Raw genomic sequence first — 288,358 nt, forward strand, 5'->3', positions numbered from 1 at the left:
AGGTGATCTCCGCATCTTACTCTTCCGCCATCTTCTCGCCTCTCTCTCTGCTATCTTTTGGAAGAGTTTGAGAAGGATAGGTGTTAGCTCTTCTCTAAATGTTTGATAGAATTCGCCTGTGAAGCCATCTGGTCCTGGGCTTTTGTTTGTTGGAAGATTTTTCATCACAGTTTCAACTTCAGTGCTTGTGATTGGTCTGTTCATATTTTCTATTTCTTCCTGGTTCAGTCTCGGCAGGTTGTGCATTTCTAAGAATTTGTCCATTTCTTCCAGGTTGTCCATTTTATTGGCATAGAGTTGCTTGTAGTTCTCTCTCATGATCCTTTGTATTTCTGCAGAGTCAGTTGTTACGTCTCCTTTTTCATTTCTAATTCTGTTGATTTGAGTCTTCTCCTTTTTTTTCTTGATGAGTGTGGCTAGAGGTTTATCAATTTTATTTATCTTCTCAAAGAACCAGCTTTTACTTTTATTGATCTTTGCTATTGTTTCCTTCATTTCTTTTTCATTTATTTCTGATCTCATCTTTATGATTTCTTTCCTTCTGCTAAATTTGGTTTTGTTTTGTTCTTCTTTTTCTAATTGCTTTAGGTGCAAGGTTAGGTTGTTTATTCAAGATGTATCCTGTTTCTTAAGGTAGGATTGCATTGCTATAAACTTCCCTCTTAGAACTACTTTTGCTGCATCCCATAGGTTTTGGGTCGTCGTGTGTCCAGTGTCATTTGTTTCTAGGTATTTTTTGATTTCCTCTTTGATTTCTTCAGTGATCACTTCGTTATTAAGTAGTGTATTGTTTAGCCTCCATGTGTTTGTATTTTTTACAGATCTTTTCCTATAATTGATATCTAGTCTCATAGCATTGTGGTCAGAAAAGATACTTGATACAATTTCAGTTTTCTTAAATTTACCAAGGCTAGATTTGTGACCCAAGATATGTTCTATCCTGGAGAATGTTCCATGAGCACTTGAGAAAAATGTGTATTCTGTTGTTTTTGGATGGAATGTCCTATAAATATAAATTAAGTCCATCTTGTTTAATGTATCACTTAAAACTTGTGTTTCCTTACTTGTTTTCATTTTGGATGATCTGTCCATTGGTGAAAGTGGGTGTTAAAGTCCCCTACTATGATTGTGTTACTGTCGATTTCCCCTTTTATGGCTGTTAGTATTTGCCTTATGTATTGTGGTGTTCCTATGTTGGGTACATAAATATTTACAATTGTTATATCTTCTTCATGGATCGATCCCTTGATCATTATGTAGTGTCCTTCTTTGTCTCTTGTAATAGTCTTTATTTTAAAGTCTGTTTTGTCTGATATGAGAATTGCTATGCCAGCTTTCTTCTGATTTCCATTTGTATGGAATATCTTTTTCCATCCCCTCACTTTCAGTGTGTATGTGTCCCTAGGCCTGAAGTGGGTCTCTTGTAGACAGCATATATATGGGTCTTGTTTTTGTATCCATTCAGCCAGTCTGTGTCTTTTGGTGGGAGCATTTAATTCATTTACATTTAAGGCAATTATCAATATGTATGTTCCTATTACCATTTACTTAGTTGTTTCGGGTTTGTTCTTGTAGGTCTTTTCCTTCTTTTGTGTTTCGTGCCTAGAGAAGTTCCTTTAGCATTTGTTATAGAGCTGGTTTGGTGGTACTGAACCCTCTCAGCTTTTGCTTGTCTGTAAAGGTTTTAATTTGTCTATCAAATCTGAATGAGATCCTTGCTGGGTAGAGTAATCGTGGTTGTAGGTTTTTCTCCTTCATCACTTTAAGTATGTCCTTACACTCCTTTCTGGCTTGCAGAGTTTCTGCTGAAAGATCAGCTGTTAACCTTATGGGGATTCCCTTGTGTATTATTTGTTGTTTTTCCCTTGCTGCTTTTAATATGCTTTCTTTGTATTTAATTTTTGATAGTTTGATTAATATGTGTCTTGGCATGTTTCTCCTTGGATTTATCCTGTATGGGACTCTCTGTGCTTCCTGGGCTTGATTAACTATTTCCTTTCCCATATTAGGGAAGTATTCAACTATAATCTCTTCAAATATTTTCTCAGTCCCTTTCTTTTTCTCTTCTTCTTCTGCGACCCCTATAATTCGAATGTTGGTGCGTTTTATGTTGTCCCAGAGGTCTCTGAGACTGTCCTCAGTTCTTTTCATTCTTTTTTCTTTATTCTGCTCTGCAGTAGTTATTTCCACTATTATATCTTCCAGGTCACTTATCCGTTCTCCTCCCTCAGTTTTTCTGCTATTCATCCCATCTAGAGTATTTTAAATTTCATTTATTGTGTTGTTCAACGTTGCTTGTTTCCTCTTTAGTTCTTCTAGGTCGTCGTTAAATGTTTCTTGCATTTTCTCTATTCTATTTCCAAGATTTTGAATCATCTTTACTATCATTATTCTGAATTCTTTTTCAGGTAGACTGCCTATTACCTCTTCATTTGTTAGGTCTGGTGTGTTTTTATCTTGATCCTTCATCTGCTGTGTGTTTTTCTGTCTTCTCATTTTGCTTATCTTACTGTATTTGGGGTCTCCTTTTTGCAGGCTGCAGGTTCGTAGTTCCCATTGTTTTTGGTGGCTGTCCCCAGTGGCTAAGGTTGGTTCAGTGGGTTGAGTAGGTTTCCTGGTTGGGGGGACTAGTGCCTCTGTTCTGGTGGATGAGGCTGGATCTTGTCTTTCTGGTGGGCAGGTCCACGTCTGTTGGTGTGTTTTGGGGTGTCTGTAGCCTTATTATGATTTTAGGTAACCTCTCTGCTAATGGATGGGGCTGTGTTCCTGTCTTGCTAGTTGTTGGGCATAGGGTGTCCAACACTATTCATTGCTGGTTGTTGAGTAAGCTGGGTCTTGGTGTTGAGATGGAGGTCTCTGGGAGATTTTTGCCATTTGATAATACATGGAGCTGGGAGGTCTCTTGTGGACCAGTGTCCTGAAGTTGGTTTTCTCACCTCAGAGGCACAGCCCTGATGCCTGGCTGGGGCACCAAGAGCCTTTAATCCACACGGCTCAAAATAAAAGGGTGAAAAAATAGAAAGAAAGAAAGAAGGAAGGAAGGCCAGAAGGACAGAGAAAGAAAAAGAGAGAAATAAAGAAAGGAAAGAAAGCAAGAAAAGAAAGGGAAAGAAAGAAAAGTAAGGCAAAGAAAGAAAGAGAAAGAAAATAAAGTAGGATAAAATAAAATAAAGTTATTAAAATAAAAGATAATTATTAAGAAGAAAAATTTTTTAGTAAAAAAACAAAACAAAACAGGATGGTCAGAACCCTAGGACAAATGGTGAATGCAAAGCTATACAGACAAAATCTCACACAGATGTATACACATACACACTCACACACAAAAAAGGGAAAATAAATAATATATCTTGCTCCCAAAGTCCACCTCCTCAATTTGGGATGATTCGTTTTCTATTCAGGTGTTCCACAGATGCAGGGTACATCAAGTTGACTGTGCAGCTTTAATCCGCTGCTTCTGAGGCTGCTGGGAGAGATTTCCCTTTGTCTTCTTTGTTTGCATAGCTCCCGGGATTCAGCTTTGGATTTGGCCCCGCCTCTGCGTATAGGTCGCCGGAGGGCGTCTGTTCTTCGCTCAGGCAGGATGGGGTTAAAGGAGCAGCTGATTCGGGGACCCTGGCTAACTCAGGCCAGGGGGAGGGAGGGGTATGGATGTGGGGCGAGCCTGCAGCGGCAGAGGCCAGCATGATGTTGCAACAGCCTGAGGCGCGCCGTGCGTTCTCCCGGGGAAGTTGTCCCTGGATCCCGGGACCCTGGCAGTGGCGGGGTGCACAGGCTTCCGGGAGGGGAGGTGTGGAGAGTGACCTGTGCTCGCACACAGGCTTCTTGGTGGCGGCGGCAGCAGCAGCCTTAGCGTCCCAGGCCCGTCTCTGGTGTCCACGCTGATAGCCACAGCTTGCGCCGTTTTTTGGAGCTGCTTTACAAGGTGCGCTTAATCCCGTCTCCTCTTGCACCAGCAAACAAAGAGGCAAGAAAAAGTCTGTGTCTTCGGTAACTCCGCACCCGTCTCTGGACCTCCTTTAAGCAGTGTGCTTAATCCCCTCTCCTCGCGCACTAGGAAACAAAGAGGCAAGAAAAAGTCTCTTGCCTCTTCGGCGGCTCCAGACTCTTTACCGGACTCCCTCCTGGCTAGCCGTGGCACACTAGCCCCCTTCAGGCTGTGTTCATGCAGCCAACCCCAGTCCTCTCCCTGCAATCCGACCGAAGCCCAAGCCTCAGTTCCCAGCTCTCGCCCGTTCCAGCGGGTGAACAGACGAGCCTCTCGGGCTGGTGAGTGCAGGTCGGCACCGATCTTCTGTGCAGGAATCTCTCCGCTTTGCCCTCCACACCCCTGTTGCTGCGCTCTCCTCTGTGGCTCTGAAGCTTCCCCCTCCACCACCTGCAGTCTCTGCCCGCGAAGGGGCTTCTACTGTGTGGAAACCTTTCCTCCTTCACAGCTCCCTCCCATTGGTGCAGGTCCCATCCCTATTCTTTTGTCTCTGTTTATTCTTTTTTCTTTTGCCCTACCCAGGTATGTGGGGAGTTTCTTGCCTTTTGGGAGGTCTGAGGTCTTTTGCCAGGGTTCAGTGGGTGTTCTATAGGAGCAGTTCCATGTGTAGATGCATTTCTGATGTATCTGTGGGGAGGAAGGTGATCTCCGCGTCTTACTCTTCTGCCATCTTCTCTCCTCTCACAGCATCTAGTATGTATCTTTTAAAAATTAGTTTTGACATATAATTCACATACCATAAAATTCACCCCTTCAAAGTATAAAACTCAGTTGCTTTCAGCACATTCAGAGTTGTGCAACCATTACTACTGTTACTGCAGGTTCGTGTGCCTGATGCACAGTGAGCCCAAACAAACTGAAGCATTGGAGTTTTGAGCAGAGAAAGGTTTATTGCAGGGCCAAGCAAGGAGAACAGTGGCTCATGCTCAGAAAAACCTGAATTCCCTGATGGTTTTCAGGGACATGTTTTTATAGGCAAAATTTGGGCTGCAGGGTGTGTGACTTTCTTCTGATTGGTTGGTGGTGAGGTAACAGAGTGGTGCTCCAGGAACCTTGTGCTCAGCCTGAAGTTACCATCCCCCATCTGGCTGGGGCCTTAGTTCCTGCAGAACTCAAAGATTATATTGTTATTTATATTCCTTGACGAGGAACCAGGATCCTGCCCTGTTGCTACACTTTTGTTATTTGACTGCTTCTCCTTTGTTTCTGCATTCTCTCCCTTTCCTGATTTGCAGCTATTTGAATCTGCCCTTTGGAACTCAGGGCAGGCTGAATGAAGCCTATTTCCTACAAACTAGAAGCTCAGTTTCACAATCCTCTTTGGTATATAGCTGGGAGTGAAAATGCTGGCTCATGTGGTAACTGTGTATTTTACATTTTGAGAAGTTGTAAACTGTTACTCCAAAGTGGTTGCACCATTTTACAATTCTACCAAAAGTGTATGAGGTTCCCAATTTTTCAACACATTCTCAACACTTGTAACTGTCTTTTTGATTTTAGCTATCACATTGGGTATAAGGTATTTTGTGGTTTTTAACTTGCATTTCTCTGATGCCTAATGATGTTGGGAATATTTATGTGCTTATTAGTCATTTGTGTATCTTCTTTGGAAAAGTATTCAAATCTTTTGACCATTTTTTAACTGGGTTATCTGTCCTTTTCTTGATGAGTTATGAGTTCTCCATGTATTCTGGATACAATTGCCTTATTAGTTATATGATCTCCAAATATATTCTCCCATTGTATGGGTTGTCTTTTTTTTTTCTTTTTACTTTTGAGAGTGTCTTTTGATGCACAAAATATTTTAATTTTGAAGTCCAGTTTATCTTCTTTCTTATGTTTGTGTTTTTTTGGTGTTTAAGAAGTCATTGACTAATCCAAGGTCACAAAGGTTTACTCTGTTCTATAGTTTTTGCTCTCCGTCCATTTTGAGTTAATTTTTGTATATTGTGTCAAGTAGGGGTCTAACTTCATTCTTTTGCATGTGGATATCTAGTTATCCCAGCTCCATGTGTTAAATACTCTTCTTTCCCCATTGAATAGTTAGGGCACCCTTGTAAAACAGAACGCATCCCACAATAGTAACTGGCTATGTTTTTCTGTAATAACGCGTCTTACAAATAATGGCATTTTAGATTTGTTAAAGTGTTAGAATACTTAATACTGAAACAAAAGCCTATATAAATGTATATTTTGGGGGGAGGGATGAAAAATCTATTTCCCTCAATACTAAGACTCCTTAAATATCAATGTGATGAGAAAAAAACTGTCAAATACCTTTTCTTGTGAAAGACATACTAGTTTAAGGCTTGGAGGCTTACACATAATGCTTTGTTGTTAAAAGTTAATGAAGATTGTCACAAAGGTAGCAATATGACTATAATGGCCATGCAGAAAATCCATTAATTCTACAAGCCAGGTTAAATTCTAGAAGTGAGATTTATTTGACAGTGATATAATGTCACAAATATAAACACCAATGGAATTTTTCCAGATAAAAAAATTGAGATTTTTCAGAATCTAGGTTTAAATAGGTATTGTGCAGAATATAAAACAATGATCAGCTCAACTGTCTGTGATCAAATTATAAGTTTGAAAAATGCAAAAGTCAAGTCTACTTTTATATCCATTTCCTATCTAATGTCCTGATGAAGACAACGACTCACAAACATACTGAGATCCGTTTAATAGTTTCTGAAGATTTTTCCTGTAAAATGGCTTGTATTTCCACAGATATAACAGTGAAGAAATAAACTTTTCAATTTGACATGAAATATAAAAGAACAGTTTTACAAATATATCCATAAAATTTAACTGCTCATAACACTATACATGGTAAATATGACCAACTTCTTAGCTTCTAGACTATTTAAAACGGAGAAACAGTATGTCATCTCAGCTAAAAAGAAACAACTTCCCTTTCATCGAGTTTATTTTTGTTTAGAAACAGTTAAGTAGAACTGGAAAAATACTTGCTTTTCCCTATCTTCCTCTAGGGATTCTGCATGAGGGTGAAAACTTGAGAGGATATTAGTTTTACTAAGAAGAAATACTGAACCTTCTTCTGTTTTACTGATTTAGTAATGCTTACATTCTTTTAAAAAGATCCTGGAGTTGTCTCATTGGTCTTTGACTGGGTCATAAAGAAATGATAACAGAGCTGTGCTCTCCTTCTAGCATTAAAGGAGGAACTTCACACCCTCAGCCTATGAAGGTTAAACTCTGGGGATGTAAGAGCTACAGCCAAAAGAACAGCACTAGATCTGGCTTAAAATCAAGGTTCTGTGGTTTGTCTATTAGAAATTCCACTGTTACAAGGCAGGATTGCATGAAGATGAGTTTTTTAGCCAGAATTGACAATGTTGTGATCATATATCCTTTCATGCAAATCCAAAGAACAGAATGGCTTTAAAAAGAAAAGTTGATCAAAATCATAGAACTGCAGGTAACAATTCTATAATCTATGTGATGCTTAAATTAAGAAAGAGAAAACATGCTCCTTTTTAAACTCTCAAAAAGTGCCCAAATAACAATACTGAGCTCCCAAATGACAGGGGTTTGAATTTTTTTTTTTTTAATGTAAGCAAAAATAAAGCATTGAAACTTTATGAAGAAAAGAGTTCTCCTCAACTTTGCTAATATAGTAGATGTAATAACTTTAAATAATTTCACTACTGCTACTGGAAATAAATTCTACTACAATCATGTGTATGCCAGTTCCTGGCATATTTCTGCATCCAGATTCATTTGTCTCCTTAAAGGAGCCCATCATTTTTCCAATGGCTTTCTCCTTTCTTTAAACCCTAACCCTGAAATTCTGTAACCAGTTATGTCACGTGGCTTCCCTGAGGCACAAAGGTACCAAACTCTATATTTAACTATCGAGGAATGATAAATATGCTCTCTATTTATATTAAAAGATTTTAATTATTTTGGGCTACAGTTAGGGGAAAAAAACCCAGAAAGCTTAATACTTACTCTGCAGTGTGAACTGTAGCCCTTCTTGAAAAAAGCAAAACCAAATAAGGGAAATGTTGAGTTGCAGCATGCATGACCTGGCAGCACCGATTAGTAATAATAAAAAAAAATTCCAGACTAGAAAAATATTCAGAGTTGTATCCCATTCACTCTATTTTTTTTTTTTTTTTTTTTTTTTTTTGTAATAAACTGGCGTAAACAACTGGAAAAAAAAACCTATGGGAATACATCATTGGAGCTCTTCTGGAAACCTAGTCACAAAAGGCATTTCGGTCAGGCTGAGATCAGGATAACTGGTCTGCAATTTCCTATGTGTACACCTGGAGAGTGGAATTTGCCCTTGAATGTGATGTCAAGCAAGACATAAAAACAGACATAACCTCTGAGAAGTTACCTTTTCTGAACTGTATTACTGTACTCTGAGCTAGAGTTCTTTATACTCACTTTATTTTTTCCAGAGAAAAAAAGTCTCATTAACCAAAGTTAGCAGATCTTACTAGCAGTGGCCAAGATGAGCCCGGCTTCCTTCTGCAAACAGGCCATCTCTCTGTGGTTCTCTAGGCAGGGGAGAGGGGACCTCACTTGGAAGTCAAAGGAAAAGTTGTGGTGTTAACAGAGGTGCAGGGGTCACTGTTGCCCCTTCCAAGAGCTTGGAATTTCTACCCAAATTTACTAAAAAGTCAAACTTCTCAGGTTGGAAGATAACTATTTTGGGGTATATGTTGCATGTGGAACTACCAGACCTTGAACTACTATAGTTCTTGAAATAGTTATATCAGATGGTAACTTTCTGGAAAAAAAAAAGTTTCTGATAGGTAAAATCCAGCCTTTCTAAATGCAAGAGTATTTATTTACCTTACAAGATAGTTTTTAGGGTGGTCAAGACTCCTCAAACCACTTTCAAACCACATCGCAAGAAAAGGGACCGTGTGCTTCCTGTATCATTTTGTGGAGCCTAAAGCAGCACAGACTGAAAAGACATAGTCGATCTGTAAAAGCTAATCATGGGAGACTCTGGCTACATCAAAAGGCATTGGATATATTCTGGGCAATTTCATTGTTTTCTTTCATTCTCTGTCTGCAGGTCAAGCAAGCTATACAGAATTGAGTAAGCTATCAATGAGAGCACTGTGGTTGGATTTTCACAGCACTTAAAAATCACCAAAACAAAATATCTCAAACAATAATCTCCACTGAAAAGTAAAGCTATTTGAAAACTGAGAGAATGACATTTTTATATATTAAGTCAACTTAAGCAGCAGCAATCAAGACTAATAGATCTTATCACGTTAAGGAAAAGGGCTTTCAAAATGGGTTAGGACAATTGAAAATAGGCAAAATATTTGCTAGTAGGCAAACCATGGAAAAACCAATTCAAATAGGAATGCAGTAGATTAGAATCGTATAAATCATATATCTTTACCAAGGTTAAAAAAATGCAGCATGAATCTGCAATGGTCAATTTAAGAGGATGTTAATTTATACATACTTGCTCCATGTGGCAGGAATCTATTTCATCCCAGACAGCTCTGGTAGTCGCATGTCCTAAAGGATCTTTACATCACGGGAACACTGATACACTGGTACTGAGCACAGAGAATGAACATCCAAGAATTATTATTCAAAATGAAATGAAACTAACAGAGAGGGCTGGTGGAGCTCATATGAAATTCTGATTTAATTATTCCTCAGTAAACACTCATTTGCTCTCTTGAAATCAGTAATTTCAAATGCTCTCTGCAGATGTACCACTTGGCGTTGTGTATATCTAATGATCACATTTAAATTTAGTTTGATTTGCAAACATTTTCAAAACTTATAGGGCTCTATAAGCTGCAAGGGAAGGTGACAGGTGGCAGAAACAGGGTGAACAAAACTGACTGTATTGTTGTAATATGTTGCCTTTCAAGTTCAAGGAATTTTGTCTTTCTTAAGAAAAACTTAGGAAATTCCAACGAGTAGTTTTAAAAAGTAAAATCTTATTTTTAATCACTCTTAAATTATTCAGTAAGCAAGTAAACTTGATATTATATTACCTGGGCCATGTTTTCTGCTGCAATAATCACTCTCAGTTAATGAATTTTTAAGAGCAGCTACATTTTAATCAACCAAACAGTTCTGGCCATGCAAGATGAGAATCAGGGATAGACCATCTCCGACCAAAAATAACAAAAGGCAGACTAAAAAGTTAAGGGAAACTCTTTGTTTGAAATGCCAAGGTATTTGATGAATGTGTGTATAAAGTAATTAAATTCCACCGAAGGTTTTTTTAAAAAAACAAAACATGACAACATATGAATATTCCCTCCCCTCAAAAGAAAAGTCAGAGAAAAGCCCCAGATTTCAAAACAATCACCTGTGCCTAAGGTCTCCTGTCCCCCAACATCATCTTATAGAGCTGCCCCTTTGGTATCTGGTCAGATTCTAACCTGTATCAAGTATTTCCAGATACGGCATGTCTAACACCTATACCACACAGCACCGAAGTTTGCAGTTAAGAGCCAACAACTTCTGAGTAAATTTCTTCTACAGTTTTAAAATGGAATTTAAAGTCCTGTCCAAATTTAACAAAGAAAACTTGTTTTAAAAACCCCAAGGTTTTTAAAAGCATGGCATTTAAAATCCAATTGTTACAAAGATATTATGGTTTAATTAAGCAGACTTCAATGAGGAGGCTGCTATTTTGAGCATGCAACACACCACTGTTATCATCAATGCCTGGCATGTTTCATCACCACGCCCTTCTTTTTTCCCAGCCTCAGGACACGCCTCCCCTTAATGAACGGTATTATAAAAAGGTAAAATCTAGAGTTAGTGGCAAAATCTTCACAGTAACTTGTTAATAAAGTCGTCATCGATGGCTGTAAAGGGCATCAGTCAACTGGACCTTGGAAAATCAATTTGATGCAGTTCTGTTCCCCAAGCAGCTGCGTGGCACAGAAAGGGCAGGCGGCATGAAATGCGTGAGTCCCGTGAGGCAGCGGGATCTGAGACCAATATTTCGCAGACTTCTCTGAGCACACATGTCCACAAGGGGTGAAAGCATGGGTGGGCGGTCCCGCGTCTACATAAAAGCCCGCCTCGCAACCGAGCCAGAGCGGCACGTAGGGACCCACAGTCCTGCACATGGGACACTCCCTCTCATTGGCCTCCGTGTCGCTCCGATGGCCCCAGTTGTGGTAGCCGTGCACGTGCCCACAGCTGAGGTATGCCCAGGGCTGCTTCTCCTCCACCACCTCTTTCCTGTTGATGCTGGGGAAGGCCAAGGTGTTGAGCCCCACGGGACACTGTGGCCGGGCAGCGTTGATCTCCTGCCGCAGGGCTTCAATGTGCTTCTGGGTTGGGGTGTGAAAGAGGCCATCTGCTGTCCTCCAGAGCAGGGTGGCCCCGCACAGGTCGATGAGGGAGCCGTCCTGCAGGACGTTGGTCTCGCTTTCCACCTACAAGTTTGACAGACATGCCTTTTAAAAGCAAAATTTGACAAACCACACTAACGTTTTTGTCCTCTTAAAGATCATCTCCGTAGTCAACACAGGGGGGCAGTTTATCCCATAGCCTCCCTGCAAAACAGGACTGGGGGGGTAACTCACCCTCCCTGAGCTTCCCTTTCCTCATCTGAACACTGGATGTAAATCATGTATGTGAAACACACAAAGCCCTAAGCGCGGATACATTTACTTTATATGTTCAATTAATGTAGTGGTTATTTTAACAAACATCACAAATCTCCTTAGATTTTTACTTTTCCTCCTCAAGTCAACAACACAACTCCTCCGTGGTCTCGTAAGGGACAGGAGATGTCCAGCCAGTCCATCTGGTGAAGACGCATGCTCATTTTGACCAGAAGACCCCTGGCGGGGGGGGGCTGCAGTAAATACTACAGTGGTGCCAATGACTCCTGGTGACTTTCAGCTTCACACAATCTGTCATCTATCCTGCATTCCTAAGGTCTGGAGCAGAAGAGCTCACTGTGAGCTTTGGAACATCATTTAATCCCAGCTTACCCTTCCCCCTCCCCATGTCCTCAAGTCTATTCTCTACATCTGCGTCTTTATTTCTGTCCTGCCCCTAGAGACTGGCTGTGCTATGTACCAAGTGCTCACAAGACTGATTAACAGCTGACAAGCAGCACAGTTAGACGTGATCCGCAGGAGCCTGACCCCTGTCTCCGTGGGCCACCTGTGCTCTATGGATGCACTCAGGCGCACTGCCCTCTGGCATGTGCTATGAGTCACCTCTGCCTAGAATTCTCCATCCTGGCTCATCCAACCCCTAGTCTACCCCTAGTCCTGGCAAAGTCCCACTCATCACTCAGGGCTCACTTGGATGGCACTTTGCCTGGAAGTTGTCCTTTAATGACAACAGCGGTCCTTCCCCAAAAAAGTATCCAATACTGGTAGTTAGAAAAAGCTAAAATCCCAACAAAATGATAAATCTCAATACTTTACAGGAAAAACACGGTGACGGCTTTTTGAATAGCCTTTAAGTCACTGAAGCGCTCTCCTCGCCCCATTCCCACCCTGAACACCTCCTAGTCTCCTCCCTTCTCTTCCTGACCACAGGTAATTCTCAGGGGAGGTCTCATCTCTGCATAAACTTTGTAAGAAAAAAAACACTGTTGTGGTAGTAAGCTGGAGTTTAGGCTACGTTTTTCTTTGTTTTCCTTATGATTATTTTTATTCATTGCTTTTTCTTTATAAATATATTTTATTAAAATATACACATGCTCTTTTTATCTTATTCATGATTTCTAGATTGATTATATCATGGTCTGAGAATATAGTTCATATGATTTCAATCTTCTGAAATTTATTTTTGAATTTTTATTTTCTATTGGAGTATAGTTGATTAACAGTGTTGTGTTAGTTTCAGGTGTATGGCAGAGTGATTCAGTTATACATATATATGTATATATTCTTTTTCACATTCTTTTCCCATTTAGGTTATTACAGAATATTGAGCAGAGTTCCCTATGCTATACAGTAGGTCCATGTTGGTTACCTATTTTAAATATAATAGTGTGTATATGTCAATCCCAAACTCCCAATTTTTCCCTCTCTCTCACCTTTCCCCTTTGGTAACCATAAGTTTGTTTTCTAAGTCTGTGAGTCTGTTTCTGTTTTGGAAATATGCTCATTTTTATTATTATTTTTTAGATTCTTCACATAAGCGATACCATATGATATTTGTCTTTCTCTGTCTGACTTACTTCACTCAGTGTGATAATCTCCAGGTCCATCCATGTTGCTGAATATGGTATTATTTCATTCTTTTTAATGGCTGAGTACTATTCCATTGTATATATGTACCACATCTTTATCCATTCATCTATCGAAGGACATGAGCTGTTTGTAACTTTCAGAGATTAATCCCTTGTGGGTCGCATTGTTTGCAAATATTTTTTTCCCATTCTGTGGGTTGTCTTTTCATTTTGTTTATGGTTTCCTTTGCTGTGCAAAAGCTTTTGAGTTTAATTAGGTCCTGTTTGTTTATTTTTGTTTTTATTTTCATTACTCTAGGAGATGGGTCAAAAAAGATATTGCTGAGATTTATGTCAAAGATTGTTCTACCTATGTTTTCCTCTAAGAGTTTTATACTATCAGGTCTTACATTTAGGTCTTTAATCCATTTTGAGTTTATTTTTGTGTATGGTGTTAAAGAATGTTCTAATTTCATTATTTTACATGCAGCTCTCCAGTTTTCCCAACACCTCCATTGTATAGTTTTGTCTTCTTTGTCATAGATTGACCATAGGTGCGTGGGATTATTTCTGGGCTTTCTATCCTCTTCTATTGATCTATATTTGTTTTTGTGCCAGTACCACACAGTTTTGAGGACTGTAGCTTTGTAGTATAGTCTGAAGTCAGGGAGCCTGAATCCTTGAGCTCCGTTTTTCTTTCTCAAGATTGCTTTGGTTTTCGGAGTCTTTTGTGTCTCCTCCATACAATTAAAAATGTTTTGTTCTAGTTCTGTGAAAAATGCCATGGGTAATTTGCTAGGGATTGCACTGAATCTGTAGATTGCCTTGGGTAGTATAGTCATTTTCACAATATTGATTCTTCCAATCCAAGAATATGGTATGTTTTTCCATCTGTTTGGGTCATCTTTGTTTTCTTTCATCAGAGTCTTACAGTTTTCTGAGTAAAGGTCTTTTGCTTCCTAGGTAAGTTTATTCCTAGGTATTTTATTTTTTGTTGTGATGGTACATGGGATTGTTTCTGTAATTTCTCTTTCTGATCTTTCATCGGTAGTGTATAGAAATGCAACAGATTTCTGTGTTCTAATTTTGTATCCAGCTACTTTACCAAATTCATTGATGACTTCTAGTAGTTTTCTGGTAGCATCTTTAGGATTTTCCATGTACAGCATCATGTCACTTGCAAACGGTGACAGTTTTACCTCTTCTTTTCCAATTTGGATTCCTTCTATTTTTTTTTCTTCTCTGATTGCCATGGCTATGAGTGCCAAAACTATGTTGAATAAAAGTGGCAAGAGTGGACATTGTGGACATCCCTGTCTTGTTCATGATCTTAGAGGAAATGCTTTCAGCTTTCACCATTGTTAGCTGTAGGTTTGTCACATATCACCTTTATTTTGTTGAGGTATATTCCTTCTGTGCCCACTCTCTAAAGAGTTTTTATCTGAAATGGATGTTGAATTTTGTAAAAAGTTTTTTCCACATATATTGATATCATCATGTGGTTTTTATTCTCCAATTTGTTGATGTGGTGTACCACACTGATTGATTTGCAGATATTGAAAAATCCTTGCACCCCTGGGATAAATCCCACTTGATCATTGTTGTATGATCCTTTTAATATATCGTTGGAGTGGGTCTGCTAGTATTTTGTTGAGGATTTTTGCATCTAAGTTGATCAGTGATATTGGTCTGTAATTTTCTTTCTTTGTGTGGGATATCTTTGTCTGGTTCTGTATCAGGGTGATGGTGGCCTCAGAGAATGACTTTGGGAGTGTTCCTTCCTCTGCAATTTTTTGGAATAGTTTCAGAAGGATAGGTGTTAACTCTTCCCTAAATTGTTTGGTAGAATTCACCTGTGAAGCCATCTGGTCCTGGAATTTTGCTTGTTGTAAGTTTCTAAATGACTGATTCAATTTCAGCACTGGTAATTTTTGTGTTCATATTTTCTATTTCTTCCTGGTTCAGTCTTGGGAGAGTATACCTTTCTAAGAATTTGTCCATTTCTTCTAGGTTGTCCATTTGGTTGGTGTATAGCTGCTTGTAGTAGTCTCTTATGATCCTTGTGTTTCTGTGGTGTTGGCTGTAACTTCTCCATTTTCATTTCTAATTTTATTGATTTGGGCCCTCTCCCTCTTTTTCTTGAAGAGTTTGGCTAAAAAAGTTTATCAGTTTTGTTTATCTTCTCCAAGAACCAGCTTTTAGTTTCATTGCTCTTTTCTATTGTTTACATCATCTCTATTTCATTTATTTCTGCTCTGATCTTTCTTTCATTCTACTAACTTTGGGTTTTGTTTGTTTTTCTTTCTCTACTTGCTTTAGGTGTGAGGTTTGGTTATTTGAGACTTTTCTTGTTTCCTGAGGCAAGAGTGTATTGCTATAGACTTCCCTCTTAGAACTACTTTTGCTGCATCCCATAGGTGTTGGATCATCGTGTTTTCGTTGTCATTTGTCTCCAGGTATTTTTTTTTTTAAACATCTTTATTGGAGTATAATTGCTTTACAATGGTGTGTTAGTTTCTGCTTTATAACAAAGTGAATCAGTTAAACATATACATATGTTCCCATATCTCTTCCCTCTTGTGTCTCCCTCCTTCCCACCCTCCCTATCCCACCCCTCTAGGTGGTCACACACCACCTAGCTAATCTCCCTGTGCCATGTGGCTGCTTCCCACTAGCTATCCACCCTATGTTTGGTAGTGTATATATGTCCATGCCACTCTCTCACTTTGTCACAGCTTACCCTTCCCCCTCCCCATATCCTCAAGTCCATGCTCAAGTAGGTCTGTGTTTTATTCCCATCCTACCCCTAGTCTCTTCATGACATTTTTTTCCTTAGATTCCATATATATGTGTTAGCATACGGTATTTGTTGTTCTCCTTCTGACTTACTTTACTCTGTATGACAGACTCCAGGTCCATCCACCTCACTACAAATAACTCGGTTTCATTTCTTTTTATGGCTGAGTAATATTCCATTGTATATATGTGCCACATCTTCTTTACCCATTCATCTGTTGATGACACTTAGGTTGCTTCCATGTCCTGGCTATTGTAAATAGAGCTGCAATGAACATTTTGGTACATGACTCTTTTTGAATTATGGTTTTCTCAGGGTATGGGCATATGCCCAGTAGTGGGATTGCTGGGTCATATGGTAGTTCTAATTGTAGTTGTTTAAGGAAACTCCATACTGTTCTCCATAGCGGCTGTATCAATTTACATTCCCACTAGCAGTGCAAGAGTGTTCCCTTTTCTCCACACCCTCTCCAGCATTTATTGTTTCTAGAGTTTTTGATGATGGCCATTCTGACCGGTGTGAGATGATATTTCTTTGTAGTTTTGATTTGCATTTCTCTAATGATTAATGATGCTGAGCATTCTTTCATGTGTTTGTTGGCAATCTGTATATCTTTGGAGAAATGTCTATTTAGGTCTTCTCCCCACTTTTGGATTGGGTTGTTTGTTTTTTTGTTATTGAGCTGCATGAGTTGCTTATAAATTTTGGATATTCATCCTTTGTCAGTTGCTTCATTTGCAATTATTTTCTCCCATTCTGAGCGTTGTCTTTTGGTCTTGTTTATGGTAGCCTTTGCTGTGCAAAAGCTTTTGAGTTTCATTAGGTCCCATTTGTTCATTTTTGTTTTTATTTCCATTTCTCTAGGAGGTGGGTCAAAAAGGATCTTGCTGTGATTTATGTCATAGAATGTTCTGCCTATGTTTTCCTCTAAGAGTTTGATAGTGTCTGGCCTTATATTTAGGTCTTTAACCCATTTTGAGTTTATTTTTGTGTGTGGTGTTAGGGAGTGTTCTAATTTCATACTTTTACATGTACCTGTCCAGTGTTCCCAGCACCACTTATTGAAGAGGCTGTCTTTTCTCCACTGTATATTCTTGACACCTTTATCAAAGATAAGGTGACCATATGTGTTTGGGTTTATCTCTGGGCTTTCTATCCTGTTCCATTGAGCTACATTTCTGTTTTTGTGCCAGTACCATACTCTCTTGACTACTGTAGCTTTGTAGTATAGTCTGAAGTCAGGGAGCCTGATTCCACCAGCTCCATTTTTCATTCTCAAGGTTGCTTTGGCTATTCGGGGTCTTTTGTGTTTCCATACAAATTGTGAAATGTTTTGTTCTAGTTCTGTAAAAAATGCCAGTGGTAATTTGATAGGGATTGCATTGAATCTGTAGATTGCTTTGGGTACTAGAGTCATTTTCACAATGTTGATTCTTCCAATCCAAGAACATGGTATATCCCTCCATCTATTTGTATCATCTTTAATTTCTTTCATCAGTGTCTTATAATTTTCTGCATACAGGTCTTTTGTCTCCTTAGGTAGGTTTATTCCTAGATATTTTATTCTTTTTGTTGCATTGGTAAATGGGAGTGTTTTCCTAACCTCTCTCATATTTTTCATCATTAGTGTATAAGAATGCCAGAGATTTTTGTGCATTAATTTTGTATCCTGCTACTTTACCAAATTCATTGATTAGATCTAGTAGTTTTCCAGTGGCATCTTTAGGATTCTCTATGTATAGTATCATGTCCTCAGCAAACAGTCACAGCTTTACTTCTTTTCCTATTTGGATTCCTTTTATTTCTTTTTCCTCTCTGATTGCTGTGGCTAGAAATGCCAAAACTATGTTGAATAAGAGAGGTAAGAATGAGCATCCTTGTCTTGTTCCTGATCTTAGTGGAAATGGTTTCATTGAGAACGATGTTGGCTGTGGGTTTGTCATATATTGCCTTTATTATATTGAGGAAAGTTCCCTCTATGCCTACTTTCTACAGGGTTTTTATCATAAATGGGTGTTGAATTTTGTCAAAAGCTTTCTCTGCATCTATTGAGATGATCATGTGGTTTTTCTCCTTCAGTTTGTTGATATGGTGTATCATGTTGATTGATTTGCATATATTGAAGAATCCTTGCATTCCTGGAATAAACCTCACTCCTCACTTGATCATGGTGTATGATCCTTTTAATGTGCTGTTGGATTCTGTTTGCTAGTATTTTGTTGAGGATTTTTGCATCTATGTTCATCAGTGATATTGGCCTGTAGTTTTCTTTCTTTGTGACATCTTTGTCTGGTTTTGGTGTCACGGTGATGGTAGCCTCATAGAATGAGTTTGGGAGTGTTCCTCCCTCTGCTATCTTTTGGAAGAGCTTGAGAAGGATAGGTGTTAGCTCTTCTGTAAATGTTTGATAGAATTCGCCTGTGAAGCCATCTGGTCCTGGGCTTTTGTTTGTTGGAAGATTTTTAATCAGTTTCAACTTCAGTGCTTGTGATTGGTGTGTTCATATTTTCTATTTCTTCCTGGTTCAGTTTCGGCAGGTTGTGCATTTCTACGAATTTGTCCATTTCTTCCAGGTTGTCCATTTTATTGGCATAGAGTTGCTTGTAGTTCTCTCTCATGATCCTTTGTATTTCTGCAGTGTCAGTTGTTACTTCTCCTTTATCATTTCTAATTCTATTGAGTCTTCTCCCTATTTTTCTTGATGAGTCTGGATAATGGTTTATCAATTTTTTTTATCTTCTCAAAGAACCAGATTTTAGTTTTACTGATCTTTGCTATTGTTTCCTTCATTTCTTTTTCATTTATTTCTGATCTGATCTTTATGATTTCTTTCCTTCTGCTAAATTTCGTGTTTTTCTGTTCTTCTTTTTCTAATTGCTTTAGGTGCAAAGTTAGGTTGTTTATTCGAGATGTTTCCTGATTCTTAAGGTATGATTGTATTGCTATAAACTTCCCTCTTAGAACTGCTTTTGCTGCATCCCATAGGTTTTGGGTTGTCATGTCTCCACTGTCATTTGTTTCTAGGTATTTTTTGATTTCCTCTTTCATTTCTTCAATGATCACTTCATTATTAAGTAGTGTATTGTTTAGCCTCCATGTGTTTGTATTTTTTACAGATCTTTTCCTGTAATTGATATCTAGTCTCATAGTGTTGTGGTCGGAAAAGATACTTGATACAGTTTCAATTTTCTTAAATTTACCAAGGCTAGATTTGTGACCCAAGATATGATCTATCCTGGAGAATGTTCCATGAGCACTTGAGAAAAATGTGTATTCTGTTGTTTTTGGATGGAATGTCCTATAAATATAAATTAAGTCCATCTTGTTTAATGTATCATTTAAAACTTCTGTTTCCTTAGTTATTTCCATTTTGGATGATCTGTCCATTGGTGAAAGTGGGGTGTTAAAGTCCCCTACTATGATTGTGTTACTGTTGATTTCCCCTTTTATGGCTGTTAGTATTTGCCTTATGTATTGACGTGCTCCTACGTTGGGTGCATAAATATTTTCAATTGTTATATCTTCTTCATGGATCATTCCCTTGATCATTATGTAGTGTCTTTCTTTGTCTCTTATAATAGTCTTTATAAAGTCTATTTTGTCTGATATGAGAATTGCTACTCCAGCTTTCTTCTGATTTCCATTTGCATGGAATATCTTTTTCCATCCCCTCACTTTCAGTGTGTATGTGTCCCTAAGCCTGAAGTGGGTCTCTTGTAGACAGCATATATATGGGTCTTGTTTTTGTATCCATTCAGCCAGTCTGTGTCTTTTGGTGGGAGCATTTAATCCATTTACATTTAAGGTAATTATCGATATGTATGTTCCTATTACCATTTACTTAGTTGTTTCGAGTTTGTTCTTGTAGGTCTTTTCCTTCTCTTGTGTTTCTTGCCTAGAGAAGTTCCTTTTGGTTGAAGTGTCTTTTGGTTGAAGCAGTTAATCTGTTTATGTTTAAGGTAATTATTGATATGTATATTCCTACTACCATTTTTTTAGTTGCTTTCGATTTGTTTTTGTAGGTTTTTTTTCTCCTCTTCCTCTTTTGTACGCTTCTCTTGTGATTTGATGACTAACTTTAATGCTCTGTTTGGATCTCTTTTTCTTTTTTGTGTATCTACTGTAGATTTACCATGATGGCAGTCTATAAACAAGAGTGTTTTTAATTTCAAATACAGCTTATATATAAACAAGATTCTTTTAATTTCAAATGCATTTCCAGTGTCCTGCATTTGTACACTCCTCATGATTGCTGGTTTTGATATCATATTTGTGTGCGGATGATTTCCTACCTTTACCAGTGAGCTTTTCCATTCATAATTTTCTTTTTTCTAGTTGTGGCCTTTTATTTTTTTCTGCCTAGAGAAGTTCCTTTAGCATTTGTTGCAAAGCTGGTCTGGTGATGCTGAATTCTTTTAGCTTCTGCTTGTCTGTAAATCTTCTGATTTCTCCATTTAATCTTAATGAGAGCTTTGCTGGGTAGAGTATTCTTGGTTGTAGGTTCTTCCCTTTCATCAGTTTAAATATATCATTGTACTCCCTTCTGGCCTGTAGAGTTTCTGCTGAAAAACCAGATGATAACCTTACGGCATATCCCTTGTATGTTATTTGTTGCTTTTCCCTTGTTGCTTTCAGTATTTTTTCTTTGTCTTTAACTTTTGTCAGTTTGATTACTATGTGTCTTGGCATGTTCCTCCTTGGCTTTATCCTGCCTGGGACTCTCTGCACTTCCTGGACTTGGGTGTTTGATTCCTTTCCCATGTTAGGGAAGTTTTCAGCTATTATCTCTTCAAATATTTTCTCAGGTCCTTTCTCTCTCTTCTCCATCTGGAACCCTTATAATGTGAATGTTGCTGTGTTTAATTTCATCCCAGAGGCCTCTTAGACTGTCCTCATTTCTTTTCATTTTATTCCATGGCAGTGATTTCCATCATGCTGTCTTCCAGTTCACTTATCTCTTCTTATGCCTCATTTATTCTGCTATTGATTCCGTCTAGTATATTTTTCAGTTCTGTTATCGTATTGCTCACCTCCTTCTGTTTGTTCTTTAGTTTGTCTAGGTCTTTGTTGAACATTTCTTGTATCTTCTTGGTGTGTGACTCCATTCTTTTTCTAAGATCTTGGATCATCTTTACTATCATTACTCTGAATTATATTTGGGGTAGATTGCCTATCTCCACTTCATTTAGTTATTCTTCTTGGGTTTCTTCTTGTTCCTTTTTCTGGGACATATTCCTCTGGCATCTCATTCTGTGTAATGTTTTTGTGATTGCAGTTTCCATCCTGCAGGGTGCAGGGTTGTAAGTTTTCTTCTGCTGTCTGCCTCCTGGTAGATGAGGCTGGCCTAAGAGGCTTGTGCAGGCTTCCTGGTGGTAGGGACTGGTTCCTGCCCACTGATGGATGGAGCTGGGTTTTGTACGTGTGGTGGGCAGGGCTGTGTCAGGGGGTGTGTTTAGCATGCAGCTGTGTGCTCAGGAAGACTTTCAGCAGCCTGTTTGCTGATGGCTGGGGCTGTGTTCCTGCTCTATTGGTTGTTTGGCCTGAATCCCAGCACTGGAGCTTACAAGGCTATTGGGTGGGGCTAGGACTTGGTGAGGAAATGGTGGCCTCCAGGAGGGCTCACGCTAATGAGTACTCCTCAGAACTACCACTGCCAGTGTCTGTCACTGCAGTGAGCGACAGCCACCCCTGCCTACACAGGAAATCCCCCAATACCAGCAGGTAGGTCTGGTCAGGCTCTTATGAAGTCACTCCTTTTTCCCCTGACTCCTGGTGTGCATGAGACCTTGTGTGTGCCCTCCAAGAGTGAAGTTTCTGTTTCCCCCATTCCTTTGGAATTCCTGAAATCAAACCCCTTCAAAACCAGATGCTCTGGGGTCTCCTCCTCCCATTTCCTGACCCCCAGGCTGGCGCTCAGAACTTTCACTCCCATGGGAGAACCTCTGCAATGTAATTATTTTCTAGTTTGTGGGTCATCCATATGGTGGGTATGGGATTTGATTTTCTCATTATTGCTCCCCTCCTACCATCCCATTGTGGCTTCTTCTTTGTCTTTGGAGGTAGGATATCTTTTTTGGTAGGTTCCAGTGTTTTTTTTGTTGATGGTTGTTCAACAGTTAGTTAGTTGTGATTTTTATGTTTTCATAAGAAGAGGTGAGCTCACATTCTTCTACTCTGCCATCTTATCTCTGCTCCCTGGGCCATGTTGTTAAACTACCTTCCTTTTCCTTCCTGTAGGGCAGTTCTTGGTAAACAACATCTTATAAATTTTGAGTCTATGGTCTTCTATATACTCTTGACTCCCATGTCTAGGATAGGTGTCCCTCTGAGGGACTCCAGTGCCTTTCAGTACTTTCTCTATGACTGTGCTTATCACACAATATCCTAATGATTTGAGGTCTTGCCTGTAACCTTTTCCAGACTCTACAATTTGAGGGCAGAGCCCTGGACATTCTGGTCACTGCCAGATTTCCAGTTCCTAGCTCCTGCTTAATCATGGCAACCAATTATGGACTGTTCCTGGGTACAGCACTGCTCCAATCTTACTCATTCTCACAGTAATCCTAAAGGATATATACTAGCATTATTCTGGTTACCTGGATGTGAGGCCAGGTACAGAGAGGTCACGTCACTGACTCAAGACTGCAGATCTACTAAGTGGTAGACCAGGACTTGGACCTATGGCCTGATCTCAGAACCACTAATACACAGTGGCTGCTCAAACAGTAGCCTGTTTTCCTTCTTAGCTGTTATTTTTATGTGCTCTTTCTATCTGTGAACAAAATACATGAACCAGAGTTGATAAGAAACTCATCCTGTGATGTGCTGTCCTGGACCGAGTGTATGCTTTCTACCTGCCCAGGGAGGCAATGCTCTGGTGATGGTGAGAGCCAGGTGTGACTCCCCATATGATGGTACCGAGTAGAAGCCAGGAGTTCAGGCTTTAAAGCAGGAGGACCTGTGTTTCAATCCCATCTGCTGCTACCTTCTAACTCTGTGACTGGGCATTATTTAACCTCTCTATGCTACGCCTTCCTCATCCATAAGATGGGGATAATTCCACTTCTCTGACAAGGCTGATGTGCAGATTAAATGAGCTAATGTCTCTGAAATGTTAATGCAGTGTCTGTGCTCAGCAAAATACACCGACTTCTTACTATTGCTGTTATAATGATGCCCTACTTAGGGCAACCTAGCCCAGTTTTGTATAAAATTATCCTATGATCAGAAACACAAAGTTATTTGGAAAAACAGCCTTCACATTCTCTTCCCTATTTACAATCTCTTGGAAAGTGTTTAAACAAAGTTTATTGAATTTGTTTGGCTTTCTTAGAAAATGCTTTTCATATTTACTCAGCCATGATGCTCAAGATTGGGCCTTATCATAAAAGGCAGAAGCTATACCTGCAGCTGAATAATGGCATAAACTAGGAATAAAAATAACAATTCCCGAAAAACAAACATCCAGTAGAGAATAGCAAACCAGGTTAGTAAAATAGTCCCCCACCTTCTTTTTCCATCTTAGGAATATTCGGTTATCATCCTGCTCTCTGAAAAAATGCTAGATCACATCTTCTACTCCCTATATTTTTTATCTGGTGGTTTGGAAGAAAATATTTGTTCTCTCTTGTTCTAGCTTCTACTTAACAATTAATAAAATTTCCACTCCAGTACTTTCAATTAAGAACCTTTTAGTGCTGTGCCCCATGCCTATGGCAAGATCAGAAACCCAAAGCCTCCTATTTTTCTTTTTAAAAAATCTTTATTGGAGTGTAATTGCTTTACAATGTTGTGTTAGTTTCTGCTGTATAACAAAGTGAATCAGCTACACCTACACTTATATCCCCATATCTCCTCCCTCTTGCGTTTCCCTCCCACCCTCCCTATCCCACCCCTCTGGTGGTCACAAAGCACTGAGCTGATCTCCCTGTTCAACGCACCTACTTCCCACTAGCTGTTTTACATTTGGTAGTGTATATATGTCAATGCTACTCTCTCACTTCATCCCAGCTTACCCCTTTCCCCTCCCCATGCCCTCAAGTCCATTCTCTCCTTCTGTGTCTTTATTCCTGTCCTGTTCCTAGGTTCATCAGAACCATTTTTTAAGATTCCATATATCTGTGTTAGCATACAGTATTTATTTTTCTCTTTCTGACTTACTTCACTCTGTGTGACAGACTCTACGTCCATCCACCTCACTACAAATAACTCAATTTCGTTTCTTTTTATGGCTGAGTAATATTCCATTGTATATATGTGCCACATCTTCTTTATCCATTCATCTGTCGATGGACACTTAGGTTGCAAAGCCTCTTATTTAAGTTATTAAAATTATTCTCCGTTGAAGAAAGGGTTAAAAACCCAATAGCTTTAGGGCATTTGGGATAAGTAGTAATATTTATAGAAAAAATATAAACATGCCAAGTCAATGTACTATACAAACTATTTCAAGTAAAAAACTGTAACTATGACTTTGGTGAATCATATAGGGAATTATATATTAATTTCTTACTATTAACCCCAGAAAAAAATAAAAGCTAACTTAATTATCTTTTAGTCCCAGAAAGTCTAGTAAATAATTCTGTAATTCACAATTTTTACTAATTAGTCTTAGACTTCTCAGTAGTTTTCCAAATTAGTAAAGTTTTACACTAAAAATAAGTTTATTCTTAAAGTGAATTTAAGCAGAAACCTGTGGTGAAGTATATTAATAAGATTATGCTCTTAAGATAGTTAGGAGCAAAAGATAATTTTCTTCCACTATTGGAAAAGCTTAATCATGAAAGGGAAGAAGGCTATTTCCCTCTTACTTTTGGAGGTGCAGAAAATTCTTGTTCTCCTGGGTCAATGGTACGCAGCTCTAAGACCTGTACAAAGATTTTGAATTTCAGGGGAGGAAAATGATAGCTTTCGAGTTAGGTGTAGTTTGTAGTTGAGTTAGTTTGTAGTTTCACGCATCATTTGCATGAAGTCCACTCACCAGCTTTCCCCTTTGCTGCGCAGACCTGGTCTCTCGCAAGGTGTACACGTCTCCACAGACGGAGATCTCGCGCCAGACCCCAGGCTGGGACTCCTCAGTGAAGCCCCCTCTCGGATGCATCACCAGGACACCATTGGTCGTGAGCCCATCCATGTGGCCATCGGGGTTTTTCCACTTTGCCGCCTTTTCCTGGAGAGCATACCACAGAAAAGATTATGTTCAACACAAAAAGATTCTAGAATCTCTTTAAAATATTGGGTAAGGGCAGAGGGGAGGAAAGTGAGGAATTTTCATTTTCTACTTAAAGCTAATAATCAGAAGGATAAAAAATGCAGTTAGTCTGACAAAATGAAAGAAGTGCAAAAATAGATGAATGATTCATCGTTGGAGACATATTTACCTTGGGCACTTAAAACCTGATGCCTGGACCTCTCCCTCACAGATTCTTGTTCAAACCACCCCCCGCCCCCAGGTGATTCCAGGAATCCAGTATGTATTCTTCAATTCTGTTTGTGCAGTGCTTTCATCCTGTTATCTAAAAATGCTTTGTATGAACTCATTATCAGGGAAGTACTAGAAGGAAGAGAAAAAAATTTTTATGAAACAAAATTTCAAAATACATTAAGCCAACAAGTTGTGGCCACTACGTTCTGTTTTCATACGAATCAGTGTTGTATCATCAAGGGTGGAATGCACAAGCGGCTGGATGTAACGGCAGGACAGATGCTCTTAGATGCCTGGCCAGTGATTTCTTTTTCTTCCCTGGGGACAGAGCCAGATATTGCCCACATGACTTGGGTAAATCTGATTAGGATAAGCCAGTTATGACTGGTTTAGGGGTGGGCCTGTGACTGAGTTCTGGCCAGTGAGGCCTCAGTGAGTCCTTCTGGGAAGCTTCCTGGAAAGGTTTCTTGGCTCTTTAAAAGAGACGAGGAAGAAACCGTGCCTTTGCTGCCCTTCTTCAGCGGGAAGCTGTCATGCTGCGGGGGGGCTGGTGGAAGTGCAGGAGCCATCCCACGCCGCCAGGACCTCGCCTGAGGGAGCTGATGTGCCCAGAGGCAGAGGGCAAGACGGAGTGAACCTGGCTCCCCAGATGTCACAGAACACTGCATCAACCAAGCCTGAAGCTGGCCTTCCTGGGCGCTTCTTGCAACATGATACATTTTTATTACCATTTTAGGCCATTTTAAAGTGAGGTGTTTTTTTTCCCCCTGCAAAAATATCCTGATTCAAAAAGGGGACTATATTAAAACTGGATATTCACTAAAACTGTGGGGTTTTATTTACATGGACATTCTATGAAGGGAGATAGTTTTAGTCTGTTTTGTTCTTTGTGATATCACATCTATAACACCCAATATGGAACAAAACAATACATAACAATTTTTTGAATGAATAAAGGAATAACATTTTCTTTTGCACCCCAGTTATCTAGATCTGACCGTTTTCCTTCTGAAATAAATACATTATGTATGTTAATATACATGCTTTTATAAAGTAATTACTGTACATATTATAGTTAATATAGCAAATATAACAAATAACAAGTAATGACAATTATTTTCAGATTTTTAATAATAGCTTTTCAAACTGGCTACATGAAAACTAAAATCTCACCAGAAGCACTGTGCAAGGCAAATTTTTTGGCCACAATTAAATGTTATATATGATAATAATGGGTGTTTTTCTAGAAACAATGTACTGATTAGTAGTACTTACGCCAAGAAATATGTTTTTGGAAGAGTCGAATCCGGCTGCGAATATTCGTGCTGTGTAAGGTTCATTCCTGTCACAGACTATCCTGCAGGCAAACCTGGATATGGTGCTTTGTGTAATTTGCGCTTCATCATTGTTCTGACTGCCAGAAATTGTGTCTGTAACGACGAAGTCAATAGGGCTTTCTGTTGATCTGCCCACCTAAATAAATCAAATTATACTCATGATCTACTTGAAAAATATGATGTCACCATTTTCATCACATGAAATGAGTGTTCAGGATCCTTTAACATTCATTATCGCTACAATGAAGGTCAGAATTTAATGAAAAAATCTTTAGTCTGCTCCTTTTCTTGTTTAAGGGAGATGTTATGGTAACCAACCATAAGACGTTAAATGTTAAGAAAAACTCAATTTTCTATTCTAGAGGAAAATAGATCTCACTCCAAACAGGTTTCTGATCAGGTAGAAACATTACTTACTACTTTCATAGAAAATCATTCTTTTTTTTTCTCTTGTATTTCCAGGTGGGAAAAAAACCCAAGATTTTAAAGGAAGCCAGCAAACAAAAGCTCTATTTCTCCCACTCTTGCCCAGCTCCAGGGACTGGTTTTCCACAGTAAGTGAATCCACCAATGACTCATGGCACAGAGGGAGAACAAGCCCTACCTCAGACATGAGACCCAATGCCTATTTCTGTCACTCAGCATAAATGAGAGTGATGTAAAGGGCTATACCGGTCAGCTCAAAGTTTGAGATGCAGTCATATGAAAGATTTAAAAAGCTGATCCTAACATTTCAATTTTGGAGTTTTAAAAAACTCCTGGGAAAGTCTAAAAAGTGGCCAATAATATTTTATTGGCTTACTTTCCTTGGTAAGTTTAAATGCTGCCAGAAAGGATATATTTCATTAGCATGATCTTAGAGTTCTAACAAAGCTTTTCATATTCACTAAATCCAAATAAGACAGGTACTGCTGTGTCCTGTGAACTGGGAAGTATTTGTTTACAGGTAAGGAAATCCTGACGACAAAACATTAAACCTTCTATGTAATGATGTTCTATAAATCTCTAACTAGGGAAACTGATAAATGTTATATATGCCAAAGATATATCTTAAACTAAAATAATTTATATGTAAACAAATCATTTCTTGTTAAATATGATATTAATGTTCTCTCCTAACAACAGTGACTTTGATTCTGAATTGTCAATGGAAGGAACACACAGAAAGAACCCCCAGTGTGTATGCATAAGGCCTCCAAAGTCAATTTCCCAGGTATCTTTATCCTGATCTCAAAATTCTGTCTAAAACATAAGCACCGTAATACTCTTTTTGTCCAAATGAATAAAGGTGAAATAAATATAACAAAATGTATATATCTTGCATTATTTAGGTCTGCTTGCTTTGGAACAATATTAAATTTCTTTTGTAAATCTCACATATACATTTTCATGCATAGACTATCTCTGTTAAACCAACAGACAACAGACATCTATTTCTCTTGTTTTTTACAACCCTTAATTTCTTGTCCTAATGAAATGTGCCTGGAATAAACTAAACCACTGGGTTCACTGAAACTTATCACCTTGAATAGATGCGTATTTCCTGAACATACAGGTTTAGAAAACATGTAACTTGTTTAAAAAATGCAACATAAAACCTGAATTAGAGAGATTATAAAATCATATCACACGATTCATCTTTCTAAAGTTGCAGAATCTTCCCTCATTTAAAAGCTGGATGTGTAACAGAAGCTCTACTGATTCAGACTGCTGAATGTTTTTAAGCCTTTTTTTAAAGCTACTCTCTTTTTCAAGTATATAATACAGTATTATTAACTACAATCACCATGCTGTATATTAAATCCCAGAACTTACTCATTTTACAGCCAGAAGTTTGTACTGTTCGATCAATATCTCCCCAATTCCATGCGCCCCCCTACCCTCTCCAGCCCCTGGTAACTACCATTTTACTCTGTTTTTATGATTTTGATTTTTTTTTTTAGAATCTACATGTGAGTGATATTACACATCTCTCTTTTTCTGTTTGATTTATTTCACTTTAGACTTTTTTTTTAATTAGAAAAGTAAGATACTCTGCAAAATATTTCACAAGTATAGGAAAGTATATAGTAGACTACTCCAAACTCAGGAACAAATCTGTCCTGAACCTCTAACCCAATGAAGCTTAGGAGTAAAATGTGAGAAGTTCTAAAATAGCCTGGTCACCACACAAAACCCAGAGCTCTCACAAAGACACAGGCTATGATCTAATTTCTGTCACCTCCGTGGAAGAGGGCAAAGACTTTTCAAACTCTGCTAAAAGCTTAAAGCTAAAACCATGCTCCAGCAGAATGTCACACAACCACTCCTTGTCAATAGAGATTATTCTCTTCAAGAAAGGCCATTCTGATTTCATCCCAATGTATTAAATTAATGTCTTGATGAATCAACTGAAATTGCCTGTAAAACATGACATTTTATTCCAACTGGAACATACTGCTAAGATCAATTATTTCAAGACATGATACTTACCTGACTGGTCATTTAATATTTGTTTATCAATTCACTTCCACTTAAATCTAACCTGTAGAGTGTTAGCATATTTCTATACTTTAGGACACAAACCTCATGTTGCTTTTGCCAGGAAAAAAAAAAAAAAAAATCGAAGCCACTTTCCTAATGAAAACTCACCCAATGTGGAAGACTTGGAGCCTGTCCTTTCTTTTGACTATTGGATCAACTCTATGTTATTTTAAGGGTAGCCATGTGGACCAGCCATGATGTATCTGAATTTCATCTGATATTCACATAGTAGCCACGGGGAGAATTCTACTCCCTGCTGCTGACTGATATGCACATACACAGCATCATTTGGCACTTTCAGTTGAGTATATATATGAGAAAAGTTTGGGTTTACCTGGTTGTCAGTCAAAGTCAGCACAGGTAAAATGGTGTGAAAGCACCCAAAAGGTCCTCCTTCACCTTTCTTAGACCAATCCTACCCTCGTCCTTGCATCTGTAACCTTATTTTCTCACTTCCCTCCTATGACAAGGATGAGTTATTGCTGCTCCTGTCCATGACCAATCTCTCCACGGGTGCTTGGCATCCCACTCTTCTCCCCTTTCCAAGGATTTTACTCCTGAAATTGGCCCCTCTCTCTCTCCTGAATGATCAATTTCTCTCTATTACTGGATCACACTGTCAGCTATCAAACATTTTTTTGTTAGTTTTTAAAATTTCAACTTGTCACTTAATAGCTTTAAAAAATATAACAAAAATGAGTATTAGGAAAATGATCATCTGAGTGGATGTTTCAGGAACACCAAACTGCTATTACAAGTTTCCAAACGCATTCCTTCTCGATTTCCTTACCTGTCTCATCCTACACTGTTAACAGACATTTCACTGCTTGGCTGAGCAGTTTGAATAGCACCGTTCTAGACTCGTCTCTCATCTTTGAAAATGTTTTCCTTTGCTTGAGAGCACCTCTCGAACTATAGCCCCATTTCTCTGATTCATTTAATGGCAATACTTCTGGAAAAACCTGCCACCAGTTACTACTCTCTGTTTCCTTACTCATCCCCGTGACCCATTCCAAAGCCACTCCAACTCTCAGCACGGCTCTACTGAAACCCCGCTTGCTGAGGTTTCCAGGGCTTACATGTCCTGGTATATCCGTACCTGGTATTATGTTAATGAAACCCTTCCAGGCTAGTTGGCCAACAGCCCCTTTTCCCTTCTCCTTCTGTTCTCTCCCACAGGTGACCTCACCAAATCCCATTTTAGCCCCAAAGCCCCGATCTCTCCCTCAGCTTCAGACTAGCACACCCAATCTCCACGTGGATGTCTAATAAGCATCTCACATGTAACATGTTTCAAATGTTACATTGGATCCTCTTCAACCCCTAGGTTCCCTATGTCGTGACTGCCATCTAATTTGCTCAAGCTAAAAAATCAATACCCAAGAATCACCCTGGATTTTTTCTCCACACCCACATTTAACCTCGTGTAAATTCTATCAACTCGCCCTCCAAAATGCCTCTTCAGTCCTTGCGCGTTTCCCCACCTTAGTTCTAGCTGCCCTCAGCTCTTACTTGGATTGCACTGCCTTAGACTCCAAACTGGTCTCCCTGTTTTCACACTTGCCTCCTACATTTTTCTCTAGACAGTAGTTGGAGATATCGTAACAAAATATAAATTGGATTTTCTCTCTCCCTTGCTTAAATTCCTCCAACAAACTCCTAGAATAAAACCCAAAGTCTTTACTTGGCCTAAAGGCCCCTTACCGTCCCGGCCTCTGCCTACCTCTCCGAGTTCATCTCATGTCACTTCCCTCTTCCTTCACTCTACTCCCGCCTTGGGGCCTTGGCATTGCTGCAGTGCTGGCTTATCTGTGGTCTCTTTGCCTCCTCTAGAATATATGCTCCATGAGAGGGGAGCTGTCTACCTCCAGTGACTAGATGAGCATCTGACACAGTAGGTGCTCAAGAAATGAAACTGATGAATGGAGGATTATGACAGTGAGCTTGAACCCCGTGAGCCTGTGAGACACACAAACACACACAAGTACAATGTTTTAGGAAATAATTATTTAAATATTCTTTAACATTTTTCTCAACTAAATAGATGCTAATGAAAAGTTACCATCTACAACTACTATAAACTAACTAAAAACAAAAAAACAAAAAAAAATCCCAAGCCAAAAAAACCCAAACGTAAGGCGTTGCAGCACTTAGGTCTGAAGTACATGAAACTGAGAAACCAGAGGGGGAAATGACCACTAACTCCGGTTTCAGGACCTGGTCAGTTTCCTTAACCCCCCAAGATCAGAATCGTCTTTGCCTTTGATTCCTTTTCTAAACTATATTCTTCTTTATATTTTACTTTCTCAACACCTATGCTCTTTTCTCTTTCCTTTATTTACCCCTATTCTAGAAAATAATTACTAAGATCTTATTCTGGCTATATTAACTCAGATTTTGTTAGTCTTAACCCATCTCCTCAATTTAGATCTAGGTTTGACTTTCTCAGGCAATAGTACTTCCGAGTTCTGAGCCTATTATCTGATTCCACTGTGGGAAATGCAGCACAAGGCCCTTTTTTGGGGGTTCATTCTGATGTTCTGCTTTTAAATGCTCAATTAACCTACAAATCGTTTTAATGGGTAATGGCTAAAATGAACAGCCCTCAACACCAAGGTCCATACTTGAGAAATATGAATGCTGCAGTGCTTTTGCTCAGTGATTTTTGTCAGTGGTAGGTTTTAGACATGTAAACTTGTTAAAAGGAGGAAAAAGTTAAAACAAGCTTGATTTTTCAGGGCCTTCTAAGAGTTGCTTAATTCTGCTCTGCTTAGAGTGATCTGACATTAATCCTCCAATATGTCCAGGTAGTCTGCAAAAGGAATCAGATTATTTTAGTAAAAGTAACAAATGGGTTATGTTTTCTTCATATGTCTATAAATTCCTATTGAATTATCGTGCCTTATTTAAAGAGACTGAGTAGGTACTATGTAGAGAATGGAGAACTCAGGAGACCTAAACCTTTAGTTCTGCCACTAATGCCATCTTTGCCCTTAGGTTAAGTTACCTTTTCTTTCAAAGACACAGATTTCTCAGTTGTAAAATTAAGAGGTTAGTATAGTAAAAACTGGTATTTCTCAGTGTGGTCCATGAACCTCTGAGGGCCCTTGAGGCCTTTTTAAGGGGCCAGGACCATGAAGCCAAGGTTTCATAATATGAACCATAATATTATGGTTTCATAATAAATATGAAGATGCTGACATTTGCTCTGATGATGATAAAACAATGATGTGCTTTAGTGGGAATCAAAGCAGTAGCACCAAACTATACTGATGTGTCACCGTGTTCCTCACTGCCATGAATTTGCAGTAAAAAAAAAAATGCTGATTTCATAGGGGGTAAGGGTGGGGGAGGGATATGCATGCTTTGATGAAGCAGTAAAAAATTATTAATTTTATTAAATCTTGAGTCTTTTAATATTCTGTGTGATGAAATGGGAGGTATGCATAAAGCATTTAGAAGTTCAAATCAGTATGGAGGTTCCTCAAAAAAAAAAAAAAAAAAAAATTAAAAATAAAACTACCATGTGACCCAGCAAACCTACTTCAGGGTATTTATCCAAAAGAACTGAAATCAAGATCTTGAAGCAGTATCTGCTGCCCATGTTCATTGCAGCATTATTCACAATAGCCAAGATTTGGAAGCAACCGAGCTGTCTATTAACGGGTGAGTGGAGAAAGAGAAAGAGGCATATACATACAATGGAATACTATTCAGCCTTAAAAAGAAGGAAATCCTGTCACATGCGATAATATGGATGAATTTAGGACATTATGCTAGGTGAAATAAGCCAGTCACAGAAAGACAAATCCAACTACATCAGGTGTCTAAAATAGTCACAGAAATAGAGTGTAGAATGGTGGTTGCCAGGGGCTGCGGGGAGAGGGAAATGGGAGATGTTGTTCAATAGGTATAAAGTTTCAGTTACACAAGATGTTCGAGTAAGTTCTAGAGGTATGTTGTACAACAGTTAAAATAGTTAAATACTGTATCATGCACTTAAAAATTTGTCCAGAGGGTAGATCTCATGTTAAGTGTTCTTACCACAATAAGTGGAAAAAAAAAACAAAAAGAACTAACAGGAAGCTGAAAAAAATCCAGCTAAATCTTTAATTCATTCTGCATTAGGTGAGAAGGAAGAGAGTGAACAATTTGAGTAGAATGTGACTGTACAATAGTGAAGAACACACCATTTCTGTCACAACATGTCACTGAAGAATAGGAATGAAACAAACATGTGCAACCACAGTAACTTGTTGATTTTAACTGGTAAAAAAATGTCCTGCCAACAACTGTAAAATTTTCTGGATTTATGTTTTTAGTACTGAGAATCTTCTACCTATGTAACACATTAATAAAAAATCTTATATATTCAAGATGTATAACTTTGGAAAGTATTAAAGAAAGAAATTATTACAGAGTTCCATAAAAATATCAATAAGGAAGCATATGCAGATGTTTATTTAGGGAGAGCTTTCTCTTTGGGAGAATGAGAAGGAAAAAACATTTAGAATATTATAAAATGGAATGGCATGAAGAGTAAAACCACTGTTAATAATGTGTCTAAATACCATATATGTTACTTTTGATGTACTGGCACTTAAGTAACTATGCCTGTATCTCTGACTGTGACTCACCTTACCCATCTGTGTATTCATCTATGTATCTATATAGGATTGTTCAGGTTTTTAAAATAGCTAACACATTTACAAGGTTCAAAGATAAAAAAGCATGGAATACCTCCCTGGATACCACCCTACCCAGTTCTCTTCCCCACAAAAACCACTGCTCTATTAGTAATGTCTTATTTATCCTTTTGGAGACTTTTCAAGCATATAAGCATATTTAAATCATTTAACTGTACTAATGTGCTATCTAATAATTAATACGCTATTGAATATGTTTAATAACATTAATTTATTAACATTAAGTAACCTTAATTGAATATAATACTATCAAAACCTCAGTATATTTAATTATATTAATTTTAATTCATTAAATACGTTTGGAGCTCTTTTTGTGACTGTATGAGGCTGTATGAGCTTTTCCTAGTTCTGCTGTACAGTCTTGGAGGCCTCCACTGCATGGCTGTACCTGAGTTTACTTAACTGGTCTTCTACTAAAGGACATTTAGGTTGTCTGCAATCTTATACTATTAAACCATGCTGCAAGCAATAAGTTGGTAAAAATATCATTTTGGATGTATGCAGGGGTATCTCTGGGGTAAATCTCTAGAAAGAAAAGCTGAGTCAGAGTGCAAGCACTGTGTATTTTTCCTAGGTATTTCCAAGTCATTGCCCCATAGAGGTCAGACTAATTTATAGGATGTAGGAGAGCATCTGCTTCCCACACCTCTGACAAAACCTTTTGGATTTCTGCCAATCTGGTAAGTGAAAAATGGTACCTCTGTGTGACCTGAATTCACATTTCTGTTTTTATAAGCGATGCTGAGCAGGTTTTCTTATTTTTCAGAACGATTTATCCCCACCCCCCTTTTTCTGCCCCCACCACATGGCTGGCGGGATCTTATTTCCCTGACCAGGGAGTGAACCTGGGCCCCAGCAGTGAAAGCGCCAAGTCCTAACCACTGGATCGCCAGGGAGTTCCCTATTTCCCCTTTTTGATGTATCTACGATACTTTTTTGACATTTGTTTCAACATCATTTATTTAATAATTTAACTCTCCATATAGAAATGCAAAGCCTCCTGGTTGAATCTATGTTTGCTTTTTCCCTTTATTAGCCTTAATTTTAATCTCCTGTTTTAAAGTACCAAATCTTGAACAGACTCACAGACATAGAAAACAAACTTGTGGTTACCAAAGGGGAAAGCAGGGGGAGCGATAAAATAGGAGTTTGGGATTAACATATACATGCTACTATATATAAAACAGATAACCAACAAAGACCTACTGTATAGCACAGGGAACTATACTCAATACCTTGTAATAACTTATAATGGAAAAGAATCTGAAAAAAGAATATATTTCTGTGTGTATATACATGTATAACTGAATCACTCTGCTGTATACCTGAACCTAACACAACATTGTAAATCAACTATACTTCAATTTTTAAAAAAGTACCTAATCTTGGATATATTATTAATTGCCTTCTTTAAAAATCAACTGATAATTTTTTCCTTTATTATTTCCTTCCTTCTGCTTTCTTTTGATGTGTTTCTGGACTTTCAATTATATACCACTAAAACTATTCTTGAGCCTGTCCTTTCTTTTTTTAAAATTTTTATTGGAGTATAGTTTATTTCTATAGGACATTCCATCCGAAAGCAGCATAATACACTTTCTTCTCAAGTGCACACAGACATTCTCCAGGATAGATCACATCTTGGGTTACAAATCAAGCCTCAGTAAATTTAAGAAAATTGAAATCATATCAGGCATCTTTTCTAATCACAACACTGTGAGATTAGAAATCAATTACAGGAAAAAACTGTAAAAAACACTAACACATGGAGGCTAAACAACATGTTACTAAACAGCCAATGGATAAATGAAGAAATCAAAGAGGAAATCAAAAACATACCTAAAGACAAATGACAACAAAAACACAGCAATCTAAAACCTATGGGATGCAGCAAAAGCAGTTCTAAGAGGGAAGTTTACAGCAATACTATCTTACCTCAGGAAACAAGAAAAATCTCAAATAAACAACCTGACCTTACACCTAAAGCAACTAGAGAAAGAAGAACATCTTCCTTATCCATTTATCTGTTGATGGACACTTAGGTTGCTTCCATGTCCTGGCTATCGTAAATAGAGCTGCAATAAACATTTTGGAAGATGTGGCACATATATACAATGGAATATTACTCAGCCATAAAAAGAAATGAAACTGAGTTATTTGTAATGAGGTGGATAGACCTGGAATCTGTCATACAGAGTGAAGTAAGTCAGAAGGATAAAAACAAATACCGTATGCTAACACATATATATGGAATCTAAAAAAAAAAAAAATGTCATGAAGAGATTAGTGGTAGGATGGGAATAAAACACAGACCTACTAGAGCATGGACTTAAGGATATGGGGAGGGGGAAGGGTAAGCTGTGACGATGTGAGAGAGTGGCAGGGACATATACACACTACCAAATGTAAATTAGATAGCTAGTGGGAAGCTGCAGCATAGCACAGGGAGTTCACCTCTGTGCTTTGTGACCACCTAGAGGGGTGGGATAGGGAGGGTGGGAGGGAGGGTGACACAAGAGGGAAGAGTTATGGGAACATATGTATATGTATAACTGATTCACTTTGTTGTAAAGGAGAAACTAACACACTATTGTAAAACAGTTATACTCAAATAAAGATGTTAAAATATTCAAAAAAAAAAAAAAAAGAAGAACAAACAAAACCAAAAGTTGGTAGAAGGAAAGAAATCATAAAGATTAGAGCAGAAATAAATGAAATAGAAACAAAGAAAACAATAGCAAAGATCAATGAAACTAAAAGGTGGTTCTTTGAGAAGATAAATAAAATTGATAAGCCTTCATCCAGATTCATCAAGAAAAAAAGGGAGAGGGCTCAAATCAGTAAAATTAGAAATGAAAAAGAAGAAGTTAAAACGGACACCACAGAAACACAGAGGATCGTAAAAGACTACTACAAGCAACTCTATGCCAATAAAATGGACAACCTGGAAGAAATGGAAACATTCTTAGAAAGGTACAACCTTCCAAGACTGACCCAGGAAGAAACAGAAAATATGAATAGACTAATCACAAGTACTGAAATTGAAACTGATTAAAAAACTCCCAACAAACAAAAGTCCAGAACCAGATGGCTTCACAGGGGAAATCTATCAAACGTTTAGAGAAGAGTTAACACCTATCCTTCTCAAACTGTCCTCTACTTTCTTACTGTCATTTTTTTTTTTTTTTTTTTTTTTTTTTTTTTTTTTTTTTGCGGTATGCGGGCCTCTCACTGTTGTGGCCTCTCCCGTTGCGGAGCACAGGCTCCGGACACGCAGGCCTAGCGGCCATGGCTCACGGGCTTAGTTGCTCCGCGGCATGTGGGATCTTCCCGGACCAGGGCACGAACCCGTGTCTCCTGCATCGGCAGGCGGATTCTCAACCACTGCGCCACCAGGGAAGCCCTTACTGTCATTTTTTAAAAGGAACTTTTTCTGATCAATGTTAGTTCCTTGAGTTTCTTTCTTCCTTCCAAATAATAAAAGCACTTAAAAGTTTTTACATTTTCTTCCGAGTACAACATCAGTCACATCTCATGAGTTATGCTATTAAATGTTTCCACGGTTATTTTTTAAAAGGCCTATAATTGTAGTTTTGATGTCCTCTTTGGTTCAAGTGTTATTTAGGAAGTATTTTGAACATGTTAACTTTTAAAAGTAGCTGGCTCTAAAAATGTTTGTTCTTGTTTTTAGAGTCTCTTTTTTATTGCACTGAGATCTGAGAATGTAGTCTTTATAATTTCTTTCTGCATTTTTAGAATTAAGTGTTTTTTTAGTCTTTTGAAAACCAAATAGGAACAATTTAAATATTATCCTCACCTTTTTCCCCTTGGACATCACCAAACACTACTGTGCTAGAAGTTCTGACTACATATCAAAATAGAGAATCGAAGGAAAACTGTGCTAAAAATTTCCATGGAAAAAAGAAAGATGTTACCTGAAACATGTCCGTATCTTTATCATGTGTGTACTCGACCACCACAGTCTGATTCCTTGACAGAGTGTACGATATGCTGTGTTGACCTTTGCAGCTGATAGCCTAATAATGAAATAAAAAATATAAAAATTTGTTAGAATTTCATTTCAACAACTTACCACAATTCTGTTTGTAGTTAAGAGACATCACTCTACCAGCAAAACCCCAACACAAGCCAGCATTTTTCTAATGGTCAGAGCCTGTCCCTGCTGTGCCCTGAATTACAGAGGAGCCAGCAGTCATAATACTGGGTTTACCAAATATTCATCCGTAATATGAACAATATTTTACTTAAGCCAAATCAAAGTTAATTCACTAGTTTCCAAGACCTGACTTAATCATAGTCCTAGAAAAACATATACTTTCTCCATGTTACCTTAACTCAGTGACAGAATTTTCAGACTAATATGATTCAAAATTTCTTAATTTATTTCACACTGAAACAGATAAGTCAGGAACATTTTGTAATAGTATTTTTCCTACATGATGGAGATTATGAGAGTAAAAGAATCATTGAAAAAAAGTAAAATTCTATAAAAACTTCCATATAATAATGTACTATTTTAGCCAATGATAATCATACTTATACTCTGTTCTACATCTCATTTAAAACTTGTATAAGCACTTGCTTAACCCAGATATTTATTGAGTTAATAAATAAGGTAGCTAAGTAAGTTTTATTGCCTCTATTTTTAGACTAGACTAAAGCTAATAGTCTTTTTCAAAGAATCCAGAAACCAATAATATGATGATGTTCTTATTTCCTCCATAATGATATATTTCAACCCATTTTACGTTGTGGTCACATACTTTAAAGTTTCCAAATTAAAAAAGAAGTTTATTTTAAATTATATTCCAAATTATTTCAATTACCCTGTCCATTCAACTTTAACCTATCTTCATTTCCATTCTTTTACATTTCCACATCTTTTACATTTTACATTATTTAATAAATAAAACTTTAATAAGACTATCTATTAAACATTTATTGAACGATCACACTGTATGAAGACCAAGAAAGACTAAGACAGCATTTGGAAGTAGCTGGACATACATATAGCACCTAAATGAAAATGTATTCTGAACTAATATAATTGCTTAGAGTAATAAATAGTACAACATTCCAAATCAACTTTGAAGTTAGCCTGGTTAATCTCATGGTTCTTCAATCATCTGCCCTCAGGAACTTCACAGTTGAAATGATGTTTTATTGTACATGCTTCATTAAGATAATGCAAGTATTAGAAATAATAATTATTTATATATTTAATATGATTAGGAAGCTAAAAAAAATACTTCTTAGACTACTCAACTCCAGTAACAAATATAATCTTAAATTTTCACTGGTCTGAGTCACATAAATTCAATGGTACTGATATAAGTGACATTTTTTGAAAGTCAAATTAATAAAGAATTATTTCCAGTTTAAGGTAAGTGGATGCTTGTTTATCTTTATAGTTAAGTGAAAAAACCCACTTAAAAATAATTTTATTAAACTCAAACTTACAAAACTGATAACCAGAGGGGTGGTTATTTGTACAATAACTTATTTTACAGTTCCTTAAAAAGTATCTGTTGCACTTAAGAGTTTTCCATTTACAAGTGCACCAACTCAAACACAACTTTCTTGGCACACACACTACACAAAATAAGAATGTCTGTAGTTTGCCAATTATCTGCAAAAGAAGGAGTTAACAAGTGTCAGAACAGAACACCTTTAAAAATGTTAGACATCTTTGTATGATGGTACCCTCTTAAGTACAGTGTTTCTCAAACTTCCACCAAGGTTGCCTTAAATGGAAGAGAGTTATGTGAGCCCCTGGAGATGTCTGGGAGAGCAATCTAGAAGTGAAGCTTCTCACGCTTGAAACATCTTACCTTGAAATTAGTCTAAATTTTGTATTTTACTCCTTAACATGCCTTTAGTTTTAACATTTAAACATTTTAAATATTTAAACAAGTTTGCTGGGAAATCAACACCCCAGGAAGACCTGCTGTGCTCACCCCACGACCTAGTACAGCTTCCATGCCACTCTAGGAAGCCCCGGAAATATGCATTTTTACAGGTCCTAAGTTGCCCAATTCTTCTAGAGTGTTTTATTCTAAAACTACTCTTGTGGCCCAGACTATCATAAGCATGAATAAGACTATTTATAGGGAGAGCGAGCCCAGTGCCATACCGGGGAACCGCCCAGAGCCAAGGGAGCACAAAGATCTTGGCCAGCCCCTGCCCGGCCACCCTCAACAGGGAAGAAAGCATGGGGACCCGGAGGCCTTGAACGCCGGATCCAGGTGACCTTGTATGTTGAGCCCATTTAAAGACAAATTACAATTTCAAACTTCCGCCAGTTTTTGAAACGTGGTTTAAACGTGGATCAGCAGAGTTAGGAAAGGTGAACACTTTGAAGGATAAGAAAACACATTTTCTGAGACTTTTTGAATAGGAACATCTTAACTGTGCACTACATTTTAGAAACCTCTGGATTTGGGGAAGATGGAGAAGTGAGAGCAGAGATCCTACAGAGAGAAACAAGTCCCAGAAGGTGGAGGGGGCTCTGAGCAGCAGGTGATGAACTCTCCTGTGGCAGGACGGCTGAGGAAGTTCAGAATCAGTGTGACCCACCTAAGTCACTTCCAGTCTGGCGGTGGTCTCCCTCTGTGAGTGCTAAGCTGAGAGGGGAGGCCCTCCTGCAAAGAAGCCAACAGTCTGCACCCACAGTGGGGAGAAGCATGGAGATGAGCTGGCCCCAGAAGACTGGGATTTAAGCCAGGACTGGGGTTTGGAGCAAAAGGGGGTAGTCGAAATCCAGGCCACCTCCGGGCTCCTCAAAAGTAAATGGAGAGGCGCCCACTTCCCTTTGATGCCATGAATTAGGGCTCACATGATCTTGTTTGTGCATTAAAGTCTACAGTGGGGCCAGATTTGGGGAATTTGGAGGAAGGTAAGAGGAGAGTTTAAGCTTGACCTCAATGTTTGCTTTCCATCTGGCAAGTATATGAGGCATTAAGCTTCTTTTGGGTTAGAAGTATCAATTTTTCAGCAATAATATTTAAAATATGGCTCCTGGAAATACAGCTTCTAGTAAATTACAGATTCACTGACTTGAGTCGATCATTTCAGTTTATTTTGGAAATAAACATCTCCCCAAGGCACCAAGTTGCTTTGAAATCTATTTCTGAAATATCAGAAAGGAGAGTAGGTAAGGCCTTCTCTTGGCACTCACTAGAGTTCAGTACCAACACAACTACTGCAACACAGTGTGATTTCACTAAACTAGTTCAAATATGGGGACCGAGCGCTTAAAAATGGTAAGGAGAGCTAGCCCAACCAACCTGCCTAGCAGATAATACTGATTGGCCATATTTGCTTTCCTACTGTGATGAGAAGCCAGGGTTGCTGACTCCCTCTTATGTCACTACCAGTGCTCAAAGGCAGGTCTGGTCTTCGGTGGTCTCCAGCCCCAGCAGTGAGGGCGTGGCAGGCATTCAAGGAAAGTCAGATGAGTGAATGGACTGCGACGGATTCAAGATGAGACTTGGAGCTTCTTTCCTCGGGTCTTCTCAACCTCTCTCTTAACTTTCACCAGCAACGGTACCAACACTGACACCCTCAGCTCAAAGTTATTACGTGTGAATTTTATGGAGCTAAAAATATCACGATTGTACAATTACAAATTAGACACAATTACAGATCCAGAGAAGGAAAGATTCCAACTTTATCCGGTTTAGGAAGTTCAGCACTGCCCCACCCAGGTGCCCAAACCAAGGCCCTTTCTGAGCCAGGACACTTTCTTCCCCGTTGAAGATGCTTTCTTAGGGTTACTCTACTTGTGCCACAGGTGTGGCTCAGCTGAGCCATTCTCTGTCATTCCGGGGAACAGCTAGAACTGGTTGTCCTTGTTCAAGTTCAACTAACTGACAGAGTCCTCCAAGCCTCCAGACTTTAAAACAAACATGGTTCACAAGGTCTACAGAATTTTCTTCCTCTTATAAATCCCTATGTACATACATAAGGCACTTAAAAAGATATATAATATGTAATGATACCAGAAAGGCAATCCTGCAAGATGCATAATGAGACAGGTACATGTATTCATGGAAGTCAAAGAGCTTTCAATCAATTTTTAAAAGTATAAGTAAAATACTCTAATCTTTTATTAAGAAGCTGTGGGGTTAGTGTTCAATCACAAAGTAAAAAAGGAAGAAAGCCCGATGAGAAACTAACTGGCTTCTAAAAAAGACTAACTTATTACAGTTATGAGTTAGCTCATTTAATTCAAGCTCCATAAGGCTGCTAAGTGAGCCTTTATCAACTGTGTAGGGAGAGAAAATGGAATTCATCACCAAGGCAGACATCGTTGGTTGCCTACCTAATGCCCTTCACCTTGCTTGCTAGCTAAGCTGGCTGCACATGACAAAGCCTGCAAATGAAAAGAGCAGCTCTCCCAGCCTCCTCTGAAGCGAGCATGTGGAAAGGTGACCCAACCCTCACCGGCGGGACTTAGGAGAAATCTGGTGTGGAGCTCCTGGAATGGGAGACATCAAGAAAGATCCTGTCCTTTCTCTGTTAATAGAAGAAATGAATGATGATTAAGGGATATCTGGAGCTGAGGTGGCCATCCGGCAACAGGAAAGGAAGGTCAAAAGACTCTCAGAGAAGCAAACTGGGCCCCAACATCTTTGAGTTGAACCAAATCGGAAACTATCTGCCCCTGACTACTTCTGTGAGAAAAATGAGGGGTTTTAGAGCGCTTTTGGTTGAGTATTTTGCTACTTGCAGTGTAAAACATCATTACATTGTTCAGTCCAAACCTTTTCTCCTCCTGGGTTTCCTATTTTAGTCAATAGTGTAACCGTATTCCAATCACTCATACTTAAAACCTCCGTGTCATCTCTCAGCCCTCTCTTGCCACTGTTGTCCACATACAGTTAATTATTACTGTCATACTTAAAATTTAACCGTGAGTCAAAGCCAAGCTCACTGATTTTACTGCATTGAGGCACAAATCAAATACAAAGTAGAATAAACAATGTGCAACATTTCACTTTTTCTCCTCAAATACAAAGTAGTTGCTGGGCAACCAGTAATTACAAAACTGATTTATTCCCCAAAGGAGTTTTACAACCAGCTCCTTTATAGCCCATAACCTTCTACTTTGGAGATGATTAGGTGTAATCTAATTCATCTTCCCTTGACCCTGGGCTGCCCTTAGTAACTTGCTTGACCAACAGAATGCAGCAGAAGTGACAGACGGGACTTGGAGGCTTGCAGCTTCCCCTTGCTGTCCTCAAACACTTGCTCTTGGAGTTCTGAGCCATCATATGACACCTAACTACTTGCAGGCCACCACACTACAAGAAGCCCAAGCTACGAGGAGGGCCTTGGAGACTGAAATGCCATGTGGGGAGAGGGAGGCCACGGAGAAGCAAGACCCAGACACGTGAGTGAAGGAGCCACCTTGGAAATGGACCCTCCAGTGCCAGTTGCCCCAGCATTTGCCACATGGATCAGAGACACTGCCGTGGGAGCTCTTCCCAAATTCCTGACCCACAAAATTATCAACAAAATCAAATGGTTTTTGCTAAGCCACTAAGTGTTGCAGTAGTTAGCTACACAACTAAAGACAACTGGACCAATCAGTTTTCAAGGCCTATTGGTGCCAGAGCATCTTTTCTGTCTTATGTGACTTATCACGTAAGTCATCATAGTGATTTGTGTGTTCACCTTACCTATGCCCCAGGGCATGGCACAGGTATAGGTAGCATGGTGCCTTTACAGAGAGCAGGGGTTGTGTTTCTGATGGCACTTTCATGAGGTCCTGAATACATATTAAGAGGCTGTCTGTGGTTAGAACAAATATATATTTTTACTATGATAATCTTCAGTTGTCGGATGACTAAGAAGAAAATTTTGTACTAGTATTTAAAATTAACATTTATAGATCAACAATATAAAAGCCATCTGTAAAGCATTCAAAGCCTTTCAGAGAAGACAAAGCATGTCACATGGACAATTTTTAGTCCTTACGCATTTGGAGCAGGAATAGAAGAGATACTAAGAAGACAGGAGAAGAAAACAACCAGATGTGTTGGAAGCTATGATGTAAAACTTTGACAAACCACACACAGCATGTACATTAATGGGGCATGCCTTACTAAATGAGAGCCAGCCTCATTTAAGGGGATGTAATATGTGTGTGTGTGTGAATCTGAGTTTCCAATGAAATGAAATTCCTTTTCTCCAAATCCACACCATATTTTCTATTACTATATCTTAGAACCAAATTACGCAAGAGTTTGACAATCGCCCTTGTCTAGATGTCCAGGATGCTGTTACAGAACCACAGTTACTGTTCCTGTGCCACACAGCATTGGACTAAATCTAATGAATGTGTTTTTGAAAACAGCAGCACCCTCTGTAGTTTCTCTCCTTGGGAGTAGATGGAATTAATGTTCTTTTTGCCTCTCAAAAGAGAGTGCCAGACACCTGGTGTGGCTTACATGTTCAAGGAAACTTTTCCAGATAAATCTCAAGTTTTCACAGAGCTGCTCTGAAGAGTTTTGCATCATGTGTCTGAATATGGTGGCATTCTCTGATGCTGCCCACCGCACCCCATCTTTCAGTTTCCAAGGAAACATCTCAGGAAGAAGTCAGAGATGCTCTAACAGCCCATCAGATAGCGACAGTCCCAGGAAAAGTCCTGTACACTCTACTCATGGAGCCAGAGACCACTTTGTCTTTTGGGTTCCACCAAGAAACATAATATGAGCTTGTGTTCTCAATAGCCTTCTAAACGATGTCCATAACTCAGCACTCTTTAATAAGGCACAGTAGATTAAGTACAGGCTCCCCAGCCAATTATTCTGCATGTTTTAGGCAAGTTTATTTTCAGCCACTTTAACTGTTAATTCTAATTTGTAAGTTAATATTTCAGCCCATCGTACAACTTAAATAAATAACTATGCAAAACTATTACCACAGAAAGGACCTGATAAAATGGAAAACGACTACATTGATCTCTGGCAGCCATTTCTGGTTATAAATACAAGCCTTCTATGACAGGGTGGATTGCTATACGGACAACACTGCTAATTAGTATGGAAAAACTTAATAACGGAATCTGTTTTGGGATAGGACTGAAAAGGGCCAAGGAACGGAACCTTCTTCGTTCAAAAACATCTTCTGGTATTTATGTTCAGAGCAGAAATGTGCGCACTTATGAGCAGATAAACGGGTTTGCTGTGAATTCTGTAGCATATCGGAAATACCTGATGAATAATTTTACTACCCAGAGCCCCGTGTCCACTGTGATGCTGGGGCAGTGTGGGTGGGGCTGGGAACTAGAGGGTATCAGCACATACGGGCACTTGGCAGCTGCCCTGTGAGGTCTCTGGCGTTGCTTCGCCTTGCTGCAATATCCACGGACGATCCAGCCCATGTCTGGACAGGGGACAAAGGGGAATATTCACGACAGATGGTTTATCAATACGACTACCCAGTTTATCCTGCTGAGCTTCAAGTTTACAGGTACTTTAGCAAAGGAGAATAAGACCATGTGTGGACATCGCAGAGATCAATGGCCAGTGGATTCTGATGTTGAGAAAAACCACACACTGGACCCCGGGTTTGGATCCTAGTTCAGTCACTCACCCACTGTAACCATTTCACCGGCGTCTTTGGTTATCACCTTTATAATTTATCAACAGAAGGACTCAATGTCAGTAGCACTGATTTCACTGTATGCAAAGCAGAGGGAACAATGTATAACACAGCATTGTCCCTCCTCAAATATAAACCTGCACTTAAAGCACTGCTCCCTGACCCAAGGGCTTACCATTACTTCCTGTGGTCTGTAACACAGGCTTTAGAGATTACTATTCTGTTTGGCTTTAAATATATGTTAGATATTGAGTGTATTAATTAAAGATAATCCTGGTATGAAAAACATGTTTTTCCAGAACTAATGACTTTTATGTCAGGCTGACAAGTATAATTAGGCAATAAATCCTCAACCAGTCTGGTTCAAATTGCTACAAGGAAGATGAGATCTCTGCCATCCTTGTCAATTTATGTATAAAATACATATGAGTGCTATTTCTAAAGAGAGGAGGTGGCTAAAGGAATTCATTAATTTATTTTGCATAAACCTACTCTTTAAAATACTCTCTCTTTTCAAGGAGCCATATTTCAAATGGGTGCCTGAACCATTAGAAAAATGGTTAGAAAAATGCTAACTTGGATTCCATCAAAATTAACGGTGTTTTGTACAATAAATAAATAAAAGTGGGGGCTTCCCTGGTGGCGCAGTGGTTGAGAGTCCGCCTGCTGATGCAGGGGACACGGGTTCGTGCCCCGGTCCGGGAAGATCCCGCATGCCGCGGAGCAACTAAGCCCGTGATCCATGGCCACTGAGCCTGCACGTCTGGAGCCTGTGCTCCGCAACGGGAGAGGCCGCAACAGTGAGAGGCCCGCGTATCACACACACACACACACACACACACACAAAAAGTGATAAGCCTATTTGTTAGAAGCAATGGCTTTGAACTTAGCAGTGGGCCACTCCCATGCCCGTCTGGGATGGGCTCACTGAGCTATTCGACAAACGTTGGCAGAGAACCTAGTGCATGCGTAGCGCTGGGGCAGCCGCGGTCAATCAATCCAGCAAACACAGATGCTAGAGAGGGTGAGAATGTTTGAGGAGAACGTGTGCCTAACTAACGTGGAGTCACTCCTAATTACACTGAAGCTGGATTTGGTCGGTGGTACCAGTCACAAGAGATGACCTATATAGTTCGGAGAATAAGACACACTGAAGGCTTGTGGCTGGAGAGTTGGGCAGGAACACGTCCATGGGCCTTGCAGAGATCTGTCCCCCAGGAATTCTTACCACTTTACACTGATGGAATGAAAAGCTCCTTGAGGGCAGGAACTCCTGTCTTTTTAAACCTGCCTTCGATTCAGGCAGTATATTGCATGGCTAACAGTACAGATCAGGCTGGATTCTCACTCCACTGATGACTCCCCAGCTGGGGACTCTGGGCAAGTTACTTCAATGCTCTGTGCCTCAGTTTTGTCACCTTACAAGTGCTGGTCCTGGGTCCAGGAAGGTCAGTGCTGTCTGAGGACAAAGATGCTTTAGCTACTTCTATATCCACCGAGTTTATCACAAAGTCCCGAACAAGTGACAGGTTCAGATCCAAGTCTGTATAGATTATGTCACTGTACTTTTTAAACCTATTAAGCTAACCTAATGTGCAATCTCCTTTTTCCATGATTTTGTCTCCTGTCTTTTGTAAAACAGGGATGATGTGCAGTTTTCCCACAGAGCAGTGCTGTGACTAGGACACACGTTTAGACACACAAACAGGTTACGTCACCAATCACACGTGTGCACTGGTCACTATCAATGACGGTCTATTTCAAATGGTGACTCTGAAAGTCCGCCCTTTTCAAAGACATCTCCCCACAGTGACTGCATGGCAGCTCCCCCAAAGCAGGAGAGGACGAGGAAGGGGTACAGCCCTGTTAGTGTAAGGTAGCGCTCTGGCACTCCATCCATCTCAGTGCCCACACAGATGTCCAATGTCCGAAGTGCCGACCACCTTGGGGTCTAACCCTGTGGCAAGGACCACCGTGGTCACCTGGGGAAGGGTGCAGGGTCACACTCGTCTGGTAGGAGATAAAGAAACTGACCTCCAACAAATTCATTCATCAGAACAGCAATGCATTTGCCTCGGAACATTTTATGGTTCTAGATGTGAGCAAGAAGGGGCATAGGAAGAAAGGAAGATGCAATGTATTTGTGAAATGCTAAGTATTTCAGTGAAAATTAAAACAATGATGAGATTACCTCTTTGTTGTACAAACAAGACTAGGGAAAACAGAGAGACAGAAACCTAACCGTGGTGTCCTGTAACAGGAGCTGGTAAACTTTAAGAGGAGATATTTAGTCAGTCAATGGACAACGCTTTAAGGGATGGGTGTGAATCTGTCTGCTGCAACATCAAACATTTACTTATCTGAATATTGAAGTATCTGCATACATATGATCTACTTGTCACAAGAGACAAAGCCAACTGAAAGAATGAACCCTAATAAATATGAATTATAAATGAAAATGAAGTACCTTACAAAATGACTAAGTTGAAAAAGTAAAATCAGTTCAGTTATTCCATTTATATACTTTTATAAATAATCTACTTTATATAAATCATGCATTTACTGGGTAAAAAAAAGTATATTTTGTTTCTAAAGAGCACTGGAGAGAAAATACATAGGTATCTACCATAAACTATGTGTTACAGTGAGCCAACAGTAAATGCAAGCCTTAATTTGTTGCCATGAGCAGGCAAACTTCCAGATACTATAAACTGAATATGACATAAATCGATTTTATACCAAGATATCCAAAGACCCGCCATATAATTATTTTAATATGTGGGCCAGTTTATCAGCTGTCAAAACGATCCCTTGAGTACTGAAGAATAAAAAGACTAAAATTTACCCTGGTTCAAAATAAAACGAAATACAAAACCCTATTGATTACCTATAGCGAAAAAAGCAAAAGCTCTCATTTAAAAGACGTTAAAAAGAAAAATAAAACAGGAAGGGGGGAGGCTCAATTTTTCCCCTCATTTTACTTGGATTTTTATTTTTAAGTCTTGGCCTTGATTTAAAATTTGCCCCTCTGCTGCAGGATCTCATTTTCGTTATGGAGTAAAACCAGTCGGATAAGCCCACGTCGTAGTTATGCAGAGACATGGAGATATTTACTCTCAAAAGACAACATTTATCTTGGCAGCTGGCATTTTCAAGATGTTAGGCCGGCTAGAATCATGCAGGTTCCAATCCTAATATACAAAACTTTGAGTAAGACAATGGCTGAAGTACAAGGAAACATATATGTACCTAACATGTATGCCTGCCCCTGCTCCCCCAAGCATTCATACACGCTTCTGGAAGAAGTTTGGATATACATTTGAATGTTCCTCCTCAAGCCTCATTCAACTGAACTTCTTAAAAGGGCCCTTGTTATCTGTGTCCTTGGGTCGTATTCTGAAACTGTTTCTTAACCTGTAAAGTAAAACACTTGCCTTGAAGAGCTGTTGAAAAAACTCAGATGATGTTTGTAAAGAACCCAGAGTCCAGTGCTCAACACATAATAATTACTATTACAGCCAGCTATTTATGACTAAAAACATTGATAATCTCTATCAGATAATTTAATACTTAATTTTACAGAGGCCTCCAGATTCTTGATTGATTTGGAAGGCAGAGAATATTGTTAATTGGGTAATATGTGCACAGAGTACCAAACGTTACCAATGAATAGTATGATCCTTCCAATGCAGCCCTCGGTCACAGAGAGCGCCTCTAGTACTAGTTCCATGTATATCTTTTCAGGGAATATTGGTGTCTGTGCTAACATAGCACAGGTTGCAGAAATGAGAGCACACTGTCCACAGAGTTCTGTCCCCTGCTTCTCTCACTTAACAATACAACTTGTACAATGGTCTGCATCACCTGGCTATTTGTGCCTCCTCATTCTTTTTGATGTGTAGATATAGCCAGATTTTTCAATCTTTTAAACTTATTCAACAAAAAAATTAAGAAATAAATTTTCTATTTTACAAGCAATGTTGCAATGAATAGTCATGTATTCAATTTGCATACAGGGGAATATATCTATAGGATAAATTCCTAGAGATACAACTGCTGGATCAAATGATATGTGCACTTTTAATATTGATAGTTATTGTCGAACTACTTTTCGTAGAAGTGATACCAATTTAGATTCTCACCAGATGTATATGAGAGGGTGTTTCCCCTACCGTCACCAACATAGAGAGTTATTAAGTGTTATGGTCTGTATTGTATGATATGTGAAAATGATATCATGGTGCTTTAAGCATTTCTATTATCATTACTGAAGCTGAATGTGTTTTAAAATGCTTAAAAGTCATTTCTTGGGCTTCCCTGGTGGCGCAGTGGTTGAGAGTCCGCCTGCCGATGCAGGGGACACGGGTTCGTGCCCCGGTCCGGGAGGATCCCACATGCCACGGAGCGGCTGGGCCCGTGAGCCATGGCCGCTGAGCCTGTGCTCTGCAACGGGAGAGGCCACAACAGTGAGAGGGCCGCGTACCACAAAAAAAAAAAAAAAAAGTCATCCCTTTTCTTTACTGTGGACTGTTTATATCTTTGTCCATTACTCTTTTGGTCTTTTTCATACTGATTTGTAGGTACTCTTTATATATTACCCCCATTGTCTGTGATATGAGTTGCAAATTCCCACCACTCATTTGGCTTTTGACTTTATTTAATGTGTTTTTGCCATACAGATTATTTTTAGAAGTTTATATAGTGAAACATCAGTATTTTTTTCTCATTTCCAGATTTTACCTCATAATTAGAAAGGCTTTCCTCAATCCCAAATAAAGTGAACAATTTTCCATTCTTTAATACATTTATGATTTTACTTTTTATGTTTAAAAATATTACTTGCACACTTATCTGAACAGTCGTGAGTGCGTATAAAGATAAGTTTCTATTTTCAGCATATAAAAGTCATATCACAAGCATACAATGCAAGACTTCTCTTTCTCCTTATATTTCCTATACATTTTGCTTAGAGAAAGTGATGCTGTTATTTGATACATAATGATCACAACTCTTAGGTCTTCATTGGGTGTATCTCTTTTCATTATAAAGAAACTTTCTTTGACTTAATACCTTTGTTTAACCATGAATTCAATCTTCCTTAATGTTAAGACTGTAACTTTGACTCTCTTTGTTTGTTTGCATTTCTTTGGTATGCTCCATAATTTTACCCCCAATCTAGATCATTTTGTTTTAGATGTGTTTTATATACAGCCTACAATTGTATTTTCTACATGATCCAATTCTTTTAATATGTCAGTTTAGAACAGTCACATTTATTGATAGGTACAAGATATATCTATACTCTGCCTGTATTGCTATTATTGCCTTTTATTATAGAAACAACTTTACTAAGGTCTGAGACACAATAAACTGCATCTATTTAAAATGTACAATTTGTTAAGTTTCAACATGTTTATGTACCTATAAAACCATCATCATAATAAAATTATGCACATATCTATAACCCACAGAAGTTTCCTCACCATGCCCCTTTGTAATTCATACTTCCCTTCCAGCTGCTTCTTCATGTCCAGGCAGCCAATGATTTGTTTTCTATCACTATAGATATTAGATTGCACTTTCTGTCATTTTATAGGAATGAAATCTTACACTATGTACTATTTTATAATTCTGGCTTCTTTTATTTAGCATCATTATTTTTAGATTGATCCATTTAGTTGCACATATCAATACTTCATTACTTTTATGCTGGGCAGTATTCCCTTGTAGGAATAAACTAAAATTTGTTTATCAATTCATCTGTTGATGGATATCAGGTTACTCGTTTTTAGCTACTGAAAATAAAGCTGTTATGAACATTTATGTCCAAGTGTTCATATAAACATATGCTTTCATTTCTCTTGATCAAATACCTAGAAGTGGAATAGCTGGACATATGGTAGTTGTATGTTAAACTTTTTAAGAATCTGCCAGATTGTTTTCCAAATTGGTTGTACCATTTGGTATTCCCATCAGCAATGAACATGAGTTCCAATTGCTCCATAGCCTGCCAACCCTTGGTACTGTCATCTTTTCATTTCAGCCATCCTTATGAGTATGTAGTGGTATCTCATTGTGGTTTTAATTTGTATTTCTCTAATGAGTAATGACATTGAGAATCCCTTCATGTGCTAATTTCCCATCTATATATCTTCTTTGGTGAAATGTCTGTTCAAATCTTTGCCTATTAAAAAAAATTAGGTTATTATTATTGAGTTCTGAGAACTCTTTATATATTCTGAATACAAATCCTTTATTATATATATGACTTGCAAATTTTTCTCACAGTCTGGCATAGCTTTTCATTCTCTGAACAATTTCTTTCAAAAAGCAGAAGTTCTTATTTTTTATGTTTGTCAATTTGTTCTTTTACAAATCAAGTTTGCTTTTGTATCTAAGAAATCTTTGTCTAATCCAAAAATCACAAAGATTTTTTTCCCCATGTTTCCTTTTAGAAGTTTTATATTTAGGTCTATGATCCATCCAAAGCTAATTTTTGTACACAGTAAAAGGAATGGATCAAAGTTCATATTTCTGCATATGGATACCCAAATGGTCCAGCACCACCGGTTTAAAAGGCTAAACTTTTCAACTAAGTTGCCTTTGCACCTTTGTTGAAAATCAGTTGTCCATGTACGTGCAGGCCTATTTTTGGACCCTATTCTATTGATCTATTTATGTATCTTTACATCAGTACCACACTGTCATAATTATTATAGCTTAAAAAAAGCCTTGAAGTCAGTTAGTGTGAGTATTCCAATTCTGTTCTTCTTTTTCAAAACTGTTTTGGCTTTTTTAGGTTTTTGCATTTTCAAGTAAACATTAATTTCTTTTTTCAAAAGCCTGCTGGAATTTTGATAGGGAGTGTGTTGAACTTACAAATCAGTTTGGGAAGAATTGACACCAATACTGAGTTTCCTGATCTGTGAACATGGACTATCTCTTCATATATTTGGAGATGTGGTAAAACTCTCAGCAATGTTTTGTAGTGTTTAGCCTGCAAGTCTTGCACATCTTTTGTTAGCTTCATCCTTAAGTATAATTAATTCTTGTTCTTCACCATAGTTATGTTCTATAAAGTTGCTGCAAACAGTGAATTCATGAATACCTCAGAGAAATACAGGGTAAGCTTCCTGTGAGTTGTGGGTCACAACATTTTTGTCAGCTGATCAATACATAACCTTGTTTTATATGTGTTTCTGTTTAAAGGCATCTTGTTTAATACACACTTCTTACAAATAATTGTCAAACAGGCAGAGTGTCATTTTGTTCAACCTCAGGTGGCAACTCAAATTTCTCACCATATGCTGCTCATCCCCACAAATGGCTGTGAATGTGCCATAGTATTGGTTTTGGGGATACCAATAAATTTTAGTGAGTAGGTGAATATGCAAATATGGCATCTGAAAATAATGAAGATCGTATTTCACATTTTTGATGCTACTGTAAGTGGTAGTTTTTAAAAATTAATTTCTGAGCTTCTGTAGTATCCTTTTAAAAAGTCTTTCACATTATGGTCTGCCCTTTCTTTGCCTTATGTTCTGTATTTTATATGATTACTTAGAAGGCTTATATTTCTATTTTTGTGGTTATTTTTATGTATACAACTATATAAATATGGTTACACTCATTAACTCTCTAATAAGGGCAATGATAAACGAGAATATTTTCATTTCCTCTCTACCATCCTCCTACACACACTTTTAATTGATTTTACAATGTTTACTGCTGTTTGCTTTTAAAAAAAAACATTAAAGATACTTATATCTTTCTGTTTTAAATGATAGTTTTAATCTCCCAGCTATAAAATCTGAGGATATTAGCATGCATACAGCACTTTTCACCTTTTCTCCTCTTCCTCTCTGACCTTTTATTTCATTATTTGTTATTTCTACATTGCAGAATTTAAAACATTTATATTCTATTTTGCAACAATCACTTTTACTTTGATATTAGTCCTACAGAGTGTGCTTAATTCAACATCTAGATGCCAGTCTCTTTGCCAACAATTCTCCATTCACCTCCTATTTGGCTGAAATTTGTCTTCTGGTAATTTCTTCAGTAAAGGATCATAAAAATTCTACATCCTGAGTGCTTGCATGTTTATCAATATTTGTCTGTTAGCTGTATGTGTAAAAGAAATTTGGAGTAAGTAAAGAAATCTTGGGTCACTAGATTATGAAGTCCTTGGGTAAAAAAATCTAAGCATCTAGCATAGTGCAATAATCTTTTGAACAAACCCCAGATGAAAGGAGTCACTAACAAAAATGGATGAAAGGTCTTGCACACAAAAATGTTTTCCTCTGTGCATATTCTATCTTAAGACTTTTACAATCTGGCTATATTTGGTGAGAATATCATCCAAAGAAATCAGGGATATTATATAACACAAGAATCAAGTGGGAATAATGACAGCACTGGGACATAATGTGACAATGGAAAGAATGTCAGGTCAGGAGCAAGACACTTATTAGCTTGAGGCTCAGCCCCAAGACCAAGTAACCACGTCCTTCTGTGTGTTACTAAAACCTTACAAATCTGGTAGAAGAGGAAAGCAGTGGCACAGATTTCAAATGCCACTTTTCACTGTAAGAATACATTCTACATAGGGAGAAGAATTATCATTATCACCCCCTACCCAACCTCAGCTATTATTAAAATTGTTTACATTCCTTGAGAAATTCAGGGCTGAAGGACAAGAATAGGGGGTAAGGGATATCTCAGAAAAAAGTCTGACATGAAAAATCTGTAGATAATTCATTTACACATAATCAAAAAATCAATGAGAGAGTAGAATGGCTTGATACTGAGTGCACTGGGAATTCAGATGACTTGGTTATTAAGTCGATAAGATTATTACTATTGATGAAAAGATCTATCCATGAAGTAGATAACACAATGTGTAATCCTTAGGTGATGCTGAGGAACAAAACTCTGAGAACTGCAGCTAAAAATGACCAGGGTCAATGCTCTGTTATTATACTTGCTGTCTAGCTAAAGGAAGACAAATGAAAGGACAGATCTGCCTTAGGACTCTGCCTGAAGACTGCTGCTTAAAATAAACCAGCCCTGCCTCTAATGGTTTTGGGGAAGAGACAATATAAATACATTCAACAAACAAATGTGTTGATATCTAGTGGATGAAGCCTATGCTGAATGGGAAACCCTATAGATGCCACCTATCAAAGCAACTTTTCAAGAATAAACCTGTGTGACCAGAGGAAGTGCGTCTCATTTATGGTACTAGGAAAGTCAGCACCCTTCAGCCATATATTTATATATTAAGTTTAATTAGGTTAGCAATCTAAATGCATAAAATTCTCTGCTTGGATACCACTCTAAAAATAAGAAACTCAAAACAGGTTTATAAAATAAGATAAACATGTGCACCTTAATAACCAAATTAGTAATGATTTTGGCATGTATAGTGCTTTTTCAAGGTAGAGCATTCTCATGTATATTATTTTACTTGATCGTCTGGCACACACAACCACTACAATGTGGATATAATTATCCCCGTTTTGTAAAATAAGGAAACTGACTTGGAGAGGGTAAGTCATTTCCTTAGTGAATGGGTAAGTCTACACTGTGCTGAAAACTCTCTTCATTATACTTCATTGCTTTTTTACAAAACAATTTCCAACTCCGGGAGAGGGCATTTATACAAACTTTTATAATCATATATAATTTTTTCTACAAAGAAAAAGCAATCTGGGATTTTGATTGAAACTGCTGAATCTATAGATCAATTTTTGGGAAAACTGACATCTCAATAATATCACACCTTCCAATCCATAGATATGGCAGGAGACATGGAGAAATATATCAACCAATTTTTGAATAATGAACCAACCCGAAATTCCTGGGATAAACAATGCAAAAATCTTACAATTCCTCTCTCCTGCCCTTGATGTTACTGTCATATATTTGACTTCTATATATATTATAAACCCTGTAATTATTATTAATTTTGCTTTAACCAGTTAATTATCTTTTAAAGAGATTTTTAAAATGTCTTTTATATTTACCCTTATTCTTACCATGTCCAGAGTACTCTGTGTAAATCCAAATTTCCCTCTGGTATCTTTTTTCTTCTGACAAAAAAATGAACATTTCTTGTTGTGCCGTTTGCCATTGATAACTATTTTCAGTTTTGTTTGTTTGAAATAGGTCTTTCCTTTCATTTCTGAAAGATATTTTTGCTAGATATAGAATTCTAGATTGAGAGTCTCCCTTTTTTTTTTCTCCTTCTTCCTCCCTTCCAGTACTTTAAAGATGTCAATCCATTGTCTTTCGGTTTTGCAGCATCAATGGTAAGTTGTTTTTGGTTTGTTTTTTCATTCTTATTTTTGTTCAGGGGAACTGCCTCTTCTTTCTCTGGGTGCCTTCAAGGTTTTATTAACAGTTTTCAGCAATTTGATTGTGATAGGTCTTACCTGTAGTATTCCTTATGTTTCTTCTCTTTGGGATTCATTGAGCATTTTAGATCTTGGATTTATCATTTTCATCAAATTTGGAAAAAATCTGGCTTAAAAATTTTTTTTTGTTGTTGGCGTATAGTTGATTTACAATGTTGTGTTAGTTTCAGGTGTACAGCAAAGTGAATCAGTTATACATATACATATATCCACTCTATTTTAGATTCTTTTCCCATATAGGCCATTACAGAGTATTGAGTAGAGTTCCCTGTGCTATACAGTAGGTCCTTATTAGTTATCTTTTATAGAGAGTAGTGTGTATGGCCATTCTTTTCTTTCTTTTCCTACTCCCATTTTTCTAAAACACCAATTATACATGTTTGAGTCCACTTGATATTTTTCTACATTTTATTGTGGCTCTCTTCACCGTTTTTTCAGCCATTTTCCTCTCTCTGCCTTATACTGAATACTTTATATTGCTATGTTTTCCAGTACACTGATCTTTTCTTCTTCAGTTTCTAAAATGCTGTTACCTCAACCAGTGTGTTTTTCACTTTAGACACTTCATTTTTCACTTTGGATGTTTCAGTTGGGTCCTTCTTTTACTTCCATTCCTCTCCTCAACATGTTCATGTTTTCCTCTACACTCTTGATCACAGGGAATATAACTACTGCAGTTGTTTTACCCTTCTGGTCTATTAATTCCATCTGTAATTTCTGGGTTTGTTTCTACTGGTTGATTCTCACCACCCTTGCCTCAGTATAGGTCATAACTTTACTGTTTTTCTGCCTTTTTGGTAATTTTGGATTGGATGCTGGACACTGTGAGTTTCATATTTTGGGGTGCTGGATTTTGTTAAAGGTGTTGAACTTGTTTTGGCAAGCAGTTATGTTACTTTGGATCAGTTTTCTCTCTCAAGGCTTGCTTGTAAGCTTTGTTAGGGCAAGTCCAGGGCAGAATTTGACCTAGGGATAATTTAGTCTTGCTATCTACTTCTCTTCTATAGAATCTATCCTATTTCCCTTGTATTAGGAAGTCTTTCTACTCTGCAAGTGGGAACATGGACTAAGCCCCAGCCCTTTGTGAGCTGCAGAAATGGTTCAACCCACTGCTTTCCAGTGGTTCTTTGCCCACAATGTGGAGTTTTACCCCACACATGAGCAAAGCAGTGCTTACCCAAGGTCTCAGGGGCAGTGTCCTCTGCAGCTATCAGGAGCTCTTTCTCCCTGTGAAGCTCCCACCTCTGCTACTGTCCTTCACAAATTCTAGCTGCCTTAACTGTAATCTCTGGCCCTTCAACACAGGGCTGTGTTGTTCCCCATCTGCTTGGGCCTGGAAACTGCCTTCAGGCCATTTAGGATGGGGGTGGGGTTGCCTCATTCATTTCCCTTCTCTTAGGGAATCACAGCTCTGAGCTGCCTATGGTCCAATGACTGCAAACAGTTATTTAATATATTTTGTCCAGTGTTTCACTGTGTACAGCAAGGGGAGAGAGAAAGTTTCTGTAGGAAATAATTCTTGATGGGTAGGCAGAGAACTCTGTTTTGAATACATTCAGAAAATCTAGGGGGTGGGGGTAGAGTCTAGTACACTTGAAGTGATGACAATTTTAAACTTAATTCAACTTCTTGAATTATAACACTCCTAGTAACATTAAATATTAGTAGTATTCCAATCCACTTCTTGTTAATCTTATTTTTTTTCCTGAACACTTAATAGCTGATATTTGTTTATTTTATTTGTATACTGCCTTCTTCCTAGCTCACATTACAAAGTAATTTCTAAAAGAGTAAGAAATTTTTCTATGCTGTTCATGGATTTATCTCTAGTACCTAGAGTACACAAATACTTTATAAGTACACATTGTCTTATAAAATAGTTGTGTATTGTGTGTATTCTTGGCACACACAGTACACAACTACTTTACAAGACAATGTGTGCATCTATTCTTTAACTTGGTAGGTATCTCTGTTATAGAAGAAAACACATATTTGTTATAAAGCTAATTTTGGTTAAATCACATCCTATTTGCCCTTGATGTTCACCATATATTATTAAAATAGGGCTTTATGTATATCCAGGCAAATATTTAAAAAGAAATACTCAAATTCATATTTTGAAAGGAAAAGCAACCCTATATACCTTAATATTTGTCAAAGTAAACAATACGTAAGAATGCAGAGCATCCTATGGAAATATTCAAGCATCTGGCACCTTCTAGCAGCATACACTAGTATGAATCTGAAGATGAAGATTACATATACTCAAAACGTGCACTTTAAAAGGTATGATCTAGATTAATTGGAGCATATGAGATGAAGGAGGGGAGACCTATCTGAAATCTGCCTGAGATAAAATCTTTTGTTATTTAAGAACTTATAGGCTAGGTTAACTAGTGATTTCATTTATTCTATATATTAGTTACTTCACAAGAAGTTCTGAAGTGTTGTGCTTTCTAACTACAATTTGTGTTAAACAAACAAAAAAAGGAGTCAGCCTCAACATAAAATCTTTGCTTAAAAGATACAGGGACAAATTGAAGTTTACCAATTTTTTCATTCACATCTCAGTAAATGTTTTGTGGATACCCGCTTTCTCCAGAATCACACCTGGCTTCTGACATTTCTGATTAATTTTCATTCTGTAGTGAATGATGTTTTTTGTCTTGCCTAACCCAAACTGACTCCCATACACATAGCATGTGACATGTTAGATGTGTTTTCACAGGAATAATGTTACCATTATGTTTTCTAAGACTTCTTTCAAAGCTTGTTGACTTGGCAAGTGATGGGACCGGGTTACAGTACTTTAGGTCCAATAGATGTTCCAATAAAGACTTGGTCATGTTAATGAACACAGTGTAGGAACATACTCCCTTTGGGAAATCTTACTTTAAGACAGGGCTATGTGACTATTAACTGTTAAACTAATTCTAAAGGCCTAAACATCATTTTTTTCAAGTGTGGCTACTTGACTTCGCCTGTGCTATGGTGACGAGTTACTTGTCTATAAATTGTCAGTTCCTTACTGTCTAGCTGCATGATGCCTGGCACAGAGAGTACTCAGTGTTTGCCAAATGAGTAAATTCTTGAGCCAGAGTACCCCATCCTCTCGAGCATTCTAGATGCTTGAGACATTATTACCCTGTGTTAGTCTCAAATTAAGTTAATGACAGTTTCTGAAAGTTCTACCTCATCATCCATTTATGCCTCACTACGAACAAAACCAAGAGAATTACAGTATACAATGCGTGGAGCCTCAGGCATCGTGTCAATCTAGACAGTAACACAAGATGAATATAAACCGAACAGCTGATATATCAACGTACGTGGCTACTCTTTTTTTTTTTTTTTTTTTTTTTTTGCTGTATGCGGGCCTCTCACTGCTGTGGCCTCTCCCGTTGCGGAGCACAGGCTCCGGACGCGCAGGCCCAGCGGCCATGGCTCACGGGCTTAGTTGCTCCGCGGCAGGTGGGATCTTCCCGGACCAGGGCACGAACCCGTGACCCCTGCATCGGCAGGCGGATTCTCAACCACTGCGCCACCAGGGAAGCCCACGTGGCTACTCTTGATGTGCCAACCCCAGAGCTCTGACAGCTCGTCCTGATACTCTACGTTAGCTTTAAACAACTAACATTTAAAATTTCACATCTAATAGTCCCCATCATTTACACTTAGAGGCCTCTTTCCAAGAACTGTAGGTGTCAAAAACTTGAGTCTTGGACTTGGTTTTGCCTAAATTGCAGAGGCTGCAGGGTATGGTGGGACTGAAGTGGGGCGTGAAGTCCAACAGGTGGTTTAAATACGAGAGTCCACTGCACACCAGCTCTGAGAACACACGCATGTCACACAATCTCCCTGCCTGGAAACTGGCGGGGGGGCAACGATAGGCACCTCAGAGAACTGCTGCAAGGGTGAAACAGAGTGCCCTGAGGAAACACTGCTACTTGCCCTTAAGTTACTAACAGATTACAGGACTCTCAACTGTAAAGCATCAATAACTACCCTACTTACCTTACAGGGATAAAGCGAAGCAAGAAAATAAACTTGATTTTTTTAAGTTTAAAGCTCTACACAAATGTTATGCCACTATCTTCCTGGGGGTAGGGGTAATTCCATGTGTGACGGAAAGAGGTACACTAAGGTTAAGAAGTATAAATGTTAACCTCTGTTTATGAAGAGGGCTTGTTGGTGACTTCACAGGGCCTGTGTGCCTACCTCCCCCTCCCCCCACCGTGGGGACTGAGGGCAGCTGAGCGTGGGTCACTAATGGTTCATGACTGAACCCTTTTCTGGGGAAGGTCCTTTGACTACCCAGTTCAGAAATGCCTGGGAGAGGATCCTCTTCCCCCAAGCGCAAAAAAATGTGGGATCTAGAGATTGTCATACTGAGTAAGTCAGACAGAGAAAGACAAATATCATATGATATTGCTTATATGTGGAATCTTAAAAAAGGGTACAAGTGAACTTATCTACAAAACAGAAATAGAGTTACAGATGTATAAAATAAACTTACTGTTACCGGGTGTAAGGGGGTGGTGGAGGGATAAATTGGAAGATATTGGGACTGACATAGACACACTGCTCTATATAAAATAGATGACCAATAAGGACCTGCTGCATAGCACAGGGAACTCTCCGCAATACTCTGTAATGACCTATATGGGAAAAGAATCTAAAATAGAGCGGATATATGTATATGTATAACTGATTCACTTTGCTGTACACCCGAAACTAACATGACATTGTAAATCAACTATACCCCGATAAAAATTAAAAAAATAAAATAAAATAAATAAAAAGAAAAAACAGTGAGGCAACTACGTGGTCCCACGCTTCAGTGCTCCCCGTGGGACCAACCTGAGGCTAGACTTCGGCTAACATTTTCTCAGCTTCTTCTCTGGCTCTCTCCTGCTCCCCTCAATTCCTTACTGTTTTCTTCTGACAGCAGTTCCTCAATAAACCACTTACCCAGGCTTTGCATTTAAAGAACCAAATCTGAGAAACCACTAATATCTTCCAGTATTGAGTTGCCTGGCAGTGTTTCAGCAGAGTTTCCAGCAAGGCCCAGGCTTTCCTTAGGGCCTTACAGCACATCAGGACAGCACTCCCCAAGCCCAGCCAAAGCTGGTGGCTACTGGAAACAAGCCAGAAGCCAAAGTCTGGGCAGAGCACGTGGTATTACAGCTGGGATGGGATACACCCCTGCTTAGAGCATCCTCAGAAAGGAAGACAGGATGTTCCAAAACCTACAGGTGAAGGGGACTTCTGTCTCTTGGAGAGTATGAGAGAGACCCACCCCAGCCCCTGTGTGAGACATCCCTCTAATCCAGACTGTTCGCAGAAGTCAAATAAATCTCCCAGAAATGCTTCCCCCACCTCAGAAGCATCTGAATGATATCAAGGTTCGCATATCCACAGGGCCCAGAACAGCTGTTGAACACAGAGGGCAAGAGTGCCCGAAGGAGTCACTGCACACACTCTAATGGGTAGAGCAGTGGAGACACGCTCTCTGCCGCTGTTTCCAGCCTCCACCCTCTGAATCCCCACAGAACCGAGGCCGCAGGCCATGTGTGCTGCCCCAAGTGCTGCTGTGTGTTTTTGGTGTGTGTCTACGTATTGCCTCCTCAAGGGAATGTGAGTCCCTTACTTCCTTGTGAGACATCCCTGGAGCCCCGGCTATGTGTCTAGCACCCTGCTCAGTACTGAGGTTTTAAAGACTGAGTTAGGCGCAGTTCTTGTCCCCAAGTTAATCACACCAGACCTTGCGCATGATAGATTGCTCCAGAAGGACTTGTTGAATTAAACTGACCGGCTGGGAAGAGCTGGATAAGGATTCTAGGAGGAAGTGGTCCCTGACGGGATGCTGAGGTAGCAGGATTTAGGTAGAACGAGGGAAAAGGTATGCTGGAGAGAGGATGGCATGCACAGTGATTGAGACAAGACTTGAAAATAAGAAAAACCAACCACTGCGACAGACAAATGTATAATATCCCAAGTAAATGACACCAAACAAATGGGAACAATTAACTGCCCAGGGGTCTTGGCCTTACTTCTCTTTCTTCCCACACCCCTTGGGTGCCTGGAACCGAGTAAAGCTCAATATTGCTTGAATTTTACTAGATGTTAATGCCTTAAGCTTAGAACTCTCTATGTGAATTTTTGGGAAGTAAGATACCCACATCAATCTTTAGAAACTAATAAACACTTTTGAGCACCAAATAATCCATCTCTCATGGCCAAGTCACAGAAGTACCATGAACGGATGAGAAAGTACTCAAACCTCCCTGGGAATGGTCCAATAAAGCATAACACCGAAGTCAAGGCAACAACTGGGAGAGAAAACTGAGCATTTCATTTTTGAATTGGCAATTAGCCACGTTTAGGAGGTATTCGCTCAGAGGAAAACCCTCTTACAAAGTGGTTTGGTGAACACAGACAACCAGCAGTGACTGGCCCTCCTGCGGGCACCTAACGAACAGTTGTGCGTTTCAAACAACTAAGCCTCGGAACAGTAGGCAGCAGCAACAGCCTTCTCAGGCCTCTACTCTGTCTCCGGCCTCTCCTCCTTTCAGTCAGCTTCCCACTGTGAGGGATGCACTTCTAAATTCCTGAGCCTGGCATTCAGGACTGTCTAGGATTTGACCTCACATCACCCTTTCGGGCCAACCTCCCGGTAGGTGCCAGCCACCTGCCTTCCCTCTACCTTCCAGACCCTCCTGCCTCTTCCATGCCTCCCTGCCTTGGCCCGCTGCTCAGCCTGGACACCCCTTTTCACAATCACTCCTGAATAAAGTGTTAAGCCCTGGTTAAAGGCCATCTCTTGTGTGAAGGCTTCCATGTCTCTCCTGATGATCAGAATGAACCGCTCCTTCTCCAAGGCAGTGATTTTATTTCTTTGTGCTTCAGTTCCTTCCACTAAAAAATAGGAATAATGATCTGTATTGTCACTTCAGAGTCTTTGAAAGATTCAAATGAGGTGCTGTGTGTGGTTCTAATCTCTAAAATCTTAAAGAGCTGAAGAATGAATAAAAAATGTGCACAGAACTTCATGTTTTCACTGTTTACTATGTTCAGTGCAGCTTCATTTTTAGTTGGCTTGTATGACGTTTGTTGCATACTAATAGTTAGCATAGAAGAGACTGAAAGTTATTTTTGTATTCTATTTCACATTCATGCAACCAATTTTAATGGTCTAAATCAATCCAATATTCTGAAAATACATCTTAACTGATTATATTAAATTTGATCTTGCTCAAAGATTTCCAAATGGAGCATCAACACTGATGTCAGTTACGTGGCAGCTAGCCTAACTGAATCAAAACAGCATTCATACTTTCTGTGTGTGTGCAATAAAACTGTGGGCATTTTTAGACATTTTTCAGACATTTCCCAAACTACAGACATCTGTTGTTTATATTTCAAGTTTCCCCAAATAGACAGTAAAGTATCATCCTTCCAGACTGGGTAGCAAAGACTACTCCCTAAACGACTACTTTCTTAACAAGACTCCATAAAGGCATCTGACAAGGTCTGTAATGACATTTTTGTACATACAATGAAGAAATAAGTTAGAAAATATACCTGGGTGAATGATTAGACCTAAAAGATCAGTTTCAACCGAACAGGAGACTTCTGGTGGCAACTACAGAATTCTGCCCTAAACTCTGCTGAATTCAATCTTTTTTAATCCAAGATTTTCAAGATGTCAAGGAGAGGCACTTGATCGCAATTAACAGAAATGAAATAAAACCAGTCAGTGAATCCTGAAGACAGGATCAAAATCTATCCAATGACAAGACATTATAAAGACAGGCCAAATCTAACAATATAAAATATTCTGAAAGAGACAAATGTAAATTTTGTATGTGTAGGTTAAGACAATCAAATCTCATGAATAAGGATATGTGTACCAACTGCTCCCAACACCATTATTTGTAATAACAAGAAGACAAAATAAATATCCATCAACGAGGGAATAGCTAAATATATTAACTGAATGTAGGCTACTTTGCAGCTATAAAAAGAAAAAAAATACTACAGGAGGCTGAAATATAATGATATGGAAGAATGTCTGATAAATTTAGGGTGATAAAAGCAGATTGAGATTATTATACACAGACTCTCCCCATTCTTGTTTTGTTTTCAAAGAATTCCACATGTTTTTTCTTTTTTTAATTTGGAACATCTAGACCATAGCATTTAATTCATTATAGTTACTTATATATAGCTGTGTTTTATTTATCTTCTTACTCCTTGCTTTCCATTTGCCCTAACCTGTGGTGTATTCCTGTTTTAAGTAGTTTTTGAAGCTTTATTTTGGATTAAGCAGTTTTAAAAATTATCCTATGATTTCCTTTTATTCTGGATATTTTATTTTGTCTATTTTTCATCATACTGATTCTCTCTCACCTGTCTCTAAACTATTGTTAAGCTCATACATTGATTTTTGGGGGCCTTTAAAAAAAAAAAAAGGAAAAATTTTATTAGTCTAATGTGGGGAAGACCTTTCTCTTTCCCCTCAGTTTAACTGAGATATAATTGACATATAACATTGTGTGAGTTTACGGTATACAATGTGTTGATCTGATACACGTATACAATATATTGTGAAATGCTTACCACAATAAGGTTAGTTAACATATCCATCACCTAACTACTATTTTTTTTTTTTTTTAGCAAGATCTACTCTCTTAAGCAACTTTCAAGTATAATACAGTATTTTTAACTACAGTCACATGCTCTATATTAGATCCTTGGAACTGATTCATCTTATAGCTGGAAATTTGTACCCTTTGACCAACAACTTCTGATTTCCCCCACCTCCAAGAAACCACCATTGTACTGCTTCTATGAGTTTGACTTTTTTTTTTTTGCTGCACCACTCGGCTTGCGGGATCTTAGTTCCCCAACCACCTGACCAGGGACTGAATCTGGCCCCAGCAGTGAAAGCACTGAGTCCTAACCTCTGGACCACCAGGAAATTCCCAGCGGTTTTTTTTTTTTTTTTTTTTTTTTTAAGATTGCATACATAAGTGGTATCATGTAGCATTTGTCTTTCTCTGATTTATTTCACTGCATAACACCCTCAAGATCCATCCGTGTTGTTTCATACTTCTTTTTTATGGCTGAATAAATATTCCCTTGCATATATATACCATATTTTCTTTACCCATTCTTCCATCGATGGACACCTAGGCTGTTTCCATGTCTTAGTTATTGTAAACTATGCTGCAGTGAACATGGGGGTACAGATTTCTCTTCAGGAAAGTGATTTCATTACCTTTGGATAAATACCCAGAAGCTGGGGTTGCTAAGTCATATGGTAGCTCTATTTTTATTTTTTTGAGGATCTTCCATACTGTTCTCCATAGTGGCTGTATCAATTTACATTCCCACCAACAGTACACAAGGGTTCTTTTCTCCACATCCTCACCCACACTTGTTATCTCTTGTCTTCTTGATGACAGCCATTTAAACAGGTTTGAGGTGATATCTCTTTGTGGTTTTGACCTGCTGATGATTAGTGATGTTGAGCATCTTTTCATGTACTTGTTAGCCATTTGTATGTCTTCTTTGGAAAAATGTCTATTCAGGTTCTCTGCCCATTTTTAAATTGGATTATTAGTCTTTTTGCTTTTGGGTTGTATGAATTCCTTATATATTTTGGAGATTAACCCCTTCTCTGATGTATGGTTGGCAAATATTCCCCTCCCTCCATCCTGTAGATTGCCTCTTCATTCTGCTGATTGTTTCTCTTGCTGTGCACAAGCTTTTTAGTTTGATGTAGTCCCACCTGTTAGCTCTTGTTGCTTGTGCTTTTGGTGTCATATTAAAAAAATTGTTGCCACGACAATGTTAACCAGCTTTTCCCTTATGTTTTCTTCTAGGAGTTTAATGGTTTCAGGTCTTATATTTAAGTCTTTAATCCATTTTGAGTTAATTTTTGTGAGTGGTTATGATCGAGTCCAGTTTCTTTTCCTTTTTTTTTTTTTGGCATATGGCCATCCAGTTTTCCCAACACCTTTTATTTAAAAAACTATCTTTTTCCCATTAAGTATTCTTGGCTCCCCTGTCAGACATTAGTTGACTGTATATATGTTTATTTTCATATACAAGAGTTTGCATGAGTTTGTGTCTTTGTATATTTAAGATCAACTAATACTTGAGCTCTAACTATGCTCCAGACACTATTCTATATGTCCTTTACATATATATTCTGTTGTTCAGTCCTTATAATGAAACAAGTACATAGTCATATCTCTGTTTTATTTAGGTACAGAAGTTAAGAGGTGGAGCAAGAATGTAAAAAGGCAATCACATTTCACACTACCGGCAGAATTCTTGGGGTGGGAAAAGATTTTCTTCATACATTTGTGTATAGTTTAAAGGTTTTCAGAAAGCATGTAATACTTCTTTAATTTTAAAAAAAGTCATGTGACTGAGGCACTAAGTATGAGAAAGGTTGTGTAATATGAGTCAATGGTGCAATGAAATAATAAAAGGGAATAGGAGACACAGCTCTGCTACTTCCTGGGTAAGTTACCTTGAGCAATTTACTTAACAGCTGAGTCTTAAGTTTCTTATCAGTGTACTGTTGATAATCAAGCCTACTTGCAAAGTTACATGGGTTAAATAACACAGGACCATGCCAAGCCCACACTTCCGGCACACAGTTGGCCTGCCTCAGTAAACACTGCATAACACAGAAACCATTCTAACCAATGCAGCTAGACCACAATTGTCCTAAAGAGCACTCAAATGCAAAGACACAGAAGGGCTAAAGCAGAGAACAAAATGGAAAACGGACAGCAAGAAGGGTTCAAAGAACTGGAGCAACTTGCCCTAGAAGTGATGTCTTAGTGGAGGAGTAATAGCTGACTTTAAATAATTAATGGGCTATACATTTAAAAGAAAAATTTGACTTTTTCTGTTTGGCTCTGATGGACAGAACCAAAACCAATATATAAAGTTATAGGAGAGAGGAATCAGATTCAGGTACAAAAAGATAAACCTTGCAAGAGTTACAGCTATTGAAAATGGAACGCAGTTGTATAGCACTGGGCCTGCCACCCTTCCCAGGTCATAACAAGCTTTACGTCCTCTGCTTGTCCCACAGGGGAAAGTTCAGGTGTGCCGCAAAGGAGATTTGTACCTATTGAGGAAGGATGGACTAGATACAGTCTTAAAATCTGTTACTTTAAGATTGATAGGATCTATGACATTCAAAGGAGCTATTCAGTTAAAAACGTTCAGTAAGTACTAATATAACAAGCAAAATTGTCTGGCTATTCTCATTTTTATAGATGAAGAAATAGTTCCCAAAGAAAGAAAATTTACCTGTACAGGTCAACTAATACACATTGAACACCAGACCAGAATAATAACTCTCCAGCCTCCAAGGCAATACATTTCAAATTTTGCCAACTATGAGTTCACTCAGCTGGGCATATGGTACACATGCAGATGATGAATTATAATCAAAAAATTTTATTTGTTCATTATAACTTTTGATTATCAGTAAAGCATAATATTTTAAAATTAATAATAAGTATTCCATATAAGCACATTCTTATATCTGGGTTGAATGATGTATTTAGCTTGAGAAAGAGTCTGGATTCTATTCTAAGCTGATTAATATATTTTTGTTTAAATAAATTAGAAAAGTCATAACTCGTGCTACATGGACAGCTGGGAATGGCTGCAATGTCTTGTTCTAACAGGCAGGACAGACATTTGCATTAAGGATGAACTCGGGTATTATGGAGAAACTTCTCATTCAAAGTTCCTCTCGGCATCTGCTAGAACCTAAGTCATCCTTAAAAGCTGGAAGATGGAATGTTTCAACCTGGGAGAAGTGGCGACTGGATTCTTCACTCATTTTTTGAGTGCACTTGCCACAGATTTTTACATATGCCCAAGATTTCCTTGCATTTTTGATGAAAATCAACATATGCTAGCAAAGAGTCAAATTCCTAGCGATCAAGTTGTCAGCACCATAATCCACATTTTAAAAATTTCAGTATCTTACTTCTGTTATTGATCAGGAAAAGACAGATTAAATTAGAAAAGAAAACCTACTTATATGATATGCCACCTCATCCAAATAACATTATAAAAATGGTTTTTACTCACAAGACGATCATGAACAAATACTTTATTTCATATCTTATCGCATAACAGATCTCCTCGACAGCTAGCAAAATTCAACATAGAAAAGCTGAGATATTGCTGAATATTTCTTCATAGAGCTCAGTGGGGAATATACATTCAATGAAAGAGCTTTCTTTACCCCTTGGTGGAAAAGTGGAGTGAGGACAAGCATCAAAAGAGTGACATTTTCCCGGCTGCTTACTCAGTTTGTGCTCTGCCATTAGGAATGTCAGGGAACCTTCTGACTGACATCAGAGCTCACAAAATAAGCATCTAAAAAATGGACGTGAGGACACAGGGAGGGGGAAGGGTAAGCTGGGGTGAAGTGAGAAAGTGGCATGGACATATATACACTACCAAATGTAAAACAGATACTAGTGGGAAGCAGCTGCATAGCACAGGGAGATCAGCTCGGTGCTTTGTGACCACCTAGAGGGGTGGGAGGGAGATGCAAGAGGGAGGGGATATGGGGATATATGTATATGTATAGCTGATTCACTTTGTTATACAGCAGAAACTAACACACCATTGTAAAGCAATTATACGCCAATAAACATGTTAAAAATAAATAAATAAATAAAATGCAAAAAAAAAAATCTCTCCGTCTGAAGCAAAGGTTTTCAATGAAAAGTCATTGGACCCTTCTCCCTGATACGTGTTTTCAGACGTGTTATTATGACTCATACCCTGCACATTAGTGATTCCAACAAACTATAAAGTAAAATATTCATTCCCACACATGTGACTGCTCTCCCACACCGCATACCACTGATATTATGTGACAGGCAACAGCAGCATTTGATAAAGGGATTTCACCAAAAGCTTGTTCCTCTTTCCCTTTGAGTATGTTTGCCATCAGCTTTGAGGCTGATGTTACAAACTTCTCAGCAAATCTGCCTTTGCTATGATGGATGGAATTCTGAACCATGCCTCTGAGGTTCTGTTCTATTCTGGGCCCTCAGCAACAACATTCATCAATTTCCCCTGGAAAACACTATTCTGTACTTGATCTGGGAAGACACAACTGGTTCACTAGAAAGGCCACTTGTACTTTGCCTGAAAATGACTCAGAAGTGTTGAGGGTTTCATGTCACTCATGACAAAGTTTCATAACAGAGAAAGCATGGGAGACTCGGGACAAATAAATCACCTGCCAAGGAAAATCCAATTCTCAGACAGTCATGATGGTACTTTCTGTTTACAATTTTTCTTTTTCTGTCACTTGAGTGAAACTATCAACCAGGCAGGTTCTCTGGTTTCTGGACATCAAGATTCACATTCTAGAGGCGCAGTCAAGATGGCGGACTAGGAGGACACAGAATTCGCATCTCCTCACAACTAGGGCACCTACCAGGCACTGCTGGAGGACCATGGACACTGAAGGGGACAGGAAGAACCCCCAGCAACTGGGTATGACGTGGGGAGGAATGAGGGGGGAGGAGAAGTGGAGGCGGTGGTGGACTGGTGCCCCTGAGGGGCGGCTAGGGGAGGGGAAGGGATCCCCTGCCCAAAGGGGGAAACTGTGGGACCATCGGGAGGGCAGAGGATCAAAAGGGAGCGTGGCCAGGTTTCCCCTGCCCACTTGGGCCCCTGGGAGCCTGCTGAGATCCTGGGCCTGATCCTCTGCCCACTGAGGACCCTTCCAGCCCCGCGGGTCCTGAGGGAGTGGGAGGGAGGGAAGGGGAGCAAAAGTAAAGGCCAGACCAACGGGACCAGCACCCCCTGAGGGGCTGCTGGGGGAGGGGAGGAGTTCCTACACCCAGTGGGACCCACCCACGGTTAGAGGTCCAGCAGGATGGGGGAGGCTCTGGGGGAGATGGTGAGGGAGGGGCATGGAGGAACTCAAGGGAACGGGGCCAGTGCTATCCCTGTCCCCTTAAGCATCCGGGAGGCTGTTGCGCTCCGCTCCCAGGCCTAATCCTCTGCCCTGGGAGCCTCCCTCCTGCCGTGCAGAGATGAAGCCCCGCCCCTCCTCCCCCACCCAGGGCCCCACCTCTACACTTGGAGACCCCCTCAGAGACCCCTTCCAACGAGCAAGGCCTAAACCCCACCCACACACCCTCACTCAGGGCCCTACCTCCAAACTCCAGAACTCCACGCACCAGAGGCCCTCCTTTCCACGTGCTGCCTCTCCCTTTCCCCTCAGGTCCCAAGCACAGGCCACAGCCCCATGCCTGAATGTCGCCCCCAACCCAGGTAGGTCCCGCCCCACCCTAAACCCCACCCCTGCCGAAGTTCCACCCCTGCCTAAACTCCGCCCCCATAGCCAAGGCTTTTTTTCTTTCCCCTTTTAGATTGGGGTTCTGTTTTACCTTGTTGATTCATTGTTGTTGATTCTTTTATATTTTTATTTTTCCTAATAAATCATCTATTTTTCTAATTTTATTTTATTCTTTATACTTTGTTATTGTTCTCTCCTTTTGGTTTGTTCCCTACTGCCTTTTTTTTTCTTTCTTTTTTTCTGTTGTGGTTTTATTTTACCTTGTCGCAGTGGTTTCAATTATAGTTTTATTTTTCCTAATCTATTTTTTATCTTTCTCATTTTATTTTGTTTTTTATTCTTTGATATTTTACTGCTCTTTTATTCTTTTTTTTTTTTTTTTTTTTTTTTTAACCACATCACCAAGCTTGTGGGATTGTGGTTCCCAGGCCAGAGGTCAGGCCCGAGTTCCTGTGGTGGGAGCTCTGAGTCCAAACTGCTGGACTAACAGAGAACCTCAGACCCCAGGGAATATTAATTGGAGTGAGGCCTCCCAGAGGTCCTCATCTCAGCACCAAGACCCACCTCTATCCAACTGCCTGCAAACTCCAGAGATGGACGTCTGAGGCCAAACAACCAGTAAGACAGGAATACAGCACCACCCATCAAAAAAAAAAAAAAAAAAAGGTGAAACAACAAAAAAATATGTTACAGACAAAGGAGCAAGGTAAAAACCTACAAGACCAAATAAATGAAGAAGAAACAGGTGACCTACCTGAAAAGCATTCAGACTAATCATAGTAAAGATGATCCAAAATCTTAGGAAACGGAAAGGACAAAATACAAGAAACATTTAACAAGGATCTAGAAGAACTAAAGAGCAAACAGTGATGAACAACAAAATTACTGAAATTAAAAATACTCTAGAAGGAATCAATAGCAGAATAACTGAGGCAGAAGAACAGATAAATGAGCTGGAAGATAAAATGTTGGAAATAACTACTGCAGAGCAGAATGAAGAAAAAAGAATGAAAAGAATTGAGGACAGCCTCAGAGACCTCTGGGACAACATTAAATGCACCAACATTCGAATTATAGGGGTCCGAGAAGAAGAGAAAAAGAAAGTGTCTGAGAAAATATTTGAAGAGATTATAGTTGAAAACTTCCCTAACACGGGAAAGGAAATAGTTAATCAAGTCCAGGAAGCACAGAGAGTACCATACAGGATAAACCCAAAGAGAAACACGCTGAGACAGATAGTAATAAAATTAACAAAAATTAAATACAAAGAAAACTTATTAAAAGCAGCAAGGGAAAAACAACAAATAACATACAAGGGAATCCCCATAAGGTTAAGAGCTGATCTTTTAGCAGAAACTCTGCAAGCCAGAAGGGAGTGGCAGGACATATTTAAAGTGATGAAAGGGAAAAACCTACAACCAAGATTACTCTAATCAGCAAGGATTTCATTCAGGCTCAATGGAGAAATTAAATGCTTTACAGACAAGCAAAACTTAAGAGAATTCAGCACCACCAAACCAGCTTTACAACAAACGCTAAAGAAACTTCTCTAGGCAGGAAACACGAGAGAAGGAAAAGACCTACAATAACAAACCCAAAACAATTAAGAAAATGATAATAGGAACATACATATTGATAATTACCTTAAATGTAAATGGAGTAAATGCTCCAACCAAAAGACACAGACTGGCTGAATGGATACAAAAGCAGTATCCACACTGTAGACAGTATATATGCTGTCTACAAGAGACCCACCTCAGACCTAAGGACACATACAGACTGAAAGTGAGGGGATGGAAAAAGGTATTCCATGCAAATGGAAATCAAAAGAAAGCCGGAGTAGCAATACTCATATCAGATGAAAGAGACTTTAAAATAAAAACTATTACAAGAGACAAAGAAGGACACTATATAATGATCAAGAAAACAATCCAAGAAGAAGATATAACAATTGTAAATATGTATGCACCCAACGTAGAAGTACCTCAATACATAAAGCAAATGTTAACAGCCAAAAAAACAGAAATTAACAGTAACACAATAATAGTAGGGGACTTTAACACCCCACTTTCACCAATGGACAGATCATCCAAAAGGAAAATAAATAAGGAAACACAAGCTTTAAATGACACATGAAACAAGAGACTTAATTGATATTTACAGGACAGTCTATCCAAAAACAACAGAATACACTTTCTTCTCAAGTGCTCATGGAACATTCTCCAGGACAGACCATAAATTGGGCCACAGATCAAGCCTTGTTAAATTTAAGAAAACTGAAACTATATCAAGTATCTTTTCTGACCACAATGCTATGAGAGAAGATATCCATTACAGGAAAAAAAAACTGTAAAAAATACAAACACATGGAGGCTAAACAATACACTATTAAATAACCAAGAGATCACTGAAGAAATCAAAGAGGAAATCAAAAAATACCTAGAAACAAATGACAATGAAAACATGATGACCCAAAACCTATGGGATGCAGCAAAAGCAGTTCTAAGAGGGAAGTTTATAGCAATGCAATCCTGCCTCAAGAAACAAGAAAAATTGCAAACAAACAACCTAACCGTACACCTAAAGCAATTAGAGAAAGAACAGAAAAACCCCAAAGCTAGCAGAAGGAAAGAAATCATAAAGATCAGATCAGAAATAAATGAAAAAGAAATGAAGAAAACAAGAGCAAAGATCAATAAAACTAAAAGCTGCTTCTTTGAGAAGATAAACAAAATTGATAAACCATTAGCTAGACCCATCAAGTAAAAAAGGGAGAAGACTCAAATCAATAGAATTAGAAATGAAAAAGGAGATGTAACAACTGACACTGCAGAAATACAAAACATTATGAGAGAGAACTACAAGCAACTCTATGCCAATAAAATGGACAACCTGGAAGAAATGCACAAATTCTTAGAAATGCACAAGATGCCGAGACTGAACCAGGAAGAAATAGGAAGTATAAACATAGCAATCACAAGCACTGAAATTGAAACTGTGATTAAAAATCTTCCAACAAACAAAAGCCCAGGACCAGATGGCCTCACAGGCGAATTCTATCAAACATTTAGAGAAGAGCTAACATCTATCCTTCTCAAACTCTTCCAAAATATAGCAAAGGGAGGAAGACTCCCAAACTCATTCTACAAGGCCACTGTCACCCTGATACCAAAACCAGACAAAGATGTCACAAAAAAAGAAAACTACAGGCCAATATCGCTGATGAACATAGATGCAAAAATCCTCAACAAAATACTAGCAAACAGAATCCAACAGCACATTAAAAGGATCATACACCATGATCAAGTGGGGTTTATCCCAGGAACGCAAGGATTCTTCAATATACATAAATCAATCAATGTGATATACCATATTAACAAACTGAAGGATAAAACCATATGATAATCTCAATAGATGCAGAGAAAGCTTTTGACAAAATTCAACACCCATTTATGATCAAAACTCTTCAGAAAGTAGGCATAGAGGGAACCCACCTCAACATAATAAAGGCCATATATGACAAATCCACAGCCAACATCGTTCTCAATGGTGAAAAACTGAAACCATTTCCTCTAAGATCAGGAACAAGACAAGGTTGTCCACTCTCACTAATATTATTCAACATATTTTTGGAAGTTTTAGCCACAGCAATCAGAGAAGAAAAAGAAATAAAAGGAATACAAAGTGGAAAAGAAAAAGTAAAGTTGTCACTGTTTGCAGATGACATGATACTATACATAGAGAATCCTAAAGATGATACCAGAAAACTACTTGAGCTAATCAATGAATCTGGTAGAGTAGCTGGATACAAAATTAATGTACAGAAATCTCTTGCATTCCTATACACTAATGATGAAAAATCTGAAAGAGAAATTAAGGAAACACTCCCATTTACCACTACAACAAAAAGAATAAAATACCTAGGAATAAACCTACCTAAGGAGACAAAAGACCTGTATGCAGAAAACTGTAAGACGCTGATGAAGGAAATTAAAGATGATACAAACAGATGGAGAGATATACCATGTTCTTGGATTGGAAGGATCAACATTGTGAAAAGGACTATACTGCCCAAAGCAGTCTACAGATTCAATGCAATCCCTATCAAACCACCTAGGACATTTTTCACAGAACTAGAACAAAAAATTTCACAATTTACGGAAACACAAAAGACCCTGAATAGCCAAAGCAATCTTGAGAAAGAAAAATGGAGCTGGAGGAATCAGGCTTCCGGACTTCAGACTATACTAAAAAGTAATCAAGACAGTATGGTATTGGCACAAAAACAGAAATGTAGCTCAATGGAACAGGATAGAAAGCCCAGAGATAAACCCACACACATATGGTCACCTTATCTTTGATAAAGGCATCAAGAATATACAGTGGAGAAAAAGACAGCCTCTTCAATAAGTGGTGCTGGGAAAACTGGACAGCTACATGTGAAAGTATGAAATTAGAACACTCCCTAACACCATACACAAAAATAAACTCAAAATGGATTAAAGACCTAAATGTAAGCCCAGACATATAAAACTCTTAGAGGAAAACATAGGCAGAACACTCTATGACATAAATCACAGCAAGATCCTTTTTGACCCACCTCCTATGGAAATGGAAATAAAAACAAACAAATGGGACCTAATGAAACTTAAAAGCTTTTGCACAGCAAAGGAAACTACAAACAAGACGAAAAGACAACCCTCAGAATGGGAGAAAATATTTGCAAACGAAGCAACTGACAAAGGAGTAAACTCCAAAATATACAAGCAGCTCATGCAGCTCAATATCAAAAAAAGAAACAACTCAATCCCAAAATGGGCAGAAGACCTAAATAGAAATTTCTCCAAAGAAGATATACAGATTGCCAACAAACACATGAAAGAATGCTCAGCATCACTAATCATTAGAGAAATACAAATCAAAACTACAATGAGGTATCACCTCACACCAGTCAGAATGGCCATCATCAAAAAATGTACAAATAATAAACGCTGGAGAGGGTGTGGAGAAAGGGAACCCTCTTACACTGTTGGTGGGAATGTAAATTGATACAGCCACTATGGAGAACAGTATGGAGGTTCCTTAAAAAACTACAAATAGAACTACCATATGACCCAGCAATCCCACTAATGGGCATATACCCTGAGAAAACCATAATTCAAAAAGAGTCATGTACCACAATGTTCACTGCAGCACTATTTACAATAGACAGGACACGGACACAACTTAAGTGTTCATCGACAGATGAATGGATAAAGAAGATGTGGCACATATGTACAATGGAATATTACTCAGCCATAAAAAGAAATGAAATTGAGTTATTTGTAGTGAGGTGGATTGACCCAGAGTCTGTCATACAGAGTGAAGTAAGTCAGAAAGAGAAAAACAAATACCGTATGCTAACACATATATATGGACTCTAAAAAAAAAAAAAAAGAAAAGGTTCTGACGAACCTAGGGACAGGACAGGAATAAAGACGCAGAAGTAGAGAATGCACCTGAGGGCATGGGGCGGGGGGAAGGGTAAGCTGGCACGAAGTGAGAGAATAGCATTGACATATGTATACTACCAAAGGTAAAACAGATAGCTAGTGGGAAGCAGCTGCATAGCACAGGGAGATCAGCTTGGTGCTTTGTTACCAGCTAGAGAGGTGGGATAGGGAGGGTGGGAGGAAGATGCAAGAGGGAGGGGGATATGGGCATATACGTATACGTATAGCCGATTCACTTTGTTATACAGCAGAAACTAACACAATATTGTAAAGCAATCATACTCCAATAAAGATGTTTAAAAAAAAATTCACATTCTATAATTACTCTGGGTTTATGTTCGCTATTGATGTTTACACTGTTATTCTGAACTGTGGTATTAAATTCCTATTTTGGTCAGTCCTTTTACATATCAGTGAACCACTTCTGAATTACTGATCCATTTTTGTGAACTGAATAAAGAAACCAACACAAGTGTAATAGCAAAAAAATGAAAAAGTTAACGAAATAAAAAATTATAATGTATAACTGTATGCTATGTGCCATGCACTAGTTGAAAGATTTTACATATATTAACTGATTTACTCTTTACAACCACCTTAGGAAGGAGGTAGTATTATTATCCGTATTTTACAGGCTGGGAAACAGAGGTGTGACTTCACTTGCCCAAGGTCACGAAGAACCAGGATTTGGGACCAGGCAGTCTGGCTCGAGAGCCTGTATTCTTCCCATACTATGTTCCTTCTCAAATAGGAGAAAAACATACTAGGAGAAATCAGGGCTTATTAGGTAAAATAAATGCACTGATGCAGTCCTTGTAACCCAACGGTATTCCTTAGAAAGGGTATGTTAAACAAGCTTGCCCCAAGAAGCCTGCATAGCTCCTTCAGGAACCTCACTGTGATAAAGCCATCCACCTCCCTCAGAGATGGACTCTGTTTATAGGAGTCATCAGCCAAAGGGTTGAAAGATCGCTTTCCATCCTGTCTTAAGTCACAGCAGGCTGGAAGTTACACAGACTTCCTTGGCAAGTTCGTTTAGTGTGACATGACCTACCTACCACGTTACTCTCTCTTGGTTTTCAGTTACAAGTTAGTGTTGACTTCCTATTTTGCAAGGTGAGCCTTTAACTTTCTCAGGCAGACTCCCCTCCCTCATCTTGCTAACCTAATTTTTTATTAAATAGATATTCACTGCTGTCATGGTTATGACTATCTACCTAATGTTCACAGCTGAGTGTATAGCATGCCATGAGTATCTTTCTTTTCTTAATAACTTTGTCTCTCCTGGAATTAATTACTTTGTTTATGTTCGCTTCGTTTTCTATTTTCCCATCACTAACTTGTCCCCAAACCTTCTGACATGACTATTAAACTCCTCCCTACAGAATCCCATCAGGGAATCTCTCAGCCGTTCCTCCTGACCCCACTGCCCTCACACAGGGTGGCGGGGGGGTTCCTTCCAGAGGCCTCCATGCATCAGGGTTGGTTGACCTGGAGGACACAGCTGTGTTCCCTTCTCACCATCCTGCTAATTTCCTTACCTTTCTTCTTGTGTTGGAGCTCTTGTTTCCTGGATCACGTGTCTTCCTCTTCATTTTCCTTCCTCATTTCTGTGGAGTACGTCCCACGCAGGTCAATTTTTTAGTCCTCGCATATCTAAAAATGTCTTGGCTCTGCTCTCCCACTGGATGGTTTGGCTGGGTGCAGAACCACAGGCTGGAACTCATTTCCCCTCTTAAGTAGCACGTTGCTTTGTTGTTGAGAGGTTCACTGCTACTTGAGTCCTGATCTTTTCAATATAAACTGGTTTCCTCCTCTCTGGAAATGTTTACCATCTTCCCTTTATCCCCGGTGTTCTGAAATTTCATAAGGAAGTGCCTTGGTGTGAATAATTTTTTAATGTTTAGTGTAATTCCAACAGAAGGTAAACTCTACGATGGCACAGGTTTTTGTTTGCCTCTCCCACACTCCTGTACCTCCAGTGCATTTAACAGTGCCCGTCATAGAGCAGGTGCTCAATAAATCTAGCTAGAATGAAAGAACAAGGCTTGTCTGTACTTGCTGGGCCCGTTTAATCTGGAGGCACATGCATTTTCCTGAACTACTGCTTATAATTTTTCTCCCCACTACTTTTTCTGGAACTCACATTAGTTAGGGGTTAGACTCATGAGTTGATCGATTCCCAAATATTCTTTTCCCCTGCTCATTGTTCTTCCTTCTGGGAGATTTCTTTCACCTTTATCTTCCTATCACTGAAAGCTGCTTTAACCTCTGGTTACCAAATGTTTAGTTTTTAGTTCTTCTTTCTTGCATGCCTAGCTCTGAGTAGTCAAGAGTCCCACCTGTTTCACTGAAGGGGACAGAATTCCAAAACTTGGCACCTGTAAGGTTTTCTTCTCTAGGGCTGGTTGGTTACCTCAGAGAAGAATCCTTAGATCTCCTGGCTGATGTTATTGGTCTCACTTCCAGTGTTTCAGGGGAACAAGAGAAGGAAGATAGTGAAAGAGCTCACTATTCAGCACGTGGGCGTTCACTTGATCCCCGATTTTCAATAAGGTACCATTTTTCTGTCTCAGCAAACACTCCTGAAGGAGAACATGGGCCTGCCCTTGAGCCAGATTTACTCCTCCCCATAATGACTAGGGGCCTTGGTCACTACCCAAGCGTACCCTGACAATGAACGGGCCGTGGTCACTATCACATCCTGACATACTTCCGTGACTTTGAGTGTCAGGGGGCAAGGGATGGACTTAGTCCCTCCTTTCCCAAGAGGCCTCTGGACTCTCTACAAGCAACCCTTCTCCAGCAACCTTTCAACTCCAAATAATCAGTATTTCCTCCCACTCAGCCTCACCTGACACTCTGAGGCACCTGGATGTACACATACCCTAGCCCAAATCGCATGCCTGGAAATGGCTCACTCTGCCATGGGATGGAAGATTTCTTGCCTCCCCACTCTGTCCTGCTATAGAGATTTTTCCTCCTGGTACAGAACATGCATATGTTCTGCATTACTTTAAAAATTTTTGAAAAGTATAAATATATGGCTTTAAGAAAGAGAACTACAGGGAATTCCCTGGTTGTCCAGTGGTTAGGACTCCACGCTTCCACAGCAAGGGTCCCAGTTTTGATTCCTGGTCGGGGAACTAAGATCCCACAAGCCATGAAGCCATGTAGCATGGCCAAAAAATAAATAAAGAGGACTTACGAAAAAAAAAAAAAAGAACTACAAAGCCATCTAATAAGTAGAATATGTTACAATCTTGAGGAGTATTTCATAGGGCAGCTGCACAGTACAAATGATGCTACTATACATGTTGAGACAGATCATCCATAGGAAGCCCTAAGAAGGCACAGTTCCCAACCACAAAGGTCAATAATGAAAATGTGCATGGCACGCCACAATACAGATTAGTTATTTGAAAAATATTTATTTAAATTAGTAGTGGCTTTGAAAAAATCCTCACTGGTTTCTGCTTTCTTGCTATTTTTAAGAAATACGTATTGAGTTAAAGATAGTTATAGGTCAATGGAACAGGATAGAAAGCCCACAGATAAACCCATGTACCTATGGTCAACTAATCTATGACAAAGGAGGCAAGGATATACAATGGAGAAAAGACAGGCTCTTCAACAAGTGGTGCTGGGAAAACTGGACAGCTACATGTAAAAGAATGAAATTAGAACACTCCCTAACACGATACACAAAAATAAACTCAAAATGGATTCGAGACCTAAATGTAAGACAGGACACTACAAAACTCTTAGAGGAAAACATAGGAAGAACACTCTTTGACATAAATCACAGCAAGATCTTTTTTGATCCACCTCCTAGAGTAATGGAAATAAAACCAAAAATAAACAAATGGGACCTAATGAAACTTAAAAGTTTTTGCACAGCAAAGGAAACTACAGACAAGATGAAAAGACAACCCTCAGAATGGGAGAAAATATTTGCAAGTGAATCGACGGACAAAGGATTAATCTTCAAAATATATAAATAGCTCATGCAGCTCAATATTAAAAACACAAACAACCCAATCCAAAAATGGGCAGAAGACCTAAATAGACATTTCTCCAAAGAAGACATACAGATGGCCAAGAAGCACATGAAAAGCACTGCTCAACATCACTAATTATTAGAGAAATGCAAATCAAAACTCCAATGAGGTATCACCTCACACCAGTTAGAATGGGCATCATCAGAAAATCTACAAACAACAAATGCTGGAGAGGGTGTGGAGAAAAGGGAACCCGCTTGCACTGTTGGTAGGAATGTAAATTGATACAGGCACATGGAGAAAAGTATGGAGGTTCCTTAAAAAACTAAAAATAGAATTACTATATGACCCAGCAATCACACTACTGGACATATACCCAGGGAAAACCGTAATTAAAAAAGACACATGCACCCCATTGTTCATTGCAGCACTATTTACAATAGCCAGGACATGGAAACAACCTAAATGCCCACTGATATATGAATGCAAAAAGATGTGGTACATATATACAATGGAATATTACTCAGCCATAAAAAGGAATGAAATTGGGTCATTTGTAGAGACGTGGATGGATCTAGAGACTCTCATACAGAGTGAAGTTAGAAAGAGAAAAACAAGTATCGTATATTAATGCATATATGTGGGACCTAGAAAAACGGTACAGATGAACAGGTTTGCAGGGCAGAAACAGTGACACAGATGCAGAGAACAAACGTATGGACAACAAGGGGGGAAAGTGGTGGGTGGTGGCGGTGGTGGTGATGGGATGAATTGGGAGATTGGAATTGACATGTATACACTAATACGTATAAAATGTATAACTAATAAGAACCTGCTGTATATTAAAAAAAACTGTGGGTAACAACCGAATACAGAGAAGAATAAGAAATAATCATTATTATTAATAACAGTAATAATAATAAGTGTCTTACTGTTGCCAGACTTTAGAACTTGGCATCTACCCATAAGTACACTGCCTCAGAGATGCAAGTCCATCTAAGGCCAGCCATTCCACTTGAGCTTTGGACCCTTCCTTTCCTGAGTATCACAATCTCTTTACCTACTAATTCCCTCTTCCATAGCTTTTCCCTTTTTCCTTTACTGCCTTCTTAGGTTGGCATTCAAACACGCTTAGGACTTGCCTCTCTTAAACACTTCCTCTTGACTCTCATCTCCCTCCACCTGTCACTCTACACTGTCTAACATCTTGAAAGCCAACCATAAAAACTAGTCTTCGTGCACTCTCTCCACTTCATTAACCCCTCGCTCATCAGTTCTCTAAAATGTGGCACCCACTCCCATAGTTCCAATGAAACCGTTCTTGCCAACATCACTAACAAGCTTGTCCACACTTTCAGCATCATCCTTGTCTCTAACCTCTCCCCTACCCCCCACATCCGGTCATTTACTGAGCTGGTCAATTTCCCCTCCTTCACACCTCTGGAATCTATCCACTTTTCTCCATCATTTCACTGCTGGGTTACTCGAACAGATCTCCCAAACTCAAGTCTTGCCCTCCGCATGGTACCCAGAATGATGTTCCTAAAACACAAATCTGATCATGTCACATCCATGCTTAAACTACTTCTGTGGCATCTCACTGCCCTCGAAATTACTTTCCAAATCCTGAATAAAACTTATAAGGCCTTCACAATCTGGCCCAAAGTTCTTACAGAATAATAAACTGGTCATTCAGAGGCTCAGGAGACTTGCTGCTATTGCCGATTGACCAGCCCTGGGAGCACAGTCTGAATCCAGGTCCTCATCTCTAAACCCCACCTCTTTCTACTACTGGTGGATTATTTCTTTTATTGTCTATTCTACATGATCCATCCTCCTTGTCATTTCTATTAAGAAATGGGACCAAGAGTTGATGATAGATGGAGGTGGGGAACTTGCTGAAGGTCACATCCAGTTGCTCAGGGGCCCAGCATGACTCACCGTGAGCTCTGTGCTTCAACTGCTTTTCTAGAGGGCTTCCCAAATCACAGGTGCTGAGCAGGGTAGTTTCTCTCCACAGGTACACCGAGTTGGGCGGATGGTGGTATCTACAGAGCACTGAACTCAGAATTAGATGACCTGGGCTCTAGTCTACTAACTGTGTAGAATTATTCAAGTCTTTCACTTGGCTGAGTCTTGGTGTCTTCATTTGTTAAATGGAGCTGCAATACTGCTGCGTGCGCGTGTGTTGTGTGTGTGTACATACATACACAGGATAAACATAATGCTTATTCTGCCTCTCAGAGCTCTTGTGGAAATCAAGTGAGAAGAGAAACAGGAAAGGACTCTACAAATATGTTATTAGTACTGACAAAGGAAGGTTTAAAAGTAAAAGTCTAGAGCACGTTTAACCAAAGAGGGCATTACAGCATGCCCATTTACTCTTTATGAAGTCAGTTCTTATCTGTCACGTAAGACTACCAAACTCAAAGGGGTTAGAGGTTAAGTCAGGCTTCCTCCTGTAAAGTCAATCAAGAAATCTAAAAAAGCAGATATTCTAAGATATTCTCTTCTTGAAGATTATTTCCCTATTCTCAATTCCAAGGAAAGAACACATAAATATTCTTTATTTTTCTAGATTATCTAAAACTGATTAAGGCAATTGTTTTGCAACTTTGAACCCATATAGACCAAGGTGAGCCATAACTATCATTTGTGGTTTAATAACTGATGTTTCCATTATTTTAGCCCTATTATTAAGATGAATTATACTTTAAGATAATATCTTCAGTTGACTAACAAATATTAGCATAAAAAGTCCCCTTGAAAAAATAGGTGATAAGATTTACAGTTAATTCATGCTTCCAATCAAAAATCAATGAAAAAACATTTTCCACCATTAACAATAAATCTTTCTTAGTTTACTGCTTGAGTTGCTTTAATCACCTCAAGGAAGTTTTCAGCTACCTTCCTAACTAGTTACTTTTCTACTCTCATCTCTAGGCAAGAATATTTTCTTCCTAGTTCACTTAGCAAATCCTTTCCTGTGAACCTTAAAATAACTTTAACCCACAAATCCTCCTGGTTAACATCTTTGTCAAACATATTCACAGGCACTGAAACTGCCACTCACTGGTTTTTAGACACATGCTTTATGTCCCTGTACAATTAGTTTCATGAATCATCTTAATAATTGATTAATTAGACACCAAATTCATTGTCTGAAATTTAGGATATATCTTTTTTTTTTGCGGTATGCGGGCCTCTCACTGTTGTGGCCTCTCCCGTTGCGGAGCACAGGCTACGGACGCGCAGGCTCAGCGGCCATGGCTCACGGGCCCAGCAGCTCTGCGGCATGTGGGATCTTCCTGGACCAGGGCACGAACCCGTGACCCCTGCATCGGCAGGCAGGCTCTCAACCACTGCACCACCAGGGAAGCCCCTAGGATATATCTTGTCAGAAATTTAACCACAGTAAATCTACCCAAAACTGGTAAGCCCTGTAGTCAGAAGTTGAGAAATCACAACAGGAAAAAGAGGGACCAAGGTTTTGTTTTGAGAAGAGCGAAATAATTGTGGAGATGGATTAAGAACATTAGAATACCTTTAATGGCTACTACCACTGCTGGAACAGCCTTCTAAAGATATTTATGACAAGAATCTAAATTATAACTAATAGATTTTTTGGATATATTATGTACTAGAAGACTGAAATCAGCGGGAAATCTAATTAATGCAGTCACTATAAAACCGCAATTGACATCAAAATGTTGGATAAGATGAAATTTTAAGAACTTTAATCTCTTCCCTTAAATTAAAGATAGTGAATGAAACACCTCTGTAAAATATCTTTTAAGAGTCACTATAATGGCAAGAGGCATATTATTAATTCAACAGATTTAGCTATTAATTATAAATGAATAACTTCTGCAGACAGAATTGACTGGCAACATATCAAGTCAAAGTGCTAGGTTTTTAAACCAACAATTGAGGAGTTTTTGAGATCCTAGATTATTTTACATTCAAGGAAATTACTCTTAAGATAAATAAAACCATATCAGGGTTTAATGTGCCCATTCCAAAAGGAATCAGACATGAGGCCATCATTTACCTTTAAAAATGTGTATTATTCATAATTTCAGGATGAGTAAGATCTGGTTTACAACAGTTTACATGAAAAAGGTCAGTGTGGGTGGGGTAGGAGGAGCAGAGAGTGGGGAGAGAAGAACTGATTATTAGCTCAGTGAATTGGAATGAACCTGGTGACAGAGCTACTATAGAAAGCCAGAGAGCACTGACAGAAGTGTCTAGGGAGTCCACACACTATGATATGGTCGGGCCATACTGGGAATATTTGATGCAGTTCTGAATGTGCAATGCCTGGGGGGCTGACAAACTAGATTCCAAGTAGAGGGGAATCATCTATAATCCTGATGTTTGGGGATGGATATCTCAAATCATGCCACGTGGAAAAGGGAGATTTACCTTGTGCTGCTTCAAGGAGCAGAATATTAAACAACGGGAGAAATTAAAGAGAGCTAGAATTTAGTTCCACGGAAGAAAAAAGAATCTAAAAACCAGAGTTGTCTGAATGGAATGGGATTCTGAACAAGTAGTGAGCATTGAATATTATAGTGGGGTCTGGATGCCTGTCTAACGTGAATTCTATAAAATAGATGCCAGGTCCTGCAGTGGCAGGTGCACAGGCAAAATCGAGAAAGGTTCAAAGCAGTATTAAGAATTAACTGAGGACTTCTATCAGTTTCTGGAGTTTTGTCCAAGTTGGTACTCTGACTGATCCTCACCCTGAAACCTAAAAATGTTGGGTAAAGCATTAAAAATAGATAGTTGGATATGACCTGGCTGGTTAGTAAGGAATATTAGAAGCCAAAGATTAACTGAAAGCAGGAAATTGAAAGAGGTAAGCAACAGACTAAAAGTGGTTTCAGTCTTGGGGGCATTTGCTGCTCTGGGTGGACTTAACTGTTGTTTTCACAGCCTCATAGTGGTGCTATAGGCAGGAAAAAAAAGAAAAAAAACTCCCGAAGAGGAGCATCTCTTAGGACATACCAGGGAACCACACCCTCAGTGTTTGGGAGACTGACACTTCAGGACTACAAAGACAATTGCCTGCCTCAAATCTTGGTGCTAAGTGAAAGGGGGAGATTCCTGAATCTCCAAGAATTCAGAACCACAAGCCAGGCCTTATACAAGTTTGTGGCCAGAAATAACTTGAGATCCAAAAAAAATCTCAAGTTGAGAGCTGAGTTTCCAGTGGTTCTGGGGGTTGGGAGTGACTCCATTCATCTGAGAGAAACAAAGGCAATTTCTCTCTAGGGAAACCCACCCTCAATTCTGGTGGCAGAAAATTCCCACAGATAAAATCTAAGAAATATGAACTCATGGTAAAAACTAAAAACAAAACAAAACAAACAAACAACCTCTCTACACACACAAAAGCAAGGCACTATGAGTAAGAGCCAGCAAAAACAACACAGTGAGAATCAGAATTATAAAAGCTTTAGTTACTGCATTTATCAAAAAACAGAATTGAGACAGAAAATATGTATAAGCATGCATCACACACAGGATACTCAAAGCTGGCTAGGATTCTGCATATGCTGAAATCTCATTCATTCTTCAAAAGCATCGTACTATCAGAGTTGCTGTACAAGTTAATACATAAAGCATAATTAAAACCTGAGATAAAAGTCTCTTCCTGGTATTCATTAGACTACAGCTTATTTCTGTACAAAGAGCTATAGCCAGAACAAGGCTATGTAAATTCTTATCTATACGTGCCTACGTACATGTGTTTTAAATCAACACCAAGTATGCTTATTTTGAAACATACTAGCATAGGTAAAAATGGTCATATTTATAAACTCTAAAAATTTAATTCTATCAAACTCACTAAAGAGTTGACTAAAAAAAAAAAATTACAACAAACACAGGTATCACAGGTATCACTTGTTAGAGTGATGCCTGAATTCCACAGCAGATATTGCCACTTGGAAACCGTAATCCTCACTCTAAACCCACTTGCCACTTTCATTGCTAAAAGCAATCGAGGAAGAAGTGGGAAATGGTCCTACTGGTACGGGTTCCAAGTCAGAGCCTTCAGCTAACGGAATGTGGGACCGAAACAAAATTAAACATTGGGAAATTTCACTATAAAATGGAGAGGCTAACCAAAGTTTAGAGTGGACTGTACATCATCCAATGCTGTTTCCTGAGCTCCACACTTTAGCGCTAATGTGCATTTACATAACACATGTCAGGCAAACTCATCCAAGGACAGCAGCATTCTCATTCCACTGGTTTCAATGACCTCAAAAAATATACCTGATGCTGCTAGAAGTTCAGGACCCTGGGGTTGCCTCATATGTTTCCTTCTCTGGAAAGGTTTGCCATGGTCCAAACAATACTAACCCTCAAAAGCTGATGGTGATAAATCAGAGAGATGAATAGAAGTAGGTTTATTACACTGTTTGATGCAGTACACCTGAGAAAAAATGTTAAACTAGGGCTTTAAATCTGTCAAAATGTTCAATCGAGTTTAGAAGAAGGTTATGCAGCTACAGCTCCTAATGCAACCTCTTACAATATCCCACCAAATATCTAGATAAATGCAGAAAAAGAGGTGTGAGAGGGTGGAATCTCACTAGCACCAAAACAGAAGCAAAAGCAAATTCCAAGGATTCCTGTAATCATAAAGCTAATGCAACTGAATTGAAACCACCTCCACCCCCCAACACACACACACACACACACACACACACACACACACACACACACACACACACACACACACACACACACACGAGACCTAAGCCAGCATCCAGAAACAGGATATGCTTTTGCACCTAAGTATGCAGAAATGCCTCTCCCTTCAGTGTCTCCTGCTTGGTTTAAAAGCAGGCATGGGATGAGCCAACAAAAAAACTGGGCAGACAGCTCTCGTCCACAGGGGAGATGCTCATGCATTAGAAATGCCGTAACACAATGAAAACATTCATCTTCCACCCTTTCGTAAAATTGCAAGATTTAGATCTTCCATGAATAGGATGCTCCACGAACAGGTCCTGCTGCCTGCTCCCCAGGCAGTGAGGCTCAGGCTGCACGACTCTGGCAGGGCCAGGTCCTGCGCACGGGTGACCACGGCAGGGCTGGCAGTCAGAGTCTAGGGCATTAAGTCCACAGGCTAGCCAGTGGCTCTAGGCCTGGGTCTAAAAAGGCACCTAAGTGACACACAGACATACCACCCCTCAACATAGAGAGAAGATGAAAGCTGGCAAGGTGAACCAGGGTTTCAGAAGATTAGATGGGCCACCCCTAGGCCAAAGGCACAAGAGTGGAGAACCTACAAAGCAGAGAGACAGAGGGAGAAATGAGACCACAGCAGATTCACAAAGACAATCAGCAAGAACGAGAGAGAGGCCCAACTGCCCCTGAACTCTCCCCAGAACTCTCAGTGGTGACTTTACAGCTCCTTTTTCCCGTAAACCCCACCTGACCTAGCTCTAGGGCATTCCTTCTGGCATCAAAAGAATCCCAACCACAACACAGCAACTATCACTGGAATCTTGACCTGTCACGTTGGCCATCACAAAGGCCAAGATCATCAACTGATATACTACTGCTGTATAGAGGATTCTGTTCAGGGAAGGAGAGAGAAGGGTCAGAATCAACACTTGCAAGAACCCTCTAATATTTCATTCAGGGAACACAGGAAATGATCAACTGCTGGGGAACAAAAGCAAATATTCGTGTTATCTTTCAGCTAAGACAGGATGGTTTATTTTGGGAAAAGGCCCCTTAGAACACAGGAGACGATTGTGTAACAAATCCTAAAGCAGTAAAGCCTTGTCAAAGTTACCACAGCACCACTGAGGAGAGCTGACCATGTACACTGATAGATCACAATAAGGTTTCTCTCTCCCTCTAAGAATAATATGCGTTTTTAAGGACTTCTGTGAAAGTACCCAAATATTTGAGAGATATATTCTGATACTATATTTATCATATTAGTATTTTTTCTTAAGGTCTTGGTCTTACTAACTGCTTCTGGAGCAGGTAACAACTCATTCACTACAACATCAGCTTTCTGTCAAGAGGTGATATGAAAGGAATATTAACTACCCAGCTTTGAGGTAGAGCCGACCCCTTTTTCCTGCTGTACTTTTCTAACCCTTGCCTAACTTTCTTAGATGGGAAACAAACAAGTCACCCTCAGGAAAGGAAGTAAAGTGATGGGAAGGAAAATACATACATTCTAACCTCTGTTGGGAAAATCACCCTTCCTAGTCCCTGCTGTCCAATCCAGGCAATGAAAGACCCCCGCAAACACTCCACAACCAGGCCCCCAGATAGACCCCCGCTCAGTTCACACGCTCTGCACACCCCAAAGCAACCCCACTGCCCCATGCCTTCCTCACTGCCCCTTCCAGCTTCCCTGGTGGAGGAGAGCACACTCCCAGGCCTGACCAGGTTTTACTTTCTAAATCTAAACTCAACGTACACTTAGCAAACTAATTTTTTTAATCGAGTTCTTCAAAATTTAAGTTTCTAATTCTGCTTTTTCCTACATTTTATAAAGTTATTGAGTGTTTCAGTTAATTTAAAAAGCGGGATTAACTGTGAACAAAATAAAAATGAGTAAAGGGATATTATAGTTAGGCAGGCTTGGAAAAAAACGTGGATTTTTCTTTTTAGACATACAGAATAGAAGTCTACCTTTTCAGTTTCTTTAAATTAGTCTTTCCCCTTCCCACGTTTGTGACTCTCCTCATCAATTCCGAGAGTGGCATTAAGAAGTGGCTACGTGACGCGAAGCAGGGAGAGCACGGACCACGGTGAGATCAGTCACTGTGACTGACAAGCATAAAACAATGTCCTCGTCACAAACTGGTAATATTCAGATACCAATTTCAAATAAAAGTGTATTTTACACACAACTATTGTTTTCTCTATCATTTCTTGAAGTGAAACAGTTTTACAGGATGAGGGAGTGCTTCAAATTCAGGCCAAATTATTAAAACGCTGCACTATAGCTATCAGGAGTGATCAATTATTTTGGACCCCTAGAAGCAGTGTGAGGTAACACCCCAGTTTTTAGTTACATTCGTAGCCATGGCACAGATTCACTTCACAGTCTGGACCTGCAGTTCTTTGGGGGAACTTATTTAATTTGATGCTCATACTGTCCAGATTTGCCTGCCGACCTGGCTTCTGAGTTCCTCTGACATGTCTTCATCATTTTTGAGCACTTCCTTATTTTTTCACACAACACAATGTTCAGGCTTGTACCTCCCCTCCCCCGGCCCCGGACTTGGATTATTTCTCCAAAGGGCCCTGGCTCCTTTCAGAGAAGAATGGTATTTAGCAACTAAGATCTGCATCCTAGGCGTGCTCACTGCCATTGGAGTGTTGCTGCCCTCAGGCTGCCAGTGAACATAGCAGGGGACCACACCTAAGTAGAGAGATCTAGCCATATGTGTTTCTGTATGTCTAAGTTTATAGAAATCCATGAATTCATGCTGATATCTCCAATTTCAACCTGACGCCACAGCATTCATCCTAGTTTTCTCCCTTTGCATAACTGTAATTCTCTTCTTGGAAGTGAGAAATCTGGTTCCCATTTTCCTTGATATACTCATGTATTTGGTCAATCTCCTTACATGTATGTAACCTCTCACCGCTGACGCTGATCCCAGTGGAGTACCCTCCGCATTCTACTCGGGCTTGAATACTGTGAGTCGGGCTAATACTGCCACACCCCACACGGCCCAGGTCCCACCTCACCCCTCAGGATCTGACACCCAACACCAGGCTTCCCTCCTCATCCTAAACTAGGCCACAGCCGTGCTCCCCCTCCGCCCACATGGCTGCCCTCCTTAGGTTCTGACAGCTGTGCAGGGCTCTCCTCCTAAGATGACACCCTCCTCACCCCAGGTGGACCACCATGGTCCATGCCCACCTCATCCCCGCACGGACAGCTACCTTGTCTGGTCCCACCTAGTGGCTTCCGAGCTGAACTGCTGCGGAAGTGGAAGAGGAATAACTTGGTAATAATCTGAACATAAAAGGTGAATGGTATACGAAAAATGCCACATTGGTACATCTCTGAAATCTCTGCAGGTAAAATTAACAGATAAAATACAGCCAATGACAGGTGGTACGCTTTCATTTTATATAATAGTCCTGAAACTTCCACAGACATTTAAGGTTTTATACAGGGAACACATTTTAGAGCCCTGGGGGCCTTCTACTTAACAATGTGCTGCATTATTTCACAACAACTAATAGCAAAAAGTCATTTTGTAGTGTGATTATTCACTAAATACTAGCCAATGTACCCTAGAATTTCACAACTTATGCCTAAGCAAGCAAAGCAGAACACCATTCCACTGTAACACAGAAGCCCCAGAGCCATAATTTTTTTCCCCAGTAAAATGAATTAAAGGGCCCATTCAGGAAGTTTTTAATAGCTCACAAATAGCTGTCATCTTAACCCGGGTGTCAATGCATCTAAGTCTGGAAGGGGGAAATTAAACTAGGAATTCAAGTAACTTTGGTGCAAGCATATGCAATCAATGGAATTGTAGGGATATTTAATTACCTGTCTACTTATTTAGAAATTTAGTCTGAAAGCCATCCAAGTGGGTTAGAAAAAAGGCACAATCAGGAAAGAACGGAGCACCTCTTTGCCCCTGACGATCAAGGAATCTGGGAGGCTGGTGGATGGCAGGGACCCATCACGCAGGTGGAGGGCAGCAATCCTGGGCTGCAGGCCAGGCTGGCACGCAGTGAGTGAGCGAAGATGGGAAGGAAAGACGGAGCGGAAAACGAGCCGTCAGTCCTCGTGGGGCAGGAAGGTGCCGGGAGAGAGGCAGGGGAAGAAGAGACAGACGATCAAATCGACACCAGGCCAGCAGAGGAGCTGCGGGCGACTGGAGTACCTTAGGAGTTAGCTCTGATCCCCTGACCTTACGTTTTCAGCAGAGGCAGCTTTTTTAACCTGGGTGCTGACTGCTCCTGCAGCCCTGACTGGGGCAGTCGGCTCCTACACTGGCAAAGAGAGTGAAGGTTAGCGTGAAGAGCACAGACCCCGAAGCCAGACTGAGTTCAAATCCAGGCTGCACGCCAAATGAGCTGAATGACCTTGGGCAAGGTTCATCACCTCCACATGACACATGGATGCTAAACACCGGAATGGGGTTGGGGGGCGGGCGGGGGGGAGGGTCCGGCAGAGCACAGAGTCCCCGCCTCACCCTGGGGAAGTGGGGGACCACGGAAGGGCAGCTGTGGCCGTGGTTTTGGGGGCTGCCTCAAGTCGGAAGGCTTCTCTAGCCGGGTTTCCCCAGTGCCCCTCCTTGCTAGCTTCTGCGGCTCTAGGACAGGACAGATAGAATGGAGAAGCCCCAAAGCAGCCTGCGAAGGGAACACCGCTGGCCGGGCCCACGGCCCCGCCCCTCCTCCCTCACCTCAGCTCCCCTGAGCATTAGCAGGGGCACAGCCCAGGCCTCCACGCGCAGGCGCGCGGCACACACCAGCACAGGCCTCCACCGGAAAGCACGCCCAGTTCGGGCCAATGATGGGTCCTTCCCTCACCACTCAGGGAGTTTCAGGAAGGGCTCAGCACATGCAGGCCTACGGCAGGGGCTCCTTCTCATCTCCAGCTGCTCCTCTAGCCCTTGGAGCCTTGGGGTCACTGTCACTTCTGGTCGTTTTACCTCCTTCCACACTGTGCTTAGTTTGAAGCTCTCAGACACCCGGATTTCTGGAGAAGCCAGCCCCTCTGCCTTGCTTCAAAACTGTTCTCCTAACAGCGGCCCGATGCCCAACTCAGCCTGGATCTCCAGAACCCAAGTTCATCCAGCTGCTTGGAATCCTTGGACAGGCTTTATCCTTCCCCTGTTTCCCAGGGTCAGGCTCTGTTCTCTTGGTCATCTTTACCAAACACTGATACATGTATTTATTCACTTGCTGTATACTAAGCATCCTGCATTATGGTAGGCTCTGGGGGCACATATACCAAAAACACACAGATATCTGCACTTCCCGAGACCTCCAAATTAGGCAGAGCACCAAGGGAGAAACCAACTGGCAGATCAGCAGGGCGGCTGCTGCTGGGACAGGATTGTGTACAGAGCGCGAGGGCACCCAGAGAAGGCAGCGGAGGCAGACAGTGGAGTGGATGTGGGACCAGATCTTTACATTTTGATTCAACTATACCTTCTTTACATACTGACATTTTCATGAGTCTCCCAAGTCCAATGAAGGAAAGATTACCTTCTTAAAATACAATACAACAAGCCCTGCACAAATGTAGCAAAACCTCTATTACACATAAAAAATATTACGGAAATTGTGAGTTGCCTTTGAGGGTTAATAATGAAAACAAAATTCTGACAAACGAGAGTGGGTGGAACTTGTCTGTGAGCTCAGTTTCTAAGAGGAAAGACACAAAACACATTATATTCTGCTGTAGGAATTGTATTCTTACTGAACTTTGAAGAGATGACCCTTTTCTCAAGAGCATCAATTTTACCAGCTAAGTTTCAGAGTGAACTATTAAGGAGGTTTTAAAAAGCCACTAGAGGGCAAGATAGCAGTGGACTTTTCCAAGTTATGAAATCCCAACTTAACAAATACTGCAGAGCACACCAAGCCATAGCTACCCCTTGGTGGGATATGAGATTTGGGACAGATTAAGTAAATGGATGCCAGAGCAGACAATATGCTTTTCCCTGAGTCTAAATCACAAGTCTCCACATTAGAGAGCGATATTAAATCACTTACTTTACCAAAGCGAGTAGTATTCCTACGACTGAACATGGACATGGAGCCCTGTGCTTGAAACCAGTCCATTCAAATGAATACCTAAACCATCCAGGTATTATTCTGGATACTTCTGAACCTCTCATGAGTTCTAAACCAGAACTTTTTTTTTTTTTTTTTTTTTTTTTTTTTTTTTTGTGGTACGCGGGCCTCTCACTGTTGTGGCCTCTCCCATTGCGGAGCAAAGGCTCCGGACGCACGGGCTCAGTGGCCATGGCTCACGGGCCCAGCCGCTCCACGGCATGTGGGATCTTCCCAGACCAGGGCACGAACCCGTGTCCCCTGCATTGGCAGACGGATTCTCAACCACTGCACCACCAGGGAAGCCCTAAACCAGAACTTTTAAAGTGCAGACACACATTCCTCAGTCCTCTTTCTTTTCTCCTTTTTAAAAGCCATGTTCATCCATATTCCCACATAAAACCAATTTATATTGCCCCATTATTTTGCAGACTATGAAGTCATTTATTTTCTCAGAAATACACCGTAAAGTACATTGATCTCACCCTCCTCATTCATTTCCATTTTCCAAAATGGGGGATGGGAGGAGGAAAACAGGTATTACATGATACAAACACAAATTAATCTTCTAGAATTGTAGCAAACAGCATTAATTCTGTGAAATTCGAGTGAACAGATTTTGAACATGAAAAAAGAATAAAAACCTTACTGTGATTCCTTGCACCCTCCTGCAACTTTAGAAAGTTACTACATGTGGTACTGAAATCTGCATCTGGCCCTCAGTGAAGCTGATAAAGAGTGATCAAATATTTTCTAGTATGAAAAGAAATCATCAAGATGTGTATCCTCTTATAAAAAGGCTCTTTTACCACGAGATTTTCCCTTCTCCACATCCAATCCATATCTGCTTCCATATTTTGCTTTCCTACTATCAGCACAGCATGCAACCCACAATTTTGGCCTTTCTCTGAACATCTGTAATCCACAGGGGAACAGAATAATATGGGGGGAGAGACCAGGCTGTTCTTCAAAGACCAAGAGCCAGCTCTCACTACCTCTGGGCTGAGGAAAACTCAGTAGCAGGGAATCAGTTGGTTCTAGAGAACCCCACCTACGACCAAGGGGGAGAATGTCAAAGGGCCACATTTCATACCACCCCTCCAGTGTCTCTAATTCCGTGCCGCCCCAAAAGCCTTGGGAGCCTAGGAATAGGTCCCACCCCTTAAGCATAAGCCCCTCCCCTTAAGAATAAGCTCAGCTCCCTAAGACTATGCTCTGTGTTTAAGCTCTGCAGTTAGAGAAATTAAGACCAGGGAAGGAAGTTAAGACTACAGAAAGAAAAATTGTCCTGGTGGCAGAGGTTGGTAAGAGTGGCCTGACTTGGGACTTGCAGAGCCCTCCTGTGGGTTTTGGCCATAGGCTCCAGGGACGAATGAGGCCACAGCATCAAGGGTCACTTCAAGGACCAAACTGCCTCACATGCCTTGAGCAGAGGTGGGCTCAGCCATTCTTCCCTGCCCCTATTCTGAAATAAGTCCTCTGACTGTGAACCAGTAAACAATGTATCATTTTGCCCTGTACCTGTTCTCTTCTCTTACATTCACTCTCTGCCCTTTTCTCCGTCAACATCTTTGCTGCCTCCCCACCTGCCCTGTAGAGTTAGGCCAAGCTGTATAACACACAAGGGGCCGAAAACTAGCCTGCAATCGGTTCCCCGCCCGCACACCCTGGTGATGGACTGTGTCCACCAGAGAAAGGGAGGCCTTTTTCTATTTTGCGCAGAAGCACCATCCATTCACCAAGCCTTGTGGCCCAGGGGCCGTATCTGCCCAGAGACGACATCATTTTCTCCTTTGTAGGGCTAAGGCTAGCTCCGTTCCCTGCCCCTTTATGTCAGCATTATGAACTAAAAAGACCATTCTTCCCTCAAAACAAATTCTTTTCGAATTCTCTTTGATAAAAGTATTTTTCAGTTTAAGGCATAATATTACGTTAGTGTATCTTTTCCCGTGGACAGTTCCTCTTTAAGTCAAAGAGAACTGTTTTAATGGGAATAAATGAATAAATAAAGGGTTTTGAACAATGCTTGGCACATGGTAAGCTTCAACTAAATAGATGAGATGCTGTTACTCTTACCTTTTAAATTGCCATTCAATGCTGGCTTTACCTATCATTTCCAATACTTTTAATAGTGATGTGAGAGAGGTCTACCTTAGATGAATTGAGAGAACGAAGTCTTTGCTGCCTCCGAGCCATATCAGGCAAAATGTCTGCTGGAATTGGAAAAATGTATCACAGCTGCAAAATGTATTTAATTTTAAGCCACACATAGGAAAACCGATGAAAAGGACATCTTGATGTGAAAATTAAATGAGGTGATATAGATAAAAGCTCCTAGCATAATACAGCAGGAGCTCAGTCAACCATTTTACAAAGTTAAGGAAAGGAGGCAGAAAAATTCAAAAGCAGTGCACACCTAAAACAGGATAGCAGCGGAGGGCCATTATGCCTAGAGGGAATATACCCTAACACAAATAATTGTTACCGCAGTCAATGACTTCTCCACCCGTGTTCTGTTTGTGGGAGGGATGGGGCAGGGAGCTAAACCTCTCGGAGGTGGCAGCCACGCACTATCAGGATGTGTACGCTGAGCTCGTCCCAGTTCCACTTGCTGAGCACTGGGACCCTTCTTTCACAAAAAGGGAAATAAGAACCACGTCTTGAGGGAGAACATACCCCCCCAAAAGAAGATTAAAATAAAATGCGAACGCTTACACCACCAACTGCTTATAAAACTAATCTATACAGAATCACTCATCACTGATGTTTCAATAACCGAAGGTGTCCTTGAGGAACATTTTCCTTTGCTCATCTACACAAAAGAAAAAGGAGGGAGAACTCTCAATGCCAGTTATCTCTGGCACCCCCGGATTTGTATTTCAGTGTCACCAAAGGCTGTAAGAACTTGCTATCCTGGCAGCAAGAGACGTTTTCGAGAAGGCACCAATCCCAGTGTAGGATCTGGCAAACAGGAGGTTTCTGCAGTTTGTTTTATAAAATGAAATGATTCTTCCTGAGCACTGTGGGTAGGGGAGACTGGGATATTGAAGAGAAGTGTGCGTGTTCTGATGTTTGCTCATCTCAACCTGCTCTGGCACTCCTTAACCTGGTCACCTGAGCTGCTCCTTTCAGAATCTCAGGGGCTGAGCAATGCTTCCCGGGCCCAGATTCCTCTTGGGGAGGCTTTCTTCTCCTCCTCAGCTGCCTAAATGAAGTCTCCCCTCATGGTGTGTGTTCACTTTAGGGGTGGAGATTACCATTCTCAGGTGTAGTCTACGAAACACTGCTCAGCTCCCAGAAAGCACAGCCAGCGGTGAGCGTGGTCTCTGTCTGGGTCTGCTCTGTTGTCCATGTCACAGAACCGCAGGGGCCTGACTGTCCGTCTGTCTCATCAACTAGGTGACGTGTGCCTCATTGCCTTCACAGCACTCTTATAGGGGCAGGAGCGTGTGTTTCTAAAACGTGTGAATAAGTGTAATATCTGCATAAGTTCAACGATGCAGTTGTATTTTCCAGAAATCCTTAGAGGATTCTGGAGGTTGTCACCGAGGCTGGCACTATTTGGGGATGTTTCCACCCTCCTATTCCCCATTTCACGCCCCCCCCCCCATTAGCTCCTCCTCACCTTGGAGGTGGCTCTCTACCAACTATTCATGCAGAGAGCTGGATTTTCAAGTTAACACCCTCACCAAGCTATGACTGTCCCCTTCAATCACAGGGCAGGTTTCGCCCTCCCTCCCTACTTTACACTGAGATACTCTTAAAGTTTTCAAACCAAAAGAGCAAACACGCCAATTGTTTCATCTCATGGTTTTGGCACAATTAACGAGCCATACTGGAATCACTTTATACGGTATTGTCCTTCGATACAAACTATTACAAATGCCAAAACACAGGGAGGGCACTGCTTGGTTTCTGGGTGTTTCTTCCATGGTGAAAATTTTGACTTTTTTTCAGAAGAAAACTATAGATACATGCTGTGTCTTATAACTACGTTGCTTCAAAACTATCATTTTGTTTTCAGCTGTTTTTCCCCCAATTGCTAGCTTCCAGCCAGACTGTCATCTGTGTGTCAAACAGTAAAGCACTCCCCTGCCCGTGTGCTGGTGCACAAACGCAATTAATCTGATTTTCAAGCTGCAGAGAGTGAAACCATCATTGCCGTGATGCAGCCTAGTGCCGTCGCCCTGGTGATGGTGACTGTGCTCCGAGATAGGGAGCCAGCATCGGTGACACGTCTGTGGGGCGCCCCTTGTCCTGTGCCTTAAGAAGAGAGCGGATACAAGGAACACACGAGCACTGAATGTCTGCAGGCTGCAGACAAGAAACATGTTTGGGGAAATAGGAAAGTTCTCAGTGTCTGTGTTGGCTCACTATTTACCTGGACTGCTTGCGATAGGATTCCCACAGCAGGCATTAATGGAGCAATAGAAAGTGTCAGCAGAACCCCAATGTTCATTGCAGCACTATTTACAATAGCCAGGTCATGGAAGCAACCTAAAAGCCCATGGACATATGAATGGATAAAGAAGATGTGGTACATATATACAGTGGAATATTACTCAGCCATAGAAAGGCACGAAATTGGGTCATTTGTTGAGATGTGGATGGAGCTAGAGACTGTCATACAGAGTGAAGTAAGTCAGAAAGAGAAAAACAAATATCGTATATTAACGCATGTATGTGGAACCTAGAAAAATGGTACAGATGAACCGGTTTTCAGGGCGGAAATAGAGACACAGATGCAGAGAACAAACATATGGACACCAAGGAGGGAAAGTGGCGGAGGGGGTGGGTAGTGGTGGGATGAACTGGGCGATTGGGATTGACATGTAAACACCAATGTGTATAAAATGGATGACTAATAAGAACCTGCTGTATAAAAATAAAATAAAATTCAAAAATTCAAAAAAAAAAAAAAGAAAGAAAGTGTTAGCAGAACACTTAAGTCACCTGCTGTGTGGCAGGAGTATTTTCAACCTGAGCTTCTTTAAGGAGCCTGTATCCCTTAAAGACACAGCAAGGGATACTTTCTGTAAGAACATCAGCAGCCTCCCATTTGTTTTGGAAGGGGGCAGGGTACCAGCACATAGAAATAAACAAATGAATCTAGCTGAATAAAATGAAGGTATATGGTGTCACTTTTTGGTTTACCAACCGAAGTATAATTTTCCCCATCTAACTTTCTGCTTCTAAACTGGCAACAGAAATGGAAACGGAATAATCAGTCAGTTAAGAATAATCTAGAAACAACAAATGAGCCCTGGGCGTAGGGCTAAGGAGCCCCTTGTGAGCATCTGGCAGCTCAGGGACCCCTGAGTGACTTCCTTGCTGATCCTGACTGTTCCAACCTGCTGCAGATTGATGAAGAAAGAGGTGGCTGCAGAAGGTGAGAGACGGCTGTAAGAGCTGAGCGCTAAGGGGCAAAACAGATCACCTTGTAGTTACTGGGAGAGGAAAAGAATGGTAAAAGCGTAGGGGCCCGAACATTAAAAACAGCTAGAATGTTGAACTGGAGTTGGAAACAGTTTTTAACTTTAGGCAAAGTCAACATTAATGAAAAAAGTCTATGAAGAAATAAGAGACAAGGATACCCCAAATGGCTCGTGTCTAAAGAGACCTTCACTTCTTAGGAATCTGCTTACCGTTAGTAAAGAAGGTAATGGGAAGGAAGGAGTAATCCACCTGGCCATGCCCAAGAAAGCGTAAGGACCAGGCATCTTATAAGGTCCAGGCAAAAGCAGCACAAGAATGTTGCCCACTGCTCTAATATGCACACAGCATCACGGGACCACCCTCTTCACATTTATCATCTTTGAGAACTAAACTCTCTTCACATTTAATTTTTTCCCCCATAACAACAACTTTATTTATTATTTTTTCTTCGTGTGAATCATACTGCACACTACAGACACGGCTTCAGACCAACAGCTTTTTGTAGCTTAGTCTGTAATCTTGGCAAATCAAGTCCTCTCTGTCTCCCTCTCTCCCTGCTCTCCCATCCTCTTCTTCTTCTTCCTCCCCTTCTTCCTCCCTTCCCCCTCTCCTTCTTCTTTTCTCTTCCTGCCCCCTCCTCTCTCTCTTTCTCCACCCACCTCCCAACACACGCACAGTCGTGGCTCTGATTTTTTAAACGTATTACCCACAAAGACAAAGTAGAATAACATTTCCATCTCTGGGGAAAAATAAAGGAAAACTTCTGGGAGGTACAAGAGTAGGCAGCAATAAATTAGCCTTAAACTTTGGCACAAAACATTAACTTCTATACAACAAAAGGTTTCTACCTAGTCCTCAAGTATGTCCAAATGTGCAACAATTAAAGAAGTAGCAATGTGGGTTTCAATACCAATCGGTTTTGTTATCACAAGATCCACCTGGAAAACTTCTCTGCTCTACAACCGTAAAGGTATAAATAAGAAGAAAATGAAATTCTTGGCTTATATTTTAAACACTAGGCTAATTTTGCAGTGATTGACCATCAGAATAGAGAAAAAAAATCAGTGCAAAATCAGCTGGCTATTAAAACAGCAACAAAAAAACCCAAGTGCAAAATCAGCTAGCTATTAAAACAAACAAACAAACACCCCAGATTATATTCTGTGAAAGGAGATGTCCCAGAAAATAATGAGAGCGCACAGCTGCTGAACAGGCAGGGACAGTGCCAGGCTGTTCATGTATCAGACCACTGGCTATGGCAGCAGACAAAACAGGCGGATCCCACCTTTGTCACTTATCAGCAGCTGCGTGATGCTGAGCAGGTGTCTTCACGACACTCACTTTTTTCAGCTACAAAATGGGGATGGGCTATTTTTTTTTTTTTTTTTTTTTTTTTTTGGCGATACGCGGGCCTCTCACTGTTGTGGCCTCTCCCGTTGCGGAGCACAGGCTCCGGATGTGCAGGTTCAGCGCCATAGCTCACGGGCCCAGCCGCTCCACGGCATGTGGGATCTTCCTGGACCGGGGCACGAACCCTTGTCCCCTGCATCCGCAGGCGGACTCTCAACCACTGTGCCACCAGGGAAGCCCGGATGGGCTATTTTGAACACCAAGAACACCAAGTGATGGGGTGGCTGGCAGGAATGATGTGAGATGCTGTGTGAGACCTGCTCAGCAAAGTGCTTGCCGGAAAAATGACCCTTAATAAGCAGGAACTCTTTATTAGCTGGCTGAGCAGGGGCTTGAGAAGACAACACTGTTTCCTGAAAGACCTGCAAGACGGGGATGTAAAAGGGCACGCCGAAGGGAGAGAGGCAAGCCTACCAAGGAGAAATGCCACCACATCGGACCAAACCAGCGACAACAGAAGAGAACAGAGAGGCGGCTGACAGAATGTTCAAATCTCGAAGGTTAGGCGATGATAAAATACATAAATTGCCTTTTTCCTATTACATGCCTTTTGTTTTGTTTTGTTTTTCCTGTAACGAAATATATGTCTAGCTTTCAGTGTGGAGCTTAATAAAAGGGTATCAAGTGTTTTCTTTAACACAAGCATCAAAAATAGCACGTGTGAAAGTCTTCCCGAGGCAGTGGGGGTGGGAGAGGCGGGGAAAGAACGATCTGGGCCTCGGCTGTCGCTCAAGAAGTGGCAGCAGCCAGTGGAGCCCTGGCCAGGCTGGACGCCCTCCCTCCAAAGCCAGGAGTCCTCCCCCTCCCATGACAACACAGCCCTCGTCTTATCTGATCAGTTCACTGGTGCAAAAAGACTAGCTGGGTTGCAGGCCGATCTGCAACACTTACAAGCTGTGTGGATCTAGGCAAACCCATTACCTTCTCCAGACCTCAGTTTCCTCATCTGTGAAAAGGGGAGATATGCCTGCTGATATTTCTGCCTCACAGACTGTTGTTACCATCAAGTAAGGTGTGTGTGAACCTATAAAACAGCAAAAGCATGGAAGGAATTCTATTATTAGAAACAACCACCTATTTGGAAACAATGTATCAACACGCTATTACGGCCTACAGCAGATGCTTAAAAAATAAACTTCTAGAACCGAAATGAAACGCTGACAAAGGACTGAATAACTTAGGACATATTTGGAAATGATTAAAACTTCAATTATTATATAGGTGAGCAAAATGATTCTTCGGGACAGTGTAACACTGCATGCTAATCAACCTGAGGAGAAGCAAAAACTGCCAGCAGCTCATGGCAAAGAGCCAACTGTCTGCTGGGTAAGTCGATGCCTAAAGAAACTGAATTAGCTTTTCAGAGGAGCCAGAAAACTGAGCCCTGATGTCCTGAATCCCGATAGCAGTGGAGCTCTGAATATGGCCCCTCCCTGTAGAGTTCTGTTCCTTTCTTCCCTCTGAATTAGATGAAAATGAATGCAGTTACAACTGGTTTACAACTGCCTAACAGTACTTGTTGAAAAACTATCATCAAATGTATGAAAACTCAGACACTGCAACTAAGACAGAGAATTATACGTTTGACAAAAATGATACAAATTATGTGAAATATCTGCATTTGGGAGGTACTATGTTTTTGTGGCATGAAACAGCCTATATGGCTTGTTGGTATTTTACAAAATAACAGTCCTGCCTGAATATCCAACTATGCTAGCTCATCCTCTGCTGAACAAATAGTTTAATATACTGTTATAATAAACTTGGGGGGCTTCCCTGGTGGTGCAGTGGTTAAGAATCCACCTGCCAATGCGGGGGACACGGGTTTGAGCCCTGGTCCGGGAAGATCCCACATGCTATGGAGCATCTAAGCCCGTGCGCCACAACTACTGAGCCTGCGCTCTAGAGCCTGCAAGCCACAACTACTGAGCCTGAGCTCTAGAGCCCACGAGCCACAACTACTGAAGCCCGCATGCCTAGAGCCCATGTGCCACAGCTACTGAAGCCCATGCACCTTGAGGTCATGCTCCACAGCAAGAGAAGCCACCAGTGAGAAGCCTGCGCGCCGCAACGAAGAGCAGCCCCCACTCGCCGCAACTAGAAAGCCCGTGCGCAGCAACGAAGACTCAACGCAGCCAAAAATAAATTAATTAAAAAATAAAATAAAATTAAAAAATAAACTTGGAAACGAATGGCGAGAAAATTGAGCACAGGATAACTCCACAACTGGCTTAGAAAGCAGAAAACAAAGCAGAACAGAAAAGAACCTTAACAAATAACACCACAACCAAACAAAAGCAGTTCAGTGACTCCAAAACCTTCAACAGCCCCCAGCCACTGCACCACACCCGCACACGTAATCCAAACCAAATAAAAGATCAATTATTTCACGGGGACATAAAACACAAATGCATCAGCAGCTGTATCCAAGGTTTTTGCTTGTTTGCTTGGTTTTAATTTTTCTATAATGCCATTGAACAGCAAAGCAAAACTGAATGCTACCTTGGAAGCTTAGAGGTAACATCTTTGCAAAACATAAGCCAGATTAAGCAAGTTCCTGAGTAGTGTTGACATGTATTTCCCATACAAAAATAAAATTATAACATTAGGACAAATGTGACATATACTCCACGGCATCAGAACAACATGAAATGTGAGTACAAAATAAAACTGCATGATTTCTATAAACCACTGCAGTGCTCTTACTTTGCGGTCACACTATGCATGCTTTAAGCTAGTGACTGAAGCTCAGTAACGTCGGGTACCTAAATTCCACACTGGTGACAGTGACCAGACCTGACGGGTGTAATTAAACAAGTGTGAATTCAACTAGAAATTGTATTTGCAAAACTGGGCTACATTTTAAGACTGATTATTAAGACCCAATTAATTTAGAAAATAAAGCACTCCTTAACTCCTGTGTTCTGCTACCAAAACGTAGACTTCATTTCAAATAGTAGTATAGGTTAACGCCTAACGTGAACTTTCAACCACTGATTTATTTTCTTTCTGATCAAATCATTTAGTCTTGGTTCATGAGCTAATAATGCTTTTAAAAAGCTCTAAATAAGTCTTAAATCTAGAAAACAAGTATTGTTTCCTTCTGCCTGCCTATTTGAGGAAACCCAAAATTGTGTGAAAACAGCACCAAAGTAAACTCACTCACAGTGCAATCAGCAACATCTCCCTTCAGCTGGTTTTTCTGTGTGACGCTTTGCTTCCGCAACAGTATGGAAGGGTATCTATCCCCAAATGCCCCCTCCCGAAACCCTTGGTGCTCCATGAAAAGGGTTTAGCCTGCAAGCCACGTTAAAGTCTATCACTACAAATACACTTCTGAGGATGAGAAAGAGAACAATTTCAATTGCAGAGTCTTAAAATAAATCAGACTGATAAAGATCTATCTTGACCTCATCTGTATTACCAAGTGAGACAGTTCCATAGATGGTCACAAGCATGAGATTCATGAATGAGGTGTGCCAGCAGCTTAAAGTTAAGCAAAAGGCAGATATTAATTACTGATAGATCCTCTTTTCAGGTTACTGATCAACTGTGTGTGTAACAATTACTCCAAAATTTTCAAAATACTGCTTTAAGTAAAACAAGTTAATAAGACCCCAAGCATCTCTTAATTTTAAAAAAATCAGAAAAAAGAAGATGTTCAGGCAAACTACCAGCCCCATGCAGTCAACTCCATCCATGAGCTCCTCTATCAAAGCGGGGAGAGAACACAGCACTGCACTGTTTATCTCCTCAGCCATTTCTCCCCAGGCTATGAAATCCTGAGGGTAAGACCTGTCTTAGCCTATCCATCCCCAGCATTGGGCCCAGCGCCCTGATACTCCACACATGGGAGCAGATATCTGAAAGGACACCCTCTGTGTGGCATTCAACACATTCTCAATGTCTCCCCTGATAGTCTACCCTTCCAATCAACCTCCTCTCCTGCTAATCAAGCACAGTACTTCAAATGTTCCACTTAAAAACAAAAACAAAAACGGTGAATATCCATCTCCTAAATTCCAGAGGTTGCCATGCCCACCAGCTCCCTCCAAGGCTACCCTTGATACAGCTGACTCCAAGTTCAGTTCCCTCTAGGACATGTGGGTCTGAATCCTCTTCCTACCAAGAGAACCAAGAAGAAATGGTATGACAAAATTCATCTCACTGGACACACTTAGGAGGAAGACTGGGAAGAGGAAGAGAGACTAAAAATGAGGATATTCTACAAAAGCAATGACCACAGGCATGTTATCATCTGTGGAGATTCCAGGGCTTCCCTGGTGGCGCAGTGGTTGCGAGTCCGCCTGCCGATGCGGGGGACACGGGTTCGTGCCCCGGTCCGGGAAGATCCCACATGCCGAGGAGCGGCTGGGCCCGTGAGCCATGGCCGCTGAGCCTGTGCGTCCGGATCCTGTGCTCCGCAACGGGAGAGGCCACAACAGTGAGAGGCCCGCATACCGGAAAAAAAAAAAAAAGATTCCAAATACTCCTCAAACCCAATCAGTCTAAGCGGTAAGTGCCATTAACATCCAAAAATGAATTCAGGGGGAAACAAGCACCATCTTCAAACACCAACTCACCCTGGCACCTGGCAAAGTCACAGGATTCAGCTCACTGTCTCCTGGCCCCTCTCACCCCATGCCCCCGACCCCCAAGTTCCATGCCTCACAGTGGCAGACTCCCATCTCTGCTGGCCTCCCTGGCCCCAGAGCCCTGGTCAGAGAGCAAGACAAGACTTTCTGGCTCTGCATCCCAATTAATTTAAGACTATATACATCCCTGTGGATCCCAATTTGGGATCTACAAGTTTTACTCATGGTGACGTTAGGACAAGCCTTGTACATGAATCCTTAAAAACTACCACTGCACAGGGCCCCTATTTGCTGTTCAGAAAATTGATATTTTCCTCAGGAGAAAACCATCAAAATAAATAAAGCTAAGCTTTTGGCTGGCATCTTCCTACCCGTTATCAATAATGCTCACCCCGAGCCCCACTCTTGCTACGCGGACCCTGTCCCCGCCAACGCTACTGGCTTATTAACCTCACCCACAAACTCATTTATTGCCCCCTCCATCCTAAAACCACCACCAGCATCACCAGCATTCTTCCCTTCATCATCAAACCACCAAACTCTCAGCGATGACAGTTTACCCACTGCTTCAATCCCGGCTCTTTTTAAACTTATTCTCTGCAATCTGGCCTTTGCCTCTCGCGCTCTAGGAACTGCGCTAAACTGCTTGGTGGGCCTGCCTCTGCCTTCCCCTGCTGAGCCTGACCTTGCCTTCTATGCCCTTGAAGTATGCGGCTCCCTGGACTTCCAACGGGCTAATTCCTTTCCAGATCTCCTTCTGCCTCTACAGTATAAAACTTTGGCCTGGGCCCAACAGGTGGGATGCAAAGCAGATACAAAATGAACTCATAGTGATACAAACTGTAACTTCATCCCCACATGTTGGAGGGGAAAAGATATCATTATCCAGGCGGGTTCTCTACTTCCCGAGGAAGTGATAAGGATGTCTCCCAAGGCCGAAGTTCACGTTCTTTATCATTTGATACTCCAAGTGTCTGCCTGGACAGTCACTTTCTAGTTTTAGAGTCCAAAAGATTTGTGAAGGGCTGCAGGTCTAGGGAGAGGCCCTCGCCATTCCCTTCCAAGCCGGGGCTCCCAAAGGGGCACACGCAGCATGTGCAGACAAGACCCTGACCCCTGTCTTCTACCATCAGCACCTCTGGTGCCTCTGGCCACCAGCTTCAGCTTGATTTCTGAGCCATGGCTCATGCCTCCCCTCTTCTGAATGGTATATGCCCACACTGACCACTGGAATGTGTGTGTCCCCGTCCTGTTCCAGCCTCCACGACACTTGCAAGAAAAGACGTGCTGATGGAAGACAGAGTGATGGTGAGACTTAGTGTTTTCCATAACAGCCTCAGACATTTACTGCACGAGCCTGGCCGTGGAGCTCCCACCGGCGTTGACTGTGACAGAACCCCTCCAAGTCAGAATCCTCTTCCTCCAAAAGCAGATCCATAAGGCAGCAGGGAGGAGCTTCAGATGTCCTCAGAAAGCGCGTCATCTCTACCCCCGCTTCCTCACCTCATATACCGTGTCTTCCAACTCCCCTGCAGGAGAGCTCAGCTAAACCCACGTGGGTCAGGGTCTCAGGACAGAGCCTCACCCGGGGAGCCGGGGCCGGTCTGCCAGGGGCAAGCAGTGTCCCGGGGCAGGGTTTCTTAAGGAGCAGAGACTCAGTGTCTGTGACCTACTGAAAGTCGGTCCTGGCAAGAGTTCAGGGGGAAATAGTGAGAATTTTTTCAGTGAAAAAATAAAGTACAGCACAGTAATACCTATGAAAGGCAAAGCAATGTTGAATTTGAAAAATCCGTTCTGCTCAGGACCTGCTGAGATGTGAGAGAATGGATTTTTTCGTGGACTTCAGAGACGGGCCCCCTGTTTGTTTTGGACACATACTTAATGTTCAAAAAAACTGTCTGTCCTCCAGCTGATTTTACTGCCCTGCTCTTTACTGGTGACATCTACAGCTGGTTCTCTGTTAGGTTTTTTTGTTTCTGTTCTTTTTGTGCCCTGAACAGTGACCACCAGAGCTGTTCCTAGCACATAACAGGCTCTTCTGAATATATTGCTGCTGACTAAATTAAGGTGTTAGTCAGCTATTTGACTTTGGGTTTTTGATTTCAATGCTCCACAGAATTACACTAGGTCTCCCACGGGAAAGCCAACATGTATGCATTTGCATGGATTCTGAGTTTTGAAAACATGGATTTTTTTTTTTTTTCCTCTTAAAAAAAGGAAAAGAAGCAACTTAGCTCCAACTTGGAATTCTTGGAATCTGGCAACCTTACCAGCTGGAAATAACAAATACAAAAATAACACATTTAATACTTTAATGAAATTTCTCTAAAACTTTGATATACGTCAAATACCTACCTTATTTATATTCACCCATCCATCCACCCAAAAATGTGTATTTTTCATGAGATGCTGAAGACTATAGTTAGAGCAGATGATATAGAAATCAATAAAATGCGTTCTCTACCCTCACAAGGCTGAAAAACAATACAAAACTTGAGCTGCTATATAAGACGTGCACATGAAGTACTATTCCAGCATTTAACCCTGTGGATTTCAGGGGAGGAGAGGTGGCAACTTGAGGACAGGCTTCACAGGAGATGACAGGCCACAACAATGATGTGACATCTGAACTCAGGCCCACCTACCAACCAAAAAAACTCAATCACCTTATGACTCTGTGCTGACCTTCCCGGTGACCAGAGCCAGCCGGCCAGCCAGCCAGCCAGCAACTAGAGACTTGGGGGCACTTACAGTGACCAGTGGGATTTCCTTCAGGGCTGCAAGCTGCCTTCTCCATCAACGGGAAGGAGAAGAGAACTCAGCAGAGATGATGGAGCAAATGCCCGAAGACCTGAGATTTTTATCCTCCCTTATGGTGGCTTCTCGGTTGGTTGTGTCGCAGGCTAAAGAATCATAGACAGGCTTAAACAGCATCTTTCTAAACAGCTTAGAAATCTTGCACACACAATATGCTCAGAAAGCGTGAGCTGCACCAAACACTCTTGGTAGTTACTTAAGACCAAGGCAATGAGCAATACGTACCACCAAAAGCAACAACAGTTTATTCAAATTATTTTTAATTATTTAGAAATAAACATTCATTTTTCATTCATGTAAAGGGAAAACCCTGAACATGTCTAGCCATAGGTCAGACAGAAATAGCTGAGTCCTCCCACCTCTACCTACTGGCCATGGGGCTCCAGACTGAAGACTTTGACCCCAGGTGCTGTCTGCCTGGCACCCCAAATCTTGTCATTATTGTGGGCAACTTCAACACACCTGGCAGCCAGATGGAACCTTAGCCTTTCAATTCTCTGACCTCATTAATTGTAAAGATTTTTTCACTCCATTCACCACTCCCAAGGCCGTTCTCTAGGTCTCATCACTTCTTTATGCCTGGAAATCTTAAATTTGAACTAATCTTATCACAAACTCCTGTTTTGTTTAAGCAACACACATATATAGTCTAAAACACACAAAATCAAGTCATTCTGCATGGCTTAAAATGAAACACAGAAACCTCAGCTCTGTCACCTCTTCAACAGTAACTTCCCATCCCAGTGAAAACTACTGTCAACTGTTGTGAATTTCACAATGATATGCCTTGATGTGGCTCTTTTCTTCCATCTCTGTGTTGGGCACTTAGTATGCATTTTCAATCTGGAGATTCATTTAATCAGTTCTGGGATATTTAAATCCCATTTTATTCCATTATTCCTTGGATAACTCCTTTCCTTCCAGTTTGCTTTCTAAGATTCAGGCTTATTCAATGTTAGACTTCCTAGACTGAACCTTTTTTTTCCCTCCTTAGTTTCCATCACTTTTATTTTTCTGTTTTACATTCTAGGAGATATTTTTATTTTCCAAACCTTTGATAGATTTATTTTTGTCCTGGCTGTTGTATTTTTCCTCAACATTTTATTTTTGAAAAAACTTCAAAACTACATAAGAAGTTTTAAAAATTGTACCATGTTTAAAACAGGTTTTAAAAAATAGTACAACGAATATCTCTCTGTATACCCCTTACCTAAATTTACCAATGATTAACATTATACCACATGTGCCCTCTCATTTTATGTATACTTTTCTTCTTTTGCTAAACCATTTGAAATGTGACATTTCACCCCCATCTACTTTAGAATGCTTTTATATACAAACAGGGACATTCATCCTACATAACCACAATACTATTATCACACTCTTGTGATACAGCACCAAAACTGGACAACTGGTCACTTTTTAAAGATTTGTTGCAATGTGGCATCTGAAATCACATCAATGAGCCTTTCTTACTGTGTTACATTAAAATCCATTGGTCTATTCAATGCGGAAAATATAGTCTTTTCAACCAATGGTATTGGGACAACTGGCTATCTACCTAAAAAGAATGAAGTTGGACCCTTACATTACACCATATACAAAAATTAGACCAAAATGCATTAAGGACCTAAATATAAGAGTAAAAACTACAAAATCCTTAGAAGAAAACATAGGGGAAAAGCTTCATGACACTGGATTTGGCAGTAATTTTTTGGACATGACACCAAAAGCACAGGAAAGAAAAGTGAAAATAGATAAATTGGATTATATCAAAAATTAAAACTTCTGTGCATCAAAGGACATAATCAACAGAGTGAAAAGGTAACCTATGTAATGGGAGAAAATATCAGCAAATCATATATCTGATAAAGGGTTAAAATCCAGAATATGCTAAAAACTCCTATAACTCAACAACAAAAACCAAACAACCTGATGAAAAAATGGGCAAAAGACTTGAATAGACATTTCTCCAAAGAAGACATACAAATGGCCAATAAACACATGAAAAGATGCCCAACATCATTAATCATTAGGGAAATGTGAGCCCAAACGACAATGAGCTACCACCTCACGCCCATTAGGATTTTTATTTTCAAAAAAACAGAAAATATGTTTTGACAAGGATGTAAGAAACTGGCACCTTTGTGCACTGTTGGCGGGAATGTAAAATGGTGCAGCCATTATGGTTGGCAGTATGTATGTATATATATTGAGTCTTCAAAAAATTAAAAATAGAATTATGTGAAAAAAAATCCACTGATCTAAATAATACTTTGAATAAATCTTTTAGCTACGTATATACATATACATATATACAATATATATAACATGAGTTCTGTATGTAACATCATGCTTTGGTCATTTGGGAAATAATAGTTCACTGAGTTATGTAGCTCTTCCAAATGTTGACACATTTCATTACATATATCAAAATTCACATTTATTAATATCATCCCTAAGCATCAGAAAAGTCTTAAGTATTAGGAACTTTCAAGACTTGGTAGCAGACACAAGTTTTCTCAAATCCTAATTTTTGCTTGGAACCTTGAATTTTAACATAGGCAACAAAAGCTCTCCACGGCTTTCCTTTAGAATATAGGTGCCAAATACCCAAATCTGAACAACCATGTATATATATGTCATTCTTTTAAGTGAAAGTGCCGTTCCCTTAGACTGGCTAGGCCAGCATGCAAATCCACACTGAGCCAGTGCTTTTCCTAGAGACGACAATCATCCTTCAGTAAGTGGCAGAAGTTCTTTATCTGTACTTCCCATTTCCTCATGCATAATATGAAGACGATACCTGTGCGTAATATGTGTATAGTCATTATTTTAATAAAAATAATGTTCACTGCTTCAACAAGGGAAATTGCATTTTTAAAAAAATGTAGGTGCTTTGTGGCCATGAATAAGATGACTCGTTTGGAGCCAGTGCCTTAATTCATGCTAAGGTGCCAGCAGTTCTACCCACCACTCTTCTGCCCTGTAAGTGCAAATGTCAACATGGAGACAAAAGCAAATGCAACAGTTTGCTAACCATCTCCTCTCTCTCTCCCCCTTCCAGTCAAATGGAAATACTTCTGATTCTTCGAGCAGGTTTTGCTGTGCTTACCTCAACTGTCATTTCCCCATCTCCCCCCAGTTTATTTTTCAGGTCTGGAGCCGTGTCCTCTAGAACAGGTCAGGCTGCCCTGCTCGGCACTCCCACAGTGCCTGTCCGCTATGGTCAGGGAGTTTAGGAAGGAGCTGCTGAGAACCCCCTCCCCACTGGTGCCTGCCTCCATCCTGGCAGACACTCAACAGTGATTCTTCCTTTGCTCATCAGACTGACTCTTTCTTTAAATCAATTAATTAATTAATTTATTTATTCTTTTTTTTTTTTTTTTTTTTTGTCTGTGTTGGGTCTTCGCTGCTGCGCGGGGGCTTTCTCTCTAGTTGAAGTGAGCGGGGGCTACTCTTCGTTGCGGTGTGCGGGCTTCTCATTGCAGTGGCTTCTCTTTGTTGTGGAGCACAGGATCTAGGCGTGCGGGCTTCAGTCGTTGCAGCTCACGGGCTCTAGAGCGCAGGCTCAGTAGCTGTGGCGCACGGGCTTAGTTGCTCCGCGGCATTTGGGATCTTCCCAGACCAGGCCTGGAACCCGTGTCCCCTGCATTGGCAGGCGGATTCTTAACCACTGCGCCACCAGGGAAGTCCCCAGACTGACACTTAAACCTAAATTAAAGCTCTCTCTATAAAGCTGGCTGATACAACATGATAACACAGAGAGCACTCTGAATGCAGGCACTAAGGCCAGGCTTGACATGAGAGAGGAGTCTGGCTTTATCGCCTCTAAGTCTGAAAAAGATGAGAGTTTTAGGTCTGCTGTGTGAGTCCCAGTCCTGTACTCCTGACAACTCCAATGTGCCTGTCATCTAGATAAGGGTCCAGACTCCTTCCAGAGAGAAAGCATGACGGCCTTCTCCCCAGGACAGCAACGGCAACAGGGTCCACTCCTGGGTGGGCCACTGCCCTGTACCAGCAGACCCTGCCAACGTAGGCAGCCTCCACTCTGGCCAGACAAGAAAGGCCTCAGCTCTCCTGACAGCTGCCCCCCTTTCAGCCATCAGCTGGTGCTGAGGGCCCACGGGAGCGATGCCATGCTAGCCCTTACCAACCCTGTTTTGCTACCAGTCCTCCCCCATCCCTTTCCTCCCACTGGGTCTAGGTGACAATAAAGCTTCTTCGTGCTTTATCCACACTGTGTGAGACTATGTTTCTACGGAAAAACAGTCTGGTGAAGGAAAATGAACCTGCTAGAAAATCAGTCCCTGTTCCTAATGCAACTCAGCCATACCATGTTTTAGTGGGACTTCTGATTTTCTCGCAAGGACCTCCTACTAAACTATAAATTCCTGGAGGTTATCAAGCCTAATATCCCCAGTGCTTACCTGGAATATAGCAGATGCTCAAAAAATATCTGCGGAGGCAATTTCATGAGATAGTGTGTGTAAAGTTCTTAGCACCGTGACTGTGACACAGTCAGGAGCCAACCTTGGATGCTGTTCTGATTGTGATATGGTGACAATGACAATATTAGGGTTTACACATATTATTAATTTTTTGCTCTACTGGCCTCACTGGCGATGTGCAAAGAATATTATTTAGTAGGACCTTGTCATCTTAGCACGTGTCTAAGTGCCATGAGGAACGAGGCACTTCTGGAATCTTAAAACCCCATGCTCCCCCTGCTCTTGGGTGGTAATTCTCATTATTAATTTCCGCCGTCTTCCCAGGACTTCACTGCAGACTCGCAATCCAACAGCCATGTAATCACTGAAAACAAAGGGCCCTTATGTGATAACTGGTCGAGCACATCTTGATTAGGCACAGGCAGTCTGCTTTTGGGCATGGCCCGCCCTTCTCACAGAGCACGCAGCAAACACCTCTGAGGATAGCTCCGACAACTTCAATAAAAGGAGCAGCAGTGATCTTGGAATTTCAGAAAACACTTGACAGAGTGTTCCACATCAAAGGTTAACAGCCAGTCTCTGAGAGCCATACGAGAGTCTGTTTTGGAAATAAGTTCATTTGCATCTTTTTTTAAAAAGATTCCACATATAAGCGATATCATATGATATCTGTCTTTGTCTGACTTACTTCACTTAGTATGATAATCTCTAGGTCCATCCATGTTGCTGCAAATGGCATTATTTCATTCTTTTTTATGGGTGAGTAATATTCCACTGTATGTATATACCACATCGCCTTTATTCATTCCTAAATGATGGACATTTAGGTTACTTCCTAATGTCCAACACTGCTAATTACGAGAGAAATGCAAATCAAAACCACAATGAGGTATCACCTCACTCCAGTCAGAACGGCCATCATCAGAAAGTCTACAAACAACAAATGCTGGAGAGGGTGTGGAGAAAAAGGAACCCTCCTGCACTGTTGGTGGGAATGTAAATTGGTGCAGCCACTATGGAGAACAGTAGGGAGGTTCCTTAAAAACGAAAAATAGAGCTACCATATGATCCAGCTATCCCAGTCCTGGGCATATATCCGGAGAAAACTGTACTTGAAAAGATACATGCACTGCAATGTCCATAGCAGCACTATTTACAATAGCCAAGACATGGAAGCAACCTGGAATAGCCTTGTATTTCAACTGCATTTAATTAACTGCTCCCTTTCCTCTCCCAACTCCTTCCTAACCCTGAGATTCAGCACCAGGGGTTTCCCGGGGCACCAATGTCCCCCAACAGCCATCAGACGTCCCTGCTGTACTCAACAGCGGCATCTGCCTTATCTTTGACTCTGCATGAACAGTATTTGAAGGTACAAAATTTTATTTACTTTCCAAACCACTGAATGGCTTTACTTTTTAAATATTCATTTTACACTTCCACTGAGTCATTACCTTTATCTCTGCTTCCAAGCTTTCGTCCTTCCTCCTGCTTTAATGGACGAGGATGTTATGCTTGCTCAGGCCCCTCCTGCCTCCTCTAGGAGCTTGTCCAATCAATTACCCACCTTTCCGGGGCTTCCCTGGTGGTGCAGTGGTTAGGAATCCACCTGCCAATGCAGGAGAGACAGGTTCCAGCCCTGGTCCAGGAAGCCTTCCCCACAGACTCATGACTCTTAGCATTTAAGCATGTTCAAGACTCTTCCATATTAAAAAATATGAATAAACCCTTCCTTGACTCCATTCCCCCACCAATATCACACTCTTGTCTCCTGTTCAGTCAAATTGCATGAGTCTGCTAGGCTTGCTCCTCACCACCTGAGGGTCCGTTTGATCTAATCTACACCACACTGCCCCCAGCTCTCCAACATCCGTCAGGTCCCCAGTGACCCTCACACACGTACACCTCGTGGGGTTTTTCAGTCCACTCTCCTTGACCTCTTCGCAGCCTCAGAGCCTGCTGCCCACTCCCTCCCTGGTCTTGGAGCCCCTCCAAGTTCTCTTCCCACCCTCTGGATCCTTCTTGATAGGCTCCTCCCTTTCCAATTGGCCCTCTGGATACAACCAGTCTTGTTATCAGTCTAAAAGTTCTCCCCAGGGGCATGTGTTCTCTCTAAAACCATCTTTCTGTCAACTCCCTCATCATGCCCAACCTCACTTCTGAGCCCCAGACCCATTCATTTTAGAGCTTTCGGAAGACCAGCACTTGTCAGCCTCACAAACGCCTCAAATTTAGCATATCCAAAACAGAAATCATCTCTTCCTACCCTCCTGGCCCTTCTCCAGGATTCGCACCACCCCTCCGTGTCCGCAAGTCTTCTGCTCAGAAGTCATCTCCAGCCTTTTTGCTCTGTCTTCACCTGCCACATCCAACCACTCGAAGGGTTGATTAATCTACTACATGCATATCACTCTCATCTGTCCACTTCTCTCTATTCCCATTGTCACTGACTCAGCCTAAAACATCACATCCTCTTACCTGGGCTGCTACAACAGCTCCCAAGTGACCTCCAGGTATTCACCAACCCTCAAAATCTTCGATCATTTCTGCAATGTCAACAAGATCACTAGTGTGACTGTTCTAAAATGGGACTTTGATCCCACTGGTTCCCTTTTGAAAGCCCTCTAATGCCTGCCCGATACTGGGGTTGACAGGTCCTTTGGGGAGCTTGGCTTTGCTTATAGCTCAGGTCTCCGTACCCATCCCCTCCCAAAGGCAGGAAGCCCTATCATCCTCTCCAGCCACAAGGCCTTTGCGCTGGCTTTTTCTTCTTCAGTCTACACTTTCTCTCCATCCTTCTATCCAGCTCTCCATTTAACATAGTTAACTCCTCCTCTTTCTTCAGAAGACTCAGCTGAAAAGTCACTTTCTGTAGAAGCTGATTCTCTCTACCTTTCAGGGTAGGGTGGGAGCTCCTGTTGTGTATATATATGAGATGGGGGTTAAAGGGGGCATGATCCCTTTCAGAAACAACACCCATAATTACTCATAGGATCTTGCACCAGGCTGCAAGTTCAACGAGGATGAGGACTAGACCTTTCACAAGCAGCTGGCACAGTAGAGGCTCCCTTAACATGTGCCCAATAAGTTTTTGTTTAATAAATTATAAAGAAAGTGTCCTCATAAAACATCATGTTTTAACTGGTTTCACTGAATTCTGAATCATTTCTTTGTCCTTCATTGTCCAACTCTGACAAATAAACATTAGTGTTTTACAACAAATCAAATAATTCCCAGAAGTTTACAGATATGGATGATATTGACATATATACATCGCACACACACACTATACATCAAATATACATACATATATCATATAAGTATATAGATATGTATTATACATACACACATCAAAACATTAAAGATCAGCTATCTGAAACCCTCTCAGCATGCCCATTTTCCCTCAATTAGAAGAAAAAAAAAAAGCTCTCATCATTCCCTTGATCCTCAGCCTAATGCCAGCCCCCATCTCATTATCCAGAAAAATCAGATTATCTAGTCACTGGAATGACCCACAACTCAAAAGGAAGCCAAATCAGAACTACTGAAATGCACATCAAAAATTGATACCAAAGGTTTCAATTTAACGACAGGACTCCCTCAGTTACAAATTGATGTACGAAATGAAGTTCAATCAACAATTTTAGCTTAATGATAATTTTCACAACAAAAATTGGACTAAGTCTGATAATCATCAAGTCATCGTTAATCAACAAATGTCACTCATTATTTTACAGTTAAAAGTTGCAAAAATCTGAAATCAGCACACGTCATTCATATACTCCTTCATCAGCATTCTGCTGAGCGTCTTCTGTGCACCAGGCCCTGCTATCAGGATTCCTTCTGCATTATAGGAGGAGCAAAACACACACCACTCCCATCTTCAGGTTCTGTTATGGCCAGAAATCAGGTCTTCCACTAAATACTATATTCCAGATCTAAGAACACTGTTTACTGAAAGGTATATCACAATTCAATGTGCCACTAAGATACAAATTTTCAAAATGCTGCTACAACACAATACTAAGATGTGAAGTTTTGTAAAATCATATTCTAATTTCAGTTACTATAATGTGAAAAATATTTTAGAGTCAATAAAATCTCATCTTCTAATCTCAAACTCAAACTCTTCTACATTTTAAACGGCAAGTTGTGTTTTGACCTCCTTTGTAAATGTGTTTTGCCACAAAGTTAGAGAAAGTTTTCATCTCAGAATTGTCCTTGAGGGGAAGAGCCATATAACTCAACATAACAAATATGCTAGGCTGATTCTCCACCCCAACTTCATTCTTACATAGTCTAACCTACAGAAGATATTCTTCATTTGTATTCAAAATTGCTAACATTTTTGCTACATTTGCTCATGTGCACCCATTCTCTCGATAGATAGATAGTGTAGTATCTATATATATAGACAGAGAGCTATAGATATAGTGTGTATGTTTTGAATGGAGAGAAAAAGAGGTACATATACACAGTTATACTTTTTCTTTGGCTGAACTACTTCAGAGTAAGTTGCAGACATTATGATACTTCACTCCTAGATATTTTAGCAGTTTCCCACATATTCATCATAGCATTACCACATCCAAGCAATTAACCTTCTTACAGTGATTATCTACTCCATCCCATATTCAGACTTCCCCAAGTATTTAAAAACTGCACTTTAATAGCATTTTTTTAAACAAATCCAGGATCTACGGAATGATCACACACTGCATTAGGTTTCCTGCCTCTCTAATCTCCTTTAATAAAGAACCACTCCCCTGCTATTCATTTTTAAAAAGTTTTTGGTCCTCCACAATAGACATTTTTGAAGAGTCCAAGTATTTTGTAAAATGCCCCAATCTGGACTTTGTCTGGCTGTGTCTCAATGGTCAGAATCAGGTTAAAGATGTTGTCAAGAGCACATCCCAGATGGTATGTTGTGTATTCCTCATTGCGTCACATCTGGAGACACATCCCCCAGAAGACAGGGCCCTGTCCTGACTCCATCGACTGCAGTGCAGCTCCAAACCACAGGAGTCCTCGCCCTCCCCATACCCAGATCCCAGCCTCACGTGAGAACAGACAGTCAGGTACCATCAGACATTTAGGGAAGCCTCCAGAGACACCAAGCAGGCTGCTGGCAGGGAGTGAGCAGACCTGGAGAGTAACAAATTCTGAATGAAGTGAATGAGTGGAGGTTCCAGGAGGCCTGTCCCCACTAAGAAAAACAGAGCTGACAGGTAACTGATGAGTCAGACGATCTAGGAGATTTACACTTCTACAGGAGAGAGGCCGTAGGAAGCCATTCTAGAAAAACCAAAAACTAAGCAAAAAAAAAAAAGTAATTATTAACTACAGGGTTATTTTTATATTTCAGGCAAACTTTCCTAAAATAATTTTTTTGCTAAAGGGATGACCTTCTATTTACTTTTCTCTCTCATTTTGACAATCATCCTCCTTGTTATTCGGTGATAATAAAAGAGTATTTCTTTATGAAAATACCTCACATGGTCCCAGCTGGGTAATTTTAAGATGGTTAAGAGTGTGGGTTTGGAGACCTGGCACTGTTACCTACCAGCTGTGTGACCCTGGCAAGCTACCCCGTGTGTGTCTCTGTACCTCAGTTTCTTCATCTATGAAACAGGGGTAACAGAACATACCTCACTGGATTGTGAGAATGAGATGAGTTAACACATCAAATGCGTAGAACAATACCTAGTACATAATGAACGTTCAATGTTTTTGCAGTCATAGTGAATATTATTCATATTGTAAGGCTAAGAAGCCTTTTTGAACTTTAAAACGACTCAGCAGTAAAAATTCAGCTTTTATAGGAAAAGAATATGTACTGACTGACCGTGGGTTCATGAGATTATTGTCAGTAATTAGCTAGCCGAATTCTTGGCAAACATTCCTAACTGCATCTTAGTAAACCACAGTGCAACTGAGCCATCCACTGAAAGAGCAGAGACGTTCAGCAGCTCAAAAGCATCACTTCACTTCACAGTACTCTGCAATTTACATGGATGAGAACCTATGAGAACGGAATGGTTTCAGGTCGAGTCTGACAATACAATTCAACCAAATTATACAGGGAGAAGTATATTTTTCTTAAAAAAAATAACATCTATACGGTAGGCCCTTAGTAATTGTTGGTTAAATGCATGTAAAATTTACTGTACACAGTGGCCCTGTTATAATTTTTAAAATCTCTAACCCATTCCTGGATAACTGTCACCACTGGATACATTTTTGTCCAAAACCCCAGGATGAAAGGCTATCTTACATTAAGTAGAAGGCACCTTGCAAACCTACTTAAAGAGAAATGAAAAAAATCTGTCATGGGTTCCAGCTTATCTTTCTCTGTATTTTCTACATTTCTCCTAAGTAACATCTTCATGAAAAAACAGCCAGCAAATCCAGGATCATCCTTTGATGGAATAATGAAATGTGAGGAACTGCAGGAAACAGGACTTATTTACAGTTTCACTTTACAGCTTCCTCACTGAGGCTCAGAGAGTGAATCACTTATTTGGAGTCCCAAGCGGGGAGCAAGTTCCACAGCTCTAAATTCACAGGCCAGTGCTCTGCCTTGGGTGTACATTTAAAGACTGAAGCTTAATGTGCTTTTATTTGGTGTTTAGGCCTGGATTAGATGTACTTTAATACTAAAGATGACCACTTTTTGATGTAAAAAAAGAAGTCCTGTGAAATCCAAACATACTTGTGCGATCCTTTGACAACTTCATTTACTAACAATCACTAATGGCCTCTAGACCAGGCAATATCTGTGAGCCAAAGGATCAGAATGTTTGAAATGCAAATGCAAGAGAATTCATAAAAATGCCAATAGTTCTTCTGCTAAATCCTGCTTTGATATTAAAAACTAGTCTAACAGGAACTTTAATACGGAAACCTGAGTCAGGAACTCAGTTATTCTTTTTCTTTTTAAGAAACATCTTTGCTTGGACTGGAGGCTGCTCACTTACAATCATCAACATTCCAAAAATCTAATATCCAAGATTTTAACACACAGGCTTGTATTTCTAGTTGAATGGTAGCTATATTGATTATTTCACCATCTTTTAATAAGATTTCTTTCCTTCTTAGGCATCACTTCCAGTTCTGGATTGTACCCCAATACAGAAACAACACAGAGTATGGTCATTATGAAAGCAGGCTTGGGCATCAGACAGACCAGGTGTGAGTCTGCACCCCACTTCTCACCAACTGTGTGGTTGTGGGGAGGTTATTTAATCACTCTGTGCCTCAGATTCCTCATCCTAAAAATGGAGATGATCAAGTCCCACCTCATAAGACCATTGAGAGGGAAAATAAGGAAATATATGAAAAGCCCTCAGCACCATATCTGTCAGACAGTAAGCAGCCTACACTTGAGCTCTCACTATGATTATGGCAGTGTGGTATGGGAAAAGCAAAGCTAAGTAGCTAGAAGTACATTCTGTTTTCCTCAAGTAACAACAACAATAACAACAACAAACATTTGGAAAATGAATTACAAACTAGATTGCAAAGCGTATAAACATTTATTTTAAGGCCTTGAATTCTGGCTTTAAATCATTGTTCCCTGTTTTGTACAAATTCTTCAATTAATCACTTAAACTGCTGACTGCCAAGACACCTAGACTTGATACAGACCTGCTGTCTACAAGGTGAATACACCAAGTGTTGCCACATGTGTAGGGTGGATTCTACAGGGAAGGCAAACTGCAGGTACACTCTATCAAATCAGGTCAGGCAAGATGTATGAAGCACCACCTGTGTACATCGCATGACCATACACAGAACCTGCAGTGGAGCAGAATGCAATCCTGGATCCCAGGAAACTGAGTGCAAATTATACATCAATACAGTTCAAAGAAATAGCTGAGAGACTGGTTTATCATGTATGTTCACATACTTTAGTTTACCAAAACAACTTTTTTCTGTCTATGTAGCCAGTAGGGTTTGGGGTTAATCAGAATAAATATGTGAAAAATGTTGTAAACCATTAAATCTAATTGTTTATAACAGGGTTTTCACTCAAACCTGCAAGTTATAAACCTTGGTTCATTGTTAACCAAACCCTGAGAAATCAACAGGAAGAACCATTGGATAGATTTAATTAGAGTATTATTTTAAATATAATCTTCCATTTTTTAATTGAATTTTATTTATTTTTTTATACAGCAGGTTCTTATTAGTCATCCATTTTATACATATTGGTGTATATATGTCAATCCCAATCTCCCAATTCATCACATCACCACCACCATCCCTGCCACTTTCCCTCCTTGGTGTCCATACATTTGTTCTCTGTATCTGTGTCACTATTTCTGCCCTGCAAACCGGTTCATCTGTACCATTTTTCTAGGTTCCACATATATGTGTTAATATACAATATTTGTTTTTCTCTTTCTGACTTACTTCACTCTGTATGACAGTCTCTAGATCCATCCACGTCTCTACAAATGACCCACTTTCATTCCTTTTTATGGCCGAGTAATACTCCATTGTATATATATATATCACATCTTCTTTATCCATTCGTCTGTCAATGGGCATTTCAGTTGCTTCCATGACCTGGCTATTGTAAATAGTGCTGCAATGAACATTGGGGTGCATGTGTCTTTTTGAATTATGGTTTTCCCTGGGTATATGTCCAGTAGTGCGATTGCTGGGTCATATGGTAATTCTATTTTTAGTTTTTTAAGGAACCTCCATACTGTTCTCCATAGTAGCTGTATCAATTTACATTCCCACCAACAGTGTAAGAGGGTTCCCTTTTCTCCACACTCTCTCCAGCATTTGTTGTTTGTAGATTTTCTGATGATGCCCATTCTAACTGGTGCGAGGTGATACCTCATTGTAGTTTTGATTTGCATTTCTCTAATAATTAGTGATGTTGAGCAGCTTTTCATGTGCTTCTTGGCCGTCTGTATGTCTTCTTTGGAGAAATGTCTATTTAGGTCTTCTGCCCATTTTTGGACTGGGTTTTTTTTTTAATATTGAGCTGCTTGAGCTGTTTATATAATATCGCCGATAATAAAGAGTGGTTTTAAATTAAGTTTGGGAATCTGCCATCTTGGATGATCAGTTGGACACTGTCATTCTCCAAGTTCTGAGTTCTTTAACTGGATTCCACCTCAGCAGCCACATGAGAAGAAATGACCCAGACTAAACACAGTATAAACACACAAATGGAACAGAATCAAATGGCTTCTATTAGAGCCCATGCAGGACTGAGACATTCAGTTTCCAAACATGAATATGTGTGGACATTTAGGACAGTCACTAAAGATGATTCAGAAACATCATGTGATCATTCCCACATGACAGGCCTTGAGCAGCAAGATAGAAACTTCTGGCTCACACACGACAGTAATAAAATTGTTTTTGTTTACAGAATTACTCTGTAAGAAAAGATATGAGCTAAAACTAAATAAATTTAAGAAAATAAGAGTAGAAAATATAAGTGAAGTAAGAATCTGACTAAAAATATGAGTAAAAGATACTTAAGCAAAAAAAAAAGAGGAAAAAAGAAACAAAAATATATGACATTAGGAATAGAAAATGATATAATTACAGATATGAATGATTAAAAGAAATATAAGTGTATATTATGGATAACTTTGTCAATAATTCCAGAGCAAAGTGATGATATTCAAAAGAAAATATAAAATTGTTAAAATTAATCAAAGAATAAGTAGAAAACAGGAGCCAAAAACTATATGCATGGATATATAAAAATCAATAGCACTCCATTTTTCAAACAAACACAATTTTAAAAATAGATATATTTATGATAGCAATTACAACCAAAAGTTACATAGGACCAAATTTTTAAAAAGAGAAAACCTCTATGGAAATAAACTTTATTGAAAATCATAGAAAGTAACCTAAATAAAGAGAAATCATGTTAATGGACAGGAATATTCAATATTGTACAACTTTTATCCCAAATTGATCTATAAATTACATGCAATTCCCATTAAACTCTAACATGCCTTTTGACAGGACCTGGCAATTTGATCCTAGAATTCATTTGGAAGAGAAAAAAGCCAAGAACAGTCGAGGCACTCCTGAAGAACAAGGTGGGTGGGGCTTATCTTACCAAACATTAAGATTTATCATAAGGTCCAGTAATTAAAATAGTGTGGTGTTAGTACATACCTTGTTTATTTCGCTTTGCAGATACTGCATTGTTTTAAAAAAACTGAAAGTTTGTGGCAGCCCTGCATTGAGCAAGTCAACTGGTGCCATTTTTCCAACAGCGTTTGCTCACTTTGTGTCTCTGTGTTAGATTTTGATAATTCCTGCAATATTTCAAACTTTTTCAAATTATTATATCTGTTATGGTGATCTATGATCAGTGATCTTTGATGTTACTATTGCGAAGACTATAACTCGATAAAGGCTTAGAAATGGTTAGCATTTCTTTTTAGCAATAAAGCATTTTTAAATTAAGGTTTTTATTTTAGACATAATGCTACTGCATGCTTAACAGACTACAGGATAATGTAAGCATAAATTTTACATGCAGTAGGAAACCAATACATTTGTATGACTTTATTTCGATACTCGCTTTATTGTGGAGGTCTGGAACCGAATCCATAATATCTCCGAGGTATGCTAGTACAGGGATAAACATACCAATGGAAGAGAATAGAGAGCTATATACGTGGGTCCACATGTTTATGTAGGAATTTAGTATACGACTGAGAAAGTTAATGGGGGAAAGGGCAAAGAAAATTGGTTGTCGACATGGAAAAACAAAATTGGAACTTTACTTAGCTTAGAATTTACATAAAATCAATTCCAGATGGTTTAAAGTCCTAATTATAAAAAGCAAAACTTTAAAACATATTAAAAGACAGTATCAGAAACAATGTCTATGGCATCAGCACAGGGAAAGATTTATTTAAATAAGAGACATCAAAGTCACAAAAAGTGGGGGGAGGAGAAACAGATTTATCTGACTACATTAAAACCTAAAGGCTTATGACTTCCGACTTCCAGCACGATGGAGTGAGACGGTCAACAAAATCCCCTCCACAAAATGCAAGTCTGATAACATCAAGTATTTGTAAGTATGTGGAGAAATAGAAACTTGTATCTTGCTGGTAGGAGTGTAAAACAGCTACAAACATCTTGCAGACAATTTAGCAATAGCTAATGGCAGAGGATGAACTTACCTCTTACCAAGAAACTCCATTCCAGGTGGTGGGTCTGAATAAATACTACACAAGGGCCTGAAGGAAGCTACTCTGCCCCACAGTAAAGGAGTGTGTGCCCACAGAGCAAGAGGCAGAGAGATCCAGGGAACAGAATAGAGAGGCAAAGAGGGCTCCAGTATTACATGGAAAGTTCATATATGGCAATAGTGGCAAGTAAAGTCAGTGAAAAAAGGATGGACTGTTCAGTAAAGGATTGGGACACAACTGCTTCGCTTGAAAATAATGCAGTTATTATTATTTACCTCACACCATACATATAAAACTTCTCATCAAGTCCCTTCACCACAGTTCTTACATGTCTCTAATTATCCACTTAGTGCCCTTTTCATCAAACTGAAATTCCATTCATCACTTTAATCTCTCCTGTAAAAACCTCTCTCTCTGTCCTGCTTGTCGGACTCTAACCCAATTTTCTTCATTTTCCATAGCCACAGCCCAGCAGCAAAATATTTACACTGGAAAAACACAGATAGTGTCACTTTAAATCAGTCTCAACTCTCAAGCGGGCTCTCAACGCTACCCGGCAATTCTGTTTATTGAATTAACTTTCTTCCCACTCTACCTTACCTCTTTCTTCAAGCTTCCTTCCTACTACCCCATTCCCTTTTATAAGGGAAAACAGATCACAAGGAGCTCCTTTATCCTCACCCCCATCCCCCTTACCCCCCACCCCGCCACGTATGCACACCTGCCTGCACCTGGTCCCTTTCCTTCCCCCACTTCCTATCTCATGACTCCTATCCATATGTGCTCAGAGATGCATCTTTCCTTTTCCCAGGGACCTGTTCCTTCAGTTACACACCCTCTCTCTCCTCCTCATCAATCTTCCACTTTACTGAATCAACTCCATCAGCATATGAACATGCCCTCCTATCATCCATCAATAAAAAGGAAAAAAGAAATACCTCTCTTGACCCCCTGAACCCTCAATGACTGGTCTCTTGGTATGGCTGTTCCCCGTCACCGCACATCTTCGCCAAAGAGCGGCCACAGGTATGCTCTTCACACCACAACTCCCGTTCACTCCACAGGCCACTGCTTCCTCCACTTTGCCCTCACTGCTCCCTCCACTGTGCTTTAGCCCGTGTAACCAATGATCTGCAAGTTGTCGAATCTAACAGTTGCCCCTCCTTGATCTTCATTTTGTCCCACTCAGCAGCATCTGACGTTGTCAGAGCCTCCCCTTTGCTCCAGAGACACTCCTCTCTTGTCTTCCAGGATGCCAAGCTCTCTTCGTTCTCCTCCTAGTTTTCTGGTCACTCCTTGTCAGTCTTTCCCTAAAGGCTGGGTTCTCCAGTGCTCAGTCCTAAATCTTCTGCCCCTCTCTACACTGCTGAGTTCCAGAATCACATGTCAAATTTGTACCCTCAACCCTTCCACTCATACCTCATTGGCACCTCAAACTAAACAGGTCCCAAACCAAACTCTTGAATTTCTTCCTGCACTGGCTTCTCTCTACTGCCTTCACTTCAGTGAATGGCATTGCCACCTGTTCAATTACTATTTATTCTTCTTAGTGAGTCCTATTGTTTCTTCCTCAAAAATATGTTCACTTCTCTGTATTTCCACTGCTACTACCTCTGTTGTGTTAGTCAGAATTATCCAGATAAACAGAACCAATGTGTGTGTGTGTATACAGAGGGTTTTTGTTTGTCTGTTTGTTTAAAGGAACTGGCTAATGTGATTACACAGGCTGCCAAGTCCAAAATCTGTGGGGTGGGCTGATGCTACAGTTCAAGTCTGAAGGCTGTCTGCTGCAGAATTTCTTCTTGCTTGGGGGAGGTCAGTCTTTTGCTCTGTTAAGGCCTTCAATCTATTTAGATGAGGCCCACCAGCATTATAAAGGGCAATCTGTTCTTCAGAGTCCACTGATTAAATTTTAATCTCATCCAAAAACACCCTCAAAGAAACATCCAGAATAATGTTTCACCATATATCTGGGCCCCGCAGCCAAGTTAACATGTAAAATCAACCACCACTCTAGTCTAAGCCACCTCATCTCTGGTTTAACCTATTATAGTAGCCTCATAACTTCTCTGCTTCCATCCTTACCCTCCATACCAAAGCCAAAAACCTCCTTCGTAGATCTCTCCCTAAACCCCTGAACAGCTTCCTACTGCACCTAGATTAACACCAAGGCCCCTTACCAAGACCTGAAGGGTCCATTACTTCTGAACCTTCCTCTCATCCCCATCTCCAACTCTCTGCTAACCAACCCTCAACTCTGCCTCAGGATCTTGGAATCGGCTGCCGATCACACTTTTCCCCCCTCTCTTTGCAAAGCTAACGTCCATGTATTCCTCCATAACATACATAACTTAAGGGTTGTGCCCCTGGACTGCACAGTATTCTCTATCATGGTTTCCTTGACGGCACTGAGCAGGATGAAAGTTGCATATTTATTTGTTTGGTTACTTATTTACTGCCTGCCTCTGCCGTTCTAACCTCCACGAGTGCAGGGACCATGTTTGTTTAACTCATCACTGCAGAGCCCAGGGCCTGGCACAGAGGAGAAGCTCAATCAATATTAATTTTAAAATAGCAAAAAATTCAAACAGAAGAAATATTAAAAAATATAAATATAAAAAACGGTATTTGGGAAAAAAGAAGATATGTAAACCTTGAGACAGAGAACTTCTTAAACAAAACAGGAAACTTATAAATCGTAACTGGAAAAAAAAAATCCACTTATGATTACGCTAAGGTTAAAACCTCAAATATGTGATAGATGCCATGAACAAAGTTAAAAGACAAATAAAATATATGCAATGTATATAACAAAGAGGTCTTATAAATTTTTAAAAAGTCAAAAACAATTCAAAAATAGACAAGGAATTTAAACATTAGATACTTAATAAACACCAGGAAATTAGCAGAAAATCCAATCTTAACCCATCAGATTGGCAAAAATTAACTGACATTGAACAAATAAAAATACAAAATACTTTTTCAAAATTTAAGATAATGATTTAAAACTGGTTCTCTTGGCCACTTTTCAAGTGGGCAGTTGTGTACAATCTCAATGTTGTGGGCTAGACAGCTTCGGCAAGACAAAGGAATGTGGGAAAGCAGGAGGCTGAAGATCGTTTCCTTACAGCCACATCTGCAATGAATCCACAGAGTTTGTTTGAAGTAGGGGATTACACATTTCCCAAAGCAAAGATCACCAACCCAGAGACAGTGACATAATTACAGTCTCATCACCAGATAGCAAAAATTCAAGGACTAAAATTTTTCTGTGGCTTGAATTCCTCAGTAAACACACTCAGAAGGACCTTCTTCAGAAATGAATGCCAAGCACAGTAGTTTCAGAATTCACAATGTGCATCCCCCTGTTCCCCAAAAAATGCTTTCAAAGGAAACAGATAGTTATTTTAATGAGGCAAATTACTCCTAAGGAATCTCTTGCTCTGCTCTAGCTTTTAGATTCACTTGGTATCAATTCTGTTCATATAATACAACCTCCAACAATCTTGGAAATTATGTTTAAAAATCACAGCTACTATTTTAAGCATTTCTGTATTCTATTTTACACATCTCTTAGGATGAGTAAATTCCCAATTCTATCAGAATCTCCCCATACCCCCACCCTCGTATTCATAAATTAACATTTTGGAATCGAATGAAAAATACATCCTGCCAACTGGGAATACCCTCTCAGAAATGGTGCTCCGCTGTGAAAGCACCATTCACATTCTGCCCGACAACTACACGTGCAAACTGCAGCTTGCGTTGGTCCTCAGCCTCTAAGAATGGTGTCCAAAACTGCCAGCTGGACAGATTAAACTTTCTGACAACTGATTCACATTTTTCCCCAGCTTTATTGAGATATAACTGACATATGACATTGTGTAAGTTTAAGGTGTGCAACCTGCTGATTTGATACACATATATTACAAAATGATAATGATGACAGCTATAGCTAACACCTCCATCATGTCAAATCATTATCATTTCTTGTTTGTGGTGGGAATATTTAAGATTTACTCTCTTAGTAAAACTTTCAAGTATATAATACAGGATTATTTCCTATAATCACCATGGTGTACACTAGATCCCCAGAGCTTAAAACTGAAAATGTGTACCTTTGGCCAACATATCCCCATTTCCTCCACGTTCCAGCCCTTGAGGACCACCATTCTATCTTGGACATACCTCAGAGATATTGCAGGTTCAGATCCAGATCTCTTCAATAAAGCAAGTTTCACAACAGAGTCACACAAAATTTTTGGCTTCCTAGTACATATAAAAGTTATGCTTACATTATACTGTAGTCTATTCAGTGTGTAATAGCATTGTAGTAAAAAAAAAAAACCATACATTCCTTAGTTAAAAAATACTTTATTGGGCTACCCTGGTGGCACAGTGGTTGAGAGTCCGCCTGCCGATGCAGGGCACACGGGTTCGTGCCCCGGTCCGGGAAGATCCCACATGCCGCGGAGCGGCTGGGCCCGTGAGCCATAGCCGCTGAGCCTGCACGTCCGGAGCCTGTGCTCCGCAACGGGAGAGGCCACAGCGGTGAGAGGCCCGCATACCACACACAAAAAAAAAAAAGTAAAAAAAATACTTTATTGCTAAAAAATGCTAACCATCATCTGAGTCTTCAAGGCATCACGGTAGTAACATCAAAGAACACTGATCACAAATCACCATAACAAATATAATAATAACAAAAATTTTTAAAATGTTCCAAGAATTATGGAAATGTGATACAGAGACATGAAGTGAGCAAGTGCTGTTGGGATAATGATGCCAATAGACTTGCTGGATGCTAGGCTGCCACAAACTTCCAATTTGTAAAAAAAAATAAAACACAGAATCTGCAAAGCACAATTTAAAAAAAGCTATAGGTATGCCTATATCTTTTTCTATGAGTTCAGCTTTTTTAGATTCCACATATAAGTGATATACATTATTTGTCTCTCTGTATGACTTATTTCAATTAGTATAATGCCCTCAAGGTCCATCCATGTTGATGCCAATGGCAGAGCCTTCTTCTTCATAGCTGAATACTATTCATACACACACACACACACACACACACACACACACACACACACACCCATCTTCTCTATTGACTCATCCACTGACAAACACTTTCGTTGTTTCCACATCTTGGCTATTGTGAATAATGCAATAGCAACGAATATGAGAGTGCAGATATCTCTGGAGATCCTGTTTTCATTTCCTTTGGATGTATACCCAGAAATGGGATTGCTGGGTCATGTGGTAGTTATAGTTTTAGTTTTCTGAGAAACCTCTATACTATTTTCTATAGTGGTTGTAGCAGTTTACATTTCCACCAACAGTGCATAAGAATTCCCTTTTCTCCACACCCTTGCCAACACTGATCTCTTGTGTTTTTGATGGTACCCATTCTAACAGGTATGAGGTACAACCTTACGTGGTTTTGATTTGCATTTCCCAAATGATTAGTGATGCTGAGCATTTTTCCATGTACCTGTTGGCCATCTGGATGTCTTCTTTGGAAAAATGTCCATGCAGTTCTTCTGCCCATTTTTAAATCAAATTGTTTTTTGTTATTGAGTTGTATTCATTATACATTCTGGATATTAATCCCCTAGAATATATATGATTTGTAAATATTTTATCCCATTCCATAGGTTGCCTCTTCATTTTGTTGGCTGTGCAGAAGCTTTTTAGTTTGATATAGTCCCACTTGCTTCTGCTTTTGTTGCCTTTGTTTTTGGTGTCAAATCCAAGAAATCATCAAGACCGATGTCAAGAAGCTCAACCCCTATGTATTCTTGGGGGTTGTATGGAGTTGTATACAAACCATACATAGGAGTTGTATGGTTTCTGGTCTTACATTAAAATCTTTAATCCACTTTGAGTTGATTTTTGTTATGGTGTAAGATAGGGGACCAGTTTCATTCTTTTGCATGTAGCTGTTCAGTTTTCCTAATATCATTTACTGAAGAGACTATCCTTTCCCCATTGTATATTTTTGGCTCCTTTGTTGTAAAGTAACCACATATATGTGGGTTTATTTCTGGGCTCTCTAGTCTGTTCTATCAGTCTATGTGTCTGTTTTTATGCCAATACTATACTGTTTTAATTATTATAGCTTTGTAATATAGTTTGGAATCAGGAAACATGGTACCTCCAGCTTTTTCTTTTTCAAGACTGCCTTGTTTATTGGGATCTCTACCATTCCATACAAATTTTAGGATTTTTTTTCCATTTGTGAAAAATGCCATTGGAATTTTGATAGGGATTATACTGAATCTGCAGTTTGCTTTGGGCCTGATTCACATTTAAACAACCAAAAGATTTCTGTGGTACCACTCACTCCAAAACCTAAGAAATGGTTTAATAATAAAAACTAAAACAGCAAAGGAGGGGAAGTTTCTTCCGCTGGGTGGTCTGCAGAATTTTAATACAGAGTGTGGTGGCATTTAGAGGAAAGGTATCCCCACATGTTTCATTAGTGTCAATTTTCTTAAGTGAAAATATCTTCACTGCCTCTAAAGCCTTTAGCTAAATTGCTGAAAGGTCTTTCACAGAGTAATTCTGTTTTATGGCCATTAAAATGCCCAACAGCTTCAGACTGCCTTAGTGAACAGATGCTGTTGAAAACGGCTTCAGCCTCAAACCAGCTGCAAGGTGAGAATGGATGATGCCACGAGAGCACCACCTATAAAAGAGCAAGGGCGCCTCAGGAGGGGGCTGCGTGTGGGAGGGTGAAGCACAGCTCTGTCCTGGGATGGGCAGTGTTTGTCTCTCCACATCCTACTAGAAAACCAGGTGATGGTCAAATGGTAAGAAGCGAACATAAAGACACAACATTACAAGTAAACAGTGTGAATGTTGAGCCACAATAGATTTTTAGAAATATGGAGCTTTTTACTGGGGGCGGGGTGGGGCTTTTACAGGGCTGGTTACAGGGAATACCAAACAGGAATTACGTTCATTTCTAGACTATTTACCTCTGGCTTGCATTTATTCTTCTGTGTGCATAAAAAAGGGCTGAGAATGCTTTTATGGAAAGCTGTAGAAACATGTATCAAGGAAAAACGATAAATTAATGAGCACCCAGTTTACAGCTTCAGATTTAATTCTCATCAGCGGGACATGAATGCTCCTTCACTCATTAAAGTCATCACCATACACAGTGGGGGTGGGGACATCTGAGTTTTACACGGCTGGCCCTTGAACTCTAATAAACAGGACCAACACTCGGTTCTTATTTTTACATACGTAAAGGACAAGATCTTAAACGTAATGACCCCTTACGACTCCCCACTGACTGAATTATGAAAGAGAGAAAAGGAGGTCGGATAGGTATAGCAGGGGCCATTCTGTGAAAGACTTTCCATGCCATTCTCTGGACGTGGGGCCTTATCTTGTGTGTGACGGAGAAGGATTCATGGTTTCAACTGGGCGAAGTGACGTCACTGAGCAGACCCAGAGGTATGAAGGAGAGAGAGCTTCACGTGACCTTAAAAGCATTTTAGCACCTCAGTGGCGCCTAATAAGAATGAAGGGACTATGGTCTGGGGAGAAGGGAAAACTATTAGGGCTTCATCCATCCGTCCATTCAAAAACCACTGCAAATGTCAACTCCAGGGATCAGCAATGGAGATGGGGAGGAGGGGAGCTCGGGGTCGGTGCAGACATCGGTTCTGCAGGATCTAGGGGCTCACTGGTGGGGGGTGCCAGGGTTATTAGGGGAAAGAAAAGGTTAAGCACAATACCAAGGTTCTCACTTAGACTATGAGGTAGGTGGTGATGGGACTATACCCAAAGACAGGAAGTTCCGAAGAGTCGGAGGGAGAGAAGCATGTTTAGGAGCAGATGCTAGGACAGGAACAGAGGGATAGCGATAGGAAGGGAGGCAGAGACACACTGGGAGCTCATGGTCTGTGCTCCACATCGTGCAATAAGGAACAGCTTACACTCAGCTGTGTTTTCCGAAGTGCTTTTTACCACGTAAGAGTCCACAGAGTTCAGAAACAATGATTACTTTAATAAAAAAGAACAAAATGGTAAAAGACTTTTATCAACTTCTCAAAAACCCAATTAAGAATGTAACAACAAAACACCTAATAGGATTAAGAGCCTTAGGCTCAAGCTAGTCAAGAAATCCCAGAAAGGTCCTGTAACTCCAGGCCTCAGTTTTCATGCTGGGAAAAGTGACCAGAAGGAACCAAAATCTTCCAAAAGTAATACTACAGCAAAATGGTATCATAACCAGGGACAAATTATACACTCCTTTATTCAGACAAAAAAGGAAGCTGACTTACCTTTTAAAATCTCATATTTACTTAAAATATTTTTGGAAACTGAAAATTCCTATTCTTCATCAAAAGTGTGTTTTAAGAGTCAGAAACCCAATAAAATGTTAAAAGAATACCTGTCATGAACGTACGTGGGGTTAACTCATATGGATCTTTTTTAACCTATAAAGTGCGTGCAATTCAATTGCATGAATCATCAGGGGAGGCACTGCTGATTTCAAAGATTTCAAGGCTCTTTTGGTATGTATGACTATGTATTTGTCTCCAACTCCTCCTCCTCCTCTTCCTTTTCCATTCTCAGATTTTAGAGACTTGTTTTCCCTTCAGAAAAATCTCTGCTGCTCCGTCTCCATCTCCCCCCAATCCAAGCTCCTGCCTCACCGCACAACATCCCCAATGCTGCTTATTTTATTCTATGAAATTAACAACCACAGCCGTAATCAAGGCTCTGGCAAAATGAATCTGTCCTTGTCAGATTAGATAACGCATGAAATTCAAGAAAGAGGGGGCTTCAACTGACTGGGGTAACAAAGAAAACAGTGTTCCTTCCACCCCATACTCCCATCTGGAATCCCTTCTTAATCCAGGCCAGAGACAGATTACCCTCATATTGAAAGTCAACTTGTAAAGCATCCCCCTCTGTCTCCACAAAGCCTAATTTCGAGCAAGGGTTTCTGCCCAGGGGCCCACAGTCACTGAAGAAGAATCTGATTTCAGTTCACTGTGCCACACTGCCTGCCGGAGCACACGGCAACGCAGCTTTTAAAAATGAAGACTAATTTGCTAAAAAACTTTCTCGATTACGATTTCTCCTTAGGTCTCCATTCTGTGACATGGTGAAAATAAGCAGCAGTGGAAGGAAGGAAAGAGGTGATAATGATACCCAATATTCTTATAAGCAGGAATAATAATCATGGCTAACATTTATCGAGCATTTAAAATGTGCCAGATGCCACTCTAAAAGCTAAGAAATTTACATGTATTGGCTCACTTATTCCAACCTATGAGCTGAGTAATATTAGTATTTTCTGTCACTTGAGAGATGAGTAAACTGAGGTTCAGAGTGGTTATCACTTGGCCAAAGAAGAGCTGGGGTTTCAACCTAGGGAATGTGACCCCAGAGCGTACACTCTGAACTAAATTCCATATTGACCAGAGTCTAGTCAATGGTCCTCAAATACGGTCATTCTGCACCCACAGGGGACATTCAGCGATGTCTGGAGATAGTTTGGGTCGTCACAACTGGGGGCGACTAGTGGCATCGAGTAGCGAGCGGCCAGGGATGCTGCTAAACATCCTACAACGTACAGCACTGCCTCAAACTGATCCAGCCAGACTGTCAACAGTGCCGAGGCTGAGAAACCCTGATCTAAATACTCCCAGACTTCTTAATAATCTTTCCCTCCTTTACCGCTGTTCCATATGACTCAGTGTAGGGAATAATGAAGAACGAGAAACATACACTAGAAATACTGCATCAGTGTACGAAAAGACTAAGTGGAAGAAAGGTCAGTAAATTGGCGCTAAAAGCATTATTCAATTAAAACCAAAACAGGGCTTCCCTGGTGGCGCAGTGGTTGAGAGTCGCCTGCTGATGCAGGGGACGCGGGTTCGTGCCCCGATCTGGGAGGATCGCACATGCCGCGGAGCGACGGGGCCCGTGAGCCATGGCCGCTGAGCCTGCGCGTCCGGAGCCTGTGCTCCGCAACGGGAGAGGCCACAGCAGTGAGAGGCCCGCGTACCGCAAAAAACAAAACAAACAAACAAAAAACCCAGCTCCCCATTAAGAAAAATAAGTGTTATATTCTAAAAAACAAAACAAAAGATAGCAACCGGAGTCAAAACTTCTTTGAAAAACTGATTTTGTATCACAGCACAAGTAGAAAAGTTCTCAAATTACAGTCTGGGTCGCCAAATTCTGATGACTATAATAGACTAATGACGCCACTAGAGGAATTCACGTTGTCCCTGTCTAATCTCACAGGCACAGAAGGGGGACAAGGCAGATAGGGGCCCTTCACGGGCACCAGCGACGCCCCTCAGGAAGGGGTCCTCTACCGACCAGCCGCAGGCAACCTATCTAGACATTGGCAGCTGGGCACTTCTGCTGCCCTCCTCACTGCAGGCCTACCCAGTCAGCGCTTCTACCGCAGAGGTGGCCCTTGTTGCTGGAGCCCGCTCCCCTCACCCCACACCGTGTGGCTCACTGCTGCCAACCAGCCATACTTCATTTTCCCACTTAAGGATTCTATTTGGGTGTCAGCTACAGATTACTTTTTACAAATAAGAAAACACCTCAGCCAGTTCAACTATCTAGAATGCTAAAAATATGTGTTTTCTGAGAAAAGCTTTCATCTGTCTCTAGGCAAAAGTTACCAAACTCCTCGGCACTTTCATGAGACCACGTAAATTAACTGAGAAGCGATGGATTCTAAAAATCCGGGATGGCTCCTGTTCATTTCATCAGCAACTGCACATTCTCTGTGGGCACCCTGCCTATAAAGGTAGGGCCTGATTCTCGGGGAGCTTACAGTCTGCAGGGAACGGAGACTCGCTGGGGCAGGTCTAACGCAAGGTGGGGCGAGTGACTCCGGAACACAGATTTCACAGGGAGGAGCATCTGGGGGCAGGCACTCAACTGTCCTAATTAAGTTTTAAAGATGCTTTTTCTTTTTTTTTGGTGTGCAATTAAGTGAGGAATTAAATATTAAATATGGGTTTACATTTTTAAATACTGAAATCCATCAACACAGTGAGAATGAGCTGGCACTTGAGGAGGGAATCATTCTAAAAGTCTTTTCAAGTCGCTGATTATGTTAAGCTGGCGGTTCAGCTCATGCTGAGCAAAAATTGCCACACTGGAGGGGTACTGGAGGGGTACACAGTGGCTTTCAAAGGACCAAATGATTCCATCACATCTTTACAACTTCCATGCTCAGTAACTAAAAGAACAGCTATTAACTCCCGAGAGCCTACCTGGCCAGGAGGTGTGTGCACTGGCCATTCTGTGGAACCCTCACAGCAGCTCTGAAAGCAACTGTTACACCCAGGGGGGGCTCTGTGGCTTGCCCCGGCCACATGGCTAGCAAAGAGAAGAGCCAAGACTCCCTCAGGTTCATTTTACATTGAAGTCTGTGTTCTTCCTGCCGTCTACATCAGGCCGCCTGTCTATTGCACATATGTGAAAAGAGAGGAAAACTTGGTATGCAGGCCCCTAGCTGTAACACAGGTAGTCAGTTTTTCAGGAGAAGAAAACAACACACCATAGAATTCAAAGTTTTGTATAAAATTAGAGTTCTTCCCCCAGATATTCAATTCTGTAAAATCATTACTGTTTTAGTAAGCTAACCAGTTTTCTAAGTGAGGATACATTTCTCACTTGTGCAACAAGTAGCTAGGTTTTAAACTGCTGCAGGCTATGTATGTGGAAGGTTGGTGGCTATGACTGACTTCCATTTATTTTGATCAGAAATAAAAATGTGCTTACTATTATATATAGATGCAATTTATATAAAGTACAAAAACAGGACAACAAGTCTATGGCGTTAGGTCACAATGGTGGTTACCTGGTTCCTGCTTGGGGTCGGGGCGGGGGTGGGGATGGGGGAGTGACTGGGACGGAGAGCCTGGAGGTCTTCTGGGGTGCTGGCAATGCGGTTCCTTGATCTCGGTACTACTTAAACGGGTGTGTTCGCCTTATGAAAATCCATCAAACTCTGCACTTATGGTTTGTATACTTTAAAGAACATCTTAAAAATAGAAAAATGCTAGGTGAGATGTGTTGACCAGAATTCCCATTTTTCTGCATTTTAAGGGAACCAAATTTCATAACATTAGTTATACCTAGCTCATAGAACATGTGTATCAACGGTATTTAGAAGTTTAAAAAATAATATTCTTGGAGTTATGATACTCAGTTGCAGAGTAAAATAATAAAAATGACTTTTTTAAATGCTGGATGGGGTGGGCGGGGGAAGTCACTGATATTCATGTTAACAATTTCAATCAGGCACTATGGAAAGACAAAGTGTTATGACTTAACCTTCTCATGTGAAACAGAGGTTTAATTCTACACTGAAAAAAATACAGAACTACTCCTTTGTTCGAAAAGCAAGGAATGAAACTAACGTTGGCAGTTTGCAGAACCCATGAGGCACCCAAACGACTTAGGCCAGAAGCATTTTCACGTAAGAATGCCTTACCAAAATGTTCTAATTGGTAAGTACATTTTCCAATGAGGCCATACCCTGATTTTCTAAGTTAGTGGGTTCAATAATTCAGAAACTATTCATTACTAAACCTTTGTTGCTGTGACCTAAAGAAAATGATAAATTTAACCCCTAACGTTTACAGAGGAATCCTATCTTCAAACCATGAAGCTGCAGTTTTAATTTTTAACCTGTCAGTATATTTTAAATAAAAGTTTTTAATATAACCAAACTGCCAATAATTAAGTATGGATGCTAGGTTTCATTGTATCCTGAGCCCATTTATAACTTCTTATAACAGATAATTAATACTTTCCAGAGAAATCAATCACTAATAACATTAGCTTCCATTAATCAATCGCTACCATATACTAGGCACATGATATATTCCAAGTGTTTCCCTTCATGAGTCACTACCTGGAGGCAGACTACACTAATATTTGCAAATATTTAATGCCTCTCCCTACAAAATGATTATGTATCCCCAACCTTTGATCTCAGCCAGGATATTTGCTTTAGCCAGTGAAATGCAAGTATGTCACTTCCAGACAGAAGCTCTAAGAGCTATGTTCTCTCTCTTACCTCCCTCCATGATCTCTGGAATGTAAGTCAAGATGCACCTTCCAACGGGGTCCCTGAATGTCCACGATGAACACAGCGCCCATGCTGATCCATGAGGGACATGTAGTGTGAGTAATCAATATGCTGTGTTGTTATAAACCCACTGAGGTTTGGGAGTCGTTTGTTACTGCAGGATAACCTGGCCTGTACTGACTGAGACAAATCTCTGTTTCTTGAAAGTGGAAAGTGAGCCACAGAAAAGTATTTTACCCAGGAGTCGACAGCTAGTAAATGGAGGAAACAAAGCATTCAGGAGGTCAAAACACCAAAGCCCACGCTTGTCATTCAGTTCTCATTTTCAAATTTTACAAAACTTAACTATTTCTTCTTAAAACTCTCAATAACCAATACATGATTCGTGAGATCAGAAGGAAAAAAGATCAGAGATGGACACAAGTTTTTGTACAAAGCTGCTTATCATGATGTTATTTATAATAGAGAAAACTTGGAAACAATAGGAAAAGGATTATTTTAATTTTAATTTACCAAACGTGCCTGAAATACCAACTGACCTGTGCAGGTGCCTGTGGGTCAGCAGAATCCCAACACATTAGTCACTGACCCATTAGAACAACCAGCTGTCCAGCACATGCCCAGGGCAGGTCACGCTATCTGGTTACTTACCCCACAAACTGTGCCGGGCAGCAGGAACACAGACAGGAAAGACCGCCCCTGCCTTCAAGGAGCTTGCGACAGCAAGCCAACAACTTTAACACAGCGCCAGAGCACGTGTGGAGATTTACACACGTTTTTGAACTTTAGGAGTTCACAGAGGGACTTCTCACTAAGGCTGAGAGTGAGGGGGGTCAGGGAGAGTTTCTAGGGGGAAATGACACCTGAGCTGTGTTTTAAAGGAGCGGGGGGTACAGGTTAGTATATGAGGCTGGAGCACGTTCTCAGAAATGAGAACGTGGAAGATGTGGAGGGGAGGGAAAGCATGGCCACCTGGGAGTTTAACTTGAACATCAGGCTGAAATGCAGAGAAGAGAGGAATGATCCTGCACGGCTCACCTGAAGGCAGAATAAGGGTATATGGCAAAGCAGGGATGAGCAGGAATTATCCACCTGAGAGCTCCTGCACCCAGGCTCCTCTGAGCTCCCGTTAACTCTAACTCTGGTAGGGCAAAAGCAAAGGTTCCCGAAGCCACTCATTCTCCCATGACAGGGGTGTGATCAATAATTAGCTTGTAAGTAGGTATACTGTGAATCTGTCAGCAGCACAGGATCTCAAACAGGCTGAAGCACTTTCTCACAAAAGATAAGGTCAACCACGCACTTCAGTGTGAAAGGCAGAGTTGTAACAAAACAGGCCACAGCAAGTTCAAGTCAGTCAACGATACCTCCATGCCCCTCCCTCGGAGGCTGTGACTTTGTTCAGCTGCACAGAATTCATTTTGATGTACCTTTTACCACTTGCTGCCGTAACTACCACTGCAAACAAACCAGCTATTTAAATTCAAGTCTCCATCATTGTTCCTTCTGTAGGAAAGGCTTTCTCTGCAAAGCACCTGATTTCTGACTGGACAGTTTATCCTAACAATGCTAATGATCCTTAAGTCAACAGAGTAACTTCCATTTCTACTAACAAATAGCACATTCATTTATTTGATCATTAGAGCAGTCTTAGTTTGGAAATAAATGGATTTTCCCAGTCACATTCCTGGAAGGGGGGAGACTCAGAGCAGAATCCAGCTTGGCTCTTTCCTTCAGGGCACTTTCCACTTGCTACCTGCAGCTACAGACCGATACTTCTGGGCCCTGGGCAACACATCTGGCCCAGTGATCTTGTAGGGCCTTAACTATACTTACACCCCTACTTCCCTATCGATACTTTTGAGCTTTGAGCTTTTTCGGCTGGCAATAAGATACTGGAATGTCCCCCCTGGGCAGAAACCGTTCCGAGCAAACAAGTATGGCGGGGGATAAGACCTCGAGCAAACAAGTATGGCGGGTGATAAGAATGATTAAGCCAGAGTTTAAAGGTCGCCCTAGCCAACCATAACTCATGTGACTCAACCCCCCACCACAAAAACACGAAAATGTAAAGTAGGCATCCAACAGCTAACCAATCAAGGAACTAGAGCCAAGACCCCACTCCGGTAAATGTAAAGTAGGCATCCGACAGCCAACCAATCAAGGAACTAGAGCCAAGTCCCCACTCCGGTCCGGAACAAACAAACCAATGAGAAAAAAAACCCTTGATATATCCACACTTTGCATAATGAAAAATGAAAGCTATAAAATGTATGTGATTCCGCTTGGGGGGGGGGGTTCCTCTTCGGCCTCCTGCGTGAGGACCAAGGAACCCCGGTGCACCGGCTCCTAATAAACCTCTTGCGTGTTGCAGCAACTCTCGACTCTTGGCGGTTCTTGGGCGAGCTGGGATCCCTCGGAGACCGTTCAGGTCTAACAATCTGAGACTGCTTAATGGGCTTCTCTGAACTTCAAGTCCCTCATGTGTAAAATCAGTCAGTCTGAATACAGTTCCTTCCAACTCTTATGTTCCATGTTTTTTTTTTTTTTGCGGTACGCGGGCCTCTCACTGTTGTGGCCTCTCCCGTTGCGGAGCACAGGCTCCGGACACGCAGGCTCAGCGGCCATGGCTCACGGGCCCAGCCGCTCCGCGGCATGTGGGATCTTCCCGGACCGGGGCACGAACCCGTGTCCCCTGCATCGGCAGGCGGACTCTCAACCACTGCGCCATCAGGGGAGCCCTCCATGTTTTTATTAAAGAAAGTTACAGCAAGGGATTCTTTTCCTCCGTGAAAAGACAGGACAGGTGTAAGTGCCTGAATCAGAGTCATAATTCAAATAAGTTTGAGCAAAGCCTTAATTATAAATATAAATACAAGTATTCTCCCACACTGACATGTTAAAAGCAACTCCTTAATAAAACTGTGCTTTCAGGACAACACAAATTAATACGATTTTTCCAACTAATACATGAATTGAGTCAACAGTATAATTATTATATATCAGTAATGCAGACAATTACACTGATAATTAAGTTACTATGTGTTAGAGTCAAGCCCTCCTGCTCCAACACCCTGGATCTGAAAGAAAAGAACCAAAAACCTCCCTCCCTGCCTCCTAATTCTTTGATGGCCTCCCCATCCTTTTGTTTCCCATAACACAAGCTTAAGAGCTGCTCAATATTTCAAGATACTCTGTATTTCATGTCCCATAAAATAGCATGTATAAGCTTTCTCTTGCTGCTGTAAGAAATAATGTAGCAGCTACAAACACCACAAATGTATCATCTCACAGGTCTGCTGGTCTATAGGCTTGGCTGGTTTCTCTGCCCAAGTCTCACAAGGCAGAAATCAAGGGGCCAGGAGGGTTGCGTTCCTTTATTAGGCTCTAGGGAGGAATCTGCTTCCAGGGACATTCAGGTTGTTGGCAGAATTGAGTTCCCTGTGACTAAGGGGCTGAGGTCCCCGTTTCCATGCTGCTGTCTGCCACAGCTGCTCTCAGCTTCTAGAGGCTGCCTGCATTCCTAGGCTCATAGCCCCCTTCCGCCATCTTCAAATCCAGGGACAGCAAGTTGAGTCCTGCTCGTGCTTCAAACTCTCCAATTCCATCTTCCCTCACATCTGAGTCTTCTACCTCCCTCTTCCACGTTTAAGAACCCTTGCGAGTACACTGGGCCCACTCCAATAATCCAAGATAATCTCCCTATTTTAAATTCCACGACCTTAATTCTATCTGCAAAGTCCCTTCTGCCATGTAAGATATTCACAGGTCCCACAGACCAAGGCATGGACATCTTGGGGGGTGGAGGGGGGCACTAGTCTGCCAACCACATCCTAAATACAGAAAAGAAGACAAAAATGTCTCTTTTGCTAGAAACCAATGAATAATTCTGCCCACAGCCCACAGCAAAGCAGAAGTTTTGATTAAATATCAATGAACAGAAGGGAAGGCAGCAATGACCTTGTAATTATTCTGCACACACAAAAAACCCCATCAGTCATTAGTGTTTGAGATGAGGAAACTATATATGCTGGAAGAAGGGTTAGAGAAAACAAAAATGTTAGTGCCAATCTATATTAATTGCAGAAACTAAGAAAAATGTAATAGTCTTCAACTTCATGGAATTATTCTCAGTAGGCAGTGAATCACACTTCAAACTTTAATTTTAAAAGTACTATAAAATATCTTAGAACCTACCTTAAAGGCACTCACACAAATCTGAATGGGAAAATGGTGCTAATTATGCTGTCTCAGTATAAGTACAAGTACCTGTACAAGTCAAGCTGCCTCGCTTAAACACGGCAGTAAAAAAATCACAACACTTTATTTAGGTGATTTGAAAGAAAAGGTACTTAAACAAGAAAGCCTACTGTTGTTTACCTTGTGAACAACAAAGCTAAACTAAAAAAAACAAGAAAGGAAGAAAGACTCACAAGTTGCTACACTTAACACTATTTGCTATAACAACTATCAAAAACTTTAGAAAAACATCATTAAAAGTACTGAGTCAAAATTTACAGAAATGTACTACGTCGTTCATAATAACCAATTAGTGATGTTAAAACTCACACCATGTAAAACATAAAATGAGACAATCACCTAATCACAGATGTATTAAAAAAATTATTCATGTCTGGAGTGACAATATTTAACAATCAGAATTATAATAAAAACTATTAAGCATATGAATTAAAAAATTTTTAACATCCCCATTTATTCTCTAAATATGAACTACACACAGTATAAAACTGTAAGAGCACCAACCATTCATCAAATCATGCTAATAATTTCTAACTCATCTGTTAATTGTTAGAAAATACTGGTGTGATCCTTTATTTGATGTATATCTGTCACAGCTAAGTAATGTCTGAGCTATGATTCAATATAACAAACCAAACTCTCCCAGTAACATCCCCTATTTAACTGAAAGACAGCAGATGAGTCTTGATATATAGATTTTCCCCATAACATAAGATTGTTCTCGGTAAATCTTATATTACACTTCGTGTTGAACTAATGTCAATTAAATTACATTTTTTCTAGCCTTAATAATATTCACTATTTCTATCACCATCATGAAAATCACTTATTGAACTGTCATATTCAATTATCTAGCTTACTTTTACAAAATTTTGTTCACCTTCAATCTATGGTGCTTTGAAAACAATCAACTGGCCAAATTCTAAGAACCAATAAATTAAAAAGAAGTTATTAAAAGTTATACTCTTCAGATTTGTCATCAAATAAGGGTATTTTCATGTAACTTGTTGGATAATTTAATAATTTTTCTCTTAGAATATTTTACTTTATTTCAAATTTGTTTGTTTCTCTAATATTCTCTGCTTTTCTACCACAGCTTCCTGTATTTTGTTTTATATGTTCTATTATCTATTACTTGTCAAAGAAATCTATCCATTTTAATAATCAGAAATTTTCTTTCTTATAAAACCAAAGAAATAGGAATGGTTAGAACAGTATGTAATGAAGCTAAATCTCTAAAAAATGTAATTATTCAAATGCTATCTCACAATTTCTATTAAAGTCAATATGCAAGTCTTTATAGGATTTCCAAACTGAGTTTGCATTGATAATACCCAGGCTGTCCATCCAAAGGCTAATACAGTTGACCCTTGAACATCATGGGGATTAGAGGAACAGACCTTCCATGCAGTCAAAAATCTGAGTATCTTATTGTCAGCCCTCCGTATACATGACTTCTCTGCATCCAGGGATTCAACCAACTGTGGATTGTGCAGTACTGCAGTACTGACTATTGAAAAAACAAAATCTACATATAAATGGACCCACGCAGTTTAAACTTGTGTTGTCCAAGGATCAACCGTATTTTGTTATTTCAATTCCAAGTTCTTAGGTATATCAAATAAATACCAGTTATTAAATAACATAAGCTCACAACTATAAAAATATCAAGAAAAATTGTTAAGTGGTTTATTTGGTTTCTATCTTTTTATGCCATGATCCAGAGATAACTAAAGTAACAAATAAAACCTCAAATAAAAATATCCAGAAGCTTTTCTAGAATTTCAGACTTTTTTTTCTCCTTAGCACTACACTTGCACCACCTGTACAAAATTCATAAAGTTTTCATGTACATATTTATCATTGAGACCATTTTTCTTGAGTATGACAAAATATATTTCAGATGTTGTTCCTTTCAGCTCCATGAAATCAACAAAAACCATCACCTATCTTCAAAGTCCTGAATACTGCATTTTAAGTAAGTTATTAAACCACTTCTATGTGAAATGGTTGGAGCTTTTTCAATGAGTAAAATTTTACTGCTCTGATTTATAAGTTTTCCAAGAAGTTGTTCTCTCATCTTGATAGATATGTTTTACAACAATCAGAACCATAACTCTAACTGCCATGATACATTTGTATAAAAACTATTTTTTGAAGTATTGATAAATACTTCAAGTCAGAAAGTTACTTTAAACTATACAGTATATTGTGTTGGTATTTCATAAATACTTTTTCCTTTGCTTTAGCAATACTCTTTGATAAAATGTTTTGGGAAGTTATTTTCTTAATTTTTTTTTGAAAACGGATTTATGTTTATTTTTTCCAGCTTTAATGAGATATGTTTGACATATAACACTGTAAGTTTAAGGTATACAACATGTTGATCTGACATTTTATATATTGTAAAATTATAACCACCATACCCTTAGACCTGACACTTCCATCATGTCACAAAATTACCACTTCTTTTTCGTGGTGAGAACATTTGAGATCTACTCTCTTAGCAATTTTCAAGTATATAAAACAGCATAATTAACTATAATCATCATGCTGTACATTAGATCCCCAGAACTTATTCAAATTGTAACTGGGGGTTTGTACACTGACTAACATCTCCCCATTTCCCCCATCCCTTGGTAACCACCATTCTAGTCTCTGTTTCTATGAGTTCAGCTCTTTAGATTCCATATGTAAGTGATATACAGTATCTGTCTTTCTCTACCTGACTTATTTCACTTAGCATAATACCCTTAAGATCCCACCATGTTGTTGCAAATGGCAAGATGTCCTTCTTTCACACGGCTGAACAATATTCCACTGTATATACATATATGACACATCTTTATCCATTCAACTGTTGATGAACACTTAGGTTGTTCCCACATCTTGGCTAATGTGAATAATGCTGCAATGAACACGGGAGTGCAGATATTTCTTCGAGATTTTGTTTTCATTTCCTTTCCATACGCAGGAGAGGAGTTAGATTGCCGGATCATATGGTAATTGTAGTTTTAGTTATTTGAAAAATCTCCATACTGTTTTCCACAGTAGCTACACCATTTTGCAATCCCACTAACAGTGTACAAGGGCTCCCTTCTCTCTACACCCTCAAATACTTGTTATTTCTTGTCTTTATGATAATATCCATTCTAACAGGCATGAGGTGATATCACTCTGGTTTTGATATGCATTTCACTGATGATTAGTGATGCTGAGCACCTTTTCATGTACCTATTGGCCATTTGGATATCTTCTTTGGAAAAATGTCTTTTAGATCTTTTGCCCATTTTTTAATCATATTGTTTGGGTTTGTTTGTTTTGCTATTGAGTTATATGAGTTCTTTACATATTTTGGACATTAACCCCTTATCAGACACATGATTTACAAATATTTTCTCCCACTCAGTAGGTTGCCTCTTCATTCCGTTGATAGTTTCCTTTGCTGTGCAAAACTCTTTAAGTTTGGTATAAACCCACTTGTTTATTTTTGCTTTTATTGCCTTTGCTTTTGGTGTCAAATCCAAGAAATCATCACCAAGACTAATGTCAAAAAGCTGTCTTCTTCTAGGAGTTTCTTCTAGGAGTTTTATGGTTTCAGGTCTTATATTCAAATCTTTAATCCATTGAGTTGATTTTTGTGTATGTGGCCTGGTTTCATTCTTTTGCATGTGAATGTCCAATTTTTCCAACACCATTTACTGAAGAGACCATCTTTTCCCCATGGAGTATTCTTGGCTCCTTTGTCATAAATTGACCATATATGTGTGGGTTTATTTCTGGGTTCTCTATTCTGTTACATTGATCTATGTATCTGTTTTTATGCCAATACCAAACTGTTTTGATTACTATGTAATTACTTTGTAATATAGTCTGAAATCAGGTAATGTGATACCTCCAGTTTTGTTGTTCTTTCTTACGGTTGCTTTGGCTATTTGGGGTCTTGTGTAATTCCATATAAATTTTAGGATAGTTTGTTCTACATCTGTAAAAAATGCTACTGAAATTTTCATAGAGATTGCGTTGAATCTGTAGATTGCTTTGGATAGTATGAACATTTTAACAGTACTGATACTTCCAATCCATGAGCACAAAATATCTATTTATTTGTGTCTTTTTCAATTTCTTTCATCAATGACTTTTGTTTTTAGCGTATAGATTTTTCACCTCCTTGGTTAAATTTATTCTGAGGTATTTTATTCTTTTTGATGCAACTGTAAATGAGACTTTTTTCTTCATTATTCTGAAAATTCATTACTGAAATTTGTACTTTGACTTTTGTACCCTACAACTTAACTGAATTCATTTATTAGTTCTAAAAGTTTTTTGGTGGAATCTCTAGGGTTTTCTACATGCAATTTCAAGTCATCTGCAAATAGAGACAATTTTACTTCTTCCTTTCCAGTCTGGATGCCCTTTCTTTCTTTCCTCCCTCCCTCTTCCTTCCTTCCTTCCTTCCTCCTTCCCTCCCTTCCTTCCTTTCTTTCTTTTTCTTTTTTTTCCTCCTAATTGCTCTGCTAGGACTTCACTTCCAGTACTATGTTGAATAAAATTGGCCAGAGTGGGCATCCTTGTCTTGCTCCTGATCTTATAGAACAAGCTATGGGCCTATATATATATATATATATATATATATATATATATATATATATAAAGGCCTTATATATAAGGCCTTTATTATGTTGAGGTACATTCCCTCTGTACTCAGTTTGTTGGGTTTTTTTAAAAAAATCATAAGCGAATGTTGCATTTTTTGTCAAATGCTTTTTTTGCACTTATTGAGATGAACATATGGCTTTTATCCTTCATATTGTTAATGTGGCGTATCACACTGATTGATCTTCAGGTGTTGAACCATCCTTGCATCCTTGGAATAAATCTCTTGATCATGGTGTATGATCCTTTTAATGTACTGTTAAATTTGGTTTGTTAAAATTTTGTTGACTTTTTATTTTATATTGGAGTATAGTTGATCAACAATGTTGTGTTAGTTTCAGGTGTACAGCAGTGATTCAGTTATACATATATATGCATCTATTCTTTTTCAAATTCCTTTCCCATTTAGGTTGTTACATGACATTGAGTAGAGTTCCTTGTGCTATACAGGAGGTCCTTTTTGGTTATCCCTTTAAAATATAGCAGTGTGTATATGTCAATCCCAAACTCCCTAACTATCCCTCCTGCTACCCTTCCACTCCAATATAACATAAAAAGTTTAAAAAAAAAAAGACTTGATATATGATAAAGATCACCAAAAAAAAAAGCACCTTTTGATGTATCCAGAACCAACTAAGACAGCTTTTCCAATAGAACTGCAACAGATGCTGTAATGGGTTTCAACTCAGGGATGTTAGCAGCTTCTAATCCTTAGGTATCACCCCTTCTTCCTCTTTACTCCTCTAGGACCTCTACTTCTCCTTCTGCACCTCTGGCAAACGTATAGTCGGTTCTCTATATGAAATTCCCTTTATTAAAAAAAAATTTTGTTGAGGATTTTTGCTTCTATGTTAATCAGGAATACTGGCATGTATTTTCCTTTTCTTGTAGTGTCCTTGTCTGGTTTTGGTATCTGGGTAATGCTGGCCTTATAAAATGAGTTTGAAAGTGTCCCCTCCTCTTCAATTTTTGGAAGAAGAGAAGAGAAGAAGAAGAAGAGAAGGATTGGTATTAATTCATCTTTAAACATGTGGTGGAATTCACCAGAAGTCATCTGGTCCTGGACTTTTGTGTGTTGGGAGGTTTTTTGATTACTGATCCAATATTCTTACTAGTAATTGGTCTGTTCAGATTTTCAATTTCTCCATGATTCAGGCTTGGTAGGATTTATGTTTTTAGGAATTTATTTCTTCTAGGTTGACCAATTTGCTGATGTATGGCTGTTCTTACCAGTCTCTTGTGATCCTTTTACTTCTGTGGTATCAGTTGTAACATCTCTTTCATTTCTAATTTTGAGTCCCCTCTCTTTTTTTCTTGTTGAATCTAGCTAAAGATTTGTCTATTTTGTTTACCTTTCAAAAAAACAGGGGCTTCCCTGGTGGTGCAGTGGTTGAGAGCCCGCCTACCAATGCAGGGGACACGGGTTCATGCCCCAGTCCGGGTTCGTGCCCTGGTCCAGGAATATCCCAGATGCTGTGGAGTGGCTGGGCCCGTGAGCCATGGCCGTTGAGCCTGCGTGTCTGGAGCCTGTGCTCCGCAACAGAAGAGGCCACAGCAGTGAGAGGCCCGCGTACCGCAAAACAAGAACAACAACAACAAAAAAAAGCTCTTAGTTTCATTAATCTTTTCTATTGTCTTTTTTTGTCTCATTCATTTATTTCTGGTCTGATCTTTATTATTTCCTTTTTCTACTAACTTTGGGCCTAGTTTGTTCTTTTGCTAGTCCCTTGAGGTATAAAGATAGGTTGTTCATTTGCTGTACAGCAGTAATGAACACAACACTGTAATTCAACTATACTTCAGTAAAAAATAAATTTAAAAAAAGATACGTTGTTCATGTTTATATTTTTTGTCAAAATAATCACTGTGTTTCATCCTAGAAATACAAATTATCTGTTTTAGGTTTGTATTCCTGTATAGTATCAAGAGATATTCTGGACTTCAACTTTCTACTACTATTCTTTTTTATCTTCTCTGACAGATTCAGAATATTCGTGTTTATGATTTCTAAAAGAATAAAACTTTGCTGCCTCTTCATTTATAATAAAATAAAATTAATTCTTGTACTTATAAATATCAAAACACCAGGCACTACTAACTCAAGAATTGTAGTGTAGTAACAATGAAAGAAGCCAAAATAAAAACTATTTAAAAGCTGCAGTGAGAGAGGAGCTTCAAGATGGCGGAAGAGTAAGACACGGAGATCAGCTTCCTCCCCAAAAATACATCAGAAATACATCTACACGTGGAACTGCTCCTATAGAACACCTAATAAATGCCAGCAGAAGACCTCAGACCTCCCAAAAGGCAAGAAACTCCCCACGTACCTAGGTAGGGCAAAAGCAAAAAGAAAAAACAGAGACAAAAGAATAGGGATGGGACCTGCACCTCTGGGAGGGAGCTGTGAAGGAGGAAAGGTTTCCACACAGTGGAAGCCCCTTCGCGGGCGGAGACAGTGGGTGGCGGAGGGGGAAGCTTCGGAGCCATGGAGGAGAGTGCAGTAACAGGGTGTGGAGGGCAAAGCGGAGAGATTCCCGCACAGAGTATCGGTGCCGACCAGCACTCACCAGCCCAAGAGGCTTGTCTGCTCACCCGCCGGGGTGGGTGGGGGCTGGGAGCTGAGGCTCGGGCTTTGGTCAGATCCCAGGGAGAGGACTGGGGTTGGCGGCGTGAACAAACCCTGAAGGGGGCTAGTGCGCCACAGCTGGCCGGGAGGAAGTCTGGGATAAGGTCTGGAGCTGCCAAAGAGACAAGAGACTTTTTCTTGCCTCTTTGTTTCCTGGTGCACGAGGAGAAGGGATTAAGAGAGCCACTTAAAGGAGCTCCAGAGACGGGCACGAGCCATGGCTATCAGAGCGGACACCAGAGACGGGCATGAGACGCTAAAGCTGCTGCTGCCGCCACCAAGAAGCCTGTGTGTGAGCACAGGTCACTCTTCACACCACCCCTCCCGGGAGCCTGTGCAGCCCGCCACTGCCAGGGTCCCGGGATCCAGGGACAACTTCCCCGGGAGAATGCACGGCGCGCCTCAGGCTGTTGCAACATCATGCCGGCCTCTGCTGCTGCAGGCTCGCCCCACATCCGTACCCCTCCCTCCCCCCAGCCTGAGCCAGAGCACCCGAATCAGCTGCTCCTTTAACCCCATCCTGTCTGAGCAAAGAACAGACGCCCTCAGGCAACCGACACGCAGAGGCGGGGCCAAATCTAAAGCTGAACCCCGGGAGCTGTGGGAACTAAGAAGAGAAAGGGAAATCTCTCCCAGCAGCCTCAGAAGCAGTGGATTAAATCTCCACAATCAACTTGATGTACCCTGCATCTGTGGAATACCTGAATAGACAATGAATCATCCCAAATTGAGGAGGTGGACTTTGGCAACAACGATACATATATTTTTTTCCCCTTTTTCTCTTTTTGTGAGTGTGTATGTGTATGCTTCTCTGTGTAATTTTGTCTGTATAGGTTTACTTTTACCATTTGTCCTAGGGTTCTGTCTGTCCTTTTTTTAAAATTACTTAAAAAATTTTTTTCTTAATAACTATTTTTTATTTTAATAACTTTATTTTATTTTACTTTATTTTATCTTCTTTCTTTCTTTTCTTTCTCCCTTTTATTCTGAGCCATGTGGAGGACAGGCTCTTGGTAATCCACCCAGGCATCAGGCCACTGAGCTGGGAGAGCCAAGTTCAGGACACTGGTCCACAAGAGACCTCCCAGCTCCATGAAATAGCAAATGGCGAAAATCTCCCAGAGATCTCTAACTGAACACCAAGACCCAGCTCCACTCAAAGACCAGCAAACTACAGTGCTATGCCAAAGACCTAGTAAGACAGGAACACAACCCCATCCATTGGCACAGGGGCTTCCTAAAATCATAATAAGGCCACAGACACTGCAAAACACACCACCAGACATGGACCTGCCCACCAGAAAGACAATATCCAGCCTCATCCACCAGAACACAGACACTAGTTGCCTCCACCAGGAAGCCTACACAACCCACTGAACCAACCTTAGCCACTGGGGGCAGACACCAAAAACAATGGGAACGACAAACCTGCAGCCTGCAAAAAGGAGACCCCAACACACTAAGTTAAGCAAAATGAGATGACAAAGAAACACACAGCAGATGAAGGAGCAAGGCAAAAACCCACCAGATCTAACAAATGAAGAGGAAATATGCAGTCTACCTAAAAAGGAATTCAGAATAAGGATAGTAAAGATGATCCAAAATCTTGGAAATAGAATGGAGAAAATACAATAAACGTTTACAAAGGAACTAGAAGAACTAAAGAGCAAACAAACAGTGACGAACAACACAATAAATGAAATCAGAAATTCTCTAGAAGGGATCAATAGCAGAATAACTGAGACAGAAGAATGGATAAGTGACCTGGAAGAAAAAATAGTGGAAATAACTACGGCAGAGCAGAATGAAGAAAAAAGAAGGAAAAGAATTGAGGACAGTCTCACAGACCTCTGGAACAACATTAAATACACCAACATTCGAATTATAGGGGTCCCAGAAGAAGAAGAGAAAAAGAAAGGGACTGAGAAAATATTTGAAGAGATTATAGTTGAACACTTCCCTAATATGGGAAAGGAAATAGTTAATCAAGTCCACTAAGCACAGAGAGTCCCATACAGGATAAATCCAAGGAGAAACATGCCAAGACACATACTAATCAAACTATCAAAAATTAAATACAAAGAACAAGTATTAAAAGCAGCAAGGGAAAAACAACAAATAACACACAAGGGAATCCCCATAGGTTAACAGCTGATCTTTCAGCAGAAACGCTGCAAGCCAGAAGGGAGTGGCAGGACATACTTAAAGTGATGAAGGAGAAAAACCTACAACCAAGATTACTCTACTGAGCAAGGATCTCATTTAGATTTGACAGAGAAATTAAGACGTTTACAGACAAGCAAAAGCTAAGAGAGTTCAGCACCACCAAACCAGCTTTACAACAAATGTTAAAGGAACTTCTCTAGGCAGGAAACACAAATGAAGGAAAAGACCTACAATAATAAACTCAAAACAATTAAGAAAATGGTAATAGGAACATACATATTGATAATTACCTTAAATGTAAATGGATTAAATGCTCCAAGCAATAGACACAGACTGGCTGAATGGATACAAAAACAAGACCCATATATATGCTGTCTACAAGAGACCCACTTCAGATCTAGGAACACATACAGACTGAAAGTGAGGGGATGGAAAAAGATATTCCAGGCAAATGGGAATCAAAAGAAAGCTGGGGTAGCAATTCTCATATCCAAGAAAATAGACTTTAAAGCAAAGACTATTACAAGAGACAAAGAGGGACACTACATAATGATCAAGGGAACAATCCAAGAAGAAGAAATAATAATGGTAAATGTTTATGCACTCAACATAGGAGCACCTCAATACATAAGGGAAATACTAACAGCCATAAGTGGGGAAATTGACAGTAACACAATCATAGTAGGGGACTATAACACCCCATTTCACCAATGGACAGATCATCCAAAATGAAAATAAATAAGGAAACACAAGCTTTAAATGATACATTAAACAAGACGGACTTAATTGATATTTATAGGACATCCCATCCAAAAACAACAGAATACATATTCTTCTCAAGCGCTCATGGAACATTCTCCAGGAAAGATCATATCGTGGGTCACAAATCAAGCCTTGGTAAATTTAAGAAAATTGAAATCGTACCAAGTATCTTTTCCAAACACAATGCTATGAGACTAGATATCAAATATAGGAAAAAATCTGTAAGAAATACAATACATGGAGGCTAAACTACACACTACTTAATAACCAAGAGACCACTGAAGAAATCAAAGAGGAAATAAAAAAATATCTAGAAACAAATGACAATGAAAACATGACAACCCAAAACCTATGTGATGCAGCAAAAGCAGTTCTAAGAGGGAAGTTTATAGCAATACAATCCTACCTTAAGAAACAGGAAACACCTCAAATAAACAACCTAACCTTACACCTAAAGCAATTAGAGAAAGAAAAACAAAAACAAAAAAAACCCCAAAGTTAGCAGAAGGAAAGAAATCATAAAGATCAGATCAGAAATAAGTGAAAAACAAATGAAGGAAACGATAGCAAAGATCAATAAAACTAAAAGCTGGTTCTTTGAGAAGATAAACAAAATTGATAAACCATTAGCTAGACTTATCAAGAAAAAAAGGGAGAAGACTCAAATCAATAGAATTAGAAATGAAAAAGGAGAAGTATCAACTGACACTGCAGAAATACAAAGGATCATGAGAGATTACTACAAGCAACTATATGCCAATAAAATGGACAACCTGGAAGAAATGGACAAACTCCTAGAAATGCACAAACTTCCAAGACTGAACCAGGAAGAAATAGAAAATATGAGCAGACCTATCACAAGCACTGAAACTGAAACTGTGATGAAAAATCTTCCAACAAACAAAAGCCCAGGACCAGATGGCTTCACAGGCGAATTCTATCAGACATTGAGAGAAGAGCTAACACCTATCCTTCTCAAAGTCCTCCAAAATACAGAAGAGGGAAGAAGACTCCCAAATTCATTCTATGAGGCCACCATCACTATGATACCAACACCAGACAAAGATGTCACAAAGAAAGAAAACTACAGACCAATATCACTGATGAACATACATGCAAAAATCCTCAACAAAATACTAGCAAACAGAATCCAACAGCATATTAAAAGGATCATACAGTGGGGTTTATCCCAGGAATTCAAGGATTCTTCAATATATGCAAATCAATGTGATACACCATATTAACAAATTGAAGGAGAAAAACCATATGATCATCTCAATAGATGCAGAGAAAGCTTTCGACAAAATTCAGCACCCATTTATGATAAAAACCCTCCAGAAAGTAGGCATAGAGGGAACTTACCTCAATATAATAAAGGCCATATAAGACAAACCCACAACAAACATCGCCCTCAATGGTAAAAAACTGAAACCATCCACTAAGATCAGGAGCAAGACAAGGTTGCCCACTGTCACCACTATTACTCAACATAGTTTTAGAAGTTTCAGCCACAGCAATCAGAGAAGAAAAAGAAATAAAAGAAATCCAAAGTGGAAAAGAGGAAGTAAAGCTGTCACTGCTTGCAGATGACATGATACTATACATAGAGAATCCTAAAGATGCTACCAGAAAACTACTAGAGATAATCAATGAATCTGGTAAAGTAGCAGGATACAAAATTAATGCACAGAAATCTTTTGCATTCCTATACATTAATGATGAAAAATCTGAAAGTGAAATTAAGAAAACACCCCATTTACCATTGCAACAAAAAGAATAAAATATCTAGGAATAAACCTACCTAAGGAGACAAAAGACTTGTATGCAAAAAATTATAAGACACTGATGAAAGAAATTAAAGATGATACAAATAGATGGAGAGATATACCATGTTCTTGGATTGGAAGAATCCAACACTGTGAAAATGACTGTACTACCCAAAGCAATCTACAGATTCAATGCAATCCCTATCAAACTACCACTGGCATTTTTCACAGAACTAGAACAAAAAATTTCACAATTTGTATGGAAACACAAAAGACCCCGAATAGCCAAAGCAATCTTGAGAAAGAAAAATGGAGCTGGAGGAATCAGGCTCTCAGACTTCAGACTCTACTACAAAGCTACAGTAATCAAGACAGTATGGTACTGGCAGAGAAACAGAAATATAGATCAATGGAACAGGATAGAAAGCCCAGAGATACACCCACATACATATGGTCACCTTATCTTTGATAAAGGAGGCAAGAATATACAGTGGAAAAAAGACAGCCCCTTCAATAAGTGGTGCTGGGAAAACTGGACAGCTACATGTAAAAGAATGAAATTAGAACATTCCCTAACACCATACACAAAAATAAACTCAAAATGGATTAAAGACTGAAATGTAAGGCCAGACACTGTAAAACTCTTAGAGAAAAACATAGGCAGAACACTCTATGACATAAATCACAGAAAGATCCTTTTTGACCCACCTCCTAGAGAAATGGAAATAAAAACAAAAATAAACAAATGGGACCTAAAGAAACTTAAAAGCTTTTGCACAGCAAAGGAAACCATAAACAAGATGAAAAGACAACCCTCCGAATGGGAGAAAATATTTGCAAATGAAACAACTGACAAAGGATTAATCTCTAAAATTTACAAGCAGCTTATGCAGCTTAATATTAAAAACACAAACAACCCAATCCAAAAATGGGCAGAAGACCTAAATAGACATTTCTCCAAAGAAGATATACAGATTGCCAACAAACACATGAAAGAATGCTCAACATCATTAATCATTAGAGAAATGCAAATCAAAACTACAGTGAGATATCATCTCACACCGGTCAGATTGGTCATCATCAAAAAATGTACAAATAATAAATGCTGGAGAGGGTGTGGAGAAAAGAGAACCCTCTTTCATTGTTGGTGGGAATGTAAATTGATACAGCCACTTTGGAGAACACTATGGAGGGTCCTTAAAAATGTAATAGAATTACCATACGACCCAGCAATCACACTACTGGGCATATACCCTGAGAAAACCATAATTCAAAAAGAGTCATGCACCAAAATGTTCATTGCAGCTCTGTTTACAATAGCCAGGACATGGAAGCAACCGAAGTGTACATCAGCAGATGAATGGATAAAGAACATGTGGCACATATATACAATGGAATATTACCCAGCCATAAAAAAGAACAAAGGAACGAAGATCCTGATGGATGGACCTAGAGACTGTCATACAGAGTGAAGTACGTCAGGAAGAGAAAAACAAATACCGTATGGGAACACATATATATGGAATCTAAAAAACAAACAAAAAAAGGTCATGAAGAACCTAGGGGCAGGACAGGAATAGACGCAGACGTAGAGAATGTACTTGAGGATATGGTGAGGGGGAAGGGTAAGCTGCGACAAAGTGAGAGAGTGGCATGGACATATATACACTACCAAAGGTAAAATAGATAGCTAGTGGGAAGCAGCCGCATAGCACTGGGGGATCAGCTCGGTGCTTTGTGACCACCTAGAGGGGTGGGATAGGGAGGGTGGGAGGGAGGGAGAAGCAAGAGGGAAAAGATATGGGGACATACGTATATGTATAACTGATTCACTTTGTTATACAGCAGAACATAACACACCATTGTAAAGCAATTATACTCCAATAAAGATGTTAAAAAGAACAAAAAAAGCTGTAGCAATTTAAAAATCGAGGATAATGATAAACAGATGATTCTCTGCAAGAACAGAAGGCTCCAGCTTCACAATGAATGTGTAGTGGAGATATGCCACCACTGTCTCTAAGAGCCAGGCTGGACAGACAGACACTGAGTGCTGCAAAAGTAGACCCCACTAAAGTCTAGAAAATTAGCTTGAACTAATGAGTTCACACTGAAATTTGTATTATTAGTTTTTACCACTTCTCCCAGTTACTGTCACATTATTCACTGACTGATAAGGAAGAGTTTTAATATCTCGTCAAGCAGTAGAGCCATCCCAGTGCGGAACAGCTTAAGAGCAGTCCTGGTTGTAACAACCACATTCAATAGCCCCAATTTTTCTCTGAACTGTCACTCCTAGACCACTGATATTTTCCATTCTGAAATAATGCCAACTGGAACAAAGTGATATTCAATTACTTCTTAAAAGTAAAAATACCCAAAAAAGGAGATTTCAATAAGGCACAATCTAAGAAGGGAAAACCATGATGAAGAGTTTTCCACAGTAATGTTGCTAAATTTAAACCACGTTACCAGCAAAATATTTACTCATCAGGCACCATCACCATCCCCACCACACCCAGCTACTGTTTACAGGTTAAATAAGAGCAAAATCGCTGCCCCACATCATTAAAAAGTAAATGAACAAAAGCATAAATCAACTTAAACCCTCAGTCGTATTCTGCCACTCCCTCTGCTAAACACCCTTCAATGTTTCCCCTTGGAAAAAAATCCAAATTCTCCAAGCACGACCCCAAGCGCTCCAGACCTCCCTGCTCGCCTGGCTAACTCCTCTTTACCCTTCAGCTCGCAGCTCGCAGGCCACTTCCTCAGAGATTCTCCCCCATCCACCCAGACTAAACTCTGTGCCTCCTCTTCTCATAGCGCCTTATTCTTTTTCCGCACCATGCTTTTCAAAATACTCAGATAAATGTGTATCCACGTGATTACTTATTGTTTGCCTACTCACGAGACGATTAGCTCCACGCAGACATGTTCTGGTCCCTGTAGTACATCCAATACCTAGCATGATGGCTGGCCACAGGAAAGGACTAGATAAATGCACGTGGATGAATAAATTGCTAAATGCCCTATATCTATGTGATAGACCTGCTAAAAGTAAAACAGGGCTTCAGGTTTTTCTTTTGCACAGCAAAGGAAACCATAAACAAGATGAAAAGACAACCCTCCGAATGGGAGAAAATATTTGCACATGAAGCAACTGACAAAGGATTAATCTCTAAAATTTACAAGCAGCTCACACACCTTATATAAGAGGAGAAATATCTTTGAGTATTACTATTTCAAGAGCAAATGTGTACACAAATGAAGATTACACAAGTCGTGATTACACAAATAGCAGTTACACCACAGTGGCACATACTTGCCACCCTCATCTGACTTAGCTTGGACCCGGGGACACATGGAAGACTAAGAGGGCCCATTTCCCAGCTGCCACTGCCATCAGCAAAGGGGTCTCCCTGGCCTGCCCCCAGACTGTGCGGGAGAAGGAATGACTGAGGCAAAGGGAAGAAGAGCAGAGTCAGAGGCCAAGCTCTCCAGGTCTAACAGTGGTAACCACGCCACCCTTCCAGAGCTCACCTGCACAACTCCAACCAAAGATGACCCTTTCGTTACCAATACTGCAGAATCACGAATTTCACAGGAAAGCACTGCTGGTTCCGGTCAAACAGCCTCTGCCAAGTACTACCACACACCCTGGCCTTCTGATGGGAAATAGGGTGAGAGAGAAGGAAGATGAGAAAAACAATCCGGCAGGGCCTGGGAAGGGCCCAGAGCCAGGGACGCACAAAGAAAGGTGAGAAAGGGAATCTGGGGTGAAGTTAACACATAACTGGAAGAGCCAAGTGGGCTAACAACCGTGGCAAATAGGGACAGGCTAAAGGGCTGGATGCTCTGATGAAATCTGATAAGGAGAGTATATGTGTACACGAGCAGAATGAACCAGAGGTTATGGTAACGTACAAGTGACAGTGGGCTGTAAGGTCCACTGTATCTGTGGGAAATGTGGAACAGAAGTGACAGTCCTTGAAATTGAAAGAGTTACAGCGCTATGCACCATGGATGCTCATGTTTGGTTGAATACAGCCTGGGGAGTCACAGAGACTAAGCTGGGGCCGGAGTCACCGAAACACGCAGAAGGGTGGTCTATAGGTCAGTGAGGGCAAGAGGAGCAGGGGAAGAGACAGCTTGGATGAATAATGTAGGGCTGCAAAAGAAGAGACTGAAAATGGAAACAAAATGAAATCATTTCAAATGCCAGGAACTGGAAAAGATGGAAAAAGAACATATTAGTGAAAAAACAGGATTCAGTTAAGGTGAGGTGGTAGAAGGAACATTTGAAGAAAAGGTTAAATACCTAAGAGACTTTGTCTAGGGGGCCAGCAGAGCAGGTGGCAGCAGGAGCAGCAGGGCAGCACGGTCTGGGGATGGGCTTTTGAGGCAGAACAGGAGGGGGGAGGGATTTGTGACTAAGGTGCTCGGTTCAGGTAGGATGACATACTATGCACAAGGCCCCCAACATACAGGTACCAAGATAAATAAGAGAAAGGCGATATGGGGTAGGTGATCAGCTCACAGTAAATATGCCTGGTCCATTCATCTCCCTGGGACATGGTTGACTGACCCTGTATTGTCCTATCAGATTCTCTTTCCTGAAAATGAAAAACCTTTCAAAGTGATTGAAGGTAGTTGGAACCACTTTATAACACCTGGAAAGAATACCTGTGTTAACTCCTGTGGATACTCTGGTTCTCTTCTCTCACAAAACCTGGTTACTCAAATTTTCCCCCGATTCTGAGAGCTGTGCCTACCTGAACCTTTAATAATGTCTCCATGTTTGCTTTGTTTGTTTTAGCCAGAATCATTTCTGTTGCTTATAACCAAAGTATCTTTCCTGATTTAACATGGCTTCTGCCCATAGCTAACTCATTTTATAAATAAGGAAACAGAAGCCCTGAGAATGTATTTTTTTTTTTACAGGTTAAAAGACCAAAACCTGGGACTTCTCTGGTGGCGCAGTGGTTAAGAATCCACCTGCCAATGCAGGGGACACAGGTTCGAGCCCTGGTCAAGGAAGATCCCACATGCCACGGAGCAACTAAGCACGCCAGCCACAACTACTCAGCCTGCGCTCTAGAGCCTGGGAGCCACAACTACCGAAGCCCGCGCACCTAGAGCCCGTGCTCCGCAACAGGAGAAGCCACCACAATGAGAAGCCCGTGTACCACAACGAAGAGCAGCCCCCACTCACCACAACTAGAGAATGCCCATGCGCAGCAATGAAGACCCAATGCAGCCAAAAATAAACAAATAAATTTATTTTTTTAAAAAGACCAAAACCCAATTGTCCCTACTATACTACTCTCGGCGATTTTTTTTTAAAGATTTAGACAGACAGCTTCCAAAAGACTTATAATCCAAATAACGTCAGATAAAATCTAGGTATAAAGGTAAAATAGAAAAAGCTAAAACTGGAGCAGACGGAGGTGGCTAATGAGTCTGGAAGAGCCACGATCTTCTAATAGTAGCTATTGGAGGATATAGTTCATATTCTATTGTAACATGAAGCCTGTGTAATGGAAGATTTCTATAAATTTTTTAAAAATATCTGAAGCCATTGTATTAATATAAAATTTAGATGTAAAAAAAAGTAAATGTAAAAAGGTACAGAGCCAGAGAAAGGAAAGATAAATATCAACATATAGACAAAATTATAAAGACCGTGTCTATAATATCAGAATATTTTTGGCATCATCACATGTTTAAAAACATTTGTCTTGGTATCCTTCCCCTCCAAATATTTTTGGACGATAAAACATTTCTCATACTTCCTTGACTTTCCAAGATTCTGTGGCCATTTCACTACCTCCTTTTCTCAGAATCTTTGTAAGGCTGATTTCCTTTGTTTACCCTATCAAGTGTCCTTTCCTTCCTAAAATTTTCACTTTATTTCCCTTTTTCTAGCCTAAAACTTGGCCACTATATATTATTCTTTCCTGTTTCCCTGGTGTTTGATATTTTCTCATCTAACCATTCCCTCCCTAATACAAGACAATCTGAATTGGCACATTCTCACAAACTTTTTCCGTGGCACTGCTTCAGAAAGAACAACAGGAACGTTTTATAAAAACGTTAACAGAGGTGATCTGTTGATAAGACTGAGTATAAATACCACATATGCTTCCATGAAGCTGTTCATTTCTCTTTGAACCATGAGTTTTCAGTAAAAACTGGGAAGCAAGTCTCTTATTTATTCCACATGGTCCAAACCTATTATGATAAACAAACATGTAGAGCCAGTGCTCCACATGAAATACCTCAGGTAAATATAATTATTTTATAAAAAGGAAACTACATTACACATTAAGTAATGTATTTAATTAAAAGATAATCTAATAGACTATATCAGCCAGAATGGAAATTCAGGGTTCCCCTCTACTTATATATCAAAAAACAAATGAAATCATCATAAAAAAAATGAACATTTTATATACTTCAAACTTACAAGAGGAAATATGTATCATAGACTTCTTATACCACTTAGCTCTGTTTACTTCCAAGCTTTCTAATAATTACACAAATTCAATTCCACGTACATGTAGATTATGTGAAAACACCTACTCCTTAAGTAACAGAAGGAAAACAGCAAATCTTAGTGAGGTTTATATCAAAATTTAACATAAAAATTCTCTTCAGGATAAGAACATCATTTATCCTGCAACCATAACTATTATAAATTGATAATATGCTGATTCCACTATATCCTAAATCAGTGGTTCATTATGGGGTGAGGACTGGGGGACAGACGGGAAGGGGCATGGAGGGGCGGGGAAGGAGGGGTGGGAGGGGAGGGGACATGTGGCAAGCCCTGGAGCTACTTTTGGTTGTCCACGGTGGTGGCAGTTGGGGGTGGGGGGGCTGAGGTGCTAGTGGCATCTAGTGGGCAGAGGCCAGGGATGCCGCGAAACATACAATGCACAGGGCTGCCCTTCACAACAAAGATTATCCAGCTCAAATGGCTGAGAAAGTCCCACAGAGAAATGAGATCGAAAGGAGAGAGCAGATGATCAGGAGTAACCATGAGTCACCAACGGCCCTCTCCGTTCCAAGGAGCCCCTACCTTGGATGCCTGTGGCGTGGATATCACATGGACCGTGCTGGGTTTGACTCCATTAGCCTTCGGCCGCTTGTAGAGAGCAAATCTGCTTTTCCTCCGGCCTCTGTCTCCATTGGGTAAAGCACCATTGTACCTATAAACAGAGATGAGAGGGTTCATTTATTTGTAGACTTTAAAGGCATTAAGAATAAAAGTTGGATGGCCTAAGGGAAAAGACAGGAATGCTCACAAAGACTTTCCCACTAACCGCCCCACAAAAGGGACACAAAACAAACTGTTCACAGGCTTCAGCTATAATGAAATTCAAATCACTTCCAGAAACTTAATTTAAGAGTGATGTACAAAGTAATTACAGGTTTCCTGTTCTATAAAGTCAGACTCTTCAAATCTTTTCAGAAGAGACCGAGTATAAAATAAGCAAATGAGAATTCTGCAGAGGCCGTATTAGCGCTGGCTCAACTCAGCAAGCACCGTCCTAATGGGCCCCAGAGAAACACTCAAGAAATATTTTTAAATGAACTAGTTAGAAACTAGCATTCTAATTAAACCTCATCTCTCACTCGCAAATCATGTTCATGTCTGTAGGATCTTTATTTGTAAGACCAAATTTAGTTACTTGCATTCTTAAAAGTTTGGAATTCTCTACCTTCATTCCCATTGCTACTTGAACCCTATACTGTCAGGTTGGCAAAAACTAGCCTGCAAAATTAAACATAAAGTATGACTCTACGAGAAGGTTGACCATTAAAAAAAAGCCCAAAGGTAAAAAAAAAAGATGAGTTTTAGTCCACAAACTAACAAATATCTCTAAAAGTCACCTGGAAAACATTACTGTCCTTAAGCGATTTCCTGAATTAATACCTTAAGCCGATACCAGTGTTTAAAAGAAATGCAGGATTGCAGGAGGGTTTCAGTTTTCACCTGTATTTTCTAACTCTGGATTAAGGGTCCCTGTACGTTCTGACCGCTTCTCATGTTGCCACACTGCCATGTCTATTCTCCAACTCCCTCTTGGCAGAAGTTCTTTTCAAGAAGAGAACCGAAAGAAGGAAGGGAATTGTTTCAAATGTGTGTGGATAAACATGACAGCTCCAAGGCTCCCTCCGAGCACCAAAGTCAGGGACAGTGCATGTGGTGTGGTGGCTCCACCCTCTCCTGGAAGTCTTGCCTTTGCCACTTGTCCGTCAATCCCAGAGATCATGGTGGCCAGTATGGCAAAGGGGACACAAGGCCCACTGAGAACAGTGAAAGTCGGAACAAGGGGTTTGTGGTGTGTGTTTTACAATTCAGTAGCTATAGTATGACAATGGATTTAAATTATCACCAGAAATTATTCCTGCTGTGTTTTTAAGGTCTCCATTTCCATCACAAAGGAACAAGAAACAAGAAAATGTCTCTAGAAAACAAAAAATAATTTGTTTCAAGTCTTATTCCTCTCCTTTTTCTGAGGCAAGATCAGAACAATGTGCATTGTTTTCTTACACATATCTGTGATCACTACCACAAAGAACATATCCATGAGTAAACAACCATTATAAACTCACTTTGTCTTAATATATTTCCACATCACTTAAACCAAGATGAGCATCCTGTATTAAGAGAAACATACGTGAATCAATCAAAGGCAGGGCTGTAAACAATTTAGAGGGACACTTTCACCACTGTGGCCTAGAGGCAATTGGTACAAGATTTGGCAAGGTTCTTTGTGCCCCTCACACTTGCCCAGCTCTCCGGTGCATCATTCTCTCATCTATATATACTGCTGGTCAAGGATATCTAACCTAGTAAGAGCACGGCAGATGCTTTTGAAGAGATCTGCTCACCATGACATCCCTTCTCAGGAATCCAGCCCTGAACTCCCTAAGGGAGCCCCGGCATCACGTCTGAATGAAACGGCCAGGCCAGCTTCCTCCCCACCACCCTGGAGCTGAATAGCTGGAGGCAGACATCCGGCCCAAGCTGGCCAATGACGTTCTCATCCCGGAAAATGCAAAGCCGGACGAGAGACAACCCGCCAGTCTGCGTGGGTAGCCAGAGCTGCAAACTGGAAGCACGGGAGCTGTGGGGATGTCACAGTCTGTTCCGTGATGAAGCAGCAGAGGAGTGAGGAGTGAAGCAGATGAACAGAGACAAGCAACAAAAAGAGATGGAAAGAGGGTCCTTAAGGGCTTCTATTGGCCCAGATGTACTCTGACCCTTGTTGGTGAAATTCTTTTTAGTTTCAGCCAACTCAGGTTGGTTTCTGCTACTTGCAACCCCAAAGCCATATCTAATATAAAGGTGAAAACACAAAAACCAGAAATGTCAACCTTAAAATAGGCAAAAACATTTTCATTTCAATTGCCTGAGCAGAGATGCACAGATATTTCAGGTTAAGCAAATATGCCAGTCCACTTAATATGTCTGCTTACTTAATACACCTACATGACACCCAGTGAAAAATCGTGCTGGAAATAAGGTAAGAGTGCAGAAAACAGTGTCACGATGAGACAAGTTTAGAATCAGGTTAAGCTACATGGTCATTCGTTCAGTATTTATAATGCCAAGTACTAGAGCTGCAACGATGAATATCAACCACCCCATGTTCAGAGCTCTCCACTTAAAAGCAGAGAAAGACGTAAAAGCAAGCGCGATAAAACACTCGTGCGACAAGATGCACCAGTCATTCAAAGCACGTGGGAAGAGCCATATCGGAAGCCCTCACAGAGGAGAGAGTGTGAACTTTCTTGAAATCTGAACAAGATGACTAAGTGGGGAATGCAGGGCAATCATATGTACAAAGGCAAGGAGTGGTTCAGTACTGTGGCAGCGTAGAGTTCAAGAGGAGAGACGCAGAGGGCTAGGAGGGTAAAAGGTGGGCAGGGCCCAGATTACAACCCCCTGGTACTCCATGACAAGGGGCATGGCCTTTTACCCTAAGAAGAATGGGAATTGGTAAGATGTAAGCAAAGGACTAACATGATTACGTATAAGGTAATCACGAGGGCAGCACCATGCAAGATGCACATCCGGATTAGAGTCAGGATGACTGGACGGGAGAACTATCCCAACCTGAGGAGGAACGTAGTAGGTGGCCCTCAGAAAGACAGGTCCATGTCCCAGAACCTGTGAAGGTGACCTTACTTGGAAAAAGAGTCTCTGCAGACATAGTTAGGGATCTGGAGATGAGATCATCCTGGATTGCTGGAGGCCCTAAATCCAGTGACAAATGTCTTTAGGAGACACACACAGGGAAAGAGAGGAGACGACCAGGTGAAGATGGAGGCAGAGACTGGAGTTAGACGATCACAGGCCAAGGAACGCCTGAAGCTGCCACAAGCAGGAAGAGGCGAAGGAGAACCCTCCCCCAACGCCTTCAGAGGCAGCACGGCCTTGCGGACACCTTGATTCCAAGACGTGAGGCCTCCAGAACCGTGGGAGAACAAATTCTGCTGAGAGTTGTTTTCAATTCTAGATGAACATGAGAATTACCAGGGAAGCTTCATAAAAATAGGCGTGCCTAAGTCTCAAGAGATGCTGATTCAGTAGCTCTGGGACAGAACTTTTAAAAGTTCCACAGGTGGGGCTTCCCTGGCGGCGCAGTGGTTGAGAGTCCGCCTGACGACGCAGGGGACGCGGGTTCGTGCCCCGGTCCGGGAGGATCCCACGTGCCGCGGAGAGGCTGGGCCCGTGAGCCATGGCCGCTGAGCCTGTGCGTCCGGAGCCTGTGCTCCACAACGGGAGAGGCCACAACAGTGAGAGGCCCGCGTACCGCAAAAAAAAAAAAAAAAAAAAAAAGTTTAAAAGTTCCACAGGTGATGCTTACTTGCAGCTACAGTTGAGGACCCTGGTTTTAAAGGCAAAAAATCAAGAGTATTTGGTGACCTATGATGTGGCCGCACCAAGTGAGGGACAGAGAAAGGGAATATCACATAGGCTCCCGGCCAAGGCCAAGGTGATGGCATTATTAGAAATAGGAATTACAGGGACACCCAGGGGAAGACATGTATGAGGCAAGAGAAGTTATAAACTTGGGTGCCTGCACCATACAGGTGTGGGAGTTAAAATCATGAGAGCAAATGAGATTACTCAAGAAAATGTACAGAATAAAGTAAAGAAGGCAAGGAGAGACCCTGGGAAAGATGTCCATTTAAAGACATAAACCATAATTCACAGAACTATTCATCAAAAAGTGACTTTCAACATATGTAAATTTCAAACAAAATAAAAACCTTTTATATCTTCAAAAAAATGAAGAAAGAAACACTTCTTAGTCATAGGCAGAAGGACCAAGACCAGTAGGAAGTTGTATTAGCAAAGACAGGAGAAGAGAGAGTTTTAACAGTGTTTAATCAGTTAAGAGGCCAGTCAGAAACGTGCAAGTATGATTTGGAAAAGAACAGGTCATTGGTGACATCACCCATCTTCAGAGCAAACCAGCAATGCAAAAACAAGCAAAGCCCTCCCGCGCCGAGCCTCACTGTGGGCCTACTCTCTCCTTCCCATCTTCTCACAGCCAAGAACCTCAAAAGAGGGCTCCACACCCACTGTCCCAATTCCCTACCTGTCGACTCTTCAGCCCACTATTGTTTGCCTCCAAATCTAAAGGTACGTTTGCTCATAAAGGCAAAAAAAAAAAAGTGACCCTCTTTTCCATGAAAGAGGGTCAGAATGCTGTCTGGCCCGGCAAGCTTTTCAGACAGCAAGTTTGCAGAAATAAGATTTCCAAGTGCTGCAGGCATACCTGTCTCAGCTGCTAAACAAGGGTATTTTGATTCAAACCCACAAGTTGCCTTTCAAGCTTCAAATTAAAAAAAAAAATTCTGGAGACTAAAAAAATCCACTTATTTAGTAAATGTGTGATGAAAATGTAGCTCTTCATATATGCAGGGCAAATAGATGGTAAAGGTATTTGGAAACTTCAGAGGACAATGAAAAACCCTTGTAAGAAACCTCACATGGTAAGAAGTGGTTTTTCTTGGTTTAAAATTCAGAGTTCACACATTAATTCTTTTTAATAGCATTTGCTGTGCATTTACTATGTGCCAAAAAACCTTGTAAGGGAGGCTCCTCGTGGGCAGATAAGAGGCTTGAATGACTGGAACACGCATAAATTGCACGGCTGGGAAGGGGCAGATAGGACTCAAATCTACATCTGGTTTTGTCTGACTCCATATTTCATACTCTTCCCAGTAGCCAACACTGACAATTTTTAAATTCAAGGCATTTCCTGGCAAACACCACAAAGATACATTCTTGAGAAGATGCCTGCCACCTAAAAAATGCATTTGTCAAAAAGAATTTTCTATAGGAAATAACAGCAAGAGAGGGCGTGCCAGGGGCTCCCAGCCACACTTCGGAGGCATCACATTTGATCTTAACCAGTCTGAACTCACGGAGCAGCACCTGTGTGGGCTCCAGAAGTGAAGGCATCATCAGCATCAAACGGCCACATTCCAGAGGCAGCCCAGCTTCCCATTACAGACTGAAGCCTCTGCCCTCCCTCGAAAGCAATATCTCTGTCACCTGCACATATAAATCACAAGCAACTACTGTAGCTAAGACAGACCGTACTCTGCAGATGAACAGGCCGGGGACACTAGAGACAAGAGATGTGAAGGGCATTGGAGTCTGATAAACCCCTGCACCGTGGCCCCCCGGTCTCGAGGAGTGCACATCAATTCACCACGATAGTGAACGCACTAACGCACTGCTGCAACCGTGCATAAGAAGATGCACGTAAACCAGTAAGTGCCTGACACTGGCTTTACATCATTACAGCCCGAACTCCTCATTATTTAAGCTATCGATGCATCTGGACTTGCACTGCCCGACCGAACGCCATACATAGAGCCCAGGGACACAACAATATCTATTTTCCTGTGCCTAACAAATGCTGCGTATTGTACGGTTTCATAAAATAAATAGTAGACTTTCATTTCCAGCCAGAGAACTAACTATGGCAGCACCATTACAGTCTACTCCCTCTGGTGATAACCTGCTGCAGCTTTTTAAACATCAATTCATTCAGAAAATCTTCCTGGGCTTGGCCTCCAAACGAAAATTCTCAATGCCCCATTTCTGGTTGGAAATAGTCTCTGCTCCAAGTAGCTACTTCAGAGCTATTGAATATGAAAATGTATTTATATATAAAATATGTAAATGCATATATTCACTCAAGATAGCATCAGATGAAGTACATGGGGTGAGCCAGGCCCATGGCTGCGTGCTGAGGGGCTAAGGATACGAGTCATCTTGTCTCTTAACAGGCTCAGTCAGGTGGAGAAGACAGATCAGGCGACAGATAGTTATAAAACAATACCGATAAGTGCTAATGAAAGTGAGTTAGAAAACACAATGGAAAAAAAAATCAGAACAGTAACTTTTGGATGACTTTAGGACACAGTGGTAAGTCTTGGCATGCCCTACATGTGTGATTCAAGTCATGGAACCTTATTAATAGTCTTCTTCACCAACCCTGTGTGACACCACCAGTCAATCTTCCATTTATCTCACACCATTTGGACTGGATGCTCTTTGAGGAGTTTCCTGTCTCTTTGTGTACCCTCCTTTCACCTCTACGTGGTACCTTAAAACCAAGGAGGGGATCGAGGAAACAGTCACCACATTAATATGGAAATAATAATAGTGGTGTAAGGGATCAAGAGAGGAATTCTAGCTCCAACTCTTTTCCTAGCTGGTGCTGTGAACTTACCTAAGATGGGACTGTTTCCTTAGCTACACAGACAGCAACACAAAATAACAATTTCAATTTTTAAAAGAGATTCCCAAACCTCTTTCAAACATTTCAATTTGATATGGACAGAGAAGGCATTTCAACCAACTCAAATACCAGGATCCTGTCTAAGAAGGGTGAAGGTTGTGGCTGTTATTTTAACAACTGGCTTTGATCTGCTGCTACACTTCCAAAGACCCCTCGAATCTTTATGGCAGTTGAGGTGTGGCAGTTACAGCTACAGGTTGCCTTTTCCTTATCTTGAGGTTTTTTAGCTTCCCCAGACCAAAATATTTCCCAAGGCAAAACATTAAAACGTTCTTTCTATCAGGAATGCATTACTGCTCCCACACGCAGATTTTCAGCCGTTCTTCCAGGATTTATACACCCACATACTCTCATCCAGCCCCACTCCAGCAAAAGGTGCAGCATGAAGGCCAGAGGTAGACCCCATCCTGGCTCTGCGTCCCATCCCATATTTACACAAGTCCCTGAACATCTCAGAACCTCACTTTCCCTCCCCATAAAGTAGGAAGAAGGCCTAACATTCTACCACTTGGATTCTGGAGCAGCGTGGTGGTGGGAGATGAGGGCAAATCTATCCAGAAAGGCCCTGACCCCAGCCTCATCAGCACCGCATCTGCAATGACCAGGGCAGGGACTCTGTTCTCTCCTGCATCCATTCAACTCCTATGACTCTGAAGGCCACACTTCCCCACTTGCTTCTTCCTCCAACCAGACCATACGAAAGAAAAGAGCATGGAAAGCAAATCCAGTCCACCTAAAACACAGAGGAACTGTTTATGAAAAGAAAAATATTTCTTATCTAATACTTAGCCATCTGGTTCTTTGAGGTCATTCTCCTCCCTTTTTCATCTCAAATTGGTACTGTCACTAAAAAACACAAGATAAAGTTTTTTTACTGTATTGAATCTCTGATTTTTGAGCACTGCTGGGAGGCCAACAGTAGAGCGTTTTTACTGAATACTGGAAGGTACGCAAAACGTCAGGAATAGAAAAGGCTATTTATGTTACTCTTAAAACATTGACAACTAACATCTTTTATTCTGCCGTTGGCGCCAACAGTCCAAAATATCTCTGATTAAATACATATGAATATAATATTAGTCATTTACGTCAAAGAATCTCTTTTACCCTATGGGTGAAAAATATTTTTCAAGTATTACCCTGCAGTAATTTTTGATTCCTAAAAGAAAATATCACACAAAGGGAAAAAGCCAAAGTATAGCAAGAAATGAATTTGATGTAGTACAAGATTTGTACAATTCACGAATCAGGTAAAGACATCATTTTATCTTATTCCTGAATTAGTACCATCTTTTTCTTGGGCAGGGGGCGGTCTGAGTCATAGCTCTGCCATTAGTAGCTATGTGTTTTACCTGTTTTTTAAATTGAAGTATAGTTACTTTACAATGTTGTGTTAGTTTCAGATGTACAGCAAAGTGATTCAGTTACACACATACACACACACACACACCTGTTCTTTTTCAGACTCTTTTCCATTACAGGTTATTATAAAATATTTAATATAGTTCCCGGTAGGTCCTTGTTGTTTATTTTATATATAGCAGTGTATATCTGTTAATCCCAAACTCCTAATTTATCTCCCCCCCAATTCCATAACCATAACCATAAGTTTGTTTCCTATGTCTGTGAGTCTATTTCTGTTTTGTAAATAAGTTCATTTGTATCATTTTTTTAGATTCCACACATAAGTAATATCATATACTTATCTTTCTGTCTGACTTACTTCACTTAATATGATAATCTCTAGAATTAGTACCACTTTACACTCCACACTGCTTTACATAGTTCACCAATTAATAATTTTGAAAATCAAAATAAATCCCACACATTCCTTTTTTAATCACTGCAACATTTGCTTATCTTAGCCTCTCATCACCTAAATTAAGACAGGTATATAAACTGTATGTGGTAGACTGAAATACTGGTCACAGTTCTTCACTCCTCCCTGAAGACATGCCCTTTGACATGACTTTATACCTCCAGTTAACTTCCTTGCCCTGGACTTTGGGTTGGACCATGTGACTTGCTTTAGCCAATGGGATTTTTTTTATGTCCTACAGGATGAGTACACTTAAAAAAATATATATATTTATTTTATTTATTTTTTTGGCTGTGTGTGTCTTCTTTGCTGCGCACGGGCTTTCTCTAGTTGCCACAAGCGGGGACTACTCTTCATTGCGGCACGCGGGCTTCTCATTGTGGTGGCTTCTCTTTTTGAGGAGCACAGGCTCTAGGTGCACGGGCTTCAGTAGTTGTAGCTCGTGGGCTCTAGAGCACAGGCTCAGTAATTGTGACAGGTGGGCTCAGTAGTTGTGGCTCACAGGCTCTAGAGCGCAGTCTCAGTAGTTGTGGCACACGTGTTTAGTTTCTCCGTGGCATGTGGGATCTTCCCGGACCAGGGATCAAACCCATGTCCCCTACATTGGCAGGCGGATTCTTAACCACTGCACTACCAGGGGAAAAAAAAACACAAATGGGACACAAGGAGGGGCATGCACTGTTGTTGGCGGTTGGGATTATCCTCTGTCATGGCCATAGGAAAAGTATGTCCCAGCCAACCTGCCGAGGATGAGTGACACTTGGAGGAGATCCAAGCTGCGTACATGCGATGCAAGCAAAGCCACTCCATCACAGCCTAGTGCAGAGCCACCTCAACAACCCACAGTCATGAGAACAAATGATTGCGGTTTCAAGTCGCTGAGTTTGGGGATGACTGGTCACACAGCATTATACGGCAAAAAGTAAATGAATTTCGAAAGCAAATTAAGTAGCTTCTTCAGTAGTCAAAAACTTTGGTGGGCTAAAAACACAAAAATATAAAATATATACCCATTGAAAGTTTTATATAAAGAATATTCTTTCAATATGAAGGAAAAAGTCTAAAATTAGAGATAATTCCCAATGTGTCGCTTTTTAAATTGGCTGTAAAAAATGAGATTTTTAAAAAATGCATACTTCTTCAAGAGGGAGACGAAATACCAAATTGGATGTCCTTTTTTTTTCTTCAATAAATCATTATGTCAGCTAAAATCGGTAGTCCCTCAAATAAGCTACGTGGTGTGTATGTAAAAAGGACTTACTCTCTAAAAGTCAAATTTGGATATAAAAGAATTAGGATAAAACTACTAATTATTTGGCAAAGCACTGACTTTTTTCAAACTGTTTACACACAACTTCTACTATAATAAGAGGCCTCTAAAAAGTGAGCATTTCAAAGGATGCTTGAAAAGGAAGCATCTTAAACTAGCATTGGGCCCATCGTCTAATATGTACTAAGCTACAGGCATTTCAAATAAAGAACTTGATGGTACAAAGAAATTTGATTTCTCGCCTTAGTACTTATGTAAGTATTAAAGCTAGAAGTAGAAACTAGCAGTGGAATCTCTTCATAGTTTATAACTTATATACTTATAACTTATTATAACTATTCCTTACTACTAAAATAATTCCTTCCAATCTCTTTTCCTTTTTTAAAATTTCATGGCATGCCTCTCTTACTACTCCTAAAAAGAATCACACTAATGTATGTCTTCTTTTTACTAATGTTTGTTTACTTTAAACTTTGAGTATGCACAGTAAATTTTTAGAAATTCCTAGAAATACAGACATGCCAGAGCAAGCAAATCCAACTTTTGAACATTACTGGGCAATGCCCTGACAATTCCTTACTAAAGAGATATGTAACTGATATTGTATGCAAATTAAGTTCTCAAGACAATTTATTATAAAATAGATTAGCTTTATTCAATTACCCATGGCAGAATGGGGGGGTGATTTTATATCAAACATATAAATACTTTTTAATGAGCTACAAAGCATAAAGCCATTTGTGGCTTTACATCATGTACACTGATACTACATAGATTCACTCCCTTTCATATAACTTTTCTAAAGAAGACTGTTTTATTTCTAGAATATTTACACATAACTAATAGCTGAAACAAGACTAGAAAATATTAGAAATAAAAATGTGTACAAAAATCAAGTTTATTTCAAGAAATAGAAGCCTTCTCTAAAACCTCATTTTATAACAGCCAAGTAGTAGGTGAATCAGGTCAGTTACACAAAAGGGCTTCTGAGCCTCTCTGTAGGAAATGACTTTCGTACAACCAACCCCTCAGTGCTACAGAAGCTTATTATCTAGAAGTTAATTTTGGTCTGGAGCATTAACCCAACAGCTGCAAAAGAAAAAAAATTCATATTCATCCTGAAAATATATTAACTTGTCAATTTTCAAAATTATACCTGATTTTTAATGGATACTAGCAGGCAGTGAACAGCCATGTGTATTACCTGGATTCAGGGAATATCTCATCAAGAATTCAAGAACTGGAACACACCAGAGGTTCCCCCCAACCCGCACAACTTTCCCAATTTACCAATTCTTGAATTATAAGAAGATTCTTAGGAAATTTCTAGCCATATTCAGAAAAGCACAATTTGAGAGTTACAAATGACCTTAGATATATACTGGTGCATTGCATAGATCTGCACTGTCCAATATGGTAACCACTAGCTATATAAGGCTACTTAAATTTTAACTACAATTAAATAAAATTAAAAACTGTTCACACTAGCCACATTTCAAGTGTCTGACAGCCACATGTGGCCAGTGGCTACCACACAGAACAGCAGAGCTATAGAACATTTCCATCACCACAGAAAGTTCGACTGCACAGTGCTGGTATAGATTTCAAGCAAGTCAAATCAAGAGCATCTTCAAGATAACCCAGCCAATACCTAGTTCAATTCTGTCTTCAGGATTTCTAGAATTTGACAGTTTGGGGACACTGTGTTTCTAAAAGAGTTCCTTGGAATAATGCCAGGGTCTAGAAGACATTGTCAAACTCCATCTCTCCGCTTGAAGATGTTTGTCTATGAGGTAATTAAGAAAATGTCCTACTGCCTTTTGAGGGGGAAAAAAAAAAAACATTCTGGTAACAAAAATTTTATTTTGCTTGAAGCTGAAACATTTTCTCTAGGGACACATTTTGCAATGTGCAATGTAAGTTCCGGCAAAGCATGATTCACATATAAAAGTTCACTTTATAAACAACTTCTAAATTCAGATTTAATTCATATATTGAAAAGGCATTTGATAGAAGTCTTCAACCATTTCAGATTAATGTTTCTAAGAGCTGCAAATAAAAGAATATTTCCTTCCCATAATTATTTAAAGGTAAAAGAGTAAAATAAAAGCACTTATATTAAAAATCAGGAGCAAAACAAGATGCTTACTATTACCATTTTTATTAAACACTCTTCCAAAAAAATCCTAGTCTAACTAAAAACACTGAATTAGAAATAAGGGGTATTAACTGTAGGAAAAGAAGATATTAAGGTAGTATTATTGCTGTAATAATTAAAACAATCTATTACTTGAAGACAAAAACAAACCCATGGAGAAGAAATGTCCCAGAAATAGACCCTTGACTATGTAAGAAAGTAATATAAGATGAAGAAAGGGCCACCAGTCAATGGGAAAGAAATTGGATTATTCAATCGTGTACAGAAACCAACTATCTACTTTGAGAGAAAAAAAACTCTTAGATCTGCATGTTACATTCTACCACAAAACAAATTCTAAAATACTAAAAAGATAAATATGAAAAATAGTCATAAAACCAAAGAAAACAAAGTTGATTATTTATCATATCCTTGAGTCAGTAATAATGTTCTAAACTCAGTTTAAAAAAAAAAGAAACTGCAAAGAAAAAGATTGGTACACTTAACTATGTAAAAATCTGAAACTTCTGCATGTCAAGAATTGTAAAATTACATGTCCAACAAAACTAGAAAAAACATTGGCAATAATATGACAAAAGATTAATATCGTTAATAGGTAAATGTTTTTACAAGTAAAAGAAAAAACAGACATCCCCAAAGATATGCAATAGAGAAAAGAACATGAATAGAAAATTCACAGAGAAAAAACAATGGCTAATGAACATATTATTTTTAATGCTCAATCTCATCAGTAATCAAAAAATACAAATTAAAGCAAGATTTCATTATTTACCAATAGAATCACGAAACTGTTGAAATGATGCAGTTACTCTAATATACCACTGGTGAGAATGTGAATTAGTACAATCTCTCCATAAAATAATTTACCAATATGTATCAACACCCTTAATAAAAGTACTCATGTTCTTTGACCTAGTAATTCTAATTGGAGGGAATCTATCCCCACGACATAATTTTGAAATACAGTAGAGTTTTATGCACAAAGATGTTAACTCTGTCATTATTTATAATGGCAAAAGACTGGGAATAACCTAAATGTTCAGTAATAATGGATTCATTAGATAATGTAATTCCACATGATGAAATTACATTTAGTACAAATTCTTAATAGCAATGAAAAAGGATTTTGAAAACCAGAGAATACAAAATGTGCAAATGGTATCATGTCTAATATGTTCAAAATATTTAATATTCATAGGGAAACTGAAATAAAAAACCAAAATATTAATAGTGATTATTGTTAGAAAGTATCATTATGTGATTTAATTCTTATTTATATTTTTCGATATCTTCTAAACATCTATGTTGAGTATTTTTTAAAATCAGAATTAAACATTTTAAAAAGCATATATTTCATTAAATAAAGGTGTACTCATTGTTTTAATTTCTAATAATACAGTATTAATCAATTTAGATCTGAAACAAGACTCAGAAATAAAATCAACCCTGAGGATGGGAAGAGGATTAAATTTATATTCAAAAGAAGGCCACAATGTGTCTAAACTGTTAAATGGCCACATTGAAAACACCATTCATGCACAGATATCTCTGGCACACAAGTAGAACTTGGTTTTTCACAGCCGGGGAAGCTGTTACTTTACAAAAACTCTTCGCACCTATCATTCTTGAACTTTTAAAACTTAAAAATTCCCAAGTTTTCTACTTCTACTAGAGATATTCTTGACATAGATATATTTATTTATTTTATGTATAATCTTAGTCAAACTTCCAACTCATGTAATTTATCATTAGATTATGAAAATGGTTTCTAGGGCTTAAAGACAGAAACTTTTGAAACATTTAAATCTGAAACTTCTGTTACCAGATTAATTCCTAAAAGAGAGAATTCTCAGCACCACTAATCAGGCAATGTCAAACTTTCATGTCTTTCTGATGGTTTCTCTCCAGGTGAATAGGGTATTAGGCCTTATATTCACACCTTGACTCTGATGCAATTAAGAGCAGGAATTGCAGGCAACTCATACAATTAGCAGCATGATCTGCATTAAACCTTGAGGCAAATCAGGATTTTTCATACTGCCAAAACTAGTACATATAGAGCTCCATTTTCCAGAAATAGTTATAGCATCACTAGTCAAATCAATAAATCAAAAAAATTCATTTTCAAGTCAGTCTGTCAAGTGAATTAAAGAAAATTAAGCAGGTTTTTCTGCTCACATCCTTCACAGCTTTTAATACGCTAATGTGCCCTAGGAATCGCCAAGCGGAAGACAGGGCAGGCGGTATTTCCCACTGACTTGGTCTAACATCCCACTCTCACCGCACACGCAGAGCCAACCATTTCCTGGAATAGTGCTCTAAGAGGTCAAGTTTGGGAACTGCCAAGGTAGGTGTGCATATACACCATGCGGCCCACTGTTACTACAAATACATGGGATAATGTATTGGAGAAAAAGCAGGAGTTAGAAACAACTGGATTGCATATTGCCTTTCCCATTTATACACATTTTCTAATTAACATCAACTGGAAATGGACTTCACTTTACAGTCATCTTTTTAGTACTACAACTACGATAAGGAAGAAAGAATGTTATAAAGTAATATAGTTATAAATGGAATGTTTAATTTACTTCCTTGGTTATATTAATGACAAGCCACAGGGAAGGAAGACCTAGAAATGAGAAATCGAGAGGTCAAAGCCATAAACACAGCTCATAAACCTTTCTCATACTGACCCAAGGGAGGCCTAAACAAGACCTGTGCAAGGCAGGAGCCTTAAAGTTCCTGGGACCCACAGTGATTTACAATAAAGCTGTGGCTACCCAGAAACCTCGGCTAATGAGGCAGGCTGGGAGCCCCAGTCTCTGGTTTTCCTTCCACGCAAGAGACTGCTTACTGTCCCCCAATACTCATACTCCCTTCTACCTTTTAGAAAAATATTCACAATCGCTGACATGTATATAACGCTTCCTTTGTGCCAGGCACTGCCCTGAATGCTTTCCACATATTAACTTAATGGAATGAATCCTCACCGTATCTCTATGAGGCAGGTGTTTCTACTACCCCCATTTCAAAGACAAGAAAACAGGCACAGAGAGGTGAGGCAACTTCCCCAAAGTCTCACAGCCATTCACTGGCAGAGCTGGGACTCTAACCAGTCCATCCCAAGTTTCCCTTGCAGCTGGGTTGTGGTCATGTGACTGAGACAATGCAGGGGGACCATAAATGATGTATACACTTCTGATTCCTCTCCTTAAGGTTGAAACCACTTTCCCTAACTGAGGCTGGAGCACGGACGGGAGACAGGGCCGCTTGTACTCTGAGAGACCAGCTTCCCAGGAGTAACATGAATGCATCTGGGTTTCTGAATGACCCTGTGGACTACAGCAAACCATGGACTGCTCCATGTTGGGCTTTTTCATGAGAGAGGAAACACCTATTACATTTCAGCTATATTATTTAGGTGTATTTTGTACACCTATATTATTTAGAGATAATCTCTTTATTAAGAGATACTTAACCTCATTTTGGTTTAGCTCAACACATGCTTTGTTTTCTTATATAAACTCTATTAATAATTTGTTTCTTAATAACTTGGTTCTCAGCTTTGGTCCAGATAATAACTATAACTTATTAAATGCTTACTTGACATTGTTCTAAGCACACGTATTAACTCCTCTAGTCTTCCTAACAAACCTATACTGGGGGGGGGGGCAGGGACTGTTAATCTCCTCATCCAACAGATGAGAAACTGAGGCCCTGGTAAGCAACCTGTCTATCATCACAGAGCTGGGGTGAAAACCCAAACACTCTGCGTAAGTCCTAGCAGAACAGCTATATCCCAGTGGTTGAGGTATTATCAAGTTCATGGTTAGCAAGTTCAGTCCCCTGAGGAACACACATCACTTACAATACAGTGTTGTTCTAAAATGGGTCTGGGTAAAGTGCAAAGGGGGCACCGAGGATGGAGCAGCTGTGCCAGTCAAGTATGGGCTAAAGAGACACAGGAGTCGAGAGAGAGGTCACAGCGGAGAAAGCTGTAGAGCAGTGCACTGGATGGGAAGTAAAAATTCACCAGGTGGATGGGGGCAGGGGGCAGGAAAAAGCAGAAGGGACTCTATGTGCAAAAGCCATGTGGCATTAAACCCCTAAAATTGCTCCCAGAGCTACCAAGATGCTTCAAAGAGGCAACACGGTACCGTGGGTGGGTGCAGGCAGACGTCACTGCCAGAAACTGGTCAGCACCCAATTTACCCTCAATCTCATTTTCATCTTTTCTTCCTAAGCTCCAGCTATAAACATGACTAAGGTCCTTGAAGCTCTTGTTTCCTTAAGTTCTTAATATCCAAAAGGTAAAATCATTTAATCTCCTAAGACTTCAGTCTTCTCATATATAAAGTTCTACCAGATTTCTCAGGATCTAGGGTTGAAGGAACCTTGAGCATCACCTGGTCCAGACTTCCCACTGCCACCAACAGCCCGTTCTGCCGTGCCTGAGACAGAGAACCACCCAGTCGCCCACTACTGGGACACGGCCACAAGGGAGGCCAGTCTGTGGTGGAGCCCATAAAAGTCTTCCCTACGTTACTTTAAATTTGGCTCCTTTATCGAGTTTTCCATATCTCATAGTCTCTTCAAGCAACACAACTGAGTCTGCCCCCTTTGCTACCAACTAGCCTTTTAAATATTTAGAACCGTAGAAATAAAAGGTTGTATTTTCCAAGTTATCACAAACACTTCAAAAAATATGTAAACAAATATTTAAACATTCTTATTTATGTAAAGCATCCCCTCCCAAAATTCATTAATGAATAAATAAATATTCTTCCACTTAGTATCGTGTCAGATCTACAGACTAACCTGAAAAAACTTTGTGACTACTCAATGTATTTACTCAAAATGGTAAAAGAAAAAAAGAACATAAAATAGTAAAAGAAAAAAAAGAACTAAACAAAAGCAACAGATAATAGAATCAATTGTCAGATTATACTGGATCAATCAACATGCATGGCATTTATAAAAATACATCTTCATTCTTCACCTCTGTTTAAATGAATTTCTTTACTTCAGCTACACGTGGGGAAACGGTTTCCTTCAAGTTGGCATTTTGGCAGTTAACACTGGATCTTAATGTTAACCACCAAACACATTTGACAGTTACACAGAGCTTTTTGCCAGGGACATAATCCCCATAATAATTCCTCCTCAAATTGTTTTGCTTTTGAGGAGATCAAAGCAAAATACCTTATTTATTCTTACACCTGCCTTGAGAAGGAAGGTAACAAGCATAATTTTAGAGGTCTAAGTTATTCAAGTTTCTTCTTAAACAATATTGGTCATGTCTATGCCATGGATTTCTAGAAAAGCCATCAATCATGTCCATAATGTAGCTGGGGCCAGCACATAAAGTTATAGGGAAGCAGGAACTGTTAATTCTCCCCCCATCACCAAAAAAAGTAAGAAGGCAGGAAAAATGTATGTTTTGTACATGGAAGACATTAAATTTCACTTAAAAAGAATAAAAGTAAAACACAAAATATTTCCATTATCCCCTGAAAGATACTTGAGCTCTTAAACCAAGAGGAAAAATATAAAGTGTATGATGTATTAAATAGACATCTGCACACCTCACTCACAGACACTGCAAAGGTATGAGAAGTGTTATAATCTGGAAATGAAGTGAGGCAATACAACTCCTGAAGCTCAGGTAAAAATTTATTTAGTAGAATGACGAAAAGATTCTTCACAACTGTGATATAGCTTAAAACAACAAAAAAGTAAAAAGCGGGCTCCAATCTCCAAGGAAACTGTAACTACTGAAACCAAATGGAGAAATACTTGGTGATGAGATAGATTCTCCTTCCATTTCCTCCCTCATAGCATGGTCCTCGCAGATTCCCATGCTCCTACAGGGAGGCGCTTTTTTTTTTTTTTTTGCGGTACGCGGGCCTCTCCCGCTGCGGAGCACAGGCTCCGGACACACAGGCTCAGCGGCCATGGCTCACGGGCCCCGTCGCTCTGCGGCATGCGGGATCCTCCCAGACCGGGGCACGAACCCGTGGTCCCCTGCATCAGCAGGCGGACTCGCAACCACTGCGCCACCAGGGAAGCCCCAGGCACTATTTTATAAAGCATAATTCCACATGGGATTACACTGGGCACGTTGTAGAAATAAAAAGGCACAAGAATGTACTGTTGCATCCAGAATATCTAACCAGAATAAAGCAGAACTGTGCGTAAAGAGAAAGTTAAACAGGAAAAAGCACATTGTATGCAAAGCCCTCACTCTTCAATACTTACAGATATACATGGTTTAAAGCCTATCTAATAAGCTCACACATTTTGGTATCTAACTTCACAACTCTCGTTTCAATTTTATGAATTATTACAACACTGGTTTAAATGTTTTGTTTACTTTCACAGAAGGATCCATATAAATTAAGTCCCCTACACACGAACCTTCAAAGTTGCGAACTTTCAAAGATGCGAACGTGCTTTCCATCAACATCAGGCATGAGTGAAATTGCAGCTTGCCCTCCGATTGTGTTAGCTGGGTATCTAGGCTGACTTTGCTGGACTTCCGAACAAATTGGACTTACGAATGTACTCTCAGAACAGAATTTGTTCGTATGTAGGGGACGTACTGTATACTAAGGCTGAAAACAAAGGCTTAAGCCCTAGTATAAACGATTTGGGTAAAATATAAGTCTCCATTTTCTGAGAATGAGGGCTTTGATCACTGAAACAATATAAGGAGGCAGCACCTCTCATGAAGCTATTTCAGCCAGTGGGTGGGTCTGGGTCTAAAGCTGCGAGAAGACGCAGTGACCCTGCACGCCCTCTCCCACGCTCATGACAGCCTCTCACTTCCCACAAGTAGCTGCCGCTCCCCCCAGCTTTAGCCCAGGCTCCTCGGCTGCAGAGCCTTACTGAGTGCACACCTGGTGTCACGCACTGCACTAGATGTCGAGGTCACAAACGTATAACAAAAGCCCTGCTACCAAGGGGTACATGGCCCAGGGGGCGACAGAGCAGCCCAAGGTGACAGTACTCTGAAACAAAGTCAAATACACAGCGACGTCTGTGAAAGCGCTGTGAGGCAAGAGGACGAGAGGGCAGGAGGGGAACGCGTCTGGGAAGGTTTCGGGCAGCCTGGGTGCCAACGCTAAGTCTGGGAAGATTGAACTTCTGTGTTTAGAATGGACACGGGCGGGGAAGGACAGCCTCCCAGACACCAGAGCAGGACCTGCACTGGCTGGAAGCCCCGGACAGGCAGGGATACCCGATCAGCCAGGAGCAGGTCCACGAGGCTGCAGGCTGTGCATGGGGACCAGAGGCAGCCGAGGCAGGCAGAGCATGCACAGGTTACACTTTATCCTATAGTCAACCACACACGCACACACTGTTACGTAAATCCTAACAGGGTCACATACACTGCTTTCCATTGCTAACAGACCTCTCCAGTAGATCAGCGAAGGATGAACTGGAATAGGGAGAAGATGAAAGCAATTAGGAGGCAACAGACACGGCGGGGATGGGAAAGAGGAAGCAGGTTAGATATAAGGAAGAAAAATTTTTAAAACTTAGTGACTCATACAATGTGGGAGGTGAGGGAAGGAGCTAGGCTGACTTCCAGGTTCCGGTTTGCATAGCTTATGGTGCCAATGACACAGAGAGGGATTCCAGGGGAAGGAGGCAGATTTAAGGGGGAAGAGAGACAAGTGATCTGAGTGCTGAACTTCCTATTGTGACCAAAAGGTAAGAAGTACTCTGTACTGCCCATCTAATGCTCTTAAAACTTTAAACGTCAACCTGTCTGTCCCCGGACTATTGACAAACAGAATATTTAGTCTCGTACCAAATCTGATTCAGAGACAACTTGCCATACTAATAATGCCGTGGTCAACATACAGCACGGGTAATGACATAAGGATACTCTAGCTTTCCTTCTCCACACACACCCAAACCACACACTTAAAAATATCCATTCACCCTCCTACACGTTTCTGGCTTTTTCCTAACTTCCTAAAAGCTGGGCCAGAGTGGTCTATTGAAAGACAGACAAGGGTGTCAGGATGGCCGAGTGGTCTAAGGCGCCAGACTCAAGATAAAACACAGACCTACTAGAGCATGGGCTTGAGGATATGGGGAGGGGGAAGGGTAAGCGGTGACGATGTGAGAGAGTGGCAGGGACATATACACACTACCAAATATAAATCAGATAGCTAGTGGGAAGCTGCAGCATAGCACAGGGAGTTCACCTCTGTGCTTTGTGACCACCTAGAGGGGTGGGATAGGGAGGGTGGGAGGGAGGGTGATGTAAGAGGGAAGAGATATGGGAACATATGTATATGTATAACTGATTCACTTTGTTGTAAAGGAGAAACTAACACACTATTGTAAAACAGTTATACTCAAATAAAGATGTTAAAAAAACAAAAAACAAAAGCAACAAATCAGGTCTGCAGAACAAAAAAGTGAATCTCTGTAGGAAAACTAAAAAAGAAAGACAGACAGTTATGAGGGTGCTGTTTTAACCCAGTTGGAGATTACTATTGGGGTATATTTCCAGATTCCAGTGTCTGACAAATAGTTCACAAAAAAACAGAGCTCATAAAGGGAAAAAAAAATAATTAAGATCAAACAGAAAGAAAGCAATATCCTCAGAATGCCATCCTGCACAATTTGGTGCTGGTATAGGAATTCAGGACATCAGGTGGGAGACAAAGCAACCCAGCCCACCACAGTGACTTTCCCATCCTCTCCTTCCTCTGCCCCAAATACATAATGACGTGTTGCCAGTGAGACCATACAGTCAGTAAGATGGTATAGCATCTTTGGAAAACAATCTGGCAGTTTCTTAAAAAGTTAAACATATGCTTATCATGAGACCCAGTAATTCTACACCTAAGTATCTACTAAAGAAAAACTAAAACATATGTCCACACAAAGAGTTGCCAGCAAATGTCTACAACAGCATTATCCAGAAATTGGAAACAATCCAAGTGTCTGTCCATCAACTGGACAAACAAGATGTGGTACATCCTTATAACGGAATAGCATTTGGTCATAAAAAGGAATGATGTATCGATACATGCTACAACATGGGTGAAGCTCAAAAACATTATGCTGAATGAAATAAGCCAGACACAAAAGACTACATATGGTATGATCCAAGGAAATTTCTAGAAAAAGGCAACATTATAGGGACAGAAAGTAGATCAGTGATTGCTTAGAGCTAGGGATGGGAGGAGGAATTTACTACAAACTGGCATGAGGGAACACTGTGGGGTGATGAAAGTTTTCTAAAACTAGATTGTGGTGATGAATTTATAAATGAATATAGAAATCTACTGAACCATTGAACTGCACACTGAAATAGGTAAATGGAATGGTATATAAATTATACCTCAATAAAGCTGTAAAAAAGGAAAACAGACTACTCATCAACAGAAAAAAATGAAGAGTGTTATAACACAAGTAGAATTTATGTCAGCATGTAAGCACCAGAATTCCACTGTGTTAGAATGCTACCATCAACTTCAAAAGTTCTCCCTTAAGTAAAAAAAAAAAAAAAAAATAAGTTCTCCCTTGTAGTATGTATACTCCAACAGTACTGAACTACCCATGCTACCAGGCCCCATGACCTTCTACGTGCTTTTAGTTCTCTAACTCCTTCTCATCCTTCAAGTTTTCCCCTGAATCACTAACATCTTCACCTACCATCCCAGTGCACCTTACACATGACTCCAGTACAGCATTGGGTTCATATGGGAACTATGTTTGTACATCTGTCTCTTTACAGAACCAGTGTTTTCCCAGTGGGGATTCATGGACATATCCTTGGGGGGGGTCCATAATATATCAAGAAGCATATCTGCTGTCTTCTTTTTCAGTGTCCCAGTTTGTTCTGCATTTAGAATCAAGCTGGTGCAAACTATTCCCATTTTCATGGTTTAGCTCTAATAAGAAACCAACGGAGGCAGACCTACTATGCAGATGATGGTGCATCTGGGTCAAGTGGAGGCCCAATGAAATCACACTACACTGAACAAGAACAAAGACTTCAATAATTCCAAAAGGAAATTGCTGGTGGGAAGCAGAAGCACACAGAACTCCAAAACCTCGGCCCTTATGAGTCAATGCAATATTCTGTATCAAAAATGGTGCTTTTTGTTTTAGCAAAACAACATCATCTGTCACATTAATTTAATACAGTTCATTTGGATTTAAGTGACCTTGTAGCTTTACATTTCACTGCAGATTGGCTTTGGTTTCTAGTAGTAAAAGAGATATAAGCATAATGTGTTTATTCCTAGTTACATGGTTGTACGTACCTAAGTAACATCATTACAAAAGTAATGTAAGTCAACACTGGGGATGCCAAATAATTTTTTTCCCTTTGAAATAGAACTATATATTACCAAAGTTAGAAAAACAGTTCAGGGACTTCCCTGGCAGTCCAGTGGTTAAGACTCTGCACTCCCAATGCAGGGGACATGAGTTCGATCCCTGGTCGGGGAACTAAGATCCCGCATGCCACACGGTACAGCCAAAAAAAAGAAAAGAAAAGAAAAACAATGCACTAGAACGTATACACATTAATAGCAAAGTCCATATCTTTTCCTCTCTGTAGCCCAAATGCACAGCATAGGAGAAACACTCATAAAATATGGTTGAATAAATGACAGTCTGCATTAATGCTACCACTCCTCAACAGCAAAAATGTGAATTGCTACTGTCTGGTAACGCCCTCAACTAATCTCTTTTGAAGCTTTAAACCATGGAAGTTATTCTTCTCTCAAGGGTAGAAAAACTAACTGATTAGTTGTAGAAGTGGGGGAAGGAGTGGGAGGAGAGGAAGGGACAGAATGGACTTCTGCTTCTCAGTGAACTATTCCACTATTAACCCAAAGTAAAGGGGACATCTGTAAAACATTCCTTGGAATCCAGGATTTCTTAACCTAACACCCATCTTTAAGTCTCTTAACCCCCTTCCAAACTGGGTCCTCTGCTTCACTCTTCTCTCTTCACCACTGGGAAAGGGGAAAGCTGGTAATAAAGAAATATTAGGATGGATGGTCTTACTCATTTTTCATTCACACCCAGCCACTGTGCCAGGCACCACACCCAGTCTTGGGGATATGGGGCAAAAATGAATAGGGGTCCAGTGAGGAAGGCAAACAATAAAAAATATTATAAATAACAGGGATAACTGGAGATTATGACAAATGCTATTCTATATTCACCATCGTGTCTATAAATTTTACACAGAAAACAGAGTGCTTAAAGACCAAGCGATTCCGTATCTGTTTCTCATAGAAGTATGGGTTTGCAATTCTGTCACTACTTCATTCACATACAAGGTGTAATGGTCAGTTTTATAAAAGTCAATTTGGCTAGACTACAGTTCCCACCTACTCAATCAAACACTACTCTAGGAGTTGCTGTGAAGGTATCTAGTAGATGTGATTAAAGTCCATAATCAGGTGATTTTAAAAAGGAAGGTTATCCCAGATAATCTGCATGGGACTGATTCAATTAGTTGAAAGGCCTTAAGAGCAAAGCTAAGGCTTCCCTACAGAAGAAATTCTGCCTGTGGATAGCAGCTTCAGCTCACACCCACGAGTGCCAGCCTGCCCTTCCTGATGGACTGCTCTATGGATTTAGAACTCACCTAGCCAGGCTCCACAATCACATAAGACAATTCCTTGCAATAAAACTTTTACCAGATCTTCTACTAGTTCTGATTCTCTAGCTGAAACCTCAATGATACAACAGTACTGAACAAAAAGCTAAATATACTGTAGATCATGAGAACCAGGCTTCTCGTTGCCTAAGAAAAAAGTTAGAAATAAGGAAGATCAGAATGATCATGTGGTGCTGGATTGGAATCAGAGGGATCAAAATAGACTAATGGCTCTTTACATATACATTTATACAGATAGATACAGAAATAAATATAGATCTCCATGCAAAATTGATGTTGAAAGCTCAGCTTCTCTGTACACCGGTGCTGGATCGAAATCTTGGAGATAGAGTTTTGGGTGAAGTAGAAAAGGATAGCTTTATTACTTTGCCAGGCAAAGGGGGACACTGCAGGCTCCTGCCCAGAAAAACTGTCTCCCAACTCGGAGAGAATAGTGAGAAGTTTTATAGTAATGGTTCAAAGAGGGTGTGATTAGCTCGTGGACATTGTTCTGATGGGTTGATGGTGAGGTAAGTAGAAGTCAGCATCATCAACCTTCAGGTTCCAACTGGTCTGGAGTCTACAGGCTTGGAGGCAACATACCATCGTTAATCGTTAACTTCTCCCACCTGGAGGCGGCTTCAGTATCTGCAAAACAGCTCAAAGATATTGCTGTGTGTATCCGTTGATGGGGAACCAGGACCTTGCCCCAAGGTCGCACTACTGTTTCTCTTGACTGCTTGTTTCTCCCTGGTCTCCCATCCCCTCCCTTTCCTAATTAACAACTGCTTGAATATGCCCATTGGAACTCAGGGAAGGTCATGGAGACTGAATGAAGGCTATTTCCTATAATCAGAGAATTGGGGGACACAGAAAAGCTTTGTGTCCAGAAGCCCTACAGGGCCCTGCTCAGTATCAAGCATAGATTAGTATACAGACATGTTTTCTCCTAGTTCTGTCCACTGAGAGGGCACAGGAGCAATGATACCCCAGTAGCAATGAGCTCACTGAACACTAAAACCAACACTAAACTTGGTTTCTAAATATCATTCTCCAATAAAAGGAACCAAGGCTCTCTGGAAAAGTGGTTGATACCAGTGCTGGGGCAGGAAAAATACAGGATAAACCTGAAACATCTTGTGGTGCCAGAAAACAAGGAAGTGCTCGACAAAGGTTAAGGTCTGACAAAAGGACACAGGAGCTAACCTGAAGAAGCTCCCAGTGGCCAAAGCTGGAACAACAGGAGCAATAAAATAAACTAACACTTTTGGATTATAACCCATAAAATACAATAAATATCCATAACTTCATTTTGATATGAATAATAAATACATAAATGGAGAAGAAGGGACAACTCTTCTTTACAGAAGAATTCCGATTAATAAACGTAAACAGAATGAAGAGAACACAAAATCACTATCAGGCAGACATCACAATACCAACTGCTGCAGGCAAAATGGATGTTAATGGAAAACATGAAAATGAGTCTCAAAGTGTCTCCCCCCAAGATATTGGTCAATTACAAAGGAAAAATAATAACTGTACAGAGGATAAATTATGCAGCTATCACCTTACCCAAATGGTAAAGGTAAGACATTTCATCTTCTCATACTCCTGAGAGACAATACTGAATACAGCATGTTACTTCTGACGAAACTGCATAGCCTCAATCCACACATGAGAACACATCAGACCAACCCAAACTGGGAGACAATGTGCAAAACAACTGACCGGTACTCATCAAAAGAGTCGTGGTCGGGCTTCCCTGGTGGCGCAGTGGTTGAGAATCTGCCTGCCAATGCAGGGGACACGGGTTCGAGCCCTGGTCTGGGAGCATCCCACATGCCGCGGAGCAACTAGGCCCGTGAGCCACAACTACTGAGCCTGCGCGTCTGGAGCCTGTGCTCCGCAACAAGAGAAGCCGCTATAGTGAGAGGCCTGCGCGCCGTGATGAAGAGTGGCCCCCGCTTGCCACAATGAGAAGGCCCTTGCACAGAAACGAAGACCCAACACAGCCATAAATAAATAAATAAAATTAATTTTAAAAAAAAAGAGTCATGGTCGTGAAACATCGAAGAACTGTCAACAGATTGGAGGGGACTAAGGAGATATGACAGCTAATGCAATGTGACCCTGGACTGGTTCCCACAACGGAAAATAGACATTAGGGGGCAATCGAGTGAAATGCATAATATAAGGTTTGTAGTTTAGCTTCTAGAATTGTACCAGTGTTAGTTTCCTGGTTTCGATAATTGTTCTATGGTTATAAAAGTTGGCAATATTAGAGGAAGCAGGGTGAAGGGTTGTTCACAAACTCTCCATATTACTTTTATGATTTTTATGTAAAATTTAAATTATTCAAAAGAAAAAGAGCTATAGGTCAAAAAAAGAGATCTAAGTCCAGCCTAAATTTTTTTTTCTTGGACTTTCATTTTTCTTATTTTTTAACATCTTTATTGGAGTATAATTGTTTTACAATGGTGTGTTAGTTTCTGCTTTCTAACAAAGTGAATCAGCTATACTATACATACATCCCCATATCTCCTCCCTCTTGTGTCTCCCTCCCACCCTCCCTATCCCACCCTTCTAGGTGGTCACAAAGTACGGAGCTGATCTCCCTGTGCTATGTGGCTGCTTCCCACTCGCTATCTATTTTACATTTGGTAGTGTACATATGTCCATGCCACTCTCTCACTTCGTTCCAGCTTACCCTTCCCCCTCCCTGTGTCCTTAAGTCCTAGGTCTGCATCTTTATTCCTCTTTTTAATTTAAAATAGACAGTATGCTCCTATTTTTACTAAAAACATCATATCAATCTTTAGTGCCTTTATTTTTTTAAAAAAGTATGCCATTGTAATCCCATCCTCTTCACTTAGAATGAAAAGAAATTGTACTAATCTGGAAAAAAAACCAAACAGAATTTTGTAATGGACAAATGTATATGTAATTATGTATACATGAGTGTGCAAAGAACAGGACCTGAAAGATTCACTCATTGCAAAATACATCTCTAAGCCCCCACAATATTCCAGGCACTTGCCAGCCCTAGGGATGCTATGGTGACTCGGCCCTCACGCTTTGCAGAGCTCACATTGCACTGTGAGAGACAGACAAAACCCAAGTAAACAAACAAAAAATACAAAACAAACTAGGATATGGCCCATGAATATGGTCCATAAAGGGCATGAGACGCTGTGACAGAAACTCAAGGGGAAGGAGAGGAGGACACATAAGCATATGCTGAATCACCAGAGCCCTGGGAGTCACCGAACAGCGTAAGCAGACACATGACATGATCCAATTCACGCTGGTTCTCCACCTGCTGAGTGTGCCCAGCAGAGGAGCAGAAAGGGACCCGGGGACCGTCAGGGGAACACTGTCTCCTTCACGTGGTGGGACCTATGAGTGCTTTATTTCCCCCCTTCCTACATTTCTGTATTTTCCACATCTTCCACAATGAACACGTTACAGCTTCCTTAAGTAAAGGCAATTGGTTGTAAAAACAGATGAGGAGGTACCTCAATTTGCCATTGCCGTGACTGCAGATTTCTAGTAACCTTGAGATTTCCCACTGCAACCCTTTCTTCTAGGAATGGTGTTCGGGGAAATGACAGGACAGAAAATGATTTCGTTTTCATATTTGGGAAGAAATGGCTCTAAATGAAACATACTCCAAACGTTCCTAAAGTCTAATATCTCTTGGCTAAGAAACTCAGAGTTAGTGGAAAAGCTATCACATCTAAGCATTACGTTCCTAACTCTCTGAAACTCTGGCTGTGAGACACTGGAGGACAGTCCCTGGTAAATGGGAGCAAACTCCTGGCCAAAGCGCCACACGGTCTCAGCTCCGTGGAGGGAACAAAGCCGCCGTTAGAGGTTATCGCATTCAAGGTGCAGCACGTCCCAATTCTGCACCACAGGTTTATAAGTGGATAATATATTTATTGCTTATTTACTTCAAGAAAACTTGCGTTTAAAGGGTGAGCAGAAATTTAAAAGGCAGAACAGAGACGGCTGCCAGTATGTGAAGTTCTGCTCTTGAGCACACAGCTACCTTTTACTTCAAAGGCCACTAAAGATGGGTGGGCGAATTCAAGTCACAGTAAATTAGAGATCAGTGTTGAAGAAAGAACTCTCTAGAACTGGAAAAGATCAGAACACGCTGATGCTGCATCAAATGGCTGCATACGATATACCTCACATTTGTTTAAGCCAACGCCTTTGTACAATGCTACGAGGCACTTTCCTTTCAATAAAATACCTCAAATTCATGAATAGGGCCCATGAAACAAATTACCTCCTAAGAACCGTGAGGCAAATTCCACCTCAGAAAAATCTTATCAGACAAAAGAAGAACAGGTGTTTATTTGCCAGCTGGTCCTACGCATACACTCCTGAAGCAAGAGCGCTGAAGGCTCATGCGAGAATCTGGTCAAACAACACCTATGTACATTTAGAGCCTATGCTACACACAGGAGGCCTAATAATACCTGAGAAGTGTTAGCATTTTACTTTTTGAATCATATTATCACTTTGTCTTAAACCGATTAAAAACAAGTTACACTTTTCTATAAATGATGGGTGGTAACTAAACTCATTGTGGTCATCATTTTGCAAGGTATGTAAGTCAAGTGGCTATGTTGTACACCTTGAACATACACAGTGCTGTACGCCAACTCTATCTCAATAAAACTGAAAGAAAATAAAACAAACAACAACAACAAACAAATTATACTTTTATCTCATTCATGGGAACCCCAGATTACAAGGAAACAGTTCAGGACTATGCACTGGCCATCTCAGCCTGATGGTGCAAGCTTTGCCACCAAAGCTTGTGTTCCAACCGAACCAGACAAGACTACTGTCCTTTTATTACTAACACTCTCTTCGGTTGATAAGACAACTAGACAAAGTACAAGGGGAATGAAGATAGAAATAAACACTTGGCTTCTGTGTCAACTTCTACACGCTCTGGCCAGCAACCTTCCAAGCTCCATGCATCTGCCTATTCTCTTGGCCTTCCCTCCCTCGCCTACGGAAGAACTGGCATCTCCCGATAACAAGTCAACCCCCGACCTGTCCACAGACCCCATTGGCTCTAGCACTTGCATCATCAGTTTTTCCCTGTCTTGTGGCTGAACCAAAATTTCCAACTGAAAACACTACAGAGTCCTTGGCATCAAGTTCAAAACTAAAAATAATTTTAAGCCTTGAACGTTCTCTTTTCCTGCCGTCATTCCATGAGGAGGGCTTGACAAAGACCCTTCTAAAGAGGGCTGGGATCTTGCTGAGGGCTGTGCTGCCTCAGCACATAACTTTAAGTAACAGTCTTTACCCAGAAACATTCAAAAGCAACTTCTTTCCAAAGCAGTCATTTTCAAACGTTTGTTTAAAATTAATATCTTTTTCTTTGTAGCCCTCACTGTACAGGTAAAATACAAATTAAGGATCCATTACTGTTGTATGTACTCTTGCTTTTGCTGCTTTCAATGTTAGATTAATTTGTACCTAACAAGAATGTATTCAAATCATTCACTTAAAGCAACCACTCGTAGCACCTTTTTAAAATCATTTAAAATAGATACCCGGGATTGGAAGGAGTTTGTTTGTTTGTACTTGGAGGAGAAGGGGCTGCTATTAACTACTCTTTACAAGTCCTAAAGACATTAATGGGAAAGATGCATCAGTTCTGTAAAATTACAAACTTTTCAGATATGCATATACTCACATCTGAGACACCCTGCTCTGAATTACACACTTGAGGCATGATGCATGATTTAGCCATCACCAACAGGGCTGCATCTGCATTTCACTCAGATGTGCACGAAGATGTCAACAAGGGAGGAGGGAGAGAAGGCGGAAGGAGGAAAGGCCCTTTTTCAGACAAGTACTCATTTCTGATGAAAGCCAATTTAAGCAGCAGTGATGTGCTGACCAATAACAAACCTCAAATACTAAGATCCCACCTCCCCTTTTCAATAAGGAAGCTGGTTGGTACCACCCTTTCCGAAAAAAGCAAAAAGCCTGATCTTACCAACTAGAAAGCTTGCTAACTAAATGGGAAGAGCGTGTGATGTGATTATTGTCAGGACTTCTGGCCTGAGCTTTTCTGTTTTCCAACTGTGCTAGGGGAGTCTCCCTGGTTACCAGAATTACATTTTTAGAAACTTAACTTTATTTTTAATTTTATTTATTTGTTTTTGGCTGTGCTGGGTCTTTGTTGCTGTGCACAGGCTTTCTCTAGTTGTGGCGAGCGTGTTCGTTGCGGTGCGTGGGCCTCTCATTGTGGTGGCCTCTTTTGTTGCGGAGCACGGGCTCTAGGAGCAGGGGCTTCAGCAGTTGTGGCTCGTGGGCTCTAGGTGCACGGGCTTCAGTAGTTGTGGCATGCGGGCCAAGCTGCTCCACGGCATGTAGGATCCTGCCAGACCAGGGATTGAACCCATGTCCCTTGCATTGGCAGGCAGATTCCCAACCACTGCGCCACCAGGGAAGTCCCAGAAACTTAACTTAAAAAACAAATTTGCAACAACAAATTTTTTTTTACATGGCTCAACACTACCAAAACAACAAAGAAAAACAACAAAAAGGCAAGCAGAAACAAAAGCAATCATTAAAGAAAAGGCCCTCAGGCACTTGACTCAAAAGTAAATCTAGGGCTTCCCTGGTGGTGCAGTGGTTGAGAGTCCGCCTGCCGATACAGGGGACACGGGTTCATGCCCCGGTCCGGGAAGATCCCACATGCCGCGGAGCGCCTGGGCCCATGAGCCATGGCTGCTGAGCCTGCACGTCCGGAGCCTGTGCTCCGCAACAGGAGAGGCCACAACAGTGAGAGGCCCGCGTACCGCAAAAAAAAAAAAAAAAAGTAAATCTAAGATTTACAAAAATAAACCAAAATACAAAGGTACCCAAAGAAGAGGAAAGAAGGAAAGGTAAACAATGGGAAGAGGAGGAATGAGGGGAAAAAGGAGTTGGTTCAAGAAGAAACTAACTTTAATGCAGCGATAACCAAAAAACTACAGGGTACTCTGTTTAACTCTGCTTAGCAAATAAGCAATTGCACACAAAATACAGATATACTAATTTTCACTATAGTTGCATAATCAGTATAAGACAAATAAATCTTCAAACTACCAAATACAAAGAAAACTCAATATTTTTCAATCCCACTCTGTTCAGCAACCCCACAAGCCTCTGTCCTCTCACCTCTCCGCTACCGGTCCACCTGCCCTGGCCATCGGTCTCCCTCTCCTTCCTCCCTCCGTCACCCCCCTGCCAGCACCACACCAAGGCAAGTTTGGGTATGTAATGCCCTATCATGCAGGGCATCCGAGAAGCCAGGCCTGCGGTTAGACAATTAAGGATTCTGTGGCTTATCCAATGAGTCCATCTCTACCGAGCTGTCCCTGCAACCCTGTCGTCTACATACTGAAGATCTCTCCAGTACCCTGTCGGTCGGACCAGCTTGAATCACTTGTAACCCCCATTCTCTCCCACAGCCTCCCCACATTTTCATCAATTTTGTCAGCAGGAAAGAAGTGAAAGCCAGGCTGGGAAAAGGCACCTGAGAAAACAAACACACTGACAACACAGGAGAAATAATTGTTTCAACATGAACTAAGTATTCCATAATCATGCTATTGAGACTTCAAACAAGTTGCAAGAATGAACAATAGACATTACTAGACTGACAAGATATTGAAAACAATTGGCTCAGCGTAGCTTTCAGTTATGCCACAAATCAAGTACAGCTGGAGATAAAATGAATGCTATTTTAACCTGGTGGATCAAACCTTTACAATTTTAATATTCCATCACTGGGCACACATCTCTAACAATAAGACCCCACTTTTTCTTAAATGTGCCGAATTACTTTACGAAGTTTCCAAGGTCAGAGCTTTACAAATTCAAATTTGTAAATACCCTATTATACAATATTCCTGTTAAGCAGCTGCCATTTCAGTCTTTTTCTGTAGAGAAATAATAATTCATGAATATTTTTCAGTTACTGAAAGACAAAAAAAAAAAAAAAACCCTCAGAACCACCTGCACTTTGATTTGATTTAAAAGTTATAGGGGATTCCAAAGACAGGAAATGCTCAAATCCTGAAAAATGCTTTGCTAATTCCATGGTAGGGCTAAAACTCTAAACCTAAGGTGCTTTGTGTCAAAACCTACCTAAAAATACACGATCTGTTTGGGGATTCAGCACTTTCTGCTAACTACATGTACAGTTTTCAAAGAACGCTCCTGAACTTACTTTTACCTCCTCATGAAAAATGACTACTCTAAACAAAAACAGCCAGTTCATGGTGAAAGCAATCTTCGGAGCACTGTGATGCTCTAGTGAGCGCTGAACAGACACAGGCTGCTGGGCGAGAGGGGCGGGCGAGGGGCGGGCCAGGGCACATCCGAACCCTTGAGAGCAGGGTACACGGAGCAGCCTCCTCCAGCGGGTGCTGTCTGCGGGAAGCACGCATTCTAGGGCCTCCCAGAAACCACAGAGGTAAGGAAGTGATGGTCAGAGAGCAACTGCATCTCAGAACAGATCAGCTGGTCCTCACTTCAAACTGAAATGTCTACAACCGTGTTACATTCCGTGAGAATGGTCTAAGCATCCCTCGTACAGGTTTCTGAACTTTTCTGCAAAAATGAATCCGTGTTTTCTTCCCTAAATAAAGCACACTGGCAACTTAAATGAACTCAGAACAGTTTAAGATCTTAAATTCAAACCACCAGCCTCAAATGTGATCACACAGACAACCTTGACTTTTAAACGGCTGATGATAAAGTTAGAGATGACACGCGAACATGAGTAGTCGTTTTTCTTACCCTAACTATCCTGCCAAATACCCTAGGAAGGGAAGCAAGCACAAAACCACCTTTTCTACACATGTACTTCATCTTCAGCAGAAGAAGCAACCCTAACACATTCAGATCACAGTAGTCTGGAGGTGACAGGAGCCAGGGTACCTGAGAGGGGACCTGGGAAATAGTTGGCTGTCTTGGCCACAAAACAGAATCCAATGGCTCCCTACAGCTTAGGGTTTTCATGCTTTTCCTCCACTTTAATCCAGATACAAAGCAATTACTTGTTACATGGCTCAAACAGCTCTTTTTTCTCTTCTTACCCAGTCCAATGACTGAAATTTCTCAAATTTCACCTGAGAAAACCATCTTACTATGCACAGTCAACAGCCTCTCCCAAGGAAAGAAAAGTTACTGAGGGATTCTTAGGCTAATGAAAGCCATAAACCCACTTTCTGGAAGACGTTATAGACCCCCATCTTAGGCTCCTGGCTGTAAACTTGATGCCCTCACCAATTCTGCAGTAAGCAGCAGCTGAAGACTAGTTTCCACTGGGTGGGGGAAATTCACCTTGTTATGCTACTACCCAACCAAACCTTCCCAGCTGAGGTAGGACCAGCCCCACAAAACCATCACCTCCATCCAGAGGGCAGGGAAGAGCGACGGGGCTTTTCAAAGGGGAGATGGAACACAGACTAACCATACTGGCTGGCTCTTCACAGGAGATTCCTAGAGGAAGCTGCCAAAGGCAAACTGCCAAGGTCTCCCTGGAAAGGAATGATCTCAGAGCGCACACCTACGAAAAGAGGGGGAGGAGGGGAAGAGAGAGGGAAGAAAGAGGGGACGAAAAGAAAGAGGAGTAGAAGAAAGACATGCATTCAACCTCTGAGTGAGACCATTGGCAGGCGTCCCATATAAATCCCATGCTTTATCCATCAATTAAAAACACTTGGCACTCAATAAATTACATCAGAGGATGTCACAATTACCAAGGTCAGTGAGCTGGGGTACTCAATAATTATTTTTATTCTTGTTCAAACAAAGGCATCCCTCTAACTGAACGGCCCTGGAGAATGATATATCACATGTGACATCTCTAGCTTTCCTTTCTGGTCCCACTCCTCCTCAGCTGAAACCCTGATTTAATCTTGTTTTCAACAGCCCAATGCATTAAGCAAAACCACCAGTTTAAAAGGTTAAAAAATATAATCTGGCAGCTAGCAGTGATGCTTCTAAATTATATGCTCCACGGAAGCAAATATTTTGTTGCCACACTGTCTAAATCCAGAGCCTCGGGGCAAGATCAAATAAGCTGTGGACCTCAACACTCCACCCCACCCTCTGGGAGATACTGGAAATCCCAAATATGCTGAACGTAAGGGCACCAATGGAGCCCTCCGCCAACAGAAATGCCTTCCCCACAGTCGGCTCTTATAGAGAGCTCAGTTACCGCTAAAGTGATTTTTATTTTAAAAATCTTACTTATAGGAATAAAATGTTTCAGAAGGGTTGACAGAGGATTCCCTTGAGTCCCAGTTTTCTGCCTTTTAAATTTACAGTGTTATTCAATGATTGCTAAGGTTAAGAAGAATCAATAAAGGCAAGCCTAACCCACCAGAGACAGACTCAAGCAGATTCCATATATTGTATCTGGAAAAGCATCATCATGAACTGTAATTTGTTTTTAATCTACAAATCTTAAACGTTCTCATCACAAGAAAAAAAAAAAATTGTAACTATGGATAGTGATGAATGTGAACTAGATTCCCTACAGTGATCATTTCACAATACACACAAATATCAAATCATTGTGTTGTACAGCTGAAACTACTATGTTATATATGTCAAATTATATCTCACTTTAAAAAAAATCCTCTACAGAGACTTCCGCTTAATCATCAGTTAACATAAAACTTCAATGTTCCATAAGTATGCCATTCCCGAAGTATTCTGAGATCTGTACTGTATAAGCTGAAGTTATTAACTACGTAGCTAAGTTTTCTTGATAAATAGAAAATGCAGCACATGGTTAGTCTTCTTTTACTCAGTTACTTCTGGTACAGAGGTGACAAGAGTTCTAGCTTTTGAAATGTATCCTACGAGAAAAATAAAGGCTGTTTTCAATTTAGTAATAGTCACCATGTATAGCTAATACATTTATAACAGAAAGCCAAAAATATCAGCTCTTGGAGAAACCTCACTTTAGACGGATCTTCAGTAATACATTGACTCATCGACCACCAACATTCTGCCAAAATCACTGAGCTACCATCCCGAAACATTATTTCCCATTTTGAGAAAATATCTGCAATTTCTAGATCCTAATTTTATTGAGAGCAGGTGCCCAATAATACACCAGAAAGAAAACCTACAAGGCAAAAACAATCAGCCAAATACCATAAAACATTCTCTTATTATAACCCAATCAAATGAACAAATTCATTAAGCCATATTATGAAACCACAATCCACAAATCATATGGACTGCAGCTTACTCCCAAAGATCGTGCACACACTGAGAAGCAGACCATTTCCTTTCTCCTTGTTGGTTAAGTCATGAGTCAGCACTCTGTTCACAGAACCAGGTTTGTGTATGTTTGATACTTAGAATACAGCTTTGGAGTTGCAGAGACACCACGAAGAAGGACCTTAATTCAGAATAATGTATAATCGCCACGCTGCTCTCCAACGTGTAGGTGATTTTTAAAAAATATCACCGCATTTGCCTTTTTATTTGTTATAAATCCCATGAATAACCTGAATTTTAGACATTTCATTATCTATTATGGTCCCTCTAAGAACTGGAGTTGGAACGGAAAAAGGAGACAAATATTCACTGGAGAATTCTAACTTCTAAACTGAAAGCAGGGTGGGAAATTGGATTGGGAGTGGGAGGGGGGCAGAAAAAAGGAAAACCAGGGAAGAAAGATGGCTTATATTGCCCTGCTATATACAACTCTCTCCGGCAAAAGAAATAAGAGTTTAAGGACAAGATTTCTGGTTCCTCGTGATAACGACTTTTTAAAAAATAAACAAAGAAAAGGAATGAAAAAATAAACTCAAGTTGGCTTCCAGAGCACCCCAGCTGTTTTGCTTCAAATATATAACGAGTTGTACTCAACATCCTAGAACGGAGGAAAAGTCAACAAACAGCAAGGATGTTTGCAGGGACATGAAAAAAGAACACATCACGAAACTGGCTGAACAGCAAACACCATATATATATTATAAGCAGAAAGCTCTCTAAAAATCAAAGGAAAGGAGTTGGAGAGTAGAAGATGCAGAGTGAGAAAGTACACAAACCCCACCAGCATGCAAACACAAAAGCCAGCTGTGATAAATATCAGGAAAAAATAATGGAAAGAATATTTATCTGTGACTTCAGAGTGGAAAGATAAGAAACCAGAGCAACTAATTTTGAGTAAAAATAAAGATTTATCACTGTCAAAATGTGTTTGGATTTGTTGACTGTTCTAGGGAGATTTTTAATACTACATTTAAAGCTGAAAGCTGAAATTCCTGTCAGCTTCAGAACACATCCCTGTACTCAGCCACTTTAACCCCTTCTCTTTAAGTTTAAAAGGAAAATTTTAAATTCACCACGATTGAAATTTCAGGGCCAAAGAGTCAACTGTCAACAAGTGCTCATCACGTTCATGTACCGAAGAACTCTGCAATTTACCTTGGAAGATGCAAACAGGAGAATACTTTTAGGAAGCTCATTAAAGAAATATAAATACACAAAATACTTACCGAAAAGTAAATAATCCTTTCTTAAAAGTCAGAGCAGGGAGCAAAGAAAAGGGGGAACAGGCCGTCCATGTTAGAACGCTCATATTTCCAGGGCGGCATTTCCGCATCCACATCCTTGACCTTCCACCAAGTGTCAGGTTCCAGTGAGGCGCTGGGACAGAGTGCAGGTGAGGGAGACCCGGGCCCTGCCCTGACCGGGGTCCTAAAGGAATAAACATTTACAAGGCACAGAGAGCTCACTAGAAATAACTGCTTCTGGTTGGAGGGAAAGGGAGGAGGAGTCAGGAAGGGCATCTTGCTGGAGATGACACCTGAGCTCAACCTTAGCAGGTGAGCAGGATGCAGCAAGCAGAGAGAACCACGTGCATGAAAGCCATTGAGAAAAGAAGAGAGAGAAAGTTCTACGAACTCATAAAGGGGGGAGAGGGGGGCATAATGGAGGGGGCCAGAAAGTAGGCCCCAAGGGCAAGGACTTATGTCATCCTGGGCCTGACTGTGCATTTCACATGCAGAATTTGGTATCCTTCAAAGCGTCCTTTTCTCTAAGTACCTAAGAAACTTGATTTCAGAAGTCACGCCCCTAGCATACATACTAGTCTTTTAGAGATCTTTTCAAGTCCTCAAACAATGGCTAGAATAACCCTGTATTTCTCCTCCTCCAATGTATCCTGTTAGAACAGAGACCTTAGAAATCACATGGCAGTTCTAATACTGCAAACCCACCCACCCCCAAAAAAAAGCAGAATTTGTGTTAGATTATCTATTCACACATATCTACTCTGATAAAAAAATATGTTTGGCTTACTTTAAATCTCTTTCTAATGTTAAGTAAATTCTCTTAAAATGAAGGTCAGTTAGTTAATACTTTAAAAAGCAGCACATATACTACATATAAGTGAAGTATATAAAATATTTTTCAGCAGACACAATATTAGAAGTGAATGTTCAAAAACTGAAAATAACAGCATGATTTAGCATTTTTCTTCCTTCTTCCAAAATTTTCATTAATATTCTCTATATATCATTTTCTCAGCATACAGCTTTTTAAATTAATTCCATTTTACCTGAATATAAATGGTCTGCCTTAAAAAAAATTCCATTTACAAATTTATCTGTGGAGGAAACCTAAATGATTAGTGTCAATGATTAGTGCTAACCTCTAAAAGTTACAAGAATCTGACACACAACTTAAAATTGGTTTAGGACTTGAGGACACGGGGAGGGGGAAGGGTAAGCTGCGACGAAGTGAGAGAGTGGCATGGACTTATATACACTCTACCAAATGTAAAATAGATAGTTAGTGGGAAGCAGCCGCAGAGCACAGGGAGATCAATCAGCTCGGTGCTTTGTGAACACCTAGAGGGGTGGGATAGGGAGGGTTTGAAGTTGACGCAAGAGGGAGGAGATATAGGGATGTATGTATATGTATAGCTGATTCACTTTGTTGTACAGCAGAAACTAACACAACATTGTAAAGCAATTATACGCCAATAAAGATGTTTAAAAAAATAAAGTAAATAAAACTGGTTTAACCCTAAAAGAAATTGGGGTGAAATAATTACACAAGAAAAATGGAAGAGTACGTGATTTATGGTAACTAACATGGGTGAGGATTCAAGTGTATAAAAAAAAACCCAATTAGATCAGAGAAAGATTCATTTCAGCTGAGAGTTAAGGGCTATGGAGAGCCCTTCTCCTGAGAGAGTGCAGCTCTATTGTCTGAATCTAATCTGAATGGAGGCAACAGGAAAAACAGGGGCAGGCATCCTCTGACCCTTCCCGTGGCCCTGAAGGAGAGGAACATAAAGGGAAGTGTAAGAGGACAAGCCATCAAGCAGTGAGAAAGGGTCGGATCCCCGCGGGGCTGTCGCCTACACCATTGTGTACGCCAGCCCGGCTGGTCCAGAGGGGAATCGCCAGCCTTTCTATTGTTATAATCCCAACTTCAGAATCTAATGCCGAACATTAAGCGTTCCACCCTTCAGAACGCTATCAAAAGGCATTACTGATAACGACATAAGATGTATAGGCTCTGAGAAGTCCAATATGCATAAGCTTTAGAATCTGAGAGACCTGGATTCAAATTTCCTGAGCTTGCAAATCCTTTACTAACTGTTCAGGCTCCTAGGCGAAGCTCAATCTCCAGGCATCTCCGCTTCCCCATTTCTCCAAGGACGGTGACATCACCTCCTCTGAGGCCTGAGGAAACTGAACACCTGGCAGGGGCGGGGCGCCCTGGCAGGCCTCTCACACCCTGCAAGGGACCCGGAGTTCTTACTGCCTCCTGCAGTCAGTAGATGGTACAGCAGCCGGGAGAAGGCACGAAGGGGAAAGCCCTGCTGGGACCTCCGCTCCGCACTACCAACAGAAGAAGCCGCCCCTGAAGAACGGGTGAAGGGGAGAACGTCTTCTCTTCCAGCGGGTCCCCTGGGAGCTAAGGAAGCCTGCAGGCTCACCACCCCGGCTAAACTGTACTCCTCGGCACACGCAAGGAGCAGTGGTATTTCTTATACAACACGGAGTCTGTATGCTTAAATATCAGGGCCAGGATTTCCAACTAATAAACCCAAAACATGGGCTTTGACAGTCATGGGAAGTGGGGCTGCAGGGTGGGAGGAGCGTACACAAATTATTAAGGTGATGAAGATTTGTGTCTTTTCTCTCCCATCTGGGGAAAAGATGAGTTGTGCTATTTTTTAATATTTAAAACAGTAGTACATGGGCAGACAACTGTTATAAGACAATAATTCAACTGAAGGGCATTCTAGTGCATAAACCACTCAAGTTTCACCCTTGTGTAGTTTATTACATTATCAGAAGCTCCTGATTGAATTACTTCCCTGCAGAGCTTCCAAGTCTCTGCTTCTCCCCCCATATAACATCTAATATTGCTTATCAAGAGGCTATATTTGTCCTTTGCTATTTTACCATCTGATATCTAAGGACACCTCTTTGTTAAGTACCTTTTTTTAGAAACCCTGGGTCGTGTGCATCTCACCACACCTGTAACCGAAAAGGCTTAACCGCCCTCACAGGAAGGTCGAAACTGTACAACATAAAGCTACACCAGCTTCCAGAAGGGTCTAAGTCAACAGTTTCATCAAAGCCTTACTTGGCATCTGGTCTAAGTTAACACTCAGAATAAGCAAATAAAAGGCACTTTTCCTGGCCTGCTGTTGGCCTCTGGTTTTCGGCTTAACTAAACCAGTGCCACTGCTGCGACAGGTTGTACTAAGGACTGTCAGGGAGGAGATGGAGAGAGTGGGGAAGGTCTTTCCCCTTAGTCGACACTAACAGGAAGATCAAGAGACGAGAAAGGAAAAAAATCAACACACAGGGACGTGAGAACCCAGGCAAAGGCAGACCTTCACTCGAGAAGAGAAGGGCTTGCGGCTCCTTTTCCAAGCTGTAAACAAAATACAAACTCGAGCCTAAGTCATCACAGGCAATGGCAAAAGAAAAAAGATTGCAGGGGTGCATGCCACAACTAACAAGATTAAAGATTAGAAAAATAACTCAATGAATTGGCTTTGAAACTAGAGAAAATGAACTTTGAATTATTTTGGATTTATAAAAGCAGCTCTTCCTTGAAGCATTAATTTAACTGTAATATATTCAGGTATAAGAAGGCAGATATGAGGAGGATTCGTGTTTTTATTCTCTGGAGATCATATATTTGATTTTTCTTGAAAATACGTAAGTAGGCACAATGCCTAAGTGGGCAAAGCACATATGTAGGCAATTTCCACCCCGCCTCAACAGTTCATGTAAGTTGGAAACATTTAAAACAAAATTCAACCTCACTGGTAACTACATAAACGAGTCCAGTTTTGTGTCACTGTGTTTAAAGAGAATACCCAGTATGGAAAGGGTCTGGCTAAAAAGTAAACGTAAAGGTACAAAACTGCTCAGACATACAGTAGAGGCAGGACCTAAGAACAAGGGTGCGGGAGTCAGAAAGGCAGAGGTTCGAATCAGAGCTCTGCCACATAATATAGTCCAGCGATCCTGCACGCGCTTCTCAACCCCATGCGTGGCTCAAGCTCCTCATCTATAACACGGTGAGGGATGGTACCCACCTCCCCCGGTCAGAATTTAAAGAGGTCGGACGCGAGCGGCTCTGCGCAGGACCTGGCTAAGAGCAAGACACCATCACCGCCCCCCACGCACCAGCCCTGGGCACGCCTCCTGCAAAGAGAGAAAGAACCCAGCTGCTAAGCAGCAGCAAACTAGCTGGAATTTCCTCGTCCTTGCAGGAAAAAAAAAAAAAAAAGATAAAAAGCTTGGATCCCATGCTCCCTCTTTAAGGATGATTTTAAACTGCAGGCGTCTGATCAGGGACCTCCACTTCAATTCAAAAGGAGGGAAGGCACTGAGGACAAGGTAAAAGTTGAGATGCAAGCGAGGAGCGAGCAGGGCAGTGATCAGAGACCCCGAAGAAACTGCCAACATCGCAAGAATATAAGTCTCCTCTGCTCTGCTCTCCGAGCAACCAGAGACACTGGTCTGTGCGCAGTGTGGTCCCGTGCCCACACTTCTGCTGCTGGTCCAGCTCAGCCAGAGACAGTCAAGACCCTGGGCTTCACTAACAGCCAGGAGGAGGAGCAGCCAGTATTCCTCCCTAAGGGCAAGTCACTGGATGGTCTGCACGCTCAGCTTCCTCGGAGCAGGGGAAGGAGGGCTGTGGGGCCGCAGGTCCTCTCTGCCCAGGGGACAACGCGTGTGGGATGCCATCTATTGGGCATTTGGGGAAAGCGAGGCTCTAGAGGACAGCTGGCTGAGTGTGTAAAGGTTCTTTGATCCCTGACTGCCCTCCTGGGTGGGGTCTGACCCCCAAATACCCATCGGTTCCAGCCCAAGTTTCCAAAATATGCTACTGAGTGAACGAGTGATGGCTTTATCCCACCACAGCCATCTCTCAAGAGGGGGCTCTTCCCAGCACAAGCCACTGTCCCTTGGTGGGGAAGGGAGACAAAGGTAGGGGGAAATAAACTACGAACGAGGAAACGCAGACCCGTTTGGAGATTTCAAAGAAGATCCAACCTGTGGATCAGAAAGCTGAAATGTGCCTGCTATCTCCATATGGGATAACTCCTCGAAATGCTGTCAAGGCTTCCCAGTCCTGGCGGCTTATATCATTACAGGGTTCATGGTGCCTTCCCTTCCAAGTCTCTCTCATTACACTGGCCCTCCAACCCCGCAATTTCCAAACTCACTGATAATCTCTCAGCACCTCAGCTTCTACACACACTGCCCTTTCCCTCGTGACCCTCAGCTAATTCCTACTCAGCCTTTCCATCTCAGCTTGAATGGGATCCTTCCCTCTGCACAGAAACAAGTTCTGACCCCCTACAGTACACCCTCATAAAGCCCTGTACCTCGTGGCAGCACCTGGCCAGCTTAATCTGCTTAAAGTCCCTCTTTCCTGATGGACGATAAGCTCCAGGAAGGCAGAGACCACTGTGCTATTACCCTCCGTATCCCTAGTGCAAGTAGATGCCACCCAGCTGATGATACTCCAACTTCATCTCCTTCCCCAAGCCCTTCAGCCTCCAGCCAAATCCTTCAAAGTTCCTAAACCCCACACCTTTCCTACTACTGGTCTATAAAACTTCAGGCCACCTTTTAAAACTCTGCTCAAGGGCTGCCTTCTCCAGGATATTTTCCCAGTCTCCCAGCAATACACATGCCTTTGACCTTCACCCAGATGGAAAGACTCGGGCTTCACAGCAATACACACCTACCTTCCAATCAGGCCCTGCCACTGACAAGATGAGTTACCTGAACTGAGGCCTCATGTCCCAGATAATGAAATCTAACTCCTGGGACTGATTAAGAAAAAAACCAAAAGAACCTGGCACGCAGTGCACCTGAAATAACTTCTCCCTCCATCCACCCCTCCTCAACACCATGTATGATTTGTTGCTTAGTTATTTGTCTTGCCCTTAGATGTAGGCCCCTGGAGGGCATTTCCTTATGTGGGTTCCTAAATGTGAGATCATCGGCATCACCAAAACAGCAACCATAACAGCAATCACCTCACACGTACTGAGTGGTTTAAAGTTTACTGCATATGTTTAGATACTGCCTAATTTCTAGTATGTACAGTGAATCCCACATTTAATTAAATATGTCCATACAGAATACATGTGCAGTAACATATATCTACCTATATATTTGGTATCCCAAAGATTATAGTGTAGTTTTAAGCTTTAAAATCTCCAAAATTATAAAAGCTACAAACTTAAAAAATACACCATTTGGGAGTTTAAGTTTCTTTTGTTTACACTTAGTTTACAAATTTTGAAGGCAAAAGTTTTCATTTTACATGTTTCATACCTTCTGATTAAAAATGTCAAGTGTTAAAACTTCCCAAACAGAATTTGGGGAATTTTAGGCCATTTCATTCATTTCAGCTACTACAGGAATCCTTTTTTCAACAAGGTGCTCGGTTTGAAGGCAGTCGCTGGCAGAATCTACCCCTGTAGTTCTTTCTCTGCACCCCGAGGACCATGCACGTGGCTGGCAGCTCGGCTGCTGTCACAACTGTCTCCTTCTGGAAGGAAAACACTGGCCCAGCCCAGACTTCACCACGCCAGAGCCACCTTCTGCCTTTGCTTGCTTCCTACCCAGCATATAACTTGGCTCCATGGGGTAAACGAGACCTGGGAAGTATTTCAGGAACTGTACCTCCTTCCTACAGCTGACAGTCACAGACAGCTACAACCCACACAAATGAGCTCTGCATCGCCCTGTACTTGCAGGATGCTAGTATAGGTGTCCTCCCCTCCTCAAACCTCTGTTAGTACTATTATTTCATGGTGGGTGGCCTTTAAAAGGCTGAAAATCAGCATCATGCACTAGCTGTCCTGGGTTAAAGCTGCTTATGCTCCAGTCTTCCAGAAGCACGGTTCTCAGCTCAGCCCGGCCATTTTCAACTGCCTGCTCTCAGTGAATTTCAGGAGATAATGCTGATTATGGAGATTAATGAACGCAAAGAGATCATAGATGACTTATACATGATAAACTTATTCCACAACTGTTTTTGTTAGCTAAGGCTTTCAGGCCATACGGTACTTAATGTTTGGAATAACTCATCTAAAAGGCTGAAATTCTGCTTATTAAAATAATCAATAACCTGAGAGAAACAAAAACTCAGTGAATTATTTCCTGTTAGTCTGTCAGATCTGACAACTGAACCACATGCAAATGAAATACTGTGGTGTTTCAGTTGTCTACTGCTGTGTAACAAACCACCCCCAAACATACTTGGCTGCAAAGGACAACTGGCACTCAGAATTCGTTAATTCAGCAGAACTAGGAGGAAAGGGCTCATCTCTGCTCCATGCAGTGTGGCCTAGGGCAGCTTGATGGACCAAGAAGCCACCATGGCTTCACTCACAGGTCAGCTGCCTCAGCTGGGTGGCTGGAATGGCTGGGGGATGACCAGGCCTCCTCTCCTTTTGTACTCTCACCCACCAGGGCCACCCTCTCCAGCAGGGTAGTCAGATGTCTTTATACGGCAGCTGCCTTCTAAGAAGATGTTGAGGACTGAATTTATATGTTGAAGTCCTAACCCTCAGTACACTTCAGAATGTGAATGTCTTTGGAGACAGGGTCTTGAAAAAGGTAGTTAAGGTTAAATTAGGTCACATGGGTGGGCCCTAATCCAATATGATTGGTGTCCTTATAAGAAAAGGAAGGACCACCAGGGATGGGCGCCCACCAGAAAAAGCCACGTGAGGACACAACAAGAGACAGCCATCTGCAAGCCAAGGAGAGAGGCCTCAGGAGAAACCCAACATGCCAACACCTTGAACTTGGACTTCCAGCCTCCAAAACTATGAGAAAATAAGTTTCTCTTGTTTAAGCCACCCAGTCTGTGGTATTTTGTCATGGCAGCCCCAGCAGACTAATATAGAGAACAAAAACAGAAGCTACAACACCCCTTCAGGCAACACCCAAAAGTCACAGACCTCTGTCACAAAGACTGGTCAAAGCAAATCACAAAACTAGCTCAGATGCAAGGGGAGGGGATTCACCACCTGAGAGAGGTCCAGCACGCTGGCTGTATTTGAAGATGACAGAGGAAGAATGTGGGACTAAGTTAAAACCCTGAGTTATCTTATCTGATCTCCAACTGGCTACAAATCCTGTTGGGAAAGTTGGATAATGTCCACCTCAACACATGGCCTTTAGATATAACTCTTTCATTGAATGGTTTACAGAGTCAAACAACTGAATGCTTATTATGTGAAAATAGTTCAAGAATGTGAAAATAGTTCTCAAGCAGTTTATGTTGAGAAGCATAAACTGCTGACACACATAGTACAGTTATGTTAGCTCCAACAGCTCTCCTGCATACCCTATACAAATAGCCATAGAGCAAACCTACAGACTCCATTCTGAATTCTACCCAAGAGCACGTAAAAACAAAAGCACCCAAACCCTAATGCAGTCTCAAGTACCACAGCAAGGACCCAGTCTGTAAGTTTCTGGGATCTGGCAAGAAGCACACTTCTTTGTGTTTGTGGTCCTTGTGCAAAAAGGGCCTTTCCTCAAGGTCATCGATTCATCAATCGAGCGCTCCAGAAAACCCTTACTGCTCACCCATCACAAGTTCTGATTATAACTAGAGCGCTCCACAACTGTGTAGCAGGAAGCACGAGAAGGCCAGGTATGGACTGGAAAGGAGGAGGGGCTTCGGAGGCTCCTCGAAGGGACTTGGTAATACTAAACAGCCGTTTCATACCAACAGCCTGGAAGCCAAACACACAACTGCCTGCTTTGGTTGGATTCTGCTAAACCAGTACTAATTAGAATGGGAGGGCTTCCCTAGTGGTGAAGTGGTTGAGAATCAGCCTGCTGATGCAGGGGTCACGGGTTCGTGCCCCGGTCTGGGACGATCCCACATGCCGCGGAGCGGCTGGGCCCGTGAGCCATGGCCCCTGGGCCTGCGCGTCCGGAGCCTGTGCTCCGCAACAGGAGAGGCCACAACAGTGAGAGGCCTGCGTACCGCAAAAAAAAAAAAAAAAAGAATGGCAGCATGGAGGTTGAAATAATGATTCTTATCCTAAACACAGAGCGCAAGAAAAGCAGGGTACAAACAGAGTTAAGTGTTTCCAAGTGAGAAGCATTATGTGGACGGCTGGAAATAAAACGTCAATCGAGAACGACTTGCAGTATAGTCTTAAACCTGCTGCTGAAAATACCCCTAATGCATATTTATTAGGTCTGTCATCCAAGAGGCTTGTACCCCCCAGCCGTCGTTAGTCATTAGTAGGCACTAATGACCACGGCCTTCCAGCACCACCCTGGCGCACTGCAACGCAGCTCCCAGCAGCTGGTGGAATGGGAACAGATGGCCTGCTTCCCTTCAAGGCAGAACTTTCTGCAGGTGACAAAATGACTGTTAGGTGACTGACAAAAAGAAAAACAAAAGTTGAAACAGGAATATCTGATGTCAGGAAAGTACATGTTTAGTATCGCAGGGAGCCTTTAACTTGGCCCTTTAAGGTTGGGAGGACTGTTTACAAAACTGCAGCTGTGCTACAGAATCAGAATCTGCATTCCTTCCAAATCGAGAAACAGTCACCGAGCCCCAGAGACACCTCTGAGCTGAGCAGGGCGCTGCAGTGTGCCAGAGAAACCCAACCTCCTATGCACCTGAAAAGGCATACCTTGCACTCCAAGGGGGGCAGAAGTCACCCCTTGTCCTCAAACAGTAAACTCTTCTTGGAGGGAGGAGCAGATCTTCTCAATGAGCTCTAGTGGAATGCAATTACCACTCTGGGCACGTGGCAAGCAGCACATCGGACTGAACCCTGTGCGTGTCTAGGGACGTTAAATGTATGTCCTTCTACTTGTTTGCACTTCTATTTTCCCTTTGGTAAATGGTTTACATACTTTGCCTCCTTAACTAATAGAATACTCGGAATCCTTTGGCCGTAAGAGTGAAACCCACTCAGGGTGGCTTAAACCGGATAAAAGTAAATAAAAACTGAAAAAGATGGGGGGCTCTCAGAGGATACAGGGTTACTTTCTCAGAAAAGCTTCCCCTGACTTTCCTGTCTACAAGGGCCCCCACTACCTCATCCCTAGCACTTGACCTGGCTAGTCGTCCCCCACCAACAAGCACTCTCTTCCCCTTATCCTGCTTCATCTTCCTCCTGACACTCTCTGAGGTTAAATGCTGCATCTACCTGCATGTTGACTCATTTGCACCACCCACCTCTCGCACACACAGGTGAGCTCCCTGCAGGCGGGCTGTCTGTCTCACTCCTACTGTATGCAGCCCAGTGTCTGGGGCAGTACTGGTCCTCAGTCAGTAGTTTTGAGTCACTGAATGAGTGGCTGGTCACTTGCAAACCTGGACAGTGGGTGCAACTGGATCTCAAGAGAGACAGGAACCAGAAACTGGAACCCAGACAGCAGCTGGCTCCCATACGCCCCCGGTCCCTCTCTGCCTGGGCTTCTCCTTCCACCCGTGCTGCTGCAGCCCTCTTTGCAGAAGTGCTTTCTCCACTCCAAGTTTCAGAGCTGAAAATCCAGCTACAGCCTCACACGCCTTTAGGATAAAGTCCCGAATCCTGCTGGACCTGCCCTCCCACCCTCAACTCTCACATTATGTATTCCAACCACTCTCTTCTAGTCACTGGGGGCTTTTCTCCATTCCTCAAAGGAGCATGTGTGCTCACCTCTGGGTCTTAGAATACTCCTCCTCCTAGAGCAATCTTTCCCTTTACCTCCACCTGGCTATCCCCTTCTCATCCTGGCACATGGTTAGGTGACCCTGTTAATGTGCCCCCCGTCACAGCTTATACCCGAAACTGCTTTCTATGCAGGATCCACAGCGGCAGAGATGATACCTGTCTTGTTCACCACCACATCCCTTAGTGCCAAGGACAGCATCCAACACGTAGCAGATGCTCAAATATTTGTGCAATAAATAAATGAACTGTGTATTTGTACTAGCTGTTCCCTAAAGGGCTGTGACAAGAATAAGACAGCAATTCACGTGTCTGCCTTGTCTTGCTGTATCCCCCATGCCTGGAAGAGCATAATCCCAATACATATTTGTTGAATGAATAAATTCCTGGCTTGCCTGATGTAACTCCACCCCTTTCTCTCCCACTTGGGAAAACACAGCAGATGCGAGTGGGTAAAGTCACGTTATTAATGGGACATTTTGGAATCATTTGAAAGATCCACACTTTATTACGTGTCATAAATTACCGGCCATGTACCTCAAAACTGATCATCCCATATTAAGGTGGCTGAGAACAGCTGATTTCAACAAAGCTAACAAATACGAAGCACTTTCTGCTCTCATTATTTTTATCTTCCAAAAGATAAAAGCAACAGTAAGCTCAATAAGAACTATTAACAGAATCATTCTTACCCTCGACTGACTTTCTTCTTATAGATTCTGCTCATCCCAGGGGAAACCCTTAGTTAAATCAAAAGATGTCAGAAATTCCTTTTCAGTTATTTTTCTCCCATACCAAGGAGCTCCATCAAGAGCTACTGTCTCCATTCCAAAGACAGTCTATGGCCCCACCTTACTGATCCCCACACAACAGACACAAAACCACTGCCTCAATGTGACAATACTGGTCTCCCTCCAATACAGCAACTGGCATGTTTTTGGTTTTTTGGTCTTTTCTGTGTACATGTTTTATCCTTTTGATAAAATATGTTTTGGTAAAGGTGCTGGAACCTGTATCAACCTGGTTTTACTTCTGTTTACCTAAAGCATCCCCAAATGTTGATCATGTGATGAAATACAACTGGAAACGAAAAGTCCTAATGAAGGTTTCGGCTTGGTGTGTTAAAGAGAGAAACAAATAAATCTGAGAGAGCCAGACAAGAAACCACACAGACAGCCACATATTCCAAACAAGGCTAAAGTTAGTAAAGGAAAATATAGCAACCCAAAGCCAGTCACATCATGACCCTTAATAGCCTACAGAAGTAGACACTCCATCCACACAAACAGAGCTGAGCTCTACAGATCACCCTACACGCTGAGTGACAGCAAAGATTTGTTTTGTTTTCTTTTTTTTTAAGTTCAAAGACCTTTTAGTCTATAAAGGACACTAGTGTTTGATGTCTGGGCCCAAATTAGAGAGGATGATGAGAAAAGGAAAAGTGTTAGGATGTATTTTAACGTTTCTTATTACTACCAACAGGAGCGGTCAAGGCAAAATGCCAAGGTTAAGACAAAAATGGACATCTAGAAATCAGAGCTGCTTGTTTCAAAAAATAAAGACCATAAACTCTTCCAGCAACAGTCCTCTTTGTTTTACCTGATAAAAATCCAATCCAAAGGGAAATACACAATCCAAAGGGAAATAAGCACGTACCCCTGACCTTTAGCCTGACCTTTAGCCCTTTGTAGATCTTGGTCAGTTTCAATTACAATATGTTTGAGTCATATCTGTAGACATTCTTAACCCTTTTTTGTGCGAAGGATCCATTTGGCAGTCTGGTAAAGTATACTGAGCCCTTTTCAGAAAAAAAATTTTTTAATAAATTTATTTATTTATTTTTGGCTGTGTCGGATCCTCATTGCTGCACGTGTGCTTTCTCTAGTTGCGGCAAGCTGGGGCTACTCTTCGTTGCCGTGCACGGGCTTCTCATTGTGGTGGTTTCTCTTGTTGTGGAGCACGGGCTCTAGGCATGTGGGCTTCAGTAGTTGTGGCTCGTGGGCTCTAGAGTGCAGGCTCAGTAGTTGTGGCGCACGGACTTAGTTGCTCCGCGGCATGTGGGATCTTCCCGGACGAGGGCTCGAACCAGTGACCCCTGCATTGGCAGGAGGATTCTTAACCACCGTGCCACCAGGGAAGTCCAGAAAAATATTTTTAAATGCATAAAATACAATACAAATGATTAAAAATGGAATCAATTATACTTGGTTATCAAGATAGTTTTAAGTTGTGATACAATAATATATGTACTTCTGGCTTAATGTATTAACGAATCTGTTTCCTATGTGCATAACTGAGTGAAATGCTAAATCTCAGTTTGAATACAGTAAAAATAAAGATGATTTTCCCCCCATCTAAGTTCAAGGGCTTCCTGGATTCCATCTGTGGACCCTAGGTTAAAAACCTCTGGATGAGAGAGCCAATAAAAATACATTTTGTGAAGCATCAAATGAAAAAGAAAGTCTTGCAAAATGCATTATCCATTCAACTGTGAGTTGAGGGGAACTAAGAGTAAGCAATATTTTTCCAGAAACCACGATGGGCCATTAGTCAGCAAGAGAGCTGCATGCTTTAAATTGAATCCAGAAAGAGATTCAGCTCCCCTCATGCAAGTTACAAAAAAAAATTGAAGCTTTGAGGAACTGACTGGACTCTGCTAACAGCACTGCTGGACTCTGCCCTGAAGTGGGGAAACAGTGACCCAGCAGTGTAGTGATCCAGCTCAACTATGAACTTGAACAAATCCCGTTCCTTCCAGGAGCCTCAGTTGCTTCAGTAAAATTAAAAGAGCTGAACATGTACCATGACCTCTTAGGGAACTTTCAGTTCTAAAAGTTCAGCATCAGATTATCTCTTCCTTATGTTTATTATTTCAGTCCACTGAGCTTAATTTCAAAACATCACTACCTTCCTTAAACTTGGATCAGAAAGTTTTACCAAATTTTGAACACCCTCATGTACAACCTAACACCAATGTACCAAATATACGTATACCATTACAACTTTTTTAAATGCCTGTTTTGCACATCTCTACTTCCAAAAAAGTAATCACAGCATCAATCTTTTCTGCTATTAAAACACAGTTCCGGGCTTCCCTGGTGTTGCAGTGGTTGAGAATCTTGCCTGCCGATGCAGGGGACACGGGTTCGTGCCCCGGTCCGGGAAGATCCCACATGCCGCAGAGCGGCTGGTCCCGTCAGCCATGGCCGCTGAGCCTGCGCGTCCGGAGCCTGTGCTCCGCAACGGGAGAGGCCACAACAGTGAGAGGCCCGCGTACCGCAAAACAAAAAACACACAAAAAAAAACCCAGTTCCCATTCGAATTCTAACACCTTCACCTTAAGAATATACAAAATCAACACATGCTGGGCTACCTAGACTATGTTAACTATATGTTTTCATAATTTCAGCCAATGAACAACATGACAGGGTATAAACCAGAAAGGTCTTTGACAACTACCTAATCCAATTATATTTCATTATTTCGAAAGAAACAGAGAGAGGGTAAGGGACTAAGCCACTATCACAAAGCCAGTGGGCAAGAAAGGAATTCAATCCAGGTCTCCTGACTGCTGGTTCATCCTCTCCTCACGAACTATACCGAACTGCCTCTCAAATCCTGACACACTTCCCCAACTTTAACATTTTAGCCAGGTTTAAAATTAACAGCGAGAAAGACCCGACAGGTAGACCAGTCCTTTTTTCTACCTCCATTACATAATGGACACAACAAAGAGTTGTGGCTACGATGCATTCACTGGTTGAAATCATGAAATAATTAAATTCTACCCATCTGCCAAGAAAATGATGACCCTACTAAAATCCTAACTAGCTGGCAATTCTCTTAATACTGTGTAAAGCACGAAAAGACACAGAAGCATCTATATATGGATATACACATATACATATATAGCTCCTCAGTCTGCTCTCCAGGACCTCTTAGCAACATTTTACTATGAAATTCAGAAACGAACAAAAAGGGCTACCACACAAGTTTTTTTATTTTTTAAATGAAAAACGCACTGTATTTTATAAGCAAAAAGCTTCTATCAATATCAATATTGGGCTTTATTTTATTTTATTTTTTTTGCGGTACGCGGGCCTCTCACTGTTGCGGCCTCTCCCATTGCGGAGCACAGGCTCCAGACGCGCAGGCTCAGCGGCCATGGCTCACGGGCCCAGCCGCTCCGCGGCATGCGGGATCCTCCCGGACCGGGGCACGAACCCGCGTCCCCTGCATGGGCAGGCGGACTCTCAACCACTGCGCCACCAGGGAAGCCCAGTATTGGGCATTTTTAGATCTCAAGGTTAATTTTATCAATGAAAAAATCTACTAGAATTCTCTGCCATTATTTATGTTCTAGGTGATCAGACATGCAAATCTGATAATAATTTTTATTTGATCGTTACTGCTGTTTTAAGAGGGAGAACTCTGTCTCAAGTCCTAAGGGTAGGATAATGATTAATAAAGGTCTCTTTAAAGTCTACCTACCTTTTCACCATTTCCCCTGCATTCTTCAAATGTGTTCAATATCGCTGGAGAGTCAGAAAACTACTCTCAAAAACAGAAAAAGGCCACAATTCTTCTGAAGTATTCAAAAACCAGACTAGCATCTTCTCAGAACCTGGTGTCAACTCACCTTTCACTTCCTCAGAGAGACCTTCCCTGACCTCCCAGCTAAAGAAGCAAGACCTGCCTAAAACAGACATTTCCCAAGGTAACCCCCACTTCTGCTGAGAACTTGGCAGCACCCAAAATTGCCATTTATTATTCCTTTGCTTACATGTTTCCTCCTGTTTATACCTGCCACTGAAACCTCCTTGTTCACTGCTGGAGCCGGCATGCCTAAACAGTGCTGGCACATAGTAGGTGCACAAATAACTGCCAAGTGGCCCAACTCTGTCATACGAAGTGTCTCCTGGAAAAGCATTCTTAAAGGACAGAGCACATGCAATTGGCAACGCATTTACATAGCCTACTTTAGAGTAAGCCTGTGATACTAGGACAATCCAGGGTATAAATCCCTTTCAGGGCTTTGGAATGCCCTGCACTTCCAGCTGTGAACACAAAACCCTCTCCAGGCCCATTCACACACTGCTTTCATGAAACATCTCAACAACGATTTCCTCAAAAGGAAATAATGAAATAAAGTCCTGGCCTAAGTTAATCTTTCGTGTCAGGTTCACAATGTTAAACATACTTTGAAGCCAGCCACACAAACAAAACCGAACTGCACAAAATTAGGCTGGGCTGAGATTACATAAAACAAGCTAAACTCTGGCTCTTTTCCTCCCATTCCTCTCTCCTTCCAGTGAAACCTGATATCTGTCTTTTAAGTGCAATTAGATGCAGGTGAGAAAAATGCTTATCTGCAAACAGCTTCCAAATAGGTAATGAGATTTCCAATGATATTCCACCTAATACTGTAGCAACAAGGTAAGGAGGACTGGACAACAGAGCTTAGCTGTGTCTGGAAGCTCCTCTTAAAAATTCTTCTTTTAAAAATTATGTTTAAGTCGGCACTTACTTCAAGGTATTCAGTTATCAAAACACATTTTTCAGAGCGCCCTGAGTTTTTCCATACCCATGACTCTTCGCATGTGTGCTAAGCCTACCTTTCAGCACCCATAATGTTAAGAATACAGGTCTTTCAAGAGAGAAGGACAAAAGCGCGGGTTCTCAGGAGTGACAGATCCAAAGGGAAAAATAATCCTTTCTCTTCCAATACTAAACCCAAGTTGCTCCTTCCCCCGAGTCTCCCCGCACTTTCCCCTCCCCACTCCGCTCCCCTTTCACTGCCCACTTTACCCTGCTTTAATCCTGGCGAAGCCTTTCTCCTAGCTTATTAAGGGTAAACAATAGAAATGTCACAAGGAAACTCAGGAAGTAGATGAAGTCTCTAATTGCTGCCGTTTAACGACTGCAGATAATTACTATCTTCAAAATGTGGTGTTCACAAGCGGAGAGGGAGTCGAGGCGGGTGAGGCTGGCGAGCTCCCCGCCGCTGGGAGGACATCTGCGAGGCCGAATCCCAGGACCCAGGGACGAAAGGGATGCGGCCCCGTGCCCGGGAGCCCGGGGTGGAGGGCAGCGGCTTTCCTGCCCACTCCGGGACATTCCCGGCCGAGTCACATACAGTTCAGTGCCCTCGGGCTGCGGCTGCCCGAGACGGTCTCCATAACAGTATGCAAAGCGCTGCCTGCGGACGCCCCCCGCGGCCGAGCCGGCGGTGCCGCGCCTGGAGTTCCGGGCCCCGGGCTCACAGTAAGCGGGGTCAGAGGGCCCCCGGGGGCCTCTCAGCTTCGCCAAGGTGGTGGTGGGGGGTGTCGTCGGACACCGCGTGGTGCCTGCGACGGCGGTGCCTCAGCCCTGACCACTACCCCCGCTACCCGGCCTGGGGCGCGTAGGGAAGTCGAGCCCCTATGCCTGCGGTACCGCCGACGACTTGGTCCCCGAACGCTGAGCCCCGCGGGGCTCGGGGTCGCCCCAGTCGCCGCCGCTGCCGCCTCCCCGGGCTGGCCACGATCCGCCACTTCCTTCGCCACCGTCCTCGGCGCAGATAGCGCATCTCGGTGCCCGCCGCAGCGCCTCGCGCGCGCCTCCCCGCCCCCGCCGTCCCAGCCCTCCGAGCCGCTCGCGCCGGCCCAAGCGCCCTGGAGATCCTCACAGAGCCCCCGAACCACCCCGCTGGCCCTGCTCGGGGCTGCGGGCGCGCTGCTGCCACCCAGCCCGGAGCGCTCGCCGCCCGCCCCCAAGCTCCCCGGGTCGGGGACCCCCGGACTCACCCCAGAACCACCAGCTCCCCGTATTTCACCGGCTCCTTGTTGAGGGCGCAGTGCTCCTCCTGGCCGGGGGAAAACATGGAGCCCTGCTCGGCTGCCGCCGCCGCCGCCGCCGTCGCCTCCGCCGCGACCCCCGCCGAGTCCGCGCCGCCGCTACAATCCCATCCCGAGAAGGGAGTGAGCGCGCCGGGGAAGGGCACGGCGGCGAAGGGGGCGCGGGGCGGCCAATCCCGCGGCTGCTCCGTCGTGGCTGCGCGGCTGCCCTGCCGGGCTCTCCGAAGCTCCGCACAGCGCGGCTGCCCCGAGCCGGACTCGACAACAAATGGAACCAGGCAGCAGGGGGACCTACCCGCGCCGAGCGCCGGAGCCGCAGCCGCCGCCGAAGCCCCGCGGGAGGGAGGAAGGGAAAGAGCGAGAGAGCTAGGGAGGGGCGGGGGCAGCGGGCGGGGGAGGGGTGGGGGCCGGACCGCTGAGCCGCCCCGCGGGTGCGCGGGCAGGTGGGAGCCGCCCCGCCCTCCGCGAGACGCCTGCAACCCCCCCGCCCACCCGGCGCCCCCTCCCCCGGCGCGTGGGGCCGCCCACGTCCCCTCCCCGCCCCCCTCGGGCCCGGCGGCTGGTCGCCTGGGTGTTATGTAAACATAGAGTAAAAGGGAAAAGAAGTTCTTAAAGGAGCAGCTCTATTTTTTTTTTTTCTCGCTTCTTTTCCCAAACTTAGCGCGGGGTCCTTAGCCCTGGTCACCGAGTTCTCCAGCGTCTGAAGGCTGCGCAGGATCCCGGAAGCACAGCGGTCAAGGTTCCCAAGCCTAGCCTAGTTTCCCCAGGTTAGTTAGCTGTAAATAAAGAACTTGCTCTCGGGGTATGAGAGCATTTGCTTTCCCGGTGTCACTGTCGCGGCACACATCCGGAGGTGTCGCACACGCGCACCTGGGTGCCTCCTCTTCCAAAACCAAGTCCTTAAGAGCTTGAAGACGTCTAGAAATTTGGAGGGGTTCGCCAATTGGCACTGGATTAGAGGGAGTCTTGAAGGCACTTGGAGCACACTGCCATGGTGCAGGATGTAACAACCCGGTTTGTCGTCAACAGAGTTCCACATGGTTCCCCCAAAATGTTTTGTTGTTGGGTTTGTTTGGTTTTTTGTTAATCCATACCCTGTCCGCTCTCCCATACCTTCTCTCAATCCTCTAAGGAATTTAAGAGGAAATTATTTGGGTAAACTTTTGAGTGGATATAAAAGTTCCTTTATTATCATAATTTAGCCACTGCATTGTTTGCTTTTTATGCTTTTCTAAATAGTTACTACTATGGCTTTAAAATATTTTAGAGTATAACAGCTTTACTGACTGCTGTTTCTCATCATACAGGATTTTATTGTTTTCCCATTTATTAAGCACTCATACTGGAAACTGCATATTATTGTCAGTCACTGCCTCTCAAGACTGTTAAATAATTTTTAAAGAAATAAATACTGCAAAGCTACCCTATGTATAAACACTGACTGGTTGGCTATGACCCTAAGTGAAGGGCTAGGAAAAAGAAATAATTGCATCAGTAACCTTCTGTTGCACCGTTCAGCACCCTTTGTCTAACATTCTCTGACAGGTTATTACTATAGTGACAAGGTGCTGCAGGAAATTTTACTTCCGTTAGTAACGAATTTGTTTTTAATTGGGGCTTTAGAAATAAATTATTTCAAAGTAACTAAAGCCACACCATTGGTTAGTCAAACACAAAAAACATTTTTAAACAACTTACTTCACCTAAGTATAAAAATTCTATACTCCATCTGAACACAGCTATTCTGCATATTTTACATATTCTCTGTAATACGTGTGTGTGTATAGGTAGTTTTAACCAACAATCCTTCACTAAAGGGTTGAATGCTTTCTCATCACTAGGGTCTTGGTGTGAATTTCTGCCTGATGAATGTTGTCTTCATTTATCTACTCCATGCTCCTACTTACCTTATAGATGTGTGGCTAGCAAAGATCTATCAGAATCATGCCTTGGTTACGAAGTCCCCAGTTATTAGGGCACCTGGCTCTGTCATTCTAACTTTTCCAGGCTTCTTCTGTTGCTGCTACTGCTGTCTAGGCTGCATTACCCCCTCCCTCCTTCTCTCTTGGCATACTGTGCTTTTGTGCATTGCATCACACTATTCTGGCTCCATTTCCTCCTTGCTGTGCTCTGCATCTGCTCTTAGGAAGATGGAAACAAACATTTATTAACCTCCTACTAAGTTCCAAACACTAGGCTGAGAGTTTCCCATAAGATGTCTCAGTCTTTGCAGGACCTCCATTCTAGCTGTTTGCCCAGGATGCCTCTGACTTCCAGAGGGCCATCTCTCTCTTTCTGCTCTTCCTGCATGCCTTTGAGCTTGTTTAAAGTTCTTCATGAGGTCTGTCTTTATCAGTTACTTACAGGAAGTGTTGCTTTGAATCAAGTTTTTGTAGCAGTGGAGGCTTTTTATCTTAGGCAACTCAGGGCTGACAGACCAGTTTGGGGAACCATTCTGACACCTGAAAACCTCAGGAATGCATACAGGCACCAGGAATGGAAATCCAAATGAGCAAATGGGCCAAGGGAGGACTGTGGCAAATTGGTGAGACTGTGCCATCTCAGAGGCGCACCAGTCACTCCTCTCCAGCTAATTGTCGCCATGTGACAATAACAGCTTACTGTTGCTAAATTTAATTTTTTTAAGTGCAAATCCTGTGTTTTATGCCAAATCCAACTTGTAACTATAGGCAACTCATTCCAGTTCTGTTTTGTTCTGTTTTAAACACAGAATGGACCCACCAAAACCATGTCTGTTTTCTAGATTGGGCCCAAGTTCCCCAAATTTGCTTTGTCTGGTTTCAAGGAAATATATAAGCGAATGTTAAAAAAAAGAACAGAAAAACACTTCTCAAGTGGAATCAAATGGCAGGGCTGGGAGGGGAACAGAATAGTGGGGCATAAACTTGATTTTCTCAGAGAGCCCATGGCTTGTGTCCCTATAAAAGCCAGCTTGCACCTTTCTCTGTCCATCCCTCATTAGAGTTTTCTGTTCACAACTTAAGCCAGTTAGAACATTACCCCCACCATCCCCTGCTAATATTAGGAATCTGATTGTAGCATGAATTTATCTCTTCTTGAATGTAATTGTTTTAGTTAGTAGCTCCAGGCTGGTGGGACAATCTGGCCGTGCCATCTGCCAACCCACTGAAAGCCAGGGTGGGTTTGGCTGACCTGGCTGCCAGGGCAGACCTCCACCCTTCCCTCCCTGCTTGCCATTCCATTTGTGTCTCTCCGAAACCACTCTCCTAAAGAGGATGAACCACCCACAGCATCCCAGAGGGACTTGATGCTACTTCTTGGGCTACCTAAGGCCATATGTTAACTTCACAAATAAATAATGTAAGGCTTTCTCTTGACTCCCCCCCCCCCCAGTTAGGTCTATCTCTTTTAAGTTAGAATGAAAAGATTTAGTGAAGAAGCTTATGTTTGTCTTAAATAAAATCAATCAAATGCCTTCCAGTATTTCTAGAATAAAGAGTCTAATTTTTAGTCACTCTCCATTCTACCTTACATGTTTATGTTTGCAAAGACTAAACAGTAAGAAGATCCTTTCAAAAAATATATGTTTGGGGCTTCCCTGGTGGCACAGTGGTTAAGAGTCCGCCTGCCAATACAGGGGACTCAGGTTTGACCCCTGGTCAGGGAAGATCCCACATGCCGTGGAGCAACTAAACCCATGCACCACAACTACCGAGCCTGCTCTCTAGAGCCCGCAAGCCACAAATAGGGAACCTGTGTGCCACAACTACTGAAGCCCGCACACCTAGAGCCCGTGCTCCGCAACAACAGAAGCCACCACAATGAGAAGCCCACGCACCGCGACGAAGAGTAGCCCCCGCTCACCACTAGAGAAAGCCCGCGTGCAGCAACGAAGACCCAACACAGACAAAAATAAATAAATAAATACATTTATTTATTTTAAAAAAATATGTTTGGATAAACCAGTCATTCTTTTCATGAAAACTTCGATCACATTTTATTTTTAAATTTTCTATATACATACATATATATATCTATATATACACATATATAGATATATATATTTCTGATTGGGAAAGTAATATGAGCTCCTTGTCAGAAGTTTGGAAAACATGAAAAAGGGATTTTTAAAAATCTTATTTTATTTAAATCATCCATAGTCTCATTACCCAGAAACAACCCTGTATAACATTTTTTATCTATTTCCTTCATCTTTTTTATTTTTAATTTTTTTACATAGTGTGATAATACTGTATATAATCACCTCTCACACAGTTTGTTATCCTCCCTTTTTTCACTTAATGTTACAATTGTGAGCAGTTTTCTCTTGTCGTTAAAACTTCTTTTTTATTGTTCCTTCATGTGTATGAATATCTATGAACCATCCCCACTCTTATAAAACACTGGGAAGATTTCTAATTTTTGGTCTTCTAAATAATGAACATATTTATATTCATTATTACTGCATGAGAACAATTTCCTACAAGTGAAATTATTACATCAAATGGTATAAACATTTTTAAGACCCTTCCTTGCATATTTCCAAACTGTTTTTCAAAATGATTATACCTGCCAAGTTATACTGCAACCATCAGTAAATGAGAGAGAGCCTGCCTCAGGGAACTCTCGGTAGCATTTTTAAACCCTCACTAATGTGACAGGTGATAATTTTTATTTGCATTTCTTTGATTGCTATTGTGAGGTGCACTCACTTTTAAAAAAAATTGTGGTAGAAAATACATAACATGAGATCTACCCTCAACAAAACTTTCAGACTCCAGTAGACTTTTGTTAACTGTAAGCACAATGTTGTACAACAGATCTCTAGAGCTTTTTCATCTTGCATAACTGAAACTTTATACCCATTGAACAGCAACTCCCGTTTCTCCCTCCCCGCAGCTCTGAGAAATTGCACTTTTTACTTGCATAAGTTTGGCAACTTTTGATATATAAGTAGAATCATGCACTATTGTCTTTCTGTGACTGGCTTATTTTTTAGCAAATTGTCCTCAAGGTCCATCCATGACATATCATATAACACGATTCTCTTCTTTTTATGGCTGAATAATATTCCCCTGTAGGTATGTACTACATAATCGAGTTATCCATCTATGGATAGTTAGGCGTTTTCACCTCTTGGCTATTGTAAACATTGCTGCAATGAACATGGGAGTGCAAATCTCTGCAAGATCCTGATTCCAGTTCTTTTGAATAATACCCAGAAGTAGGTTGCTGGATCATATGGTAGTTCTATTTTTAATTTTTTGAGGAAGCTCCATCCTGTTTTACCAGCACCATTTTACATCTCCGTCAACATGGCACATGGGTTCCAATGTTTCTACATCCTTGTCAACATTTGCTATTTTCTGGTATTTTTGATAATGAACATCTTAACAGGTGTGAGGTGGTATCTAGTGATTTTGGTTTACATTTCCCTGATGATAGTGATGTTCCACATCTTTTCATATATCTGTTGTATTTGCTTATCTTCTTTGGAAAATTGTCTATTCATTACTTCTGCCCATTTTTAAGTTGGGTTATTTGGTTTTTTGCTATTGAGTTATATGAGTTTCTTATATATTTTGGATATTAACCCCTTATCAGATATATGGTTTGCAAATATTTTCCCCCATTCTGTAGGTTGCCTGTTTCCTTTGTTGTGCAGAAGCTTTTTAATTTAATGTAGTCCCACTTACCTATTTTTGCTTTTGTTGCTGGTGCTTTTTGGTATCATACCCAAGAAACCATTGCCAAGATCAGTATCACAAAGATTTCCCCCTTGGTTTTCTTCTAAGAGTTTACAGTTTCAGGTCTTCTGTTGAAGTCTTTAATCTATTTTGAGTTGATTTTTGTGTATGGTGTAAGATAAGGGTCCAATTTCATTCTTTTGCATGTGGATATCCAATTTTCCCCACACCATGTATTGAAGAGACTCTCCTTTTCCATTGTGTATTCTTAGCATCTTTGTTGAAGATCAGTTATCTGTATATGCATGGGTTTGTTTCTGGGCTCTATATTCTGTTCCATTTGCCTATATGTCTATTTTTATGCCAGTAGCATACTGTTTAGATTACTATAGTTTTGTAATATGTTTGAAATCAGGAAGTGTGAGGCCTTCAGCTTTGTTCTTTTTAAGATTGTTTTGGCTATTCCGGGTCCTTTGTGGTTCCATATGAATTTTAAGATTATTTTTCTATTTCTGTAAAAGATGTCATTGGGATTTTGCTAAAGATTGCTTTAAATCTATAGGTTGCTTTGGGTAGTATGGACGTTTTAACAATGTTAAGTCTTCCAATCTATGAACACAGGATGTCTTTCTATTCACTTGTGTCCTCTCTCATGTCTTTCATTAATATTTTATAGTTTTCAGTGTCCAAGTCTTTTGCCTCCTTGGTTAAGTTTATTCCTTTGTATTTTATTCTTTATGAAGTTATTGTAAATGGTGCTCTTTTCTTATTATCTTTTTCAGATAGTCCATTATTACTGAATAGAAACACAACAAATTTTTACATATTGATTTTTGTGTCTGAACTTCACTGAATTTATTAGTTCTAACGATGTTTTTGTGGAAGTTTTAGAATTTTCTACATATAAGATCATGTCATTTGTGAACAGAGATTTTTACTTCTTTTCAGATTTGGATTCCTTTTACTTCTTTTCCTTGCCTAATAGCTCTGGCTTGAACTTCCAGTTGAATAGAAATGTTGAATAGAAGTGGCAAGAGTGAGCATCCCTGTCTTTTATTCCTGATCTTAGAGGAAAATGTTTCAGTTTTTCATTGAGTATAATGTTAGCTGTGGGATTTATGGCCTTTATTACTTTGAGATAATTTCCTTTTATTCCTAGTTTGTTGAGTCTTTTTTTTTCCATCAAGAAAGGTGTTGGGTTTTGTCTAATGCTTTTTCTGCATCTATTGAGATCATCATAAGAGTTTTATCCTTTGTTCTGTTAATATGCTGTCTCACATTGGTTGATTTTCATATGTTGAACCATCCTTGCATCCCAGGGATAAGTTCCACTTCTTCATGGAATATGAGACTTCTAATGTGCAGCTGCATTCAGTTTTCTAGTATTTTGTGGAGGATTTTCTCACCTATATTCATCAGGAATATTGGCCTGTAGTTTTCTTTTCTTGTAACATCTTCTTCTGGCTTTGGAATCAGGGTGATACTGACCTCATAAAATGAGTTTGGAAAAGTTTCCTCCTCTTCAATTTTTTGGAAGAGTTTGAAAAGGATTGGTATTAATTCTTCTTTAGCTGTTTAGTAGAATTCATCAGTGAAGACATCTCGTCCTGGAATTTTCTTTGTTGAGAGGTGTTTGTTTGTTTGTTTGTTTGTTTTACTGATTCAATCTCCTTACTAGTAATTGGTCTGTTCAAATTTTCTGTTTCTCCATGATTCAATCTTGTAAGTTATATGTTTCTAGGAATTTATCCATTTCTTTTAAGTTATCCAATTTGTTAGTGTGCAATTATTCATAGTACTCTTGTAATCTTTTTAATTCCTGCAGAGGTAGTAATAATGTCCCCTTTCATTTCTGATTTTATTTGAGTCTTTCTCTTTTTTTTCTTAGTTAGTCTAGTTAAAGACATCAGTTTTGTCGATCTTTTTTTTCTTTTTTTTAAAATTAATTAATTAGTTTATTTTTATTTGGTTGAGCCTGGTCTTAGTTGCGGCAGGCGGGCTCCTTAGTTGTGTCATGTGAACTCTTAGTTGCGGCATGCATGTGGGATCTAGTTCCCTGACCAGGGATTGAACCTGGGCCCCCTGCATTGGGAGCATGGAGACTTAACCACTGCACCACCAGGCAAGTCCCTGTTGATCTTTTCAGAAAAGCAACTCAGTTTCATTGATTTTATCTATTGTTTTTCTATTTTCTATTTTGTTTATTTCTGTTCTAATCTTTATTGCCTTCCTTCTGCTAGCTTTGGGCTTATGTTCTTCTTTTTCTAATTCCTTGATGTATAGAAATAGGTCTTATATTTGAGATTCTACTTCTTTTTTAAGGTAGGCATTTATCACTATAAAGTTGCCTCTTAGTACTGCTTTTGCTGTATCTCATAATTTTTGGTATTTGTATTTTTGCTTTCATTTGTCTCAAGATAGTTTTCTAATTTCCTTTTTGATTTCTTCTTTGATCCATTTATGTTCAAGAGTGTGTTGTTTAATTTCTAAATATTTGGGAATTTTCCAATTCTCTGCTATTGATTTCTAGTTTCAGTCCACTGTTGTCAAAAAGGATACTAGATATAAATTCAATCACCTTAAATTTGTTAAGAATTGTTTGGTTCTCTAACATGTCATCTATACTGGAGAATGTTCCATGTGCACTTAAGAAGAATATGTATTCTGCTGCTGTTGGGAGGTGGCATTCAGTCTTCTAACAGCCCTGTGGTTGGGTCCTATTGAGCTTGTGGTCAATAAAATTTTAGGTTTCTGTCAGATGAACTGCTTTGAAGAAGAATCCATCTCACCAGGACCTGTATATTTGAATTATTGAATCTAAGTGAAATATTAAATATTTATTCCTGTTTTATTTCCAGTTTGTTAGGTTTAGACAATCCAATGGGCTCTTTTTTCTCATTCTTTTAAAGAGGTTTTATTATTTCAGCAAGTAATAGATACAGATAGTAAACAATTCAAATAATATAAAGAGTGAAAAATGTTTTAATCCTACTTTCGCCCAGCAGTTCTCCTCCCTAGTGGAAACCACTTATCAATTTTTTGTGTATCTTCCCAGCATTTTTCTCTGCATGTTTGTGTAAATAATCTTTTAAAAACACACAGAAATGGCAGCACACTATGTACACTATTCTGTACCTAGCTTTTTTCACTTAACAAGGAGACCAGTAAAGGCTTCTTCAAGGAGGCTTTTGTGCAGTTGACTGAATGATAAAACAGAATCACCTGTGCAAGATCTGAAGGAATAATATTCCACCCAGAAGGTGCAGCAAGTGCAAATGCCCTATGGTAGTACTGAGCTTGGCATATGTTAAGAACAGAAAGAACTTCATGTTGCCAGAGCTTACTGCATGAGCAGGAGAGGGGTATAAGATAAAGCTGGAGAAGTAGGTAGGAGCCAGGTCATACAGGACATCAGGGTAATGATTGCTTCTCTTTGATATTGGAAATCACTGGAGAGTTGGGTAGAGTTGTTGAAACAATGAATAATAAAATCTTGTAATAATTTTACCTACATAGACATCATGAGACTATAAAATGCAAAATCAATATAAACATTTTGGAAGCTACATGATAAGTACATGACTTTGGAATAAAGTATTCATTTTTATGTTCTTTGCCCCAGACCAGAGTTACTGCAAACAATGAAGGGTATTTGTAACAATGAGATTGTTCTGGAGGAGGGCCTCCCTACTCTCATTCACCACTGAGACAGGGACTCTGCCGGGAAAGAGGCTAAACTGAAGCAGGAGAAAAGCATCCTCAAAGAGTAGAAAACAGGCTAGTTAACAAAACAGAGACCTCAGTTCTACATCACTTAATGTCTTTATGCCTTCCTTAGTTAGCCCATCTGTGAAATAGGAATAATAATTTCCTGCCTATATAGCTCATAAGGTTTTTGAGAAAATCAAATGAGATAATGCATGTGACAGTAACTTATGTACTGCAAAGTATTAAAACATACACGGTATTGTCATTTTTAAATACAACTACAGGAGAATATTGTGGGATGGGGATGTGGAAATATTAAATAGAAATGAATCAATAAATATGTGCTGAAAGGTTCCTGTGCTGGCTTTGTACAGCCCTGTAATAAGATAATTTGATAAATGTCTACTTAGGACCTATTATGTTAAGGCACCATGATAGATACAGCAAGTGCCATAACTGCAAGTGAGACAGCAGGAAATCTGGAGTCCCACAGGCTCCCACTTTGGAGGTACGATCCTGATCTCAGATGAGGGACAGTGAGGGAGCGTGTGGGACTCCAGTCAGCAGAATCCCCACAATCTGTAGCTTTCTTGCTAGCTGTGAAATGTTCCGGTTGTAGCAGCTAGAAAATTGGAATCTAAATAAGAAATGAACCCAAATGAGAATGCTTTCCAAACTGTAAGGTGCTATATAATAGCAGGACTATGAGGGAGTGCTAAAAGATCAGCTGATATCAGGAAGCTCAGTCTAACATCTTGAGCTAATGTTTCATCCATCTCCAACATAACATGCTTATGAATGTCCATCTGACCTTAAGTTATTCTGAATGCATTTGTTTTCTTTTTACCTTTTCCTAATCTTTTAAATTCAGCCATTACAATCCCACGTGTGAAGTAACTGGGTGTGTTTAGCTGCAAAATCAACACATGAAGCAGAGCGACCTAATCTCCATTACCACGTGCCAGTTCACACACAAAAAGCCAAGGGCACGCTGACACACAAGCTCAGCACAGATGGAGCGGACTCCCATGGTCAACAGCTGCAGTAGGAACGAAGCAGCTGATAACACGTAGAAGTTATCACTGCTCCCCTAAGCTAAATAATAAGACAAAATATTTTTCATACCTTTCGAAAAACTTTAAACCATGGTGGCAACTTAATCACAGTAATGGGGGAATTAAACACTTTAAGACCCACAAAATCAAAACTGTTAATTCATAAAACATCCACCTGCCTGGTCGATTTAAGTTCCTATTAACCTTGCTCTTTGCTTGCATACTGGTCACGTATACGAGGGGTCTTTCCCCTCTTGAGCTTAATCCCTGAGTTGTCATTGGCTAAAGTCAATATGACAGAAAGATGGGCAGGTGACTAAAAACAAGCCATAAATACACAACAGGAATGTAAAGAATCTTAACCGAACAAACCAAATTTATTTCTTCTATGAAATTATAAACATTTTATTAAATGTTAAGCATTTTGTTAACTATATCCTCTTCTATGACCAGGCCAGCAGATGCTGAAAGCTAGAAAAAAACTTCTTAAAAAATCAAATCCCAGGCTTCCCTGGTGGCGCAGTGGTTGAGGGTCTGCCTGCCGATGCAGGGGACGCAGGTTCGTGTCCTGGTCCGGGAAGATCCCACATGCCGCGGAGTGGCTGGGCCCGTGAGCCGTGGCCGCTGAGCCCGCGCGTCCGGAGCCTGTGCTCCGCGGCGGGAGAGGCCACAGCAGTGAGGGGCCCACGTACCACAAAAAAAAATAAAAATTAAAATTAAAAAATTAAAAAAAAAATCAAATCCCTTGCCCTCTCCCTCCTCCTCTAGGCATTTAAAAAATCATAATCTTTCTGGCATTTATCACAGACTTACCATATGTTTTGTACTATACATCATATTCAGTAGAGAATCTTCTTGTACTCTATAATTTTTTATAATAAAATCATACCACTATTAAGTCGAAATGACTATAGCTCTAAAGCATATTTTTAAACTCACAATTAGAGATTTTATGAAGCAACTTTTGAGAACAATGATGTATCACTTACCTTTTTTAAAAATGTATTTATTTATTTTTGGCTGTGTTGGGTCTTCGTTGCTGTGCGCGGGCTTTCTCTAGTTGTGGTGAGCGGGGGCTACTCTTCGTTGCTGTGCACAGCCTTCTCATTTCAGTGGCTTCTCTTGTTGCGGAGCACGGGCTCTAGGTGCACAGGCTTCAGTAGTTGTGGCACACGGGCTCAGTAATTGTGGCTCACGGGCTCTAGAGTGCAGGCTCAATAGTTGTGGTGCATGGGCTTAGTTGCTCCGTGGCATGTGGGATCTTCCCAGACCAGGGCTCGAACCCGTGTCCCCTGCACTGGCAGGCAGATTCTTAACCACTGCACCACCAGGGAAGTCCTGAATCCCTTATCTTTTACTGCAAAACAAAACACCCCAAAACTTAGTGTCTTAAAACAAAAACCAAAACCACCCTTGGGCAGTTAAGGGTTAACGGTTAGGGTCATGAAGTTCAATCATAGCTGCTATGGGAGCAAGTTTTAGAGAAGACAGGAGGCGGGCTGGGAAAGCGTCTCTAAACTGTCTACTACAACTATAATTCCAATGGGGAGAAAGCAGCAAAATTTTAGTGTAAACAAAATGTTAAAGTATAGAAGGAGTTATATTTAGTACCATGCGGGTGATAAAAATGAGTAAGAAGAACAGAGCAAAAGAAGATATATTAACTGAAGTAAGCAGGGAACAGTAAAAGGGGCCAACTAGATGAAAGGAGATAAGGAAGAGGTGAGATCCCTGAAAGATTTGAAATATAGGATGAATAATTTAAACTTGAAAAAGAGAAGTCTTGAAGTCTTATTGAAGATTTTGAGACAGGAGGTGATGAGGTCAAAATGGCAGGAGAGAAATTGACATTCAATCACTTAAAGTAAGTGAATAGACCGTGAACGTCTGCTACGTGCCAACCCCTGTGCTGAGCCCTGGAATTGTTTTCATGGTGTGGTTCTAGAGCATCTTAAGGCTAAACACTGCTGGAAGGCTGCCAAGGGATGCTACTCCTGTGCATTATTGCAGAAAGAATGACAGCGGGGCTTCCCTGGTGGCGCAGTGATTGAGAGTCCGCCTGCCGATGCAGGGGACGGGGGTTCGTGCCCCGGTCCGGGAAGATCCCACATGCCGCAGAGCGGCTGGGCCCGTGAGCCATGGCCGCTGAGCCTGTGCGTCCGGAGCCTGTGCACCACCAAAAAAAAAAAAAAAAAAAAAAAAAAAAAGACAGCGAAGTCATAACAACTCAGTCACAAGTTTTGTTTTTTAAAAAAGCAAATTAGAGAGGGACATCACCTTTAGTGTAAAATTTCACTTTTCATTCTTCAGTCTTCTTCATCTATAATTGAGGATAAAGTATGGGTAACGTTTGGTTTTCTTTTAGTGTTAGAGAACCAGTGTCAAACAGGAACTTCATTTGGATCATCATGACTTTCAATAAGTCTCTCTCTATGGCTGATTCTTGAAGTGCAGTAGATAATAATAACATTGACTGAATGTTTATTATGTGCCAGGCGCTGTTGTACAGGCTTTATACAAGTAAGCATTTAGTCTTCATGATAACCAAATGAGGTAGGTGTTATAATCATCATCCCCACTACATAGATAAAGAAACTGAGGTATAGAGAATTTAAGTGCTTTGACCAAGGTTAAACAGGTAGAAAGCAGTGCAACTGGGCTTTAGATCCACAATATCTGGGTCCAGAATCCATTCATATGCTATGGTGCCTCTTAACTGTTTAAATTTTAAAATTTGTTAAATTTTAATTTATACCTATTGGCAATTTAGGCTGAATGTCCTTTAACATGTCAATTAGCGGCAGCAGTTTTTGTCACGTATCCATATCCAGCATGTATCCATATCCATTTAACTAACTGGAAGTACTTCCTTGTCCCAAAGTGACTAAAAGCACAGGGCCAGAGGTGCCTATTCACAATATACCATGTGGAGGAACCATAACTATCCTGGTTGACCCTCTAGTAAGAGCTGGAAGCTCTTGAGGCCATCTGAGGCGCCCACCACCCTCCCTGAGCGCACAAAAGAACCATTTCTCTCCTAGAGAATACCAGTGATTAGAGGATTAGAGGCTCATTCTTACTTACTGCTCTACTGCCTTGACACCACACACACATACACTCCACTCAGGAGCGGACTGTATTCTTAAAGATGGACTGGCACATCTAGCTTTACCCCGATCACTCCTGCCCAAGCTACCAGAGTGACTACTGTACACAGGGTGACAGTGTACAGTACAGCTTGCTTCAACTTCAGTGCCCTTCTCACCCCTCACACCGAGGACAGGAGCTCATGGCTTTGCCCAGGAACCACCCTGCTTGTTCAGGAACTGGAAAGGCATCCCGTTCATCCCCGAATCTGCACTCCATAGACCCTGGACTGGAATGGTCCAGTCAGCTCTGAGCAACACAAGTCTGTCATCTCTCTGTTGGTGGGTGTGTCATCTGTAGCGGAGTCCTAAGCCAGCTGCTAAGGTTGCCTCCATCAGCCTGGGTGAGGGGGAGGTCCAAGCTCATTGCTCTGAGAAAGGAGGCCAACATGCAAATGCTTTGCTTTGCTGCTAACCCCAAATTTTCTCAAATTTCATTGTTAAAAGGATCGATGTCAGTATCATGAACATCATTATCAAGTGTCATTGTCTAAGGTAAGTTGGCAGCCCTTGGCCTTTTTTATGAACCCAGGATAAGATGGTGCTGAAGTGACACTTTTCTGAGTTACAGGAAATAGAGAGCCACTCATGATACTTTAAGAAAGGGGAGGTTTTTCTGCAAGTCTCCATGTGGATTAAAAATGGCACTGGGGCAGCTCTAGGGACCAGGGGGCTGTCCATCCCTTAGAAGATACCCAATTCCTGATGTGTTGCTGTTTTCCTCTTTCTCTCTCTAGGTGGGTTTCCTCTGCTGAGTCATATTTCCTTCCCTCTGACTTTGCAGTGCACATTGAAAATCAAGTCTCTCTATGTTATAATGATTCAATCTCTGTTTCTAATACTTCCTGAATTCCTTCATTTGGCAGTTCTTAGTTCACATTCTTGAGAGAGGGAATATGATTGGCTCAACACGTTTTTTTGAAAACCAGGTCAGGGGTTACAGGTCAGGTTTAGGCTGGGTCGTCTTTCCTGGTCCAGTCAGCTGTGGTGGTGAGACAAGTCAAAAGGTAGGAAACATGGCTGCCAATGGCGGCTCTTTCTCTCACTCTCTCTTTTTTTTTTTTTTTTTTTTTTTTAACATCTTTATTGGAGTATAATTGCTTTACAATGGTGTGTTAGTTTCTGCTGTATAATAAAGTGCATCAATTATACATATACATATGTTCCCATATCTCTTCCCTCTTGCGTCTCCCTCCCTCCCACCCCTCTAGGTGGTCACAAAGCACCGAGCTGATCTCCCTGTGCTATGCAGCAGCTTCTCACTAGCTATCTATTTTACGTTTGGTAGTATATATATGTCCATGCCACTCTCTCACTTTGTCACAGCTTACCTGTACTTGAAAGGCTGGTAGGTGCTGTAAACATGTCTAGCGTAGATGGGCTATTTGGGGCTGAATTGAAGCAAGCTCTTGGTAACAGGGTATTAACATTATACATTTTATACAATTAAATTAAAATAACACCATTTAAAGATTTTTTAAATGTTCAAATTTACAGTTATTTCTAGATAGTCTTTATTTTAATCTTTAAGACGTAAGATTATCCATAGCTTCCAAAGTTAGTTCTTCAATAAAATCATGTGTTATTTTTGAAAAAAGCAGATTTTTTAAATGAGTAAATTATCAAAGAAAGGTTCAAGACTACTTACAATCTCTTTCATCTTCTTAAGCTTCAAAAAGTATCCCCAGCTTTTTCAGTCTTTTCCCTGGAGTTTGATTTCCACTATCTTCAACCTCACTTTAATTTAGGCCAAGTGATCATTACAAATGAAACTGCCAGAAGCAGCAAGAAATGTTTGAAAAATTTATCCTTGTTATTTGGCTTCTAACTTAGGGCCTACAAGACAAGAGTTCACAAAATTATCCTCTCAAGATAACTTGTGGGAGAGAAATAGCAGGTTCAGAGATGAAGATGTATTTTAGCAATAAAAAATGAAGTAGTATTAGGTACAAAGAATGAGAATGAATTTTTATCATTTTTATTTTATATGTTCTCATGACAATTAATATAATCAAAAGTATCTCCTCCTTCCAAAACCAGATCTTTTGAAGCTTCATATTCTCGATATATCCACCACTTCCACTTGCCCACATCACCTTTACCACCTTTTCCACCTTTGTGGAGAACATTTTTGCTAAGCAGCCCTAAAGGCATATGACTCATCCCCTTGGTAATTAGACCAAGAGTGGGCAAGTGACCCAGGCAAAGCCATTCAAATTCTCTTAGAAACTTTGGAAATTGAAAGATAGAGACTGAAATAATTGACACTTTAGTGTCCAGAGCAATAAGGTCATACAGAATTAGTAATGTAATTGGCTTTATGGCCAAAATTAAAACGTAGCTAGATGCAAAGTTAGATAAGCCGAAGTTATGGGGACGCAGACCCTAAAAGGCCTGTAGAAGAAACTGGTTTCCACAGGAAAGATGAAGCTGACACACAAAGAGAAGAAAAGACAGTGTTCTGAGAAAGACCAAGAGAAATGACCTGCCTGAAGATGTTAGAGTTCCCATAAGTCACCCAGCTATACTATTAGATTCATAGGATTTCTTCAGACCCTTAAAATAAATTCCTCTTTATTTCAACTAGCTTGAGTATTTCTTTTTCTTATGATGAGATTCAGATAATTCTGTTTCTCATGTGCATATTTTTAATCTGGATAAACTGTATTTAGTATGCCTCAAAAGACAGAAGGGTATGGTCTCTACTGCGTCCAGTGCTCCCTAAAGAAAATGGAAGGCAAACACCAATGTGTGCATATCTTAAATATTTGCAAAGAACAGCTGTTTCATCCAGAATGGACCTTGATGAGTAACTTCTGTGACCAAAACGGAACTTAATAGAAAAGCTTTTCCTAATAAAATGGATGATTCAGGCATTGCAATCATTCAGCAAATTGTATTCAGTGTCCACTATATGTGCTAAGTACTGTGAACAGTCCTGGAGCCTTCAAGGTGATTAGGTGAGCTATAAATAAAGTTTCCAGTGGGACTATGGGTAAATCACAGTTATTATATAATGTGCCTTAGTCCACTGAATTCTGAGGATGATTTCAAATGGGAAGCCCTGGGCTGAAGAGTTGGGGGGTGTGAGCCACATATAAAAAATTCAGCCCTTCCTCTCTTGAGTTTCTTTGACAAGGGATTCCAAGTTTAAACAAAGTCCTGTGAGCAAGTTTCTGAGATAATTCTGAAAAATTCAATAGACCTCTAATTAAAATGCACTATGTGCTGGGCACCAAACATACACTAAGATGAAAAGGGCTCCTTGTCAAGGAGTTTTTGTACTAGAAAGTGAACTAAGCTGAACACGTCCAAATGGCTTTTATATCCCGATAAGAAATATAATTCACATACTAGATTCCTCTTTGTACTGATGCCTGAATGTTGCATTGGTGGGTTCTGTAACTGTTTCAGACCTCTGTGACTTCTCCTTCATCTCCTGTCATTAGTTTAAATTCTATCCTGTTACGAACAGATATGATTCTAAATAATGTCATTATAACTTGATAAGAGCATTAATAACTGAAAACCCTCAACTTGCTTTGTGAATTAACTCTAGGAAAGTCCATTAAGTCCTTGCCAAGGAAAGCATGGTGTCAGTCTTTAAGCAATGATATATTTGATGTCATATTTGTTGTTGAAGAAAAGGGCAAACAGCATAACCCCCTGAATCCACAGATCATGAGTGAGTTAAAACATCAGTCGTCAGCACAGGAAACAAGTCAAAAGAGCAATCTGGCACAAGGACTGAAGCCGTCAGTCACATTAAGGGAATAAAGAAGAGTATACAAATATCTCTGGATGCTAAAATCAAATTGCCTCTTTCTCCTATGACAGCCCAAGGAACTCTTTTAGAATCAGCTAAGGGCCCCAGCACAGTTGGAACTGGAGACTTAGAGGGAGAAGCACAAGAGGAGAAAATATTTAGAGAGCATCTTGTAGATAGCATCCTCCCTAAGTGCTTCATAATCATAATGTCATGGTTGAGTGCCTATCACATTATAGCTGAAGACCAAGCAAAACACAGATCTTTCACAGCAGTTACTGCTCACTTAATGGTCTGATAGGTCAAAGGATAAATTCTTGAAAATGTCAGGTATTCAATAAGGCATTTTCTTAGAGAGAGAGAGAGGAAAAAAAATCCTTCCAGAATTCAGGCTTATTACCGAAGATAAAAGTCACGGGTCATGTCAGGCAGGAATTTACAAAGACAAGCACAAATGTTGCGATATTAGTCCCCCAAACTCCATAATCAAACCAAGGGATTTTAGCTGCTCTGTATCATTCAGTTATATTCCCCAAATGCCATGCTACTGGGAAGCAAAAGACTCCATAGTGAATTATTTTGAACGGGCCCTTACACAAAAACCCTTGAGAGGAGGTAGACTGTAGCTATGGAAAGATGGAAAGAACAGATAAGTTGAACAAATAAATTGATAAATCTGGTTTTCAATCCCAGGGCCACTATTTGCCAGCTCTGTGACTTTGGGAAAGTTACTTAACATCTCTGAACCTCAATTCTCTCTTTTGAGAGATGGCAGTAATAACACCTACCTCATGGGGCCATTGTAAGAATTAAGAGAGGTAACATGTAGAGCATAATACCTGGCATGTGTTGGGTAATCAGAAAAGATCAGTCCCCATTCCCTAGTGTAGCCTAGAAGTAAACGTCAATTTATAGTTTACTTTTAATTATACTTCACCTGTTTTTCCCATTGGACTGGAGAGTGATACAGAGGAGTGGTTAAAGCACACAGCAAGTGGAGCTGAATTGCCAGGGCTCAAAGCTTGGTTTTATTGATTGCTCGCTGTATAACTTTGGGCTCATTACTTAACCTCTTTGTAACCCATTTTCCACAGAGGATGAACTGAATTAATATAGACACTTGGAACAGTGTCTGGCACATAGTGAACACTGTAAGATTTCATTACTATCATTATCACTATTGTTGTTGTCTGTAACCTGGATAAAATACATATCCCTTCAAGGAGCTTATTTCAATTAAGTTTTTCCTGCCAGTTATCAACTCATGTCTTGGATAATGCACAATTTTGAATCACTTTGGCATTTTTTCTTCGTGTGGCATATTGTATTTTTCCAAAGACAACTGCAACCATCACTCCCATCTCACATGCTCCTCTACAAAGTGACCTGCCCCTTCTCCATCGACAGTGGTATCTCCCTCCCCTTGAATCTGTGTGGGCTTTCGATTGCTTTAGCCAGTGGAGTGTGGTGGGAGTGATGTTATGGGTCAGAACAGGTGATTCAGCATCTGCCTCGCCTGCTGGAATGCTTGCATTTAGAGCCCTGGGGCCGCCATGCCGTGAGGAAGCCAAACCACACGTAGGTGCTCTGGTCAGCGGTCCTGCTTTCAAGTCATCTTAGCCCAGTTGCCAATTATGGGAGTGAAGCAGCCTCCAGAGGATTCCAGCCTTCGGCCTTTGAATCATCCTCAATTTTTAAGCCTTCTTAGCTGAGCTCTCCGACACTGTGGAGCAGAATCAATGCATCCCTTTTGTGCCCTATCCAAATTCCTGACCCACAGAATCGATAAGCGTATTAAAAATGACCGGTATTTTAAGCTGCTATATTTTGAGGTAATTTATTATGTAGCAATAGTGACTGGAACACTTTCTTTCAAAGCAAAATTTCCATGATTTTAAACTTTTCTGGAGTTAACATGTGAAAAAAATTATTTTTTGGTTAACAGAAAATATTGCCCTCTTTATAATAATCCATGGGAGTAACCTGAAAATAGACATTTTAAATTATATTTTTCTTTTATGTGTTGATGGGAAGGGCATGGGACTGCTGTTTATATATTATGTGTCAAAAACGTTTGTATGGTTTTCCTCCTCCAACACATATACAATTATTTTTCTAGAACTAGAGTTCCCAAGAAGAAATACTCTTTTGTAACTGGAGCAACAAAAGTCTCTCTGGTGTGCCTAACTCTGAAATAGAAATCATTTAGAAATGTTCAAACAGCTGTATTCAATTATCGCTGCACATTTTAAATTAGTGGTCTCAGATTCAGAATTATTCACAGCAACTTGTGACAGTGGCGAAAGGGTCTCCATCAACTAGCATTTATACATGTATTTGAATTCCTCTTAGCCAGCTGTGCTGCTCTCTTCCCAGCATCACTGTGGAGCAGCCAGCCTTATATTTTAAAAGTTGTAATACTTGTAGCCAGGGAGAGACCCAAGACACCCAAAGAAAGGATTTGCTCTGCTCTGTGTTAAATAAGGACACGGAATCCCATTTCTTTAAACGAAGCTTTCCTGATAACAACCATCTGTCCTGTTTTGTTTTGTTTTTTTCCAGGCTATCCTGATTTCAAAGCAGAAATTCTAGTAAGAGCTGACCTGAAACATTTCCATACTGTCAGCTTGCACCACCTTCTCGCAGGCAGCTCCACTCTGTCCCATCAGCGTTCCAGGGAGGCTGTGTGCTGACAGCGGGGGACATAGGCGGCAGGGTGCTGAGCCATCACAGAACTGAACCCACCACATAGTCTGAAAATTTGGTTTCACTTCTTAGGTCTTTGAGCGCTTCTTCCTTGGGAGAAACTTCCTTTTGTCTGCATGCCTCCCCAGTTCCTTCTACTGTGCAAACTGCTGCCCCAGGGACCCCCCCCCACTTCCCAGGGCTGCGGCTTACAGCAAGGGCCTTGCTGTTAGAGGCATTTGGATTTGATTTCTGGAGCTTCCACCTACCAGCTGTATGACTTTGGGCAAGTTAATGAAATTCTCTGGTCATCAGTTTCTTAACCTTAAAAGTGGAGACAATAATATATCCATCTTACAAGATTCTTGTAAGAACTGAAAAATAAAAAAGGCATCATAACCACCTAGAACAGTGCTTACAACGTAAGTGAATGTTCACTGCATATTAGCTATGATTTAGAATAAATGAATGTATATCACAGATATTAGAACAAGGAAGAGCTTTTTTTTTTAACATCTTTATTGGAGTATAATTGCTTTACAATGGTGTGTTCGTTTCTGCTTTATAACAAAGTGAATCAGTTATACATATACACATGTTCCCATATCTAGGAAGAGCTTTAGATCCAGATCCCTTTTCCTAAGCTGCCCCCTGGAATTCAAAGTTATTCCAGGAGTGCTAGGAAAAGGCAGAGCTGTCGAAGTCAGTAAAAACACCCCCAGAGATCACCTAAGGCCCTACTGGCAGACTTTGCCAAGGTGAGGTCCCTAACGAGGTCAAGAATTACTATTTTAAGACAAAGCTATAATTCGGGGGCTTCCCTGGTGACGCAGTGGTTGAGAATCAGCCTGCCAATGCAGGGGACATGGGTTCAAGCCCTGGTCTGGGAAGATCCCACGTGCCGCGGAGCAACTAGGCCCGTGAGCCACAACTACTGAGCCTGCGCGTCTGGAGCCTGTGCTCCGCAACGGGAGGCCGCGATAGTGAAGAGGCCCGCGTACCACGATGAAGAGTGGCCCCCGCTTGCCACAACTAGAGAAATGCCCCCGCACAGAAACGAAGACCCAACACAGCCAAAAATAAATAAAAAATAAATAAATACGGAAGTCCATGTATTTAAAAGAAAACAAAAAACCTATAATTCAAAAAGATATGTGCACCCTTATATTCATAGCAGCACTATTTACAATAGCCAGGACATGGAAACAACCTAAATGTCCATCAACAGATGAATGGATAAAGAAGATGTGGTACATATATACAATGGAATACTCCTCAGTCATAAAAAAGAAAATAAAAAGAATAAAATAAAATTTGCATCAATATTGATGGAACTAGAGATCATCATCCTAAGTGAGGTAAGTCAGCGGGAGAAAGACAAATACCTTATGATATCACTTATATGTGGAATCTAAAATACGACACAAATGAACCTATCTATGAAATGGAAACAGACTCCAGACATAGAGAACAGACTAGTGGTCTCCAAAGGAGGGGGGGGGGGGCGCGGAAGGAGGGAGGGAGGGAAGGGCTGGGAGTTCGGGATTATAAGATGCAAACTATTGTATATAGGATGGATAAACAAGGTCCTACAGTATAACACAGGTTATCCTGTGATAAACCATAATGGAAAAAATATGGAAAAGAATATATATATATATAAAACTGAATCATTTTGCAGTACAGCAGAAATTAACACACCATTGTAAATGAACTATACTTCAATAAAAATTTTTTTAGGAAAGGAATTACTAGTTTAAGAAATGCTATGTGTTCGCTGCAGCTCCCAGCAGGATTAGGCAGTGGGTGTGAGGGGCTAACAGAGAGCATCCTCCCACAGGCTGGAATCCAGATCCACCCTTCTTTTCTGCTCATCACAATGCGGAACTCCTCTGAGAGTTTATTAATGTACGTGCACAATCATTCCAGCTGCCACAGGGGTTGGCTACCTGATTCAAAGGCACGCTTGTACTTTAGGGAGATCAAGGTATCTCACTTCACGTTTATGTAACAGGCCAGACCTAAGATCCAAGTGGCAGAGGTGTTGCAGAGCAGCACAGAAGCAGCCACCAGGGCCCTGGGAAGGAAGGTAAGGAGGGTGATGTTTGTCTTTAACTTCCCACCCCCTTTGCTCCTGCTATGCCCCTCCCTCAATGCCAGGACAGTGTCCCTGACTCTATCACCAGCACCACCAGTGCAACCCCACTCTCATCTTCTCTCTTCCAAAATGACCCTGGCTCCAAAACAGCTCTCCTTCAATTCTCAACATAGCAACACTCTCATCACTCTTTACATGCAGTTGTTATTTGGTTTGTCTAATTCACAGTAAGCTATGAATGACCAACAAGTCTTCGGACTTGGAAATCCAGTGCAGTGGGTTGAACTGTGGCCCCCCAAAAGATATGTCCGAGTCCTCACCCCCAGTACCTCTGCATGTGACCTTATTTGGAAAAAGGGTCTTTGCAGATGTAACTAAGTGAAAGATCTTGAGATGAAATCATCCTGGATTAACTGAGTGAGCCCTGAAGCAAATGGTAAGTGTCCTTACAAGAAGACGAGAAGACAGAAACACAAAAGAGCATGACATGTGAAGACAGATTCCAGCAATGTAGCCAAGCCACGTGGCTATAGCCATCAGAAGCTTGAAGAGGCAAGGCAAGGAAGGATTCTCCCCTAGGGCCTTTGGAGGAGCCTGGCCTGCTGACACGTCCATTTTGGATTTCTGGCCTCCAGAACTGTGAGAAAATAAATTTCTGTTTTTGAAGCCACCCAGTTTGTGATCATTTCTTATGGCAGCCCCAGGAAATGAGACTACCCAGTAAACCCAGCCACCACAATCCCAGGGGCCCGCTGAGCAGGGAGTACCTTCCCAGCCCGTATTTCAGTGAATCTTCCCAAGGAGGGGAGAGTAGATGCCTGATGTCGCCCTGATTGATGAAGAGCCTACAGTTCAGAACGGCTCGGTTCCTTGCCCCGGTCACAGAGCCAGGACTCAAACTGTTACTTCTGTGCCTTTCCACTCTGCCACTTTCCCTAAGGAGTGATTGTTGTCGGTTTTAAGAGGAGCCTATGGTTCCAAATGCATTATTTGATTAGTAAAAACTTTTCGCTCCTTCCTCTACCTCTTCTCTCTGCTACTTTGTCTCCAGAGCTCAAGACCTCTAAGTCCCAGCTTTCAAACCGTGACTGACTCAGAGGGGAACAGGAAGGTGGCAAGGCTGAAGTACCATAAAATATAAAAACACATTTTTTGGTGTGGCTTTGCTACTTCCCTTTCCATGTTCCTTTGTCCAGGCTTAACCGATACCCCATCCTAGGCCTTCTTTAATTTGTGAACAAACATTTTAGCGATGTGATTGATTGTCATCTGTGCATATTTTAATAGTTTTGAATTAAACGATATTATCAAATTTTGGTCACGGTTCTTCATCCTTGAATTTTCAATAGCAGTTATGCTTCCAGCTACATATTTTAATATGTCTCCGAAATGTTCTATTTCTGGTGGATTCACTGGAATCCCCCTTAAATTTTCCATAGCAATCAGTAGCTGATATCAGCTCACACTCTCATAACTTACAGAGGCTCCAGGCAGCTACGATATCAGCAACAGCCTATCACTTTTGCCTTCTCGTGCTCATCATTCTCATCTACCTCCCTCTGGATCTTCTTAAACGTCCCAGCATCTTTGTAAGGCTGAGAGGTGCTGAAGTTGGCACACTTTTAAAGAGTTGCTCCCTGTATATAGCACTGTACTCCAGTTGCTATAGAAATAAGCCAGAAAATCCAACTCGAGATTCTTATGTCTCACATATTCAGATTTAGATGAACTGTGACGTGACTGCAAAAAAAATTATGCCATCTTCCATGAGATGGAAATGCAAACCTGCAGTTTCATTTGGCTCTTGTAACCGATAAAGCTATCAAGTAAAGACTGAAGAACTCATTTGTCTGTTCGATTTTATTTTCTCTGGATTTGAGGGAGCTTCACTTATAGTGAACACTTAGTCCTGGGTATTCTAGCTGCCCTGAAACTTAATGGACTGGGGGAGAAGTACAGAAAAGAGAGGGTTACAGTCGAGTGACATGGCAGTTTTCTAGTGCTTGAAATGACAAATGACTTTTGTTTTTCTGATGTTCTGTCACATAAATAGAATTCACCTGGAGACTGGCCACGACTGAGACTGCTAAGTCCAAGGGGTAGTACAGGTGAGACTAGAGTCCAAAACGAGTCTTAAGATTCACAGAGTGATAAGATAAAGCACCCAAACCAAGCACTGAGTCTTGAGAGAGAAATAGGCAGAATGCTCTATTCTGATTGCCCTTCTTTTGAGCCAAGCTTTCTTAGTTTTTCTTGAAAAGAAATTGAAAATCAATCCAGTACAAACACCACTCTTTAGCTTTTGTTACTGAAAAGCACGTGTTCAATTTAAACATGGTATTGCTGAGAATAGAGCCATTGAGAAATGGTAAGTGGGATGGGGAGTGGGGAGAGAAGAGAAGAAACAGGAGAGCATAAAAAGTTTTAGATCTCACAAAAGTAAGTCTTCAAAATAGCATTTTTCCCTTTAACTCCTGACGACTAGGAGAAAATGTACTTTAGAAAACACTTGAATACAAGTTGAATTACAAATCCCGTGTTGTAATATTTGAAGGGGAAATTGATTTACACGAGAACAGTAAGTGATTTACTTCTTACTTCTACACACATTACTTTGCAGGGATTTGCACCTTAGCATTTACAGTCACTTGGTTGAGGGCCACAGATTACATACCTCGACCAGGAAGGTGCCCAAATGTTTCAACGGGAAGGATATCATTGAGAGTTTGATGGGAGCTTGGAGATGCTGACTAAAGAAGTATAGAGGCCATAAAACTTATCTTTGCTTCTATTTTCTATGAAGAAGGTAGAGAACCCCATTGTTTGAGCTTCTAATTGCACAGGGGAAGGAAATGACAGCTAAGAGTTAGAAAGGACAGCATAAGGAATTTAAGTTGATTGTTAAACAAAGAGTTTCTCACAAGAAGCTGGAGATGTTATTTAAAAGACCTTCAAGTGACTAAAGCTTTGGTCATGGCAGCCATCTTGGCTACCCCTTCCGGGTCATGTGACCCTACAAAATAGAGCAGCAGTGTTCTATCAAGAGGCAGTAAAAGACAGTGACTGAGTGCTTTTACTTTGCAATCAAATAGATGGAGGTTCAACTCTTACATCCATTACTTGACAGCTGATTAAACCAGGCAAGTTACTTAGCCTTCTTAAGTTTTAGTTTCTTCCATTGTAAAATGTGGGCAATAATAACAGCGTGTGCCACCCAAGGTTCTGGTGAGAACTAAATAAAATAAGGTGTACTAAATGCTAAGCCTCGTGCCTGGAACATAGCAAACACTCAATAAATATTAGCTAGTATTATGGTCACCATTATTATTACTTCAACAGAAGCAAGATAATAACCTCAACTACCTCCTTCTTTTCATTCGTATCTCATGCCAGTAGGACGTAATAACTAATCATTGTAACTAGTCTAATCATATGGTCACTGTCCTGTCACTAGTTCTTTAGGAGTTGCATATGAGTGTCTCCTAAGGCTGCCCACACGTTTCATGTCCAGGTTGACCTCTGACCTAGTACGACAATATTAACCTAAACTGCTGCATTCTGCAACACTTCACTGGACCAATATCAGCCTGGGCTTCACATCTCCAGAAACGTGCTACCTTTTCACTGTTAATATGCAGTTTCTCTCAGGTCTTAGGGCTTTCAAAATTGGATATGGTCAATTTCATTGCTAGTGGTCTGCAGAGTCAATTTTAAAATCATTAATCTTTGTAAACTCAAAGGTGCATCCATCAGCAAAGGTTCTTGCAGAGTTTTCATTATGCTGGGCTACAGAGTGGATGGATGTACAAGCAAAATCCTTCTCATAGCAATAAGACCAAAACAACATAATTAACAAAGAAATAGTTATTTGCTGCAAGTGGTACAAGACTCTTGCATTCTTACTGGATTTTTCATTTTTAATGTTGCTGAAAATGAGTTGCTGGGCATTATTAGAAGCTTTCAGCTAATGAGAATTATGCATGAAAGCTCCAAGAAAAGCCAGAAAGAGATTAGGTGACACAAGAATAATCAAAAATACATACACACATAAAGGGATTGGATACTTCTCTGCTCAGTCCTTTAGGAAAAGGGAGGAAAAATGAAAAACATCATGCTGTACAGTAGAAATTAACAAAACATTATAAATCTATAAAGATCAACTATAAAGATCAGTGCCTTTTCTTACTCAGTTATTTTTTGGAATCCATACATGGGATCTGAGAAAAGTTGCATGCTGTTGCTTTTTGTGTGTTTATTTACTTTTTTCTGTTTTTTAATCCCAGATAACTGTGATTAAACGGGAAAACATGAGCAATTGCTGCCTGACTAAAGAATAAATAAACACATACACATAGGAACAAGAGGAAATGAGTTTCCCATGTCAGAAACCACTGTAGGAATAGGGAGGGTCTCCCGACATTTTCTCTAAGAAAAGTCAGTTCCCAATAAATCAGCTTTCGGAGGCATGGCTCCTGTACAACAGTAAAAGATGAACAGAGCCAGATGGAATACAGGGAAGCTATCTGACGCTGCAGGGCTAAGTGTAAATCCCCTTTTCTAAAATATTTTCTGCAGATTTAGGTTTTGAGGGAGAATCAGCTTAACAAAGAAAATGGAGAACTCTCCTCAAATTGGTGGGCTTTTTAACCAGCCCCAAGAAAAAAACATCATGGAGGAACATCCCCTGTACATTAAAACAAACAAAAAAAATAATTGCAACGATGAGAATAAAAATCTTCATAGTTCGCTTTCCAGTGAAAGACCAAATAGGAGTTCCCTGCGAAAGAAAAGCATTTGCGTAAAATTTGTTCATCATTATTTTCAGAGCAGATGGGGCCAGAGTCAGCTCAAGATTCTCACAGGCAGACACCAGCCAAATTTGCCACTAATTAGCAATGCCCCACACTGTTAAATGGCCTGCTCCTTCCATTTGCAGGCCATAGCCTCCGTGACCCTCAATGCACCACCTGAGACCAGGACTCCACCATCACTACCCATCACTCGTCCTGCCTTGACCCTATCAGCTGCTGTGAATGTGCAGGGTAAAAAAGGAAGGCAGAGGAGGCTTTCGTTTTTACTTATTTTCCATTTTAACTCTTTCTCCCAAATTCCAATTACTCAAAGCTCATTGGACAAGGCAATAAAAGTTAGTTTTATCTCACCACCTATTTTCCCTACTTAATATTACTGATGTATCTGTCTCACAAAAAGGAAAGGGGAAGGTTATTTTTCTCTTAAAATAAGGGCAAAGGGAATCTTTCTTTCCCTGTGTCTACAGGATAATTTTCAAGAGTGCATGTATGTATTTGTAATTTCTTTTACATCATTTGGGGGAGAGGATATCTGGTCAACCTGTTAGCCAGGCAAAATGGACTTGTGTGGCCAGCCCCAGCTGCCCGGCACTCCTTCTCCATCAGCTGCAGGCCCTGCCTTGATGATCCCCAGGAACTGGGTCCTTCATCTCAGGAAGGCTCATCTCAGCCACCGCCCTTCCCTGTGTCCCCAGAATATGACTGGCTCTTGTCAAGTCCCTGAAGACAAAGCTGTATGTTTTTAAAACCCCCTTTCAGATGTACCACCATCAAGAGAAACATTTCAGCAAATCCAGAAGTAGCACAAAGAGGTAGCTGTTCTGGTCAGAGAGAAAATTCAGTTCTTCAGATTGTGTGTGTTTGTGTGTGTGTGTGTGTGTGTGTGTGTGTGTGTGTGTGTGTGCGTGTGATGATTGGGAAATTTTTACACTTATACTTTATCTTCACAGCAGTGTCCAATACCTTTTAGAAGTTTTTTCCTGCAACAGTATATTCAAAGTAAAAGTAAACAACTGTTGTGTTCCATTAGGGTAATCCTAGGACAAACCTTATGTTACCTCCTACATTAAAATCCCACACTACATCTAATGGCTCTTGGGATTAAAACCTTGGATTTCTAATATTTTACATTTTAAGGAAGAACAGATTGGTTATCTTCATCTCTGAAAATATGGAGGCAAGCATCTTCCAATATTATTATAGTTTTTTGCTGTCTTTATAGTTTTCAACTCATAAGAGCAAAAGGAAATATTTAAGATAAACTGAGTAATAATAGTTAACATTTAGTGAGCACTTGAGTCTGAAACTATGCTAAAATCTTTATGCCTACTACCTTATTTAATTCTCAAGACAATGCCGTGTTAGATACTCGTATTATCCTCATGTTAGAGATGATAAAACTGAAGATCAGAGAGATTTAGTAACTTGCATAAAGTCACACAGCTTAGGTAGATCTATCTGATCCCAGCCTCTGAACACTTAGCCACAACACTCACCTGCCTGTCTTTGACAAATGGCAAATGACTGTACCCCTGGAACTTTCCAGGAAAAAGCTTGCTTTGGATGTGTTTGCCAGTCCCATTATAAATAAATAAAGGGTTACGCTGGCATGCTTCAGCCAATCGCTTCCCACGAGTCTTGTATACAGGAATAGAGACATGGCCAGAGACAAGTCTCTTATGGAGAACAGCTGGTTCTAGCTGTTGAAAACATTGGAATTAGCTGGAGCAGTTGCTTTTGAGACTTCATCGTTAGTCAAATTTTCCTGTGATGGTTCTGGCGATAAATATTCTGGGATAAAATTTAGCAATCTCACGAACCAAAAACAATAAAATTTTTAGGCAGGCAAACAGTTTGCAAGGAAAATAATGTGAACTTCCTACCTTAGGATTTTTCATTCTTTTCTGTTCTTTGATCTTCACATGAGGGATGGTTCAGTGTCATATTAAATCAAGAGGCATCACAATGAAGGAAGGAAAAAGACAAAGGTGTTTTTTGACAGTACAGACTTTGATTTCCATTTCCAATAAAAATTATTGTGAGAAAGACCCTGATTTGGCTAACAAAAGCTCACTTAGTTATTTTAACAGATGTGGGTTCCCCGCTCCTCAATCTTTAAAACAACTATTTTACTGTTCTCTCCTCAATGTTCAGAAAAATTAAGTTCCTGAAATGAGATAAAGGTCAGCCACCAACATAGACTCAGAAATCTCTTTCTTATCTCCCTTTAAGCAGTGAAAATTTTTCTTCTTTATTGAAATGTGCTCAGTAGAGGTATAAACAAATTGTAAGAGACCATTTATTTAACTGTCTGACAGCTTAACCAAATCTCCTTGTAGCAGGGTTTCCATTATAAGATTCCATTCTCATATGCCACAGAGGGAAATTCATATTCATAGGAGAGTGGAATCTCATGCGAAAACCTGTCACGCTGATGGTACATCCTCCGCAGTTAAACTGTTTACAGGGTTTGTAGCGGCTCAGCTACATTACCATATTCATGCTGAATATCAACCGTCTCCTTCATCTTGGGAATCTTAGAGTTGAATAAAATAATAGAGCTGAGCCTTTATGCAAATACTACCCGTGACTATGGACCACTTAGCGGAGATGCCTTTTCTTGCCATAAGGAGCATTAGTATTGGAAACCCTGCTTTCAGCCAAGAACTCCGGAGTCATCCTGTCATGAACTATTAATTCAGGGATCAGTCTCCTTGTTGGCAGCTAACCACCAAACCCACAAAGTTGTGTTTAATTTGCTCTAGGAAGATAGACTGAGTTCTCCCCCTTGAACTGTGCAAGAGGGATGCCGGAGCCCCGGAAAACGTCCACACCGAAACTTGTGAATGATACAGCACTTTTTATGGCTGTTCGTGGCCTGGCCTATCTGTTCCAGGCAGCTTTACCTGAAAGCGAGGACAAGATAAACACAGCTGACTGCACAGGTTCTTGAAGGAGATTTGGTTCTACTCTGCAAACTCAGAGCTTTCTATTAACCAAAGTTAACACGATCTCCCTACGGCCTGCTCGTTGGCTCAGTAAAAGGATGTGCTGCTCTCTTGGCAACTGGAGAGAGGGTACAGCAGCAATGGCAAGACATGACGCCTATATTTTTCTTAGGAAATGTCTACACATGGCCTGCCTCCTCAGCAATGACCCTCTGTTCCTGGGTCAATGGGCCAATTTTGGTTGGGGGATCTACTTCTACTCTCTTCTAGTCCAGAAGGACTAAATAGAGCTCCACTCTTGATCTTAGGATAGAGCTTATACCCAGGCCTAAATCAATCAACATACTGCTTTTCTCCTGATCACAGAAATTGGTTCAAGATGTTTATGTGTGAATCACTGGATACTTTCTAATACTGGATGTACAAAGGCTTTGCTATTTCCTGTTGAATTCAAACTTGGAAGGATGAAGCCTTGAGAACTGCTGGAATACACTTTATGACTATATAAGGCTTGAGATTAGACCTGGTATGGTGGAAGATGATGTGAAAAAAGGATAGTAATCAGTCTATAGTGACATCATGTAAGCCTGATCAAGCCACACCTGAAGCTGATACTCCTCAGACTCTCCACTTTTCATTCAAGTTTTTACATGGGCTGATTTGAGTTATGTCATCTGCCACGTACAACCAAAATAATCATAACTGATATTGCTTGAAAAATATTACTTTCCTTTAAAAGAACTCAAAGGACAATTATCCAAGTACTTTATGTATTAACATAGTCAAATTTGCTCTTCACTAGTTTTCTCTTTTCCTAAAAATATTTTGGGGACAATAACATTCTGAACACAGCTTATCAGACTAATAGGGAATAGTAATAATAGTCATAATAAAAGCTCTACACAGCCAAAGTGTTTTAGTTTACCAAGTGCTTTCAGAAATATTATCTCATTTGATCCTCATAAGCAAATGATGAACTATTAGAGGACAAATCTTGTCTTATTTAATAGGAAAAAGGGTTAGATGATATCATGTCCAAGGAGTAGAAATTGACCTTAGTGACCGACCATACTGTATGCAGATACCATAGTTCCAAAAAACCAAGATACTTACCTAACATCACAAGCTAGTCATTTAATGAAGATTTTGAAGAAAAAACTTTTTGAATTTCTTTGTAACTTCAGTTGCTACATCATATTTATTTTCCATAAATCTCTCGTACCTGGTGCTTGAAGTCAGCTTCCTTCATCAAAGAAAAAAAAAAAAAAAGGAGGCCATGTTTCACTCATACAAAAGAAACATTCAGTCTAATTCAGTTCACGTTTCTGAGTCCCAGAAATGTGACTGGGTCACAAACTTGACAGAACAAATTTTCCCATCCATATCCATAACCATAACCAAGATCATAACATGGTGCCTTTCCTCACTGCCCCGAGATGTTATTCCATTGCTTTGATATTATAAATCATGAAGGAATGATGCCGCTCTGCCCAGGAGTCCTTGCTTGGTAAACGTGAACATCACAGTTTTATTCTTCATTGGCAGCAGGAAGCTCTCTGGCTGGAGACCTGCCAATAGCATGCAGCTAAGAAAATGCTATCTCTGATTATCTCACTCTCAGTGACCATGGGCACAGTTTCTACTGGGTGATATCTCTGGTATGAATTTAAATACTCCAGATCACTAGAATTCTGCCACCTTTTCCCCAAACACCTTTTTAAAAATTTGATGACCATTTCTTTGGCTATTCAAATACATTCAATTAATAAAATCCATTCATTCCAACTTTCAACAGATACCATGTGCCAGGCACTGTTCTAATTGCTGGGATAACGTGGTTAAAAAAAAAAACAGAGAAATCTCTGCTCCTGTGGGACATACAATTTTGGGAGTTGTCAGCACAGAGGTGGTACTTAAAGCTATAAAACCGGAAACATTTACCAAGAGAGTAAATGTAATTAAAAAGTGCTGAGGGCTTCCCTGGTGGCGCAGTGGTTGAGAGTCCGCCTGCCGATGCAGGGGACGCGGGTTCGTGCCCAGGTCCGGGAAGATCCCACGTGCCGCGGGGCGGCTGGGCCCGTGAGCCATGGCCGCTGAGCCTGCGTGTCTGGAGCCTGTGCTCTGCAACGGGAGAGGCCACAACAGTGAGAGGCCCGCCGCGTACTGCGCGCACACACACACACACACACACACACACACACACACACACACACAAAAGTGCTGAGCACTGGGGAAGTCCAATATTTAGAGTTTGGAAAGATGAAGAAGACCCTGACCAGTAAGGTAGGAGGTACACCCGGAGAATCTGGAAACCAGGAGAAGAAAGTGTTTCCAGGAGGAAAGGGGCATTGACTTGGTCCAAGGCTGTTTGTAGGTCAATCAAGATGAGGTCTGAGAGGTTCCATTAGATTTAGCAATCCTGTAGCTCATTGGTGGCCTTGAGCAATGTTAGGGGAGGGGTGGGGCTCAAACCTGCCTTGAGTGGGTTTAGGTGAGAGGGAGAGAGAAGCAACTGGAGGTTGCAAGAACAGATGCCAGTTTCCAGGGTCTTTTCTCTAAAGGGATGGAGAAAAATAGGGTATAACTGGAAGTGGGTTATTTTTAAGATGGCCGGCTTCATAGCATGTTTGTATGTTGGAGGGAATGATTCTGTAGAGAGGGGAGACTTGAAGGTGCAGGGGATGGGGGGGTAATTGCTGGAGAAAACATCCTTAGGTAGGGCTGAGGGGATGGGAGAGTGCCCAGATGGAGACACAGGCCACCGGCAGGAGCCACAGGAGAGAAGGAGGTGGGTTGGTAGGTGTGAGGTTGCGCCTTGGGACAGGTCTCTGATCGCTTCCATTTTCTTGCTGAAATAGTGTGCGCTTCTAGCAAAGAGGTTACTTCTCAACACTTTTCTGAAGCTGAGGAGCGTCAACATGGAGAATTTTGTGGCTGGGAAACCTGACAAGGGTTGTGCTGCTATTCTTAGCTTTGTGCCTAACTTATCACAGTCTGAAGAAGAGGGCTCCACTATCCTAAGTCTAGGCCTGTCTTTCTGGAAACACATTCCTGACAAGCAGATCAGACGGTTCTGAGGAAGTCTCACACACCTGATTCTGTCCCTCCCGGGGGCGGGGCCGGGGGGTGGGGAAGAGACACGAACGCTTGATTTCCTGAGGGCCTGCCTCGCCTCTTCTCTTCTCCGAGGCTCCCCCTCTCTGCCAAATCTCTTTTCAGATGTTTAGGAGAGCGTGCTCTGGAGACTGGCAGTGGCGATAGTGGACCAAAAGGAGACCCCAGGGGAATTCCAGGCAGGTGCCTGCATCTTCACAGTTTTCCTAGGTTTTCAATGGACTTGGCCCTGATCATTTCTTTCTCTGCCTAGCCAAAATAAAATATTTTCTTCCGTTTAAAAAAAGAGAGCTGCTTAAATCTCTGAGAGAGAGGACTCTATAGAACTATGATGGATGTAATAAATACACCTTTTTCCACAACTTAGAATCTGAGATTTTCCAGGCAGGTAGGAAAAGGAGCAGAAACAGGACGGGTGACCTTATCCCATCCTGACAGCTCTGGGTGGTAGGTGTTCTTATCTCCACTGTATAGATGGGCTTCAGAGAGAGTATGTAACTTGCCCAAGGCCACGCACTGGTTAAGTAGAGGACTCAGACTTGAAGCCCGGGCTCTCAGAGCTCAGGGCCATGCTCTTCTCACTATACTTTGCTCTACAGTCCGTTAGGAAAGGAATATGCTGTGTCGGTACGTGAGAAAGGATTTTCCTGCTCTGTCCCTGCGCTGGCTCTCCAGGCAATTCAGAAACTCCTACTTCAAACCTTCGTTCTGTGTGATTTATGCTACAAAGGACCTTTTGTTACACCACCAGCATTCAGAACCTTGTTTTTTGCCAAGGTGACTTTAAATTTATCAGAGGTCCCTCTGGTATATAGATGCCCAAATGATTCGGTTACTGTTTTCCTAGCCAAAAAACCAGTAAGAGAAGAAGTCTAGGCACTCAACTGGAATGTGAATCTGCTTTTCTTCTTTTTTTTTTTTTTTTTTTTTTTTGCGGTACGCGGGCCTCTCACTGCTGTGGCCTCTCCCTTTGCGGAGCACAGGCTCCGGACGCGCAGGCTCAGCGGCCATGGCTCACGGGCCCAGCCGCTCCGCGGCATGTGGGATCTTCCCGGACCGGGGCACGAACCCGCGTCCCCCGCATCGGCAGACGGGCTCTCAACCACTGCGCCACCAGGGAAGCCCTTCTTTCTTTTTTTTTTGGTCTTTGGGATTCCTTACTTTCAAAGACAACTTCCATCTTACCCCATGACGGTGACGTTTGCCTGCTCTGCCTTCTCTGTCACAAAGAGACTCCTTAGTTATTCCAAGTGGACATTTTTACAGGTCAGCTTTTCCGAGCACACGGTCTACAGCGGCCACTCTAGTCTCTATCTGCAGAGTGTCCGGCCCGTTTCATCAGCACCATCGCGAGATGGAGGCATCCTCGGCCAGCTTCCTCAGTTCCCCCACCCTGGGCAGCAGATCTGCTCGACACTCACCCTGTCCTCCTTTCTCTTATCTCGGAGGCAGGAAGCAGTGTCCCTCATGGTTTCCACGAAAACCTTTTTCGATGTGTCCTTTATCCTGCTTCCTCTCATTTCCTTGGGGACCTCCTCTCACATTTTCAAGCTCATATTCAAGTTAATGTCTAAATAGCTCCCATTTAAAAAAAAAAAAACAACTTCCTATTTTCCTAAGTTACTGCCCCATTCCTAAAGTTTCATTGCCAAGCTTTTGCGAAGAAATGCTTCATTGGATACCTTTACTTCCTTCTATTGCAACCTGTCCTGACCCTTCGACTGCAATCTCCTCATCACCACGGTTAACGGCGTGCTCTGCGTCTCCGTTCTGTTCAGCATCTGCAGAGGTAAGAGTGTTGGTATCAGTCAGGCCCGGGTACAAGTCCTAACTCAAGCTTTCATACAATTCCTGGCACATGGAAAAGAGTCCACAAACGTTAGTGGTTATTCGCTTCATAACTATTATTAGCCATCCCTTCTCTTAGAAATTCTTTCATCCCTTAGCTTCCCTGCCACTGAACTCTTGATTCTCCTTCGGTCTCTGATGGTTTTCTCTAAGCCCCCTCACCAGCCTCTCTTTCTTCAATGTTGGCAGTGTCCAAGCTTCTGCCTTTCACGTTTCCTTCTCCCATTGTTTTCTTTCCCTCAGAGATCTGACCCTCCCACAGGCCTCTGTCGGCTCTGGGTGCTGGGTACATCTCTAGCCCCTGGCCCTGTTCTGATTGGCTGAAGGTCTCCCTGCTCCCACCCCCTCTAGTGGAGGCCCATCCTTAACGCCACCTCCTCCACGAAGCCTTCCAGTCTCATCCATCCCTGGTCAGAATTCAGCTTTTCCTTGGGACACCCCTTTTCTATAAAGATTCCCATTTCTGCCCTTATTATTATATGTATTATTACTTTGAACTAGGGTTGGGTGTGTGTATTTCTAACTCCCTCATTAGACTGTAAGCTCTGTAGGGCAGGAACCATATTTTAATCACCCCTTTACCCCCAACCTGCTGAATGTGGGGTGTTTCTCATGGTAGACTGGACCCATTTGAACTGACAGGAAAGGCAACTGGGGTCCGCTGAGTATTCAGAGACTCAAGCACCTCCCAAATTTGACTCCAACTTATGGGACGGCAGGAAATGTGAGTGAGGAGAGTCAGCAAGAAGGCACGGGTGCAGGTAACAGAAAAGAGGGGAGTCCTAGCTCCTGTCCCATGGCTTTGAGGCTTTGTTTCTCTCACGTAATTTTCATGGCCCAGGGAGAATAAAACAAATTTCATGACAATACTTGGAAGGTTATTATTTATAAAGATTTGGAAGATCTTCAAACATGATGTATAAGAAAGAGAGGGATTTCGTTCTTTCATATGTAGTCTTTAAATATTAAAGTGAGACGAATGTCTTTAAATGCAACTAGAAAATATGTAAGAGTCTCCTTTAGTTTTCCTGATGAAACCCTGTGTAAATAGGATACACTGACCACAATGACTATAAACGTCTATTGAATAAATTTTTTAAATGACCAGATGAGAAACAGTGATAAATTGTATATAGTTACACATTTGGACCTTTTTGCTTTACTTTCTCCAAAGTGGCGGGGTGGGGGGTGGCAATACATTACATTACATTCATTTTTAACATCAGTTTTCCTCACTTTTCCCCATTCCTCTTTGCATGAATAGTGTATATTATAGGTAATTAAGCTGAAATCCCAGAGGCTGCTTTCCTAATGTGATCGTTTAAACACAGGCCAGATGCTAACACAAACACTACTTGGACAAGACCTTCTCCACTCTTTCGAGTCCTCCTAGAATGTTCCATGGACAGTTTTAGAATTTTTATTTTTGAAAACGGGCATACAAGACATTTTCCCCAACAGAAAAGAACCAACAACATCCTATTTACAGCAGAAGGAAACACCATTGAGATGATGTCTTAAAAACACATTTGGGTGATGGCAGATCACAAGACTCTTGGCTCTGGAGTCAAGATATCAGGTTTCAATAAAAAATATATAGACTGGATACCAAAAAAACCCTCCTGAAAGCTCACGCTTCTCTTCTGGCTGGGGATTCAGATAGGGGATCAGTAACACTTGCAGATGACTCCAGAGAAACAAGGATCCCATCTGCAGACAGAGGAGAAGATGGAGGAATTTTCCTTGGGTGCTTTGCTTGAGACATGTTAGAAACAAAATAGTCTATCACATCTTTCTAACAGCATCGGCTGGTACTCTCTTGCCAACAACTCAGTTGGTTTAGAATGTTAAACTTGGAGAGTTGCATCATCCCGCTCAGAAGTCTGCAGGCTCACTCCTGCCTAACTAGCGGGAAAATGAAGACTTGAAATTCAGCAGCATCCTAGCATCAGCTGCCCAGGCTGTTTTGCTTTGTCTTCGCACCCCCATGCAGAAGACAGCACAATCGGACAGCTCTAAATGGCAACATGTTTTCAATCTGTCCTCAGTCGGATACATTCCATCCTCCCCTCTAGATCTACTTTCTACTCTGCTCTGCTCCACACCATGCAACAAGGGCTGACCAGTACAGACTGTACCAACTGGGCCTGATTAATGGAGCACGCTGGCAGGAGACTGGGGGTGCTGAGAAGAGGGATGCCTGAGTATTTATTTCCCCAGTCCCCATCCCCTGCCAGATTGCAAAGGCTCGGCTGCTTCACCACCAAAGGCCACAACTCCTGTCCAAAAGACACCCATTCCACACAGCCACTCCTTCTGGATTCTTCAAACCAATTGTCCCCTTCAGGCCTAGGAGTGGCAAAGGTTCGCAAGCGTCCCTGTATCAACCACCTCTAAAGTCACCAGTGTGAGTGTACCATCCATGTTGAACACGCGTTGGTCAATAGATTATTGGTGGCGTCCCCCATCGAAGACCGGCATACAGATCACAATAGCAAGTGCTGTCATTCTCTGTTGTTGTTGACCTTGGGCATGGGAGGAAGGGAAAAACCAGCCAAAATTCCATATGTTTCCTATTCCTGCCATAGATCTTTATCACAGTAGGTCAAGGCTGGGCCATGAGTAACTTCATCCTAGAGTCAAGTCTTTGATTTTATAATTTAGTTGAGGCTTACTGATAGTTTTCATTTTCATGTTGCAGACATTCAGATGTTAATGACAATATCAAGAAAGGGAATTATTTGTAAGTACGATGATATTTTAAACATTAAAATCATGTTGTCCTATAGAACTTACAACTGGCAGATGATATTTTGAAAAAACCTTCTAGTTTGATTCGATTGCTGTTCCTCAGTCCGTCCTTGCTTTTGTGTTTTTTTTCCTAAGTCTTCCCATTTATATAACAACAAGATCCTTATTTCTTTAGTAATCAGTTCTCTTCCCACTTGAAGTCATTTAATCCTCGTTAGGAGGGCAAGTGTGTCCTAGAAACCAGAGCAAGGAATACAGCACACTGATCAAATTCTTTTCCTTTAAGTCAAACTTGACTTTTTGTGTGTGCCTAAATTTGTCTTTTGGCAAAATGAGCGATAATGAGAGTTACTGCCTCTGCACTTTAATAGACTGAATCACAAATAGCTGACAATGCCTCCGGGTTCCTGGTGATCCCAGGTTTACTACAAAAAGATTTCGTTGTTATATCACGCAGCACCATGCCTTCTAACACACAGATGCGGCAGAAGAGTCTCAAAAATAATTATTTAATCTTAGAATATATTTGATTATAAATGAAATAAAAGGAAGTGCATTCATCTGGACATGAGATGTAAATGCAGATTTTTTTTTCTTAAGGAAAATGTGTTCTTGAGCTGTCAGCATCTTTCAGCCAATTGTTAGATGAGCTTATGGCCTTAACTGTCAAGACTCTGCCTAGATGATTTATTATTATTACTTTTAAGGCTGAAATAAAACTTTTACTGTCTGTAAGGCAGAACAGGGGTTTGGATCACTGAAAAAAAAGACCAGGACTGCAGAGCTTGGTGGGTGTGATCATATGCCTTTCCTCTTCACTATACATCTAGAATGCATTATTCATTCGGAAACATTTATGAATAAACATCTAACTATAACACAGTGTAAGTATTATTATTAAGGTTTGGGCCATAAACTGTGGGAACACAGATTATACGGCGGTTAGTTCTAGATCTGGGAGTAGGTAATGAGGGGACATTCACACTTATGTTGGGCATTGAGAGATGAGTAAGAGCTCACCAGGCAGACAGGTGGGTGAGGAAGGCATTCTAGGCAGAAAGAACAGAATGTGAAGGCCCAGAAGTGTGAGAACTGATGTGACCAGGGGATGGAGATTGGGCTGATGGTCTAAGGCCTTGTGTACCTTGCTAAGGAGTCTGGACTTCATCCTAGGGGCAATGGGGGGGGGCGGTGCTTTAAACAAGTTTGACCCAGAGAAAGGGCATAATCACAGTTTATTTTTAAAAGGTTATGTTGTCTGAAATTTGGATGGATGCAGGATGCTTGGAAACCATATAGGTCACTGTAAAAGTCAAGGTAAGAGATAGTGTGGGTTTGATTTAGGACAATGACACTTGGGCTTGCTGACCAGGTGTGTGGGGGGTGAGGGTGTGTGGGAGAGTGAAATGAGTCAGAGATGATTTTGAAGTTTCTAACTAGTGAACCAGAGAGAGAATGAATTCAATTATGGCTTTGCCGAGTTTGTAGTTCCTGGGCCATCCAGATGGAGATATCCAACCGACAGATGAAATGTTAAGACTGGAGCTCAGAAGTCAGGTCAGGGTTGAAGTCATAGATTTTTGGAGATCATTATTTCATCAGCATCGATGCCATGGGGACGGATGAGATCACACAGAGGAAACACACAGAAGGAGAGGAGGAAAGGAGAGAGAAAAAGCCAGAGTCCTGCGGGCATGTGCTGTTCCCCACTGCCTTCCTGCTTCTGATAAAGCATGTATTTAAACTTCCTTGGCTGCAGCAAAAACAAAACATTACTGCAAGTTAAAAACTTTCTGGATTCCGTGCCTTGTCTCTGAGCTTGCTTTTGAAATACTAATTAGCCAGAGAAATGTGTGCTTTGTGATTCCAAAAAAAGAAAAAGGGGAGACCTCGCTAAGGATAGCTAGCTCTTGTGGGAGATGTTTTGTTTTTTCTTGTTTTTTTGTTTTTGTTTTTGAAGAAGCTGCAACTAAATGTCTATGTATTCCAACAGCATTTCGCAAAAGCTTTCTCCTGTCCTTAAAAGTATGGACAGCACTGAATGAGAAGCCTCTCACAGGGCAGGTGACAATGAAAGGCTTTGGACTTTTGGAACTGGAGACTGGATTATGTATAGATTCCTCTGTGCAGAAGCAGAAAGCCCAGTCAAGTGACTCCAGGCAATGCCCTGACTCTGGACTTGAAGGGGTCGGCATGGGCGTGTGTACCATTTTAACTGAGAGAGCATCAAAGCTTTCCATCTCATCCTAAGAGATGGCAAGGGTCACTGTCTCCCTTGTGTGATGAATGTCTGTAGCAACACTGCATTTGTCTTTTAACTGGCAGCAATTCTCCTGTTAGTGATAATGAGTGCCTTCTGAACAAGGAAGTCAAATGCTCCCCTGTTAGTGATAATGAGGGTCTTCGGAACAAGGAAGTCAAATGCTCTAGTGACTTAGTTGAAGGTCACTGCTTCTGCCCACCTACTTCACATACAGTTTTCAGCCAAGGAGAATCCTGCTGGCTGGAGGTGCACAGTAACAGGATATTAATGCAATAATGTTTTCAAAGATAGCAGTTCCTAAATAATGATTATAAAAACTCACAAACATCTTCTATTCTTTATTAACCCATAGAATAATACTATACTGAGCACAGAGCTGAACAAAACGAAATGGTCATATTTGCTTCCTCATTTAAAGAAGAAATACAGGTTTCAAGAGTGAGGGACGGGGTCATTAAGGAAGAATGTCAGGTATTTGGTCCCTGAAGATAGTAAGCATAGACCTAATAGAGTAGAAAGGCAAAATGATGGTTTTGTTCTATGAGACTTTTACTCAATGACCTCCAAGCCTGGAATTTATTTCAAATAGGAATCAGAATTTCCACTCCCTGGTGGGAAAACACGAGTTCCTGGGACCAGCAATGCCTATACTTCTTAGAACACATTTCCTAGCAAGTCAGCAGCTTGACCAAAGATGGCATCCTGGATTCTCTCCACCAAACCTCAGACACAAAGCAGAATAAGAGGCCCCCTCCATCCCTTAGTTCCTTTGTCTCTGAGGAGCATGCACAACAGAAGTGCTGAAGAATAAATGAGATGCCAGGGCTTCTGTGTTTTTAGCCCCACTGTATTCTTTACCATGAGTCAGTGCTACAACTAACACCTTATTTAAATGCAAGAAACTACAAGCACATTTTTTTCTTCTCATTAATTAATTCATTTGCTCTTTGGTTATTTATCTTTTAAAAAGTCCATGCATTTATTAAGCATATTATACATGCTACATACTATGCTCAATGTTAAAGAATCAAAGAGGAAACAAACAAAAACAAAAGCCTGATACCAGCCCTTGAAGTACCCTTCCTATTAGAAAAAGATAGATGAAAAAATAAGAGCCAAATAAGATCTTGCAGCTGCGATTAATGGAAGTATTTACTGGAAGTGGTGAAGAAACCAAGGAGAAAACAGTGTATCAATTGTGTGTATATGTGTGTGTGCACACCTAGGCCGGGGGTGGTGTGGGACAGGTGATGCAGGATGATGAGATGAGTTGGCACAGACCAGGAGGCCAGGGTGGAGAAGGATGTTTCAAGGGGGACGGGGGGGGGGGCGTCTCTGGAGGTGCAAAGCATTCTGGGACGTGAGAGAGAGGACTGTAAGGTCCTTTGAGGTGTGGACCTGGAGTGTTGGTGAGGGAATTAGAGACAGGGATGAAAAAGCAGCGGGAGCCAGACTGCAGAAGGCCTTCTGTGCTGCACTAAGGAGCTTGGACTCTATCCTACAGCCACGCAAGGGTTAAGCATACTCAGACTGTGAACACACTGGTGTTCTGGAACTGTCACTCCCTCAGCTGTGTGGAGGACACCCTGGAGGGCAGGAGGCTGAGGCAGGCAGACAATTGCAAGGGGCCCTCCAGGTGAGACCCCACTAAGGGAACAGGGGCAGAGGTGCGAAAAGGAGCCGCATACAAGGAACACCAAGGAGGAGACTGATTGTGAGGAAGAAGCAGCTCAGGTTACTCTCAGGTTTGGGGCCTGGGGGAGGGCTGCTGTGTCTGTGGAGAGAGGGAGGGAGTGTGGGTGGACAGGAAGAGGACCAGTTCCCTCCACTTTTTGAACTAGCATTGCCTGTGGGACACCAAGGTGAGAGGTCCCGCAGGTAAGAGGTTATATGGGTCTAGAGCAGGGGTTCTTACACAACAGACTTTAGGGTCTGTGTACTTAGGTGGGAAAAAAAAATCATATCTTTATTCTCACTGGCCTCAGACTCAAATTTTGTATTTCCTTTATGCGTCTAGGCAACAAACTACAGCGGTAAGTATTAGCAGTACTTCTGCCTTTGTCACCGATAGAAGTCACAGATATATTCATATCGTTTTTCAGTTATTGCAGACATCTTAAAATATTGTTGATACTTATTTCTTCAAAATGATGGTAGTTATTCGACATGCTAGAAAAGATTACTATTTAATATTAACAAAAAGCATACACATGATGTAACATTTTTCATAATTTTAATAACTGTCTTTCAACATGACTTGTTTCAGTTGTAATCTCACGTATTTTACGCAAAGTATTTTAGAACATGGAAGAAGGAGTTTATGGGCTTCAGCAAACTGCCAAATACATACAGACCAAAAAAAGGTCAAGAATCTCCAGTCCAGAGTTTGAAGGCTTTAGGACTGGTTGATAATTCCTGGACTTCTGCTGAGCAATGCTACGCTGAGGAGGATGTGACCTATTCCAGGGGCTCTGTCAATAGACTGGGACCAAAAGGAAATGGCTCACTTTAAAAGGAAACAAGTTCATGCTTGCTCTGGCCTCTGCTCCCTGGCGTGGTTGGCCTTTAGAGATCCAGCCTCTCATTCAGAATGTGCTCTGAGCTGGTTTCATTTACTGCTCTTGAGGAAATTGTGCAGATGAGACCCATGAGTCAAGGTGATGGTGTAGACACTCTTAAAATGAACATCACGGGCTTCCCTGGTGGCGCAGTGGTTGAGAGTCCGCCTGCCGATGCAGTGGACACGGGTTCGTGCCCCGGTCCGGGAGGATCCCACGTGCCGTGAAGTGGCTGGGCCCGTGGGCCATGGCCACTGAGCCTGCGCGTCCGGAGCCTGTGCTCCGCAACGGGAGAGGCCATAACAGTGAGAGACACTCTTAAAATGAACATCACTCAGCAGAGCTTGAATTGTCTGTAAAAATCAGTCCTGGTGAGAGGAATGTCAAGCAAATGGCAGAACCGCAGAATTGTCCCTGGGAAGGTCTTCTCCTTTCCTCAATCCCAGTCCTAATGTTCGTAAGCCATAAAGAACAATGTGTGCAGTTGGGTGGAGAAGAAACCCGGGGATGATCAGCTCAGCTGGCCCCAGGCCAGATGTGACCGCAGGCCTTGTTCTTCCACTGGAGTCACCAGGCCTCGCTCTGGTCATGGACCATCCCCTTTCTTAGCCTCCTAAGGCTCAAAAGGACAAGAGGGTGAAATGGACACTTGAACTTCATGCCTATGCACTCTCTCTCTTTAGTTCTGCGTCTGGTAGTGGCTCTTGGGAGGCAAAACAACAAAATCTGCCATGCGACTTGCAATCCTTAAAGAACTTTAGAAGTCCACTTCAGAAGGTCAAAACCCTGCAGATTCATTTCTAGAAATCTATCCCACCAAAATCTCACTCACGTGCACAAGATTGCTGAATGTACACTGTTTATGATTCTGAACATTGGAAAGAACCTTAAAGCCTATCAAGAGGCAACTAGTTAATTAATGACGGTTCATCCGTATTTCTGGAGCACTTCAAAGTGGTTGAAAAGAATACACCAGTATGGACAGATACTCATTCTACATTCACTACAGTGAAAAAAACTGCCAAATAATATCCATAGTAGGACCACTTTTTTCAAAGGTTGATATAAAATCCTCAAGGATGTTTGTAAATGTCCAGCTAAGATCGACCGAAAAGGACCATCCTGAACCTAATGGTACTTATTTTGAAGACAGTGGAATTCGGTGGTCAGAGGAGGCAGAAGATGAGAGTTTCAAAGAGAAATTTTCCCGCTTTACTGTAATGTCTCCATATTGTCTGAAGCACAGAATTGCTTTGAGATTTAAAATATATTGAAAGATCACATCAGCTCTCATTATATGTAATGGAAATCATCTGGTAATTGGACTTCAAATTTAAATTTGTTAAGAAAACCATGTTGTATCAGAAAAAATTCTTTCTCAGAATTAGGTTTAACTGTGAGTGACAGATACCCAAAATAACAGTGTTTCAGACAAGCAAGGGCTATATTTCTTTGGAGGTAGACAATCCAGGGCTAATTTGGCAGCTGTTTCTCTGCAACTCTTCCCTCTGGAGTGCAAGGCTTCATTTTGTGGTCTAAGACGGGTCCTAGAGCAATAATCGTCTCACCGCTGTCCTCAGAAGCGGGGTGGAGGAAGGCACAAAGAAGGCAGACTCAGATCCAGTCTGCAATATGTGTGTGTTCTCTACGTGTGAGAGTGTGATACACGCATGAAGTCTTGAGACACGCCCCTCCCACCCTGACTCTAGACAAGGCGTGGGCGTCTGAAGCCCTCTTCTCAGGGACTTCTCCTCTTCTTCTTCCTTCACTCCACCTCCCTCTTCTTCTGCATCCCCTCACGCTCACACCTATGCACCGCACCACGCTGCAGGTGGCCCAGCAGCCCCGGCTCAGCCCTGAAGGGTTTGCTGCTGCTGCTGGCCCTGGGGGTTGCTAGACCCCACAGCAGGACGGCAGGGGTCTCAAGTGAAGGCTTCTCTTTCTGAACAGCATTTGTAGAATTAACTCTCAGAGTGCGAGAAAGATACAAACAAGAAAAGACCCGGCAGTTCAGCCAAGTGTGGTTTCTATTACTGGGCGCAGAAACAACTAATCTGGGGTGTGTGTGTGTGTGTGTGTGTCTGTGTGTGTGTCTGTGTGTCTGTGTGCGCACGCACGCTGTTGATGTGAAATTTTAGCTACTTGATCTCTCAACGTATCTCATTCAAACCCCCGAAATGTTTTACCGACACCTTTCTTATGATATTTTACTTTCTCTTTTATTCCCCGATTTTATCAAGATAGAATTGTGATAAAACATTGCATTAGTTTAAGGTATACAACATAATGATTTGATATATGTATATACAGTTGACCTTTGAACAATGCAGGAGTTGGGACACCAACACCCTGGACAGCTGAAAATCCACGTACAACTTTACGGTTGGCTCTCCCTGTGCTGGGTTTCGCATTCACACATCTGCGGATCATGTAGTACGGTAGCACATATTTAGTGGAAAAAGTCCACGTGTACGTGGACTCATACGGTTCAAACCCATGTTATGGGTCAACTGTATTGCAAAATGATCACTGCAGTAAGTTAACTTAATCCATCACCTCACATAGTAACAATTTTTTTCTTGTGATGGGAACTTTTAAGATGTACTCTCTGAGCACCGCTCCAATATGCAATAATGTTAACTACAGTCACCATGCTGGACACTACATCCCCAGAACTGGAAGCCTGTATCTTTTGACTACTCATTTCCCTCATCCTCCACCTTCCACCCTCTACCCCTGGCAACTGTCAACCTGTTCTTTGTACTTACGAGTTTGTTTTTTTTAGATCCCACGTTTAAGTGAGAGCATACAGTATTTGTCTTTCTCTGTCTGACCTACTTCACTTAGCACAATATCCTCAAGGTCCCTTCGTGTCATCACAAATGGCAGAATTTCCTTCTTTTCTTAATGGCTGGATAATATTACATTGTATATATGACATATTTTCTTTGTCCTTTTATCTGTTGATGAACACTTAGGCTGTTTCCATGTCTTGGCTATTGTAAATAAGGATACGGTGAACATGGGGTGCAGATATCTCTGACGCAGTGATTTCGTTTCCTTTAGCTACATACCCCAAAGTGGAATTGCTGAATTTTACTTTCTCTTTTGTTGTAGCTGTTTGTGCATATATATGTCATCTCTCCTACTAAACCATAAACTTGAGGGCAGAGATTATTTTGCTGATGCGTCTGTGTATCTTTTGTATCTGGAAAAGTGCCCGGCGTGAGGCCGAAGCTCAGTGTCCATTGACAAAATGAGTGCACCAAATGTTACTGAAATCTGAAACAAGGTACGGCTTGCTAATCTCCCCCTGAAAGGCAGGTTACAGCTGTACAAAAATATTATGAGTCCCTTTTGAATATAAAATAAGGGAGGGGCTTTAAATAGGAGGAAAATGTGAAGAAATAAGGACACATCGTGGCACGTGCTTCCACCTCTCCCCTGGAGCCTCCCTTCATTACTAGGGTTGACACTTTTCTCTCCCTGCCCTAAGCTCCTGTTACAGGGACAGTCTGTCCCAGGGCAACACCGCACACGCACTCTCTGACAGGCTCAGTGCTCACTGTGACTTCCAACTACATTGTCGACTCTCTCTGGATGTGGACCTTGCCTTATACTTCTGTATCTCTAACATAGTGCTGGGTACCTAGTAAATGCTCAATAAATAATTTTCTCTTTAACTGATGATTAAATCACCTCTGGATAGATTAAATAGAAATATGTTTAGAAGAAGATAAATAGGAACACATAAATGAACCCAGCCTTTAAGGTTATCTTCCCTTCCCAGTTTTATTTTTCTATAACACTTACCACCTTCCAACATACTGTATAATTCGACTTATTGCATTTTGATGCCATCTTTCTTCCCTCTGGCATCTAGAGTCTCATACACTGCCGGTGGGTATAGAAGTTGTGACAACCGGTTTGGAAAACTATTTGGCAGTGTGTACCAAGGTTATTAACTCTCACACAGTACTAACAGTTCCACTTCTAAATATCTACACACACAAGACCAAAATTCTTAATGGAAGGCCTGGGTTGGATGCCCACAGCCTTTGCTTATTTGTGTCTTCTGCTCTCAGGATCTAGAAGCTGCAGTTAGGAAAGACACAAGTTCGAAGGAATTCACCTTGATATATCATTTCTCCCCATCCCTCACATTTAATTCTTCATCAGTTCCTATCAAGTACGGACACTCTCCCAAATGTATTTTGAACCCCCACTTCTCTCCACACCCACTTCCATCACCTAGTCTACACCAACATTTCTCACTTACATGACTGCAGTATTTTCCAAGCGTTCTCTCTGTCCACTCTTGCCCTCCCATTCCACACCAGATCCATACAGCCACCAGTGTGATGACTTCTCTTGAACCCAACGTAAAAACCAACTTTGTTACCAGGCCCACAGACCCCAAGTGCTATAAGCCTGCCTGAGATTTTCTGACTTCATCTCACTCACTCTCCGCCATTCGTGCTCCTTAGGCTCCAAATATTCAGGTGGTTGTTTTCTTAAACCAGCTTAATCAAGTTGTAATTCACCTATCAAACAATTCACTCATTTAAAGTGTACAATTTAATGGCTTTCAGTATGCTCACAGAGTTGTGCAACCATCACCACAATCAATATTAGGACATTTTATCACTTCCCCCCAAAATCCTCTGCCCGTTAGCAACCGCTCCCCACGTTCCCCCAGCTTCCCAGGCCAAGAAAACACTAATCTACTTTCTGTCATTATAGATGTGTCTGGTCTTATTTCTAGCTCTTGCATCCACCACATTCTTTCCTGCATTAGATCCGTGCACGAACTATTTTATCTGCCTGGAGGTCTCCTCAGTCTGCACTCCAGGGCTCCCTGTGCCCTTTGCCCCAAACCTTGTGTGGCTGCTTCCTCCTCCTTCATGCTGAGCTTAAAATATAATCTACTCAGGGCTTTCCTGAATACCTTATCTAAGATTAGATTCCCAATGTTTTCCTTTATCATAGCTCCTTCTTTATTTTCTTCTTATACCTCCACAGCTGGTAGCCAACAGCTTACTGACTTTTTATTGCCCGATTCTTTCCAGTTTATTTTATACATAACTCCCTAGTTCTCTGTTGTAGCTCTGGTTCTCACTGCAGGGCCTGGCACTGAGAATACCCTCAATAAACCTTTGACAAATGAATGAGTGAATATATAGCTCAGTTATCTGGCACTGCCTGGAAACAGTTCTTGCCTATTTCAAAGCAGCAGGTATTACAATGCATCATCATGTAACCAGCTAGATTTTCTGCTGATTCAAGACAGCCATTTTGGAGCAAGCTTCTTCAAATCATCTTGAACAGCTGGCCTGAAGTGTGTTTCCCCCACAAAACAAGGTTAGTTGGCCCAAAGAAGATTAAAAAGAACAATCAATTGCAGTATGTTATCAGAATGCTTCTGTATGAGTGGTGGGATGATAATTGGGAAGTTTCACCTTTCCTCTTAAGATGACGATATTGATTGCCACTCTTTTGCCTTAAACACTAATAGCATGACAATCACCTGTTAATGATTATCTGATAATTAGACAAGACAGTAACCCTGTCCACCAAGTCTTCATACAGCTATAAAGGATTCATTTAGTGCTTCCTTAGTGTAAAAAGCTGCATAGGGATCCTTCTCCATCACCATCAATGCTGTCCAAGATTCAGTAGTCAGCTCTGGGCAACATCAGATTGTAAACCAGTTGAAGGAAAGGATCTACTCTATTCCCAACTGTATGGAGGGCTATCGTATCCATAACCAAACACGTGTCCAAGAAGCTCACAAATAATAGCTACTTATAAACATGTATTGACTACCTGGGCTCTTTGGTGGGGCTAATGGCGGACTCCGGGATGGCTCATGCCAAGGAGTACTTCCCAGAACTTCTGCTGCCAGTGTCCTTGTCCTCACCGTGAGCCACAGCCACCCCCTGCCTCTGCAGGAGACCCCAAAACACTAGCAGCGTGTGGAGGACAGGCTCCTGGTGCTCTAGCCAGGCATCAGGGCTGTACCACTGAGGTGGGAGAGCCAAGTTCAGGACACTGGTCCACAAGAGACCTCTCAGCTCCATGTAATATCCAACAGCGAAAATCTCCCGGAGATCTCCATCTCAATGCCAAAACCCAGCTCCACTCAACGACCAGCAAGCTACAGTGCAGGACACCCTATGCCAAACAACTAGCAAGACAGGAACACAATCCCATCCATTAGCACAGAGGCTGCCTAAAATCACAATAAGGCCACAGACACCCCCAAACCCCCACTGATCTGGTAATGCCCACCAGAAAGACAAGATCCAGCCTCATCCACGAAAGCACAGGCACTACTCGCCTCCACCAGGAAGCCTACACAACCCACTGAACCAACCTTAGCCACTGGGGACACACACCAAAAACAACAAGAACTACAAACCTGCAGCCTGCAAAAAGGAGACCCCAAACACAGTAAGTTAAGCAAAATGAGAAGACAGAGAAACACACAGCAGGTGAAGGAGCAAGGCAAAAACCCGCCAGACCTAACAAATGAAGAGGAAATACGCAGTCTACCTGAAAAAGAATTCAGAATAATGATAGTAAAGATGATCCAAAATCTTGGAAATAGAATGCAGAAAACACAAGAAACATTTAACAAGGACCTAGAAGAACTAAAGAGCAAACAAACAGAGATGAACAACACAACAAATGAAATTTAAAATTCTCTAGAAGGGATCAATAGCAGAATAACTGAGGAAGAAGAACGGATAAGTGACCTGGAAGATAAAATAGTGGAAATAACTACTGCAGAGCAGAATAAAGAAAAAAGAATGAAAAGAATTGAGGACAGTCTCAGAGACCTCTGGGACAACACTAAATGCACTAACATTCGAATTATAGGGGTCCCAGAAGAAGAAGAGAAAAAGAAAGGGTCTGAGAAAATATTTGAAGAGATTATAGTTGAAAACTTTTAATATGGGAAATGAAATAGTTAATCAAGTTCCAGGAAGCACAGAAAGTCCCATACAGGATAAATCCAAGGAGAAACATGCCAAGACACATATTAATCAAATTATCAAAAATTAAATATAAAGAACAAATATTAAAAGCAGCAAGGGAAAAACAACAAGTAACACATAAGGGAATCCCCATAAGGTTAAGAGTTGATCTTTCAGCAGAAACTCTGCAAGCCAGAAGAGAGTGGCAGAACATATTTAAAGTGATGAAAGAGAAAAACCTACAACCAAGATTACTCTACCGAGCAAGGAGCTCATTCATATGTGATGGAGAAATTAAAAGCTTTACAGACAAGCAAAAGCTAAGAGAATTCAGCACCACCAAACCAGCTTTACAACAAATGCTAAAGGAACTTCTGTAGGCAGGAAACACAGGAGAAGGAAAAGGCCTACAATAATAAACCCAAAACAATTAAGAAAATGGTAATAGAAACATACATATCAATAATTAACTTACATGTAAATGGATTAAATGTTCCAACCAAAAGATATAGACTGGCTAAATGGATACAAAAACAAGACCTGCATATATGCTGTCTACAAAAGACCCACTGAAGACCTAGGGACACATACCGACTGAAAGTGAGGGGATGGAAAAAGATATTCCATGCAAATGGAAATCAAAAGAAAGCTGGAGTAGCAATTGCCATATCAGACAAAATAGACTTTAAAACAAAGACTATTACAAGAGACAAAGAAGGACACTACATAATGATCAAGGGATCAATCCAAGAAGATATAACAATTGTAAATATTTATGAACCCAATATAGGAGCACCTCAATACATAAGGCAAATACTAACAGCCATAAAAGGGGAAATCAGCAGTAACACAACCATACTAAGGGACTTTAACACCCCACATGCACCAAGGGACAGATCATCCCAAATGAAAATAAATAAGGAAACACAAGCTTTAAATGATACATTAAACAAGAAGGACTTAATTGATATTTATAGGACATTCCATCCAAAAACAACAGAATACACATTCTTCTCAAGTACTCATGGAACATTCTCCAGGATAGATCATATCCTGGGTCACAAATCAAGATTTAGTCAATTTAAGAAAATTGAAATCATATCAAGTATATTTTCCAACCACAACGCTATAAGATTAGATATCAATTACAGGAAAATATTTGTATGAAATACAAACACATGGAGGCTAAACAACACACTACTCAATAACCAAGAGACCACTGAAGAAATCAAAGAGGAAATCAAAAAATATCTAGAAACAAATGACAATGAAAACATGACAACCCAAAACATGGGATGCAGCAAAAGCAGTTCTAAGAGGGAAGTTTATAGCTATACAAGCCTAGCTTAAGAAACAAGAAACACTTCAAATAAATAACCTAACCTTACACTTAAAGCAATTAGAGAAAGAAGAACAAAAAACCCCAAAGTTAACAGAAGGAAAGAAGCCATAAAGATCAGATCAGAAATAAATGAAAAAGAAATGAAGGAAATGATAGCAAAGATCAATACAACTAAAAGCTGGTTCATTGAAAAGATAAACAAAATTGATAAACCATTAGCCAGACTCATCAAGAAAAAAAGGGAGAAGACTCAAATCAATTGAATTAGAAATGAAAAAGGAGAAGTAACAACTGACACTGCAGAAATACAAAGGATCATGAGAGATTACTACAAGCAACTCTATGCCTATAAAATGGACAACCTGGAAGAAATGGACAAAGTCTTAGAAATGCACAACCTGCCAAGACTGAACCAGGAAGAAATAGAAAATATGAACAGAACAATCACAAGCACTGAAACTGAAACTGTGATGAAAAATCTTCCAACAAACAAAAGCCCAGGACCAGACGGCTTCACAGGCGAATTCTATCAAACATTTAGAGAAGAGCTAACACCTATCCTTCTCAAACTCTTCCAAAAGATAGCAGAGGGAGGAACACTCCCAAACTCATTCTATGAGACCACCATCACTCTGATACCAAAACCGGACAAAGATGTCACAAAGAAAGAAAAATAGAGACCAATATCACTCATGAACATAAATGCAAAAATCCTGAACACAACACTAGCAAACAGAATCCAACATCACATTCAAAGGATCATACACCATGATCAAGTGGGGTTTATCCCAGGAATGCAAGGATTCTTCAATATACACAAATGAATCAACGTCATACCCCACATTAACAAATTGAAGGAGGAAAACCCATATGATCATCTCAATAGATGCAGAGAAATCTTTCGACAAAACTCACCACCCATTTATGATAAAAACCCTCCAGAAAGTAAGCACAGAGCGAACTTTCCTCAACATAATAAAGGCCATATATGACAAACCCACAGCCAACATCGTCCTCAATGGTGAAAAACTGAAACCATTTCCACTAAGATCAGGAACAAGACAAGGTTGCCCACTCTCACCACTCTTATTCAACATAGTTTTGGAAGTTTTAGCCACAGCAGTCAGAGAAGAAAAAGAAATAAAAGGAATGCTAATCAGAAAAGAAGAAGTAAAGCTGTCACGGTTTGCAGATGACATGATACTATAGACAGAGAATCCTAAAGACGCAACCAGAAAACTGCTAGAAATAATCAATGAATTTGGTAAAGTAGCAGGATACAAAATTAATGCACAGAAATCTCTTGCATTCGTATATACTAATGATGAAAAATCTGAAAGTGAAATTAAGAAAACACTCCCACTTACCATTGCAACAAAAAGAATAAAATATCTAGGAATAAACCTACCTAAGGAGACAAAAGACCTGTGTGCAGAAAATTATATGACACTGATGAAAGAAATTAAAGATGATACAAATAGATGGAGAGATATACCATGTTCTTGGATTGGAAGAATCAACATTGTGAAAATGACTCTACTACCCAAAGCAATCTAGTGATTCAATGCAATCCCTAACAAACTACCACTGGAATTTTTCACAGAACTAGAACAAAACATTTCAAAATTTGTATGGAAACACCAAAGACCCCGAATAGCCATAGCAATCTTTAGAAAGAAAAACAGAGCTGAAGGAATCAGGTTCCCTGACTTCATACTATACTACAAGGCTACAGTAATCAATACAGAATGGTACTGACACAAAAACAGAAATATAGATCAATGGAACAGGATAGAAAGCCCAGAGATAAACCCACACACATAGGGTCACCTTATCTTTGATAAAGGAGGAAAGAATTTACAGTGCAGAAAAGACAGCCTCTTCAATAAATGGTGCTGGGAAAACTGGACAGCTACATGTAAAAGAATGAAATTAGAACACTCCCTCACACCATACACAAAAATAAACTCAAAATGGGTTAAAGACCTAAATGTAAGGCCAGACACTATCAAACTCTTAGAGGAAAACATAGGCAGAACACTCTATGACATAAATCACAGCAAGATCCTTTTTGACCCACCTCCTAGAGAAATGGAAATAAAAACAAAAATAAACAAATGGGACCCAATGAAACTTAAAATCTTTTGCACAACAAAGGAAACCATAAGCAAGACCAAAAGACAACCCTCAGCATGGGAGAAAATATTTGCAAACGAAGCAACTGACAAAGGATTAATCTCCAAAGTTTACAAACAGCAAACAACCCAATCCAAAAATGGGCAGAAGACGTAAATACTCATTTCTCTAGAGAAGATATACAGATTGCCAACAAACACATGACAGGATGCTCAACATCACTAATCATTAGAGAATTGCAAATCAAAACGACAATGAGGTATCACCTCACACTGGTCAGAATGGCCATCATCAAAAAATCTACAAACAGTAAATGCTGGAGAGGCTGTGGAGAAAACAGAACCCTTTTGCAATGTTGGTGGGAATGTAAATTGATACAGACACTATGGAGAACAGTATGGAGGTTCCTTAAAAAATTAAATATAGAACTACCATATGACCCAGCAATTCCACTACTGGGCATATACCCTGAGAAAACCATAATTCAAAAAGAGTCATGTACCACAATATTCATTGCAGCTCTATTTACAGTAGCCAGGATATGGAAGCAACCTAAGTGTCCATCAACAGATGAACAGATAGAGAAGATGTGACACATATATACAATGAAATATTACTCAGCCATAAAAAGAAAGAAATTGAGTTATTTGTAGTGAGGTGGATGGACCTAGAGACTGTCATACAGAGTGAAGTAAGTCAGAAAGAGAAAAACAAACACCGTATGCTAACACATATATATGGAATCTAAAAAAAAAAGAAAAGAAAATGGTCAGAAGAACCTAGTGGCAAGACGGGAATAAAGTTGCCGACCTACTAGAGAATGGACTTGAGGATATGGGGAGGGGGAAGCATAAGCTGGGACAAAGTGAGAGAGTGGCATGGACATATATTCACTACCAAATGTGAAATAGAGAGCTAGTGGGAAGCAGCCGCATAGCACAGGGAGATCAGCTCGGTGCTTTGTGACCACCTAGAGGGGTGGGATAGGGAGGGTGGGTAGGAGGGAGATGCAAGAGGGAGGAGATATGGGGATGTATGTATATGTATAACTGATTCACTTTGTTATAAAGCAGAAACTGACACACCATTGTAAAGCAATTATACTCTAATAAAGATGTTAAAAAAGAAAAAAGAAAGAAAAAAAACATGTATTGAATGAGTGACAACTGATCAGGTCGTATCTCCCATCTTTCTTTCCTGCTTTCATCCTGCATCCTGTAACATTTGGTTACCCCACCCACCCCCATCAAGCCTCAACTTTTAGGCTGCTCAGATGTCTCAGTCACAGGGAAAGTCAGTCTGATTGATTAATCCACACTATTCTGTTTAATGGACCTAAGCAGTGGTGTGCTGGAGCAGTTTACAATGGTTTATAAAAGTCAATTGTGTGTATCTCTTTTAAATTCTTCACTCAGTGACAGCAGGTTGGTAGCTTGAAATTAGCCACAGTGCGAATATTTATATCAGAGGAATTGGCAAATGCTACAAAGCAGGGCCTTTTTCTGGTCTTAAGAGCCATTTGTTAAACCTTTACCAGTACACCAATGGCAATATTATGTATTAACATTATCCCCTGCCTGTCCCACCCACCCTCTGTTCTAAGAGAATTTTAGACCAGGCTTAATTCAAAGAATGGCGTACCAAGAAAGACTTAGAGGCCATACATTTATAAAGCAAATACTTCTTCCCACTATCCTGTTCAGGCTCTTTCACAGCTTTCACTGGTAAGTGCTTTCAAACCTTACCTCTACTCTTAACAATGCACTTCATAGTTTGCCAGCCAAAAGAGACTAGAGTCAAATTAGAATATTTTAGGGATTTTCGCTAACTCCTCTGTGTCAGTTTAGAGAGAATGAGAAGACTGCCTCGTGCAGAAGCAGCCCCAAGTTCTCAAACTGGACCAGATTTTGTGCTTAAAATTGATATCACCTCACATATACACATGAACAGATATATCAGTATATGTATGTACACATTTTTTTCATTCAACCTTCTGTACTTCTGGCTTCTGAGACCAAAACTACCCTAAAATTCCATAGGAAATTACCTGTTTCCTGGCCTAGTGATCCTGTAGCACAGACTCTTAGAATTGTCTATCAGAAAAATGAGAGATTATCTGATACAGTGCACTAGTCCTCAACCTGGCTATACATTAGCATCATTGGGGAACTTGAAAAAGAAATGACTCTCTTGACCCCTCCCCAGACAAATTCAGTCAGAAACTCCTGGGTTGGAATCAGGCATTTCTAGTTTTAGAAGCTTCCCAGGTGATTCTAAGGTGTCATCAGAGAAAATGATGACACTGGTTAAAATTAGACACTGGTCTAATCACCCCTCAGTTTTCAGATGAGAAACCCAAGCTCCAGGGCAAATGAGTGAAGGGAGAACTCTCTAAGACTCAGGTGTCTTCAACTCCCAGACCACAGAGCTCTCACAATCATGTTCCAGACCTCAGGACTTCCCCATTTCTGTTTCATAAGCCCCCAAATACGAGTCACAGAAACAATGAAAGGTTTTCCTATGGCAGGAATCTCATAAGGGGCAGGAGTCTTATAAGGCCTGACTTCATTCTTAAATCTAATTGATCCTTGATCTTGAGCAAATGATTTCCTTACATTTTCCCACTATTCAGTATTTTCTAAAATAAAGGGAGAATACTTGTGATAAGATATGGTAATGTAAGTTATGTAAAGACAGGAACCACTGTGTCTAATCTTTACTGTGTCGAGCAGTGGGCCTGATCAGGGGCCACATGGCCATTAATCCACCTATAAATGCTGGATGTGTCCAATGCTTTGTCTAGATGATTGGTCATTTGATGATATGGTGAAGGTGTGGACAGTGAAGTCCTATCTTCTGGGTTCAAATGCTGGCTCCACTATTGACCAGCCCAAGACCTTAAGTAAATTTATTTAACCACTCTGTGCCTCACTTTTAAAGAATTAAAGCATTTTTAAAGTTGCTGTGCAAATTAAAGAGATAGCGTATAGAGTGCTTAGCACATTGGCTGGTCCAAAACCACTCACTCAACAAATACTAGTTATTATTGTTTTGTTGTATCAGCCTGTCTCTTCTCTTGAAGCCTGCTGGGAGAGAAGAGGAGAGATATGAGTGATGAAGGGCCAGGAAGTGGCAGCCTTTAGGCATCTTGACCTGGACTCTCTGTCATGGCCTGAAGGGTTACTGGTAGCTAAGAGGAAGAAGCTACACTGCACCCACAGGGGTACCCCAAAGGGCAACACACCAGAGGAGGCCTGGAGCAGTGGGCTCTGGGCTGGGCCCTTCTTCCTTCCTCAGTGAATGACATTGATTCTTTTTTTGTTTTTTAATCAGGCTATTTTATTAGCATTGAATTACTTAAAAAAAAAAACACCAGTAGATGATTCTAACATAGTTAATCATTAGAAAATTTGTTAGCTTATAAAAATGCAATCTATAGAACACCTTTCAGGAACACTAATATTACCTGCAAAACTTCTTCAAAATGGAGATATAATTGACATGTAACATTATATTATCAATAGTTTCAGCTGTACAACATAATGATGTAATATTTGTATATATTGTGAAATAATCCATCACCACACAGTTATACAATTTTTTTCTTGTGATGAGAACTTTTAAGAACTACTCTCTTTGCAACTTTCCAATAAAAAATACAGTATTACTGACCATGCTGTACGTTAGACATTGGTTCTGGGGTGCAGCAGCCCCACTAACCCTTCTCTTGTCCCTCTAACTGGGCACTGGCCTGCAGGGCGGAGCTGTGAACCTGAGCAGTGCTGGTACAATCCCAGCTCAGCAGCCGATGGCCATCTCCTGCTCCCCGCAGGGCTGCTTCTCAGCTAGAGTTTGCCTCTCGCCCAGCATCCCAGCTCAGCCTCTCCCAGACGGATGGGAGATGCTAATCAGAAACCTGTCCCCATGCATAACACTGACATTGCTTCTGCTCCTCAGATCAGTCTTCAATGAAAACGCCCATGAGATCAAAGCAGAGCCGAGGAAGGAACAGAGAATGATAAATGCCCTAAAGTACAGTTCTGAGATGGTTGGGTTGCAGTTGCTCTTTTAGACATTTTATGAATGACATTGGCAAAAGTGTCAACAGCCTTTGTCTGAGTTTCAAATATTAGCACAGGATATTTTCTTCTGGTCATTATCAGAGGCAGAAACGCATTCCCACTTAGGGCCTCTTGTGGAGTCTAGTCTTCAACGAGAGCATCTTTCTAAAACTGGCTTTAAGGTTGTGGGATGAGGAATTTAATGCAAAGAAGCATGCAGAGAGATCAAAATGTAGTTGGACAGGGCTTTCAGGATCTCATTAGATGAAAGGCTGAATTTACAACATACTTTAGTATGCAGCTGTTCACTTTTCCAAAGGATTCACTATCCACCCAGGCAGGGCAGAATGCATGTGTGCACGTATGTATGTAAATATTTTCTTTTCTTATTTTCCCCACCAGTTGGCCCTGTAACAGCCTTTTCAGTTCTCCTTAATAGATGCCCTCCCACAACCCACCCCCATTCTCAGCGATTTATCCAAGTTTGAATTTCCCCAAACCTGATAACCTAAGAAAATCAGGAAATATTCAAACATTTCAAAATAAGCATTCTCTCTCAGCTCAGAATAATGTTTGCCTATCCTGATAATAGGCTTGAACTGGTGAGATGGTATCTTACCTTCACTTACTATCAAGAATTTACTATAGAATTTTTCTCAGAGGCACACTTTAATATTATTTAATTCACAAAAAAAATCTATTTGCACAAAACATTTCAGGACCATGAAATGTGGAGCAGATATTCCTAAGATATGAGCCAGCCCCAAATCTTCACTTTAGAAATGAAGAAATCAAGCACAAGATGAAGAGAATCCTTCCAAGGTCACGAGAAAATTCTTCCATGGTTAGAAGCAAGGTTAGACTTAGAACCCAGGACCCTGATTCATGATTGCTTATAAAAAAATATATGCATACATACACAAGATAGTTATTAAACAATTACTATATGCCAAACACTGCGCAATATACTAGAACAAATAAACCAAAAAGATATACTCCTACTCTCATATGCAGTAGGAAAACAGATCTACAAGTACAAACTCAAATGGTAGGAAATGATAACAGGGTATTTGACCTGGTCTGGGGGCGAAGTGGCAGTCAGGGATGACTTCCCTGCTGAAATGGCATTTGAGCTGAAATCTAAGAGATGGATGAGTAGGAGTTACTATGATGAAGAGGTGTGGCCCAGAGGAGTAGGAGAAGTTTCCAGGTAGAAGAGACCACAAATGCAAAGATCCTAAGTGTTTTCCAGTATACAGCTGACTTTTGAACCATGTGGGAGAAGGAGGGAATGGGGCACTGACTCCTGCTCTGGGCAGTCAAAAATCTGAGTATAACTTTATAGTCAGCCCCCCATACCTGAGGATCCACATCCTCCATGGATTAAACCAACTTTGGATCATGTAGTGCTATAGTATGTACTTATTGAAAAAAAAATCTGTATAAGTGGACCTGTGCAGTGCAAACCCATGTTGTTCAAAGATCAACTGTATATCACTACTTCTTGACAACTGAATCATGTAAAATGCAGTTTTTTTCAGTCATCTTGTTTTTATCTTTCCTTTGATTTAGGTAGGTCTAATTTAAGAATATAATGTCCAGTCACCAATCCCTGTTGGTGACAAGAATCAGCAAGCACTAGCTAGCTTAAGAGGAAGGTAAGACTGGATTCTGGAGTGACGTGTTTGGTATGATTTTTAAAAGTATGAACATAAAGAATTATTGGAACTCATTCTAAACTCACCAAAGCACTGGTTTTCAGTCTCCTTCCATATTATTCCAGAACTGAAAAAGATTCACCTCACCCCAAGTCTCTTGATTTTCACCTAATTCCCATTAAATTCAATTCCTTATTTATACTTTCCCGCTTTCTTTTCCTGAAATAAAAGGAAAAGTGCATAACTTTGGAAGCATAGAGATCATGATGCCAGATGGGAAATATGAGCTTTAGAATTACTAGGAAGACTTCAATATATTGCTTTCATCTTAAAAGCAAGGAAATCTGAACCATGTAAATGAGCTCTGCATACAGAAGGAGGTGGGAAAGAGTAATGAGGAAAGGGGGCATCAGGGAAGTAATGCCATTAGGACTGTGAGTGGTCTTCAGTCATTCTTCTAGATGTGACCTGCTGCAAATTGATTTGAGTGCCTCTCTTCTCTGGTCTTTTCATCTTCTTTTACTCCACCCACTGCACATTCTAAACTGCAAGGTCTAGAGCAGTTAGAAGTTGTAGTGAGACATATGATACAAATGAGAAAGTTTGCACATCAACTTGATCCATGGATATGGAGTTCTAGTTGTAATCACAAATGGGGAGAATAAAGGGCCTTGGAGCTGTGACAGATAGTTGACAAACTTGTCTTGGGAGGGGAAAGAATGGGTAGTCAATGGTAGTATCCCGTGTTTTTCTGTGCTCCTGTGTTTGCCTTATACATATGCTCTTGAGTCTTCTAACATGCTGAATCTGCATGGGATATTATAATTCATGTGGGTGTTAAGTGTTACAGTTGCAAAAGATATAAAGCATTCTTTCGGGATCTTTCTGGTCTGAGTGTTCAAAATGCATGTAACAATAAATTTTGAAAGGGTGTAGAACGTAGGCTACAAGGCTACACAGAAACATTAGTTTAGGAAATACTGAACCCACAAGAATATTAAACCACAAGGAACAATCTATAGAAGAGTCACACACAAGACAGTGATGTAATTATGCAATTAGTCTATAGAGATGATCTTAAAGAATGAGTCTAGCCAAAGAAGTTCTATAACTCTAAGATTCTCAGCCACCAACTCCAAAAATGATTAAGCCATATGGCCCATTAATATGACTTCATCAACGTTCTTGAGAACGTTGGTGAACTGAGAAAGGTTTTCTCTTCTCTCAGTTCTTATATCTGTCTGCAGTGCCAATCTCTCATCTCCTCCAGCACAGAAGCCTGGAGTTAGCTTTTCCATTCCCCATCATTAATCATCTGTACACAATCCATCACCAAATCTATGTGTTTCTTCCTTCACTAATGTTTTGCTTTAGTTCTTTGAGGTTCTTTCTTTCCAACCCCATGCCCTCATCCACCTCAGCTGGAATACTGCAATCATCTAGCTAGTCCATGACTAACCAACTCCTCTTCCGTGTTTAGAGAGTTCTCCAGTGTGTGAATCTCAATGGGAGGCTGTGATATTGTGATTTATACTAAGAAATATATATTTGGTCTTTGTCCCCATTTCTAGCATAGAGCTTCTAAAACCCTTGGAATTTCTGAAGTGATGAGAGCAAATAAAGTTGTCTTTTGTTATGTTAATGAGGTGACTTTTGGAAAACCCTAGGTAACCAAAGATGAGGCCTGGTTGCTAAGGAACCCAACCATGTGATTAGAAGGTGGGAACTTTCATTTCTTCTCTAGCTCCCCCCAATCCCTCTGTCCTCTAGGGAGGGGAGAAGAGCTGGAGGTTGAATCAATTGCCAATGGCCAACAATTTAATCAATTGTGCCTACTGAAGCCTCTATAAAAACCCCAAAGCGGCAGGGGCGGGAGCTGGTTCAGAGTGCTTCTAGGTTGGCGAAGTGATGTGGGGCAAGTGGCATGCTCAGAGAGGGTGTGGAAGCTCCACACCATTTCCCCATACCTTACCCTAGGCATCTCTTCCATCTGGCTGTTCCTAAGTTATACCCTTTTACAATAAACTGGTATTGTAGTAAGTAAAATGCTTCTCTGAGTTCTGTGAGCAGCTCTAGCAAATTAATTGAACCCAAGGAAGCTGTTGTGGGAACCTCTGCTCCATAGCCAGCTGGTCAGAAGCACAGGTGATAACTTGCGCTTTCCACTGGCATCCAAAATGGAGGGCAGTCTTATGGGACTGAGCCCTTAACCTGTGGAATCTGATGCTATCTCTGGGTAGATAGTGTCAGAATTGAGTAGACAGCCAGCTTGTGTGGAGAACTGATTGGTGATGTGTGGGAACTCCTCACTCCCTCAACCCCACACCCACGCATTGGAATTGGGTTCAGAATCATTAGAGGCAGAGACCGTTTCCTTCTGTAGAAACCAAAAAGGGCAGATGAGTTGTCTCTCAGCCTCTCTTGCAGCTAGAGATCTGGTGCCTGCACCTGAGCTTGGCCAATCAGAAGTACCCATCCCAGACACTAAATCAGGCACTATAATCTACAGGGGTAGAAACAGTTGAGAATTCCCTTGCTGCAGTGGCAGTGGGTGTCTTCAGTGCCACACAGGAGCCCTCAGCAGGCTGGGTCAGCCAAGCCACAGTGCCCAGTGTTCAGCCACTACGCTGGCAGCGTCCTCCCCAGCCCAGCTCGGTGGGGGTGATTTAGACTGTGGCTCTTGCTGTGTAGTTCTCTTCAGTTCTGTTCAGCTCCTCAACCTGGTTCTGTAAATGTCCCAGCATTTTTGTGAGTTATACAATAATCCATTTGGAAAATTCCTTGCATGCTTAAGATAGCAAGAATTTGTCTCTGTTCTGAGACTCTTCAATGATTGTCCAGTCTCTGTATCTGTCCCTGCCCCCAAGCTGTCACCCATACACTGCCAAACTCTTTTAAAAACTTCACCTTTATCCTGTCATTTCTTAAAATATGCTTAAGAAGGTAAAATGGACTCTACATGGTTAAGAAAGTACAAAGAATTCTACATGAAGTCTAGCTCCCCAGCTTGACGATCAACATTCAGAATAATCCAGCCTCTCAGTCTAAAGGAACTGCCATTTTCTCTGCTGTCTGTCTATCCAGTAGCTTTCCAAAAAAATTTTTATGAGATCCATAGAGATAAATAACTTTTAAGAACCAATAACACGACACAATTGAAGCAAATACTTCATGAAAAAATACTATATGCAATAAACTGATATGTTCTATTCCTCTCTCCTTTTTTTTTTTTTTTTTCACTTAAAAAAAATGCTGGTTGACACTCATCCAATTGATTTGGAAAACACAGGCTTAGTCTTACTTGTGGTTTTCTGGCCACCCACGCTCTGTTACCAGTTTATGACATGGGCAGGAACTACATAAAGGAATTCATTTAAAATCTTCCCTTAATCCCACTTGTCCTATTAGGATTTCTTATATTTACACAAACCTTGCAGGAAAAAAAAAAAAAAGCCAGAATTGGCATCATGACAAAGAAGGGCTGTAAAATATCATTCTCAGGGCTAACTGAATAATACTGTACTTGAATATGCAATTAAATCAAGTATAAAAACTTTTCTTTCCAATCTTTTATATGATTTTGCATATTACTACAGAAGAAGAGTTTTATTTCACTCTCACAAAGGCATTTTTTGTCTGGGGTTAGTCTCTTGGAAAAAGTCCTGCTTTGGTTCAAGGGTTAGGGCAATGGCTACCCTGATTTATTTGACCCAGGATGTTACTCCGCAGAAACTCTAACCAAATACGTGTGTAACAAATCATTGCTGACATTCTTCAGATGAATGAGGTAGACTTAGATCAGTAAAATGATTAGAATAAAATGATTAGAAAAAGTCAAGTCTACAAGGGTGGGCATGACGGGTTTCAATGAACTGTTAAAACTGCAAATGCCTCTTGATAAAAATTGGACTGAGGGCTTCCCTGGTGGCGCAGTGGTTAAGAATCCACCTGCCAATGCAGGGGACACGGGTTCAAGCCCTGGTCCGGGAAGATCCCACATGCCGGGGGGCAACTGGGCCCGTGAGCCACAATTACTGAGCCTGCGCGTCCGGAGCCTGTGCTCCACAACAAGAGAGGCCCCGACAGTGAGAGGCCCGTGCACTGCGATGAAGAGTGGCCCCCACTCGCCGCAACTAGAGAAAGCCCTTGCACAGAAACGAAGACCCAACACAGCCAAAAATAAATAAACAAATATTTATTTAAAAAAAAAAAATTGGACTGAGGATGGGGTTGGAGTCTAGAAACAGAGATAGGTGAAAACTGGCAAAGACTGAACAGCTCAGGGCTGGTAGTGGCACATCTGAGTTCCTGCCCCAGGGACATCCTCTCACCAGCTGCTGCCCTTTCACAGCTTACCACTCCCTTCCACGAGGTTTCTGGTGTCAGTGTGTTTACTCCTTATGGTTGACGGCCTGTAGCCTTTGTGCTTTGCAGCCCATTATAACAATCTGTTCACCTTTGTGAATACCTAATACAGAGTAGAATGTGCTCCCTCGAGGTTAGAACTACCACTCAAGTAAGAAAGGACAGATTTTTTTCCCTTTCATTTAATCCCACAGTGGTTCATCTTCCGATACAGCATTGTATTCATCCATCTTTGTGGGCTGGAAAGCTAGCCATGTGGAGTCAGACACACAGAGCAGATTCTCCCCCGCAAGAGCTTGGGGGAGCTTAAATAATGACCTCTCTCCCTTCCTCCTTTTAGCCGAAATCTCTTAGTCTCCTGGCTATTTCCAATCACTTTGGAGTTTTCTGCAGCTCTCTGCTTCACAGCTTTCTTTCTCTGCAGTAAAAGCAGCACAGAAGAGTTGCGAAAATAAAACCGAATCAGAAATCCCTTGGTAAACAGGAAAATGCATCCTGATGGCCTCATTTCTTCTCCTCTGCCCCCGCCTCCCAGTCCACCCTCACAGTACCCTTCAGAGATGCAGGCTTTCGCTACAGTGAAAGGCTGCTGGTATTGGGGAGACTGGCATGTATTTACTTTGTCTAATCCATGGGGACATCTTTGCCTTTCTCTGCACTAGCACTTGAGGGTAGGGGTAAAGTAAGGGAAGTTGTCTAATGGATCATGGAAAAGAACTCTGGAAATTGGAAACAATCAATGACAAGTATTCCTAATGCTGCCCTCCTCCTATACAGAGGAAGTAATACAGAATAGGGGTTAAGAACCTGTAGTCAGATGACTTAGGTTTAAATTCCGCTCTGCCTCTAACTCCTGATCTGAGCTTGAGACATTACTTAACCTCTCAAAGCCTGGGTTTCTTTCTTTGCACTCTATTCTATTATCCCCTGCAGGGACAAAGGTGTGTGCTCTACCCTCCAGGAGCTTGCATTGAAACGGAAAGAATACTCAGCCACATGTTCACATCATTGTTATCCCGGTGTTTCACCAACCGTGGATGCTGTGACCATCAGGTGCCTGGTAAGAATGTGAAAATGTGGGTCAAGTGCTTTCCTTAACATGACTTAGGAGCTAGAGCTCACCTTTCCCTCCATGGTCCATCTAGTCTTTAAAGACAAACGACACCCTTGGCCTTCCAGGTTGGTTGATTTCCTGGTGATATGACATTAACCTGAGGTTTCAAAGCAGAGTCTTTCCTTGTCAAGAGCATGTATGCCACAACGCTAGCATCCTATTCAGAAGTAGTGACCCAAGCACTGAAAATGGATGCTTCTGGTGGCAAATGAATGGGTTTCATTCTGCAGCAAAATTTCTCTTTTCAAAATGAGAGGAGCCTTCCTTTCTTCCTTCCTTCCTTCCTTCCTTCCTTCTTTCCTTCTTTCCTTCCTTCCTTCCTTCCTTCTCTTTGCCTGTTTGCTACCAGAAATCACTGAATTATTTGGGACACCTTTCTTTACTTTTAAGTAAGGGTTGTTGACATCAGCTGGATATTATGGATTCCTACCAAATATCTAGTGTGTTTAATTAGATCATGGTATTGTTGACAACTCAGAAGTCCATTTTTTCTTCTTCTTTTGTTTTTTTTTAAACTAATCTGGAGGACATCAGAACAGACTAAAACATCTTCCCCATCTGCAAAAGATTTCACAAACAGTACTTAAGCTGAGAAATCCCTCGACATATTTGCCAGTAGACCAATTCTCCTCACTGGTAGAGGGAGGTTTATAACTGGAATCCTTTGTGCATTGTGGAAGACAAACACACATGCATTTTACATGAGCAAATTCTAAACCAGCCAGCCATGATTTTTTCTTTTTCAATTACACTTTCTTCAAAATAACCTCCTTTAGAACCAGTTCTCAAAGGTTTTCTTCCCATTACTGTAAGTTGCTCTTGGATCCCTGGCAAGGGTGCAGAGAGAAAACTGAGAGTCAAAGGTTTCCATGTAACGACAGTTATTTTTTGCTTTGGAAGCTGCCTATTTTTGTTCTCTCTAGAGAGAGAATTGCAGAAGACTTTTACATCTGTCTCAAAATTGATTGTTTTTGGGTTTACCGAGTTCAGACTTTAAAAAAATCTCTCAACAAAAGAAACACAAAAATAACACTTATCCTTTCTGTTGCATGGCAGGGAGTCTGTTCAGCACTTGTGCCTGCTTGGAGTAACATCGCACACTGCATGTTGGCATTTACTGTGAAACACTACAAACTTAAAAGTATCAACAGGAGGATACCGTGGGGACAGCTGTGTTCTTTATGTGAGTTGATTCAAGGCGCTCATTCATAAATTAGCTAAACCTTTGGGTTAGTTTTTTGTTTCTTTGTTTTTCAGGTGTTAACTCAGTAAATGCTGGATCCAAGCCACTCCCATTAGTGCTACCATTTAAACAAATTATTTGAAGTCTGGATTTCACATTTGTCAGGGTAAAAAAAAGCTTAATATTTTAAAACCAATCTTAGCTTTTATTCTTGCGTAATTAGTGGTCCTTTTGGGAAGGGGAGAAATGCTTTACATAAAATAATGCTGAAGGCAATAAAGGCAGAAAATTCATAAAGAACTAGAAACTAAGAGGAAGGCAGTACAGAGGAGATGGAAAAAAAAGGAGGGAGGAGGAGGAGGAGGAGGAGGAGGAGGAGAGAGAGAGAGACAGAGAGAGAGAGAGACTACATTGGTTGTATGAGCCTTTACAAAGGGCAGGGAAAAAAGAGAATTTAATGAGTGGACTTAACGTCATCACTGGATGGTGTTGGTGAGTACAGCAAAACAGACACTGAGAGTTTATCCAAAAAAATCCTTCAGGCTCTGATACAAAGTTTTCAAATGCTTATCTAAACCCAGCAAGCCCTATCAGAATGGCTTGAGTAAAGCTTAATATACTCCACATGCTAGCTGGGATCCCCCTACCTTATGAGATCTAGACAAGTTTGGCTTGCGCCCTTGATCTGTGTCTCATAGAGGCCCAAATCTCTTTTGATAAAGTCAGATTTACCAGTTTTTCTTTTGTGGGTCATACATTTTAAGTCCTATCTTACAAATCTTTGCCCTCAAAAGGAGGTATTTTTAATATAAGATTTCAAGCAATTTTAAATTGAACATTTGACATCCCTGCCAGCCTCCCCTCCACCAAGATTTCACACTGACCACTCCACGCAGAGATGCTTCAGACTAACACCGTCCCCTGGCCCCTCACCCCCATACACTCCAGATTCTCCCCGACTCTAAATGCTAAACTCCAAATCCTTCTCCCTCTAACATACAGCCATTTGAACTTCTAAAGCTCCAGGGTTAGCTTTGTGTACATAAAAGCTGCCCAGCAAGTCAAAAGAATTTCCCAGAACACAGTTGTGACTGTAATAGCAGTTTTCCTCTTCTTTACATTATTGAACTAACTCAAACTTCTGGCCCAAGTTTCCCATCAACATTTTGGGACTTTAAAAATTAAACTCTTTTATTGAAATAATATCCCAAACCTTTAACACCTAGAGACTTCAGACACTTGTTCTCTTTTTACTCATTGCATTCATACTTCTGCATATGATGTGATGTGGCTGAATAAGAAATGCATAAGCTACCTCTCTCCATGGTAACACCCTTGTCTTCTGGTCTTAATGACATTCAATGTAATCATCTTACAGGCCAGTGACTACTCCTCTTATTTCCAATTCCTGAAACCATTTTTCCCACGTCTACCAATGGAAAATCCCAGGCATTGCAGGGTTACTCTATAACATAGGACTCGACCTTAAATTGCTCTTCTCAAGAGTTGAACTTCAACTTTAGGATAATAGAATCTTTAACAATTTATCTTTAGCTGGATTTCAAACTGTCCTGTCACCTTAAGTTCAACATGTCCCAAAGAGAATTTGTCTTTCCTTCCAAACTGGCTCACTCTCCTTTTCAACTGTCCCATCTCTAGCAGTGTTCAAAGCACATTGGACTCTTACATCCTCCTTAGCCTCTGTCTGTTACTACGAAATGCCTAAGATTTGTCCTTTTTTCTCCATTCCCACCTCATACCAGATCTTCCTTGCTTGAGTTACTGCTATAACTTCTATTCTCCCTACATTCTTTCTCTCTTCAACTCTCCTGTCATCAACCCCACATCATTTCTGTACTAGGCAGACCTTCCCATATTTGCTCAATGACCTACACTGAATCCCTCTGGCCTACCACACCTCCTGACTTTGAGGACTCCTGAAGACAGGCTTCACCCCACCTCTCTGAGATATCTCCCAACATGAGCTCCATTCCAGGAGGCTGGTCTCCTGGCTCTCCCCATGTGTACCAAGCTCATTCTGCCTTTGAGTTCTTTGCTTGGGCTACTGACTCTCCCAAAAGACTCACAACTTAAAATGCTCCCTTTTCATGGTCACGTTTTAAATCCTTCTCTTTCAAAACTTGGTCACCTTACCTCTCCAACAAATTTCTCTTTTCCCTAAACTACTGCTTCTCTTATAATTCACTGAGCCTAGTTTGAAATATCTGGATAATATCATCCAGGCCACAGAATTCGTTATAATCAAATGGAAACATATTTTTTTAAGTCAATATGCTTATAATACAGAGGCTCCATTAGACAGCAACTGAGCCCCGAGGCCCTGGTAAGTAGATTTGGACTCTGTTCCTCCCCTTGACATTTCCTTCCATAACACTCATTTACAGGGGGACTGAAAGCGTCCTAGGGAAAACAAAAGACGTGAATGCTTCTCACTGATGAGATCACACCACACAGCCATGTCTGATGGACTGGGTTGGTCCCAACAGGAGTCGGAAGGACAACAGAGTCCTTAGAGAGAAGTTATCACTGGGAAGGTAGAATCTGGCCCAGTGATCCAGACTGGAGAAGTGATTTCAGGAATGGCCCAACAGCTGATACCAGAATCTTCCTGGCCTAGTCCAGGTGAGAGCACTTGTCATTGTAGAAAAATGGCTCAGTTGTGTGAAACTGAACGAGCTGTGTATTAAGCACTGTGGCATTTCGGGGCTCAACAAACCTCACTGACAACCCTTTCTTCTCTTTCCTCAGCCTCCTGCCAGGGCTAACTATACACGAGCATTCTTTCCTCTTTGCCAGAATGGTAACAAGATCTCTGGCCTCAGGGCATAGTGGCATGATTCCAATTTCCCAAACAATGGGTGCAGTGGATTCCCACCTTCACAGGTGGGTAGATGGAAATGAGCCAAGTTCCACTCCTAGAGGGGCACCTCTATAGACCTGCCAGGGCCCAGGGCTGCAGATTCTTGGCTCAGCTTGACACCGATCACAGTGGCCTGTGAGTGAGTGAAAGGCTGGATCTCACTTTGAGGTCCACTCATCATTGCTGTGCTTGCACCCAATTAAATCTATCAGGACGGTTAAGGTCCATTTTCTAGTCCTGGACATAAAGTGCAATCTTTTTCCTCTACACGAGAGAAGAGATTCAGGGTACAGACCAAAAACAAGCGCACTTTAATGCTACCTGCTGTCTTTCCATGACCAAAAAGAAGACGATTCATATTAAATAAAAGGGCTAAATTTTCTCACCAGTGCAGGCAGGGCTGGGTGCAATCTGCCAGTGAAGGGGAAGTTGATCTTATGGCCTGTGGGTTCTTGGGAAGCTGGGTCCTTCTTAATTCACTTGGGAGAAGAAATAGCCGGAGTGTTGAGGTCGCAGAAGCTGCGACAGCAGTAGGATAGACCAAGTGACTGTCCTAACCCTCACATGGCTCTGGGGCCCTTCATTTCAGGGGGCCAGTTAATGTGGGACTGTCTCTAAAGGAGAGCAGCCAGTCATGAAGGCTGGACTGTCGTGTCACATCATAAGTGACTGGAGGATGATAACTCACCCTTTGAAATCATGGCTACAGCCATTCCCATACTTACATTTCAAGTATGTATTACCACCAGTATTCAAATTATATATTATAACCAAGTTCATCAGCCATATACACATACATCCCATCAACTTCTTACACTAGGGCACAATCTGGTGTCCAAAGAAAAACAATCTTATTGTGAAGTGGCATTTGCTTAGGGAGACTAAGACCACTAAGAGGGGAGAGTACAAGGTCTCTACCAAGATACTATGTTTAACCAAAAGGAGATACTATCTCATTCTGTGAGGCATTAGTGAGGCTCTGGCTTCAAGACTCAACAGCAAGATGGTCATTTCAGCTTTGGGTGTGTTGATTTCTAGCACTATTATTATGGAAGTTGAACTATGAAATAGGTTATATTTGGGTATTAATTTTCTTTTGTATTTGTTTTTATAAGCTTAAAATACATCAAAGTTCTCAGAATTCTATAAAACATGTGTGTACACATCTAACAAGGCACAAATGTTTAGATTTTACCTCCAGGTTTTTTGAAAAACAAACAAAATAAAATATTATGGTTAAAGTGGAGGCTCTTGTTTCCCTCTCCAGCACTATTTGTTCTTTCCTCCCCTCCTACAATCAACTTTTCCTGCTGCTTATCCTTCACGTCTACAGTTTTAAATCTTTAAAAAAAAATCTTACAATCATTCATATCCATGGATAACATATAGTATGGCTTTTGAGTTTTTAAACTTTTACACCAAAGCTATCATACTGTACAACTCTTTCAGCAACTTGCTTTTTTCCCTATTTTTTTAGACCTACCCATGTTGATACATTTACCTCTAGTTCGTTCATACCGTATTGTCTTGTTACATGAAATACCATGGCCCAGAAGCAGCAGCATCACTAGGGGGCTTCTTAAAAAGGCAGAACCCCAAGCCCCACCCCAGAACTAAAGATTCCCCAGCTAGTTTTCACATGAAAGTCAGGAAGAAACCCTGTTGTATTGCATTTCATTATACGAACATCGCCACAACTTACTTATACTATATAATATACAAATACATTATAATGTATGTGTAAATATATTTACTGTTCCCCTATTGATGGACATTCAAGTTGTTTCAATTTCTTTTTCTATCAGAAACAATGCTGCAATGAATATACTTATATGCGTCTTAAAGTGCACATGTGTAAGAGTTTTGTTGGGTAATTACTTGAAAGTAGAAATGCAAAGTTGAAAGTATGTTCATCTGTTCATCTTCAACATGATATTGCCAAATTGCTTTCCAAAGAGACTGTGCAAATTTTATACTCCCTTCTGCAGTGTACAATCAGATCCTTGACAACACTTGATATTGTTAAAATCTTTTTGAATTTTGCAAGTCTGATGAGAGTGAAATTATATCTCGTGATTTTTTTCTTCTTTTTACTGCTTTATTGAAGTATAACTGACATACATCAAGTTGTACAAAAAGTGTGCAATTTGGTGTCTTGACATTTACATTCCTGTGAAACTATCACCATAGTCAAGATAATGAATATGTCTGTTGCCCTCCAAATTTTCTCATGTCTTTCCATAATCTCTCCCTCCTGCTCCTCCCCCTGCCCCAGGCACCACTGATTTGCTTTCTGTCTCCATAGATAGTTTTCACTTTCTAGAATTTTATGTAAGTGGAATCACATATACTATTTACTCCTTTTTTGTATGGCTTCTTTTCTTCAGCATATTTATTCCAAGATCCATCCATGATGTTTCTTATATCAATAGCTCATTTGTTTTTAATGCTGAAAAGTATTCATTAGATTAATATACCACAGTTTGTTTATCATTCATCTGTTGGTGGACATTTGGGTTCTTTTACATTTGTATTACAAATAAAACTGCTATGAATATTTGGTACAAGTTTTTGTGTGGCCATATGCTTTCATTTCTCTTGGGTCAATACTTAGGAGTAAAATGGCTGGATTGTGTGGTAGGTGTATGTTAAGCTTTTTAAGAAAGTGCCAAACTGTTTTCCAAAAGTGGTTGTATCATTTTACATTTCCACCAGCAGTACATGAGAGTTTTATTTGTTCCATATCCTTGCCGACAGTTGGCATTAAGTCTTTTTAATTTTAGCCATTTTAATAGGTGTGCAGTAGTATCACATTGTGCTTTTAATTTTCATTTCCCTATTGACTCATGATGTTGAGTCCTTCCATGCATTTATTTACCATTCTTTTTATCTTCTTTGATGAAGTGCCTATTCAAATATTTTGGCCATTTTAAAAATTGGGCTGCTGGTGTTCTTAATTTTGCTCGAGTTTTTAAAAAATATATTCTAGATACAAGTCTTTTATCAAATATGTGATTTTCATACATTTTCTCTCAGTCCATGAATTGTCTTCTCATTCTCTTATGTTGTCTTTCAAAACACAGAAGTTTTACATTTTGATGAAGTCCAGGTTATCAACATTTTCTCTTATATTTAGGTCTTGTTTAATGTCTTTCAGCAATGTTTTTTAGTTTCAGTGTACAGGTCCTGCATCTTTTGTCAAATTTATCCCCAAGTATTTCATATTTACTGTCATAAATATTATAAATAGTATTATTTTCAATTTCTAATTGTTCATTGCTAATATGAAGAAATACAATTATTTTTTAACTACTTACTTTGTATCATGCAACCTTAGTGGTTTGTTGATTTGGTAGAATTTTCTCCATACACAATCATGTTGTCTACAAATAGAGTTTTACTTCTTCCTTTCCAGTCTTTATTTATGCTATTTAGTTAGTTAGTTTGATTTGCTGGATTATTTTGTTGTGTTATTTTAGTGGTTTCTTTAAGGATTATAATATATATCTTTAATTATCCACAGTTCAACTTCAAGTGATGGTACACCTCTTCACATATAACATAAGAACCTTGTACCAATATACTCCCATTTTCCCCCTCCAGGCCTTTGTGTGTTGTTTGTTCTCATGCAGTTTACTTCTACATATGTTATAAATCTAACAACACATTGTTATGATTCTGGTTTTAGATGGTCAGTTATCTTTTAAAATGACTAAAAATAAGAAAAAATTTTGTCGTATTTGCAGGTGTGCCTCATACCTTTGTGTAAATTCAGATTTCCATCTTGTTTTGGTTTCCTTCTGCTGGAAGGACTTCCTTTAACATTTCCAGAAATGCTGGCTTGTGGTGGAATTCTCAGCTCTTCTATGTTCAAAAGTCTCTGTTTCACCTTTTTGGTAAATATTTTTGTTGGCTGTAGAATTCTAGATTTCCTGGTTTTACTTGTAGTACTTCAAAGATGTTGCTCCATTGTTTCCTGGCTTGCACGGTTTCTGGTGATTAAATCTGCTGTAATTTTTAGTCTTTGGTTTTCTGAAGATAATATGTCTTTTTGCTCTAGCTGCTTGTAAGATTTTCTTTTTATCACTAATTTTAAGCAACTTGATTATGATGTCCTCAGTGTAGTTTTTTTCATTGTGTGTGTGTGGGGGGGGGGGTATTTATTGAGCTTCTTGAAACTGTAGGATTATAAGTTACACCAAATTTAGAAAAAAAAAATTGTCCTCTTCGTCTTTGCTTGAGTGTAGTTTTTATCTCTAGACATTATAGTTTCCATCTCTAGTTTTATTTCTAGAATAAATAAAAATAAAAATTTAAAAAATCTGCTCATCTCTTCTTAACATGCTTCATCTTTCTTGTACATTCTAGATCACATAGTATGTAATTACAATAACTATTTTAATGACCTTAGTTACTACTTCTATTATCTCTCTCATTTCTGGGTAGGTTTTGATTGATTGGTTTTTTTCCTCATTATGGGTCATATTTTCATGTTTCCCTGCCTGCCTGGGAATTTTTTCTTGGGTCTTAAACATTATGAATTTTATCTTATTGAGTGCCAATATTTTTGTATTCCTACAAATATTCTTGAACTTGTTCTGGGACACAGTTAATTTAATTGGAAGTAGTTTGATCCTTTCAATACTTGCTTTTAAGCTTTATTGGGCACGCTCAGCAAGTCTTTTGCCTAGGGATAATTTTCCTCCTACTGAGGCAGTAGCTTTGTGAGGACGCTACCTAATGTTCCGTGAGTTATGTGAGTTTATAAGGCTTTTCCTCACTGGCTGGCAAAACCTCAAACTATTCCCAGTGCTACATGAGCCCTGAGAATGGTTTTCTCTAATCCTTTCTGGTGGTTCTTCCTCCAGCCTCGAGTAGTTTCCGCACACACATTCACTAATCAGTTCTCTGGTGAAGATTTGCGAGAACCATTTTCAGATCTTCAGAGCTCTTTCTCTGACTCTCTCCTCTCTGGAGTCTTCCCTGCAAACTTAGCTTCCTTGGCCTCTCCCAAACACGCAGCTCTGTTTCCTCAATTCAGGGAGACTGTGAGTTTCCACCTGGGCTCTCTCTCTGGAAGCCCAGAAGCTCTCCAGGAAGGAAGCTAGGTCAACCATAGGGTTCACACCCACCTCTCAGGAATCACTCTGCCTTAGGTCCAATGTCCAGTAACACTTTATATATCCTGGGTACTCATCCTTTTTAGGACAGATGTACTGCCAATATCTTCTTCCATGTTGTGCCTTTTATCTTCCCTTAGTTTATGATTTCTTTTATCGTGCTAAGGCTTTTCATTTTGGTGACCAATTTGCCCTTTTTTTTTCCTTTATGAGCTGTGCTTTTTCGTGTCTATATGAGAGACCTACTCCATTGCTGGGATCATATACATATTTTTTCCTATATCTTTTAATAGTTTTGAAGTTTTGTTTTATACAGTCATATTTTGGATACCCAAACATCAAGCTATTACATCTGTACTCATGGGCTTGGAACCTAGAGATACTTGAATTACAAATATATTAACAGTATTATCACAATCTCACAAAATTTAGTATTATAACTATCTCTAAATTTTTGTTTGTTTGCTCATTTGGACCAAACTACTAAATAGTGAGATTAGTTAGTATAAAATAAATAATGGAAACCTATATTTTAGTAATCACCCGTGGCATTTCTTTAGCATACTCATGTCTGTACTCCATCCAGCTCTTCTGGGTCAGAATCTCTAGCAATGATGCTCACTCAGACAGATAGGTTTAAAAAACTCCACAGGTGATTCTGATCTACAACTTGCTGAGGGCAATTTCAATCATAATTATATGCTCATAAATATCCCTTTCATTTAGTAGCCATTAATTGAGCAACTATTATGTATTAAATACTGTGTTAGGTGGTGGAAAATAGATATAATTAAGGCATAAAGCTTTTCCACGAGGAACTCACAGTTTAGTAGAGGATGCTGACGCAAAACCAGAAAATTTTATATAAATATAAATGCATGTCACAAGCGCAGTGATGGAGATTCACACAGGGGCCGTGACAGTACAAAAGAGGCACCTAACCCTAAGTCGGTGTGGGAAGGGTCAGGAAAACACCCTGCTAGAAGTGAGACCTGTCCTTAAAAGAATGAGTATTAGACGTCTGATGAGAGGAGGAAAGATATTTCGGCAGAGAGGACAGTGAGCACAGGCATGGAGAATAAAGCCCAGGAAATTCAGTTGTTTAATGATCCTGCATCTTGAAGTCCAGCGGCAAAATGGAGACCATTAATGCTGGAGACATATGGTGAGTGCCACATAAAAGAAGACCTCGAATACCTTAAGGACACCAGAATTTGACCTATAGGTCAGCTCTTCTTAAACTTCAGTGAGCACATGAATCACCTGGGGATCTTGTTAAAAAGTTGACTCTTGGGCTTCCCTGGTGGCGCAGTGGTTGAGAATCTGCCTGCCGATGCAGGCGACACGGGTTCGAGCCCTGGTCTGGGAGGATCCCACATGCCGCGGAGCAACTGGGCCCGTGAGCCACAACTACTGAGCCTGCGCGTCTGGAGCCTGTGCTCCGCAACAAGAGAGGCCGTGACAGTGAGAGGCCCGCGCACCGCGATGAAGAGTGGCCCCCACTTGCCACAACTAGAGAAAGCCCCCGCACAGAAACGAAGACCCAACACAGCCAAAAATAAATAAATAAATTTATATACATTAAAAAAAGAAATACACCTTCTTTATAAAAAAAAAAAAAAAAAAAAAAAGTTGACTCTGATTCAGAAGGTCTGGAGTTTGGCCAGAAATTCTGCATTCTCTAACAAGCTTTCAGATGCTGCTGTCTATACTGCTGGTCTGCAGACCACATTTTGGGCAGCAAGGCCATGTAAGTTGTCTACCGTGTTACAAGAGCAGCTAGTCTGAGATCAGAGTGCTGAAGAGGAGCATGGAGGCACTCTGGCTGATGGGGCCAGCAGATCTCGCCGTTCTGACTTTGGGTAAGACATCTCAGGTCCTCCAGACCAGCCCATCTGTCACCTAAATACCAACAGAATGACCCCAGTTGATGTAGAGAAGAAGACTGCCTAGGCAAGCCCACTCTGAATTCATGATCCATGAAATTGTGAGATCTGATAAAATGGTGGTAGTTTTAAGCCAACAAGTTTTTGGGCAACTAAGTTTTGGTGTGTAGCAAATAGATAACTAGCACAGGATTTAGTCTAATAGGCACTAGCTGCATATTTAAATAAATTAGGGAGCTTTATAAAAAATATCGATTCCCAAAACCTATCTATCTCCAGAGTTTCTGATCAATTGGTCTGAAGTAGGGCTCAGACATTGATAGTTTTAAAAGCCCCCAAGATATGCCTATAGAGATTTTAATGTGCAAGCAGAGTTTAAGGCTATTGCAATAGGTGATGATGCAAAACCATCAAAGAAGTTTAAGCAGGGAGCTGATGTGCTCATGTCTCTGTTTAAGGCAAT

General features: G+C 40.8%; 1 protein-coding gene across 1 annotated transcript; it reads right to left on the reverse strand.

Moving 5' to 3' along the window:
• Positions 1 to 10,042: 10,042 nt before the first annotated feature.
• On the reverse strand, positions 10,043 to 213,078 carry PELI2 (pellino E3 ubiquitin protein ligase family member 2). The gene is made up of 6 exons (XM_059056499.2): positions 212,699 to 213,078; positions 158,991 to 159,120; positions 37,889 to 37,990; positions 26,663 to 26,860; positions 24,944 to 25,132; positions 10,043 to 11,406 (listed from the first exon to the last, which is right to left on the reverse strand). Exons 1-6 carry the CDS (start codon positions 212,773 to 212,775, stop codon positions 10,840 to 10,842), a joined length of 1,263 nt encoding a protein of 420 aa, XP_058912482.1. The 5' UTR covers positions 212,776 to 213,078; the 3' UTR covers positions 10,043 to 10,839.
• Positions 213,079 to 288,358: the final 75,280 nt, after the last annotated feature.

Source organism: Kogia breviceps, chromosome 3 (assembly GCF_026419965.1).
Source record: "Kogia breviceps isolate mKogBre1 chromosome 3, mKogBre1 haplotype 1, whole genome shotgun sequence".
Taxonomy (NCBI): Eukaryota; Metazoa; Chordata; class Mammalia; order Artiodactyla; family Physeteridae; genus Kogia; species Kogia breviceps.

Coding starts and splice junctions, on each gene's coding strand:
- PELI2 (XM_059056499.2), bottom strand. CDS start 212,775: ATGTTTTCCCCCGGCCAGGAGGAGCACTGCGCCCTCAACAAGGAGCCG. Junction 37,991..158,990: donor CCACGCCACAGGCATCCAAG/GTAGGGGCTCCT, acceptor TTTCATTATTAG/GCTATCAGCTGCAAAGGTCA. Junction 25,133..26,662: donor CCAAAAACATATTTCTTGGC/GTAAGTACTACT, acceptor TATGCTCTCCAG/GAAAAGGCGGCAAAGTGGAA.